Source organism: Canis lupus, chromosome 8, assembly GCF_048164855.1.
Source record: "Canis lupus baileyi chromosome 8, mCanLup2.hap1, whole genome shotgun sequence".
Lineage (NCBI taxonomy): Eukaryota > Metazoa > Chordata > Mammalia > Carnivora > Canidae > Canis > Canis lupus.
Window position 1 is genome coordinate 76,270,221 of NC_132845.1, and position 283,113 is coordinate 76,553,333.

Here is a 283,113-nt window from a genome sequence, read left to right on the forward strand (position 1 = left end):
CCTGTTGCGGGCTGTGTTTGGTCCCCAGTTGAGAGGACACATTTTAACAAGCTGTGCACTGATCTGCTTACAAAGTGAGACCCATCACTGCTGCCATTGGAACTGAGATTCTGCAAAAGGTGCAGGTCAGGAGATGAGGTATTAGTGAGGTTTGTGCTGATCTTCTGCTGGAGGGGCCCCGCAGCACCCAGACTGAGGTGAGCATGACCAAAAAGGGTGGATTTCTGAAGCACAGGGAGGCAGAGCTTGGTGTAAGCAAATTAGGTAGTGAGTGCTGGCACCATGTTCATTTCTGCAAGTGCCCATGTATTTATACTGGGGGGCAAGGGAAGGAAATGGTGCCCAGCAGCTACTTTGTTCCTAGAGGGGTCTCTCTGTGATCCCTGCCTCTTCAATATAGGCTCTGAGATGAGTAAATAACTCCTCCTTCTGTCTTCTCCTGGTGTTTTTCAAACTGCTGCTTCCATGCTGTATCTCCACTGGCTATTTTTCCTGCTGTCTCTTTAAGGAGGGGGATTCAGCTTCTTCTTGCCCTCCTGCCTCACCCAGAGCCAAACCTGATGATTTTTAAAATTTCTGGCTTTCAATTTAACTTTTAAATGTCCTGCTGGTTATAAGAACTCATGAGATTTGGTCCCTCTTGTTTTCAAAGTCAAATGTTATGGGGATTCACCTTCCCTGTGCGGGGTCCCTGGTGTGATGCTCTATTTTTTGTCCTTCTCCACGTACCAGCTCTCTCCCCATCATGGATGGCCATGGCCCATGTTGCTCCTAAACTGTGTCTTTGCCCTACCTATTTCCTACCTATTTTGCCCTACCTATTTCCTACCTATTTCAATAGGGCCTCTTCTCTACCTTTTGTTGTGGACCTTTTGTTCAGATCACTTTCTGGGTTACTTACATTGATGTGAGTGCTATCTAGTTGTGTCTCTGGGATGAGGTGAGGATAGGGCCCTCCTACTCTGCCATCTTCCCAGCCTCTGTGTCCAGAATTTTTTTTGAATAGGTTCCATGCCCAGCATGGAGTCCAACACAAGGCTTGAACTTACAACCCTGAGATCAAGACCTGAGATGAGACTAAAAGTCAGATACTTAACCAACTGAGCCACCCAAGCACTCCTGTTTTCCGAATATTTTGAGAACTTTTACAGCGCAATAATAAAAAGATAAACAATTCAATTCAAAATGGGCAAGGGATCTCTCCTTTCCCCAAAGAAATGGAAAAATGGCCAATAAGCATCCCAAAAGATACTTGATGTCATTAGTTATCAGGGAAATGCAAATCACAACCACAATGAGATATTACTTCATACCCATTGGGATGACTATAATCAAAAGGACTGAAAACAACTATTGACTTGGATGTGGAGAAATCAGAACCCTCATAAACTGCTAGTGAGAATATAAAATGGTACAACAACTTTGCAAACAGTCTGGTGGTTCCTCAAAATGCTAAACATAGAGTTACCATTTAACCCAGTAATTCCACCCCTAAGTGTATGTCAAAGAGAAATGAGAAAGTCTACACAGATTTGTACTTGAATGTTCATAGCAGTATTCTATCATTATACTGTCAAAAAGTGGGAAAAAGGGATCCCTGGGTGGCGCAGCGGTTTAGCGCCTGCCTTTGGCCCAGGGCGCGGTCCTGGAGACCCGGGATCGAATCCCACGTCGGGCTCCCGGTGCATGGAGCCTGCTTCTCCCTCTGCCTGTGTCTCTGCCTCTCTCTCTCTCTGTGACTATCATAAATAAATAAAAATTAAAAAAAAAAAAAAGAAAAAAAAAGTGGGAAAAACCCAAATGTCTCTCATCTGGTGAATGGATAAACAAAATATGGCATGTTCCCATAATGAAATACTATTCAGTAATAAAAGGCAACAAAGTACTGATGCATGTTACAATGTGAATGAACCTCAAAAATGTTATACCCAGGGGTGCTTGGGCAGCTCAGTTGGTTAAATGTCTGACTCTTGATTTCAGCCCAAGTCATGACCTCAGGGTCATGAGATTGAACCCCAAGTTAGGCTCCATGCTGGGTGTGGAATCTGCTTGAGATTCTCTCTCTCTCTCTCTCCCTCTCCTCCACTCAAGCTCTCTCTCGCTAAAAACAAACACAAAAACACATTATGCTCAGTGAAAAAATCCAAACATATAAAGAATACATATTGTTTAACTCCATTTATACTGAATGTCAGAAAAGACAAATCAATAAAGACAAAATAAATCAGTGGTTGCCTACAACTGTGAGAATGGGGAATAGATGTAAATAAGCATGGTATTTCTTTCGGAGTGATGGGAATGTTCTAAAATTAGATTGTGGCAATGGTTGCATAATTCTGCAAATATACTAAACATCATTTAATTATACACTTGAAATTGATGGGTTTTATATTATATAAATTACATTTCAATAAAGCTATTTTTTTAAGTAGACAGAGTCTATATAATTGCAAAGCCAAAGAGCCCAGCACCAATGGCCTTTATTCTTTTATGAATTCTTGTTTAAAATGCTGCATCACCTACACTCTTAATGTTTCCCAAAACTGTGGAAAAATCATTCACAGTAATAACTTCTAGCTAAAAGTGACTCAGAAGAGTGGACTCTCAATATGATGAAGTATTAGTCATAACTTAATCCAGTGGTTCTCAAAGTGTGGCTCTTGAAACAACAGCATCAGCTTTGCTGGGAATTTTACCTTATAACAATGCAAATTTTTGAGCTCCATTGAATCAAATGTCCCAAGTCAGAAACTCTGAGGGTAGAGCCCAGAAATCTGTATTTTAACAAACCTTCCAACTGATACTTATGCAGGCTCAAGTTTGAGAATCCGTATCTTATTGAATTGTCTCATTTATATTTTTCTTTTCAGGTATGTGTGAGAGGTAGAATTTAAAAAACTATTTCTGAAACTTCTTTTAAAAATTTTTGTGTAGGTATAAAAATAAGAATTCTAAGTCTTAAGAAAGCATTGCATCATCATTTGGTTAACACTACCTAAACAGATGGTGGATCTGACAGTGAGTGAAGTCATGGGCAGATGAAATCTGTAGGCAAGCTATTGCAATTGACATGCAAGAGGAGTGGGTCAGGGGACTGGTCAACTGTGGTGCAGCTACACCACCACAGGAGGAGGCTGTATCTCTCCCCCTTGTTTTGCCATCCTTCACTCTGGGTTTGAGGCTTGAGATCCCAATGAGAAGAAGGATTGAGATCCCAATGAGAAGAAGGACTCCCTATTTTAGCATCTCTTGGACCAAGGCTCCAGAATCCTCTAGAAGTTTCTCAACATCTCTGGTCAGGTTTCTCTCCACCCCTAAGTCTGCACTCAACATACATATCTCCCTGTCCTTCAATATGACTGTTTCAAAGGGAATTAGGTGACAGGAAAGGCAAATGTGGGTTTAGCCTGATCTCTTAAACAAGAATACCTTAAACTTGTCAAAGAATAAGTGGTTTTGATGTTATAGCAAAAAAAAAAACAAAAAACAAAAAAAAACAAGAAAAAAAAACAGAACCCTGATACCAAATCTGGGGTGGGGGTGTTGGGAGGGGGAAGCAGAAAGAAGGAAAATGCTACCCCAAACTCAATAACAAATGCAGAATAAAAATAGTGGCAAACTAAATCTAACAACACAGTAAATCATGGCCACCCAGAGTTTATCCCAAGAATGCAAGACAGTTGACTATTATGAAATATCACAAAAATCATACCACATTTTCAAAAGAGGCCTCAAGGGGCACCTGGCTGGTTCAGTTGGAAGAGTGTGTAATTAGATCTCAGGGTTATGCAGTTGAGCCCCATGTTCAGTGTAGAAGATTACTAAAAGAGAAAAATAATAAACATAAAAAAGAAGCCTCAAAAGACCTATGTTATTTAATACTTATTCTTGATAAACACAGTAAGCAGAATTAAAAGCATTCTCCGTTAGCATAATAAAGATTTTATATCTTAAACAGCCAATTTACAGCATAGAACACTTTTGACTGGGGCATTTCCATAAAATCAAGAATAATAGCAGGATGTGGCAAGCAGGATTACTATTTTATAGTGTTGTGGACATCCTGCCTGATGCAAAGGTATTTACACAGACACAAACGCATAGCAATTGTAAAATTATCACATATTGTCAGTAGGAGTATTAGCACGTTATCGAACACCTAAAAAAAACGAATAAAAAACAAACTGAAAGTTAAGAGAATTCAGTAAGGGAAGAAGAACTTCTAAAATTAATAATTTTTCATTTAGAAAAAAATAGAGGGTAAAGAGAATCTATTCAAAATGATAACAAGAAAACATCTGAAATAAACCTAACAAAAAACTGGGGGGGAGGTATTTAACAGTGTTGAGGTTGAATGTATTTTGGATGTTGAATTGTATTTAAAGTTTGTTTTTTTACTAAAAAGTGTTATGTATACTCTTTAAAAAGTCACATAGTTCTGCAAGGGTCACCCCAACCCCAATCTTCAATTGGTTGACACATGGCTTCTTCTTGGCTTCTCAGCTTCCCATATTTTTATGGACTTCCCACTGCGGAAGACTAGGATTTGCTCTCCATCACTCCCCACCCCGTGGCTGCCGCACAGCCCTCCCATCCCCCAAGATCACAATGTGCTTCTGTCAGACTTGAGGGTAACGCCATTCCATTCACACAGATACTCCCTGTCATATGTTATGAATCTTTTTCCTCTTAGAAGCAAATTCTGTTTTCCCTGCAGTTAACACATTTCTTGATTTTTTTTCATTTTACTTCTTTTTATTAATAGACTTTATTTATTAGAGAAATTTTAAGTTTACAAAAAAAAATGAATGGAAACTATCGAGTTCCCACCTCCCCCTCCCTACTCCCTACACACAAAATTTCTCATATTACTAACATCTTGCATTACTGTGGTACATTTGTTACAATTGATGAGTTAATACTGGTACATTAGTATTAACTACAGTCCATGGTTTACACTGGACTTCATGCTCTGTGTTGTATAAGACATTTTCCCTTTTCAAAGGCATTGTTCCATTATCTTCCAATAACCAGTTTTACATGGAGAAATTCATAGCCATTTTTTTCCTCCAAAAACCTCTAGAATCTTATTTTTACCTTCAATGTTCTGAAATTTCATAGTGAGATGTTTTCCCCCAGCCATGCCATCTATAATTCCAGTCCTCTCCTTGCCGTTTTATAGCTCATTTCCTCCCTCTTTCTTTATCTTGTTGGGTTTTGTCTGCTTGATTAGTCTGTGCCCGGTGAGGGCGAGGACTTTGGTCTGTCTCTTCACTGTTGTGTTCCCAAAGCTAGACCAAAGCCTGCCTTAGAGCAGGTGCTCGGTAAGCAACTGCTGATAGATGAATAAACAAATGACCATGGAATGGGCCTATTTGCATTTGTATCTTCAGTTCTGGGAAATTTTCTGGAACTGTTTCTTTCATTATATCCACCCTTCTTTTTCTCTGTTCTCCACCTCTAGAAGTTCCATTATTGGGATGTTGGACTTCTTCAAGTAATCCTTGAATTTTCTTATCTTTTCTCTCTTATTTTCAAACTCCTTTTGCTCTACTTTATGGAAGGTTTCTTAATTTTATCTTCCAAACATTCTATTGAGTTTGTCATGACTTCTATTTTGCTTTTGATTTCCAAACGTTCCTTTTTGTTCTGAGTGTTCTTTTTTGTTTAAATAGCAACCTGTTCTATTCCTGCTTAATGAATGTATTATGCTCTCTTACTTCTCTGAGATTATTAATGATTGTTCTTTTTAAAGTTTTCTTTTTCCTGAATTGCCTTTGTTTCCTCTGAGGTGCTCACTGGATGTTTGTTTGTATTATCATTTTTCATATGAGAACATTTCCTTAGCCATTAAATGGGTCTTGGTGTTCTACTCATGTTTAGAAGTTGGGGGCTAAGAAGCTGACTAGAACCTGGGAACCCCAAGGCTGCAGCCAAGCATGGAAGCCTGACTAGGTCTGTTCATTGGAGATACCCTCCTGCCTGACTGGGTCTGACTGGGCCAATTCAGCAGAGGTACCCTGACGTCAGGGTCTTAAGTCTGATCAGGATCCTTAGCAGAAGGTTGCCTGTAATATTGGGGCATTATTAGTAATATTAGCAAGAGAAGAAAGCTTGAGATAGGTCTCTGCATTCAGAATATAAATATTCATTTTATTTCAGTACAGTTCACCTGCCTTTGTTGAACTAGTGTCCCCCATCCACCACAACACACTTCTCAGGTAGTAAACCTCTGGTTGTCTGCCGGTCTGGGGTGGGGGTGGGGTGGAAGTTGTGGGCCATAAATCAGATAGGGGTGGGGAGCTGAGGATGCAACTGCATTTTTTTAAATGTTGAAATAATTTTAGATTTACGTCAAAATTACTAAAATAGTAGACAGTTCTTGTGGAGGCTTCACTCAGCTTGCCCTGATGTTAACATCTTACATAACCTTAATGCAATGATCAAAGCCAGGATACTGACATTGACAAAACAGTATCAACTAAACTATAGGCCTTGTTTGGATTTTAACAGTTTTCTATGCACTAAGATGCTTTTTTTTTTCCTTTTTCCATGTTTAGTTATATGAATTTTATGATATGTATAGATTTGTGTAATCACCACCACAATCAGGATACAGAACAGTTCTATCACTCCAAACTCTCTCATGCTATTTCTTTAAAGTCTAGCCCTCTCCCCCAACCCACTTTCTGGATATTGGGCCAATATCACATGTTCCAAGGAGTCTACCATGAATAACCTTATTAGCACAAACTGAGGAGACCACCATAAATAACAAAGACACTTGGGAAATGCCAACGGTTGGTTTTGTTTTGTTTTTTTAAGATTTTATTTATTTATCCATGAGAGACACACAGAGAGAGGCAGAGACACAGGCAGAGGGAGAAGCAGGCTCCCTATAGGGAGCCTGATGCAGGACTTGATCTCAGGACCCTGGGACCACAACCTCAGCTGAAAGCAGATGCTCAGCCACTGAGCCACTCAGGCGCCCTGAAATGCCAAAGGTTTAGAAGTGAGCAAGCAACTATGGCCGGGCATCTTTGAGTGATTCCTTATTATATATACTGTAGAGTAATGTGGGGACAACCGACATGTTTACTATGTTGCATCTTCCAATTCATGAACATGATATGTCACTTCATTTAAATTTCTCTTCTTTTTTGATTTTCTTCATCACTATTTTGTATTTTTCAGCATCCAGATGTTGCACGTGTTTTTTTAAGAACTTATTTGGGGGAGCTATTGTATATGGTATTATTTTCAATTTTGGTTTTCAATTGTTTATTGCTAATATATAGGCATACAACTATTTTTTATATGTTTGCCTTGTATTCTGTAAACTTGCTAAGTTCAATTATAAGTTCTAGCCATTTTGTTGTAGATTTCTTGGGATTTTCTGCATTAATAATTTTGTGGACAGTTTTATTTCTTCCTTTCTATATGTTTTCTTTTGTTGTTGTTTTTTATTTTGGGGTTTTTGTTTTTTTTTTACCCTTTTTCTTGCCTGAGCCAGTGTACCGCCTAACATTTTCAGTATATTGAATAAGAGTAGTAAGAGTAGATATTCTTGCCTTCTACTCAATTTCAGAGGAAAAGTATTTATTTTTTCAATATGCATTATGATGGGATGCCTGGGTGGCTCAGTCAGTTAAGCATCCAACTCTTGATTGAAGCTCAGGTCATGATCCCAGGGTCCTGGGTTTGAGCTCAGCACCGAGTCTGGTTGTCCCTCTCACTCAGTGCTTCCTCCCCCTCTGCACTTGTGCTCTCTCTCTCAAATAAATGAATAAAATCTTTTTAAAAAAGAAAAAGATTCTCCCTCTTCCTCCCTCTGCCCCTCCCCATGCCCACTCACACTCCCTCTCAAAAAATAATGAAATATAATATTTACCTGTGGGTTTTTTTATAGATGCCCTTTATCAAGCTGAAAAAGATAGTTGCCTTCTATTTCTAGTTTGCTGAGATTTTTCATGAATGGGTGTTGAATTTAGTTAAATGTTTTTTTTTTAATTTTTTAATTTATTTATGATAGTCAGAGAGAGAGAGAGAGAGAGAGAGAGAATGGCAGAGACATAGGCAGAGGGAGAAGCAGGCTCCATGCCCTGGGAGCCCGATGTGGGATTCGATCCTGGGTCTCCAGGATCGCGCCCTGGGCCAAAGGCAGGCGCTAAACCGCTGCGCCACCCAGGGATCCCAGTTAAATGTTTTTTTTATATCAATTGATATAATCATGTGGTTTTTCTTCCATGAACTGTTAAAATAATGGATTAGCTTGATTCATTTTTGTTTTTTTTTTTGTTTTTTGTTTGTTTGTTTTTGTTTTTTGTTTTGTTTTATTTTGTTTTGTTTTCTTTTTCTTTTTTTGTTTTTGTTTTTTTGATTTTTGTTTTTTGTTTTTTTGGGGTTTTTTATTCATTTTGAATGCTTAAGTAGGTTTTCATTTCTAGAATAAAGCCCACTTGGTAGTGGTGTACTGTTCTTATATATGGCTGAAGCTGATTTATTAATATTTGGTTTGTATTTTATGTCTATGTTTACAAGGGATATTGCTCTGTGTTTGTTTGTTTTCTGTGTACTGTCTTATCTGATTTTTGTACTATGATAATCCTGGCCTTATAAAATTAGTTGGGAAGTATTTCTATTTCCTAGGAAAAAGTGTGTGGAATTGGTGTTTTATCTTTAAATGTTTGGTATAATTCACAACCGAAATCATCTGGACCGGTGCTATGGGCTGTGTCCCCTAAAGGTTTAAATGTTGAAGTCCTAACCCCCAGTATCTCATAATGTGATTTTATTTTGAATAGGATATTTAAAGAGATAATTAAGTTAAAATGAACTCATTAGAGTGGGCCTAAACCAATATGATTAGTATCCTTACAAAAAGGGATTAAGACACAGACATACACAGAGGGAAGACTGTATTAATACAGAGGGAGGAGACAACTCCCAGCAAGTCAAGGTGATAGGCTTCAGAAGAAACCAAATCTGCTGACATTTTGATCTTAGATCTCTATCATCCAGAATTTTAGGAAAATGAATTTCTGTTGTTTAAACCACCAGGTCTATGATTCTTTTTATGGTGGCCCTAGCAAACTAACATAGCTGAGGATTTATTTTTTGGGAGGTTTTGAACTACAAATTCAATGTTTTTAATAGCTATAGAACTATTTAATGTATCTATTTCATCTTGAATAAGTTTTAGTAGTTTGTAGTTTTTTAAAGAATTGGTCCATTTATCAATAAAATTTCTATATGTAGAGATTTTGGTAGTATTTCCTTTTAATTTTTTAAGTTTTTTTAGGGTATGTAATTTTGTCCCCACTTTCATTTATAATGTTTGGCATTTGTGTCTTTTCTCTTTTTAGCTTTGTCAGTCTTGCTAGAAGTTTGTTCATTTTATTCATCTTTTCAGAAAACATGTTATTAGTTTCATTGATTTTTTTCCATTTTCTTTACAATTTTATTGATTTCTACTCTTATCTTTATTATTTTCTTCTTCCTGCTTGATTTGGGTTTATTTGGATTTTCTTTTTCCAGTATCTTGATGTGGAACTTTATGAAATTGGATTGAGATATTTCTTCCTTTCTAAGGAAGAAATAAGATTTATTATCATAAATGTTATTCTAAGCTCTGCTTAGAATGTGAAATGTTGATATGTTTTATTTTCATTTTAATTCATTTCAAATGCAAGTTCAAAATTCAGTTCAAATGTAAGTTCAAAAATCCCAATTTATCTTCTGATTTCTTCTTTGACCCATGGGTTATTCAGAAGCATGATATTTAGTTTCCAAATATTTGGGGTTTTCTAGATATTTTTCTGTAAATCATTTCTAATTTAATTCCATTATAATCAGATACTCTACTTTGTGGGACTTGTATCTTTTTTAATTTATCAAAACTTCTGGTCCAGGATATGGTTTATCCAGAAAATAATGTATATTTTCTTATTGCAAAAGTTCAGAAGACGCCATCTCCAAATATGCCACTCTGAAATATGGATTATTTTGAGCCAAAGTCACTTGAGAAACAGCAGATGACAAGGGCTCTCTGACATTCTCCTTTTTACATAAAAGCAGGTCATAACATTTCCCATGAGAATGGAGCCTCTCTGTACAATGAAGAGAAGAGTATTTTTTTTTCCTTAAGGCTTCATTTCTTTATTCATGAGAGACAGAGTGAGGCAGAGGCAGACAGAAAAGCAGGCTCCCTCAGGTCCTGGGATTACGACCTGAACTGAAAGCAGATGCTGAACCGACTGAGCCACCCAGGCACCCCAGAAGAGAATTCTTATCACTAGAGACCTGTACAAGTAAGTTTACTAAAATAACCCTTAGCTTCTGCCAGTTTTCCATCTATTTCCTGGTCACTTGCCTACAAATTTTGCCCCTGGCCCAAGCCCCTTGCCAATTTATCACTCTTTGTGTAGAAAGGTATATAAGCTTTGAGGCCTAACAGCTTCTTCACATCTTTATTTTCCATCAAAGACTCCTATCTACATGAAAACACAGTAACCAAATCTGTGTACTTTTTTTCCTGTTAATCTTTCTTATGTTGGTTTAATTCTTAGGCCAGCCACAGAATCTAAGAGGGTAGGAGAAAGTTTTTTCTTCTCTACCTGTTGTTGGGTAGAGTATTCTATAAATATCAGTTAAATCAAGTTGATTGATAGCGTTTTTTAACTCCTTATACATTCTTACTGACTTTCTGTCTACTCATCTATCAGTTATTGAGAGGATTGTTGAAATATCCAACTATAATTGTGGTTATAGCTATTTCTGCCTGCATTGCTATTAGTTTTTGCTTCATAAATTTCAAAGCTCTCTTTTCTAGTGCATGGTGTTTGGGATTGTTGTGTCCTTATTCATTGAGCTCTTAATCATTATGAAATGACCTTTTTATCTTTGGTAATATTCTTTGCTCTGAGATCTACGTATTTGCTATCAATATAGTTATTCTGTTTTTCTTTTAATTGGAGTTGGCATGGACTGTTTCTTTCCCTCTTTTTACTTTTAACCTATTTGTGTCTTTATATTTAAAGTTGGTCTCTTGAAAACACCATTTAGGTAGGTCATGATTTTTTGTGCAATCTGACCATCTTACCTTTTAACTAAAAAGGTGTTTGTACATGACTTTTACTTAAATCGGTGTTTATACTGTTTATGTTTACTATTATTAATGATATGATAGAATTTAATTCATTTTGCTGCTTGTTTTCTATTTATCTCACATGTTCTTTATTCTGTTTTCCTCATCCCTGGGGCAAAACTCTTCTTATCATTCTATCCAATGCATTTTGGGAACAGAAATCATTCCTGGTCCTGCCTGAACTGAAGTTTGTTCTCGCTAAATTTTCAGAGCATTCTTTCCTAATGTAAGGTGGTTCCTCATATGCACACATTGATCAGAACTCAGGTGAAGACTGAGTACCCTCTGCAAATCTCTAGCATTCTCTATCCATTCAGCTCTCTTCTCTCCATTACTCTGCCCTGAAAACTCTGCACATCATGGTCTCCTTGGACATCCAGCCCTACATCATCAGGTTAGGGAGACTGTTGGGCTCTCTATGGGTTCCCCTTCCATGCACCATCGCCTGGAAAGTCACCTTAGACTGCAAGCTGGGGCAAGCATAGCATTTATTTCAGGCAAGCATAGCATTTATTTCATTGTTTCTTGTCCTTCAGGGATCACCACTCTTCATTGCCTTGCATCCACTGTCTTGAGAGTTATTATTGCATATATTTTGTTGATATTTTGCCAAATTTTTGGTTGTTTCAAGTGAGTGGATAAATCCAATTCCTGCTACTCCCTCCTGACCAGTAGCAAAAGTCTAGAAGTCAGATACATACAAATTTTATATATCATAAAGGAACTATTTCAACTCAATGGTAAGGGACAATTATGACATGAATGCTTTTAGAAAAAGCAGTTAAATATATGAGAAAATATCAAATTAGATCTTGATTTATTACATAACACTAAAATAAACTACATAGACAAAAGAGTCAAAATTATTTTTTAAAAGATTTATTTATCTATTTATTTATTTATTTATTTGAGACAGAGAGAGAGAATGTGTGAGCTGGGAGAGCGCCAGGGGGAAGGAGAGGGAGAGAGAAACTCCAGCAGACTCTGCGCTGAGTGTGGAGACCAACGGGGGCCCAGTCCCTACCCTGCAGTCATGATCTGAGCCAAAACCAAGAGTTGGATGCTTAACCAACTGAGCCACCCAGGTGCCCCAAGAGTGAAATAAAATTCTAAATTTCAAACCATGAAAACATTAAAGGAAAATATGGATGAATATATTCATGGTCTCTATGTGAGCAAAAACTTCCTAAGTCTAAAATAATGAAAAGAAGTAGAAATTTTTAAAAAGTTGAAATATTGGGTTTTTTTTGTTTTTAATAAACTTTTATTTTGTCATAATTTTAAATTTGCAGAAAAGTTGCAAAGATAATCCAAAGAGTTCTCCTCACCCATTTTTCCCCAATGTCATCATCATACACTAGACTAGATTTCTAAGGAAACAAAAGGTCAATAGCCTTCAAAATGAATTGGTTCTTAAAGTCAATATGTAAAATATGTAAAATATAATCCACTAATAAAAAATAAGCAAAGAACATTCACAGACATCAAAAAAGATGAATGCTATTTATGTATTACATATAATATAAACATAAATATATATAAAGTAGTTATTACAATTAGGTTTTTGAAGAATATTTGATTGCATTCAACTAGTGTTCATAATAAATTTAAGTGGAAAACAAATTTATCATTCCAATTCTTTAAGAGTTAAAAAGTATATGTTTGGGGGTACCTGAGTGGCTCAGTTGGTTAAGCATCTGACTCTTGATTTTGGCTCAGGTCATCATCTCAGAGTTGTGAAATCGAACCCCACGTGGAGCTCCACATACAGTATGGAGCCTGCTTAGGATCCTCTCTTTCCCTCTCCCTCTGGCCCTTCCCCTGCTTGCATGCACATGCTCTCTCTCTCTCTCTAAGAAAAAAAGTGTATGTTTTTATAAGCCTAGAAACTCTAAGCACAGTTATAGCTGGGTTATTGAATTCTAAATAATAACATTTGTTGTCATTTTTGTGTTTTTCCATTTTATCTAAATATTCTACAATAAATATGATTTTTTAAAACCTATTTCCTTTTAAAAAGTCCTGATTTCTGCATAACTTCCATGTGGCTTATGGGACTGAAAACATGTTTCTCCTGTTCTAATATCATTTTTGGTCTCAGTGTTCTTTTCTGTTGGGAGCCTTCCTGCTGTGCAAATGATTAAGTGCATAGATTTTCTTTTGAACCAAAGGAAATGTTTTCAAAAGTTCTTAGGAGATCAATCCAGAAGAACTGAATTAATTCTCTAAAGAAAAAGACTTAAAGGGCCATCTGTATTTGATAATTTTTCTCTCTCTCCTATATTTCTTCTCTCCCTCTCTCTATCTCACCTCCCTCTCCCTCTCTCTTGTGTACAGACTTGGAGCAAAAATTCAAGCCAAGCCTAGCAGATGAACCCTGTTTGGTAGGAAAGAGAATATGTAGTGTTAAAGAGACCTAGGGAATGCCAGAAAGAAAGTTCTGAGCCATGAAAAAGAGCAAGGCTTCAGAGGGCCATCTGAGGGACAGCTGCTGTCCCAAGAATGGGACTGGGCTGGGCTGGTCAAAATCTTTACAATATCCTGGAAAAACAATTTTGCTCCACATCACTTAAAAACACTTAAAGAGCCTTTACAGAAAATTTGATCAGAGACTCCAGAATTTATGTTCAAAATTTGGGGAAATACTCATGTATATATTTTAGCAGTCCTTGGTTCTCTGTATCAGTGTTTCTCAAAGTAGCCTGCGGATCATCAACATTAGAATATTCTAGGATGCTGGTTCAAAACACTCCAGAACCCCACCCTAGGTCTACCAAAAGTTAATCTCTGGGCAGTGAAACCTGAGAATCTGGGCTTTTAGTATACACCAAGAAGCCTAATACACATTAGACTCTGAGAATCATTTTGTTCATATTATCCTATTATGCATAAATGGAGTAAAATGGGCAATGTTAGTTATATGTGTAGAGAATTTCATTTTTCATGTATATACTTATACTCCATACTATGTGTCAGGCAATGAGTCTAGTCCTATGAGATCACATTCTAGGAAGAAAAAACATATTTGCCCATAGTGGAGAGAAATTAATTTTCCTTGTGAAGGTTGCATTAATGAAGATGTATTCAGATGCAAGCTATAGCATATACAGCCAAAAGCAGATTTAAATTATAGATAGTTAATTATCTATTAAATCAAAAAGTGTAAAGGAAAAGGCTTTTGGATTTGGCGAGTAGGTCAACAGTAGTATTATCAAGGTTCTTGCCCCCTTAGCAGGCTGCCAGAGTGGAGCAAATGTCACCTCCTTTTTCCTAGACATTATATTTCTTTTAACTCAACCTGAGGTCACATTAGCTATTTTTTTTTTTTTTTTTTTGCAGGCATATCAACTATCAACTCTGACTCATATGATGTCAACTAATAGTTTTTTTACATGTACTACTTCTTAACCACTTCACTCTAATGTGTATTTTGCACAAATTTGGTTTTATTTTGTTGTTTTTTAATTTAAATTTTTAAATTTAATTTAAAAATTAACTTTTCCAAGACTGATCCCCTGCAGGATACCCTTGCAAAAAAGAAGTCACCCTCTGACAAAGCTGCACAGAAACTGACTACAACTCAGTGCTTAAGGCAATCAAACCCATTCAACCATATGGCTTAGACCTCAACCTTCTGATAATGCAGTAAAGAAAGTGCTTCTTACACTGTGAACTCTCACATAGTAAATCCTGCCACTGGCAGCAGCAAAGGCTAATCCCCAGCCTCTTGATCAGTCAGGGCAGGTGCTGATGCCTATTAGGCCCAACACATATCTTGAGCTGGTAGGATGTGATCAAACCCAAGATTCTATCATGTCATATGGTTATTTTATCCTGGCCTCTGATTATGTGAAGTGTGTGTTGCACTTAATGCTTTTCTAATTGTGCAGCTTTAAAGAGACATCAAGTTGAGAGTGTAGTGAGATGAAGACATAGTTTGCAGAACAGAGTACAGGACAGGAGAGGAGAGAGATACACAGGAAGAGAGCCTCAGAGATCCACAGAAGGTTCCCCCAGAGAATTCAATCAAATATTAATAAGCTCATTAGTGTGAGCAAAACTACCTAAGACCAAGGAAAGAACCATCCAAAAGGATCAGAGTGAACTGCTGTGTCTGGTTCTTACAAAGGCACAGGAATGATGCCTCTTCCTGCTAGTCAGAATGGAAAAAAATCCATCATTTAGAAGGCATTGGGCAGGGAATTCAAGGAGGTCTTGCCTCAATAGTGGGAATTATTACCCTGAACACTACTGTGGTTCCACTTTACAAATCTTAAAAGCAAGACTCTAAGGAATCAAACCATTTCCAAGTTACTTAACTGCATAGCAGAACAAAAGTAAAAAATACAGAAATATAAAAATATCCAGCACTCAATTAGGTAAAATGTATGATGTCTTGCATCCAATCAAAAATTACAAAACAAAGATTACAAAAAGAAGTAGGAAAATGGGACCCATAAGGATGAGAAAAGCTAATCAATTAAAAATGATGCAAACTAGTATAACATTTCATGTTGATTATATTTCAATTTAGAAAAAAAAAAGAAGCAGATTTTTTTAAACGAAAAAGAAAATGACCCAGAACTGACAAAGATGTTAGAATTATCAGACAGGGACATTAAAACTATCATTATAATTGTATTATAGAAGTTCAAAAAGTCAAGTAGAGATACGGGATATATTTTTTAATCCTAGATATGAAAACTATAATGTCTAAGATGAAAAATGCAGTGGATGCATTATGGCAGATTAAATATAGTAGAATAACAGAATATACCTTGAAGACTTAGCAAGAGAAATTATCCAAAATGAAACACACAGAGAAAAAAATTTTTTTTAAATGAACAGAGCTTCAGTAAGTTATGGAACAAATTCAAGTGACTAATAATACATGTAATTATAGTGCCCAAAGTGGAGGACAGGATAGAAAAAATGTTAAATATTTGAAGAAATTATAGCTGAAAAATTTACAATGCTGATTTTTAAAAAAAAAAACTATTAAGAAACGTGAAGAAAATAGGCAGAGAATTGGAAAAAACTTATTCCAAGTAAGACATACAGATGGCAAACAGGTGCATGAAGATGCTCAATGCTACTCATCATCAGGGAAATGCAAATCAAAACCATAATGAGATGTCACCTCACATGTGTTAGGATGGCTGTCGTTGAAGACAAGTAGTTACTTGTTACTACTAGTGCTGATAAGATTGTGGAGTAAAGGGAGTATTCTGTGCTGTTGGTGGGAATGTAAATGGTGTGGCCACTACAGAAAATTGTATTGAGGTTTCAAAAGAAAGAAAGAAAGAAAGAAAGAAAGAAAGAAAGAAAGAAAGAAAGGAAGGAAGGAAGGAAGGAAGGAAGGAAGGAAGGAAGGAAGGAAGGAAGGAAGAAAGAAAGAAAGAAAGAAAGAAAGAAAGAAAGAAAGAAGAAAGAAAGAAAGAGAAAGAAAGGAGAAAGAAAGAGAAAGAAAGAAAGAAAGAAAGAAAGAAAGAAAGAAAGAAAGAAAGAAAGAAAGAAAGAAAAAGAAAGAAAGAAAGAAAGAAAGAAAGAAAGAAAGGAGGAGAGAAAGAGAAGGAAAGGAAGAAAGAAAAAATAGAACACATATGATCCAATGATCCCACTTCTGGGTATATATCTGAAGGAACTGAAATCACAATCTTGAAGAGATATCTGCATCCACATGTTCATTACAGAATTATTTACAATAACTAAGACATGGAAACAGTCTAAGTACCTGTAGACTGGTGAATGGATATAAAAAATGGATATAGATTAATGGATAACATATTTATATATGTAATGGGTTGTTATTTATCCATGAGAAAAAAGAAACTGTTTCCATTTTTGACAACATAAAATGACCTTGAGGGCATTATGTTAAGTGAAATAAGTCAGATGAGAAAGAAAAATACCATAAAATCTCGCTTCTATGTGGAAAACTAAAACACATATGCACACACAGTAAAAACACAAACAAAAAACCAAAGCTCATAGATACAGAGAACAGATTGGTTGTTGCCAGAGACAGAGGGTAGGAAGTGGGCAAAATGAGTGAACCGGATCAAAGGATATGAACTTCCAATAATAAAATAAACAAATCATGAAGATATATATAGCACAAGGAGGTGTAGTATGCAAAAATATAGCTTGGTGACTGTAATTAATACTGTATTACATATTTGAAAGTTGCTCCAAGAATAGATCTTAAAAGTTCAAATCACACCCAAAAATTTTGTAACTATGTATGGTAGAGGGTATTTGCTAAAATTATTGTGGTTATCATTTCCCAACATAAACAAATATCAAATCATTATGTTGGACACTTGAAACTAATATAATGTTATGTCAATTATATCTTTAAAATAAGTAAATAAATATGAACTAAGGGAAAATGTGGAAAAAATGTGTGAAAGATCTGTCCACTGAAAACCACAAAGCATTGCTGAAAGAAATTATAGAAGATATGACACATATCTTGTTTATAGGTCAAAAGACTCAATGCCATGAATAGGTCAACTCTCCCCAAACTGATCTACAGATTCAGTACAATCCCTATGGGAATTCCAGCAGCCTTTTCTGCAGAAATGGAAAAGCCAATTCTCAAATGCATTGTGGAATTGCAAAGAGCCGTGAATAGCCAAAACAATATTGAAAAAGAAAGTTGGAGGATTAACACATCTCAATTTCAAAACTTATTATTAAGATGCAGCAACCAAAATATTGTGATATTGGAGGAAAGACAGACACAAATAGATCAATGGAACTGAAATGAGTCCAGAAATAGACCTACATATATATGGGCGACTAATTTTTTAAAAAGAGGAAAACTAATTCAAAGAAAACATAGTCTTTTCAACAAACGGTGCTGGAACTACTGGATATCTACATGTGAAAGGACAGAAAAAGAGACAGAAGAAAGAGAGAGAAAGGGGACAACTTTCATCCATACATTGCCCCACGTGCAAAAAATAATTCAAAATGGATTGGAGACCTGACCACAAAATCTACATCTATGAAACTTCTTGGAGAAAGCAAGAGAAAATTCTTGGTGACCTAACATTAGGCAGAGATTTTGTAAATACATTCCAAAAGCTGAACCATAGTTACATTATGAAAATAAACCTCTGCTCTTCAGAAGACACTTAACAAAAAAAAAGAAAGAAAGAAAGAAAGAAAGAAAGAAAGAAAGAAAGAAAGAAGAAAGAAAGAAAGAAAGAAAGAAAGAAAGAAAAAAGAAAGAAGAAAGAAAGAAAGAAAAAAGAAAGAAAAAAGAAAGAAAGAAGAAAGAAAGAAAGAAAGAAAGAAACAAAGAAACAAAGAAAGAAACAAAGAAAGAAAGAAAGAAAGAAAGAGAAAAAAGAAAAAATATGGGACACCTGGGTGGCTCAGTGGTTGAGCATCGGCTCAGGGCATGATCTCAGGGTCCTGGGGTCCAGTCCCACATCGGGCTCCCCACAGGGAGACTACTTCTCCTTCTGCCTGTGTCTCTGCCTCTCTCTTTGCATCTCTCATGAAAAATAAATAAAATCTTAAAAAAAAAAGGAAAGGAAAAATATTCCACAGACTAAAAGAAATTTTTCACAGAGCGTATATTTACAAAGTACTTGTATCCAGAATATATAGAGAACTTCCAAATTCAACAATTTTCCACCTAAAATCCACATGTGTTTTTTGTGCTGTGGCTACCAGACAGGTTAATATTGCATTTACACTGAGAATCCCTCTCCCTCTCCCTCTTTCTCTCTCTTATTCCCTTTCCCTCTCTCTCTAGCTCTCTCTGTCTATCTCTGTCTCTCTGTCTCGGTCTGTCTGTCTGTCTGTCTGTCTCTCTCACACACACCCCTCCACTTCAAATATTCAATTCACTGAGTCCTCCCCTGCAAACAACTCCCGGATGGGGCCATCACCAACTCCCATGGCACTGCCCCCCGGTGAGTCGGTCAAGCTATTCTGGGAGAGGTGGCCCTGCCGCTCCCTTGGACTCGGGAGCCTGCGGAGCACGTGCGAGGCGTCGCTACCCCGAAGCCAGGCGGAGGTCCCGCAGGGGCTCTGCTCCAGCTGGGACAGAGCCAGGTAAGCCAGCGATCCGATGCCCGCGGCGACCCCTGCTCCGCATGGAAGGGACACAGGAACACAGGCTGGGCCTCATAAATGGGAACCCACTGCCCATCGAGGACGGTCGGGGCTCCAGGACTGCTCTGACGCCTGAGAGCCACCTCCCTGCACACACCTCCGCCAGGGAGAAGGCCCAAGGAAACGGACAGAAACTGATCGTCAACAGGAACAAAAATCTCTTAGTATCCCTTCAGAAATAACTCGATGCTTTTCAATGAGTTCATGGAATCCATCTATTTGTGAGAGAATAAGAAAGATTCTCTCTTAAGGGGGCACTTGGTTTTGGCGGCCTAAGAGGACAAAGACCAAATCTCCCACCAACGTTCTCCCATTTTGTTCCATGGCAGTGAGGAGATGATCGGAGGCTGCTGGGAATCAAATTAGAAAAACATCAAATAATTCTAGGGCATTTTATTCTATCTGATTTCCATTTGTACCTGAAAGGAAATGAACGTCCTACCAGCCGGGGAGGGCGCAACTGCCAGGTGGAGGTGCCAGGGTCGGGGGCTGCTGCGGGGCTTGCAGGCTCCCTGGTGTGTCTGGAGGCCGGGGAGGGGGCACCCCACACAGCCCGCAAAGACCTGTGACACCAGGGCAGGCAGCAGGGGAGGCGGACTGGACGGGTCCAGCGGAGCTCCTGCCTCCCAGCATTCCGGGGACAGCTGCGGGGGCCCCGGGGCTCACAAGTCACAGGGCAATGTAGTTTTGCACGTAGGTGAGGTCCAGAGCCGACAACCCAGAAAGAATTCTCGAGATGCCTTTGTGCAAAAAGGTGGTTTTATTAAAGCACAGGGAGCAGGGAGCACCGTGGGCAGGGAGAGCTGCTGCCCGGGCCTGGGAGGGGTGGCGGTCACTACACCTGGGAGCTGGGGCTACGGGAAGGAGAGGAAGTCTGCCTTGCTTTCTGTGCTGGCAGCACTCCAGGCAGGTCCAGGGGCCCCCAAGACCACACTGTTGGGGGCTGCGCACTGCCGGCTGCAGAGGGCCTCCACAGATGGGATCGCAGCCAGGTCCCCCAGCCCCTGGGCTCCTGGCACCCCTCGCAGGGCCACCCCTTGGGGCCAGCCTTGTATCTGCTTCAGGCTTCCCTCCAGGGATGGCTAATTTTACGTGTCAACCTGACTAGTCTCGGGGGATCCAGTTAAGTACTTCGGGGTATGTCTGTAAGGGTGTCTCTGGATAAGATGAGCATTTGAATCTGCGGACTGGGGGATCCCTGGGTGGCCCAGTGGTTTGGCGCCTGCCTTCGGCCTAGGGCGTGATCCTGGAGTCCCAGGATCAAGTCCCACATCGGGCTCCCTGCATGGAGCCTGCTTCTCCTTCTGCCTGTGTCTCTCCCTCTCTCTGTGTCTGTCATGAATAAATAAAATTAAAAAAAAAAATGAATCTGCGGACTGAGTAAAGAAGGGGCCCTCCCTACCCAGTCCTGGACACCCTGAACAGAACAAAAGGTGGAGGAGGGAAGAACGCACCCTCCCCCTTTTCTTCTGCCTCGCTGTTGAGCTGGGCTCTCTCGTTTATCTTGCGCCCCTGGACTGGGAGTCATACCATCAGCCCCCTTGGCTCTCAGGCCTTCAAACCCAGACTGAATTCCACCACCAGCAATCCCGCGTCCCCGGTTTGCACACAGCAGATGATGGGTATGTCAGTTCCCATAATTTCAAGAGCTAGTTCGTCTTCATCAATAATCTCCTCTTGGCTCCTTTTTCCTTCAGGACCCTGCCTGGACACCTGCCCTGCAGACCTGCGTTGCTGGGCTCTTCCTGGGGCACCTCACAGCCAAGGTCTTCGGAACAGGCCCCAGCACGAGGCATTGCTCCCATGAGCCCTGGTTCTGTTCTGAGTCAGGTGTGAGCATGGAAAGGTCAGCAGGGCATTTCTTTCCGAAGCCCAGGGTTGAAAGTTCTCCTTTAAAAAATCCAGGTATATCTCTTTGGTGATACAAATCTCCAAGGAAGCCAAGGCTCCTGCGCAAGAAGGAAAGGACGCACTTACTAGATCCCTCCTGATGGAGATATAAGCAGTTTGTCCTGGTTTAGATTCAACAACCTCAAAATACACATGATCCATCAGAGCATCTGAGGCTACTGCTTCTGTGACGTGAGCGATCCTAGTGACACGCAGGGCAGAGCCCCCATCAAGTCACATGTCCAACAAAGGGCCATCCGGAAGCTGCTACCATGTGTGGATTTGGGGGAGCCCCACATGGGTGCAACCTCCTTGCAATCGAACCTTCTCTGAGTGACTTTTTTTTCCCCTTCGCCTCCAGCAAGCGGCAGGCCTGGCGATGTTTCCTCGTAAATAAGCAGGCCACCTGGTCTCACTCTCTTATGTCTTAGAAATTTTACCCTCATCTTCACCATAGGCAAAAGAGCTACAGAAGATAAGGAGAAGTTTTGAGGCCAGAGAAGGAAGTGGAAATTCTTCCCCTGTGCCTTACGAGGTTATTCCAGCTCCTGTCCCAGAATGTGTGTTTCTATGGTAACAGAAGGAAAGGACACCAAAGCTGGGGATGGTGACATGATCCAACAGGAAATGGGATTTTGGAGGTGTCGTGAGTCTTCTTCAAGGCGACCTCTTTTAGAAAGCTAGCAGGTGGTCCATGATCCCCAGGACTAGTAAGGAAACCTCCGCAGAGTTTTCAAACACAAGAATCTCCTCCTACTTGGCATGACGCTAGGCACGTGTTTAGTCCGCTTTTGCCACATTATGCTGCAGGAATGAGCAATCCCCAAACTACAGGAGCCGCGAAGCACATGCCTTTGTTTGTGTCTTATTCATGGTATATGTTGACTTGGCTGTGGCTCTGGTCCAAGTGCCTTCATCATTCCAGGGAGACAAGCCAAAGGGGCTGCCCTTGTCTGGGATAGGCCACTCTTTTGGCCAAGCAGGGCAAGGAAAAGAGCTAGTAGAAACATTCATTCCCACAGCGTCTGCTGGGATAGGCTGTATGTCCTGTCGCCTCGCACACCGTTGGCCAAAGTCAGCCCAAGAGCCAAAGTGGAAGCCAGTGGACTGGATGGAAGTCTGCTCCTCCCAACAGGGGCTGCCCCGGGGAGCGAGCTGAAAGGATGAGCCTGGGGAGAGGCGGTGAATGTGAGGAGGATACATGACCTAGAGTACTGCAGACCCCAGGGAGCCACGCCGCAGAAAATAAGGGGACCCTGGTCTGTTGACACCACATCAGGACAGAAATATCACAGATACTAAAATATTTTGAAGAGAGACACCTGGGTTGCTCAGTGGTTGAGCATCTGCCTTCAGCTCAGGGCGTGATTCTGGGGTCCTGGGATCGAGTCCCACATCGGGCTCCCTGCATGGAGCCTGCTTCTCCCTCTGCCTGTGTCTCTGCCTCTCTCTCTGTGTCTCTTATGAATAAATAAATAAAATCTTTAAAATACAATATTTCGAAGAAAACTGCAATATAGATATTATGACTCATTTAGAATGTTCTCATTGCAGATTGGTATAATTTAAAAGGACAAATTGGTCCTGTTCAAACTCAGAAAACCAGTTAGGGCTTTTCAGAATCAAAAGAAGTGCCACGAAGGCATTTTGAAAGAGGGCATTAATAATGGACGTGACGAGTTACCCTTGACTTATTAAAAAAGAAAATGATTTTATAAATGAGTCCATTAAAAAGTATTCATGAGATATTAAGGCTCTGAGAACTGGTTGAATAGGAGGGAAGGTAAGACAATTAGGGCAGTTAGAAATCTGTTCTTTGTGAGCTTGCCAAAAGAAAGAATTCCTCCTAGGGTCCTTTGGTTGTTTCTCCGGCAGAGAGTTCTACGGCTTTGCAAGGGGCACTGGTAAGAGGAAGGTGCTTAGGGCACAGTCCCTGCTTGGGGCTCACCTCTGGTTTATTTGTTTTGTTTTGTTTTGTTTTGTTTTGTTTTGTTTTATTGGAGTTCAATTTGCCTACATATAGCATAACATCCAGTGCTCATCCCACCAAGTGCCCCGCTTGGTTTAAACCAATAAAGTTCAAGCCGGCGTGCAAGGACGATACTAGAAGTATGCACAAAGGGGCAGGCCCCTCTGGTGGTGGTGCCAGTGCCTCTGAGGGGCCCTATCTCCCAGCCTTGCCCTGAAAGGTGACGAGAAAAGGGGAGAGGTGAGAGAGTGCTCAAGGTGAAAGGAGCAGAGTGCAAAGGCAAGGATAAAACTGCTCTGCGTTTGAGGCAGGGCTGCCACTAGCCATGCAACGTGTATGCACAAAATTAGGAAAGCCACTGCTGTTATATAGTTTAAAAAGTCAGGGATTTGATTATGAGCTCCCCTAAGTACTTGTGAAGGTTTGTATGGGAGGGAAGCTTTGTTGGGAAGGCCTCTGTCCTTCTGTATAAATTAGTATATGTCCCTAAGGTAAATCTCTTTCAACTTATTCAGTGTGAAACCTGAACACCTGTACATGCAGGGCCTTGTTGGCAGGACTCCAAGCAGGTGGTATGGCTAGAACATCAAGTATAATCATGGGGGCTGGGCTCTGTGTGTTAGGGGGTGGTGACCGAGGAAGAAGTCACAGTGGGAGATGTGGTTAAAAAGGTGCCTAGAGCCAGGCTGTGAAGGGCCTTGCATGCCTGCTGATGGTTGGCAGTGGAAGGCCAGAGAAAAAGAAGCTCACCAGGCTGTAGGGAAGGTTAAGAAGCTCACTGTGGACCCCAAAATATCTATGTCCTAATCATTGGAGCCTGTGAATGTTCCCTTCCTTGGCCAGAGGGCTTAGCAGGTGTGATTAGGTTTAGGATCTTAAGATGCGGAGATGGACCTGGGTCGTCTGGGCCCCACGACATCATGAGCAGGACGCAGATAGAGATCCAAAGCCCCTGCACTGCTGGCTTTGAAGATGGAGGAAGGGGCTGTGAGCTCAGGGCTGCAGCTCTAGAAACCGGAATACAAACAAGTTCTTCCTTCCTGCCTCTAGAAGGAGCTTGGCCCTGCTGCCACCCCTGTTCTGGCCTCCCAGAGCCACTTCGGATTTCTGACCTTTAGAACTGTGGGAAGATAAGCGTGTGTTACTTTAAGCTACCGGGTTTGGGGTAATTAATTGCAACAGCCCCAGCATATGTCACAGAGGGCAGGTCTTGGGGCAGCCAGAGCCTGGACCAGAGGACTCCAGGTAGGCTGAGAATTCCTACACTTCCAGAGAAAATACTAGAACTTGGATTCTTATCTACTTTGTATTGCATCCTTTTTTTTTAAAAAAAAGAGAGATTTTATTTATTTATTCATGAGAGACACACAGAGAGAGAGAGAGAGACACAGGCAGAGGGAGAAGCAGGCTCCATGCAGGGAGCCTGATGTGGGACTCGATCCCGGGTCTCCAGGATCACGCCCTGGGCTGAAGGCGGCGCTAAACCGTTGAGCCACCCAAGCTGCCATCCTTTAAAACGTCCATTGGGGAATACCTGGGTGGTTGAGCATCTGCCCTAAGCCAGGGCATGATCCTGGAGACCCGGGATCGAGTCCCGTGTCGAGCTCCCTGCATGGAGCCTGCTTCTCCCTCTGCCTGTGTCTCTGCCTCTCTCTCTGTGTCTCTCATAAATAAATAAATAGTCCATTTTTGTGAGTGTTTTATAGTTTGCTAACAAATGGTTTGTGCATACAGTGTGTAAGTTCACATACGTGTCCCGGGAGTGCCTGCTACAATTGTTTCTAATAGGGACGCACGATCAACACAAGTGTGGAGACCCCTGGCCCAGAGGCAGGAGGGCAGTGGGGAGACTTGGAGCAGGAGAGAACACGGAGAGCGAAGGGCCTGACCACAGGCAGTGGCAGTAGTTGTGAGGGACAGCGCAGCCACCGAGGATGTGACCGGGGCCTGAGTCACGGGCTAGGCGGAGACCCCTCGGGAAGCCTTCAAGAGCAGACTGGCCGCGGGGGAGGAGCCAGTGGGCATCTGAGGAGCTGCATGAACAGGCCTGTGCTTCAGAGGAGAAAGCAGGACGAGCGAGCCGGGGGGCGGGGGGCCAGGGTGTCCACCGAGGCCCGGCGGGGAGGGGGGAGACAGAGAAAGAAGGCCAAGAGCCTCTGCAGCGGGCCAGAGGAGCAGGTGGACGGGGCCCAGGCCAGGCCAGGGGAGGTCAGAGGGTCAACCTGCAGGAGGGATGCGGGCGCGTGGATGTCCCCGGGGACCACGCTGAGCCTGGCAGGGCGCGGCGCGAGTGAGGCCAGGCTGGAGCAGACTCAGCAGGAGGGTAACTGGAGGTGACACGGCGGGCTTCTTCACCTCGCCTTTGCCACCAGAACGGAAACGACCAAATTCACTTTTAGAGAACAGTGTCCAGCTGGTATTTGAGGAAAACCTGAAACAGGGAGGGGTGGGATCCGGGCTCCCGAAATAGAGCATCTCTTTGACAGCTTTTTTTCAACAGAGGGAGTGGTGGGGAACACGGCACCCCCGGGAGAGGGGGCTGGCCCGCCCTGGGTGCTCCGAGAAACGGGTCAGGATCCCATCAGGCCAGGAAGTGGGCCTCCTTGAGATAAGGTTGACAAGCATCATACACATAAACTTGATTTTCTTTTTAGATGTGTTTGTGTGAGGTAATGCCGTTGGGGTCTTTTCTTTTTTCCCAATAAAACGAAATAAACACTCATGATGTTCAGTAAATAGACCACAGTCCGATGAGTGTGCAGGGATGAGGGTTGATGGGATTTCTCTTGCTTTTTAATGAAATATGTTTTAGTTCTTCCCCCACTCTGCCCTGCTGTAGACACCATTACTACCCGCCCCCAGCAAGGTCTGTAATCCGATGCATCACATCAGCATCCCCCCAATCAGCATCCCCTCCTCAGGCCGACACTTTCAGAGGGGATGCTGGGAAGAGTGGCCAAAGAAATACCCAGTTTGAGATTCTGAGTCATGAATTGTCATAATTAGAAGGCAGACAGTGCGTTGCCGTTGCTCTATTTGCTGCCCATTCCCTGTAAAAGCTTTGGAAATTAAAATAATAGGCTTTTAAAACAAGAGCCCGGTAGGGCTCTCCTTAATGTTTTGCTGTTTTGCACTTGACGCATCAGTTGCAGACAGACCCAGACAGACCTGTGGCCAAGTGGTCCCAGAGAAGCCGGGTTGAAATGTCACCCCCAGCAGTCCCCTCTGGGCAGAGCAGAGGCCCCTCATCACTCCCTGGGACAGGCCAAGGAAGGAGCTCCAGGCACCAGTGTCCTCACCATAAACAGTGTCCTGTAAAGCGCAGGAGCCCGTGGCACCGCGGCGCATCTTATGCGCTCCCCGGAGCGGGTGGAGGCTGTCAAGTTGCTGTAGTTTCAGCGAAATCCCTTCCAGCTGAGATATTATTCAAGCTACTCTTCCTTCAAATAATTGATGGGAGAAAAGTACTCCTGGTTAAACTATTTTAGAGTTTGAGGAACGTAAACCATTCGTTGGACACTGGGTTTGATTTTTCATAACACAAGCACTATTTAAGAAACCAGAGAAGAGAGAACAGTGCCTGGAGCTGCGTCCTGAGAGCGCCGGGGCCACCCCGGGGCGGCCCGAAGCCCTACAGGCGCCAACCGCTCGGGTCCTGCACCAACCGCTCGGGTCCTGCAAGGAGGGCCCACCAGAGGAGGTGTCGGGGGATGGGTGGGTGGGGTGCCGGGAGGAGAGGACACTGGCAGGGGCGCGGGGAGGCGCCTGCTCTGGAAACTGGTGGGCTGCTTGGCCCAGCGGCAGCCTTGCAGGTGGGCAACACTAGCCACCTCCACCAGCTAGACGTGGGGGGGGGGGGGTGAGGCAGGGAAGGGGGGTGCGCAGCATTTCCTACTTGGGTGATGCACAAAGGGGAGGAAGGGTGGGGAGGAGAGGTGGGGAACCTTCCTGCCGCAGTTCAGGCCTGCCCAGCGCCCGGCAATCTGAGTGTTTGTAGGCCCGCGGGTGGCCTTGCCACGCTGGCCTCCCCAGGAGTTACTCGGGGTTCCCAGCTTTCTGGCCCACCGGGTGGCCTCACGGGGGCCTCCCCGGCCCCTGTGGGGATGTGAGGTGCGCATCCGGCCCTAAGGCGGAGCCGCATTGCCACCGCCCACTCCGTGGCCCTGCTCCTCCACCGCACCTTCTAGCGGGGAGGCTCGGCCAGGAAGGAATGGAAGGGGCCCTCCCGTCGCCGCTCCAAGACGCGCTCGTGTCCCTTCTCCTCCGTGCATCCAAGCAGGCAGCCCGCAGGGCAGCACGACCCGCCTGCCGGCCCACGCAAGCCCGTTCACAGGGGCTCTAGCCAAGGAGACGTCGGAGGACGTGCATCTGGAGCCTTCCCTGCCGAGCAAGAGGCAAGAGCCCGGCAAGTGAGAGCCCCCTGCTGCCCCGGCCTTCCTGCCTCTGACCATGGCTGTCACGCCTGGCGCCACGGCCACCCTCCACCCTACTGTGAGGACAGGGAAACGGAAGGCTGGCTGGAATCTCTGACGCTGCTAAGCCACTGAAGCAACTGCAGAGCACCTGGTCCACGCGTCCTGCCACGTGAGATGATTAAATGTCTTCTGTGCTGGGGTTGCTCCTTGCGGCCAGGGCACCCCGCGGACCTTCGGCCTCCTCCACCATGTGAGCCCACCGGCCTCGCACCCAGCACCAGCCGCAGGCGGTGAGGCGCTCCCGGGGACCCAGCTGACAGCTCCCCCTCTGCCTCTTGGGTCAGCCAGACCTAAGAGCCGGTGGCGGCGGCAGGTGGCAGCATTGGGGATGGAAGCGGGGGGAACCCTGCCTCGCGGCCACGCCGACTGAGACTGTGGCCAATGGCAGCCCATCTTCTGGCAATTTGGGGTTCCCCGGGAGAAGCTGGTGGGAGGCTGCCGTGGCGGCCCCAAAGACATCCTGCTTCAAGGTCCCAGTGAGTTTCCTGAATCCTCTCAGCAGCAAGAATCCCAACAACGGCTGGCCCAGGAGAGGGGAGCATCAGGGCTTTTCTTTATGAAGCCAGACAGGCGCCCCTTGGGCCAGGGCGCAGGCAGGGGCTTCTGCGGAAGAAACGGCAGCCCAAGGCCTCGGGGCGGCCTCGGCCTCTGAACGTCCGCCGCCCTGTGCCGTCCTTCGAAGGGTAGCAGAAGCCCAGGCGACCCGTGTCCCCTCGGATGTCCGAAATGTCAGCACCGAGGGAGGTTTCTTTGGTACCGAGGCTTAGGAGCGAGAGTGAGCCTCCCCTATGCCTCTTGTGAACTCCAAGCCCCGCGTACCCGCAGCACAATAAAGGTTCCTTCCTCTGGGAGATGGGGTGGAACAGAAGTCTCCAGAAAGCTGAACGGACAGGACAGAGCAGGCTCTGCAAACTTTTTCTGTAATGGTAAATAATTTAGGCACTGAAGGGCCATATGGTCTCTGTCACAACGGTTCATCCCGTGAAAAGCAGCCACAGACAATGTGCGAGGGGTTAGGTGTTGCGAGGTCCAATAAATCCTTACTTACGGACACAGAAATTTGAATTTCATATCCTTTTCACGTCATGAAATAGTCTTCTGGGGCCTTTTTCCCCCCAACCATTTAAAAACGTAAAAACCATCCTTAGCTCGCAGCTGTACAGAAATAGGTCACAGGCTAGATTTGGCTCATGGGCGGATCCCCGGGGTAGAGCTCAGGAGGGCATTTTGTTCAGGAGAAGAAAATGTGGAGCAGAGCGGTGGCTTCCCTGATCACAGGATACTCTTGTGGTGATGCGATTGCTGAGTTTGCCGGCACCTCTGCGGCCTGACCCACGTGCCTGCAAGGTCCCAGGCTCGCTTGGGCCATGCACCCGGAGCACCGCGAAGTGTGAACACTCCCAGGGGAGCAAAAAGGTGGAGGCAGCTCTGTGACCCGTGGTGGGCTCCGGCAGCCCCCAGGGGAGCTTCTTTTGTAACTGGGGTTTGCCAGATGACCCATTTATGGTTAATAAGACTTGGAGAGAAGTCTCAGAGGGAGGTTTGTTTTTTTTTTCCCCTCCTTGATTTATAGAGCAACTTGAAAGAAGAAAGCTCTCTTCCTAGTCCCTTTCCTTCCTGTCTTTGAACATGACTGGGCCTGTGATGCTGGGAGCTATGGCAGCCATCTTGGCACCATGGAGCAAACAGCCTGAAGACGAAATCCAACAAGTTCAAAATGATGCAGTGGAAACATTGGAATGTGTCTGCATCTTTTTTTTTTTAAAGGATTTTATTTATTTATTCATTTATTCATTCACTTATTTTTAGAGAGAGAGTGAGAGCAGGGGGGTGGAGTGAGGGGAGGGGCAGAGAAAGAAGGAGAGAGACTGTCAAGCAGACTCCCTGCTGAGTAGGGAGCTGGACACAGGGCACATCTCACAACCCTAAGGTAATGACTGGAGCCAAAACCAAGAGTTGGATGCTCAGTAACGGAGCCACCCAGACGGCCCTGATTCTTCATCTTTACAAAGCAGGAGAACTGCCCACTTCCAGATTGTTCACACGAGACAAGAAGAATATGTCTTGTTCGAAACCACTTTCCCTGGGTGATTCTGCGCCTGGTCCCGGGGCACACTGATGCGAGCTTCCACGCCCGGGCGGCACTTCCGTGCTCTACGGTCTATACAAGTCTTTTCCCACCCAGCGCTCGTTTCTAAAAATGAAAAGACAAAACCACCTCAAACTTAACAATCATTAAAATACCGTCCGTGGTTGGTTTCCAACAATGCATTGTTTCAGGTGCAGAGTGGGTGGGAATGTGCGGCTCGGACATCAACCCGGAGGTCAGGAGTGAGGGCGGGCCCTGCAGCCGGCGGCGGGGCTCGGGGAGGCACCGCCGAGGCTCTGGGCCCGCCGGGGCCGCGGGGTCACGGCCAGTCCGCCCGTCCTCCCCGAGCGCTAGGAATCACGCAGACGTGCTGGGGAGCCGCGCGCGCTCGGTCGCCTGCGGGGAAAGTCATCCGGGCAGGCGGACGCCGCGGCCAGCAAGCCGGGGAGGGTGACCACGGCGGGCGCGCTCGGACGGCACACGCCCCGACACACTCACACTCACACTCACAGCCGGGGTCTGGACGCTGAGCGGCCGCTGGCGGGGGCCGGAGGCCAGGGTGGGAAGCACAGGCAGAAGGAGCCGCAGAGAGACGTTTCCAGAAGCCGCCCCGGGACCGGGAGCCAGGCGTGCCCCAGGCAGGGCCAGGGGGCGGGGGGGGCGGGGGGGGCCGGGGCTTGGGCCTTGCGGGCGCTCGGGAGCGGGGAGGGTCGGTGGAAGGGACGCGCATGCGCGGAGGCGGGCACGGAGCTGGGCGCGGGGGCAGCACCGAGCCGCGGGGAAGGGCTCCGCCAGGCACCGTCGCTCCGCGTGGGGGGCGCCGCCAGCCCCGCCAGCCCCGCCCGGGCCTGCCCAGTCTCCGCCTGCAGCCCCAGCTCGGGCGGGGGGGGGGGGGCAGGGACCGCCACCAGCAGCTCCCAGCAGGCGCAGGACGCCCAGCCTGAGCCCTGCGGCCCGGGGCGCCCGGACGGCCTGTGCGCCGTCCAGACCCACCCCACCGTGGGCGCGCCCCGGGCTCGGCAGGCTGCTGAGGCCGGCGCTTCCCGACCCCTCCTGAGCCGGGGGCCCAGACGCTCCGAGGCCCGGCGAGGGCGCAGGCTCCTCCGGGGGGGGGGGGGGGGTCGGGGGCGGCGGCCCAGCTGTTGAAGAGAACATTTCCGCTTTTCCACAGACCAGCTTGGCTTTATCCAGCTTCTCCTTAGCCGACGATCATAGTATAGATTTCATTAGCTCCGTGCATTAGGAGAAAGGCGCTGCTGGCATTATCTGGGGCCGCAGAATGATGGCTTGTTCAGATCGCCTTTCCTCACCCAGAAGTGAGTTTCCCTCACAGCCGCTGCAAATCTTGCCTTCTATTGAGGTCTGAGGCCACCAGGGGTTCTTCTTTTTCTCTCACCTGGAGGCCAGGATTCCTGAAATCCTTGAGGAGAAACCTAATGCACTAGGGCTCCTTCCAAACGAGAGGATTTTCTTAATCCAGAAACTGCAGTGGATTTACAACATTGTACCAAACCTCTTCAAAACCTAGGCATGAAAGTATTGTGCTTTATTTAAGGTAATTAAATGAAAAGAAATGGCAAAAGACAAAAAGTGCCAAGCAAGCCAATAGCCAGCAAGATTAGTCACTGCCAACTTGTATTTAATCAATACTGCCCCAGGAATAGCTCATCAATCTGTATTTCAATAAAATGTGAGAAAAACAACCCAGCACACTGAAAGAACAAAAAAAAGATTAAATAAATAATCTTTCTGCTAACAAAATGTGCTGTTTTGAATATACATTTAATTCCAACTATAAGAGGGTTTCAATTTCAGGATCTTATTTAAGGAAAAACTTTGAGGCCTACTCTACAAAAAGCAGAAAATACATTTTCTCATACATTTTATTGTATTATTCTCTTGAAACAATACAAATTCAGTCGTATGCGGCTTCATATGCTTTTTACATAATTAAGATGACCAGGATTTTGTATTCTGTCTTTCAGACTTAGCATAAACTTCTTGTCACTAAAAATCCTCCAGAGCCTTCCACCTGGGTGGAGTGCTGGCCAGACATGGGTGACCCCCGTCCCAAGATCCTTCTGTCCTGTGTCTTGCTTGGGTCACTCCCCACAGGCCTCTCCACAGTTGACCGGTGTCTTCCTGAGTCGCCCTCCTCCTGGGTTTCTGCATCTGCACCTGCTGGTTTGTCCCAACTCCCCAGTGCACTGACCCTTCCTTCTTTGTCTCACCACCACCTGCTGGACTTTCACGAGCATCATTTCATTCTACCTCCTTGGGTGATCTGAGGTCTGTGTGAGTATAATTGAAGATGATGATTGGCACATTTCTCCTCCGCACCAGTCCCCTGTGCCTCACCACTGCCTCCACCATCCCCTGGTAAGGGTTTAGAAACAAAATTCAACTGAGTAAATCTGAAGATCTCCTGGGCCTTGTCAAAGGCTCCGTGAATCCGGCGGCACCCCACCTAGCAGACAGACGGAGCTCTGGGGAACTGTGCAGAACGGAAGGTTTTTATAGAAAGGAGGGTGGGGCAAGAGATGTATAAGCAAATCAAGAGAAAGGATTGTTTCAGGCAGGATCACCTTCTCTTAGGGGGATAGTGCCAGGGGCTTCTTATATGCAGGTTATGTCATCTTCCTTTGGAGGATGGAGAAGGCCCTGGAGGCAGCCGCCTTGGTGCTCACCAGAAGGTTCCTGATGGAGAGGTGAAGACTTCACATTTCTGGGGGAGGTTGAGACTACAGTTAGGTTGAGGATTCAGCCTGTGGTTTGGTGACTTGGCCTCGCCCAAGTAGTGCCATCTTGGGCCTGTGATTTTTTTTTGAAGAGAAGCCAAGCCTACATGTCCACAAATGACCCTGACCCTCTGCCAGGGTTAAGCAGCCTGGAGAATGACACCATCATCCATCCTGTCCTCACGCCAGAAACTCAGGAGTCATCCTCGACATTTCTTCCCTCCTCCCCACCCCCTCACCCCAAACTAACCAACTAGTGGCTAAATCCATGTTACCTTCTGAGGTCTTTTTCCAATCTATCCACTGCCCTCCATCCCCACCACCAGGGTCAGCACATAGGGCACTGCACAACTGCCACCACCCAGGGAACACCTACCAACTCATCTCCCTGTAGGTTTCTCCAAGCCATTTTGCAACCCCGCAGCAAGAGTGCTTATTAAAATGCAAATTTAATCATTTGTTCCTTTGCATAATTGCTCTTAGGGCCTGGCCTGACCTACATCTCCCTGAGTCATCACCCATTATGTTTCCGAGTGTCCTGGCCCTTTCCCACTTCTTCCGCAGCACCGTGCAGGCACTGTGGCCATCCTACGGTTACCCAGATGTGCAGTGACCCTCTGCGACCTAGCCTCTGCTGCCGTTCGGTTCCCTGCCTGCAGCGTTCTTCTCTGACCCCACTTCTGGAATGGGGACTCGTGAAGGTCCCAGCACACTCCGGGCACCCCTCTCCCTACTAAGAAATCTCTCCATTGACACACGCACATCGAGACCACCTCTCTGTAGCACACTTACCACGTGGGTTTGATGACTAACATTGATTGTGTGAATCTTTGTCTTTGGTGAATGTCAGCATCATTACGGTTAAGAATGATGTCCCCTTTTTCTTTTACTTACTAATGAATCCTTGGCCAGAACACAAGAACACAATCAGTGTTTAATAAACATTTGTAAAAAAGAAAAAAATTTTGTTGGAAAAATGAATTACCTAGACAATATGGTATAATATAACTTCGCTGTTTGTTCAAGAAATACTAAATGCCTAGCATAGCTTACATTTAGGTTTCCTGGGTTTTGCTATTATAAAATGCTACAACAAATATCTTTAAACATAAAACTATTTTTCTCTTTAAATCAGTTTTTCAAAAATAAAGGCTCTTGGGATACTTTGCCGAACTGCTTTTGCAATGCCTGTATTGTACCTTAATACGATATAGAAATTTTGCTAAGTTGATAAAAAAATTAGCATTTCTCTGCTGAAAGTGAACAGCTGTTCATTGTAGGTAGCTCTAGTTCCTCATTGATGAAACTTTATGTTCCATAGCCCTTACTTATTTACATAGTCAAGTCTTCTGTAAATGAAAAGATGAGATTTTAGAATAAGCATTGGTCAATCATATTTCATGCAAACTATTTTCCCCAATTTGTCTTTTTAGTTTATGTGATGTTCCATATTATTAAATATTTGAATATATTCTGTAAAGGTTTTGACTTTCTTTTATGAGTTCTTACATTGCTTTTCTATCTACAAGTTGTTCTGAAAGTGTATGCTCTTACTGTTTGTATAATCAAAATCTGTTAGAAAACACATTGTTCTCCACCATGTACCTACAGCATCAGAAACTGTGTGGCGGGACCCAGAATCTATGTTTCGTTAACAAGCCCTCCAGGTGACTCTCTGCTGAGAAAGTTTGGGAGCCCCTGGTCAAGAAAGGCCTTTTTCACCTAAAGTTTCTTTGGAGCTTTTTGATTCATTTAAGTCTTCCTAGAATATGGTATAAAGAGCAGAATTAAATTATTTTTTTTCTCCTAAATTCCCATTGATTTATGACGCTTCTCTTATGCTATATATTGGTTTTAATAAAGATTCAAGGTTTGCTCTTTGCTTCTTTTTTCTTTAAACAGCTCTATTGAGATACGTTTCATATATCAAAAAATTCACCCATGTAAAATGTATAGTAAATACTGAGTATTTACCCAAAGAAAATGAAAACACTAATTTGAAAAGATATATAAACCTCTATGTTTATTGCAGTATTATTACAATAGCCAAGATAATGGAAACAACCCAAGTGTCCATCAATAGAAGAATGGATAAAGATGTGAGATGGAAAAAGATAGGTAGATAGCTGCAATGGAATAGTGCACAGCCATTAAAAAGGATGGGATCTCGCCATTGCAACAATATGGAAAGACCTGGAGGGTATTATGCTAAGTGAAATAAATCAAAGACAAATACCATACGATTTCACTCATATGTGGAAAAAAACAAATGAATAAACAAATAAAAAGCATGCAGACCTATAAATACAGAGAACAAACTGTTGGTTGCCAGAGGGAAGGGAGTGAGAGATATAGGCTTCTGGTTATGGAATGAATGTCACCAGAAAAAAAGGTACAGTGCAGGGAATATAGTCAATGGTGTTGTAATAGTGTTGTATGTGGAGGTGGTGGCCAAACTTGCAGTGAGCACAGCATAGCGTATAGCATATAGAGATCTTGAATCACTATGTTGTACATCTGAAACTAACATTGTATGCCATCCATACTCAAAACAATGAGTTTGTCCCGACTCCACAGTATATACTAAATAATATATTAAGTATAATAATATATTATTTAGTATATTCACGGGCTGTGCATTTATAGCTGATTTTAGTTATTTGCAGTCTTTTGGGGGGGTTAGTCTAGCTAAAGGTTAATTGACTTCCATTTTTTTTTTGGCTTCCATTTTTTAAAGAACTTTTAGTTTTCGTTTTTCTTTGGTTTTCCTTTATTTCATTATTTCTGCTCTAACATTTTTTTCTTCCTTTTGCTTGCTTTGTGTTTGTTCTTTTTTCTAGTTTCTTAAGATGGAAGGTTATGTTATTGATTTGAGATATATCATCTTTATTATTATTATTATTATTTTAGAGAGAGAGAGAGTGTGAGCCCAGGTAAGAGGTAGGGATAGAGGGAGTGAGAGAAACTCAAGCAGACTCTCTGCTGAGCACAGAGACTGATGCAGGGCTTGATCTCAAGATCCTGAGATCATGACCTGAGCCAAAATCAAGAGTCAGATGCTCAACTGAGCTACCCAGGTGCCCCAAAATATATTTTCTTTTTAATATAGGCATTAAAAATTTTACATTTTTACATTTACATTTTAAAATGTAAATGTATAGTACATTTCCCTCTAAGTGCACTATTAGCAACATTCAGTGGGCTTTGGTAGATCGTTTTTTCAATTATCTCAGTTTTTTCTAATATCCCCTGTGATTTCTTCTTTAGGATTTTGGTTAATTTCTACATATTTGTGAATTTCCCAAATTTTCTTCTGTTGATTTATAATTTCATTCCACTAGTCATAGAACATAATTTGTGTAATATCAACCCTTTTAGATTTATTGAATCTTGTTTTATGATCTAACAAATGGTCTGTACTGGAAATGTTTCATGTGCCTTCAAGAATGACGTGTTGTTGGGTGGAGTGCTCTCCAGAGGCCCAATAGGTGTAGTTGGTTTACAGTATTGCTCAGATCTCCTGTGTCCTTGTTGATCTTCTGTGCAGTTCTTCCACCCGCTATTCAAAGTGGTCATGTAAGTCTTCAGTTATTATTGAATTGTGACTCCCTTTAATTCTGTCAGGTTTTGCTTCATGTATTTTGGGGCTCTGTTGTTAGGTACGTATATGTTACAATCATTACATCTTTCTAGTAAGATAAAATTATAACTCAACTATAATTTAGCATTATAAGATGTCCTTTTTCATCCCTAGTAACATTTTTTTTACCTTAAAGTCTAGTTTTTTGATACTAGTATAGCCACTCCAGCTCTCTTTTGGTTGTTGCTTCCATGATAAATCTTTTTCAGTCTGACTCTAAAGAGAGTTTCTTACAGAGAATATATAACTGGATTATTTATTTATTTATTTATTTTTTAATTTTTTGTTTATGATAGTCCCACAGAGAGAGAGAGAGAGGCGGAGACATAGGCAGAGGGAGAGGGAGAAGCAGGTTCCATGCACCGGGAGCCCGACGTGGGATTCGATCCCGGGTCTCCAGGATCGAGCCCTGGGCCAAAGACAGGCGCCAAACCGCTACGCCACCCAGGGATCCCTGAATTTTTATTTAAATCCATTTTGCCGGGACACCTGGGTGGCTCAGCAGTTGGGCGCCTGCCTTCAGCTCAGGTCATGATCCTGGGATCCAGAATGGAGTCCCACATCAGGCTCCCTGTAAGGAGCCTGCTTCTCCCTCTGCCTATGTCTCTGCTTCTATCTCTCTCAGTGTGTCTCTCATGAATAAATAAATCTTTAAAAAATAAATAAATCTATTTTGCCAACCCTTTCTTTTGTTTGGGGGTATTTAATCCATTTACATAATATACTCACCCAGAGGTAGAATGTATGCCTGACATTTTTGCTATTTGTTTTTGAAGTCTTAGCTCTTTGTTGTTCTATTCCTCTTGCTGTCTTTTTTTGGTGTTAAATAGATACTCTCTAGGGTACCTTTTAAATTCCCTTGCTGTTTGTGACATTGTGATTTATAATAAATATTTACTTGGTCTTTGTCCTTGTTCCTGGCACAGAGCTCTAAAATCCTTGGATTTTTTCTTAAATGCTGAGAGCAGAAAAGATCTCTTTTGTTAGGTTAATGAAGTGACTTTTGGAAAACCCTTAGGCAACCTAAGGACAGAGGTTCGCAGCCAGGGGAACCAACCTGGTGATTAGAGGGTTGGAACTTTTAGTCTAGCCTCCAGAACCTCTAGGGAGGGGAGAGGGACTAGAGATTGAGTTCATTGCCAATGACCAATGATTAAATCAACCATGCCTACGTAATAAAGCCTCTGTAAAAACTCAAAAGGTCAGGGTTCAGAGAGCTTCAGAGTTGGTAAATGCATGGAGCTAATGGTAAAGCTACTACTGGTAAAGTGGAGTGCTCAGAGAAGGCATGAAATGAAGCTCTGCACCTATTCCCCAGATCTTGCCCTATGCATCTCCTCTTCCATCTGGATGTTCCTGAGTTACATCCTTTTACAATAAACCAGTAATCTAGTAAAACGTTTCTCTGAGTTCTGTGAGCTGCTCTAGCAAATTAATCAAACCCAAGGAGATAGTTGTGAGAACCTCTAATTTATAGCCAAGGGTCAGCCCAGGTGATGACCCAGGTTGGCTACTGGCATCTGAAGGGATGGGGGGCAGCCTTGTGAGACTGAGCCCTTAACCTGTGGTAATCTCACATTATCTCTGGATAGACAGTGTCAGGATTTAATTGAATTGTAGAAGACCCAGCTGGTGTGGGAGATGTGCTTGGTGTGGGGAAAAAGCCCACACATAGGAATTGGGGACAGAATGATATTCTTTTACCATAATTAAAAAATTTATTCTCACAGTGGCTGCTCTTGGGATTACAATCAGCGTCTTAACTTGAAACAGTCTACTTTGATTTCATACTAACCTAATTTCTCTAGTAGGTAGTCAATAGTTGCTCCAATATGCCTGTGTTCCCTCCATACCCCTTTGACCTATTACTGTCCTATAAATTACAACTTTACATGTGCATCAATGTAGTTCTGTAATTACTGCTTTAGGCCGTTGTCTTTTGTAATAGGAGTTACCAAAATACGTTTATACTGTCCTTTATAAAACCTATGTAGTTGCTTTTACTACTGCTCTTTACTTCCTCACATGGTTTTTAGTTAGTGCCTAGCGTGCTTTTCATCAGAGCCTGAAGGATCCCCCCCTTCAGTAGTCCTTGTGGGGCAGGTTTGCAGGTGAATTCTCTCACTTTTTGTTTTCCTGGAAATGTCTTAATTTCTTCTTTATTTTTTTTTCTTTATTTTTGAAAGAGGATTTAGACAAAGAATTGTTGGTTGAAAGTCTTTTCTTTCAGCCCTCTGAAGATAAACCAACCCACTGTACTTTGGCCTCCACGGTTTCTTTCCTTCTCTTTTAAAGATTTTATTTATTCATGAGAGACACAGAGAGACACAGGCAGAGGGAGAAGCAGGCTCCCTGCCGGAAGTCTGATGTGGGACTCGATTCCAGGACTCCAGGATCATGACCTGAGCCAAAGGCAGAGAGACACTTAACCACTGAGCCAACCAGTACCCTGCCTTCACAGTTTGTGATAAGAAGTTGACAATTAATTTTATTGATTTATCTCTTAAAGTTGATTTTCAATTCATTGTGAAGATTTGGTTAAGTGTCAAAATTCTAAAATTCACTGATTTTTAGTCACTTTGCCTATATTTTCTTTGTTTTAGAGGGAAAGTGGGTTCACTAAAGTCCTTACTGTGGTTAAAAAAGAGATTGACAATAGTCCAAAGCCCTGCATGTTCTGCCTCCAGCCTCCCAGCCTCGGCATAAGCTCTTGCTTTTTTAACTTCATTCCACTTTAGGGTGTTTTTGCATCTCTGTTCAATGAATACTAACTCATCCAGGTTTCAATGTGATCTTGCCTCACTGGCTTGCACCACTCCTGTCTCTTGTCTGTCTCCTAAGTCACCAGAACAAGAGACCAAATAGAAGTTTGAAGATGATTTCTGTGATACTTTGCCACCTTCCCCTCCCATGTCACAACAGAGAAGGGTTCTGACTCTATCACTTAGAAATAAATACAGAGCCTAGTTATTCAACTGAGCAAGTAGGCAGGTTATATTATCTAGGAATTTTACTTCAGCAGAAAATAGAGGGTTATAAAATAGCTGTTACATAAGGAGGAGGTCTATCTGATAGGGCTTCGAACCACAGGACTAGAAACATCTTTAAAATAAACACTCAAAATTTTACTCTTTACAAAAGATTTTATTAATTAAATTTTTAGGATATAGGAATTTTAAAAAATAACTATGATATTTTTAAAAACTATTGAGCATTTAATGATGTTTTCAATCAAAAAACTTGAACCCTAAAAGAACAGATTGTGTAAAGTAGCTTGGGCTATAAGAAGGAAAAGAAAGTAGGGACCTGCTCTGTGGGTAGGTTAGAGCTTAAACACTGACTTTTTAAACCAAAAGCAAACTGCACTGAGTTTCAAAGTCTGTCTGACACTAATTACTCTATGGCATCACAGGGCCATTCCTCCTACAGAAGAGTTCTGACATTAATACAGCCCCCACATACCTTCTCTGGCAATTTGTATGAGAATGGAATGAGATCTAGTAGTACATTTAGACCAATTCAATTCCATAAAGGGCTGGCACTAAGCAAAAATTTAATGTAATCTATATGGTATTGAAAAATAATCAAGAATTATGACAACTTGAATGACTCCCGGGAAGTGTTATCTTAGATACAAGGAAGAGATGGAGGTCCTGGAGGGAGCAGATACACTTACCTTGGGGTGGAACAATCCAGAGGCCAACAGCCCAGGAGGGGGAAGAGAAACCCATATTCATTCCTTACAACACCCCCTGGAATAGCATCTTAGCGAGTCTGACAAATTATAACTCAGAACCATCAGCTCCATTCTAATGACTGTATCCCTGAAATGATGGTCCTCTAAGAAGTCCAATCAAGAGAGGGACTGAGCTGTGGAAAGAAATGGTGGGGCTGAGTCCCAACCCTGGGACGTGACTCGTGTCCCCATGTGCAGCCTTACAATCTCCTCTACATGAAATATAATTGTGTAATGTGTCCTTGAGAAAAATCACCATGGAGGGTGAGAACCTTCTGGGGCCATCAGTTCTTGTCCTTCAGTAACCTGCAGTCAGATAATCTCAACATCCAGAAATATCCTTTGATTTGTTCTTTCTCTGATATCGTGTGTCCTTGGGATCAAAACCTCTTTCACTGGCACCAAATAATGCCCAGTGAGGAGTTTTCGCCATATAATCCTCTGCGCTGAAAGTTGCTGATCCACCACTATCTTCATATCCCTGCACGAGCTCTTGGAAGCGGTTATAATCGATCCATGTCCACCATTCTCTACCTATCTTAAACTGGAAAGAAACAGTGCAGTCATGTCAGAAGTAAAAACATCCATTAAAAATAAAATAATAATAAATATTTTAAAAATTCAAAAATAAGCCTGATTTATTTTCTCCCTATCAAGTTAAAGTAAGTTCTTTCATGCTCCAAATATAGTTCCATATGAAAGCAGAATGAACGACAGTCGAAGGGCGGGGGGGGCGGGGTGTTCTTTTCCCCTAGGACTGCTGCCATGCTGGACGTGGAAGACCCAACTGCTGAATAAAGAACTCATCCTGGAATTGCAAGTCAAGTTCATCTTCAGCAGTATCACTGAAAGAAGGTTAATTAAATTTTTTTGGCATTATCATGTGTTAATTGACTAGCTAATTCTAATTCCTGTTGTTGCCACTTTTTATTTGGTATGAATTTTCTTGGTTGTGTTAGCAGCACCTAGTAGAATTCATTTTATTTATGTTTTTTAAAGATTTATTTATTTATGATAGAGAGAGAGAGGCAGAGACACAGGAGGACGGAGAAGCAAGCTCCATGCCAGGAGCCTGACGTGGGACTCGATCCCGGGACTCTAGGATAGCACCCTGGGCCAAAGGCAGGTGCCAAACCACTGAGCCACCCAGGGATTTCCTAGAATTCATTTTATTATTAAACTTTCCTTGAGTTATTAGTGAAGCTTTAATCAATGACTCCTAATTCTGAAATGCTAACTAAATGGCTCAAACTGGCCTGTTTAACCTAACATGGATACAGTACTTCATTAGTGGAAAGCCTTGTTAAGAATTTCAATTGACTAAAGGGGAATAATCCAATTTGTCCTCTTAAGAAAATTGCTTCTCAAAAGTCATTACATAATAATGACCAGGAATGAAGAAAACAAAATAAATTGATGAAGCTCTGAAGGTATTACTATTTGAACTGTGAAGGCTTTTTGACTCAAAGCATCTATTTGGAACTCATTTGTGTAAATATATAACACATAGATACCTGATTTATGAACAGACAAATCGTTCGGTTAAGCTGCTGTCTTCTAAAAAGCCCTGATTACAAACCAAGTGAAGTAACAATTTCATGTTCTACCTGAGAGAAATACTGAAAATGTATAGCTTCCTGGATCCAGAATATTAAAATATGCTAAATTTCAGTTACATGTGATTTTTTTACCCAACAGCTAAGAGGTTTCTAGTGGGGGAAAAAAAAAAAACCAAATAAATGGAAAAGTTTAGTCTATCGATGAATCATGAGAAATTTTCTTCTAATAAGACTATTCTTTGAAATGGTGCCCCAAGGGTTTCTATGAACTCTACAACCCAATATACAAAATCTCCATCTCCCCATCATTTTCCCTCCCAAGACAGACTGCTCTCAAATATTCTTTAGTACCATGAAAACCATCAGTCATCCCTGGATACTGAGCCTCAGAAGTCCAGAATCAAAAGTGCCCTGACCCCTCCCTGGCTCCTCCTATCCAAAAAACGTCAGGCCCTGTGGATTCCTCCTTAGCAGTATTTCTATTGTCTTGACACCACCCTAACACAGGTCCTCACTACTGAGACTCTGTGATGGTCCTCCTGCTGATGGATTTTGATGCCAGTTTTGGCTGCTTCTACCTTCTGTAGACTGAGATTCTGAGCTCACTATGCCTACAACAGAATAGAGCCCCATTACGGAGAACGGACAGTATAAATATCAAACCTCCATCTGGAGGCTCTTCATGAGGTAAACCCCCTCTCGTGTGATTCCTATCCTACTCCTTCTGTCTGATTAACACCTACTCATGCCTCAGGTTCCCTCATAAACCCCCTTTGCTCTGGAAAGTCTTCCTGAATCCCTCTAGATGATGACAGTTCACCTGCCACATGACCTCACTATCCTGAACTTGGCCCACAACATATTAGAATTGTTTCTGTAGTTACCTCCTTAGCCCCTTCTACCCCATATCAACTGCTGGCTTTGCAAATATATCTGACTTATAAGTTATGCTGGCACTTAGGACATACAAAGGCCTAGCCTCTTTCTCCTCACCTCTTAACAAAGCTAGAGGACCACACGATGAAGAACATTTCCACCTGTTCTACTGACATCTTGAGACAGAGAATGGGCTTTTGCTACTATTGGCTTCAATGTGCTGTTTTCACAGTGTATTCACTAGAGGAGGTGCAATACTCAGACCTTACTGGAATTGGGGTAACACTCCAGCTAATGCAGGAGTTACATGTCATTACCGTGTATGACAGTAAAATAAGGCCAATAATGATGGCTATCATTTATTCCCACCTATACCAGTTATGGAGTGCTAACTATGGACTTGGCTTAGTCACAGACATTGAAGAAATAATGATAATAATAACCTAGGGTGTGCAGTGAGTGAGGGTAGGCACAAGGCACTTTGGGAGTGCAGAGAAAGATGTGATAAATCACTCCCAAGCCCTCCAGAAGTTTGGTCCCACTAGAAAAATCCTCCCGGGGTGCTCTGCTTCACTTGTTGGGTGAAGCAGATAACTGAATTCTCCTCTTCCCTATGCCTCTCCCTTTGGGGTTTAGATCTCTAGGTCTTCCTTTTCCCTCAAACTCCACTATCATCACTTGTCATGGGTATTCTAACAGGGACTAAAGGATTAGCTTAAACTAGACCAACAGACTTAAAATCTTTTTCCACCACAACTTAAAATAAGAAACATATTTTCTTAGTCTGGTACACACAAACATGCACACATCCTCTGGAAACACAACTTTCACAAAACTATAGGCAATGATCTCATTAAAAAAAAAAAAAAAAGGTCACCTGCTGCAGGCTGCTAGGTTCCCTAATCCCTAATGCAGTTAGATCTGGTCTCCTCTGACTACAGAATCCTAACTCCGGCTTAAAATAGAGGAAGTCAGTTGCACAAATATGACAAGTGTAAGCTAACATCTGACAACTGACAACTCTGATTGCCAACGTCTAAGAAAATAAACTAGAAGCCCAAGCAGATGTAACACATGACAGGTGTATTAGCTATGTGGGCTACCATAACAAAATACCACAGACTGGATGGCTTAAATGGTGGACGTTAACTTTCCTACAGTTCTGGAGGCTAGAAGTCAAAGAAGAAGCTTCCAGTAGATGGCTACCTTCTCACTCTGGCTTCAAGGTTCCTTTCTCAGTGCATGTGGAGGTATCTCATCTTACAAGGACACCAATCCTGTCACATCAGGACCTCATTTTATGACCTTCACTTAACCTTAATTATTTCCTTACAGGCCTTGTCTCAAATGCTAGGTCTTCAACATGTGAATTCTGAAGGGACATAAACATTCAGTCTAGACCAGTGGGTTACTCTTAAATTAACACTAAGCCATCAGACTCCTAAGACAAAAATGAACCTAAGCATGCCCCCTCAAGACAATCTGAGAATACTAAATAATAACTCAAAGTCAAACTGTTCATGCAAAAAGGCAGAAGTTAAAAGGGCAAAATCTGATATGACTGGCAGAAAAATACTGCTGAAAGACACAGATACATAAACAGAAGAACAAAAGCCCCAATCACAAAATTTGAGGTTACCCTAGTTCAAGAATTCCTCAGATCCAACAGTAAGGAAAGAGGCAAATCTCTGCAGAATTACAAAGAGACTCAAAAGGTCACAGATGATCTCAAAAACACACTACAAGTGCAATAAGGTATAGCCCTAGCTAAATAAAGCCAGGCTGCTAAAGATCTGTGGCCTTGTTGGGTAGATAAGCCAGTGTTCCGGTTGTCCAAAACTACAGCATGAAGGGTCTTATTCTCATCATTTTCTCTTTTTCACAGAGGAAAAATTTCGTTGAAAAGAATAATGACAAATAAATTCTTTATTATTTTGATGTTTAAAAAGATTTTATTAAAGACAGATTAAACGCATGTACTTTTGCTTCTGGATATCCCACTAAAGCGACACTAAAGGCATACCTAAAAGATCTATTACCTGTGAAAGCAAAGAGATCAGGAGAAAACACCATCAAAGTTTTAGAAGATGGAAAGATGAAAGATGAGCAATAACGGGCTAGCAGACCCAAGAGAACTGCATCTTAAGCTAGCAAATAGAAAAATCCAAGATTCAGGGCACCTGGGTAGCTCAGTGGTTGAGCATCTGCCTTCGGCTCAGGTCATGATCCCGGAGTCCTGGGATCGAGTCCCACATCAGGCTCACGGCAGGGAGCCTGCTTCTCCCTCTCCCTAAGTCTCTGCCTCTCTCTATGTGTCTCTCATGAATAAATAAAATATTAAAAAAAAAAAACAATAGAAAAATTCAAGATTTGACCCAATTTATGCCTCAGAATTCCCCAAAGGCCCAGAAACTGGTGGCCCAGTCACTTCTGGAAGTGGGAGTAGAAGCACCAACTCCCTGCACCATACACACACACACACACACACACACACACACACACACACAAAAAAAAAACCCAAAGATAGATTTATATTCTATGTATAATGGTTAGAATCCCAAGTTCCCTCCACATCCTGTACATAAACACAGCTGAGCAGCTGCCCAATCTACCCAGCCCCCGTCCCAGTAGAAGACAGGAGGTTTATTCCCATAAGACAATAGAGAGAAAAATCCAAGGATTATGGGGTAGCAGGTAGAGCTGAGAACAGGGCTATCATACCAAAAATGAGAGCTCAGGACAGCCCTATTCCCTGCCCGTTTCCTGATCGCTGATGGTCATGCAGCCTGGGGAAAAACAGGAGACCTTCTGGCCGGTCCAAGAGCACTGAATGAAAAGTAGTTTGAGTTTTCCTAAGGAAATGATTCTGCTAGATTTCTTTAAGATAAAATCAAGCCCATTCCACTCACTTAGGGACATTCAGTATATTTTTTAGTCTCCCATTTAGATATGAGCAGACAACTAGTGACCATCTAAAGAAAACTTCTAATAAGAGAACTAAAAATAAACCAAAGGAAAAGAGTAACAGAGTAAACAAAGCATAGGCAAGGAGAAAACAGCAAACAAAACAAAACAAAAACCCAAACAACTAAACTAAAACAACTATCAGAAAAATGAGATAATCTGAATCCATAAAAAAATTTTACCCTATAAAAAGAAGACACTCAAGGAATGAAAAGAATCTTAGGTTTTAAAACTATAGGAATAAGACGAAAGATTCACAGTTAAGAAAAAAAAACTTAAGAGAATTTCCTAGAATGTAGAGTAAAAATGATAGAAAACAGGAGAGAGGGTACTGAAAAAATAAAAATAAAAAACTAAAGGATTAGATCAAGAGACCCAATTTTATTAAAGTAAGACTAGTTTTTGAAAGAAAGGAGAAAAAAATAGAAAGGAGGAAATCCTCAATGCAATAATTTGGGAAAAATTTCATGAAGTGAAATATTAAGCATGTTATTTAGAGATGTAATGACAAATACCAGTTACACAAAGCTGAAAGTGGTTGTTGCTTGAGGAAGTAAAGCAGGTATGTTTGAGGAAAATATAAGGAATTGCTGATTTTTATAATAAACTTTCACTTTTTAAACTATCTAGGTAGAATTCTGATAAAACTAAAAAACAAAATTTAAAATAGTAATGACCAATCTCTCAAAGCAAGGGAAGAGCATATTATTAACAACCCAAGCCAACAAACAGGGTGGAGGAAAGATTTGCATGACAATGGCAGTGACCAATATTTATGAAGCATCCTATTATGCACTAGGCACTATGTTTGGTTCTCTGGCTTGTCTAATCCACTTAAACAAAACTCATGTGGTTGGATTCTCATCTTTAAAACAAGGGCAAAAGTCCAAAAAAGCTAAGTAACAAATATGACAAAGGTCCTATCCTCTTGTAAATGGGAGAGCCAAGATTCAAATTTGTGGGTGTTCAAGAGCCTGTGGTCATTACACTATCACACACTGTTAGCCATCAAACCAGAAAAATGACAGAACTAATAAGAACCATGGTGTGTTTCAAGTATCTTGGAGTGCAAAAAGACTTTTTCACACCTGAATTTATTTAAGTATAATATTTCCAAGGTAATTCCCTTTGTTTAACTGATCTAAAAGTCACCGAAAATAATTTGTATGCTCCAAATTCTCAGTGTCCTTCAACCTTCCTCAGCATAAAGTCTAAACAATGAGCACATGGAGGAGAAGAATGCTGTCTATTAATTATTTCTCTACCACAGCACAACAGAGACTGTTCCAAAGCAAATGCAAGGGGAACAAAAGGTTTATATGCAGACCTCTAAAGTCAGCCTGCTCTGCTTTTGATTGGTTCTGTTTTGCTTATACAGCTTTCATCCTGTCTGGCAAAATAATAATTAAAAAAATAAAACTGCCACAGTGAGAAATATTCCTCCCATTATCTTAACAGGTTCCTAATAGTTTAGGCAGTATAGGTGAGCACTCTGCCTTTTTTTTTGTAGATGAATAACTGACTTCCTATTAGTTTCAACAGTATCTTCCATATAGACAAGTCTATATCCACAGCTACTTCAAACTCAAAATGTCACAAACAAAAATTCTTACCATTCAGCCTGTCAATCTCATGCCTCAACTATGCTGTGCTAAAGTTATTCCAGCTTCTTTTTTCTTTAAAGATTTTTATTTATTTATTCATGAGACACAGAGAGAGGCAGAGACACAGGCAGATGGAGAAGCAGGCTCCTCGGAGGGAGCCTGATGCGGGACTCGATTCCAGGACCCCGGGGTCACACCATGAGCCAATTGCTGAGCCACCCAGGCATCCCAAGTTATTCCAGCTTTTAAATTATAAATGCTATGTAGCTACTGGAAAAGTCCTAATCATTCAAAGGCATGTATTTTTATACACCCAAGAATTAAAAAATGAGGAAATCCTGCATAGGAGTTAAAAAGAGCAGATTAAGAGCTATTTATTAAAGTCACCATTGGAGATACTTTGTGGAAATATTCCTCCACGTGATACCGTAGTATTTTCTTTATTGAAAAGTCAAATTATCAGCACCTTTAGTCTTGGAAGACCCTTTATTAAAAGCCTGTTATAGGTAAGGCACTATCCTAGTTGCTTCATATTTGTCACTTTATTTAGTCATCACAATAACCCTGTAAAACAGAGTATCATTATTTTTTTTAGATAAGAAAAATGAGAAATGGTGAATCTGGGATTTGAAAACAGATAGATAACTACAAAGTTGTCCCCCAAGACCACCCTAACTTCTGTCATCAATTGTCAATTGTAAATTTAGGGGTTCCCAAGACCACTTTCAGCTTGACAATTCACTAAAAGGACCCACAGAATTCACTGAGCACTGTTATGCATAGTATGGCTTATTACAGCAGAAGGACACAGATTAAAATCAGCCAAGGGAAGACCCACATGGGGACTGACTCTAGGAGAGGTTCCATGCACGAAGTTTCCAGCCGTCCTCTTTCACTGGAGTAGTGGTCAGAGCTAATCTCACCAAGAAGAGGCATGGAGTGCTGCCAATGTAGGAAGCTCACCTGAGCCTTGATGTCCAGGCTTGCTTTTTTGCTTTTGTTTTTTAAAGGGAAGTGTGAAGGGACAGAGCAGGAGAGAGAGAATCTTAAGCAGGCTCCACACCCAGAGTGGAGCCCTACATAGGGTTCGATCTCGTAACCCTGAGATCATGACCTGAGCCAAAATCAAGAATCGGACACTTAACTGACTAAGCCACCCAGGCACCCCAATGTCCAGAGTTGTAACAGGGACTTGGTCACCTAGACATAGTTAATTGTGGAGTGGCTGACTTTAGTTTCCAGCTCCTCTGAAGGTCAAGTACCTACCCCAAATCACATGCTTAGTGTAACAATCAAGTGTGACCCAAGGTCCCCAGATAAACAAAGACACTCTTCATAGGCAGGACATTCCAAGAGCTTGGAAATCACCTCCTAGAAGCTGAGGGCAAAGATCAGCCCTTTCTTTGGGTAAAATTACAGCCAGAACTCAAAGTCCACATACAATGGACAACATAGAATAATACAAAAATAAAAAAGAAACTAACCAAAAAAAAAAAAGGACTCATTCATTTCATTTGAATTTTCACACTCTTAAGAAGTTATGATCTTGGGATCCCTGGGTGGCGCAGCGGTTTGGCGCCTGCCTTTGGCCCAGGGCGCGATCCTGGAGACCCGGGAATCCCACATCGGGCTCCTGGTGCATGGAGCCTGCTTCTCCCTCTGCCTGTGTCTCTGCCTCTGTGTGTGCGTGTGTGCGTGTGTGTGTGTGACTATCATAAATAAATAAAAATTAAAAAAAGAAGTTATGATCTTAGTGTCAGTTATTTCCTAAGTTTGGTCCACCAAACATACAGTAACACTGACAAACCAACCATCCACTGGTCAGAGGATGAAGGAGAGACTGCCAGCCTTCTCATAATGCAGAAGTACATGTGAACTGGGAAGAAGTAGAGAAAATCCCAGGGCAGTTTGGAACACACACACACACAAAAGAGTGATGTGGTAGTACTTGAGTCTCCTAGATTTATGGATTTTGCTCCTAACTACAACTGCATTGTTTGTTCTTTGGGTAAGAGGAGGCAAAGATCACACAGACTTCAAAATGCACCTGACTGCCTGCAACAGTGGAGCACTGAGCAGAGCACCGAGCATAGTTGGGGCTACTGCAGTCATACCAGGTGATATGAAAAATGAAGAAGCAAAAGAAGCCAAGAGAAAAGAAAGGAAGGAAAAAGAAAGGAGCTGGTCAGAAAGGCTGAGAGGTGGATACAAGCAGTGGCTTGTAGTACATTCTATTTCAGACAGGTTCACTGGTGAATTCTACCAAATATTTCAGAAAGAACACCAATTCTCACTATCTATTCCAGGAAACAGAAGCGAAGAAAACACTTCTTAACTTAGTCTATGAGAGCAGCATTGCCCTAATACCAAAACAAGATTAAGACATTATAAAGAAAGGAAATTTCAAAACAGTAACTGTCATGAACATATATGTAAAAATCAATGAAATATTAGCAATTCAAATCCAACAATGTATTAAAAAACTAAACACCATGACCAAGTGGAATTTATTCCAGGTATGGCAAGGCCGGTTCAACATTTGAAAATCAATTAATGTAACACATCATGTCAATAGGCTAAAGAAGAAAAATATGATCATATCAATAATTGCATAAAAAGTATATAACAAAAATCCAGGGATCTCTGGGTGGCTCGGCGGTTTAGTGCCTGCCTTCGGCCCAGGGTGTGATCCTGGAGTCCCAAGATCAAGTCCCACATAGGGCTCCCTGCATGGAGCCTGCTTCTCCCTCTGCCTGTGTCTTTGCCTCTCTCTCTCTCTCTCTCTCTGTCTTTCATGAATAAATAAATAAAATCTTAAAAAAAATCCAAACTGATTTATGATTTAAAACTCTCAGCAAAAATAAATAAATAAATAAAACTCTCATCAAACTAGAAATAGAGGGAAATGTCCTCAACCTGATACACATCTACCAAAACTACAGTAAACTTCCTACTTAATGGTGATAAACCAAACACTTTCTAACTAAAATCAGAATCAAAGCAAGAAGGTCCTCTTTTACCATTTCTTTTTTTTTTAAAATATTTTATTTATTTATTCATAAGAGAGAGCGAGAGAGAGAGAGGGGCAGAGACACAGGCAGAGGGAGAAGCAGGCTCTAAGCAGGGAGCGTGACATGGGACTCGATCCTGGGTCTCCAGGATCAGGCTCTGGGCTGAAGGTAAGCGCTAAGCCACTGAGCCACCCGGGCTGTCCAAGATTGCATAGTATTGACAAAAGAATGGACACATAGATCAGTGAAACAATACAAAGGCCAGATACACCCACACAAATATAGTCTACTGATCTTTGAAAACAGATCACAGGCAATTTCATGGAGGACGAATAATCTTTCCAACAAATGTACTTCAAAAGCTTGATATCCACATGCAACAAATAAACAACCCCAAAAAACAAAAACCCAAACAAAAAAAATCTCGATATAAATCTTACAGCTTTCAAAGATCTTAGACCTAAACATGTACTATAAAACTATAAAACTTCTTGAAGATAACATAGGATGAAACCTAAGTGACCTTGAGTTTGGAAACCTAGCATCACCCATGAAAGAAAAAGTTGATAAGCCAGATTTTATTAAAATTAAAAATGTTTGCTCTGAAAAAGGTACAGTTAAGAGAATGGAGAGTCAAATTACAGGCTGGAAGAAAATATTTGCAAAACACATCTGATAAATGGCATGTATCCAAAGTATGTAAAGAATTCCTAAAACTTAACAATAAGAAAATAACAAATCTAATTTAAAAATGAGTAAAAGATCAGGACACCTCGCTGAAGAAAATGTACAGATGGCAAATAAGCATATGAAAAGATGTTCACTCTTTTCATGATATTATGTACTTTTCAAAACCTTTACAACTTTATAGTACAAATACTATAAAAGTATGAAAATTTTTAAAAAAATCATTTAAGAGGTCAGGAGATCCCAGGAAGAGGAGCAGACTGTATGTGAGAATCTAACTATATTACAAATGTATGCAAAAACTTCACTGAAGGAAAGGAAGAGGAAAAGGTGCTGACCTAAGTAATTCTGGAAATGAGTGTTATCTCTAAGATTAAAAACAAAAGGAACTACATACAAGCACTGTATTCTAGGGTTTAAAGTTCTAATCCTGCTATCCATGTATATTGGAACTGAACAATTAAGTAAATAGATGATTGATATTAGGCGCTAGGTTTCTCACTGTTGGAGAGGAAATTCACAAATAAGCAAAAGGGAAGACTAGAGTGAGTCACGTTGGCAATGGATTAGAGTCTGAGACATTAGTATGTTTAGCTTAATATAGACACAAACAGATACATGTAGAAATATTTACAGCCTATGTGTATATACAAAGGCTAGAATATTCACACAATTTATTTGCTCTGTAACACGTTTTAGAGGGCTTAAAGGAAACAACACCCTGGGGCACCTGGGTGGCTCAGTGGTTGAGCGTCTGCCTTCAGTTCAGGTCGTGATCCTGGGGTCCTGGGATCGAGTCCTGTATCAGGCTCCCCAAAGGGAGCCTGCTTCTCCTCTGCCTCTGTCTCTGCCTCTCTCTCTCATGAATAAATAAAAATCAAAAAGAAAGGAAAAAGACATAACATCCTAGTAGCAACAAGCACACCTTCACCCAGATCTTGGTTTCTTAACACCATTTTACAAAAAAAGGAACCAGGCTCCTGAAGGAAATTACTGATTCTAAGACTGGAGCAGGAAATATCCAGGAGGAGCCTGAAGCATCTTGTAGAGCCAGAAAGTAAGAAAGTGCTTAAAAACAAAAACAGATAAACCCCTGAACACTGATGGGAGTAAGCTAAAGAAGCCCAAGAGCCAACTACAAGAGATCCCAGTAGTCAGAGCCAGAATAATTTGAACAAGAAAAGAAATAAAGTAGAATTGGATTATAACCCAAAGTATAAAATAAATACGAGTCCATACTGTTATAAAAAATGAGGGCGCCTGGGTGGCTTAGTTGGTTAAGTATCTGTCTTCAGCTCAGGTCATTATCTCAGGGTCCTGGGATTGGGAGTCCTGCACGGGGCTCCTTGCTCAACAGGGAGTCTGATTCTACCTCTCTCTCTCCCCCTCCCCCCTGCTGATGTGTGCTCTCTCTCTCTAATAAAACCTTTTTAAAAACTAAAAAAAATGATTGAATAAAGTAATAAATGTGAAGAGATACACCTATTTATGTAGATATCTCACCCTCAAGGACGTAGAACATAATTCTCACTCCTTACATATGGGCTGCATATAGTGATGTCTTTCCAAAGAGTAAAGGTGCAGAAAGGGCAAGGGAAGAGTAATTCTACAGTGGAAACCTGACAAACACTATGTCAGTTTGCTGACCAAGGTCAACATCACTAGTTGTAACTCAGGTTGGCAATATGCATTCCTGATTCAATATGATGAAAATGGCACTTTTTCTCTGTGGTCTTCCTCCTAAAAACCCACAACCCAAGTCTTATGAGAAAAACACTGGACAAATTTCCTATAAAATACCTCATGAGTACTCCTCAAAGCTGTCAAAGTTATCAAAAACAAGGAAAGTCAGAAAATGCCATAGCCAAGAGGAGCCTAAAGAGATGTGAACATTAAATATAATGTGCTCTTCTGGATGGGATCCCAGAAGAGAAAAAGGACATTAGGCAAAACCTAAGGAAATCTAAACTATGGACTTTAGCTAATAATGCAGCAATATTGGTTCATTAATTGTAACACATGTACTATACCAATGTAAGGTGTCCGTAACAGCAAATCTAGGGCATAGAGGAACTCTCTGTACTAACCTTCTCAATTTTTCCATAAATCACAAACTGTATGTACTAAGACATAAAATATCTTTTTTTTTTAAGATAAGGAATTAAGTTTTAAAACACTGCTTTGGATTTATGGATTCTGCAAGCCATACCTACAACCTACTACTTGGTTGGCACTGGCAGTGATCCACTCTTAATAGAATTATCACCAATACACAGAGAAAAAGGACTTTACTGTTTCTAAAGTAAAATTATCAAAGTATATTGTACTCATCATGGTCTTATTAGTTTGCAGACTGACAGGTCCAAGGTTCCATTTGAGCTGCTAATGGAAAGCACAGCAGCAGAAGGGTGACTGTATTCCGCCCTTCCTTCCACAGCACACAGACAACTCTCCTCGTGTAGACAGTCTCCTGTGGGTAACTGTACTTAACTCTTTGTCCCTCTAGCACAACCTTGGAACTAAAATATGCTGACTTACTTAAGGCCGTTTTATCCTTCCTTTGTTCAAAGTCAAAGAAACTCACCGAACCTTCTATCCACTAAAGAAACTCCTTATCAGGAACAGAAACTCCTTTATCTAGAGTCTACACATCACTTCTAAATAACAAAACTGTTGTGAAAAAAAAAATAATTCATTAAAAAATACCCCAATAACAATTAAGAGTGCTTTGCATGTGATAAAACCTATGACAATAACAAGATCACTGTACTGCAAATGACCACTGGGTATTCTGGGTATGGAGGGTAATACAGATTATAATGGATTCTCCAGAGGCTGTTTCATGTTGTGAAAAATCTTACAAATTTAAGGCAGAATCTGTAAAGGTCATCTAAATGTAAATATTCAACCAATGCCTGAAATTTCTCTAGAATTTTTTTTTCTTTTAAAGAATTCACCTTACATTTTGGGCTACATGGTATCCTAGATCAGAGAATTTAAAATTTTTGAAGTCGATAAAGAAATGTCACAATGGAGGGTTTTTCAGTGCTGTACTTTATGGCAATGTGGCAATGTTTGTATTTCTGCTAGCCAACTTTACTAGAATCAGAGAAGTCCAGTACAGTAGATAGGAGAGACTTCTAAAAAGCATGCATCAGCATCAGATTCCTGCTGCAGAAAAAGAGAGAGGAAATAGTGAACAGGAAAACAACTGGATTTAACAATGAGCAGCTCACTAAACAATGAGGTTGTTAAACAGTCAATACCCACTCTTATTTATGAACTGATTTTTTTTTTTTTTTAATGGATTCTTCTAGTCTTTAGGTTTTGTTTGGTCTTTTTCTGTTTCTTTGTTTGGTTTTTGGCTATATCTCTGTTTTTAGTACCCTTAAAAAGAGGGATCCCTGGGTGGCGCAGCGGTTTGGCGCCTGCCTTTGGCCCAGGGTGCGATCCTGGAGACCCAGGATCGAATCCCACGTCGGGCTCCCGGTGCATGGAGCCTGCTTCTCCCTCTGCCTATGTCTCTGCCTCTCTCTCTCTCTCTCTGTCACTATCATAAATAATAAATAAAAAAAAATTAAAAAAAAAAAAAAAAAGACATCCATCTGTAAACTGCTGGCCTACTTACTAAATTAAATGGGATCCGATAGGCTCTGATTAGGATCAGGCAAGGATGTTTCCATGTAAGTTTCAGGAAAATCTTTCCAGTAACACTGCAGGGACGGTCTTGTAACCATCCTGGGTGACACTTCTAACATAAATAAAATCAGTTTACATGGAAATAGCCTACTAAATAATCTACTAATAAACAGTGTGCCAAGTTGGACTGGCATTACTGTTCCCTGCAGAGATACTAAACCAAAAACTATACGTGTCAAAACTGTGGTCATAGACTTCTCGGTCCTGGACAAGATGGAGGATATACACTCCTCCTATTTCTCCTACCATATAGCTAATATCCCTGGATGTTACATATAAAACAAACAGAAGAAGACTTTAAAGAGTGGGTATAAGAAAAAAATAATAAAATAAAATAAAATAAAATAAAATAAAATAAAATAAAATAAAATAAAATAAATAAAATAAAATAAAATAAAATAAAATAAAATAAAATAAAATAAAATAAAATAAAATAAAATAAAATAAAAAAGAGTGGGTATAAGAAGGTAGACTGCTAGGGATCTTGGGACCTGAGGAGCAACAATAATGGTACATTTCCTGGGTTTTATTTTTGGCTTTTATATCCTACACTGGGTGCTGGGCCCAGGAGCCTCATTGAAGCCTGCAATCCAGAAACACCAATAAGCACAAACAACCCCCCACAAAACAAAAACAAAAACAAAAACAAAAACAAAAAAACCCAAAACCAACTAACTAAACAAACAAGAAACCTTAAAGCCCTATGAAAAATCTGATTTTCTTAGCCAAATGACTAGGAAAAGGGTAGCCTAGCTAGCAAGACAGAAAACTAGAAAGGTGGAGTGGAGGATCCTACCATGTCAATCCCCCTCTGTGGTCTCAGGAGAGACCCTGCTAGGAGTGTTGACCTCTACCTGGCCATAGCAAGGTGCTCTCCCCACCCACACTAGAGTCGGGACAGAAGAAGCTTAGCAGAGAGCCAAGACTCTCACCACTGCCTAGGGGCAATGAGGCCCCCCACATCCATCCCACACTGTCACTGGGAGAGCAAGAAGGTGGTCCTCCCTTCCCAGTCAGAGTGGTATCAGAGGATGCTGAGGGGAGAGCCTGAATTTCTCCATCTACTTGGGAGTGATGAGGTGACACCACTCTGCAACTCACCTAGGATGAAAGAGAGTAGCCTGCATTTAATATCTGACCAAGTCAACTGTGGAAGGAGCCTCAGTGTCCATCGAAAGATGAATGGATAAAGAAGATGTGGTTTATGTATACAATGGAATATTACTCAACCATTAGAAATGACAAATAACCACCATTTGCTTCGACATGGATGGAACTGGAGGGTATTATGTTGAGTGAAATAAGTCAATCGGAGAAGGACAAACATTATATGGTCTCATTCATTTGGGGAATATAAAAAATAGTAAAAGGGAATAAAGGGGAAAGGAGAAAAAATGAGTGGGAAATATCAGAAAGGGAGACAGAACATGAGAGACTCCTAACTCTGGGAAACGAACTGGGTGGGGTGGGGGAGAGGAGGTGGGCGGGGGGTGGGGGTGACTGGGTGACGGGCACTGAGGGGGGCACTTGATGGGATGAGCACTGGGTGTTATTCTACATGTTGACAAATTGAACACCAATAAAAAATAAATTTATATAAAAAAAAAATCTGACCAAGTCTATCACTTTCCTGTCTCCCTTCATACCCTTTGCTTCAGACCCTCATCACTTTACCCTCAGACTGTTGGACTATTACACCAGTTTTTAACTGGCCTCTCTGTCTTACAGCCTTGCAATTCATCCCCTATAATGTTGCTAGAGAAATTTTCCTGAAACTCACATCTGACTGTGTCACTCCCCTACTTAAACTCTCCAGTGCCTGCCCATGCTATACAGAAAAATGCACAATTAGGATGCCATTCCGCACCATCAATGCTTTTGCCCCTGACCAATCACTCCCTTTCCTTTCCCTTCAACCCTCCTTCTGACCTCTGGACACACCAAACTACTTGTCATTCTCCCAACAGGCTCGGCCTCTGCACTTCTCCAAGGACTTTTCCTTGTACTGTTTTCTGCTTAAATGTCCTTCCTAACTGGGCTGTCGTTGGATATCCAATCAAACAGCAACTCCTCTATGAAGCCTCTCCTGATAGTACCATATAGGCCCAAGTACACCCCTCTTTGGGCTCTATTCTATTCTCCCATCATTACTTTGATAAAACTTTGGGGCATTTATTTGTTTTGATAGTTGTCTTTTTTTCTGTTAGACACTCCTGAAGGCAGGGACTATTTTTACATCAGATAATGAGGGTTAATCTCAGACTCTCTCCTCATGCTGGCTTGTAGCTTGTAGTCATGTCTATTATTTCATTTATCACACTGAATTTCAGTTATTTGGCCCCTTCTGAGAACTCCCTGTGGATATGGGCAGAACCAAAAAAGCAGCCAGAAGGGTGAAAACGGTAGATTATCTGAAAAGGAGCAACAAACCAATAGCTGACCTTTTATCAATGGAATTGAAAAGACAAGAGAATAGCTTTATTATATTGAAAGGCAACAAATGTCAACTTCAAATTTTATCCCCAGCCAAAATACATTTCCAGACAAACAAAAACAGAATTTCCCATCAGTGGACTCCCATTAAAGTAAATTTTAAAAAGTGTTTTCTGGGCAGAAGGAAGACAATTCCATATGGAGGGTCAAAAATGCAGAAAGGAACAGAGAGCAAAATAGTGTTAAAGATGCACGTAAATCTAAATGAATTCTGACTACCTAAGGCAGTTAGTAACATTCTCCTTACATATTTATAATTAATGTACACAACAGTAACAGCATGTGAGTTGGGAAAGGGAAATGGAGGTGGATAAGGTGTTCTCAGGTCCTTGCATTGCAGTTAGATCATAAAAATATTAATATGAGACTGATTAGTCAAGGATTCATACAGACATTCTTATCCTAGTGCAACCACTAAATGAAAAGAGTATATAATTCCCAACCTAATTAAAGGAAAAGTAAGACCTATTGTGGCTGAGAAAATAAAGAAAGTGCAGAAAGAGGGAATCCCTGGGTGGCTCAGTGGTTTAGCACCTGCCTTCGGCCTAGGGCGTGATCCTGGAGTCCCGGGATCGAGTCCCACTTCGGGCTCCCTGCAGGGAGCCTGTTTCTCCCTCTGCCTGTGTCTCTGCCTCTCTCTCTCTCTGTGTCTTTCATGAATAAATAAATAAAATCTTAAAAAAAAAAAAAAGTGCAGAAAGAGAGGAAAGAGCACTTTAAGAAGAAGCTAGAGAGGCAGACAGACCAATCATGTTGGGCCCTGGGGTCACATTAGGATTTTGATTTTTATGTTAAAAGCAATGAGAGATCACTGAAGCATCTGAGCAGCAGAGATCTATATTCCAGAAAGATTTCTTTGGCTATGATGTGAGGAACAGTCTCTGGAGGAAGAAAGAATTTTACTGCCTGGTCGGGATTATTTTCAGAGTATGCCTCTTTCTTCAATTTTTTTTAAAGGCACTACCTTTCCTCAGGTAACAGTGAATGAGAAACTAGAAAATGAAATTCGAGTTTTTTGGCTTTAATTTTTAGGATTTGCTTTGTAAGTTAATTAGCTTTGTAGCTATTTAATTAACATTTCAAATACCAGGTGGCCTCTTTCTTTGTTCCTTGGTGTCCCAGAACATATTCTTCTGTCTAAATATTTGAGTCTGGCAGACCATAGGTCAGCTACATACAATCTCACTGCAACCAAAGCACAAGAGCCTTTTAACCTGGTGTTTGTTGAAACTAAAGGATGTGAAATTTTAATTGAGTGAATCTCGTATTATTAAATGTCGCTAACTTGAGAAGCTGTTCAGGAAGTCATTTAAGGTTTTTGGGGAGGATAAAAGGTTCTTTCATGCTCAAATTAAGCATGACTTCACTTGTGTAAAAAGAAGAGGTACTCTATTCTTGACCTTTATTAACTTTTTGGTATTAATTTATCTTTTTTTAAAAAAGATTTTATTTATTTATTTATTTATTTATTTATTTATTTATTTATTTATTTAAGACACCGAGAAAGAGTAGAGACATAGGCAGAGAGAGAAGCAGGCTCCATGCAAGGAGTCCGATGTGGGACTCTATCCTGGAACTCCAGGATCATGCTCTGAGCCGAAGGCAGACGCTTAACAGCTGAACCACCCAGGTGTCCCTTAATTTATTTTTACTGTGATATAATTCACATGCCATAAAATTCAGCCTTTTAAAGTGTACAATTCAGTGACTTTTGGTATAGTCACAAAGATGGGCAACCAACACCACTCTATAATTATAGAATATTTCCATCACCCCCAACAGAAATTCTGTACCTGTTAGTGGTCACTTCCCAGCCTGTTCTTCCCATAGTCTCTGGCCACCAATAACCTATTCTGTCTCTACAGATTTATCTGGTTTGGACATTTCATGCAAATAGAATCATACAATATGTGCCCTTTTGTACATTTTTTAAAAGCATTTGTTAATGGAGAACTTGAACAGAAAACCAGGTAGAGTAGTCTAACAAAAACCTCTGTGCCATCATCTAGTCTCAATGATGGTCATCCTACCTGATGTGAAATGTTGGGGGCCAGGAACCAATGGCAAGAGAGAATTCTTCAGATGTTTTCAGTGCAAAAAGCATGGTTTTATTAAAGCACGGTGATGGGACCTGTGGGCAGAAAGAGCTGCACTGGGAGTTGCGAGGAGTGACTGGTTATACACTTTCAAGCTGGGAGGGGGTTAGGGAGAGCGGAAGTCTCTAAGGAACTTGGAAGCAAGGTTTCCAGGACCGTGAGGGGCTAGGTGCTGTTAGGATAAGGTCATTTACCTTAAAACCCTAGTCTGGTAAAACCCTAGTCATGTGACTCTTCAGATATATACTAGGGGGCTGGCCATATGTTTGGAGGATGATTGCTAACATATCTTTGTGGGGGCTGCAGGAGTGGGCAAAGAAAAAGGAAGATTCCAAAGGGATTTTCGATGTTAAAAAAGACTTACAGGATCCTGGAGGTCAGGCTAATGTCAAGCTAAGGGTACCTTTTGCCTCTAGCAAAGTACTCACACTGAGGCAGCTGAGCTCCTGAAGCCTGTCCCAAAATACTTGTCAATGGGCTCTAAGTTGTAAGGAAGTTTAGGTTTTTTTCTAGATTTCTTTTGCCTTTGTTCTCCACATTACTACCCACACACCCAAGTAATTTCACCTCACGTTATTTTTTTTAAACATTTTATTTATTCATGAGAGACGCAGAGAAAGAGAGAGGCAGAGACATGGGCAGAGGGAGAAGCAGGCACCAGCCATGCAGGGGGCCTGATGTGGGACTCGATCCTGGGGCTCCAGGATCAGGCCCTGGGCTGAAGGTGGTGCTAAACTGCTGAGCCACCTGGGCTGCCTCTCACCTCACATTATTTTGAATCAAATCCCAGATACCACATTATTTCTATGTAAAGGCTTCAGTAAGGACATATTGTGGTAGCTATGCTAACACACACTGGCCTTCTGATTAGCAGTTTTTCCTTCTTATTTTAATGGCTTACCTCTACCAAGAACTAATTTTTCTTTTGCCAGACATTCTTTACGTAAGAAATTCACTAGATTTAGGTACTTGTTCTGTCTAATAAAAGTGCTAAAAGGGAAAGATAGAAATCAAAGCTCCAGAAAAATTTCTCCAAATGCTGAGATTCAAAGTGATCTATAATTTGATAAATACCTCAGTGTTTCTTCTGAAAGTCATATGGTGGTTGTTTACTATTTCAGCTTTCTCTTGTCATTCTGAGAAAGGACTAGAGGTTATGACAAAGGTGTTTTTTGCTTTTGTTTTTGAGCATGCACCAGTTATACACCAGATATCACTTCAAGAAGCTAGGTGAAGTCTAAGAACAAAACAACATCACACAGAAAAGAATTTATGAGCCCAATGGACAGAACTGAGGGCTTTCTTTTTTTGTTGTTTTTTGTTTTTGTTTTTTTAAATAAAGATTGATATATTTATTTGAGAGAGAAGCTCATGCATGCACATGTGTAAGAGCAGGTGGTAGGAATTGAGGGAAAGAGAATCTCAGGCTAACTCCCTACTGAGCTCACAGCCCTATGCGGGGCTGGATCTCAGGATCCTGAGACCATGACCTGAGCAGAAATCAGAGACAGACACTTAACCAACTGAGCCACCCAGATGCCCCTTGAGGGCTTTCTTAAATCTGTTTCAGGAAAGGTAGCAAACAAGCAGATACCAACTATAATAAAGGGAGGGGAAACTAAAAAGAAGGAGAAGAAAGGAGCAGAAAGAAGAACGCATAGTTGAGCTCTTCTTACCCGTTTGTGAGCTATCAGGAGACAGTTGGAATGTTCATGTTCACAAGCAATTTCATAATCGGGGATCAGATCCACCAACTCACGGACAAAATGTATCACCTCCTCATGCCAGGGCACGTTGGCCATGGTGAGACTGCTTGCTGAACTTTCTCCACAGTAGGTGACACCCTGGGGAAGCATTACCAACAGTTAGAGATAATTACAGACCTATTTAAATGTCATGGGGCAAAAGTTTCAGAGCCAGAAAGGCTTCTAGAGATAATTCAGCCGACCCCCCCCCCCCACCAAATCCAATCCAATCCAATGCAAAAGTGAGGAAGTAATAGTGAATTAGAGATGATAAAGTCTGTTTAGGAGCTCACACAAACAGGTAGGAGCTCCCCACCTTGGGACTGCAGGTGCTTGGGTACCCTGCTTCATGCACTCACAATCTATGCTGTCTGGGCACAGCAATGTATCTGAACCATAATGTATCTTTTAATTCTGATTCTTTTGTGCACTATATAATAGGTTAATTCTCAAGGAATTATAATCTCCTAGACCAATAATGGAGGCATAACACCCACAAAAATTCAGTGAACAATTTACTCCCTGGGAAAAGAAGATGAGCTCCCATTTTCTAGTACAGTTTAGGTTTGATAAGGTTCAAAAGGATTCATTGTAAAGGGCCAGCTAGGGATCCCTTTGAAATTATTCTTTAAGAAGATCACTTTGTAATACATTTTGTAAATGGATACATATAAACATAGATTTGTGGCAAATAGGAAATACATTTGTGGCTATACATACAACTCTTTCACACACTTACACATACATGCATGTCTTACCTCTACAGAAATTCCTGACCTGTGCAAAGGTGGTAAGGTAATTTGGCTTCTAATGCTTTTGAACTCTACCTGACAGCTCAAGTTTATAAGACCCCAAAGTTTCATAATTAAGATCTATTTAGTAAATTACATAATGATAAACGTTCTATTAATAAGGGATATTTTAACTTTGTAGACTCTAAATACTCCAGGATCGGGCAGCCTGGGTGGCTCAGTGGTTTAGCGCCGCCTTCAGCCTGGGGCGTGATCCTGGAGTCCCGGGATCGAGTCCTGCGTTGGGCTCCCCACATGGAGCTCGCTTCTCCCTCTGCCTGTGTCTCTGCCTCTCTCTCTCTGTGTCTCATGAATGAATAAGTAAATAAAATATTTTAAATAAATACATACATACATACATACATACCCCAGGATCAAACTTTCTTGACAAGTGTTTTTGAATATTCTAGATATGCTGCTACTAAGGAGGGAATAACTGAAATAAAAAGACATCCACTCACACTCTCTCACATATACATGAGTATGGATGTGCGTGTACGTACACACACACACACACACACACACACACAGACTGGAGGGGGTAGGATGCCACTTTATGAAAATACCATAGAGGAGCACTGTAGAGTGACCCTGACCCTGCAGATGGTGGAGCCGGGAATTGGCTGAAGACTCACATGAGCTCTGCAAAACACTCTACACCAGATGGCTGTTCAAAAAGATTACTGGTATGCTACACCGAGATGACCTTTGCTGAACATAAACTAGAGGCGACCCAGCTTAGTTGTAATAAACAAGAACATCTTCTCTAACAGCCCAATGATTTACAGGATTCATTAAACTGAGATTGAGATTTAGGTGAGTTTAAAAAAGCAAATAATATAACAGTTTTAAAAATCTTTAGGTATGGCTGGAAAGTTTTGCTAAATTTCCCCAAATCACAAAAATGATTTATTGGTAGGTCAAATTAGTCATAAAAAATGAGCTTTATTTCAATTTAAATACTGCTGATAATATGTGAATTATATGAACAAGCATGTACATAGTAGCTAATTCAAAGGAATTTACTTTTCATATTTAAAAAGTTCCCTGAAACGGAGGTTTTAGATGAGATCTTACATTTATGACAAGGGCTTTGGAAAATATTTTATTATTTCCTATTCAGCAACAATAAATCATGAAATGTTAGGCATAACAGACTTGGTTTGGAAAGGCAATGAGAGAATGAATACCACTGTTATATTATTTCGCCTTCACATGACACTTTCCCATACATTTGTATGATACTTCATAGTTAGCCAAATTCCTTCACATGGAAGTTCTCATGTTAGCCAGACAAAATCTTCTGGGGTAGGCAGTGCAAGGACCTTTCAAAGCCAACCACAGAGCCCCAGTGTTCTCTGTGACAGAAATGCTCTGGGCAACAATGTGTCCCAGTGAATTAGTCTGTGGAGTCACCTCTGGGAAGCCTGAGCCCTCCCTCAGTCAGGCTTCTGACAACCCCCCTCCATTGGTACCCTCTGCTCTGCTCTGGCTACTTCACTTTATCCTGTATTCCAGGCTTGTCCGGACTTTATTCCTGATCACACTTTACCTAAATTGTCTAAAAATGCTTCATTTTCTATGATATCACAGGTGTCTGCCACCTTCTCATCCTACCACCACCCTTCTCCTGCCCCATCTATCACCAGCACCAACTATTTCCCCTCATGATTTTGAAAAAAGAATGAACTCAAGAAAGCAGATGGGTACAATGTAGCCAATTGAAAAGCACTCATTTCAGAATCTATAGGTTGAGGAGTGACAAGCAGATCCAAAGAAAATTCCTGAAGAACAGGACGGCTTATGCATCTCTGCGTTTGTAGTGAAAAGCATAACCCACACTGTTATACTGGTGCCTTTCATATAGGATCACTCTACTGTAGGATATGGAGGCCATAAGGTCTTTTACTAGCTGCATGGATAAGTTTATCTGGGGATCCAAGGTCTTTGGGAGGAACAGTATTTTGGCAATTGACTATCTGATATTCTTTTTTTTTTTTTTTTTTCTTTAAAATTTATCTATTCATGAGAGACACACAGAGAGAGAAAGAGGCAGGGACACAGGCAGAAGGAGAAGCAGGCTCCATGCAGGGAGTCCGATGTGGGACTCAATCCAGGGACCCCAGGATCAGGCCCCGGGCCGAAGGTGGCGCTAAACCACTGAGCCACCCGGGCTGCCCGACTATCTGATATTCTAATTAAACTGTCAAAAGACTCCTGATATTGTGTTTGTCTCCTATAGTCTGATGAAAAATGTCTTCATGACTTTCTGCACAATATGCCCATAACATGTCACTCCTTTATCCTGAAAGTGCTTCAATAGCTCTTCCCACAGAAAACTAGCCCAAGCTTCCTAGCATTGGCACAAGGCCTTCCTACAGGACTGCCCCGCTCAGCATCCAGCCTTTACCCAGCTGAACTTCTCACCATATCTTTGATCTCTATTCAGCAACCCCTACTCCATCTGATCCCAATCTCATCATGATAGAGATGGTAAATTATCTTTTACCAGATAATTGGAATAATTCTGTCTAAATTCTGAGCTTGTAGAGGGAAGGGCTGCACCTTGTTCCCGTCTGTACCCCCAACAAATCAATGCTGAATGACTTGAAGATCAAATCATATATTCTTTTTTCTACAGGACAGTAAACTCCAGAACCCTCTTCTGATCTAATATAAAATTTCATTCATATTATTCAGGATTTTTCTACTCTTTAACAATTGACTATGAAGCAACTGATGAACCGCAGTTAGGGACTGCTACATGAATAACTGGTAATCTTACCATTAATGTTACCTTTGTACAAAGAAAGGGAGGGAGGTCAGGTTAAGACATTTGTTTTACAAATGCACTTGCAAGGATTGCGTTCTGTAGACAGTTCAGTGCCAACAGTGTAAAAGTGGTTTAAATCATCTCACAACAAATAATTACTGAGCACTTAACTATTCTCAAGATGCAATGCAAGGCAGAGAATATAAAGACAGTATTTCATTTACAAATGGACTGTGCTATGAAAATTTCTCGATACGGCAGATGTTTATAACATGAAACACATTTTCACACACAAGCAAGCAAATAATGATCACTAAGATTCTTAGGCTAGCAAATAAAGGCCTATTTAAGTCTAATGAAGCTAAAATATATGTTCATTTACAGGGAATAAACAGAAAAATGTTTTATTAGACTAGCAGTAAAAGAAAAGAGGGAATCAATATAATAAAGAAATAGCTTCTATTGATTCAGTTTAAATAAATGTGTTTAAAGAAAAGTGATCTAAAATTTACTGAATCAAAGCATATATTATCTCACTGAATTCTCAAACCTATTACAGTGATACTATTATTCTAATATTAATATTGAGGACATTTACATTCAAAGAGGATCAGTAACCTGTCCCAGGCTAAATTCGTACTTTTAGAAATATATCAAAGCTGTGCTCCTCCCCATCCCCCACGAAACTCCAGTATGTGCTGACCAGAAGAGACCCCTGTGCGTGCACGCAGGCAATGCTCGCACACTCCCAAATGCCAATACAAAAGACATGAACAGTACTGTGTGTGCTTCTGCAGAGAGCCCCAGGCCTGTCACTAGCCCAGGGTCTATTTGTATTATCAAGTTCACATCTTCAGGGCATTTATGTGACCCTGAAGTAGTACTATTAAAATTTTAATGCCAAGCCCTTGTGAGGGTCAGGCCCTGGGAGACTCTTTTTTTTAAATCAAGAGCATGGGTGAAAGACAAACTTCGAAGTACCATCTGTGTCACTGGGTGAATTTAGTCCTAATTTGTGCTTTTGTTGAAAGTGAAAGGGCATAGGATTTTGTGCTTTAAATCCAAGCCCCATCTCTACCACCAGGGTGGTCTCTATTTTTTGAGCCCCAAAGGAACTCCCTTATAGACCTGACAGATGGCTCTGCTCTCAAAGTTATGTTTATTATAGCACAGTTACTTCTAAGTGTTTGCTTTTGGAGGAATCTGAGGTTACTTAGCCCACTATATTGCTAGCTCTCATCAAATGTTTTTCGGAGAGGGTTTGTTACTATTAATTTTACAAAACCCTCCATTTTAGAAAATTTTTCACTTTAATTAATAAGACAACAATTAAAGTGCCTTTTCAGATGTTAAACTGTTGAACTCTATTAAATAGAAAAGCCTGCCTTCTCCTTTACTGATTTCATTTCAATCACTGGGATTACAAAAGTAATCCATGCTCACTGTAAAAATTTGCAGAACATAAAGACGTGAAAAATAAAATCACTAAGCCTTTCTCAGCCTTTCTTCTAAATACGACACTGTGAACAGTATATGTCCTTCCATACTTTTCTTACATAAATATATCCAAATGTATATGGTTAAAAATGTAAACAAATAAAAAAAATGTAAACAAATAAATATTATCCTAGAACTTGTTCTGTTTCCTAAGTATACTATATTCTGCAAACATCCCTTTTGCTACTTCAGTTTATAAGAAGATACTTCATTAATCTGATAGACAAATAAGAGCTGAATTTAACAAAGTATGTGATCCAGTCCTCAATGGCACAGGAACACATAATGCAGGCCATTTCTCTCTTAGGCCTTCGGTAAGAAATGATCTGATCTCTACCAAGCTTTCCTCTTGATACAACTATTATCTGTTATATGCAATCATTTACATAACATAGGTTAGATTACATAAATCTCCAAGAATTTTTAAATAAGATCTCTCCAAGTTGCTCATTTTACTTCGTAGACTTGGCCTTGTTCAGTAAGACCATCCATTTCCCAAACAATGTATCTATATAAAATTTTGTATCTCTGGTGCTTTGATGAAGCCTGGTACATGGAGAGAGATGAAAAATATCTGTTGAATGCAGGAGTAAAATAGTAAAGTGGAAATCTCATTTGAAAGAAACTATGTTATTGTAACATCTCAGTTATAGACAAAAGGCTTTATTTCTGAGTTACATTAATAGTTTGTCAAACTAAAAAATACCAATCAGAGAATGATACTACTTATAAAGTAGACATCTTTCTTTTAAAAATAACACTGGTTGATTCTTTTCTGTAAACAAGGAAGGAAGGAAAGAGGGGAGGAAGGGAGAAAAAAGGTGACTGTGTGGTCTGGCCAACTTGCTTTATAATAGAAGTTTTACTGCAGCATCATTGGAAGCAGCATTCTTTAATAGCTAAGTCATAAATTAAAACACCATTAATCCCTGATGCTGGCAAGGTTTTCTTAAGCTGACACATACACTGCAGATGCAGTTTGCATCTTTGCATCATTAGAGCTCTTGCCAAGAGTAGCCTTTTAAAATTAAGAGCAATTTCAAAATAAAAGAGTGTCTTTGACCTGACTACAGATGTAATGCTGCACACTCAGACAACAACATTTCATCTCTTCCCACCTCCCCGCCCCTTCAGGGTACAGTACCATAGAAGGCGGGACTTACTAAAGGACAGTTGTGAAACTGAAACATCCTCTGAAATGACAGAGTACAACCACTTCATACACATACACTGACGAGTGGAGCTATTGGAGACTGGATGAATTTTCCAGTCACCTTTTCTCATTTTGTGGATTCTTAGGTGTCCAAAAAACCACATGCCTTCTAACACTCCACAGCTTTAACTATCATGGCATGCTGGCGATTTCCAAATTATTAACAGACAGCCCTGTCTTATCCCCAGATCTCCAGGCTTATATAACCTATGGCCTATTTGAACCTGTCCTCGGATATTGAAATGATCTCTCCAATGATTGAGACCAAAATAGAACTTGTGAAATTACTCCCCAAATTTGTCACCCTCTTCCACTGGTCTTTTCCACCTCAGGAAACTGTTCCACAGCCATACAATTGCTTAAGCCAAAAACCCAGGTGATATTCTTGATTCTACTTGTTTTTTCACTCCCTGCATCTCATCAAGGTCTATCGGTTCTACTTCAAAAATTTATCCCAAGTATACCCACTACTTTCCAACTATATTGCCAATGACCTTCCCCAAGCCAACACATCTCTTGCTTTAGAACTAGTCTACCTATTCCTATTCTGACCCTCTATAATCCATTCATGGCAGCAGTGGTGTGATCTTTTAAAATCATAAATGAGATCACATTACTCTCCAGCTTAAAACTTGCCCAGTACATCTACTATTCAAAAAGCTTACCATAAACTTAGTATAAAATCTAGTTCTTTTCTTGCTTGAAAGTTCTAACAAAATTTGGCCCCATCCCACCTCTGTGATTCATCTTGTGTCTCTGCCAACTTCCGCTGCCCCACTGAGATCACATGGGACCTCTGAACACTACTTGAGCCATCTGCTCAGAAGGCTCTAACCCCAAGCCTTTGTGTACTGTATTGCTTCTTACTATTTAGGAATCAGTTGTAAAAAAAAAAAAAAAAAAAAAAGTTATCTCCTCAGAAAAGCCTTCCTGCTTATGAAATCTAAAACAGCCAATTACAAAATCTAGCAAAACAGTATCTGCCATTTGACAAACCAAACCACTCACAGGAATCCATCCCAAAGAAACACTGGCAAAAACAGGCCAGAGACAACCAGACATTACATTACATACCACTAATCAAATAATCTTGAAATGCAAACACACACACACCTGATCAGGATTGTCTTGTTCTAACTACCAAACTACAGAAAAATCGGAATATAGATATAGGGAACCGGAAGTAGCCATCATAAATGACCCATGTTCTTCAACAATATTACTGATGTGGGAGGTGAGGCAGAGGAGAGAGAACAAATGGAAAAGGAACTAACAGTTTAAAGGAAATTTACGGGAGCAACAAGCCAATTACAGTCAATGTCCCTTATCTGGATCCAGATTCACAAATACCGTTTAAATAAGACGAAATAATTGGTCAGGTTTAAAGCCTATTTCCGATACTTGAATGACTATTGTTAAAACTGTTCAGTTGTGGGAGCAGTATTCAGGTTGTTTAAAGTGACTGTATACCTTTTAGAGACATATCCTAAACAGTTAAGGATGAGTCAAATAATGTGGGGTTTTGCTTCAAAATAACAGGGTAAGGCAGAGAAAATGGGTATGGGTAGAGCTGAAATAAGACTGGTCCTGAGTTGGTAATTTTCAAAGCTGGGCGATGACTGGGCGATGGAGGGTCATTAGACCAGTTTCTCTACTTCTGCTTATGTTTGAAATTCTCCCCAATAAAAGTTTATTTTAAAGCCAACCAATTCCTCACTACAACACTATTTCTTAGCATACTAATATTACAATGTAGTTTTTAATTACTGATTTTGTATTGACTGTCTACCTCTCCATAAATATGAGCTTTATAAGAGCAAACGCTTAGTCTTTACTGTTATGATCCCCAATGCCTAGAACTGCCAGGTTCTTGATTCATATTTCTGAATGTATAAATAAAACATGTAGGACCCCCTGTAGAGTTTTAAAAGATGCTAATTTCACTGTGGCCAACAAAGCACCACCGGAAATGTGATGACGTGGCCGGCAGGAGCTTACCTTCACTTCGATGAAGTCAGGATTCCCCAGGGACACCAGCTCAGCATAGGCCTGGAGTTCATCCACATTCCATGCTTTCACTAGAGTCAGTCTGTACACGGTACGCTGTTGCTAAAACAAAGGAAAAGCCAACTCTGTTTTTATCTTGGTAGACAGTCACACCTAGGAAGGTTTTCAAATTTCCACAGTAAGAATCCAGGTAAGGTGAAATTCAGCATGAACTTTTATAAACTGAAGTTATATTTTGTAGAAAGATGAAAAAATGTATACTAATGTAATAAGATTCCCATAAGACTTTTAAAGGTGCAGATACTGACATATATCTTTTCTTATAATCTCTAACATAGTTTTAGATACCCAAATGTTTCTTGACAACTACACACTTGAGTTAGATTTAGTAAGGAATAGTAAATTGACCGAATAGTTTAAGACTGTTGAAAATTAATTCAAATAACCTACAGGCTTTCAGGTACCAATCACTCAAGTGTTTAGGATAAGAATTTCTAATTACTTGTCTTCTTTCCTACTTTCTCACCATTAATGATCACTTGTTGGTAGAAAAGCACATTTATGAATTGTCAGTGTTGTCACCTATTTACCATTTACCCAAGGAGCTTCTGCTTTTCTGAAAAGCAATTAGACAATAGACATCAAAGGCTTTAAAAAGTTTATGCCCTTTGACTTTTTTCCCCTCAAATGTCATTTATTAAATACAATTCCAGAGAAATTAGCAGATATAAGGAAGTCTGGGAAGTGGGTACAGTACACAGACCTCTTTATATCACACAGAAGGTCAAAATAAAATGAGCTACAGGCAAAAAGCCAGTGATGCAACTATGGTCCATTCATCTGGAGAAGTTCCACCCCTGTTCCCCACTTCCCCCAGCCCTTCCCTTTGACTTTCTTTGTAGCTCCCTTCTAGGACCCAAAGACACATTTTTAAATGTTTGAAGGCTTATTTCAACATCTCAGAACATTACTAACAACATTTTAAAACCTAAAGCAAAAAAATTAAAAAAAATAAAACCTAAAGCAAGAGTGGGGGTGGGGGCAGGATCTATGACTACCCTATAACCAATAGTGTATGGCAAAGGTGGTATGAAGTACGTGCTTATGTGTGCATGATTACACATCCATCTGCAGCACGTTCCCAGGCAATATCCATGCTGCTAAAACTCAAAGCATGCTTTAAGTAGCAAGGCTCAAGATACTTGAGAAAAAAAGTGAGGTGAGAAATGAACAAAATGATATCAATCTTTCTACTTTTGTCTAAGTTTGAAGATTTCTGTAATTAGTAAAAAAAGAAGAAACACTTGAGATCTTTAATGAAAAAAACTAATGGAGGCAGCCATACCAGAAAACTAGCCATACCATAAATTATTTTAAAAACAGTATATAATGCATGAAAAGACAAATCTTCCAGATTCCTCTTACATATCTAGAATTCACCTAACAAAAAATGGTAGAGAACTGCAGACCACTCTCATTTGTACTTATATACACAAAATGTCACAGAAATTTTAGCAATTAATAAGATTTAGCACTATGTTAAAAGTTCTAGGAATGTGGGATGTTTAGGTGGCTTAGTTGGTTGAATGTCCAACTCTTGATTTCGGCTTAGGTCACGATCTCAGGGTTGTGAGATGGAGCCAAGCCAGGCCCTGTGCTTAGCGAAGAGTCTACTGGAGATTCTCTCTCTCCTTCTCCCTCTGCTCCTTACCCTGCTCATACTGTCTCTCTAAAATAAACAAAATCTTTTTAAAAAATTCTAGGAATGCAAAATCTTAAAAAAACTCTAAGATTCATCACATGGTTCAACACAAAAAAAAAAAATCCATATGGTCATCTTCAGAGCTACACAAAGATATTTGATATAACTTAAAAGCCATCCCTAATTTTAAAACAAAACTGAGTAAACAAATCAAAGGCCATTTTAGTTACCAAACTAAATAATTAAAACACATCTTTAACATATAGAGAATACTCTCCAGTTAATAGTCAATGTCATTCTCAGTCATTTAAAAAATACAGGCATTCTCATTTAGTCATACTAACAAAATGTCCACTCTGTTATTTTTATCAATACTTCCCCTGAAAGTTAAAATCAAAGCAATAAGGCAAGGGAACAACAATTATTGGATACTATACAAAAAATAATTACTTGCAAATGATATAACTGGCTTCTTGGAAACCTTAGAAAGTCAACTAAAAAATGTTAAGGAAGATGGCCAGTTACTAAATCAAAGTACAAAAAGGAACAGCTTTCCTAGCATAGATTAGTGGAGAAAACTGGATGCTGGGGCCAGATTGAATCCCAGACCACATACTTAGCTACCTTTACCCCTCTGTTCCTCAGTTTCTTTCTTTTTTTTTCTTTAAAAGATTTTATTTATTTACTTGAGAGAGAGAAAGAGAGAGCAGAGAGAGAGAGGGAGAAGCTAACTCCCTGCTTAGCAGACAGCCCAACATAGGACTCGATCCCAGGACCCCGGGATCATGACCTGAGCCAAAGGTAATGACCTTAATGACTGAGCCACCCAGGCGCCACTGTTCGTAGTTTCTACCCTGTGTAAAATGAGGGTCCTACACAGATAAAAAGCACGAATTCATGTAGAACTTAGAACCCAGACTGATAGCAGGAAGTCCTAAATAGTATTAGTTACTAGATGCCATCAACAACTAATTATGAAATGCAAGGCCAGGAAAATTCTACTTAAATTATAAAATACATTTTTAAAATACCTAGTGATTAGTTTGTGAAATAACATGGATAGTGAAGAAAATAAACTTCTGAGACCTAAACAAAAACTTACCTACATGGAGAGCCAGGACAGATTTATAATGTTAACTCCAGTGGGAGTTTAAAATTCCTTGGAACAAAAAAACTGGCAACGATACCAACAGTAACACTAGCAGGAATTAGCAATTACTCAGCACTTACCACATGCCAGCTGTTGTTTTAAGTGCTTAATATCATAGCGAAGACTCCAATATTTGTCTAATCTTTACAACAAATCTTACAAAATAGGTTTGATTATTATCTTCACATTACAGTTACGAAATTGAGGCCTAGAGCTATTGAATAAATTACTCAAAGTTACATAGCTGGAAAGTAGCAAGGCTGGGATATGAACCCGAATAGTATGGCTCTCTCTCACTCTGCTAAACCTTTTTAAATTGTGAAATGAAACATACAAAGAGAAATGTATATAAAACATGTATGTGTAGCTAAAAGGGTTATTAGCATAAAGAAAACACCCATTACTTGGCCACTATCCATTCCCTTTGTCCCAAAGACACCTAATATCCTGACTCTCACATTACAGTTTAAGATTTATGCCTATGTTTGAAATTTATGTAAATGGAACCATTATCCTTTTGTGTTTTGCTTCTGTCATTCAACATATTTATAAAATTCATCCATGTCACTGGATGTTCACATTTGCTCATTTTCATTGTTATCCAGTATTCCATTATTTGCATATATAACAATTTATTCAACTATTCCCCTACTGATAGACATTTGGATCATTTCCATTTTCAGCTGTTATGAAACAATGTTGTTATACTTTTTTGACACTGGCGTTTAATTCTGCCAATTTTAGGAAACTGTTTGAAATGCTATTATGACATACACTCTTTTAGGTCTGGCTTTTTTCACAGAATTTGACATTTGTGAGATTATCCATACTGTTGGACATGGCTGTACAGACAAATTCATTGCCATTTTGTACTTCATCATATGAATATACTACTAGTGAAAGTTGTATCTTTGTTTTTCCCCAGTTTGGGTCTCTTACAAAATAATGTTGCCATCAGTGTTATTTACTTAACTCCTGAGATGCACAAGAGCACGTAATTTTCTTGGAGCATCTGAGAGCAGAAATGCTGGGTCATTGGATGTGTATTCCTGCAATTCTAGCAGGTGCTGCCAATCCGGCTTCCAGAATCATTCCACCTTACTTCCACCTGCGGTGTCTCAGTTCCAGTTATTTCTCTTCTTCAACAATACTTGGTGTTGTTAGTGTTTAAAATTTGCCAGCCTTGCATTGTTTTATTTTGTATTGGCCTGATTACTAAATAAGTTGATTATGTTTCTGGTCATTTAGATGTGGGCTTTTATGAAGTACTTGTTCAAGTGTTTTAAATATTTCTCTATTGGGCTGTCTTTTCCCTACTGATATATTTTTTTTTAAATATGGAGCACTTCATGAATTTGCATGTCATCCTTGAGCAGGAGCCATGCTAATCTTTTCTGTATTGTTTCAACTTTAGTATATGTGCTGCCAAAGCGAGCACTGATATATTTTTCTAAATTTTTATATATTCTGGCTAGATGAGGACTATTATAAACATCTTGGAAATCGTTTCATACACTTTATGGTTTTCCTTTTCCTTTTTACTTTCTTTGTATCTTTTCATCAGCAAAGTAACTAATTTTCATACCTTTTTATCTATAGCATACTTATAATCAAATTGCTACAGACAAAGAGAAGCATTAGGGGGTTACCGGAAAAGAAATACCACTGGACTTCATTAGTTTATTTCAAATTATCAGCTTCACATCTGGGTTTTAGCTGTGTCTGTGGGGGGCTTACTCAATGGAATCATTTCAGAGACTTTATTTAAAGTCTGTTTAAAATTAGTTAAAGCAATTCCTAAGGTCTCTAGAAGAACAAAAGGGTGTTAGACTCTAGTTAGATTAGATTAAAACAAAAACTGGGTGCAGATGTTGCTTGAAAGGTGAAAGCTAGAATTTCCTTTACAAAGGAAACACTTAACACTGTTATTTTATCCTTCTTTTTGTTAAAAAAAAGAAAGAAAGAAAAGAAAAAAAAAGAAAAGAAAAGAAAAGAAAAGAAAAGGAAAAAGAAAAGAAAAGAAAGAAGAGTGTGAGCTGGATTGTATTCATTTAATTTGAATTAAACTTTTGTTTTTTCCGTTTGGGGACTTAGTACTTTTAATTTGCATAGGCTTTGGAATGGTTATTACTACAGAATTTTCAGAATGTGGTATGTTATCTAGTAGGAACAGATATAGCGTGATACCATGGAATACAAAAATGAGGATGAAAGTATTTAATTGGGGCAAACAGCTTAGCTACCTGTTGTTTGTGGACAGTGTTATTTGTAAAATGTCACAATGTGATTTGTCAAAAATGTCAAAAAGTTGGCATGTTATAATTTCATGTATTTTCTGTTAAATCTGAGAATCTAAGATGCCCCTGACCTGCACCGGTGGTGCACAGTGACACAGTAATATCGGGGGGAAGGGGAGATATTTGCAAGTACTATCATATCTAATGTGGCTGGTCTCTAGCAAGAGACCTAGATGTTCACCTCTAAAATTTAGACCAGATCTTTGTGACAGATTTTAAATTTGGGTTTTAACTTACGTTGTTTCTTAGGGGAAGCAATACATGAACTGAAAATACATGGACTAAAAACTGAGGTCAAAATAGCAAAGGTAAATGTTCAGTGCTTATCAAAGAGAACTGAGGGAGAAAAGGACTAGGTCAAAAAGGCCTGAGCAGTCAGAAGGATGGGAGAAAGGAGGAAAATGTGTAAGATGAACAAAGAACCACAGAGTGACAATTATGTTCTGGCTCTGGTGCCAGATGTGTGAATCCAGGTGGGCCCTCTGTGTCTCTGCTTAAATAACATCAGTGTTATTTCCTGGGGATTTAATTTATTTAATGGGGACAGTAATAGCGTCAGCATCTTGTAGTACTGTCGTAAGAAGAACTAAAACAAAGGGCTCAGAACATGGTCTGGCACAAATACGGGTAGCAATAAATTTTAGCCACTATCGCCAGCACCACCAGTAGCAGCTCCACAGATTCACTGGTTACCCAACCAATAGTCACTGGGTCCCTCTCTACACCAGGCATAAGGCGCTGGAGATACAGCAATGAACAAAGCAAACAAAGTGCTGTCTGTTGTATAATTTACATTCTATTCTGCTAAATAAAACCAGAGTCAGAGAAAATTAGCAACAGTAGTAATACCAAAAGAGGAGAGGAGCCAAGAAACTAGCAGAGGTAAGACTCCACCACTGCTGCTTTTTGCACTATCTCCTCAATTTACAAAAACCAAAGTGAATATTGAACAAATTGCATGCTTGTTAAAAAGTCAATTCTGGAGCAGCCCGGATGGCTCAGCGGTTTAGTACTGCCTTCGGTCCAGGGCGTGATCCTGGGGACCTGGAATCGAGTCCCATGTCAGGCTCCCTGCATGGAGCCTGCTTCTCCCTCTGCCTGTGTCTCTGCCTCTCTCTCTCCCTCTCTCTCTCTCTCTCTCTGAGTAAATAAAATCTTAAAAAAAAAAAAAAAAGTTAATTCTGAATGATTTAAAGCCAAAACAAAAACAAAACACAAAAAGACAAAAAAACTCCTCAAAATTAAAACAATTCCTCACCAATGACTATTGTTGCTAAAAAGAAATGAACATTTAATACCTCTACTAGAAACTGGGCAATCTATCAAACTCCTTAGAAACCACACCTATTATTGAAATGGCTTTAAAGAAGTTTTATACTATTTGTGGGAGACAAAAAAAAAAAAGTGTCAATCTGATAAATTAAATAAATAAAGAATGAGAAAATAAATTCGAAGATATAACTCATGATGCAACCAAATGAAACATTCTTTACATTCAAAGATAAGCAGGAAAACTATTGTAGAATTACTCTTAAAAAAATTAAGTAGGAGCACCTGGGTGGCTCAGTTGGTTAAGTGTCTGTCTTCAGCTTAGGTCATGATCCGAGAGTCCTGGGATCAGCCCCACATCAGATTCCCTTCTCAATAGGGAGTCTGCTTCTCCCCCTCCTTCTGCTCTTCCCTGCCATGTGCTCTCTCTCTCTAATAAATAAATAAAATCTTAAAAAAAATAAATTAAGTAGCCAATCAATTTCAACCTTAATGAACAACTGAAGATGCAGATCAAGGAAAGAGGGTAAAAAAAAAAGTTATAAGACTCAGTGAAGAAAGTCTGATTCAACAGGAAATCAGTAAAGAAAACACATCAAGCCACTAATAATGTTTATTTCCCAAAAAGAAAGAGAAGGGTTGTAGGTTTATTATTTATGTTTCTTCTTAGAGATATGTAAAACACCACGAAGTATACTAACATACACATTACAAATCTCAGAAAAAAAAAAAAACAAACAGCAACAAGAATATTTGAAAAAAGGATGGCCAAAAACTTCAAAAATTTAATGAAAAACATAAATCTACATATCTAAGAAGCTCAAAAAACTCCAAAAAGGATAAATTCAGAAAACCATACTAAGACACATTATAATGAAACTGTCAAAAGACAAAAAGAATTGAAAGCCACAAGACAGAAGTGTTTTATCAGATATGAGATCCTTGATGAGATTAAGAGCCAATTTCTCATATTTCTCATCAACAACCATAGTAGTTAGGAGGCAGTGGGATGACATTTAAACTGCTGGGGGGGGGGGGGGACTGTCAACCAGGAATATTATACCTGTCAAAACTATCCTTCAAAGATAAAGGAAAAACTAAGCCATTCCCAGATGAAGAAAAGCTGAGGGAGTTCACTAAGAGCAGACCTGCCCTTGGAGAAACAGAAAAGGGAGTCTTTTAGAACAACAGGAAATGATACCAGACAGTAACCTGAAACCAAAAGAAGAAATAAAGAACTCCAATAAAAGAGTTAATAAATACATTAATAAATATAAAAGCCAATATTACTCATTTTTGAGTTTCCTATTTTTGTTTCCTAGGTGATTTGAAAGACATCTACACAAAACAGTTTAACTACAGATCTACAGATTTATATTAACAGGTATGCAGTGTATAAAGATGTAACTTGTGAAATTAACAACATAAAAGGAGGAAGATGGAGTTTTGTAGGATTAGTTTTTGTATGTAACTAAAGTTAACCTCGCAGGAATTCAAACTAGACTGTTCTAAAGCAAAAGTCTTGGGCTGCCTGGGTGGCTCAGCAGTTGAGCATCTGCTTTTGGCCCAGGGCGTGATCCTGGGGTCCTGGGATCGAGTCCCGATTCAGGCTCCCTGTGGGGAGCCTGCTTCTCTCTCTGCCTGTGTCTCTGCCTCTCTCTGTGTCTCTTATGAATAAATAAATAAAATCTTTTTAAAATTAATTAATTAATTGTCTTAGTAGTTGAAACCCCATAATAACTATTAAGAAAATAACTAAACAAATATACAAACAAAATGAAGAATCAAAAACTACACTGGAAAAAAATCAATCAAATAAAAAAGGGCAGCACTGGAGGAAACGAGAAACAAAAAAATATGTAAGACATATAGAAAAGAAATAAAAATCATACAAGTCTTCATCAATACATCACTTTAAGTTGATTAAATTAACCCATTAAAAGACAGAATGGATTTTTCTTTAAAATTTAACCACTTCTGGGGATCCCTGGGTGGCGCAGCGGTTTGGCGCCTGCCTTTGGCCCAGGGCGCGATCCTGGAGACTCGGGATCGAATCCTACATCGGGCTCCCAGTGCATGGAGCCTGCTTCTCCCTCTGCCTGTGTCTCTGCCTCTCTCTCTCTCTCTCTCTCTCTCTCTGTGTGTGTGTGTGTGTGACTATCATAAATAAATAAAAATTAAAAAAAAAAAGAAAAACTTAACCACTTCTATGCTGTCTGCAAGAGAGATTCACTTTAGATCCAAAGACACAGATAAGTGAAAGGATGGAAAAATTGCATTCCATGCAAATGGTAACCAAAAGAGAGCTGGGGTGGCTCTACTAACATCAGACTAAATAGATTTTAAGTAAAATATTGTTACAAGAGCCAAGAAAGGTCCTTATATATTGATAAAACGGTTAACTCATTAAGCTATAACATTTATAAACACACACACACACACACAAACACACACACTAAACAACAGGTACACACAAGGTATCTTCAATAAGATTAACAGCTAATTTCTCATCAGGAGTATTGCCAAACCAGGAAATCCCACACGAGCCTTTGGTGTCCAGAGTTTTTATTTGGAGCTCCATCACATATGGCCCACATGGCTAAACTTGGGTTTCCAGACCCTCCTAGAGGTTCAGAGTCATACTTTTAGTTATTAGTTCCCCTGGAGATTAGAACTAATAATGAAATTAATTAATAATGAAACTAGTAAGGTTACAAAGCCTCCACCATAAATTGTATCTTTAGACCAGTGGCCAAAGTCCCTAGGCAAACAAAGATATTCCTATCAGGGAGGGCATTCTGAAAATCAAGAGATCATCTCCCAGTATCCAAAGGCAAAAGCCATACACATCTTAGGTAAAGTTAATTTTTCACTACACAACACCAATAGGTCAGAGAAAAAACAAAAAGGGAAAATACTTTGCAATAAATAAAAATAAGACCATAACATATCAGAAATTATGGAAAACTGAAAAAGCATTGCTTGGAGAAAAACTAATAGCTGTAAACACCTACATAAAAATAAAAAAAATATCTCAAAACATTAACCTAAGTTCACATCTCAATGTAGAAGAGTAGTTAAGCCAAAAGGGAAAAGTGAGAAAAAAATAATAAAGATGAGAACAGAAGTAAAAGGGAGAATGGAGAAAACACTGGAGAAGAAAGAATATCCAAGTTGGTTCTATGAAAATATTAACACAACTGACAAACCTGTAACCAGACTAAAAAAGAGAGAGAAGACACATCTAAAATCAGAAATGAAAGTGGAGACAATACTGCAAACCTTGCAGAAATATAAAGGAGTATAAGAGAATACTGTGAACAACTGTATGCCAACAAATTAGATATAACCTAAATTAAATGGACAAATTCCTAGAAACACACAAATTACCAAAAATGAGTCACAGAGAAATGGAAAATCTGAACAAACCTATAACGAGTAAAGAGATTGAATCAGTAATTAAAAAAAAAAAAAAAAAAAAACTCCCAACCAAAAAAAGTCCAGAAACAGATGGTTTCACTGGTGAATTCTGTCAAACACTTCAAGAATAATTCTCAAACTCTTCCCATTAACAGAAGAAAAGGGAACACTTTTAAATTCCTTCTCTGAGGCCAGCCATTACCTTTGAACCAAACCAAACAAAGATATCACAAGAAAATATCCAGTATCCCTTATGAATATAAATGCAGAAATGCTCAATGAAATCCTATCAAACCAAATCCAATAGCTATTAAAATATTACGCAGGATAACTAAGTGGGATTTATCCCAGGAATGAAAAAGTAACATACTGCATGAATTCACTTTATGAAATATCCAGAACAGGTGTATCCTTAGAAAGAGAAAGCAGATTTGTGGTTGTCAGCAACTGGGTAGGGAGGATGGAGAGTATCTACTCACTGTATACAAGACTTTATTTAGGAATGATGAAAATGGTTAGGAACTAGGTAGAGGCAGTAATTAAATAACATCATGAAGGTACTAAATGCCAGTGCATTCTCCATTTCAAAATGGTTAACTTTATGTTATTTGAATTTCAGCTCAATAAAAAATAAAAAATCTCTGTCAAAATTCCGGCTGCCCATTTTTCAGAGAGGAGAGGAAAGCTGATTTTCAAGATGCATACAGAAATGCATATGGACCCAGAGAGCCAAAATAACTCTGAAAAAGAACAAATTTGTGGAACTCACACTTTCTGATTTCAAGACTTACACAAAGCTACCCTAACCAAGATTGTATGATACTGGCATAAGAACAGGTCTATGGATTAATGGAATAGAATTGAGTCCAGAAGTGAACCCACATGTATATAGTCAACTGATATGACAAGCATGTCAAATCCATTCAATGGAGGAAAAATAGTTTCTTCGACAAATAGTCCTGAGATAACTGAATATTCACATGCAAATATATGAAGTGGAACTCCTACTTCATACTATACATGCAAATTAACTCAAAATAGATCAAAGATCTATATGTAAGAGCTAAGTCAATGAAACTCTGAAAAAAAACATGAGGACAAGTTTTGGATTAGGCCATTAGATATGACACCAAAAGCACAAGCAACAAATGAAAAAAAAAATAAGTTGAAATTCATCAAAATGAAAAATTTTTATGCTTCAGTCTGGTGGTTCCTCAAAAAGTTAAACACTCAACTACCATATGACCTAACATTTCCATTCCTAGGCAAATACAACTGAAAGAATTAGAAACATAGGTTCACACTAAAACTTGAACATGAATATTCACAGCTTGTTATTCTCTCTTTTTAAAAAATACTTTATTTATTTACTCATGAGAGACACAGAGAAAGAAGCAGAGACATAGACAGAGAAGCAGGCTCCATGCAAGGAACCCGATGCAGGACTCCATCCCAGGACTCCTGGATCATGCCCTGAGCCAAAGGCAGACACACTCAACCACAGAGCCACCCAGGCGTCCCACAGCTTGTTATTCTTAAGAGCCAAAAGGTAGAAACAACCCAATGTCCATCAGCTGAAGAATGGATGAACAAAATGTAGTGTGTATCCATACACTGGAGTATTATTCAGCTAGAAAAACAAAGAATGAGGTTCTGATTCAAGCAATTACATGAATGGATCTTGAAAACAATTATGCTAACTGAAAGAAGCCAGACACTATTAAAATGGTCTGGAATGAGATAATGCTAACAGTTGCACAATTTTGTGAATAAGCTAAAAGCCAGTGAATTTATACACTTTAAAAAGGTAAATTTATGCTGTATGAATTATATCTCAATTTTAAAAAATAAGACTGAATATCCATAAGTATCTTAGGAAGTCAGAATGTGAATGCCAATCTAAATACAGGAAAGAAAAAAAGGAAATACCTATAAAATATGGTGAGCTATCAGAAAAATCAATACTGTTAAAATGTCTGTAATACCCAAAGCTACCTATAGATTCAATGCAATCCCTATCAGAATTCCAATGGGATTTTTCACCAACCTAGGAAAAACAATCTGAAAATTTATATGAAATCATAAGAGACCCTCAAGGGCCAGCCAAAGCAATCTTGAGAAAAATGAACAAAGCAGGAGGCACACATATCCTGCTTTCAAAGTTTACTGCAAAGCTATTGTAATCAAACCAGCATGGCATGGACACAAAGACAGACACATAAACCAGTGGAACACAGAGTTGAAAATAAACTTCGGTATATACAGTCAACTAATCCTTGACCAGGGAACCAATATTTGAGCATTGAGAATACTCAATGGAGAAAGGATAGTCTCTTCAATAAATGCTGAGAAAACTGCATAATCACATACAGAGCAATGAAAATGGAGCCCTATCTTTCATCATTCGCCCTTTCATCAAAAATTAACTTGAAGTGGATTAAAGACTTCTATATGAACTGAAACCATATTTTTCATCAAAATTAACTTGAAGTGAACTAAAGACTTCTATATGAACTGAAACCATAAAATTTCTAGAAAATAACACAGGGAAAAAGTTCTCTGACACTAATCTTAGCAATGACTTTTTGGATATGACACCAAAAGTACAAGCAGCAAAAGCAAAAACAGACAAATGAGACTACATCAAACTAATCTTCAACAAAATGAAAAGTCATCCTACAGAATGAGAGAAAATACTTACAAATGATTTTCCGATTAAGGGCTAAAATATCTAAAGAACTACAACTCAATAAGCAAAAAAAAAAAGCCCCAAAAAACAAAAACAAAAAACCCAGAAACTGTCTGATTTTAAAATTGGGCAGAGGTAGGATACCTGGGTAGCTCAGCGGTTGAGCATCTGCCTTTGGCTCAGGGCATGATCCTAGAGTCCCAGATGGAGTCGAGTCCCACATTGGGCTCCTTGTGAGGAGCCTGCTTCTCCCTCTGCCTGTGTCTCTGCCTCTCTCTCTCTCTCATGAATAAATAAAATCTTTAAAAAAAAATGGGCATAGGAACTGAATAGACATTTTCCCAAAGAAGACATCCAAATGGCCAACAGGTACATGAAAAGACGCTCAATGTCACTTATCATCAGGGAAATGTAAATCAAAACTACAATGAGATATTTGCTCACACATATTAGACTAGCTATCCTTAAGACAACAAAAGAAAACAAGTGTTAACAAGGATGTTTAAAAAAGGGAACCCATTTTGGGTTTGGGGAACTGTGAGTGGGAATGTAAATTGGTACAGTCACTATGGTGAGCAGTATGAAGGATTCTCAAAAAATAAAAAGTAGAACTAGCATATGATCCAGCAACTCCATTTCTGGGTATATATCCAAAGGAAATGAAAACAGGATATTCAAAATAGCCAATATATGGAAACATCCTAAGTGACTATCAACAGATAAATAGTCAACGAACATGTGGTGGAATATTACGTTGGAATATTACTCAGCCAAGAGAAAGAAGAAAATACTCCCATTTGAGACAAAGTGGATAACCATGGGCATCAAAGGCATTATTATAATAAGTGAGGTAAATCAAAGAAAGAAATACAAATATAGCTGACCCTTGGACAACATGGGTTTGAACTATGTGAGTCTACTTATATAGAGATTTTCAGTAAATATATACATACAGTACTATAAATCTATTTTCTCTTTCTTGATGTTTTCAGTAACATTTTATTTTCTCTAGTTTACTTTATTATTACTTTATTATAACATTTTATTTTCTCTAGTTTACTTTATTATTATTAGTTTACTTTATTATACATAGTATAATACATAGAATATTCAAAACATGTGTCAGGGGAGTCAAAAGTTAATATGCAGATTTACCACTGCACAGGGGGTTCGTGCCCTGAACCCCTATGATGTTTAACAGTCAACAGTATGATATCATTTATATGTGGAATTTACAGTAGTTGAAGTCACGGAAACAGAGTAGAATGGTGGTTACAAGGTGCCAGGGCGTTGGGGAGTTGGAGAGATATTGGTCAAAGGGTACGAACTTGCAATTATAAGATGAATAAAGTCCTGGAGATCTAATGCACAGCATTGTGATTATAGTTAACAATATTCTATATTTTATACCAAAGTTGCTAAGAGATTAAACGTTCTCACCATAAAAAAAGATAATTATTGGATGTGATGGAAATATTATATATCATATTGCATTATATAAATGTATCAAATGAACACACCTTAAACTTACAAAATGTCACATGTCAATGATCAATTTTTATCTCAACAAAAAAAGAAATGAGTAACAAGTATGGATATATGATTTATTATAAAAACTGACACTATAGAACAAGGTAGTAAAAGAAGATATTTTAAATAAACAGTGTTGGGTGAAATGGATGTCCATGTAGGGGGTTAAAAGCATCCACAATTTTAAAAAAATTTTAACAGATTATGGACTTAAATGTGAAAGAAAAACAACAAAATTTTTAGAAAATAAGAATCTCTTCGTGATTTTCTTAAATGCTTTAAAACCACACTCAACAGAAAAGCAAGCATGATTAAGCTGGACTACATTAAATTTGCAACTTCTCCTTGTCAAAAGATATGAAAAAGAAAGAGACAAGCTATAGAATGAGAAAAGACATTTACTCATACCTATAATATGTAAATAACTTCTACAAACCAATAAGAAAAAAGATAAATGCAGAATGAATATTGACAAAAGCCATGAATGTCCCTGTATGGCTTTGAATAAGAATGCTTTTTCTGATTTAATGAGAGAACACTAACTTTGAAGAAAGTATCCTTCTCAAAACAGGGTATCCCAATGACCAATGAAGAGAAATTCAAATTAAATCTACAAGAAAATATTATTTCACAACCCACCACAAAAACTGACAAAAGAAACTGGTGGCAAGGAAGAAAAACAACTGATACACACTGCTGTTAGGAGTGCAAATTCATATATTACTTTAGAAATTATTTGGCATTAACTACTAAATGTGAATGCATGCATATCGAATGATCCAGGAATTCCATTCCTAGATATACAGCCAACATTAAAGAACAAATACATACACCAAAAGACACGTACAGGAATACTACTTGCAGGATGATTTGGGATAGCCAAAAACTGGAACAAATGACTATTCTTCAACAGTAAAATAGATGAACTGTAGCATATTTATATAATGAAATAGAAAAATGAATGGACTACAGCTATATACAACAAGGACAAATCTAATAACATAAAGCAAAATACAGCTGACCCTTGAGCAGCATGCATGTGAACTGCATACATCGACTTACTGAATTTCTTACAGTAAGTACTAGACATGTATTTTCTCTTTCTTACGACTTTAATAGCATTTGTCTTTCTCTTGCTTACTTTATTGTAAGAATACAGTACATACTACATATACAAAATAGGTGTTAGGTTTTTTTTAAAGATTTTATTTATTTAATCATGAAAGACAGAGAGAGAGAGAGAGGCAGAGACACAGGCAGAGGGAGAAGCAGGCTCCATGCAGGGAGCCTGATGTGGGTCCCAGGTCTCCAGAATCACACCCCGGGCTGAAGGCGGCACCAAACCCCTGGGCTATCAGGGCTGCCCAAAATATGTGTTAATTAACTATGTTATGGGTAAGGCTTTTGGTCAACAGCAAGCTATTAGTAGCTCGTTTTGGGGGGGCAAAAATTATATAAAGATTTTCAACTGCACAAGGGGTCAGCACCCCAACCCCAGCATTGTTCAAGGGTCAGTTCTGTACCATATGATTCCATTTCTATAAAGCTCAAAACCAGAGTAAACTGTCTTACAATATTAGAAGTCAAATGGTGATTAGTTTTAGACAGAAGAGGGGCTTATGACCAGGAGGGAAGATGAATGGTATAAAAAGGTGACTCTGAAGGTGCTCTTAATATTGTATTTTTTAAGCTTGCTGCTGAATATAGAGGTGTGATCATTTTGTAGTAATTCACCAAGCTGTCCACTTAAGCTCTGTGCACTTTTCTGTACATATGATATACTCTAGTAATAAATCCTTTAAGAGATAAAATACATGCAAAATGCTGGGAAAAGTCATTCATTTTTTTAAAGCCCTTCTATGTTATATACACACGTATTCATGAATAAAGTGATATATTTATTTGACTTGAAATATTCCAATGCCTTCTCCACCCTCAAAACAGAAAAGAGACAGATGAAACAAGAAATGAAGAGTGCCAATAGTTGTCAAAGTGAAGATCATGGTCATAGAGGAATTCATTCTATTATTCTCTTTTTCCTGTGTTTTAAAAATCTATGGGATCCCTGGGTGGCGCAGTGGTTTGGTGCCTGCCTTTGGCCCAGGGCGGGATCCTGGAGACCCGGGATCGAATCCCATGTTGGGCTCCCTGTGTCGAGCCTGCTTCTCCCTCTGCCTGTGTCTCTGCCTCTCTCTCTCTCACTGTGTGCATATCATAAATAAATAAAAATTTAAAAAAATCTATAATAAAAAGTTTAAAAATATATAACTGTGAGTTACACAGAATTCTGTTGTTTCTAATTAGGCAGTTTTCAGTGCTACATATTCTGGATGAGGTTATTATATCCCAGGACTACAGCTCTTAATTTCAACGATTTATCTTGACAGTTGCAATTCAAGACGAACTCGAGTTGAAGCTATGTCAAAACAAGATAAAATGGTCTCCTAAAATATGGTACTGAGTTACTAGTAATCAAAGAAATGCAAATTGAAGCAGTAATGAGGTACCATTTTGGGTTATCAAATTGGCAAAGATTTTTTTAAAATAGCAATATCCAAGTGCAGCCTAGAGTTTATCAAGACAGGCGTACTCACTCACTGATGGTAAAAGCAGAATTCAGTAAAAACATTTTGGAAAGTAACATGGCAACATGATTAAAGAACCTGAAAAATACTCAAATCTGTTGACCCAATAATTGCACTTCTAAAAATTTTGCCTTTGGAAATGATAAAAATTGTGGACAAATACTGATGAATAAGAATATTCATTCTGGCTTTATTTATAATAATGAGGTATTATTAACTCTCAAGAGCTTCAATCTCAAGAAAGCACAAGATAATTTATGACATAGCTATTTAACACTAAAGTTGATTATTTCAGAGCAGTGGATATGAATCCTAACATAGCTGAGAAACTCTCCTAACAAAAGGAAAGAGCTCAATGGAAATGTTATTTTCAGAATGGGGTAAGAAATGGGGAGGGGGATGTGTGTTTTGTACTTGTTCCTATTGAGAAGAACTGGTTTTAAGAGAATGTTTAATGATGAGGAGTAATTGTTATGTAATAATGTTGAATTTTTAAAAGGCTAAAAACAAAACTGTATATATATGGTATTATTAATGACACAAATAAGGCTTGGAAGGAAATATAACAAAGGTTGTGGGATCAGAAAACATGTATACACACACATTTTTTAGTAGTATGAACTCTTGAGATGAGACTGAATCAGCTTAACAGTCTCTTGATATCCCTGATCTCAATTATCCATTATAGCAGATGGCTTCAACTAAATTCTCCTGCCCAGAGACCAGAAATTGAGTAAAGGATATAAAAAAGGATATTTGCCTTAGGTTCTGCAAAGCCTCAGAAGACCATGCATATAAACAAATATGACACAGAGTGTGCCTGGAGTTTGAAGAGTCATGTGCCTCTACAAGTTACTTACACAGCAAAAAATTTCTTTTTTTGAAATTTTTGAATGTCAAGAAGGGCTTGACATTCTCTTGGCAACATGGTTAATATGCAGGAAATGTTACCTATGTGAAGGAGTAGGAGGAAGGTATGTGATCCATGTATAGATGCAGAATAGACCACACACACACACACACATGCAACCACATATTATAATGCATATAACAGACATACGGGCAAAGGGGTTCGTCTCTTGAGGAGCCACAAGAAGAGAAAGAAGTGCAAATGCAAAGGACAAAGTAGGCTAAGAGCACTGGCAGCTGAATGAGACAAGGACAGATTATTAATAAATACCCAAAAGCAGGGGAAAAAAATTCCCATTAGAGGATTAAACAAAAAAAAGGCAGCAATATTTACACTTCAGAAAAGCCTAAGAGAAAAATTAATTAATTAATTAATTAATTAATTAATTTTTAAAAAGCCTAAGAGAAATATGGAGTAGTGTTTCTCCATCCTTTGGAGACTGGAAGAAAGTGGATGAGGTGACTCCAGTAGAATTTTAACAGGAGTTTTCACTGTCTGAAAAAATGACCTGTGCTCTGAGAACCACTAATACAGAAGTTTACAACATGGCAATACAAGGAAAAGGAATGAGAATAATAATTTTTTTAAAAGATGAATAAGGGAGGGCAGCCCGGGTGGCTCGGCGGTTTAGCGCCGCCTTCGGCCCAGGGCGTGGTACTGGAGACCAGGATCGAGTCCAGTGTCGGGCTCCCTGCATGGAGCCTGCTTCTGTCTCTGTCTCTGTCTCTTTCCTCTCTGTGTTTCTCAGGAATAAATAAATATTTTTTAAAAAAAAAAAGATGAATCAGGGAGAGAAATATAAAGAATAAAGACAAAAATAAATGAAAGAATAAATGGTAAGTTTTCTAGAGGAAGAAGGAGATAAGCACAAAATCTTAGGGCCACTCTCTCTACTTTCCATGTGAGAGAACATCTATACTGAGAAGTCTAAAGCCACTGCCATAAGGGGAATGAGAGAGGTAGCCTATCTACAGAAGAGTAAATACAAGTCAGATAAACAATGTCATAAAACTCAATAAGGAAAAGATCATGTTACCGCCTACACCAGAGTGCATACACAGACTCCAATCACCAAAGCAACAACATCAATTCAGATGTCTGTGGATATTGACAAAAAAGTAAAATCTCTGGCAATGTTCCCACAGGCAAGGTCTATCCATCATCCTGAAGCAGACACAAGCAGAAACACCTGAATCCAAGTATACAGAAGATGATATGAGGAGGCTATCTCAATATAGCCACAGCACATCTCACAAAACTACTGAGAGAAAGTAAATCTGAAGGGAATACGGAAAAGTCAGAAAGCATACATCCCTAAATTCAATAAATCCTATGGATCTATTTCTCCAGAAATATTACTTGTAACAATTAATTAAGTCCCAAATGTTATATATTAAAGGCTCTCTTCCTGGGGAATTAACTGTCCAAAGGCAAACATTTTATAAATGTTCAGATTGTTTTAACCCACCAACTACCCTCCTTATGCCTAAACTTGGCGAGGGGGGGCGAGGGGGAGGAATGACTCATTAGAAGGTGACTAAGTCCATGAAGTAAGCCTATAAAATTTCCTCCCTGGAAAGCTTAACAGTGACAAGATGTGCCTGTGTATACAGTACTCTAGCTCATATCTGACTCATAAGAAAGTGAATCTGGAATAACAGCAAGATGAGCCTGAAAGAAGGGTAGATGGCATTTGCTATACAAATAACTAAAATGCCAAAAATTAAGCCTTTCATACAAAATCCTTACTTACCTAATTCACATTATTTACCAAATAGTATGTATAATGGACATATGGTCAAAAGGATACATCATCTGTTGAGCCATCCCATCCCCACTGCCTTATATATGAAATGAAAAATGAAAAGTAGATAAAGCTAGCTGAAAAAATATAACGAAACAGCCTTGTGACCAGTAATTGGACCTAGCAGCCTATTAAAGCACCCGTGTGAGCAAAAATAACCTCCTACTCAAGAAGAACCTGCAAACAATTTCAAAAGATGTGTGGAAATTTGACATTCTCCAAAGACAGCCAACCAGAGTTTACAATTAGAAAATAAATTCCAGGGCAGCCTGGGTGGCTCAGTGGTTTACCGCCACCTTCAGCCCAGGGCATGATCCTGGAGACCTGGGATCAAGTTCCACGTCAGGCTCCCTGCATGGAGCCTGCTTCTCCCTCTATCTGTGTCTTTGCCCCTCTCTCTCTCTCTCTCTCTCTCTCTCTCTCTCTGTGTGTGTCTCTCATGAATAAAATATTTAAAAAAAGAAAAATTCCAGTAGAAGAATAATAAAGTGATAAAACAAGCAACTTTAAAATAAGTGATAAACAGAGGAGGATGTAACTTCATAAGGATGGCAACTTTCTCAAATTAAACTACAAATTCAATGCAATTTCAATCAGTAATCCCAAAGTTGTGTGTGTGTATGTGGTTGTGTGTATGAACACTGGCAAACTGGTTCTAAAATAAATATGAAAATGTATTAAGGTGCCAAGAATCAGCAAGACAATTTTGAAGAAAAACTATTTTGATAAAGGAGGAGGGGTCTTTGGTGCTATCAAGTCTTATAAAGCTATAGTAACCAGTGGCAATGTGACAAAGAAAAATCGATATAACACGTGGAAAGCTTAGAAATATCCATGAATATATGAAAATGTGATTATAACAGGCAGCCATCACAAATCATGGAGCAGAGAATGAATTATTCAAACAATGGATGCTGCTTCAATCCCTTATCGACACACAGGAAAAGAATCCCTGTTTCATACCATACTTAAAATAAACAGCTAGATATGCACACACACACATGTATGTGTGTACTAGTGAGGAAGAGACATGAAAGAGATCTTTAGGGTATTACAGGTGGATCAATTTTATTTAAAGATTCATCAAGCTGTATTCTTAATTAGGACTTGTGTACTTTAGCGATACATGTTACACTTCAACAAAAAAGAAAATTAACGTTAAGATCAGAACGCACATAAAATGAAACAACTTTATTGTTTTATAAAGCTGAGTAATGATGGAATATTAATATCTGAAGTTGGTACAAAAGATGTGTAGAGATGACAAGACCATGGAATACAAACTTACAAGGCAAATTTGGCAATATCTATTTAAAACCTTTATAATTATAATTTCTTACCCCAGGAAATTCTCTTCTATAATTTATTCTAAGTAATCAGAAATACGAGCAAAGATGTACATAGGTTTTCACACTGGTATTTAATAGTAGATAGGTTAAAAAAAAAAACTAACAGCAAATCCACTTGATGAACAGGTATGCAGCAATTAAATGCAGTGTAATCGAATATTTATACAAAGGTCATGAATGACATAGTCCTAAGTGAAAAAAATCAATAACCTAAGCCTTCACTTTAGTAAAGTAGAGAATAATGAGCAATTTAAGCCTAGACCAAGTAGAAGAAAGAATAAAAGTTAGGGCAGAAATCAATGACAGTGAAAAAGGAAAACCAATAAAGAAAAACCAACAAAACCAAAACACAGTTCTCTGAAGAAAAAAAAAATCAATTAAAATTGATAAGCCTTTACTTAGGTTAGCCAAGAAAAAAAAGATAGAAAACATAACTTACCAAGATCAAAAATTATAGTGGGATCAGTAGTGATACTGATCCCATGGACAATAAAATAATAATAAAGGAATACCTCTATGCAAACAAATTTGGTAACATGGATGAAATGGACAAACTTCTTGAAGACCAAATGCACATAAGAGGAAATCATGATTAGGGCTATATATATTAAAGAAATTGAATGAATAATTAATAACCTTCCAAAACAGAAAGCAGCAAGCCCAGATGGATTCTGCCAAACATTTAAGACAGAAATGATATCAATCCACCATAATCTCTTCTAGAAAACAGAAGCAGAGGCACCACTTTTCATAGAATTCTGAGGCCAGCATTACCCTAATATCAAAACCAGATAAAGGCATTTAAAAAGAAAAATTGAGGTCAATATCTCTCATGAACATAAATTTAAAAAGAAAACATTACAAATTGAATCCAACAATGTATAAAATAATTATATACATGCTGACCACTTGAGATTTATTTCAGGTATCCAAGGCTGGTGTAGTATTCAAAACACTCAACATCACACAATAAATAACAGGCTAGGGTAGAAAAATCATGTGATCATATAAATTAATGCAGTGAAGTATTTGACAAAAGCCAACATTTATCATTCTATAATCTTCAGCAAACTAGAAATAAAGGGGAATTTCCTCCAAGCAATAAAGAATATCTACAAAGAACCCACAGCTAATAGAACACTTAATTATAAGAAATAGGACACTTTCCCCCTAAGACTGGGAGTAAGCCAAGATGCCCCCTCTCTTTTTACCCCTGGGAAAAAGAGAGATGCACTTTCATGGTAATGAGTTAGAATACACAAAGAACAGAGAAGTAGAAATTAACTCTCCTATTCAACAGGGTAACAGACCCAACTAGTACAATAAGACAAGAAAAAGAAATATAAGGTATATAAATTGGAAAGGAAGAAATAAAACTTTTTATTTGTAGATGACATGACGGTCTATGTAGAATATCTCAAAAAAACTATTGAGAACAGCAAGATCACAGTATAGAGGATTAATGTACAACTCAACTGCTTTCCTATATACCAGCCAGCAATGAACAACTAGAATTTGAAATTTTAAAAAAAATTTACAATAGCCCCAAAAATATGTGATATATATAAATCTACCAAAACTATATATAAGATCTATGTGTAGAAAACTATGAAAATCTGATTAAAGAAATCAAAGAAAATCTAAATAAAAGGAGAAATATTCTGTGTTCATGAACTAGAGGACTCAATATTGTTAAGATGTCACTTCTTCCCAACTTGATCTATAGATTCAACACAATTTCAACCATAATCTCAGCAAACTATTTCACAGATACTGACAAACTCAATGTAGGTTTAAATGGAACAATAAAAGACAACAACCTACACAATTCTAAAGAACAACAAAGCTGGAGAACTCACATGATCCATTTTCAATATTTACTGTAAAGCTATAGTAAATAAGATAGTATAACATTGGTGAAAAAAAGACACATAGATCCATCAGAATAGCTGAGAAATGAACCCAGACAAACAGAGTCAACTGATCTTTAGCAAAGAAACAAAGGCAATTCAATTGAGAAAATACAGTCTTTTCAACAAAATGGTGCTAGGATATTTGGACATCCACACTGAGTGAGAGAGTGAGTGAGGGAATAAATAAATAAATAAATAGATTTAGACACAAACTTTATACCTTTCACACAACCCCCCCCCCCAAAACAAAACAAACAAAACCCTAAATATAGAATGCAAACCTATAAAACTTCTAGAAGAGGGGCACCTGGGTGGCTCAGTGGTTTAGTGTCTGCCTTTGGCTCAGGTCGTGATCCCAGGGTCCTGGGATCAAGTCCTGCATTGGGTTCACCACAGGAAGCCTGCTTATCCCTCTGCCTACTCTGCCTCTTTGTGTATGTGTTTCTCTTGAATAAATAAAATCTTTAAGAAAAAAGGACTAAAGGTCATAAATTACACAAATATTGCTTTGGTAGTTATGGGGAAAACCCAAGAAACATAAGATGCTAATCTCAACTATGGTAAGTGTAAATCAGGGAGTCAAAATGACCTCTCTGGTGAAGAGTAATTGCAGAACAGCCATCTTAACAGGAAGAGGAGAGACAAGGAGGAAAGCAGGCTTGAAAACACAGATGAGATGGGTTTTGCCCACCCAGATTCTCAGGAGCTAGGTATGTCTGGGAGGCACATTTAGTTAGGAAACTGAACTTAGAAGTGGGAACAGGTTTGAGAATGGGGTGTGGGGAGCACAAAAGGATGTGCTCGACCAAGATCACAAGAGACAAAGATTGAAGCTTGGGGACAGCCTGGATGACTCAGTGGTTTAGCGCTGCCTTCAGCCTAAGGCGTGATCCTGGAGACCCAGGATCAAGTCCCATGTCAGACTCCCTGCATGGAGCCTGCTTCTCCCTCGGTCTGTGTCTCTGTCTCTCTCTCTCTGTCGCTCATGAATGAATAAATAAATATTTTTTAAAAAAGACTTAAGCTTGGGAAATACGTCCAATAACAGGGGGCAAGGAGAAGCCTAAAGGGGGAGGAGGTGGCAAGGAACAATGAAGAAACTGAGAAGACTGAAATGCTCTAAGACACCCAGGGAGGAAAGAGTTTCAGGAAGCAAGTAGTGTCAAGTGAATCCCTATCAGGATTTCAGGAGGACCAAGAACGGCAGTTGCAGACATGGCAGGGAGCCACCAAGGCCCCTGCACCTGAATGGTGAGTCCAATCCAGAGGTCGCAAAGTTGTTCTGTGTTAGGCTTTGGGAACTAAATGGTCTCTGTGGCAACTACTCTGCTCTGCCATTCTAACAGGAAAGCAGCCACAGACAGTATGTAAACAAGCAGCATGGCTGTGTTCCAGTAAAACTTTATTACAAAAGCAGGAGCAAATCAGAGTTGAGCCCCGGGCTGTAGCTTCCCACCCTTCACACCAGTCTCTACTATGCTGGCTGGGAAATAACTGCTTTCAGATGCTACCTCTAGACACAGTAATCCTCCTTGATCACCAGTGCTTAGTCTATAAAATTCTACCACCTGTAGATTCATATTTTCCTTAACTGCGAACACTTAAATGAGAATATACAGTAATTTCTTTTTTTTTTTTTAAAGATTTTATTTATTTATTCATGAAAGACACACAGAGAGAGGCAGAGATACAGGCAGAGGGAGAAGCAGGCTCCTCTGACATGGGACTTGATCCCGGGTGTCCAGGATCAGGCCCTGGGCAGAAGGCGGCACTAAACCGCTGAGCCACCAGGGCTGCCCTGTACAGTATTTTCTGAATCACTACTAAGGGAGATGTTACCAAAAAAGAAAGACCTAGGTATTAGTAAGAGAAAAAAGGACAGAAAATAAAAAGTAGAGCAGTGGAGGTTTTTGGATGATAGGGACAAAAGAACAAAACAAATCCAGGCTTTAAAATATACTTTAGAACCTATTAGGAGACAGAAATTTCTAATTTCTATAGATTCTGGTGAGGTCTGGGATAAAGTTACCATAGGTGTCACATAGGAAGCTAACTCTGTGTTAAGGAGAACATTTTAAAATACGACAAACTAAATGGATTAGATAAAATTTATTCCCAGGCTTTTCATTTCAAGTACCCTATTCTCTGGGTTTCTTGAGCCACAGTGAAACCTGAAGTCAACAATTTAGCCATGGGTCAAACAGGAAGAAAAAAAGCAAAGGCTTTATTTACTATGCATAAACACAGAACAAAACAAATTTGCAATTATCATGTGGTTTACTGTAGGGGAGTCTGAAAATAGTAATGCAAGCCAAGAACAGAGAAGTAGAAATTAACTGAACAGTACCCATTACTAATTAAAGATTTATAAAATGTTATTAATATTCCCTATGAACACAGTATTTATAAGGGCTTTCACTGATTCACTATAATTCCCAACTTCAATCTAAATTTTGCTTTAAATGCTAAATTCTTCAAATGTGACTCTTTCTAATGGATTTTTTTTAGGATATAATCTTTACTTTCAGCAAAGAATTGATGTATTCAAAATGCAATTCCTCTAAGTGGAACCATCTAAAAAGACGGCAGGAGGTGGTTGGTATACTTCTCTACTCCATCCTTGTCCTCAGCCCCTGCATGCCAACATCCCCAGAAACTGGCAACCTGGAATTTCAAAATGATCACTGCCTTACCCCTGGGAAAAAGAGAGATGCACTTTCATGGTAATGAGTTAGAAATACACAAATGCACCCACAACTGAGGGATTCTCCAGGGTCATCAATGTCTACCAGGTATTTTCGAAGTACATAAAGTCAAAAGAGGATAATTTTCCATCCTGAGCCGGGCACAGGAGAACACAGAAATGCTCTTTATGCTAATGCAGAATGAGGTATCATGCAGTGAAAGTTCTTTTGTCCCTATCATCCAAAAACCTCCACTGCTCTACCTTTTATTTTTATTTTCTGCACCAGGTTGGTGTCTCCAGACATCTTGAGATGCAATGCCAGGCTCCCAAGCTGTCTCATCAGTAAGATTCTTAAAACTGGTGGAGATGAAGCTAATAAACTCTAACGGTTGCTCAAATTCTATTTATGTGGTTTGTAACATTTCTAGCTTGTTACAGGCAAAACACCTTTTTTCCCCACCGTGTGGCTGGATGAAGTGAAGGTGCAAATGACTGAATATGTATGGTATTTATTTTAATCCAATATCTCAGACTAGGAAGGAACTAATGGCATCATTTTTGTTACTGCTCTGAAGGTGGCAAATGAACTTCTGCCACATGTACTGGCTTCTTATGGACCACGTCACAGAAGCAGGTTATCTTCCCAGTGCCATAAATCAAACCGAACTCAGAGTCTCCACTATCTTCATTTCCCAAATGCACTAATAAAGGTCTTCAAATGTCAGTTTGATAAAATGCTTCCTTCTTTCTGGTTTCAATAAGCAGAAGAAATTAGCTTCTGACCATTCTTTTAATTTCCCTTTCCTCCTCTTTTCATAAATCAAACACAACGACTCTCATAAAAAGGTTCAACTCTAATCTCTGAAGTGGCAACACCTAAGCTAAAATTTTTCAAATGAGCCTTGAGGTGAATGGCTTTAAATTATTCCATTTGAAAGAAATTAGAAAGGATGAAGTCTACAAAGTGGCAGGAAAGAATGGCCTCTTAGTGATGGAGGGCTGATGGCTCCCAGATACCCATTTGTGGCAATGCATCTCAATCATTTCTAAGCCCAAATCACTTTTGATTAACAAGTAAATATTCCCTTAATACACTCTGAAAATCCAAAGTAAATATCAGTAAAAACAAATTGAATGTGACGGTAATTTTTTCAAATACTTCTTGGGTGCCCTTGCTATGTCCCTCCCCAACCATTTGTCAGGTGAAAAATCCATGACTTATGCACACTAGGACAAATAATTCTACCTCTTAAATAAGCATTGTTAAGTGACCTTAATGTCAATGTGATAACCAGGACTATCACTAATTTTTTTGAAAAAAATTTTACTAAAAACAATGTGCTGATGAGTATGATGAATATTATTTGTCTTAACACATACATTACAATAATGCAAGAATCCTAAGGCACCAATGAAACCATTAATCTAGAAATTTGAAATAAAACCTACCTCTATTTGGGATATATAAAGATCAAGTATCTCTACATCTTCCCCTCTACCTACATGTTCTTCTTCAGGCCTCTTCCACTTCAAATCAAGCAAGAAACACACTTCACCCCAAATGAATCCCAAAACTTTGTCTCCCTTCTCCTCCCAAGATACCAATTTTTTCTATCCTCACAAACATTATACAACCTGCCTTCCATCTCCACCAAACCACTGAGATTACTTTGGTAATGGTCATCAAAAATCTTCCATATGTAAACATCAGGGGCTTTTCAAAACTCCAAATTAATTGACTTCTTTTATCTTGAATATTTTCTTCCTCTCAATAAACTTATTTTGCTGTCATGTGTCTAACATTTATATTTCATACTTAGTCCACAGATGCAGATTGCTAGTCATCTGCTAATACTCTCCCCCTCTTCCTTATCAAGCAGAATGCCTGAACTATTTAGGGACAATAGTACACTCAGCTAAAAGATGATACTTCCCAGCCTCCCTTAGCAGGATGTGCTAAGGGACCAAATTCTGGCCAATAAGATGTAAATGGAAGAGTTCTACAAATCATCTTAAAAAGAAGATGTGCCCTTCTTGTATCTGTCCTTATACTGCCTGCTCAAAATGAAGGCTGGAATGCCAATATGATGACTGGTGCTCTAGCAAGCATTTTGGACCATGAAGTAATAAACTTCAGCATGGAAGTCCTATGCTGAATGTCAGAGGAGAAAGCCAAGAACCTGGGTCTCTGATGATACTATGAAGCCACTGAGTAAAACTCTATTTCTCCTTTACTATCATACTACTACCACATTCATAACATTCCAACCCCATGTGGGAGAATTTTTCCCATACAAAGCTATTATGTGACACCAGCTGGGTGTCCTACAATTTATCTCAATTCTGACCCTATCTACCTAGAGACAAAGCCAGATCCCAAAGGTTAAGGGCTCAGTCCCACAAAACTGTCCCCCCTCAGATGTCAATTGCAAGTCCAAGTGCTTCTGATCAGCTATAAAATGGTAATTCCCAAAAAAAATAAAAAATAAAAAAATAAAATGGTAATTCCCAAAACCTCCTTAGGTTTGATTAATTTGCTACAGCAGCTCACAGAACTCAAGATAACAGTTTACTTACTGTATGCCAGCTTATTATGAAAGGATATGATAAAGGATACAGATGAACATCTAGGTAGAAGAGATGTGCAGCACAAAGTGTGTGAGAAGCGGCAAGGAGCTTCTATATCCTCTCTAGCCATGTACTCTCCCAGCACCTCCATGTGTTGAGTAACCCAGAAGCTCCCTGAACCCTGGAGTTCTTGCAAGCTTCCTCACATAGGCATGAGAGATCACGGACTCCATATTCAGCCCTCCTTCCTTCTGAAGAGAAGGACATATGGGGCTGAAGATTCCAAGCTTGGTCTTTCTGGTGACCAGCCCCCATCCAGAAGCCACTGAAAGGCAACCTCATTAGAAAAAGACACTGATATATATCACCAGGAAATTCCAAGGGATTTTGGAGCTGTGTCAGGCCCTGGGGTCAAAAATCAAATACTAGAACAAAAGATGCTCCAATACTCTTACCACTTAGGAAATTACAAAGGTTCTAGGAGCTCTGTGCCAGGACCCAGGAACAGAGACCAACATACATATTTTCTCCTAATTCATAGATACCATATTAAGTGTTTGGTTCACCTATTTTGAGGCTTCTGTTGACATTAGAAAAAAAAGCATTTCTAACTTGATAACCACTCGCTCTTTGCAGATCTCTTATACGTAGCTACTCTGAATCCCGAGGGATACAATGACCTTTGGTTCAATTCTGGATACTGATACAGTATTTGAATTCACACTATTTTACAAACATTTTTAATTATAGTCCTGATTTCCTTTTACCTAATAAAAATTGAAAGTTACTCTTTTGTATCACCAAATAGTTGGGCTTTGTTTTTTTGTTTTTTGTTTTTTTTTTAAATTTGTTTTTTTTATTTATGATAGTCACACAGAGAGGGGGGGGGGGGGCAGAGGGAGAAGCAGGCTCCATGCACCAGGAGCCTGACATGGGATTCGATCCTGGGTGTCCAGGATCGCGCCCTGGGCCAAAGGCAGACGCTAAACCGCTGCGCCACCCAGGGATCCCTGGGCTTTGTTTTTTTTAAACTTTTCTTGGTCCTGCCACATTGTGTTCAGTGGCCTACTAATGGTATATCTTTATTTCATCTCCACCACCACAGAACAGGGATCTTATGTTCTTTATTCACTGATTCTCAGTGGCTAGAAAAATCGTGACTAAATATTAAGCATTTAATAATATCTGTTGAATGAATGAGCGAATGAATGCAGTTTTTGCAGTCTTTTAAAAATTGGTTTACGGTCTAGTATAATAAATTTTATGCACACATAAGAGGGGATCATTATAAAAGTCAAAATGAAATAAATGAAATAAAAATACAAAGGAAAATTGATAAATATTAGAGTAAGGCAATCCATCATTACCAGTAAATAATAGAGCAACATTATATCATAGGACTAAAAAACATCAATATTGCAAAGGAGATAAGAAGTTATACATGCATTATGATTATTATTATTTACCCCAAAACTCAAATTTATGCCTAAGTAAGAACTACAAAGATCAATTTAAAATATAGTGGGCAGCAGAAAGATGAAAGACATCTAGAAAAGTGGCTATAGGACAAACCAAGAAACAGATTCTTAACTATACAGAACTGATGGTTACCAGAGGGGACACGGTGGGGAGAGGGGTGAAATACGTGATGGGGATTAAGGAGTGCACTCCTCATGATGACCACTGGCTGTTGTACTTAAGAGTGCTGAATCACTAGATTATACACCTGAAATTAATGTAACAACTGTATCTTAACTGGAATTTAAGTAAAACCTTAAAAAAATAAAAGAGGCCATAGAAAACACACTCAATACACCTCAAGAACCGTCATACCATGGGGGTGCCTGGGTGGTTCAGTCAGTTAAGTGTCTGCCTTTAGCTCAGGTCATGATCCTGGTGTCCTGGGATCCAGCCCTACGTCAGGCTCCATGCTCAGCACAGAGTCCACTTGTCCCTTTCCCTCTGCCTCTCCCCACACTGATGCTACTCTCTCTCCTGCTCACTCTTCCCCTCCCTCTCAAATAATAAATGAAAAAAAAAATTTTTAATCGTATCATTGGTTAATTAAATATCAGGAAACAATAGTAATACAAGCATCTCCCAGCTAATAGCAGTAATCTGTTCCTGAATCTTATCACAATAAAAATGCAAAATGAAGCATATTTCCCATTATTTTAAGTGAGAAAAATTAAAATGCTACACATCAACTCAAAACCTTCAGACTTCTTAAAATGAAACTAAAACAAGGTAAAATGCCTTGATAACTATTGTATCAGTCTGTTATAATGTTTAAACACTACTTCCTGACTTAAGTAAAAACAAAGCAGGTTAACAGCAACTGTGTGCAGTAAAGCAAAGTGGCCTCCCACAATGGTGGCACCCTCCAGAAGCCAATCCCCCTCAGCAACCATTTGGTGAGTTGTTCAAATCACCTACTCCTGACTCTGATGATCTACCTACTTATCTGGAATGTCATTCAGGACTTTCCTTGCATTATCATTTTGTTTTAAAAGCTGCATTATGTTTTGAAAAAATATAAATTTTGCCCTTGTAAATATCAGTTAAAAAACTGTAGTGAAAGACTCCCATGCTCTATGAAGTCTGGGTATTAAAAACAAAAAGGTGTTGTACTGAGAAACTCATACCCTGCAGGGAGACTATCTGTATGGTGTGCCTATATTTGAAAAGGTATCTCTTGTGCTCACTTCAGCAGCACATATACTAAAATTGGAAGAAGATCGGCATGGCCCCTGTGCAAGGACGACATGCAAATTTGTGAAGCATTCCGTATTTTTTTTTTTAAATGTCTCTTCCCATATCCTTCGGATAATCTGATGATATGAATTGAAGGTCAAAGGGTAGATAAAATTCTATTAACTTGTGGCTAGCCAGATCTTTAAAACCATTTATTATTTTTTGAGCTGCAGTGTGTCACTACTATTCACCATCATTCAAGCCACAATCTACTCAGCGCTGACCTTAATATACATCAGGCTTCATGTAAAAAAGACACTTTCTCAGATGGAAAACAGCTTTGGCCCTGAAAGTCCTCTGTCCAAAACAGATACTACTCTGTGTGTTTGGTTATTTAGACCATCAAGTTCTAGAAATTTCTACTGAATAAATTATCTACTGCCACATTAATGACCTATATAAATTATAGCAAACTTCAAAGATAAAATATAAATTGTTCTAATGTTATCATAGATTTTTAAAATATTTTATTTATTTATTCATGAGACGGGGGGGGGGGGGGGGCAGAGAAACAGGCAGAGGGAGAAGCAGGCTCTATGCAGGGAGCCTGATGTGGGGCTGGATCCCAGAACTCCAGGATCACTCCCTGAGCCGAAGGCAGACACCCAACCACTGAGCCACCCAGGCATCCCATTGATTTTATTTTTAATGAAAACTAGAAAACTTGTTAAAATATCATCCACAACCCCATAGTTATACAACTACTATGTTTTTGTTCAACATAATTTTAAGTCAAAAAAGTATCTAATTGGAAGAAACATTTTAAAAATGCTTTTTTCACCTTCAAATGATTAATTAAGAGTATTTTTAGAACCACAGATTTTAACAAATTTTTTAAAACTGGGTGTGCTAGGCACTATAAATGTGTGGACAGAGAGATCTCTAAGACCATTTTCCATTTTTTGAATTAGTATAGATTTGTTTTTGTGTTGTTGCTGTTGTTTCAGCCACAGTTAAAGAACTTCCTTCCTAACACTAGTTTTATCTCTTGTCATTCCACTCCTCACCTCGCCCACCTCCTTGCTCTGGGATTCCTGTAGAACTGAACCTGCTAACAAGCCACACAGGCTTTATATATCTCCAATCTCTGCTCTTCTTTCCCACTGGGAATGTACCTTAGTAAGCAGTGGGGGCACCCAAGGAGCACTGAGAAGCTGGGAGACCTAGGTTGGAAGAAAGCCTACTTTTAACTCCGGACCATTCTGTGACCTTTACAGATTCTGCCTTCAGTAACAACTGATGCTTAAGTCTCAGGCTCACTTCCTGTCTACAGGAAGCATGGGTCCCTGTGACTCCTTATGTTCCTGCACTCCTTGTACATCCTCCCAGCACCTGTCACCACCTGCTGAAATTGTCTGTTTGTCCCCAGAAGACTGCAATTCCTCTAGGGCACCGGACCATATCCAATTATATCCCTGGGTCTAGCACAAGACTTAAAACGTAATAAACTCAAAGTAAGAGTTGGCTGAAATGAGTACAGTAAAAAACAGTCTCTAAAATGCTGACAATCATTTGTAACCAAAAATTATTCTAAGAGGCAAATGATCACTATATAAGTCTGAACTAATTTCATTAAGAATAGCATTAACATTATGGAGCTCATGCATTAACATTATGGAGCTCATGTGCCAAGCACTGTACTAAGAGTTTCACATGTGTTATGTCACTTAATCCCTAAACGCAGTCTGGCATGTGAGGAGAACTCCTCTTAACTCCACTTAACTGATGAGGAAGCAAAGGCTTTCCAGAGGTCCAGTCATTTAGACAAAGTCACAAAGCTGGTATGTGCCATGGTGGAATCCAACATCTCCCCTATGCTCACTTTCTGAAGACTGGAAAGATGCCCCCTGGAGTTCCACCAAATACTCTGACTAAATACTAACTGCAGAAACAATCACTGCCTGAAAGCCTTAAAAGGGAAAAAAAAAAAAAAAAAAAAAAAAAGGCAGTAACAATAACTGGAGATGGAATTTGAAAGAAAAGCCTTTGTTTCTCAGTAAACTTGTCCCAAATGGTAATCAAATAACCTGTTTAAGATGACCAGTCACGAGTGTAAGTCTTGGCAATTATTTTAAGTGTTGGTTAGAATATTTAGGAAAAACAAATATATGTAATGTTGAAAAAGTGCTTAAGATGACAATGTTCATACATGAGTCAATTAACATGTCCTACTTTCTGTAACCTGCTATCATCTGGTTTACCACCGTATTTCTGCTCTCTGCTGGGGCTGTTTTAGCTTCTACAACATCTTCTCTACTTTGGTCAAGCTTCAGTAGTGACCGTTAATACTAGAAAGAGGAGGAATACAAAAAGGTATTTATGATTCTTTTTCCTAGAAAAATTATCTTCTCGGAACAGTTTCTGATGGTTATCCTTTCTACAAGTAAGAAAACTCTGAAAAGGTACAAAGTGGAAAAAGCCAAAGATCTCCCTCCAACTTCAGACATTCAGGTCAAAAAGAAGTCAGACTTCTTGTATACAGAAGGCTGTACCATATTTTACTTAACTGATTCTCTGCTGATGGATACTTAGTTTGCTTTCAATCTTTTGCTATTATAAATAATGTCATAATGAGTAATCCTGCATATATTTTAATCATGTGGATGTAACTATGTCTCAGGGTAAATTATCAGATATGAGCCACTCACTCAAAGGGCACATACATTTTTTATTTTAATAGACAGTATAAAAGCGTCCTTCAAAGATGAGGTTGTATCAATTTATATTCTCACCAGAGATGTAGAGCACTTGTTTCCTCAATGAGATTTTTATCTATATTTATGGGTCATTTGTATTTCATTTTCCATTAAGGGTTTGTATCTTTGGCTTATTTCTCTATTGGATTTATTACTCTTTTACTTAATGATTGGTAGTAGCATTTTCATTAAATTTAAAATAGTTTGGTATTTTATTCACTTTATTTTAAACTTGGATTTAGAAATCTTTTTTTCAAAACTATTCCCATACCAAAACACAACATCATATCATGGAAAAATTCAAGGAAAGAAGTAAGAGGTTTAACTAGTATAAGTTCTAAAGGCAAAAGACAAGGAATCTTTTCCCTCTTATGTTAATAGGTTACGAAGGAATGTAATGATTCACAAAGAAAATAACCCTTAGGAGAGAAACAGAACTTTTTCATATGGTGATCATTACAGTTTCTCATGTTTTGAGACTTCAATTTTTTATTGGGAGATACTGCAAAATACATATATACATGTACATATATATATAAATAAACATGGAGATACCACAAAAATATAAGCACATTTATGCATATAAATATATGTATGTATTTGTCTAAATAAACTTGCTTCAAGTGTTGCAAATATTTGTTCCATTTTAAAACTCCTGATAAAAAGGATCCACAGATAACACACATGAAGTAAAGCAACAAAGAAGTTTATGTGCTGAAGATGTTTGTATCAAAACTTTTCAAAAAAAAAAAAAAAAACTTTTCAGAATCTCCTAAACTGAACTTCTCCTGCCTCTATAGAGTTACAGAGTTGTGGTTTTTTGTGGTTTTTGTTTTGTTTTTTTTTAAAAGGTTATTTCTAGTCTAAATATTCAAAACAGAGAGACCATGTACACTTGAAATGCTTTAAAATGTACATATCCAAAATAGATATAAATTTAAGTTGGTGTTTTTACTGAGTAATTTTTATTTAAAAGAATATATATTTTTAAAATTCAGGATATATAAAATCCCCAAAATGAAATATAGATTATAAATTTCCATTAAACCTTTTAGAGAGTTATAAGTATGTTATCAGCTATTAAGACTTACACTAAACAATTTCTATAATAACTCCTCCAATCTCACAATAACCTGATGAGTTGGGTGCCCTATTGTCCCCATGTTACAGATAAAGGAATTGAAGCACAAGGATGCTGCCTAAGATCACAAAGCTTTCAGAGGTGGAGCCAGTATTTAAAAACACAGATAGTGTGGCTCCGGGGCACAAGCTCCATCAAAAGACTGCAAAAGACCATGCAGGTATCTATTCCACTCCATCATCTTGCTAGTCCATGAGTGTTGAGAATCAGGGTTGAATCTTTCTTTCTTTCTTTCTTTCTTTCTTTCTTTCTTTCTTTCTTTCTTTCTTTCCTTACTTACTTATTTATTTATGATAGTCACACACAGAGAGAGAGAGGCAGAGACACAGGCAGAGGGAGAAGCAGGCTCCATGCACCGGGAGCCCGACGTGGGATTCGATCCCGGGTCTTCAGGATCGCGCCCTGGGCCAAAGGCAGGCGCTAAACCGCTGCGCCACCCAGGGATCCCCAGGGTTGAATCTTAATAACAAAGCATCACTATAACATTAGCATCCAATTACCCAACTCATAACCTCTACTGCCCTCCTCCACCCTGAACATGTGATGCAGCACTGGACCACCTGAAGAGCACTGCCAGGTACAAGACTGCTGGCGTCCTCATTTATGTCCTCTCAGGGCTTTTGAGTCTGGGTAAGGACAACTGTATACTAGCAGCTGACCCTATCCTGGTCAAATTTTCTTTTTCACTTTCAACTGATATTCAGTGGCTAGAGATCAGGACTTTCTTTAGAAAATCTACCAAAGTGATGCATGTGAATGAATATAGGATGATCCACCGGGAGTACCCACACATTTCCAGAAACCACTGTATGTCCTTGAATTGGCCAGGAGGGTCACCAGTTCAGTACCCCACATTCCCTGTTTGGCACCATATAGATGCCAAACACTACATTTCCTAGGGTTCATACAAGGGAGGGTCTTTGGCAGGTCTTTAGCTGGTCTAAGGCAATGCAAACCAAGAGGCCCGCAGAATAAAAACAGAAGAGTACTGACAAGTAAATGGTGATGTCCTGACCTAGAAGATCATGTAGGACTTTGTCACCCTTTTGTGTTTAGAAATAACTACACATGTTCTAGAAATCAAGCCCCAGGAAAGCCAAGGCTCCTCAGCACTGAGTATCCGTACAGAGGCCATCCCGGCTGAGGTGGAGTTCTCTACTCATTTGTGAAGTGCAGCGTCCGCAAAGTAAGCCCTCAGCCTCAGTAAGCTAGCTGCCCAGAGGCTTTCTCAAAAGCTACTTCAACTATTTAACAATAACACAAGGCTGATCCCAGATGAACAGCCATCTCCCAGGTTTCCCCATCCACATGTATCTCAGTGCCCTGAAGAGGGGCATGGGGTGGGAGCATGGGACACTGCTGCTAAGATAAGGTCATGCTCAACAGTGGTTGTGATGCCTCTCTGGGGAGGCGCTTACTAAAAAACACCACAGTGATGAAGAGACAGGCCCTCCAGGTAGGATGCCTGATGCAAGGGGTGCTTCATGGATTCCTCCTACAGGTCACCTTAGACATTTCTATTTTTATGCCTGGGTCTCAGTGCCCACCTCCAGACATACAAATCTATCCAATGGGGAAGCTGCAGTGTTCCGCTCTGCAGACCAAGTTAAGGAGTAATGCCTCCCAGGGGCTCTGTGTCAACTGGCAACGTGGTGTTGAAGTATTCTACTCTACCAAGCCAGATTCCTTTAATGTTTCTACCCAGTAGAAACAGCAAAGAGCACTTTACCATTCTCTGTTAGGTAGGGCCATCACACTTAGCAAGGGATGAAGAAAAAGTCTTAGTCTTAGAAACAAATAACAATAAAGAAGGGGTGAATTGCAAGAGAGGAGGAATTCTGAGGACTTCATTCATCTTTAGTTCTAGCACCTTTCTTTCTAAAACTGGTAGATGAAGGAGGTCACTTGAACCAACCAATTCTCAACCAAAAACACCTCTAAGAAAACAGGAAAACTTGCAACTTTTACACTCACTAAAATATGTTAGTTCCTGCAGAACTAAAACCTAGTAAGCCATCATTTAATAAATGTTAGCTTCTGAAGCTTTATTATTACACATAAAAAGCAGTAATAATGATCTCTGTAAGATCCAATGTCTGCCTTACATATACCTCAATTCTGAACCTAGCCTCCAGGCTCACCAGTGAGGCTGACTGGGATGAACACCCTGGGAACCGCTGGGTGTGTGCTAGATCGAGCCTGCGTGGGTTTGCTGGGCAAACCCCAAGGAGCAGCAGACCTGGAAGGCACCACTCACTCTACAGAGAAATAGAGGTACTTGGAGACCAAAGCACAAACCATAAAAGCTTTTTAAAAAGATGTTTTAACATTATAAATAAAAAAGAAACTTGGCTGGGGTGATACAAATATACAGAAATGACACAGTAGTGATGAGCTGCACAGCATCATGAACGTACTAAAAATCACTGATCACACTCTGGAAGGGAATATTTCATGGTATGTAAATATATCCCAAGTAAAAAGGAAACATGGACGTAGGACATGTGTGTCTCCATTCCAATTGGTTCGGAGGAGTTTCTGTCCAGCTGATGCAGAGGGGAGACTGGCAGAATTATGAGTGGTTACCTGCATATTTGTGAACTTGAGTTGAGAGATTTCTGGCCCAGCAGAAATCTTCTGTGCTTTTCCCCAGACTCTCTGACAAACTAGATGCACTCACCATGCTGAGGCTCTCACAGCTGGATGAATGGAGTCCTTTTATTATCCTTTAGCATGTATTTATTCTACATAGACCAAGGTAGGGGTAATCATTTCTGGGAACCAGAATACCAGCAAACATGTGTTCTTATATTCATTCTATAAATGTTTATTAAACATGTACTACAGGCAAAGTACAACTGGAGTCACTGAGGATATAGCAGTGAACGAGACAACATCCCTGCTCTCACGAGCTCGCGTTCAAATTGCAGAAGAGATAGACAATAACACACAAGTCAGGTAGTGACCTCTGCTATGTGAAAAATCAGCAGGGAAGAGCGACAGGAATGCTCTCAAGGAGGGAAACTCTTTTCCACAGGACAGCCAGTGAATAACTCTCTGATGAGGTGATATTTGAATGGAGTCTTGAAGGAAGTGAGAAAACAAATCCTACCAATGTTAGGGAAAGACCGTTACTGAAAGAAATAATCCTAAAATTAATTAACTAACTAATTAATTAATTAATCACACACACACACACACACACAACCAGTGGAAAAATAAGGTATGTAAAGGTGACTAAGGAAATGGCCCCCAAAATGAGAAGATGCTCACCCCACAAATTAGAGGAATGCAAATAAAACCACAAACAGACACCAAGTCACATCCATCAGCCTGGAAAATTTAAAATTTGACAATATCACCTGTTTGTGAGGACAGAAAATGGAAAGTCTCCTACACTGGCCTCTGAAGCATAGCCACTCTGAGTACTTTAGGGGGAAAAAAATCTAGTTGAAGATGTGTATATTTTACAATTCAGCTAGCTTTCACTACTAGTTATGGGCCCTAAAGAAACTATTCCTGCACAGGTATACGCGACAGTTTCAATAATGTTCACGGCAGAGTTGAAAACTTCAGAAAACCCTCAATGTCCATCCCCAGGAGAATGACTGATGCACTGTGGGATATTTACAGAACGTACTGCCACATAGCAGTCACAATATCTCAAAAGCAGAAGGCAGCAACACGAGTAAATCTCACAAATATAATATTAAACCAACAAAACTGCGGGGGAAGGATAGAAGTTACTGTTTAATGGGTGTATAGTTTCAGTTTGGGAAGATAAAAACATTCTGGAGATGGATGGTGGTGGTGGTGGTGGTGGTGGTGGTGGTTACACAACAATGTGCATGTATATAATGTCACTGAACTGTACATGTAAAATGGTAAATTTTATTTTTTAAATGGTCAGAAAAAAAGGACAAGTTGCACAATGATACTATTACATACCGTTTTAAAAAATGGAAAACAGCTGTTTGTGGAGTTATAAATATAGAGTGAAGTATAAAAATAGCATGGAATGATAAACACAAAATAGATATTGATTACCTCTGAAACAGAGGAAAGGAAAGAAAATATAGGAAAGAAATTCACAGCGACTATAACTGAATTTATATTTTATTTCTTAAACTACTTAGTAGTTACATGAGTATTTACCATCATATCCTTTAAAATGATTTTAAAAATCAATCATAAACACAAAATTGGTGATAGAGGGCATTATATTTTAAAGTTTAAACACAAGCACTCCATGATGTCTTTGGATGTCTCTATCAGACCTTATGAGGTAAGGACTGTTATTAACCCCATTTTACAGATGAGAAAACTGAGCCCCATGTCCAATATTGCACAGCCAAGAAGTGGTAAGAGATAGGATTCAAACCTAGTCTTGTTTCAGAATCCCAAGCTCAGAACTATCATGCCAAGACAAATCACTGGGAAACAATTAAATACACATCAAGAGGGGAGTGGATCAATCCATTCTGATTGTGTTGCAATTGTGTGTCACACTGTGATGGGAGCTGGGAATACCATGGTAGGCAAAAAGACATGATAGACACTGTGCCTTCTCTCAAGCACCTTTCAAGTTCCTAACTGCTGGATTTAGGCAGTGAGGGATATAAACCAGGGAAGAGGAAGAAGGGAGTCAGGGAAGGCTGCCAAAGGCAAAATTAAACTGTTATATCCACAAGATAGGCAAAATTAATCTATGATGACAGAAGTTGATATTTTAAATAAATATTTTAAATAATGGTATTATAAATAAGAAGTACAGTTGTAAAAATATGTATGGTATGATTTCATCTTGTAAGTAAAATACACACACATATACATACACATGTGAACTAAAACTCTGGAAGACACACAGCATTACAGCAGTAATGTTTTTTATTTTTGAATTCTGGTGGCATAGAAGTCATCTTATTTTCTTCATTATAGTAATACTTATTTTCAAATTGGTTTTTAGCAGATGCTTAAAGAATTAACTGATAAAAAGGAATATCTCTCATTTTTTCATTAAATAATATTGTTGCTTTTGGTTCAAAAGGTTAGTATTTATTACATTAGTATCTACTGTTCACTCTTTCCATTTCATTCTTCCCATCCAACCCACTGCACAGTGGCTTCTACATAAAACATTGTACTTTACCTTCTTTTTGATACAGTTGTTAGAGACCAACTGAGAAAGCAAATTTCTTTTTCCTCATACCTTAACCTTCCCCTTCTATCTTTCTGGAAACTATTTCTTTGAATTGTACAGAACATATCATACTTGCATGGAATTGAACCTTTATCAAATTATTCCCAGACTCACTCTCTCTATGCTCCTCATTTTTTGTTGTTGTTGTTGTTTTTTTATGCTCCCATTTTGAAAGCATCAAAATTTGTGTCCCCTAAGCCTCCTTCTTTGGTCCTCTCTATACCCTTCTTGGGCAATTCTGTCCCCTTCACTACTTCTGACAGCAACCTACCACTGCAGAGATGACTGTCACACCTATCTGTTCATACTGCTGAGTCCCGAAGCCATCTAAGCAATCATCTACCTGACCTGTTTACCTGATGCCTCAAGATGAACCTAAGATGCAACACGTAAATTGTTCCCTAAAACAAGCTTAGGTAGAAGTCTGGAGAAAACCTATTTGCTACAAAACTTCCTGGCCCTGGAGGAAACTGGTCAGCTTGTAGACACTGACTCTGGAGAGCTCAAGCTCAGCGGTCATGGTCTGGTTTCAAAAGTGGCTAAAACCAGGACATCCTTTCACTTAAGCAGAAGAGGGTAAAGCGGCCTTGAACCCACTGGACAGAATCAACATCCCAGGAGGCCCGTGCCCATCGAGAAGGCTGACAGATTAGATGAAAGGTAAAGAACAAGATAAAGCTCAAAAAAAAGATGATAATAAACAGATCTAGATCGCAGTCAGATGGACTAAGGCTAAGGGTAGACTTTGGCATCAGCGACAGAAGGCAGAAGTAAAGAAAACAGGTTAGAGGTGGTGGGGCAAGATGGTGGAGGAGTAGGGTCCCCAAGTCACCTGTCCTCACCAACCTACCTAGATAACTTTCAAATCATCCTGAACCTACAAATTCAACCTGAGATTTAAAGAAAGAACAGCAGGAACACTAGAGAGAAGAGTTTGCGCTTCTAACTAGTACAACTCGTTTTTAGCCACTCTGCACTGAGCAAAATGACTAGAAAGAAGAACTCACCACAAAAGAAAGAATCAGAAACAGTACTCTCTGCCACAGAGTTACAGAATTTGGATGACAATTCGATGTCAGAAAGCCAATTCAGAAGCACAATTATAAAGCTACTGGTGGCTCTGGAAAAAAAAAAAAAACAACAAAGTATTCAAGAGACATCATGACTGCGCAGAATTTAGATCTAATCAGGTCGAAATTAAAAATCAATTAAATGAGATGTAATCCAAACTGGAGGTCCTAATGACAAGGGTTAATGAGGTAGAAGACAGTATGAATGACATAGAAGACAAGCTGATGGCAAGGAAGGAAGCTGAGGAAAAAAGAGAAAAACAAATAACAGACAAGGAGGAAAGGTAAAAAGAAATAAATGACAGCCTTAGAAGGAAAAAATCTACTTTAATTGGGGTTGCAGAGGGTGCCAAAAGGGACAGAGGACCAGAAAGCATATTTGAACAAATCACAGCTGAGAATTTCCCTAACTTGGGGAGGGAAACAGGCATTCAGATCCACGAGAGTTCCCCCCGACCAAAATCAATAAAAACTGTTCAACACCTCAACATTTAATAGTGAAACTTGCAAATTCCAAAGATAAAGAGAAAATCCTTAAAGCAACAAGAGACAAGAGATCCCTAACTTACATGGGGAGAAATATTAGATTAACAGCACACCTCTCCACAGAGACCTGGCAGGCCAGAAAGGGCTGGCAGGATATATTCAGGGTCCTAAGTGAGAAGAACATGCAGCCAAGAATACTTTATCCAGCAAGGCTCTCATTCAAAATGGAAGGAGAGATAAAGAGCTTCCAAGACAGGCAGGAACTGAAAGAATATGTGACCTCCAAACCAGCTCTGCAAGAAATTTTAAGGGGGACTCTTAAAATTCCCCTTTAAGTAGAAGTTCAGTGGAACAATCCACAAAAACAGGGACTGAATAGGTATCATGATGACACCAAACTCATATCTTTCAATAGTAACCCTGAACCTGAACAGGATTTCACAGATATTTACAGAACTTTACACTGTTTATAGCAGTGATGTCCACAACAGCCAAACTGTGGAAGGAGCCTTGGTGTCCATTGAAATATGAATGGATAAAGATGTGGTGTATGTATACAATGGAATATTACTCAACCATTAGAAACAACAAATACCCACCATTTGCTTCAACATGGATGGAACTGGAGGATATTATGCTGAGTGAAGTAAGTCAACTAGGGAAGGACAAACATTATATGGTCTCATTCATTTGGGGAATATAAAAAATAGTGAAAAGGAATAAAGGGGAAAGGAGAGAAAATGAGTGGGAAGTATCAGTGAGGGAGACAGAACATGAGACACCCCTAACTCTGGGAAATGAACAAGGGGTGGTGGAAAGGGAGGTGAGCGGGGGGTTGGGGTGACTGGGTGACGGGCACTGAGGTGGGCACTTGACGGGATGAGCACTGGGTGTTATACTATATGTTGGCAAATCAAACTACAATTTAAATATATATACAAAAAAAAAGAAAAGTAAAGCAATCAGGTCAGTAAGTAGGAGAATGAGTCAGAACAATGGAAGGGAGGCTCACTTATCACAAAAAGGAGGGAAAGAGGAAGATATGCTATTTCATTTCATCTAAGATACTCCAGATTGTAAGACACAATCATTTTCTCTTTCTCCTTTATGAAATAACAATGCTACCAATTAAACATGATATGCCATCTCTGGCTGCACCTAGCCAGAAATGCTTAAAAATGACAAAATGTGTACATGGCAACTCAAGAGCAGCAGAGGCACCAGGGCTCCCTCTCAAATGTGATAAAGACAGGAATCTGGGGATACTTGGGGTCTCAATTGGTTAAATGGCAGACTCTTGATTTCAGCTCAGGTCATGATCTGAGATGATTTCCTCAGGTCATGATTTTCTCAGGATCAGGAAATCAAGCCCTGGGCAGGGCTCCAGGGAGTCTGCTTGAGATTCTTTGTCCCTTTCCCTCAGTCCCTTCCCCCTGCTTACATGCTCTCTCTCTAAAAAAATTTTTAGAAAAAGACAGGAACCTGACTTACTATTGGGCCCCCCACAATTGTGCCAGAACACAACACATTCTTGCTAAACACCCCATACTGGCCCAAAATCAGGAAACTGAGTGACTAGGAAAAAAATGTGTTCTCTCCTGTGTCTCCCTTACTAGGAATTCAGACAGAACACTTCTGGTCACCAAACGTGTGAAGGGCTTTCTCCCACCAAGCAATTCTCTGTGACACTAGAGGGGTGTTTTATAATTTAACTCATTTCTGTCACTGCAGCACACTTTAGATGTCAATGACAAATCTAAATTGTCACCTATGCTTCTGACCATATATATATCAGAGGTCCCTATGACTTTCCTCCCTCAGATTCGGTTAATTTGCTAGAGCAGCTTACAGAACTCAGGGAACCTTACTTACATTTACTAGTTTATTAATGGATACAGAAACACTGACACACAAAGAGACAGGATAAGGTCTGGGAGGGCCCCAGCCCAGGAGCCTCTGTCCCCGCGGATGGGGGTATGTTACTCTTGCGGTATGAATATGTTCATCAACCACGAAGCTCCCCAAACCTTCTGCTGGGATTTTTATGGAGGCTTCCTCACATAGGTATTATCAATTGTTTATTCCCACTTCCAGCCCCTCTCTAGGAAGTGGGGGGGAACAAAGGAGTGGGACCAGCTTGGTCTTTCTGATGACCAGCCCCAGTCTAGGAGTCACCTAGGAGTCCACCCAGAGTCACCTCATTAGAACAACGAGGGTCTTCATGGTCTTACTACTCAGGAACCTACAAGGGCTTTAGGAGCCCTATGTTAAGTATGGGGTCAAAGACAAAATACTAGAACAAGAGATGCTCCTTCTGTTCTTACCACTTAGAAAATTAGAAATGTCCTAGGAGTTCTGTGCCCAGAACTGGGTATGGGAGCCAATACATAAATATTTTCTATTATCTCACACTGAGATGAAAGACTAAGCTGTCCTTAACATGAATAAATATCAGCAGCATGGAAACATACTATGACCTGATTTTAACAACAAAAAGCAACTCATAAAACTGAATGCTGTATGTAAAAATGCACCCCCCAAAAAGGATTAAACAGAAATACTTTAAACATTAGCAGTAGTTGTCTTGAGGCAATTTCTTTCCTTGCCTCTTTATATTTCTCTTTACTTCCCTCAAAGTTCCATAGTGAACACATGTTTTTATGATCAGAGATAAGGAAGTCAAATATTAAATGCTTTTTTAATCTGCAAATTGTTGGCCACTGGTTTATCTAAATATTCAGTACAAAGCTATCTCATTAATGTACAATAAGCCCTTCTTAACAATGAAACAACATTAACTCCAATAACGTCAGGTAAGAGCATGCTCACATCTGTAGAAAGAGCGCTAATGTTTACATGCAATATGCAAGAAAGTGTAACACAGAAAACTATTTTTGTCTTTCTTTTCAAATATGAGGTTTCAAGAATATCAATATTATCGCTTATACTACTGGATCTACAAGCTGGTGTTATAACATGCTGGCAGAAACACATCTGGCCACATTGCTGATAAAAGGCTACTGCCAAAGGTAGGCAGTGCTGTCTCGTACAAGATGGATTTCTCTTTTTTCAAAAAAGGACTGTTTGACAAGTAGCTATTGTGGACAGATATTGAAACTAACAAATTTTTGGCTGTGTTATCTTGATGGAATTGCTTCTTAACGCCACATACTCCAGTACTAATACATTTCTCCCTCACATTTTAAACAGAACATTCTGACAAAGGATAAAGATCTGGGAGCGTAAACACTATACTTGCCAAGAGTAAAACAAAAACAAAAACAATATCCTCCTACCTTCTTCTACTTTGGGTTACAATAGCTCATAAATAGTCTGAAAATTTGGGGACAAAAAATTTCTGTTTATAAAGTTCAAGAAATTCTTTCTCTTCTAACGCCTTTCCTCGGTAAGCCTAAAATAAGTAACAAAAAAGTACTTAAAGCACTAAAAGCTGAAACAAGTACAAAAGACCACAGTATAGAAGTAGAGATGTTCTAGTTGAAATATCTGAAAAGTCATTTTTATTTAAAAACTCAACAATACCAGATTATAGAAATAATTTGTTTGACCCTAGCTAGTAAGTATAGTTACATCAGTGTTTTATTTTTGAGTGTTAAACCAAAGCAGACCTTTCTTAAAGTTATCTACTGTATCAATAATATAAGATATTCAGAAGGAAATAATGCAGCTAGAGTTAATTTAAGAAAACTTTTGGGACCCCTGGGTAGCTCAGCGGTCAGTATACCACCTGCCTTCCACCTAGGGCGTGATCCTAGAGTCCCAGGATCAAGTCCCACATCAGGCTCCCAGCATGGAGCCTGCTTCTCCCTCTCCCTGTGTCTCTGCCTCTCTGTGTGTCTCTCATGAATAAATAAATAAAATTTAAAAAAAAGAGAGAGAGAGAGAGAACTTTTAAGAGTAGCTTCCTGCCACAGATCTTCTTTCTTAAACGTCAACGTAAACAATACAATAAGAAACATGAACTCTAATTACTACAAAATGCTTAGAAAGCAGTTGCCCTAATCTGCCAGCAGATAGTTTAACATTTTTTTAAAGATTTTTTTAAAAGATTTTATTTATTTATTTATTCATGAAAGACACACACACACACACACAGAGAGAGAGAGAGAGAGAAAGAGGCAGAGACACAGGCAGAGGGAGAAGCAGGCTCCATGCAGGGAGCCTGATGTGGGACTCGGTTCTGGGACTCCAGGATCATGCCCTGGGCCAAAGGCAGGTGCTAAACCCCTGAGCCACCCAGGGATCCCAAAGATTTTTTTTTTTTTAATTTATTTGACAGAGAGAGAATGAGAGCACAAAAAAGGAGAGCAGGAGAGGGAGAACCAGATTCCCAGCTTAGCAGGCAGCCCGATGTGGGGCTCGAACGCAGGACCCTGAGATCATCACCTGAGCTGAAGGCAGACACTTAAGTGACTAAGCCACCCAGGGGCCCCTAACATTTTTTTTTAAGTAGGCCCCACATCCAGCACAGAGCCTAATGCAGGGCTCAAACTCACAACCCATGAGATCAGGACCTGAGCCAAAATCCAGAGTCACGGATGCTTAACCCACTGAGCCATCCAGGTGCCCCATCTGCCAGCAGATAGTTTTAATAGCCCAAGGAAACTTTTCCAACCAGAGTTACGTGGACATGATAATGATGTTATATGTAAAAAGCTCACAGGTTAGAAAATACTGCAGAACTTCAAGTTATAGCATTACTCTCAATGAGTCAACCCAAAGTACTTAATATTGAATCGGACATGTAAAGGCCTGTAACCTTCAGATAAGAATGCATTTTGTGGAAAATTTTGGCCAAAAGAAAAGAAGTTATTAAGCCATTTTACTAATGCCCACTTCTCATCTTCCACACCTGACTGTGTAGACTAGAATATAGCTTAGGTAACAGTCTCAGATATGTCTGGTAATGCCAGCCCCTGCTGCTTGCTTTCTATCTCATGCATTCTGACCTATAAGCCATGTATCTCCTGTCTCAGCAACAAGTAAAGGTGATATAGCTAAGGGTGAAGTCCAGAGAAAAGGAGATTTTAGGAACCAAAGAAGCACCAAGCTTCCAACTTTATAAATTATCCAAGACAGATCAGAAACCAAATGCCTATTGTGCATTACCTAAATAATCAATGTTAATCGCCAAACAGCCAAAAAAAAGTACTGATTTAACTTCTCAAGCATAAAATAGGGGAAGGTGGAGTTTGAGTTATCTGAACAATCAAGAAAATGTGTATGTACATCTTACCACTACAGAGCTCTGTTGAGTTTCCACCCATTCATTCTTTTAAGAAACACTTCCAAATATCATTAAATGTGCTGTGCTAGACTTTGTGTGGAATTCAGACACAAGTAAGCAATCCAGTTGAGGAGACAGAATCTAAGATCAAATAAACATACAAAAAAAAAAAAAAACAGAAGAAACTATGTATGTTTATAGATATAAGACTGAAGAAGGGAGACAGGGACAGCAGTCTGCCACTGGAAAAGGCTTCAAAATTGAAGTAATAATGAAGCCAGCCTTGAAGGTCACACCAGAACTTTTCCAAGTTAAAGAAATGGAAAGAAAGGACAATCTAGGCTCTGCGGAGGTAACCAAAGACTTAGAAAAAGTGGTGGGCACATCTGCAGAAATGCCGACAGAAGCACCTTCCTGGCGCCAGTCAGTGATGAATTAGGAATGGCAAAGTGTGAGCAAAGGAGAGGGAGGGAGGTTTTCTGGGATGGTGAGTGAGTCCCAGATGTGGCCTGCATGTCAAAAGTCACTTGGAATGTTTAAAATGCAGATTCTCAAATCCCACTAGGAATAGGAAATTGTAATTTTTGAAGCTCCTATAGTGATTCTCATTATCTGTCATGTTTGGGTACAGCGTGAAGAACTGCAGGGCAAAAGTAAAGAGAATGGGACAGGGAAATTGCTACAGAAAAAGAAGGGAGGCAGAACTAACAAAAAATACCAACTACTGAGATACAGAGTTAATGGGAAAGAAGAATCAGAGGTACGTGAGGTCTAGAAGAATAGGAAAATGAGTATGATGTAAGAGAAGACATAAGAAAGAGCAAATGTTGGCAGAAAAAGATGAAATCTAGGCATTGTGAAGCTGAGTTCCTCACTGGGTAGGAAATTTGGTCTTAGAGATTCAAGAAAATTCACCTCATATTTAAACATAAACTATCTGCTGGCACTTCTTCTAGAGTTGGTATGAACTGCCACTTTGCCATGTTTTATTAATTAACTTCAGGAGTGTGTATTTCTCTCCCTAAATACACGAAGGGCAAATTATACATATAAGGCAGAGCACTACAAACTTAACAGGAATTCAATAAATATTTATTGAATAATGAAAGTGGAAGTCTAAAAAAAGGTTGAAGGTTTTATTCATTTTTTTATTATTATTATTTTAAAAAGAAAAGGAAAAAACCCACCTCTCTCCACTTCTTTTTTTTCCTCTCTTTTAAAGATGTCATAATTCTTACCTTTGCTGCCAAGGCTTTTAAGCTGTTGAGGAATCTCTGCCAGAAATCCTTGAAGAGTGGGCGGTCGATTTTCTTCAGGCTATCTTTGGTGCTAGCATCCACACTGACATATAGCTGGGTAACTGGTTTGAGGTTCCTTCATAATTTAAAAAAAAAGGGGGGGGGGGAATTATGCCAATGTCAGGCTTTTCACGATGTGAAATTTACAGTCTATAATAGATGTGGTAATTAAACATTTCACAAGGTCTGCAGTCTTCTACCTCTCCCAAAGGGCTGAAGTAATGGCTTTCATAAGGTAACAGAATGGGCTGTCAGTTGATTATTTCTAACCAGGACTGATACCTTCCTTAATAAACTGAAAACATTCAATTACTTAAAACTGGTCCCTCTTCAAACACTAGTTTTTAGTGAAAAGCAAACAAAATGAGATCTAGCTTCAGGTCAGGCACCATCAGCCCCAAGCAATTAGAAGAGGTCTCTGACTTTAGTTTCCCCGTGAACTCTGCCATTCAAGCCTCACAGAGCTGAAATGTCACAAACACGTGGGGTCTGTGCTGACAGGCCATCTCCCATCATCAATTCACTGATAGAAGTTTTCTAAGGAACAAGAAACAACCCAAAGAGCTCAAACCTTCTCTGGAAGGCACAAAACCACATCAACATTTCACCTATGCCTCAGAGAGCCAGAGTGGGTTTAGAGTACAGCTTTGCATGAGCAAAAAAAATGACCTAGTCAGGGACCTTTAAACAATGCAGAGCTAAAAGAGCAACCAAGCCCTTACAAAGGAGCACAACCCCCAAGAAAAATATATGTTGCAGATTATTTTTGCCTTCTTGATCAGTTTCCATGAATACCATTCATTCTCCACTTCTTTCAAATTCACGGACTCTTTTCACTGAAGTCATTCTTATCCAACACACTACTTGCTAGTATACTTGAAGCTCAGATTGTACCCTTTTCAAAACCTCCCTGTTCTCTCTTCAAATGGGTCTCATTATTCATCCTCTTCAATAAATTTACAACTAGAAATGTCCCTTTAATAGTCCTTTGACCAAGTTCTCCCACTACTAACTTTCTGTAACTATTCCAGAATTTGTATTCACCCCTAGAATGTTATGTATGCATTTTTTGCTTCAAAGTCTATGTACTTTTAAAAGTTGAAATATAATTCACATATCATAAAATTCACTATCAAAGTGGCTTATATGCTTTTTGTTATCTATCAATATCAGTCTTATCAATCCTTGAGTGTAAGACCTTGAAGGGCAGGAACCATATTTTTCTTTTTATCCAGCCATACAGGCAGATACTTAAAGCTACTTTTTACTTCATATTGTTGACTTGAGCTAACCCAACTTTTAAGGGAAAGAATGCAGGCCAAACAAATGCTTATAATGATCTGGCTTAGTGACATATGGAAAAATCAGAAGAGTCTAAACCCAAAGTTATTAAAAGTGGAGAAGCTCTGACCAAAGTTAAGAAAGAAGTGATTAAAATACTGGCAGGCTCATTGCTTTAATCCCTCTCCAACGCTGCATACAAAGGGAATCTTTACAAGTTTAATCCTGTGTCACTACTGACCAAAGGACATCAATTAACTGAAAATGAAAAACAGGAGCACACGGTTAATGGCACCATTCTGTCTCATCATCCCTTTTGCTGGGAGCCTCCTTAATAATAGACAAGCTATGCTACCTTAACTGGACTTTATGTTTTACAAAAAATAAATTAAAAAAGAGATTGTCTTAATGGATGCTGCTGGCTATCGTTATCTGATACTTACAGGGCCTTGTCATAAAGTTGCCTAATGCAAGATGGGAACTGGTTTGACCTTTTCACTATGCCTTCATAACTATTTAAGATTATGAACAGTAAATTCCATAGTTACTTCATAAACCTCTATCATTTGCAAAAAAGAAAAAGGAAGACCTGGACACTAATGGTACCAATAAGAAATTTTAGTCAGTACCAAATGTCTGAGATGCTATAATCAAGAAAGTTTATACATCTCTTGGGATCCCTGGGTGGCGCAGCGGTTTGGCGCCTGCCTTTGGCCCAGGGCGTGATCCTGGAGACCCGGGATCGAGTCCCGCGTCGGGCTCCCAGTGCATGGAGCCTGCTTCTCCCTCTGCCTGTGTCTCTGCCTCTCTCTCTCTCTCTCTGTGACTATCATAAATAAATAAAAATTAAAAAAAAAAAAAAGTTTATACATCTCTTACCAAGGATGAAGAAAAGGAAAGAAAAGTCCCTAGGAATCAGGGAGCTTATTCCTAAGGGACTTAAAACATTACAAGTACCTTGGAGAAATTTTCTGAGCCTCAAGGATCTTGTGTCTGCCTATTATCGGCCTCTATTCCCAGCACAAGCAGTGAGGTTCTCAGCATGGTCATTTATCTGTCTCCATTCCATACAGAGATAGCATCATTTCAGTTCCCATATTCACATACAAAAATATTCACATACAAAAAGCAAGAGAATATTATAACCTTAACATTATGATAGTGATTGGTGTCTGAGAATCTCACATTGCTGCTGAGAACAATTAAAAAGGACAATGAAATAAAAAGGAAATACCATCCTCAACTCAATCCTCAGTGAAATGCCCAATGAATCTTGCTCAAATAATAATGACAATCCTTCATCCTGTTCATTTTAAATCTCTGAGTTAAGGGATCTCTGGGTGGCTCAGCGGTTTTAGCGCCTGCCTTTGGCCCAGGGCGCGATCCTGGAGTCCTGTGATCGAGTCCCACGTCAGGCTCCCGGCATGGATCCTGCTTCTCTCTCTGCCTCTCTCTCTCTCTATCATAAATAAATAAAAATAAATCTTTAAAAAAAAAATCTCTGAGTTAAGAATGATCATATATATAAATGCACTGACAACTGAATGTAAAAATCGCTCTTCCTTTTTGCCTTTCTATAGAGATTAGCATGTGCTCGCTTCAGCAACACATATACTATCGAGATTAGCAGGCCATTGGCTTGGAAGGTAAAATGAGACCTACCAATCTCTAATGAAAGGAAAAAAGGAAGAGAGATTTATGGTTTGCAAGATATCAGGCAGCTTAGAGAGTAAGCTCTTGATGCTCCTATTGAACAACAAAAAATACCCAAAGTGGTCCAAACATCTGATACCTTTGGAACCAGAATCTCTAAAATAATCTGGGACTGTTAGGTCTGGCCAAATAATTTAGAAGGAAAAAAGAAGGGGAAGGAGAAAACTATTTACCATTTACTGAGTATTCATCATGTGCTGGGTGTTCTGTGCTACATGTTTTACCCTTCTCATTCAGTTCACTGAATCTTCATAGTAAAACAAGGTAAAAAAAAATAAAATAAATAAATAAAACAACAAGGTAGTTGCTACTTTTGCCCATTTTAGACATAATGAAACTGAGATTCAAAAGGTTAAGTAGCTTATTCAAGAATCCACAGTGTCAACAATGACATTCAGGCAAGCTGTGACTCCAGAGCCTGCTCTCCCAAGCCCTCCACCACAAGGCCTCCACCAGAATGGTCAGTTCACAGACCCTGCTGGCTGGGTCCCTGGTCATAGAAAGCCAAGAGCAATATTACAAGCCTTACAGAAGTATTTCTCCAAGTACAGTCACGACCACATGTATCAGAAACACCTGCAAACTCAGGTTCTTGGGCCTCTCTCAAAACTGAATCACTTTCTAGGAATGGAGCCTAAGAAAGTGTTTTGTTATATTAGTTTCAAAAACTTCTCAATATTGATCAAAGAAACAAGATACAAATAAATGGGAAGACAGCCCATGTTCATGGATCAGAAGAATTAATATAGTGAAAATGAAAATGTCTGTAATACCCAAAACCACCTATAGATTCAATGCAATCCCTACCAAAATTCCAATGGCACTTTTTACAGAAATAGTAAAAACAATCCTAAATTTCGTATGGAACCATAAAAGACTCTGAACAATCAAAGCAATCCTGAGGAGAAAAAAAAAAAAGTGGGACGCATCACACTTCCTAATTACAAACTATAATACAAAGATACAGTAATAAAAACAGTACAGTATTAACAATTAACATTAAGACAACATTAAAACATTAACAACATTGAAACAGACAAATGAAACAGAATCAGTAGTCCAGAAATAAATCCATGAATATATGGTCAACCAGTATTTAACAAGGGAGCCAAGATGACTCAATATGGAAAGGATAGTCTCTTCACTAAATGGTGCTGGGAAAACTTGATATTCACATATAGAAAATTAAATGGGACCCTATCTTACATCATCATTCATAAAAATTAAGCCAAAATGGATTAAAAACTTAAATATAAGACCCCAAACTGTAAAACCACTGGACCTAGATCAAATTAAAAAGGTTCTATACAACAAAAGAAACAATCAACGAAATCAAAAGGGCAACCTACAGAATGGAAGAAAATATTTGCAAATTATGTATCTAATAAGGGTTTCATATCCAAAATATATAAAGAACTCCTATAACTAAAGAGCAAAAAAACCTGATTTTTAAAAATGGACTGGAATAGACATTTTTCCAAAGAAGACTTAGATATGGCCAACAGGTACTTAAAAAGGTGCACTCATCAGCAAGGTAATGTAAATCAAAATATCATATCACCTCACCCCTATTAGAATGGCTATTATCAAGAAGACAAGAGATAACAAGTACTGGCAAGGATGTACAGAGAAAAGGGAACCCTTGTGCAAAGCTGGTGGGAATGTAAATTGATACAATCACTATGGAGGATCTGCAAAAAATTAAAAATAGAACTACCACATGATGCAGCAATTCCACTTATGGGTATTTATCCAAAGGAAATGAAATCAGTACCTTGAAAAGATATCTGCATCCCCACATTTACTGCAGCATTATTCAAATAGCCAAGACATGGAAACATGTCTATCAACAAATGATGGAGACAGAAAATGCCGTATTATTCAGCCATAAGAATAAAGGAAATTCTGTCACTTGAAACATGACAGATGAACCTGGAGGACATTATGCTAAATGACATAAGCCAAACACAAACAGACAAATACTACATGAACTGACTTATATGTGGAATCTTTAAAAAAAAGAAGACAGTTTCCATTAGCTGTTTTCTTCCCTGTGTAGGGGCCATACTCTTACCTCTTTGTCTATTTCATGATTTTTTTAAATAAGCATTTAACATTTTAAATAATATTATGCACAACTCTGTATATCAGATACCACCCGACCCAGGGTGGTTGTTTTATTTGTTGCTGTTTTCATTGTTACTAAAGTACTCTGGTAAATTCTGTATTCTTTCTTGTGTTTAGCCTTTTTGGTTAGCTTAGTAGTCTGTTAGTGATTGGCAAGAAATAACCTGAAATATCTTTAACCCTAAGGCTCCTGGTGTTTGCTGAAGGTTCTGTATGTATGTTGGGGCATGCCTTCAATGCCTAGGCAGGCAGTAGACCTCTGCCTCAGTTTTCACTGTCTGCTTACTCAAGACATCAACATGAGGCAGGGATGAAAGTATAAAACCTGTCAAGTCTTCCCTAGCATGCCACAGCCCTGCCCCTTGGGCTAGCTTCTAGCTTCCCAGGAATACACTGGAGCTTTTCAAAGTTCCCTATGAATATCTCATTCCCCAGCTTTTCTGCTTAATTTCTTTAGTCAGCGTCTTGTTTGCCCCAACCATTATTGCAGCCTCAGGCAGCTGTGAGGTTAAATGATTGCTGATAACTGTTTACAAGAAACACCCCAGGAAAAAGCTTTTTCACTGGACAAAATGTGAGTCATCTCAAATAAAGACAACTCTTGTGTGTGAAGGGTTCCAGGGAACTGCCACATAACCCACATGAGGACAATTCTCTGGAAAAGGGACTCTAAAGGAGTTCCAACTCTGTTTTGCCTCCTCCCCTGGCTGCCAGGGTTAGTTTTTACTATGACTGTAAGTTATTAGGTTTAAGGCTACTGCAGAACTGGGGAAGTTGGAATGGAATAGGACATACTAAGACACCATGAAGCTTAGGACATGACATAGACATATTAACATATCACAAAGCTTACTGTTTCTATTGAGATGCAACCATTTTTTTAAGAATAAATGCTCCCCAGATTGTTGTGTACCTTTGGTTTAGAAAAAGTGGATTCTGACAATTTTTGCTAGTATACTCAAGGAGCAGGTTTTGAAGGTCTGTACTCTGTTATTCCTGCTGACATCCATCACATAAGTTTTGTTTTTATTTCCATCATTATCCATCACAAATTTTCTGCGTCCATTGTGATTTCCTCTTTAATCCATAAATGAATTAGAAGTACACTGCTTAAATTTTAACAAACAAACAAAAATTTTAACAAACATACTGGAATATTCTAGTCATCTTTTTTGTGTTGACTTATAGCTTAATTCCAGTATGTTCGATACCATGCTCTATATGATTTCAATACTTTGTTGAAATTTGCTATAATGCCCAGCATATGGCCATTTGGTAATTATTCTGCGAGTTCAATGTTCTTAAAAAAAAATTATATTCCAAAGTTTCTAGCTCCAATGCTCTATTTCTGTAACATAGGCTAAATCTGATTTAGTCGTTCAAATCTTCACTACTCTTATTGATTTTAATTGCTTGTTCTATCAGTTTGAGAGAAGTATGTTAAAAACCTATTTCTCCTCATAGTTCTTTCAATGTTGAGATTATGTTATTGAGTGTTTACAAGTTTTAAATTGTTATGTTGTTTTATGTTCCCAATGGGTTTAAAATTGTATTAAGAAATGTCCATCTTATCTCAAGTAATGGTGCTTATCTTAAAGTATACTTTGACCATTATTTAGCGTACCTTTCCAAAAGTGAAACTTCTACGCATTTTCATGTATTATCTCATATACTCACAATGCCATTATAAGATAGTCATTATTTTACATCAGTTCACAGGTAAGGAAACTAGGCTCTGAGAAGTTCTCTTCCCAGTGTCACTAAGACAGCAAGAGACTTGGGATTCAAACCAGATCTCTTCTAGACCAGGGCCAGCTCTTACCACCTCACTGTATTTCCTCTTTTTTTTTTTTTTTTTTTTTTAGCCTATCTGGACTTGCAGATGTTTTAATTAATTAATTTATTTGAGAGAGAGGGATCCCTGGGTGGCGCAGCGGTTTGGCGCCTGCCTTTGGCCCAGGGCGCGATCCAGGATCGAATCCCACATCAGGCTCCCGGTGCATGGAGCCTGCTTCTCCCTCTGCCTATGTCTCTGCCTCTCTCTCTCTCTCTCTGTGACTATCATAAATAAATAAAAATTAAAAAAAAACTGCCTACTTTAAAAAAAAAAAAAAATTTATTTGAGAGAGAGAGAGAGCATGAGCAGGGGGATGGGGCAGAGGGAGAGGGAGAAGCAGGCTCCCCACTGGGCAGGGAACTGGATAGGGGGCTCAATCCCAGGACCCTGAGATCATGACCTGAGCTGACGGAAGATGCTTAACCCACTGAGCCACCCGGGTGCCTCTAGACCTGCATATTTCTGAAAAGTATTCCATCACTTCATAGACACAGAAGAAGACTATATTTTAAACTTAACACATTTACAATAAACAAACCAGGCTTGGGGGAGGGGGGAGCTTCTATTAAAAGGATCAGGTGATATTTATAATCTTCATTTCATTGTAAGCTGTTTTCTGTAACCATTTTGAACTAACAAATACAAGTAAACTATTTTTATGAAAACCCATGCATTTGGGCAACCCAGGTGGCTCAGCGGTTAAGCGCCATCAACTTCAGCCCAGGGTGTGATCCTGGGGACCCGGGATCGAGTCCCACATCGGGCTCCCTGTGTGGAGCCTGCTTCTCCCTCTGCCTGGGTCTCTGCCTCTCTCTCTCTGTGTCTCTCATGAATAAATAAATAAAATCTTTAAATTAAAAAAAAAAAAACTCATGCATTTCTTCGAACAAATTACTAAGCATCTATATGTAAAGATCTATCCAATTTATAGAGATTCTCTAATACATATGGTAAATGTCTTAGCAAAAACTAAGGAAAACATAACACAGAGCAAACAAAACAGAAATACTGATAGAAGAAGCAAAACGAAGAGAATGAAGTTCACACATAGTTTCAGAAGAAGGTGCTCAAAAGTAATGAACAAAGGGACAAATTTGGTGGAGGTGGGGAGGCCTGGGAAGTTAAGTGCGAATCGTGCCACAGTTAAATATGGAATATAGTTCTGTTTTCTTATGATCAGCTGCTGGCACACAGAAAGCTGTGCATCAGCAATATTTACCAAAAAGAAAAAAAATAAGATTGAAAATGCAAATTTAAAAATAACAAAACAGATAAGAAAATGATAAAAGTAAAGGGGGACTACTCAAGATGAAGATACTAAGAGTGTAACAGTCTACAAAGAGCTACACAAAGTTTCCAAAGAGCCTCTAAACCCTAAAACACTCATAAAAGAGGGCGACATGATCACAGGTTTTTCAAATGTCCACAAAGTTGAGACAAACCAGTTAGTTCTCCTCGAGTCCTCAGGGAGAAGAAATGATTTAGTATTGCAGAACACCACTCTTAACAACTTCATTACCTTACAACATGATGATTTTCAGAGGTCTGCTTTTAAATAAGGTGTCTTATTGTCGGTCACTGGCCTCACAGCACAGGGTAATTTATAAAAAGGAATAACATGGTGTGCTCTAGCAAAACAATGGTGTGATGGACCTTCCTAATTGCAGGGCTGAATGCAAACACAGACTGTACAGAATTAGAACAAGGATCCTAAACTCACATGTCTATAAGGGCAAAGCCACTTTTTTTTTTTAAGATTATATTTATTCATGAGAGACACAGAGAGAGAGGCAGAGACACAGGCAGAGAAGAGAAGCAGGCTCCATGCAAGGAGCCTGATGCAGGACTTGATCTGGGGAATCCAGGATCACACCCTGAGTCAAAGGCAAACGCTCAACTGCTGAGCCACCCAGGGGTCCCGGGGCAAAGCCACTTTTAAAGGAAAAAGTTCTCTGGACATCAAAACACAGACTGCATATGAAACACACAAGAATATTCTTTCCTTATTCAAAGCGATATGCTTCCATTTTCCTTAGACCATGTGGAACCTTTCACTGTTTCACAATTGTTAGAAATGGTGACAGAAAGTTCTCTGCTATGAGAGAATGAACATCGCAACTCCTCTGACCAGTGGCAGGTAACACTCCTAGTGGAGGAGACAACGAAATGGGAAATAGTTTGGCAGGCTGAAAATGACAGGCTTCATTGAAAAGATAACTATTACTTGGTATGCTATTGCATAATAAAATATATTTACTTACGGCTAGTTCTTCACATAAAGTTCCTAAAACCCTTGGCATTTCCTGAGTGACAGAAGTTCCAGAGAAGCATCTTTTGTTATCCTAATAGCCCCCTTCAAACATAAAGATTTACTTTACTACTGAAATGATTCTCAATGGGCCCCTAGATAGCTTTAGGATAGGGGCTGGTTGCCAGAAGAACCAACTTTCAGACCCCACCCCTCAACCTCCAAGGAGGGGAGACAGGCTGGAGATTGAGCTAATCACCAACTGACAAAGATTGAATCAATCCTGCCTATGTAATGGTAACTCCATAAACCCTCTAAATGATGGCGTTCTGAAGGCTTCTAGGTTGGTGAACACATGGAGGTACTGGGAGGATAGTGTGCCTAGAGATGGTATGGAAGTGTGGCATCCCTTCCCCCATACCTTGGTCCATACATCTCTTCCATTTGGCTATTCCTGAGTTGTATCCTTTATAATAAACCAATAATAGTAAGTAAATTGTTTTCCCTGACTTTCTGCGAGATATTATAGCATATTACTGAACTTGAGTAGGGCACAGCTGGTTGGTCAGAAGTGCAGGTGCAATCTGGGACTGCCACTGGTATCTGAAGGGGGGCCGTCTTGTGAGACTGGACCCTTACGCTGTCTGGTCTGCACTAACTTCAGGTAGTGTCATAACTGAACTGAATCATAGGACACCAGGTGGCTCCCACAGAGAACCAGAGAACTGCTTAGTGTGGAAAAACCCATGCATCTGGTGTCAGCGTATAGTAATAAAACCAGAGAAGACTGAATTGTTCTGGTATTATAAAGACAGCACTTTATACTTGGCTTTTGACAATTTTTGCCAGATTGCCTTTTCCAAAAGTTCAGATTTTACACAAATCTCTGGATATTAACCCTTGGCTCAAAAACCAACCAAACAAAAAAGCTTTGAAACATGGTACAGGACAAATAAACCTACTTCTGATCAGCTGCCAATCTGAAACCTTTGGTCTTAATGGCCCTCCAGCCAACCCATAAAATTATAATTGTTTTTTCAACTGAGCTCCTAAAAAAGAGTGAGTCTCAGTGGTTCAAGGTCATCCTCCTTAAAAACTAAAGCCCACTGTGCCCATATAGTGGACTACATACATGGCCATAAATTCCTCCTCTCCCTATATCCACGTCTCCTTGCCCTGAAGCTGGAAGTGCCCTCTCAGCTGGGACTTGCTTCGGACAATGGAAGTGAGAAAGTATGACACAAGCAAAGGTTCAAAAGATGCTTTTGCATTGAAGCTTGTCCTCTCTTGCTGCTCTCAGAAGTCGTGCCACTGTGTGATGAAGTTCAGACTAGCTTACTGGAAAAAAGAAGCGACATGAATAGAGGCCCCAGTTGTCCCAGTCATGGCATCTAAACCAACGAGCCCAGCAGATCTGCCAACTGACACATGACACAACACTGAGACCAGCCAAGCCAGACAGGATCAAAAGATCTCCCAGCTGACCGAGAATTATGAGCTCAATAAATGGCTGTTAGTTTGAGTGACTCATTTTAAGATGAGTGATTACAAGAAAAGATAACTGATAAGATGCTGCAATATCTCAGTGCTATGTGTGCCACAATGCCACTATAAAATGCCACTGGTTATGATGGAATTCAGAGGGCCTTTCCTCAAGAGAAAAGGCTCTTATGGTCCAATCACTACCAGTCCTATTAGTATTATTAATGCTAAGTGTCTTACATATTCTGGTCGCCTGTATTAGCCCTATGCTGACAAAATCATCAAGCTGCAGAGTCTGATAGCTTTCTCATTTGCCCAAGGTGTCAGCTTCTATTTTCCTTGATCCTCTAGGATCACTCACTGTAAAAACTCCCCTTAGGGGGAGAACTGTCAGCAAAGAGCCACATACTTGGAGCTAGAGGGGAGACTGAAATTCTCTTAAGGAAAAGTTAAAGTACCTGAAAGGATATACACTTGCTTGTGGGTCAAGGGAAGGCCAAGGGAAGGCCAACTGACAAAGTCCAGGATCTCCTTAGAAGATACCACAGAATGGGTGTACTACAGAAACTTAGGGGGGAAATTTTTTTTTAACTAAAAGCAAGCAATTTAGTAAACTCCCAATCACCCAGAGGACATTATTACTTCCTAGTGCATACTCAAAGATAAAACAGTTGCAAGATATTCACCTGATAGCTCAACTGAATGAGTAAACTTGCTGTACAGAATAAACACTATAAAAGTTAGAGGTAACTTTCAAAATTCATGGCCTCTGTGCTATATTCATAAATCTACTGCTTGTTTTTCTGAAAGAAACTAAGACACCAGAGATAACTGGTATTTGAATTTCTCTAAATTCACAGAAATAAAACAGTATCATCTGTACTCAGAGGAAGTAGTTCTCTTTCCATTTTTCTCTTGGACCACATGGGTCCATGGGTTAAAGCGAGAAAACCCTTAGCTCCACTCAAAGAGGCCTCAAGTCAGAAAAGTATTAGTTTAAAAGTAGGGGTACCTCAGGACTATTTTGTTTCACTACTCTGCAGTCTGGAGTATTTCAAACTCATAGTTTATAACACATCTTAGTATCTGGTATGTCAAATCTCAGTGCTCTTCTTTTTTTTTTAAGATTTAGTTATTTATTTATGAGAGAGAGAGAGAGAGAAAGAGGCAGAGACACAGGAGGAGGGAGAAGCAGGCTCCATGTCAGGAGCCCGACATGGGACTCGATCCCAGGACTCCAGGATCACGCGGATCGCGCCCTGGGCCAAAGGCAGGCACTAAACCGCTGAGCCACCCAGGGATCCCCTCTCAGTGCTCTTCTAATTTTTTTCTAAGCTACTGACATCATTCTTTGAGGAAATGTGGGGGTAAGAAAGTCACCTTATATTTAGGAGCCCTAACACTTGGACACATATATTGTTACCATGCCAGGAGGACTGCTCTGCCTTAGAGAAAGGTACACCTATGCATTATGTACTTCAATCCATCTCTGTTAGGGTATCAATTATCAGAAATTCTTCTCAGATCCTAGAAATAAACTGACGACCTTAGCTTCAGGGTTTTTCCTCTGTCTAGATAGGTATTTCAACACATAACCAAGACATGACAACTCTTTGATGTCCAAATCTAAAATGGCAACTTCCCACATATTCTCTCCTTTGCCCAGATGAGGACATAACTAAAGAAGAGATGCACTCCCCTGAACCATAGCACCCTTGATATTGGAGCTTAACGAATGCTTTAGAAATCCAAAAAAGCAACTTCCCTTTTCTGAGCACTTTCTCTTGAGTATTCCTCCTAGGGTGTTCCTTTTCATTTTTTAAACTGTTGTGTTCTACATCAGAGAAATTTGCTAATTTCCTAATCCCTGCCCCTGCCACTCACTTCTTCCCCTTTGCCTCACTCCCAATTTACTAGTGCCTACACTAAAAGACCAGCTTAATCAATGCCTTTGTATCCCATCTGTTCAGTGGTGGCAGTCAAGACCAATATGGACTTTGTGTTGTATCATGATCCCCCCTGCTGACAAGAGGAGGCTCACCAGCAAGAGTAGGAAAAGAGACCCAAGAACATTTCCTGAATGTTCCCTGTGTGCCAGGCATTTGGCTGGACACTTTCAAGTACGTAGCTTGTTTACCACCTCTGTAATTTTCTTCAGTCCCTGATGGCATTCACAAGGAATACTGTGCATGAGCAAACAATGAATCATTTTCTCTGGCTATCATTTTGCTGAGAATCACCTACATCCCACTTCTGGCAGATTTAATTCGTTTTACAAGTATATGCCCCAAATTTGGGATGGACTCCGTTTTTGTATATGTTGTGTGTATATAAATCCCAATACCTCTCTATCCCAACTTCTCCCTCATGAGCCATCTGAAAACCCAAGGGTTTTAAATGTAACAAAAGCTTTTAAAAAAGAATGGCAATCCTATGCAAAATTTAGACACTGACATTTTTTTTTAATTTTTAAAATTTATTTATGATAGTCACACACAGAGAGAGAGAGAGAGAGAGAGAGGCAGAGACATAGGCAGAGGGAGAAGCAGGCTCCATGCACCGGGAGCCCGACGTGGGATTCGATCCCGGGTCTCCAGGATCGCGCCCTGGGCCAAAGGCAGGCGCCAAACCGCTGCGCCACCCAGGGATCCCGACACTGACATTTTTAAAACCTTTCCCTTTTAACTTTACCCTTTTATACAACTTCAAAAAAGTAATATTTTAGCTAACCTTGTGACAATGTCACTGGTTTTCTAATTATTGACCAGAAGTAAATAATTTTAACCAACCCACTGATTTCCTATGATGATAAATTTTAAACTGACTTTGCGCATGCCTCTGTGTGTATGATCATTCTTCTTTACAAAAATAGTGTCTTTTTTACTGAATAAACTGGACACATAACACTGTGTAAGTTTAAAGTGTACAGTATGTGGCAGCTTGGGTGGCTCAGCAGTTTAGCGCCACCTTCGGCCCAGGGCGTGATCCTGGAGTCCTGGGATCAAGTCCCAGGTCAGGTTCCCTACATGGAGCCAGCTTCTCCCTCTGCCTGTGCTCTGGCTCTGTGTCTCTCTCATGAATAAATAAATAAAATCTTAAAAAAAAAAAATAAAGTGTACAGTATGTTACATTTATACAGTGTAATGTGATTGCCAATGTAACATCACATTACATAATTATAGTACAATATTATTATCTATATTCATTATACTTTTTAGGTCTCTACAGCATATTTACTACTTGTTACAAATTTGTACCCTTAAACACCACCACCAATCTTACACCCTACATCATTCCCTGGTAACCACTGTTTTACTTAAAAAAAGAAAAAAAAAAAGAAAAAAACAGATTTAACTTTTTTAGATTCTACATATAAGTTAAATCATATAGTACTTGACTTTCTCTGACTTGCATACCATACTTGCTCAAGGTCCATCCAAGCTGTTGCAAATGGCAGGCTATCCTGCTTTCTCATGGATGAATAATATTTCATTATGTATATGCACCACATTTTTTTTTCCATTCATCTGTTGATAGGCATCTGGGTTGATCCCATATCTTGGCCATTGTGAATAATGCTGTAATAAACATAGAAGTACATACATCTCCTCAAAATCCTATTGTCATTTCCTCTGGGTATATATCCAGAGGTGGAGTTGCTGGATCATATGGTAGATCTATTTTTAATTATTTTAGAAACTTCCATATTATTTTCCATGGTGGCTGAACTGATTTAAATTTCTACCAACAACGTATAAAGGTTCCCTTTTTACTACATCCTCGCCACATCTTTTGTCTCTTGTCTTCTCAATGACAGCCATTTTAACAGGTGTGAGGTGGTATCTCATTGTGGTTTTGATTTGCATCTCCCTGATGATGAGTGATGTGAGCATCTTTTTATGTACCTACCTGTTGGCCATTTTGATGTCCTCTTTGCAAAAATGCCTATTTAGTTAATCTGCCCATATTCTAATCAGATTATTTTTTTGTTGCTAAATTGACTGAGTTCCTTATTTATTTTGGAATGTTCTGTATGTCTGTTAAGTCCATTTGTTCTAAAACGTGGTTCAATTCTAAAGTTTCCCTATTGATTTCCTATCTATCTATTGCTGCCAGTGGGATATTTAGGTCTTTTACTATTATTCTATTATCTATCGACTTATACCTCATGAGCTCTTAGTATTTGCTTAATAGATTTTAGTGCTTGGGTATTGGAACTGTATATATTCACAAATGTTCTATCTTCTTGATGTATGGATTCATTTATCATTTCATAATGACCTCCTTGTCTCTTGTTATCCTTTCTGACTTGGAGTCTATTTTGTCTGATACAGGTATTGCTCACCTTTGACTCCCACCTGCTTGGAGTACATCTTCCATCCTTTTACTTTGAGTCTGTAGGTGTCCTTAGAGCTGAAATAAGTCTCCTGTATGCAGCATTTGGTTGAGTTTTATGCTTTGTTTTTTATCCATTCAGCCACTCTGTGCCCTGTGATTGGTGGGTTCAATCCATTTAAATTTCAGGTGATTCTTGACATGTAGGATTTACTACTGCCATTTTATCTTTTGCCTTCCCACTGTTTATTTTTCCTTCTGTTTCTACCTTTGTAAGTTGGTGGTTTTCCATAGTGATTTGCTCAGTTTCCCCTCTTCTTTATGTTTCATGTCTATGCTCTACATATTTGCTTAGTGGTTACCAGGAGGATTACAAAGAACATCTTATAAAGTAGTCATTTTTTTCTGCTGATAGCAATTTATTGTGATCTGCCCATAAAGATTCCACCCTTTTTATTCTTCAGTATTTTTGATGTCACAATTATCTTTTCATGCTGTGATTTTGCTACCAAGTTGTAGTAGCTATAATTATTTTTAAAGCTTTTCCTTTAACCTTTATACTATAATTAAGAGTTTAATATACTATTCTAAAAGAGAATTACAGTGTTCTAATTCTGATTGTCCATTTACCACCTTAATTAGAGTTTTGTGTACTTTCATCTTCCCATTTCACCTTGAAGAGCTCCTTGCAACATATCTTGTAAGGCAGATCTTGTGGTGGTTAAAGTACTCTCTGTTTTGGTTTGCCTGGGAAAGCCTTTATCCTTCCGTCATATCTGAAGGATAACTTTGCCAGATATTGAGAGGCAGTTTTCATCTTTTAATATTTTGAAAAAGTCATTCTACTTTTCCCAAGTTGTAGAGTTTCTGCTGAGAAATCTGCTGATAGCCTAATGCAGGTTCCTTTGTAGGTTATTATCTCCTCCCACCCCCAGCTGCTTTTAAAATTCTTTACCATTTACTTTCGACAGTTTAGATATAGTGTGTCTTAAACAAAGTCTTTTTACAATGAGGTAAGTGTTTTATTACCTTTGTGGACTTGTCTGTCCAGTTCCTTCCCCAAGTTTGGGAAGTTCTCAGTTATCATTTCTTTAATATGCTCCACTTCCTTCTCTCTCTTGTCCCTCTGGTAAACCCAATCATCTAATATTGACTCTCCTAATGGAATCTGATGGTTCTCATAGGGTTTCTCTACTTTCTTAAAATCTTAGTTCTCTCTCCTCTTCCACCTGAACCATTTCTAGATTCCTATCTTCCGGCTTGTTAATTCTCTCTTTCATCTGATCTGCTCTATTTTCAATGCTTTGTAAATGCATTCTTCATTTCACGTATTGAGTTTTTCAGCTCCAGAGTTTGGTTCTTCTTTAGAATTCTTTAGAATTTCAATCTCTTTGGTAAAGTACTCCTTCTATTCATTAATTTTATTCCCGAGATCATTATATTGCCTTTATTAAGTTTTCTTGTAGCTTGTTGAATTTCATCATAATAGCTAGTTTGAATTATGTATCAGATTGCAATATTTTGTGTGTATTTCCTTTTGTGATACCATATTACCATGATTTTTCATGGTTGGTTTTATAAAAAGTGCCTCTGCCACAGTATCTGGAGCAGCAAATACCTTTCTTTGTTATGTAAAAATCTTGTTTACTTTGATTCCAACAGTTTTAACAGGTTGGTAATTGGAAGCCTTCCTTTTCTCTTCCAGAAGGTGGTGCTGCAGCACAAGTTTTTGGTTTTTCTTACCAGCGCGGACTCCCCACTGCTGAAAGCTGTGCATTTAAAAGGGGGGAGAGGGGGTGGCACCACAGTGGAAGGTGGTATGTGCTTAGCACCTGGGACTTTGGGTATGGCCCATGACCAGGTAGTAGGATCCTCAAGTAGGGGGTTCCCAGAGCTCTGTGGGCAATCCTTTTACAAATATCCCCTGGGGCAGATAGCAGGAAATACTTTCCTTCAGTTCCATGCCTGCCTTCTTCCTTTCCCTTTCCTTCCCCAGTCACTGTGCTTTCTGAGAGAAAGCAACAGGTTCTCCTCTGGCTCTGTAGCAGGCGCCTTCACCCTCCACCTCCTCTGCCACAAGGGTGGTGCTGGCTCCCTATCAGACCTGTCCCAGCAGCCTCTGCTGCCATTCCCCTTACTCCATGGCCTCCTCCAACATATAATCCACTCTCTTTTGGGTACACACACAAATGAATCTCTTGGATGTCCTGATGTGCTATACAAAGGTGCTTTTTTTGCTTTGTTTTGTTATGGATGTCTGATTAGTTGTAAATGGAAGGCAAGAGAAAAAATGGAATGAGGCAGGCCACTGTGATTCTGACATCACTCTATTGGTGTCTTTTTATATTTAAGAATTTCTCTTTTTTTCATGTTATATTTTATTGGTTGGTATTTACAAAACAACTTTGAATTTTAAAAGATCATTGTCTTTTATTCCTATGTGCAAATTTCCCCAGTATTTCACTAGCCATTTCCTGAGAACTTACAGGTACTACACTAGTGACATGAAGATAAACAAACAGGGGTCACCAGTCTCAAGCAACTCTGTCTAATGGGGAAAGCACAGGTAAATAAGTAAAATTTAATGTTTTTGGTGTTATAATATGTGCATAGTTCAAGTATAATACAAAAACATATCATTTCCGGGCCCCAGAAGATGGTCATCTCCATCTGGAAAGCTCCCCGTCTAAGTCACCCAAACCAACTCATCATACCTGTTAAACCTGTTCCTTCCTTATGTGATCCTCTACAGCTCCAGAGCCCCATAATCCTAGCAATCAACAGGCTGGAAACCTTCTAGTCATTAACTGGTCCTCTTCCATGCTGGACTCTCAAGAGCCATGCAGTTCACCAAGCTGATCTATTATGTCTCAATAATGTCTTTTTTTAGGACTCTTCACTCTCTCTGTCTTACTTTCATCTTTATTACTCTTACCTAAATGAACCCTCTCCTAGCGAGTTGCCTGCTTTTGGTTCTCCCGTTTTACACCATGCTAGCAGAATTCTCTGCAGGAAGCAAGATCTTTCTAAAAAACAGCACTTGAAATTCTCTACAATCTACCCCCTACCTTTTCAACTTAGGTTTCCAGCTGCCAGTCTCTTTCATACACTCTGTGGTCCAGATGAACTATATTTACATAACAGTATCACAAATACCCTAACTTCCAACCTTTCTCAGGAGGTTCTTATTAAAAACTATAGCTTCCAACCTTTAAGATTCCAATTAAATGGTGACTTTGCTGAGAAGTTTTACCCTGTTACTCCCCTTCTGGAAAAAAAATGCATTCTCTTTTGAATTCTCCCAGCAATTAATTTGTGCCTCTATTCTTTTTACTAATATTATCTTCCTAATAGAATGCATTTTTAAAAGTAGGCCATCTCAGGACACCTGGGTGGCTCAGTGGTTGAGCATCTGCTTTGGCTTGGCGGGTGATCCCAGGTTCCAGGATGGAGTCCTGCATTAAGTCCTACAGGGAGCCTGCTTCTCCCTCTGTCTGTGTCTCTCATGCATGAATAAATAAAATCATTAAAGAAAAAAAAAAAAAGAATAGGCCCATCTCTTGCCCCAAAAAGCCAACATGTGTATGTAGTGAGTAACTGATAAGCCCTTTTTAAATACATTAATGCCTGTTTTACTTTTCGGTCAAACATAGATCCAAGTAGAGTATCTTAATAAGCTGGATGGCTCACCTGATTTCCAGAGGGAATTGTGCATTTGTGACCAGGAAACTAGAGATTTTACACTCATGGAGTAGTTTCAAAAACCTATTGATTTCTGGGTACATGATGGGTTCTCCCACAAGGGACAATGCACAGTGCTTTACCATCATTGCTTCTTCAAAACGTTCTTCTTTGACACCTGGTACTCCTGGAGAACACAGTGAAAAGGAACAAGCTCAGTAAGCGTTGGGAAAAACTTTTATTTTTCTTAAAAGTTTTTAATTTTTCTTAACGGTTCTTTAGTTATAGATGGCAAATTCATTTTTTATACCATTCAAATAATACAAAACCACAGCCAGGAAGAGGAAAAAGCTAGAATTAGTAAATCAGAAAAATCAGCAATCTCATCCTTGGTTTTAATACTAATTAAATTACATGAATATAAGCAGACAAACCAAATTTTGTTAGCTAATTATCTGGAATGCAGAATATATTACTTTCCATAATTTGCTTAGTTCTGTATTCTTTCATGTTGGTTTAAGAAAATGAACTCAAATGTTTACTACAGATAAGTGGATAAACAAAATTTAGTATAAATGGGCAAAGGAATATTATTTAGCTTTGCAAAAGGAATGTGATGCTATCAGGTGACAAATGGATGAATCTATGCTAAGTGAAAAGAGCCCAACACATAGGGACAAATGTATGAATTCCCTTATTTGAGGTACCTAGAATTGGCTAATTCAAACAGAAAGAAAATAGAAAGTTACCAGAGGCTGGGAAGAGGGAGAAACAAGATTTGTTTTTTCTTGGGTACAGAACTTCTGTTAGGGATGATGACAAAGTTCTGAAAATGGGTAGTGGTGACAATTGCACAATATTAAGAATGTACCTTAGTACATTCAGTAATGACACTGATCAGTGACACTGATCAGTAAGGACACTGATCATACATCTTAAAAATGGCTGCACTGGTAAATATTGTGTTATATATATTTTACCACAATAAAAATATGAGGGGAAGAAGCTGAACTCGGTATAAGGAAAAGCCTCTTCTTATCTCCTTCATTCCACAAGGATTCTGAATTGTGAAACTAAATGGAGTTGGTTCAAAACCATATAAGAAACAAAAAGAAACCTGAATTTATCACTATTGGCTGCACGTTGGAATCGCCTGAGTGTCAAAAACTAGGTCCAATGCCAAAGATTCTACTTAAGTGAGTGTAAACCAGGATGATGGGACCTTCTAAAACTCAAGTGACACTAACGTGCAGCCGAGGTGGAACATCACTGCATAAATCAGAAGTCCCCAAATCTGTTTGCACATTGGAATCACCTGGGAAATCTTAACTCTTCCAAATTCCAGGCCCCAGCACAGACCAATTAAACCACAATCCTGGGAGAGAAGCACAGTAATCAGTAGTTTCAGAAGCTCCCCAGGTGGTTCCAATGTGCCAACAAGTTTGGGGACCACCAGCACACACCACAGGTTCTTGCCCCTCACCACACCTTGGAACTACCCAAAGCACTTTTAAAAATCCCAATGTCAAAAAAAAAAAAAAAAAAAAAATTCCCAATGTCCAAGTGGTATCCCAAACCAATGAAGTCAAAAACCTCTGGGGACGGGACTCAGGCATTTTTTTAAAACACTTCCCATTCGTTTTCAGTGTGCAGAATGGGTTGAGAACTGCTCTCAATTCAAATGTACAAGGCACTCATAACAGTCCCTCAATCTAAGACAGAATTTGGAAGACTTGGAAAGAGTATAAAAAGGGAAATAAAAATATATCTTCTTTATTTCTGATATTTCTATCAACTAACTCTAAGTTCTTTACAAAGCATATAGTCTCTTCACAGATTCCTTGTGAAGACTGAAGGTGGGAGGAAGGATGTTAATATTCCCTCTCACTTAGCCACCCTGGAAACATAATTTCCTGAACTGTGAAAAGTCCCTACCTCAAAGAATTTTTGTTGGCATTATATAAGATAAGGCATGTAAAAGGCTTTAGCAGAATGCCTAGCGCACAAAAAACATTTGTTTAAAATTTATCACTGCTATTATCCTGGTTTCTTAAAATGATTAAATCCCAGTCGGTATCACCTTAACTATATAACAAACCCAGAGAAAATAAAGTCAAGTTTCACTGCTCATTTGTACCTTATTTACCAGAAAGTGATTTTATTTTATACATGTGCAGCTGAGCATGCACACACACTTTATGTGGAAACAAGCAACTTCAACTAAATATCCAAAAGATCAAACTAACACAATACAGACTAAAACCAGAACAATCTAAATGTGACAGATGATACCTGCTATGATTGCTATCTAACTGCAGTTCTGAGAATGTATTTCACATTAGTATTTTTAAATGAGTGATTTTTTTAGGTGACTGAAATCTACGATCTTAAGTGAATCAAGTTTTTTAAAAAACTTGATCCCTAACTCACTGTACATTGCCAAAACAACTCAGCAGAAAGCATTTCCTTTTTATTTTTAATAATAAATTTATTTTTTATTGGTGTTCAATTTGCCAACATACAGAATAACACCCAGTGCTCATCCCATCAAGTGCCCCCCTCAGTGCCTGCCACCCAGTCACCCCCACCCCCCGCCCTCCTCCCCTTCTACCACCCCTAGTTCGTTTCCCAGAGTTAGGAGTCTTCCATGTTCATTTCCTTTTTATAAAAAATGTCATTAAATTTAACCTCACTCCCCCCGCCCCTCGCAATGAGCATATGAAAAGGGCAGATTTAACCTGAACTGCAAAATTAACCTGAAACTCAGAAAGTAGTATAATTGAGCATTGGCTAGGCCCTAAGCACTGGAAGTCATGTGTAGCAGGTCTAAATTCTGGCTATACCACTAAGTTGGTTTGTGTTTCTTGGTCAAGCCACTCAACCTCTCTATGCCCATTCTCTAATCTACAAATGGGGATTTTACACACACACACATACACACACACACACACACACACACACACACACATGGCTTTTTTTTTTTTTTAAGATTGTATTTATTGAGGGAAGAGAGTGCAAGCAGGGGAAGGGAAAGGGGAGGGGAGAGAGAAAATCTTAAGCAGATTCCATGCTGAGCAGAGAGCCCAACATAGGGCTCAATCTCATGAGGCTGAGATCATGACCTGAGCTGAAATCAAGAACATGCTCAACTGACTGAGCCACGCAGGTGCCCCCATACACAGCTTTTATAAAAATTCAATGAAATAAATACCTAGGGCAGTGCCAGGCCTAGCACAAAAGCATTCCAAAAATATTAGCTGCAAATATTTCTATTTGAATAATATTTATTTTGTGAATTGAAACAAAAATTCAATCTTTTAATTATTTCAAAAATAAAATAATTCCACTCAATTCAGCATATATTTATAGATCACTTACTATGTGCCAAATAGTGCTCTAGGCAGCTTTTTTTTAAGATTTTATTTATTTGACAGAGAGAGAGAGCCAGAGAGCAGAAGTGGGGGGAATGGCAGAGGGAAAGGAAGAAGCAGGCTCCCCACTGAGCAGGGAACCCAACGGGGAACTCGATCCCAGGACCCTGGGATCATGACCTGAGCCAAAGGCAGATGCTTAGCCAACTAAGCCACTCAGGCATCCTCTAGACAACTTTTCTACAGTGAATAACTTTACAAATAATTTATCTATTTAGAGAAAAACCTCTGCCTTTGTGAAGTTTATATTCTTATGAAACAGAGAACATCAAACATAATAAATCTGTAAATTCTATACAGTAAAATGTTCTGAGATGATGCAAATGTTCTCTGTGCAATCTAATACAGTAGCCACCAGCCATGTGGGACTCTTGAACACTTAAAAGTGTGGTTACTTTGATGACAAACCAATTTTTTTTTTAATTTTCATTATTCAAAATATAAAGGCCCACACGAGGCTACTGGCTACCACACAGGATATGCATATCTTTAGTATCTTAGAAGGTGATAAGCATATGGAACAGAAAATGTAGAGTAGGGTACAGATTAGGGATCCAAAGAAGAGGAGGAGGCAGGCTGCCTAGAAAAAAGGGCAGTCAGGAGAAGCTCGCTACAAAGCTGTGATCTGACTTGAAGAAGATGCGGGTGGTGGCCCAAGGAATCTAGGCAGCAGATGGCAGAGCAAAGGCCCTAAGGCAGGAGCACACTGACATGTCCAAGGAATCTGAGAAACATGGGTAGCCACGGCAAGGTTTTCCACTTCCACTGGAAAAAGGTGGCATAATCTAAATTTCGTTCTAAATGTTTGGATCAGATTGGATGCTAAACTGAGACTATAGGGGCAAAGAGGTTACACTGGCAAGAGGCTATTGTATAATCCAAGCAAGAAATGATGGTGGCTTCCACTGCAGTGGTGACAGTGGAGGTTGCAGGAAGAGATCTATCTTGAAGATAAAATCAATAGGATTTTTTTTTTTAAATCAATAGGATTTTCTAATGGATTGGATGTAAGATAAGAGAGAGAAAGGTAATTAATTATTTCTTTAAAGATTTATTTAAATTTATTTATTTATTCAGAAGAGACACAGAGAGGCAGAGACACAGGCAGAGGCAGAAGCAGGCTCCATGATGAGGGAGTCCGATGTGGGACTAGATCCTGGGACTGGGATCATGCCCTGAACCAAAGGCCGACGCACAACCACTAAGCCACCCAGGCATCCCGGTAATTAATGATTTCTACAAAGCTTTTGGCCAGAGCAACAGAGCTGCCACCAACTTAGACAAACAAAACTTTTGAGGGTAACAGGTCTTACAGGGAAGGAATAGCCTGTGCTCAATTTTAGAATGGTAAAGTTTGATATCTCTTATGTATGTGTGAATGAGTGTCCAATGTTCAAGTTTGGATTCTGCAAGAATAGACCGGGAGGAAATAAACATTTTGGCAAATGGATAGTACTTCCATTCTGGGCCTGAGTTGGACTGCCAGGGCAGTGAGTGTAGATGGAGAAGTGAACTGGGAGCTAGGGCACTCACGGAGTGAACTGGGAGCTAGGGGACTCAAGTCTAGGGAAAGAAAGAGAGGTCATGGGAGGACACCCAAGAAGCAGCCAGGGAAGGAGGAAGATGTAAAAGCAAAGGATCAGCTGTCATTCTCTCTGAGACCCTGAACTAAAAATCTCAACCTATCTATTTAGACAATGACAAAAACAAAAACCCAGACAAAAAAAGTCCCATGGTAAAACTCCTTAAAGAGTCATAATTCTAGGATTTAAAAATTGTCCTAATTTTCTCAAAAGTAAGGTGTTGACGGGAATATGTAAAATCATGGTTCTGTCCTTCATAACACATTTCTATTTCATGCTCACTGCCAGAGGCTAATAGTGATCTTTCCTAAAACAAGGCCTTCCTTCACTGTCCTCAAGGAAATAGTTCAGGAAATAAGACATCCTCTAAATTTCTAATAGCAGCTCTGGAGCAGGAAGATAGTCCAGAGAACAGCAAACACTACATTTCAGTAACAAATCTACAGAGATATTTTCCACATGGGGAGTGTCTGTCTCTCTCTCACACACACAGAGGCTCTCTCTTTATTCCCATATTTCCCCAAACCTTACCCTCTTCACTTCTGCTTTGTTATTCTGATTTTTTTTCCCCTTAAGTAAATTCCTGACATTTCCCTTATCCTGAATAGCTTCCTGATCCTGGACAATCACTACAGTCATCAGATTACTACGAAGCATACTTTATCTCACTCAAAGATGCCAAAGCAGAAACTTGACACGCCAGAAGTGTCATCCTCTGTTATAGCAATAAATCCAAGTACCACAAAAATAAACTTGATATATTGCCCAGCATAAGGGCATTCTTGCCTATTTCTGAAGTGTGGGTCAGTCAGACATAAAATGAGACATAAAATATTCTCTTCCTTCTTTTCATAACAATATAATCCCTCGCTAAAGATCTTGCTAAGAACCCTCCTGGTTGAACGTCAAATAGATCTTTGACATGGTCACTTCCACTGGGAAGTTTCTCATAAATAACCTTCAGAAAACAATTAGCAGGTGGGGCTTTCTTCCTCACCACCCCCATGTTTCTTTTGGACATGTACTTTAGCATGCCTTGTTTGTGAAAACCATCCGTAGGAAACTTATTTTTTTGCATTACTTCACGTCTAACTTAAACTATAGATTAAAAAAAAATCTAGCACAAATAATGTCTTTTCATCTTTGCAACTTCAGCAATGAAGATGTTCCTGACAAACAGAGTTCACTCACTTGATTGCTGAACTGATAGGAATTGACCTAAGGAAGCCTCCACCCCAATCTCTGGAACTATTTCTCCCTGGTGTAGTTATCTAGAAGGGGACAGGCAGCATTTTGAACAGATGCTGAGCTGCACTGAAATTCTGACCCACTTGTAATCAACAGAAAGTTAATTCTGCATGTGTATAAAGGGAAAGCCAATAAAGGTCATGAGGAGAAAGATATTTTAATGATTCAATTAAGTAACTGAAGAACAATAATTGCCCTCAGAATTGAGAACAGAAGCACAAAAGGGAAGCATTAAAAAAAACAATCAGAATATCTTCAAAATCTGTTCAAGGCTGGCCATTTAGCTAAACCTTGAAGTTTAGAGGGAAGAAGCAAAAAGCCCCACAGCAAGTCTCCTCCTCCACAAAAATAAAATCATAAAATGACTAAACCAGACCCATGAGAGAGAGCAGGTATTCATCATGGTGTAGAAAAGCACACTAAAAAACAAAATACTCCAAACCATAATAAGGGAAATTATTAATAAGTTAAGATTGAACCTCTAAAGACGGGATGAAGTCAGGATATCCAGAATATAACCAACTAAGAAGGAAATAGCTTAGATTCTTTGAAAACCGCCTGTAATGTTCCGAAAGCATTTCTGTTTAAACCTGAAATTTGTATTTCCTAAGATATAATGCTGTTAAAATGAAGATTAAGTTACCATTCAAACCCCTCAAGACCAAATTAATCTGCAATATACTTAAACTACAGTACTAATATATCTATTTCAATATCACTAATCAAATTCATTTTTTTTTCCTAAGGAAAATGTAACCCAAATTCTAACTAAGAAAAATGGTAATACCCCATTCCTTTGGTTTTTAATTTTGTTTTGCTTTTCTCAAGCCGCTGGGGGCACAGGGTAATAGGGAAACTCTACTACGGCTGTGGGAGAAAGGGGGAATTTCCAGCAGGGTCTCCGTGAGTGAATAACTACATCCCATGATATAAACCACCTCTCCAGACCAGTCTCTACAGAGGAGTTCAGATCTGGAGAAGAGAGAGAAGAGAGACTCCACCAGTGGCTGAAATAAAATCTAGAGTTATGTATCTGCATCTTTATAGAGTCCACATGTAGGATCCGTTTTAGGACTGCAGCCAGGTGAGGATATGCAGTTCAGAAGAGGAAGCAGGAGTTAGCCTCACCATCTTCACTCTTGAGGCTCACCATTCAGAAAGGAAAAGGACTTGTTTTATTTAAACTCTATCCTCTAGGAATGAACAAAAGATAGAACATAGAGATTTCACTGACTGCAGGAGGAATCGGTTTATAAAAAAAGAAAACTTTAGGCTGGGCAGCCCCGGTGGCCCAGCGGTTTAGTATCGCCTTCAGTCTGGGGTATGATCCTGGAGACCCGGATCCTGGAGACCCGGTTTGGCGCCTGCCTTTGGCCCAGGGCGCGATCCTGGAGTCCTGGGATCGAGTCCCACGTCGGGCTCCCTGCATGGAGCCTGCTTCTCCCTCTGCCTGTGTCTCTGCCTCTCTCTCTCTTTCTCTCCCTCTCTGTCATGAATAAATGAATAAAATCTTAAAAAAAAAAAAAAAAGAAAGAAAGAAAACTTTAGGCTATAACCATTGATAAAGCCTAAGTGAAGTTACAAAATCTCACTGCCTGACGAATGTCTACAATAAAATAAACAGTCATACATTTGAATGGTTTACTTTCTGCTGAGTCGAGAAGACAGAAAACATAACCAATATTGTGAAATACTAAAATTCCATAATTTTGCCTGTTATGATATTTTTAAAAAGAAAACAATATGTTTATTGAGGGCTGCAGGCTACCACCAGTTTTCTAGAAGAGCTCTGTATTCTTCCAAATTATGTATTTCATCCTTTAATAATTAGGGTTTTTTTCTCTTTTAATACTACAGTATCATAGCTAGGTTTACTATAATTATTACAGCAGTAAGACAGATTTTTCAAAAAAGTAATGCCTTATTTAAGCTTGGAATGAAATTAAAAAAAAAAAAAAAAAACATTAACAAATAGTTACCATGATCCAAAACCTGAAAATAAAGAGTGCTCACTCTTCGTGAAAACATAAAATATGAGAGCTCCTTTATGCCCATATGCCAGCCTGTCAACCCACCACTCCTTCAAATATAAGCCCATTTTCTTTATTTTTTTTTTTTTTTAAACAAACCCTTGCGTCCAGGGCTTTCAATAGATCGCAGCGAGGGAGCTGCTCTGCTACATAGAAACCCCGACCCAGAAGCAGGTCGTCTAGTAATGGTTTAACACCAGGTTCCCCACGAACGTGCGTTGCGTGATGGGCGAGGGGGCAGCCCCCTTTCCAGCCGCACCCGGGTTCCCAGGACGACGGGCTCTCTGCACCAGAACCCGGTCCCCACGCGGGGCACGCAGGACGCGCGCAGCGGCCCGCCAGCCGGGACGGCGGGGGACCGGCTATCCGAAGCCAACCGAGGCACCGCAGCGCTGCCCTATCATTCGGCCTGGGTGGGATTCTAACTTAGAGGCCTTCAGTCATAATCCCACAGACGGTAGCTTTGCCCCACTGGCTCTTCATAAGCCCATTTTCTACTACTACTTTAAAGAAAAATTGCTCTGGCACCTTGAAGAGTGTCAGTGTACAAATGTTCCAACTAAAAACCAGTTCCGACTTGAAAACCTTTATAGAAAATTTATTGTTGATTAAATGAATCAACAATAAAGAGTAAACAATGTTTTACTGACATGGTAACACTGTCAAGTAACGAAGATGTGAAAAAAGAACCCTTTGGGGAATTACTAGGTCAAAATCAATAGGCTAGGAAAGCTTTTTTTTTAAGATTTATTTATTTATTATGCTAGGAAAGCTTTTTTTTAAGTATGTATGTATTTATTTATTTATTTATTTATTAATTATGAAAGACAGAGAGAGAGAGAGAGGGAGAGAGGGAGAGAGGCAGAGAGGCAGGCTCCGTGCAGGGAGCCGGACGTGGGACTCGATCCTAGGACTCCAGGATCGTGCCCTGGGCCAAAGGCAGGCGCCAAACCACTAAGCCACCCAGGGATCCCCCTAGGAAAGAAAGCTTTTTGAAGAATGAAGTAGACAGTCCTTGCTGAATGGGAGGGGGGGTGTCATTCCCCCCTCCCCAGGCATTTTAGCCCTTACTCAGGATTCACTTGTCCACAAATGTGCTGTTCTTTCTCTCTGCAATCCTTTATCTAGCTTCCCCCTACAACAACACAACAGATATTTTTTAAAACTCTTCTCTCTCTTACCCCATGGGAACCTGAAAACAAGCCATTTGAGATGCCTATACTGATTACAATCACGTGAGCTGGCTCCCCAAATCAATAGCTCTCTCTCAATTTCTTACACACACCATCCTGTTGACTGTTTCTCTGGAGAACTCTGACCAATACGTTATCCAAGAGAAAACAAGACTCTGCTTTGAAATTTTTTAAGAAGGCATATGATTTGTTTGAAGATCAATAATCAATATTAACTAAATCAATAATGAGTGTTGCTAGTCAGATACCAGATCTTGAAACTTAGTTCTTTACCAGTTTCATTGAATTTTCCAAACACTGATAAGAGACACTGCTTTATCCACACGAGAGAAAGTAATTTGTCAAAAAAAAAAAGTGCTTGAGACTAGAAGATACAAATCTACAAATTTAAATATTAGCATCTTTGCAGATATACAAAAATAAGTTAGCACATACACAGATACACATGAATAGGCACAGGCACAGGTCCACGTCCTTAGAAAATTATAAAGAATAAAATAAAGGTGTAATTATTGACTGATTATCCTTAATAAATTACTACTGATTAATCATTACTTGCATTACTTTTCTCGATTTCTCATAAGAAATAAGAAAAGCAATAAGAAAGACTGAAGTATAATAAGCAATATATTTCATCTTTGGCCCTCGTTCCTGGCACAAAGCTCCTAAAACCCTTGGGATCTCCGGAGTGAAAGCCGTGTCTTTGGTCATTCATAAGGAACCCGTGTTGAACACACCTGAGCTAATGAGGTGATTAAGGGCCCTAAGCAGCCTCAGGATGGGGCTGGTCACCAGAGAAACCAAGTGATTAAAGGGTTGGAATTTTTCAACCACACCCATGGACCTCCTGGGAGAGGAAGGAGGGAGTACATATTAGGCTTTATAAAAACTCTTTCTTGAACAAGAGTTGATGAGCTTCTAGGCTGGTGAGTCCCTCCATGTGCCAGGAGGGTGATGCACTCCAGGGCCACTGGGACAGAAGCTCCTGTGCTTGCAGACTTTGCTCTAAGTTACCTCTTCACCTGGCCATCCACTGAATCCTCTGTAATACCCTTTATAGTAAACTGGTAAATGTAAACAGATGTTTCCCTGAGTTCTGTGAGCCACCCTAATAAATTACTCAAATCTGAACAGGAGGTAGTGAGAACCTCCAATTTATAACCAGTCAGTCAGAAGCACAGGTAACAGCCTAGACTTGAAACTGGGGTCTGATGTGGGGCAGTCTTACAGGACCTGTGGGGTCTGGCACTACCTCCAGATAGTGTTAGAACCCAATTATATTCATAGGACACCCAGCCAGTGTCTATTGAGAACCAAAGACCTGCTTGGTGTGAATTAAGTTTATTTAGTTCTTCCATCATGTGGAATACAAAAGTTGTCAATAAAAACTAAAAAGACCAAAATGTATACAATATTTCTACAAAGTTTTCACTTCCCTATACGAAAATTTGCCAGTAGGGACAAAATCCTGTCAAAGGGGCAATTCTTCTGCCAATTTAATTCATGCTAATTAGCATTCCTTTTTAGAGGGTAGATAAATACCTTTAAACTGCTTAATCATGTTCTGATGGTTTTCAATGGCTTCCTTTAAGATCATTTCAGGCTGGTCCATCTTCCACCGCCATTCGGTGCCCACCGGATTGGTGTGGTGTCTGAGAACAAGAGGTAAAAATTCTAGACTCTCTGTAGTAACATCTCTCAGCTAGTTAACTACTATGCAGTAGTAGTAAGATTATAAAATCATAGTAGTAAAACCATAAAGTCATAAAATCAGGGTTGGTTTCCCTAAGAGCTTACTTATAGTAGTATTTTCCAGTTTAACTCATGATATCTAGCAGAGAAGGTTATATGGAGAAGTGCTTGGCTAAGCTTGGGGTTTAATTAGAACAATGGAAATATGCAACTCTTTCTTCCAGTCACCCACTACTAGGCTAACAAGCAACCATTAATGACTAATAGAATATTTCTGGAAGGATTGCAAAATCACAGTAAATGACCCTCCCTGAGAGGCAGCACAGTAGGAATATCTAAAGCCTAGGAAGGATAAGGCATTGAGAAAATAACCCTTGTCAAACCAGCCCCAGCGCTACACTTAAGGTATCCTCTCATGGAATTTTAAGTCAGTGTACACTAAAGGCAAGTAAAGAAACAACAAATCTGGGATCCCTGGGTGGCACAGAGGTTTAGCGCCTGCCTTTGGCCCAGGGCGCAATCCTGGAGACCCGGGATCGAATCCCACGTCGGGCTCCCGGTGCATGGAGCCTGCTTCTCCCTCTGCCTGTGTCTCTGCCTCTCTCTCTGTGTGACTATCATAAAAAAATAAAAATTAAAAAAAAAAAAGAAACAACAAATCTCAACTCAAGCACAACTCCTAACTCGATTAACCTGAACTCCAAAAAGAAAGGCCAAGCAGAAAGGTGTTCTGATTTCCAAACACACACACAAAAAAATAAGTCTGACTTTAAACAACAAAAAAAATGAGGGATATAAAAACCAAAACAAAAAACAAAAAAAAATTTCCAAAAGACAAAGCAATCACCTGAACCAAACTCTTTTGACACAAGTGTTGAAAGTATTTGACAGTGAATTTTAAAAACAGTGATATCTTTAAAAGATTTTATTTTATTTGTTTGAGAGAGAGAGAAGCAGACTCCCCACTGAACAGGGAGCCCAACGTCTGGCTCCATTTCAGGACCCCAGGATCATGACCTGAGCTGAAGGAAGAGGCTTAACTGACTGAGGCATCCCCTAAGGTGTCCCTAAAAACAGTGATTAATATGTTAAAAGCCCCAACAGAAAAGGTGGGTAATATGCAAGATCAGATGGGTAAACTCAGCAGAGACAGAAATTATAATATACAATCAAAGAGAAATGCTAAATATGAAAAAACCGGCTTTTGACAGGTTCAACAGTAACTAGTAACAGCTGAGGAGAGAGTAAAAAAACTTGGAGATCAATGCAAAAAAGCCAACTAAAACAAAGAGTTTTATTTTTTAAGTGAAAAAAAAGGACACAGCATCCACGAGCTGTAGGACAACAGGAATAGGCCCAAAATACACATACTTGGAATCTCAGAAAGAAAGCAGAGATAACAAAGCAGATGAAATAGTAGAAAAATGATAGCTAACAATTTTTCACAGGTAATGAAAAACCACCACAGATCCAAGAAGCTAACAGAACCACCAGGACATTTTAAAAATGAAAAACAACCTAAAAATATCTTATCCAGGGAACCCCGGGTGGCGCAGTGGTTTAGCGCCTGCCTTTGGCCCAGGGCGCGATCCTGGAGGCCCGGGATCGAATCCCACGTCGGGCTCCCAGTGCATGGAGCCTGCTTCTCCCTCTGCCTATGTCTCTGCCTCTCTCTCTCTGTGTGTGACTATCATAGAAAAAAAAAAATGTGTTAATATATATATAAAAAAAAAATAAGGTCATTTAGGGGGGCACCTGGGCGGCTCAGTGGTTGAGCATCTGCCTTTGGTTCAGATCACGATCCCGGGATGCTGGGATCAGGTCCTGCATCAGGCTCCCCGCAGGCCCCTCTGCCTATGTCTCTGCTTCTATGTGTCTCTCATGAATTAAATTAAAAAAAAAAAATTATGAAAAAAAAATATATATCTTATCCAAATGATGAAAACTAAAGAAAATGAGAAAATCTTTTAAGTTAGAGAAAAAAAAAGACACATTACATGAGAACAAAGATTAAAAATTACATCTGACAACTCATTAGAAAACAAGCCAGCTGAAACTATAATCACACCTGAGAAGTATGCTTAAAACAAAACTCATTGACAAAAATTCTATACCCAGTGTAAATATCTGTCAGAAATGGAAAATAAAGGCTTTTGCAGACAAAATCTGAGATTTCCTTCTCAGCAAACTTACAAGATACGTTAAAGGGAATTGCTCATTCTAAAGAAATATAGACAGAAACCTGAATCTATACAAAGAAATAATGAGCACTGGAAAGGGGGATAATGGGGTAATAATACTTGCTTTTACCTTTAATTTCTTTAAAAATAACTGACAGCATAAGTGAAAAAGCTTAATGATGTACTGTGTGTTTCCAACTTATGTAAAACTTATGCCAACAATACCCAAAAATGGTAAAAGAGAATAAGATATATACTGTCATAAAATACATATATTATTACACATGAAGTGATGTGTTATTTGAAGGTAGATTCTGGTTGAAAGATGTATACTGTAAAAAAAAAAAAAAAGAAAGAAAGAAAGATGTATACTATAAACCCTAGGAGAATCTCTAAAATATTTTAAAGATATGTAAAGAATAAGCTGAGACCGAGCATAAAATAAAATCATTTAAAATAATTAACAGGGATCCCTGGGTGGCACAGCGGTTTGGCGCCTGCCTTTGGCCCAGGGCGCGATCCTGGAGACCCGGGATCGAGTCCCATGTCGGGCTCCTGGTGCATGGAGCCTGCTTCTCCCTCTGCCTGTGTCTCTGCCTCTCTCTCTCTGTGTGTGACTATCATAAATAAATAAAAATTAAAAAAAATAAAATAAAATAAAATAATTAACATGAGAGCAAGCAGAAAAATAAAAACACAGAGAAAACAGCAAGATGTAGATTTTAATCAAACCATACTAATATAAGTGGCTTTCAATATAAATGGCTTAAACACATAAGCTAAAAGATAGTATCAGGTTAACACACAAGACCCCCTACAAAAAAATGGGATGCCTGAGTGGTTCTGTCAGTTAAGTGTCCTACTCTTGCTTTTGGCTCAGGTCATGACTCCGCATTGTGAGATTAAGTCCTATGTCAGGCTCTGTGCTCTACTTGGGGATTCTCTCCCTATGCTCCTCCCACCCCACCCCCAATAAATAAATCTTAAAAACACATACACACACACACACACAGGAGGGGGGCGGAAGAGGGTAGTAGGTAGTGTGGCAGAGGGAGAAGGAGAGGCAGAATTTTAAGCAGGCTCCACCTCAGCATAGAGTCCCACCCAGGGCTCAATCTCACCACCCTGAGCCAAATCAAGAGTCAGACGCTTACCTGACTGAGCCATTTAGGCACCCCTAGACTCTGTATTTTAATGTATTGTTTAGGATTTTACAACCATGCTACTGAGAGACACCCATGCTACTGAGCAAAAGTGCACTACAATTTGTTTTTCATGCTGTACTTCTCTGGGGTTGATATCAAGGTTACACTAGTTTCTTAAAATTAGTTTACAAGTATTCCCTTGTTCTTTGCTTTCTGGAGAATTCCTCTTCCTTGAATGCTTGCTAGAACTTACTTATAAAACCATCTAGGTCTGCTTTCTTTCTTTCTTTCTTTCTTTCTTTTTTTTTTTTTTTAAGGTCTTATTTATTTATTCATGAGAGACACACAGAGAGAGGCAGAGACACAGGCAGAAGGAGAAGCAGGCTCCCAGCAGGGAGCCCGATGTGGGACTCCAGGGTCACGCCCTGAGCCAAAAGGCAGATGCTTAAGCACTGAGCCACCCAGGCATCCCTAGTTTCTAACACTGGTTTGTAACTACCGATTCCATTACTATAGTGATTACAGAACTACTCACAATGACATTCTTCTTGAATTATTTTTGAAAATCTAAATTTAGGGGCACCTGGGTGGCTCAGTGGTTGAGCGTCTGCCTATGGCTCAGGTCATGATCCTGGGGTTCTGGGATGGAGTCCCGCATGGGGTTCCCCACAGGGAGCCTGCTTCTCCCTCTGCCTATGTCTCTGCCTTTCTCTCTTTCATGAATAAATAAAATATTTTTAAAAAGGAAAAAAAAATCTAAATTTGCAAGGAATTTAGAAATTGGGAATAAGCTAGTGATTTCCAGGGATTAGGAACAGGGAGGGCAAAGGAGTAGGTGTGGCTATCAAGTGCTAACAAGAAGGAACCTGTCGGTGATGGAAAAGGTGTGGTGATAGATCTGCAATTCTAAACAAATGATAAAAAGTGCAGACAGAACTACACACATACAGCCGCCACACAAATGAGTGCATTTAAAACATGAAATCTGAATAAACTCCATATATTTTTTAAATAAATAAATTTACAAGGATTTTGAGTTTTCCAACTTTTCAAATATTCATTAATTAACAAATCTTCATTAACAAATTAATTAAGAGATTACATCTTGGAGGCATCTATAATTATTATATCCTTTCATTAGTTAATACTGTTTATTCCCTCTCTCCTTTTTTGATCGTAGACACATAACTTTAGATAGAACTTCTACCAATCTCAATTGTATTTGATTGATAATATTGCCACACACTACACTACCCAATCACCATTTCTTTAAGATTTTGCTCTTGAAATTTGTTTATTTGCTACTTATCTTCTACCAGAACAAAAAGAATACATCAAAAAATTTAGAGGGATAGTTTAAGTTCATTTGCCTTAGAACAAACTATAAAGCATTCCAGATCAAAAGATTAAAAAATAAAAAAACAACAAAGTAAAAAGGTAATCTATGAAATGAGCAAAAATATTTACAAACTATATGTCAGATAAGAGGTTAAAATCTAAAATACATATAGAACCTCATTAACTCAATAGCAAATAATAATAATAATAATAATAATAATAACTCAATTTTAAAATGGGCAAAGGACATTTCTCCAAAGAAGACATACAAATAACCAACAGGTATATCAAAAGATGCTCAACCTCACTAATCATCAGGGAAATGCAAAGCAGAATCACATTAAGATATTACCTTATACCTATGGCCATCATCAGAAAATTAACAAAATAAAATAATATGTTGGCAAGCATATGAAGAAATTAGAACTCTTATGTACTATTAGAAATGCAAAATGGTGTAGCCACTATGCAAAGCAGTCTGGAAGTTTTTAAAAAATAATTAAAAAGAGAATACCATATGCTATAGCAATCCCACTTCTGTGTATTTTTCCAAAAGAATTAAAAACAGAATTTCAAAGAGGTATATCCACTCTTATGTTTATTATGGTATTATTAGCCAAGCTGTGTGTGTGAATAAGGAAAATGCAGTATATAAATAAAATGGCATATTATTCAGTCTTAAAAAAAGGAGGGATCCCTGGATGGTGCAGCAGTTTGGCACCTGCCTTTGGCCCAGGGCGCGATCCTGGAGACCCGGGATCGAATCCCACGTCGGGCTCCCGGTGCATGGAGCCTGCTTCTCCCTCTGCCTGTGTCTCTGCCTCGCTCTCTCTCTCTCTGTGTGACTATCATAAATAAATAAAAAATTAAAAAAAAAAAAGGAAATACTGCCATATAGATTAACCTGAGGGACATTATGCTAAAATGAAATAAGCTAGCCATAGAAGAATAAATACTGCATGATACCACTTATATGGGGTTTATAAAACAGTCAAACACACAAAGGCAGAAAATAGAATGGTAAGTTGCCAGGCGCAAGAGGAGGGAGAAATGGGGAATTGCTATTTAACAAATATAAAGTTTCAGTTATGTAAGTTCTAGAGAAGTTCTAGAGAGCTGCTAGACAACATTATAATGAACACTACCGTATTTGTACACTTAAAATTTTGTTAAGAGAGCAGATCTCATGTAAGGTGTTCTTACCACAGCAATAATAATAGTAACATATTACTTTGGAGCAAAATTATATTACAATCCTACTATATACAGAGAATGAAGAATTTTTTAATGGAAAATACACATATTAGTAATTACTTTAAAGACAAAGACCCTTTAAACATATTTCTTCCCTGCTTTCCAAACAATGATTCAATTTAGTGGATTAAAATTTGGTTCTAAATCTATATGCACTGATATGAAAAGATCTCTACAAAGTAGGAGCAAAAAAAAGCAAGATGAAGAATACCATAAAGCATCCTGCTACTTGTGTGTGTATATACAAAGACACACAAATCTATTCACACACATGTAGAATATCTCTGAAAACCTAAGTGACTGAAGACAAGAACAAAAAAAGGGCAATTTTCACAGTATAACCTATTATATATTTTGAATTTTCATTATATGCAGGGAGACCTTTTGAAATACACTTAAAATATATTTTTAAATGTCTTTACTACTTAAGCAAAACTTTTTTATCAGCTTTATTGAAATATAATCACATACCATAACATTCCATTTAAAGCTGATAATCCAATAGCTTTAAAGTATATTCACAGAGTTGTGTATCCATTAATATAAATCAAAGTTAGAATATTTTTGTCACTCCCAAAAAGAAATCCTGCTCCTCTTAGCTATCACTCTTCTTTTTTTTTTTTTAAATTTTTTATTTATTTATGATAGTCACAGAGAGAGAGAGAGAGAGAGAGAGAGAGAGAGAGAGGCAGGCAGAGACACAGGCAGAGGGAGGAGCAGGCTCCATGCACCGGGAGCCCGATGTGGGATTTGATCCCGGGTCTCCAGGATCGCGCCCTGGGCCAAAGACAGGCGCTAAACCGCTGCGCCACCTAGGGATCCCCAGCTATCACTCTTCAATCCACACTTCCACCCCGGCCTTAAGCAACCACTGATCTACTTCCTGTCTCTACAGGTTTCTCTATTCAAGACATTTTATAGCCATATGATCATTCTATTCGTTTTTTTGTGACTAGCTTCTTCCACTTAGCATCATATTTTCAAGGTTCATCAGTGTTGTACTATGTATCACTATTTCATTCCTTTCATTTCCAAATAATATTCCATTCCATTGGGTGGACACATTTTGTTTATCCACTCATTAGTTCATGAATATTTCATTTATTCCCAATTTGGGAATATTATTACCTTTTCATGTGTTTATTGGAATTTGTATATCTTCTCTGGAGAACTCTGTTCAAATCCTTTGTCTATTTTTGTAATCAGGTTATTTGTTCAAAAGACCTATGATCTTAATTTGAAATTTCAAAGTATAAAATTTTCACTTACATAAACAGAAAACAGGAGACAAACTGGGCTATCTATATACTTAGCACTCAATAACTCCTTCTGAAAATTAACAGAATAATAATATTTTATCTATCTATAACCATCTGCTACCCATATTATCCAAATAAGGTTAGATAAACTCATTTGGGAAAACTCACATCTGCACATCATACTGCAGTCTAAAGCACTTTCACATGCACCATCTCGCCCAAGCAATTAAGCCTCAGAGCAACCTTGTAAGGAAGATATTACTGTTTTATTTTACAGTTAGGAAATAGGTTCAAAGGCTATTTTTAAGAATCTGTAAAATAGGGATCCCTGGGTGGCGCAGCGGTTTGGCGCCTGCCTTTGGCCCAGGGCGCGATCCTGGAGACCCGGGATCGAATCCCACATCGGGCTTCCGGTGCATGGAGCCTGCTTCTCCCTCTGCCTGTGTCTCTGCCTCTCTCTCTCTCTGTGACTATCATTAAAAAAAAAAAAAAAAAGAATCTGTAAAATAAAATAAAGATAAATAAAGCATTCGCACAAGCATTTAAATCCATTTTTTCTAGGCCTTTTCTAACGTGTATTAAATTATTTAAAATTGAAACAGAGGGATGCCTGAGTGGCTCAGTGGTTGAGCATCTGCCTTTGGCTCAGGGCGTGATCCCAGGGTCCTGGGATCGAGTCCCACATCGGGGTCCCTGCATGGAGCCTGCTTCTCCCTCTGCCTATGTCTCTGCCTCTCTCTCCGTGTCTCTCATGAATAAATAAAACCTTCAAAAAATAAATAAAATAAAATAAATAAAATAAAATAGAAACAGATGGTGAATTCTAATCTTAAAGTTAGTGTATTAGTACGTCTTTATCAGAAGCCACAGCAAGTGAAACCTCTCCATTTACTTTTATCTAAAATCTCATTAATGGGACGCCTGAGTGGTTCAGTGGCTGAGCGTCTGCCTTTGGCTCAGGTCATGATCCCAGGGTCCTGGGATTGAGTCCCACATTGGGCTCCCCACAGGAAGCTTGCTTCTCCCTCTGCCTGTGTCTCTGCCTCCCTTTCTATGTCTCTCATTAGTAAATAAACTCTTTAAAAATAAATAAATCTCATTAATGAATTTATTAAGTATACCGCTTGCTTTTTTAAAAATTGGGTGGCTCAGTCAGTTAAGCGTCTGACTCTTAAGTTTGGCTGAGGTCATGCAGAGTCTGCTTGAGATTCTCTCTCCCTCTCCCTCTCCCTCTCTTGCTCATTCTCTCTCTGTCCGAAATAAACAAATAAATCTTCAGAACAATAAAAATAAAAAAACTGGGTAATTTTATCGCCTCAGAAACTAAAGGATCGTATTATTGTCTATAAACAGATGATACAGGTAAATTACCCACTAAATCCTGTTACTTCCCTTTAACCTTGACCTTCCAAAAAAAAAAAAAAAAAAAAACCCAACACATACACACTCTACTACTTATATCAAGAATCTTAGTGAAAGATTAGAAGAGATTGTAAAATGTGATGCAATGAGAACTATGGCACAAAACACCTGATTCTTTCTCCTATAAGATAAGTATTATATGATCCAAATATTGCAATCTACATATTTATACAGTTTTGTTTGGTTAATTTTCATCCTATGATATTTTAAGTTTCATAAGCACATACTCTATCACTCAAAAGGAGATGTACTATATCATTTGATTTCAATGCCATCACATTGCCTCAGTCCATTTGACTGAAAAAGCTCCTATGGACTACCGAACAAAGAACTTAGCCTCAGCACAACTGACACTTTGGACTGGATAATTCTTTGTTATACAGGCTTGTCCTGAGCATTACATAGTTTTAAAAGCATTGCTGACCTCTGCCCACTAGATGCCGGAAACACCTCCCTCAGTTTTAACAATTAAAAATGCTTCCAGACATTGTCAAACGACCAAGGTTTACCCACAGAGTGAAAAATAGCAATTTTGCCTCAGATGAGAACCACTGATTTAACAAGATGTCCAAAGACTTACTTTTCAGGTTTTTTTTTTTTTTTTAACTATATCCCTGAATAACCAGAAAAGGGAATACGTGTATTCCCTTTAAGAGGAGATGATGAGAATTCAATATGAGACGATGGTATAATGGCTATATATTTTTTAAAGGTCTTATTTTTTATATTATCTGTCAACTGAAGTATGTGTACAGACAGAACACTATCATGGCTGGCTGGATCTGCATAAAAATAGTGAGGACTGGGTAGATAAATGGAACATGACTGGCTTTGTGTTAATAAAATGTACACAAAGGTTCATTATACTATTTATCTATATTCAAAAAACTCTGTAACCAAAGTTTTTAAAAAAGCAATTCCTCACAAATTGCAACAGATAAATAAACAATCTGCTGCTGACTGCTGCAAAGAATTACAGTTCAAGAAAACAACAGTTAGCTGAATGCCTGTAAAGAAACACTAGGAGACAGAGTTCTGAATGAGTCAAAGCACAGAAAGCACTCACATTACACCAGAGAATAAAAAAAAAGCCTAAAGCATGCCCAGGACAGAATGAATGCTAAGAAAACCCTGAGAAGACTAACTAAACTTTCACCTACAACTGATTTTCAGGCTCAGCACAAATAGGAAGTGAAAGCAAAGGCAGAGTTGTCATTAGCCTGGCCAAGCTTTGAAGGAATGCCTAAACAAAGAGTCAATCTGCAAAGACTAAGGGAGGGCTTTTATGCCTCTTTTTTCCTTTGGCTCCTTGTGCTCAAGAAAATCTCTATGAACACGTTCCCTGACCACTAAAACACAGGCTTCACAGATAATGCACAAAACAGAATAGTCTCTACAAAAATGGTCTAGAAAACTCACTGAGCAAACAAACAACTAGAACCCAGAGCAAGCAACAAAAACAAACAAACAAAAAAATGGGAAGAATCTGTTTTTCAGAGTTAGCACATCATAATATCCAAAATGTGCAGTTTTCAATAAAACATTCCAAAGCATATGAAGAAACAAGAAAAGCATGGCCCATTCATAAGAGAAATTAATGAAAACTGTCCATGAAGAAACACAAACATCACACTTACTAGAAAAATACTAAGTAACTGTCTTAAATATTCTCAAAGACCTGAAGGAAACCAGGAAAAATGCGTCAACAAATACAGAATATCAATTATGAGATATAAATGATAAAAAGAAACCAGAAACAAGTTCTAGAAATAAAAAGTATACTAACTGAAATGAAAAGTTCAGCAGAGGGTTGCAACAGCAGATTGAGCAGGCTTTGAGAAGAATCAGTAAACTTGAAGATATGTCAATCATTCAGTCTGAGGAGCAGGAAAAGAAAAAGTGTGAAGAGCACATACCCTTATGGACCTGTGCGACAGTATCAAGAATACCAATATACATTTAATGGAAGTCCCAGAAGGAAAGGGGGAGAGAGGGGCAGAAAGAATACATAAAGAAATAATGGTTAAAAACTTCCCAAACTAGATAAAACATGAATTTACACATCCAACTAGCTCAATACACTCAAGCAGAATAAATTCAAAGAGATCCATACCAAGACACATTATAATCAAACCGCTGAAAGACCAGAGATTCGAGAATCTTGAAGGAAGCAAGAGAAGATATTCATCACATACAAGGGATCCTCAGTAAGGTTAACAGCCAGCTTCTCAGCAGAAACCAAGAGGCAATGGGACAGCATACAACGCTAAAAGGAAAAACAATGTCAACCAAGAATTCCATATCTGGCAAAACTATTCTTCAAAACTGAAGGTAATATTAAGACATTTCCAGATGAAGCAAAGCTGAAGGAGTTCATCACTAGTAGATCCGCACTACAAGAAATGCTAAAGGAAGTCCTTTAAGCAGAAATGAAGGGACAACTAGGTAGATTCACACCAAAGAAATACAGAACCACATAAAGGTTATTACATAGGCAAATACAAAAAAAGTCTGTATTACTCAACTTTTTGGATTCTAGCACCTTTTTTTCCTATACAACTTAAAAGACAAATGTACAGAACAATAATCATAAATCTATATTAATGAGTGCAACAATGCATAAAGTTGCAATTTGTGACACCACCACAAAGGAGATGGAATGAAGTTTTGTATGAGCAAAGTTTTTGAATACTGTGGAACCAAAGGTGGTATTTGTTCAAAATGAAGTCAATCCTCATTATTTGCTGATTCCATATCTGTAAAATTACCTACTGCTAAAATTTATCTGTAATCCCAAAATCAATACTTAACATTACTATCTGTCATTCACATTCAGAGCAGCAAAAAAATTTGAGTCGTCCAATACACACATTCCCAAATGAAGTCAAACAAGACAATGTTCTCTTTGCCTTCTTGTTTAAGCTCTCATACTGAAAATAAGTATTCTCTCAGTGGTCAATTTAATGTCCCGTTTTTTGCATTTTGTGCTTTTTTGTTAGTGATATTGCTATTTAAAATAGTTCCCAAGCACTGGGGCTAAAAGTGCTGTGTAGTGCTCTTAAGCACAAGAAGACTGATGTGCCTTGCAGGGAAAATATGTGTGTCAGATAAGCTTCATTCCAGCATGAATTATAATGCTGTTCCTTAAGTTCAATGTTAATGAATCAACAGTATATATAAATTAAGGCACCTTTACACAGGAACACACATAAAAACAAAGTTATGTACTGATCAGATGGCAAATACCTTGTGACAAGAGGATTGCAAGGACCTAATCCTTTATTTCCCCCTAAAAGCCACAGTTTAGTATTTGCTAATGCAGCCCTCATGCAACTTCACAGAACTTAATTACCACAAATTAGGAAAATTAAATGTAGGGATGCCTGGGTGGCTCAGTGGTTGAGTGTCTGCCTTTGGCTCAGGTCGTGATCCCAGAGTCCCAGGATCGAGTCCCACATCAGGCTTTCTACATGGAGCCTGCTTCTCCCTCTGCCTATGTCTCTGTCTCTCTCTCTGTGTGTCTCTCATGAATAAATAAATAAAATTTTTAAAAAATTAAATATAGGATGTTGTAAATTTAAGAGGTTAATTTTAATCCTCAGAGGAATAACCACTAAGAAAATAACAAAAGATGTACAGAAAGGGAAACAATAATGGAGTGAAATTGTACACAACAAAAAAACAAACACAAAAGAAGGCAGTAATAAAGTGTGCAACATAAAAGATGTAAAGCTTATAGAAACAAAGAACAAAATATGAAGGGATTAAATTATCTAAATTAAAAGCCAGAGATTGGCAGAATGGATTTTTTTTAAAATCCACGAATATGCTGCCTACAAGAGATTCACTTTAGATCCAAAGACACAAAAAGAAGTGAAAGGAAGAAAAATGATATTTAATACAAATAGTAACCAATAGAGAGCTGAGGTAGCTTACTAATATGTAACACAAAATCGACTTTAAGTGAAAAACCGTTAGAAAAGACAAAAACAATATATATTTATAAACAAGTCAATCCATCAAGATGTTAACAATTATAAGCATATACACACTTAGTAACAGTGCCAAAATATATGAAGCAAAAAGCTATAAGCTAAGGAGAAAAATATAGTCCTATATTAATAATTATAAAATTCAAAAACCACCTTTTAAATAACAGACAGAACAATTAGGTAGAAGAACAATAAAGAAATAATGCATTTGAACAATATGGTAAACCAATAATACCTATTTACATATACAAAACAATACACCCAAAAAACATCAATATACACATTTTTTCCAAGTGTGTATAGAACATTTTCTAGGATGTACCCTATGTTAGGCCAGAAAACAAGTGTCAATAAATTTTAAAAGATTTAAATTACACAAAATATTTTCTTCAACCACAACGGAATAAAAGCAGAAATGAAGAACAGAAAGAAAACTGAAAAACTAACCAATATGTGGAAAATAAACAACACTTTTAAACAACCAGTAGTAGATCAAAGAAGAAAATACAGAGAAACTACAAAATATTTAGAGATGAATGGAATGTAGCTAAAACAGTGCTCAGGAAGAAATTTATAGCTGTAAACACATTTTTAAAAAAATCAATAACCTAACTATACACCATAAAATAGAAGAAAAAGAGAAGCAAACTATGCTTAAGGCAACAAAAAGGATATAATAAAGATCAGAATAGAAAGAACTGAAACTTGAGAATAGAAAAACATTAGAGAAAAATCAATGAACCCAAAAGTTGGTTCTTGCAAAAATCAACAACACTGACAAACCTTTATGTAGATTAAGAAAAAAAAAAGAAAACTCAAATTAATAAACTCAGAAATGAAACATAATACATTACTACCAATCTTACAGAAATAAAGGATTACGAAAATACTATCAACTGTATGCTAACAAATTAGATAAACTAGATGAAATGAACAAATTCCTAGAAACATACAAATTCCCAAAACTGACTCAAGTAGAAATGGAAAGTCTTAACTAACTTATAAGTAATTGAATCAGTAATCAAAAACCTTGCTACAAAGAAAAGCCCAAAAACAGGTTTCCCTGGTGAATTCCTCTAATCATTTAAAGAATTAACACCAATTCTTCCCACACTTTTCCAAAACATTAAAAAAGAGAACACTTCCTAATTAATTCTATGAGATTAGCATTATCCTGATGCCAAAGCCAGACTAGTCCATCCTAAGATAAATTTAACTCTAACAAAGGCATCAGTCTGCAACTCTACAGTCCTTTCCAAATACATATAATTAGGGTTGAAGTTATTATATGTTGTAGATGATGAGGGCCAGGCTGGGCTTCTTACTCTACAAGAAAAAGGTTATAAATAAGCACAAAAGGAATACTAGAATGAGCTTTATGATGCTGACAGTAATTGAAAATATCAGTAAAAACTCATGGTTTTGTATTTTAATATACAGATATACATATATTTTCTACTTCTATCTGCTGAGAGGGCCCGAAAGCACTAACACCCCAGTAGAAACGAGCATTTCAAACAACCAAATTTTGGAACCTAAATATCATTCTTCAATAAGAACAAAAGTTCCTTAGAAAGTGGTTGACTCCAAAGCTAGGCAGAGAAAACACAGATGAACCAGAACCTCTTCTGGAATCAGATAACTCACAAGTGTTTCAAATGAAAGAAAAGACACAGAAGCCAACCCAACAGAGCTCCAAATGGCCAAAGCTAGAAAAATGTGAGCAATAAAGTAAATAATAATTGTATTGGATTAGAACCAAAGGAATAAATATTCTTCTTTTTTAAGATTTTATTTATTTATTCATGAGAATACACAGAGAGGAGAGAGGGGCAGAGACACAGGCAGAGGGAGAAGCAGGCTCCATGCAGGAAGCCTGATGTGGGACTCAATCCGGGGTCTCCAGGATCACACCCTGGGCTGCAGGAGGCGCTAAACCACTGAGCCACGGGGGCTGCCCAGGAATAAATATTCTTGAGCCCAAATCAATATAATAATAAATTTAAAATGAAGACAAATTATTTTTCCTTACAAAAGAATTCCAATTATTAATTGTAAAAAAAAAAAAAATCAGTGGAACAACATAGTAGTAATTTGATGCAGGCAAAATTCACCAATGAATGAAAAATTTAGTGGGCAAATGCTTAAAGAGAAACAGCATATTTGCATAGACTGGAAGCATCTTCCCAAAATACTGATTAATTACAAAGGGAAAAAAATGTTAAGGTGTAACTTTACACTTGAAAGCCTGGCAGACATTACCTTAATCAAACAGTAAGACAGCAATTGCACTGTTGGGGATTTACCCCAAAGATTCAGATGCAATGAAACGCCGGACACCTGCACCCCGATGTTTATAGCAGAATGTCCACAATAGCCAAACTGTGGAAGGAGCCTCGGTGTCCATCGAAAGATGAATTGATAAAGAAGATGTGGTTCATGTATACAATGGAATATTACTCAGCCATTAGAAATGACAAATACCCACCATTTGCTTCAACGTGGATGGAACTGGAGGGTATTATGCTGAGTGAAGTAAGTCAATCGGAGAAGGACAAACAGTGTATGTTCTCATTCATTTGGGGAATATAAATAATAGTGAAAGGGAATATAAGGGAAGGGAGAAGAAATGTGTGGGAAATATCAGAAAGGGAGACAGAGGGATCCCTGGGTGGCGCAGCGGTTTGGCGCCTGCCTTTGGCCCAGGGCGCGATCCTGGAGACCCGGGATCGAATCCCACGTCAGGCTCCCGGTGCATGGAGCCTGCTTCTCCCTCTGCCTGTGTCTCTGCCTCTCTCTCTCTCACTGTGTGCCTATCATAAATAAATAAAAAATTAAAAAAAAAAAAAATTAAAAAGAAAGGGAGACAGAACATAAAGACTCCTAACTCTGGGAAACGAAATAGGGGTGGTGGAAGGGGAGGAGGGCGGGGGGTGGGGGTGAGTGGGTGACGGGCACTGAGGGGGACACTTGACGGGATGAGCACTGGATGTTATTCTGTATGTTGGTAAATTGAATACCAATAAAAAATTAATTTATTTAAAAAAAAGGAAATTAAAATTGATTCCTTTATTTGCATACAAAAAAAAAATCAAATGGTAAGATTAACACCACCAGCAACTGGATATACTGATGTCATGTATCGCTTAATAGGACCTGCTGGGAAGGTCACCTCACTTCTATGGTAGTCTTCCCAAAATCCGTAACTTTACTCTAACCATGAGAAAGCATTAGACAAAATATTTGATGAGTACTCTTCAAAGATGTCAAGGTCATGAAAAATAAGGACTGAAGAACTATGGCAGACTAGAGAAAACTAAAGAGATGTAACAACTAAATGGGATATGGGAGCCATAACTGCATCCTGAAAGAAAAAGGATATTAGTGGGAAAACTGATGAAATTCAAAGTTTCCAGTTTAATTAATAGCACTGCATCAATGTTAATTTCTTTTCAATAATTTCTGATAATTGTGTTAATAATTGTTCCATAGTTAAGTAAAGTCTTACTTAACATTAGGGAAAGGGATGGGGATCCCTCGGTGGCTCAGCGGTTCAGCACCTGCCTTTGGCCCAGGGTGTGATCCTGGAGTCCCGGGATCGAGTCCCGTGTCAGGTTCCCGGCATGGAGCCTGCTTCTCCCTCTGTCTGTGTCTCTGCGCCTCTCTCTCTCTCTCTATCATGAATAAATAAATAAAATCTTAAAAAAAAAAAAAAAAAAAACATTAGGGAAAGGGACACCTGGGTGGCTCTGTGGTTGAGATCTGCCTTTGGCTCAGGGCGTGATCCCTGTATGGGGATTGAGTCTGCATCGGGCTCCCTGTGGGAAGCCTACTTCTGCCTCTGCCTGTGTCTCTGCCCCCCCCCCCTCTCTGTGACTCTAATAAATAAGTAAAATCTTCCAAAAAAATACATTAGGGAAAGTTAGGTGAAAAGTATACAGAAACTCTACTATCTTTGTAACTCTTTTATATATCCAGAATTATTTCAAAACAAAAATTTTATGCTTACAAGGTTTTAATGATAGAGCAAGATAAAAAACAGAAAGTAGAGAGTGATTTCAACCATGTTTTTGAAAAAAAAACTAAGAAGACTAAGGGAAAAAAAAGAAAAGAAAGCATATACTCCAAAGCATTAACAATGCTTTGCCTAGATTCTGGAATTACAGATAGTTGTTTCTCTTTATACGTTTTGGTGTTTCTGTTTCTATAACAAGCATGAATTACTTTTATGATCAATGATATAAAACCATTAAAAAAAGAATTCTAGCTCTTGTACCAATATGATGGATAAATGAAGATATAGCATTAAGATATGGCAAGTATTAAATCATTTTGGTTGCTGAAGGGTGAAATACTGAGAATCTAAAATGGAATTAGGCATACAAATCGATACAGTGAGTTAGATAAAGAAGAGCTTTTCAGCCTGAGACACTGGATTGCTAAAGGTGCCATTACCAAATTAGGAAAAAATGGTTCACAGAGTATCCCACTGTGGACAAACTGGGCTTAAAGTACCTGTGGATCATCTGAGGGAATATATCCAACAGGCAATTGCAAACAGAGGATGAAAACTCAGAAGGGACACTAGGGCCAGAGATATGAGAATATGAAGGTGTTTGAGGCACCTGGGCAACTCAGTCGGTTAACCACCCAACTCTTGATTTTGGCTCAAGTCAAGATCTCAGGGTTGTGAGACCAAGCTTTGCATCCAGTCTGCACTAAGTATGGAGCCTGCTTAAGATTCTCTCTCTCCCTCTCCCTCTGCCCCTCCCCGACACCCCATACCTGCTCCCCAACTAATGAGTTCTGTCTCTGAAAAAAACAAAACAAAGAATATAAAGGTGTCAAACTACAGATATTTAATGAAGTCACAAAGATGCTTTACTTCTCCTGCCATTATAACATAGAGCAATAAAAGAAAGCAAAAGACAAAATCAGAGAGAATTCATCATGCAAAGAATGAGCCAAAGAGCTAAAGGGGAAGTTAAAAAGTAACTGTCAAAGGACTCAAAGAAAACACTAGAAGACTGGTATGTCTCATAAGGAGTTAATACTCAAAATATATAAAGACCTCATAACTCAACACTAGAAAGCAAATAATCTGATTTAAAATGGGCAAAGGACTTGAATAGACATTTTTCAAAAGACATAAAGACGACCAATAGACACATGAAAAGATGTTCAAAACCACCAATCATCAAGGAAATGCAAATGAAAACCACAATGAGATATCACCTAATACCTGTCAGAATAGTTAAAACTAAAGACAAGAAATAACAAGTATGGTCAAGGATATGGAGAAAAAGAACCACTTGTGCACAGTTAATGGGAATATAAATTGGTACAGGCACTATGGAAAACAGTACAGAGGCTACTCAAAAAATTATAAATAGAATTACCATATGATCCAATAATTCCACTACTGGGTATTTACCCAAAGAAAACAAAAAGATATATGTACCCTTGTTTATTGCAACATTATTTACAATAACCATGATATGGAAGCAGCCCAAGTGCCCACTAACAGGTGAATGGATCAAGAAGATGAGGTACATAAGGACAATGGAATATTACTCAGCCATAAAAGAATGAGACATTGCCATACGCAACAACTCAGATGAACCTAGAGGGTGTTATGCTACATGAAAAAAGGCAAAGACAGACAAATACATGTGATTTCACTTATATTTGTAATCTAAAAACAAATGAATAAACAAAGAAACAAACAAAAAGAATCAGCACTATACAGAGAACTGATGGTTACCAGAAGGGGAGAGGGATGGGAATGGGCAATATGAGTGAAGGGGAGTGAGATACCCTGGCTTCCATTTACAGAAAGAATAAGTCATCACAAGAATAAAAGGTTCATAATAGGGAATACAGTAAGTGTATTATAGTAGCGTTGTATGGTAATAGATGAAAGCTACACTTGTAGTGAGCACAGCATAAGGCATAAATTTGTTGAATCACTATGTTGCACAGCTGAAACTACCATGTATGTCAACTATATTCAAACAAAAAAAATAATTTTAAAAAAATTAACTAATCAAAATCTATGGAATGTAGCTAAAGAATTACTCAGATGAAAATTTCTGATTAAAGACTTACAGAAGGGGCAGCCCCGGTGGCGCAGCGGTTTAGCGCCACCTGCAGCCCGGGGTGTGATCCTGGAGACCCAGGATCAAGTCCCACATCAGGCTTCCTGCATGGAGCCTGCTTCTCCCTCTGCCTGTGTCTCTGCCTCTCTCTTTGCTCTCTCTGAATGAATAAATAAATAAATCTTAAAAAAAAAAAAAAGACTTACAGAAGACCAAATAGTAAAGAGTTAACAGTCTAATTTAAGTTGAAGAAAAACAGAGGGAAAAAAATAGTAGTAGATTATTGAACAAAGAAGCAAAGATATAATGCAGAGGATTCATGAAACTAAAATCTATGTCTTCAAAAGACAAAAAATTGGCAAACCCCTGATAAAATCAGTGGAGTAAATACAACCAATACATAAATATATTAGGAATGAAAGGGGGAATTAATTACAGAAATAGCAGAGCTTTAAATAAATTTGAGTGCAAGGCTGAACAGAAATTGATTATAATAGATGGTTACATATTTGGTTACCACAGCCATTCATTTTTACTTACCGCCAACAGAAGACACATTTATTTGCACAAGCCAAGCTTGGGGTAGTTTCCATGCAACGATGGCTTTCGATGCCATAGAACGTATGTTTATAACAACCTCCTCTCCCTCGGAGCATTGACTGTGAAAGTAAAAAAAACAAATAATAATCTGAATAAAATCCTCAAGGCAAGAAAACAAAACACCAAGGCATCATTTTTAAGAAAAAATATCTGCATTTCATAATCATAAATACCCCTACTGATATCTCCCTGATACAGAAAATTAACATTATAGTGTTTTGATACAGCTTTGGGTTTTGATGGTGCTTTAAGTCTTCTAAAATCCAATGAAATAAACCTATGATTCATTAACTCTGAAAGCTCTATAGAGAAGACCACTGACGCTTTTAGTTTCAAATCCATTTAACTGCCTCAAATAATATCAGTACAATAAGATATAATACTATTAGATTAGAGTAGGGAATAGGGATAGATAGGGATAGATAAGACAAGCTCCTAGAAGAGGGGAGCAGCCCTCAGTCGACAGGGTATGTCTGTTTTGAATAAGAAAGGGTGGGTAAGAGAATACGTTCTGGAACATATTCTATGTCAACTGAATGGCAGAACTTGAACATACTGAGACTTGCTGATGGAACAAGCAGCATGAGTGTAAGAAATAGATTTTTCCAAAAAAAAAAAAAAAAAGAAAGAAATAGATTTTTCCCAAAAAGGACACTATTTAATATGTGAGTGTTTTACCCATGCTGAGTGTAGTAAGAACAAATAATTTGAAGAAATAGTACAGATCAACTTAGGGTTGGAATCATAAAACAGTACCAAGCTTTTCGAGATCTCATCTGAAAGATTCATCTAGAAACTCTGCAAGATAGGCTTGATTTCAGTAAAAGTGAAATCTGGGGGAGGGGAGAGGAGGCAAATAAGGTTATGGTGACTTGGCTCATATTAATGGAGGAAAGGGGAAGGGCTAAGAAGGAGATACATTCAAAGGCATTCCCCACTGGAGGGGCAAAACAAAGTCATCCAAGATAACGGACATGTTGACTCATCTCAGTTGCAACTGAAATATAAGGGGATTAACAACAGGAACAAACAAGGAGATACAAGGAGCCTGTGTGTGTGTGTGTGTGTGTGTAAAATATATTAGTGTGCTAACATTATGCTATCCATAATAAAGGAAAATTACAAAAAATTTACCAGCTTGATTACTATGTTGGTTGATCACAAAGTCTTATTTTTTGTCCTGATAAAAAGGGTTCCCCTGTCCATCTCACTTGATATTTGCATTAAGAAAAATAAGAAGTAAAGAAAAAATATTGTTCAAGGGAACTACAAATTCTCTCCCAAGTTCCCAATAAGATATCCACAAGGCAAATAAAACATTCAAATCTTGCAAACAGCACTAAAAACAAAAAATAAAAGCTCACTAAATGCCACTAAATATCATGGCAATAGAAAAACAAAGTTGAACCCGAAAATCTCATTGTTTACTGAGAAGGTAATATACCTCAAGCACACTGTGTGCCGAATGTACAATGATGAATAAGACAGAGCCCCCAACCATGATCTAGTATGAGGAAATTGCAAGTAAACAGGCAAAATGTGCAATACTATTATGATAGGGTGTTTGAATCAATTAAGAAAGATTCTTTTGCAAGCAACAGAAACTGACTCTGACTAAACAGAAAAAGGATTTATTGAAAGGACTCCACAGCTCACAGAATCTTTAGAAAGGCAGGAATGAAGGAAGGCTGGCAGCAGGACCACCCTTCAATCTCTCAGAAGCCATCTACTGTAGATGCCACCACTCTCTGGATACCATCGCCAGCACCACTCCTGGAAAGGAGATGCTGCCACCATGAGCTCAAGAATGAGGTCTCCATGTCCCAGATCCTTTCATCACTCACTCCATACTCAAAGTCTTGGGCAAAAACAATAACCATCCTAAATGATACTGTTATACCCATGCTGCCAGCACATGGTTCCAAGAAACAGTATCTCTGTTCCTCAGCTTCTATAGCAGTCAGTGGGCCCTTGTGTTAAAGGAAGCTAATTTAACAGAGAATTCCCCCAAACACAAAAAGGCTCAGATGCTGGGCAAGCAGAGAAAAGACAAATGTCCACCATGGTGTTACGGGAGCCCATGAGATAGGTGACTGACCCAGCCAGCCTTGCAGGACCAGTGAGAACTTCCCAGAGGTGTGCTGTCCAAACTGAACACTGAAGGGCTAAAATGATGAAGGGAGAGGGATGGGAGAAGAGGGATGACATGTTTCTCTTTTAAAAACTTTTTTTCCTGAAAGTTTTATAGTTTTACTTTAGTTCACTTTAGTTCATCGATTTTCAGTTAATTTTTATGTAAGATGTGAAGTTAAAAAAAAAAATCTTTGTGTTTGTATGTGTGAATGTACTTCCGGTGTGTGCAGTCTGGTGGTGGTGGTGGTGATGGTGGTGGTGATGGTAGTGGTAGTGGGTGGTAGCAGTGATATTCTACCGCTGGATGTCTAATTACCCCAGCACCATTTGTTGGCAAGGTTACCTGTCCTCCAAGGAATTGCTTTTGCACCTTTGTAAAAAAAAAAATCAGGTAGGCATGTTTGTGTGCTTATTTCTAGGACCTCTATTCTGTTCTACTGGTCTATGAGTCTGATCCATCTCTCCACTAGTACCACGCTGTCTTGATTACTATAGCATTAGAGTAAGCTATATAAGCTACAGTATCAGAGTATATGACTCCTCCCATTTTATTCTCCCTAAACATTATTTAAGCTATTTTAAGGCTAGCGCCATTCCTTATAAATTTCAGAATAAGCTTGTCTATTTCTACAAAAACCTTACTAGTATTTTAGTAGTAACTGCATTAAACCTACAGATCAATTTGGGGAAAACTAACAATTTACCATATTATGTCTTTCAATCCATCAACATTTACTTAGATTTACATTTAGACTTTCATTTACATTTACACTCACCTAAATTTTCATTGATTTCTGATTCGTTATCTTTCCTCATTTCTAACATAAGCATTTATTGCTTTAAATTTCCCTCTGAGGGACACCTGAGTGGCTTAGTGATTGAGCGTCTGCCTTTGACTCAGGTGTGATCACAGGGTCCTGTGATCGAGTCCCACATCAGGCTCCCTGCAGGGAGCCTGTCTCTCCTTTCTGTGTCTCCCATGAATAAATAAATAAAATCTTGAAAAAAAATTCTCTCTGAGCACTGAGCTACATCCCATATACAGTTTGTTTTATTTTTATTGTCATTCGGTTGTATGTATTTTTTTCATTTCCTGAGACTTCTTTGACCCAGGGCTTATTTAGAAATGCATTGTTTAATTTCTATATAGAGATTTTCCTTTTGTTTTCATTATTAGTTTCTAGTTTGATTCCATTATGGTCAGAGAACAACAGTAGGATTTCAATTCCTGTAAATTCACTGAGCTTTATTCTATGGTCTAGGATGGTCTGTCTTGGTCAATGTTCCATAGGCACTTGAAAACATATGTATTCTGCTGTTGCTGGGTGGTAAGTTCTCTATTTGTCAACTAGATCCTATTAGTTAACTGTGTTGCTCAGATTTTCTATAGTCTCATGATTTTCAGTCAAGTAGGTAAAAGAGAGTTTCAAAGTCCCCAACTAAAGGGGTGCCTGGGTGGCCAAGCATCCAACTCTTGGTTTCAGCTTAGGTCATGATCTTAGAGTCATAAGATCTTAGGGCTCTGCTTTCAGCAGAAACTCTGCTTGAGATTCCCTTCTTGGCCTTCTGCCCCTCCCCAGCTCGCACGTACACTTTAAAAAAACAAAAAAGTCAAAAAAAAAAAAAAAGTCCCCAACTATAATTGTGAGTTTTTATTTTTTTAAGATTTCTCCATTTAACTGTATCAGTTTTGAGCCTCCAATGTTTGGTGTATACTCATTTAGTGTGGATTATCCTTTCATCACTATGAAATGTCATTCTCTGTCTCTAAGTACGTTTCTTTGCTCTGAGACCTTCTTAATCTGATATTGACATGAGCAATCCTACCTTTTGGATTATTGTTGGCATGGTATGCATCTTTCTGTCATTTTACTCAACCCACCTATGTCACTGAATTTGAAGTAAGTTTCTTATCAACATCATATTTTGAAGTCCTATTTTTTTTACCCATTCTGCCGATTAGCTATCATTTGTTTGGTATATTTAGAATATTTACATTTGAAGCAATCACTAATACATTAGTCCTCAGGTCTGCTATTTTATTATTTGTTTTCTGCTTGTTTCCTCCCATTCTCATATCCATTACTTTTTTTTTTTATTTCCTGCAGGTTACTTAAAACATTTTTGGTATTCCATCTTATCTTGTTGGGTTTTTTTTCCTAGTTATCCCTTTGTAAACATTCACCATAGGTGTTGGTAGCTCCTTGTTTAGTTTTTATAGTGGTTTTTCTGAATCTTCCACATATACAGGACTTATGTATATAATGTGTGTATATATATATGTATGCTTACATATATACATGACTCTCATAGTCTGCTGATATTATTTTATACTTGATGTTAAGTGTGGAAACATCACTTCCATTTAAATCCTTTTAACTTTTCCTCTTTCAAATATCATTGTGCTGAATATTACATGGTATTTTAATTTTTGTTTCAATCATCAAATATGATTAATAAGAATCATGAGGAAAATGTCTAATCTTTCCATTATTCTGACTTTCCTGTGCTCTAATAATCTTCCTTTTATCATTTCATTAGGTTAGAAGAATTTCCTTTAGCCATTTTTTTTTAATTTTTATTTATTTATGATAGTCACACAGAGAGAGAGAGAGAGAAAGAGGCAGAGACACAGGCAGAGGGAGAAGCAGGCTCCATGCAGGGAGCCCGACGTGGGACTCGATCCCAGGACTCCAGGATCATGCCCCGAGCCAAAGGCAGGCGCTAAACCGCTGCACCACCCAGGGATCCCCCTTTAGCCATTTTTTAAGGGCAGATCAGCCAACAACAAATTCCTTGTTCTCGTTCATGTATGTCTTTATTTAATCTTCATTCTGAAAGGGCAGTCTTGCCATACAAAGAATTAATGGTCGTCAGGTATTTTCTTTCAGCATTTGAAAAATGTGTACCACTTCCCTCCGGCCTCCAAGATTTCAGATGAGAAATCTGATGTCAAATTAATGTTAATACATCATTTATCTCTAGCATCTTTCAAGATTTTTTTTTTCTTACTTTTCTGATCATTAATTTTAAGGTGTCTTGGTATGGATTTCTTTGGTTTTATCCTGTTTGGGGTATCCTCTCTGTTGTTCAGACCAAATGAATTTTATTGGGCTATCCTGTTTACAGATCATACTACTGATGTGGTTAAGGCCATTGATTCTACCCTCTGTCATCTCCGTTCTACTATTGAGCCCATTTGGTTGAGGTTTTGTTTTGTTTTTTTCTGTTGCTATATTTTTCAATTTTATAATCCCCTCTTGGTTCTTTTTTATAACTTCCATTTCTTGAGACTTTTTTATTTTTTCATCTGTTTCGAGAGAATCTGTAACTGATTGCTGAAGCATTTTTACGACAGCTGCTTCAAAATCCTTGTCAGATTATTCCATCATCTGATTCACTGGTGTTATCAGCTCATTATCTTTTCTTGTTCAAGTTGTGATTTTCTTGGTTCTTGGTATGACAAGTGATTTTTATTGCATCCTAGACATTCTGTCTACTATGTTAGGGGACTCTAGATCCTATTTAATTCTCCTATTCTAGCAGGCAGTCACTTTGTTTGGGCTAAGCATGCAGGTCCAGGACCATTTTTGTGTGCTGTGGTTTCAAAAGCAATTTAATTTTCAGAACCTTTGCAATGTAATTTTGCTTGGGATCCCACTGGTCTCTGTTGTTACCATATGAGGAAGTAGAAGGGGTTTCTCTCTGAGGGTTTCTCAATGGATGAGGAGAATATCTGAGCTGCTTGTGTGGCAAAGTGCCTCTAGCTAATTGCCCCTGACAGCCCCAGTAATTGAGTGAGACAGGGCAGGCCACAGGGATAAAGAGTCTTCCCCAGTTGGACCACTTCCCCATTGATCCCTCTTGCCAGTGCCACTCAGCCAATATGGTGTCTCTCAGTGGGAAAGGAAGACTCAGGCCCAGCAGGGATGGAGAGCATTTCACAAGTCAGGTCACTTACTGTTAAAGTAGATGGTGGGAAGGGATCTTTCTCTTCCCACTTTCACCTGGCCATCCTAATATCTCCTGACAGGAGAGGGGAATTTCAGGTCCAGCAGGGAAGGAGACCACTTGTCCTAGATGCTTACAGTTAGTGGAGCACCTAACTGATCCCCTTGGCAGTGGTACTGGGCTTGCCTAATTCTGTTGGAGGAACTCTCATTCCATACTAGGAAGCAATGAACCCTCTCAGGTGGTTTTCTGTTGCTAGATTAAGGATTAGGAAACATGGGGTCTGAGTTGCCTCCTTCTTTAGATGGGGAGATGTAAAACATCCTGTTGTCCTATTGCTCCTCCACTCCTGGGGCCCCAAACTAGTCAGCCTTCCTCTTACCACTTTTCAAAGTTCTCTTTTGGTGCCTCTTATGTTTTCCAGGGTTCAAAGTTGTACACAGCAGGAAGGAACAGGGAGAAAGGAGTTTATGCCCCCTTGTCCAAAACACAAATCCTCAGACAACACATTTTGAAAGAAAGTGCTCTCACATCTGAAAATTAGTAAATAAGTAGGGTGGAAAAGGAAAAGACCTGAGAGTAATACACACTTAGAATTAAATCCATGGAAAAAAAAAATTAAATCCATTTTATAAATCTGGGGGGGGGGGGGAATTACAAATACTCTCAGATTAATGAATCCATAAATTCTTGGCCTCAGAGCAAATGAGAGCCTGAGAAAATACAACTGCAGCCCAGCAGAGCCACACTGAATGAATTCAAGACACCATCACCAGGCAGGCTCTGTGCACACCAATTTGGGGATGGGAGTGCAGGGGGAAGAATGGAGGTAGGTTGTTGGGAGAACAATCTCCATGGGTCAGTCTCCCTCTCTTTCTCTCTGAATGTCATACAAGCAGCGCTGGCTGCCTTTATTCTAGACTATCTTTTCAAAAAGGTTTGTATAGTAAATAGCCTTAGAAGATATAGTGTCTCTCTCTGGAGCAAATGATATGTATTTACTGTCCAGTATAATAAGGATATGTCACTCTATAGCAAAGGTCAGGCAGGATTAGTGTCAACTATAGAAGCTTCATGTTCCCTAAACTTGGGGTTCCTCTTCTGTAACATATATACAGACATTACCGGGCCCTTCTCGAGCTACTTCATGGGTGCTGGGGGCTCAGGAACCAGACTAAATAATGATATTCTGGTTACAGCTATTATAATAAACTGTCCGTGACTTCTGCCAACATCAATGATGCTGTGGCCAGCTAACCTGCTAACTTGCAAGTGGGTAAAATGTCAGACCCCAATTTTTGACAGAGGATGGAGAATTCAATGCAGAAGTCAATGGGACAAAACCAGTCTGCTGCCTGTTTCTATAAGCAAAGTTTTGCTGGAATACCATCACCCATTTGTTTACTTATCGTTTATGGATGCTTCTGTGCCCCATTGGGAGAGTTGAGAAGCTGCAACATAGATCGTATGACCCACAAAATGTTAAAAAGTCACTAGCCCTTTAAGAAAAAATCTACTGACCCCTGACCTAGATATTTATTTCCTACCCTAGAGCAAACTAAATTCCAAACTGATTAAACTGTCTGAAAAAGTACAAACAGATGAATTCAGGGAAGATGGAGGAGCAGGATGCACCAAGAGTCAGTCTCCCCACCTAGACAACAGCTGCACTGCAGATCTGTCTAATGTAAATATTCTGGAACTTGAGTCTCCTGAAGGCTTGCAACTTCCAGGAAAAGGCTTGAAACCCTTCACTTCAGCTCTCAGCCCAGGAGGAGCTACCCACCCCCACCATGTGGCAGACAGCTGTGCACATGTCCCAGGGCAGCTTGCACACAGTCTGTGGCAGTGAAGGGGGGCAAAAAGGACCCTGTCCTGAAAAATCCTGTGGACCTGTCCTCTGATTGCTAATTGCAGCTTCTGGGCACAGAGGTATAAAGAGGGGTAGAGGCAAGATTGTTGCCCCCACCCCCATTTTTGCAAGGCCTTACCCCTCCAGCTGAAGTGACTTCCAGGAGATTGAAAGGGTCACTATCTATTTTTACCCCCTTCACTTTACACTGTCATCCTTTCAGGAACCAGACATTAAAGACTAGGATATTCCATTACAACAGAACATTCAGGGAGAAACAAAGTTACTGTGCATGGCCAGGGAAAGGCTCAGAAAACAAGCAAGACACTAAGTTTACACCTCAGCCTGATCCTTACAGAAAGAGCCTACAAAACTCAATAAAACAAAACCAACAACAGAAAACAGCAAACCCTAAGGAAGAGGGAGAATGGGAGTTCCACGACTAGATTCAAATGCCCACAAGGCACATAAAGATATAAGAAAGTATGTACCAATCGAAGGGAAAAAAATAATTCAACAGAACCTGTCCCTGAAAAATACTTTATGGCAGATATGTTAGACAGACCTTAAAAACACCGTCCTAAACATGCTCAAAGAACTAAAGGAAGATGTGGGGAAAATCAACAAAATAATGTGTAAACAACATGGAAATACCCACTAAAGAGCTAAGAAGCCCAAAAAGACACCAAAAAAATTCTGGAGCTGAAAAAGCATATAATTAAAATGAAAAATTCACTAGAGGGATTCAAGGGCAGGTCTGAGGGGGCAGAAGAATCAGAGACCCTAAGATGATGGAACTTATGAAGGCTGAGGAGCAGAAAGAAAGAAAAATGAAGAAAAGCAAAGAGCTGGAGGGGTCTGTTTAACAACATGCACATCGTGCATATCCCAAGATAAGAAGCAGAGAGAATATATGAAGAAACAATAACTGAAATTTTCCCAATTTTGATGAAAGACATGAATGTAAACGTCCAAGAAGCTAAACAAACTTCAAGCAAGATGAACTCAAAGAGACCCAAAGACACATTAGACTCAAATTTTCAAAAGACAAAGAATAACCCTTGAAAGTGGCAAGAGAAAAGTGAATTATCACATACAAGGGGTCATTCATAAAATTATAGGCAGATTTCTCATCTGAAACTTTGGAGGTCAGAAGGCAGTGGGCCAAGATATTCAAAGTGCTAAAAGAAAAAAAAAACTGTTGGGGATCCCTGGGTGGCTCAGCGGTTTAGCACCTGCCTTCACCCCAGGGTGTGATCCTGGAGACCCGGGATCAGGCTCCCTGCATGGAGCCTGCTTCTCCTTCTGCCTTGTGTCTCTGCTTCTCTCTCTCTCTCTCTCTCTCTGTCTGTCATGAATAAATAAGTAAAACCTTAAAAAAAAAATTGTTAACCAAGAATCCTACATCAGGCAAAACTATCCTTCAGAACTGAGGAGAAATCGAGACATCCCAGATAAACAAAAGCTGAGGCAGTGCATGACCACTAGACCTGCCCTGCAAGAGACACTCAAGGGATTCTTGCAGGGTGAAATGAAAGGACACTAGGCAGTACCTCCAAGCCATATGGAAAAGTAAAGATATCAATCAAGGTAAATACAGGGGCAATTAGGAAAGCTAGTGTTACTGTAACAATGGTTTGTAACTTCTGTTTTCTACATGATTTAAGAGACATCTAAAGAAAAAATTATTAGCATAAGCTAGTACTACTGCAACTTTAGTTTGTAATTCCAAATCTTGTTTCCTACACAATTTAGGAGATAACTGCATTTAGAGAAATTACTAGTTTACGTTTCTGTGTTCACAATGTAATGAGATGTAATTCTGTGCCATCAATAACTGAAAGGGGTGGGGACAGAACTGTAAAGGTAGAGTTTTTGCATGTTACTGAAGTTAAACTACAGTAACTTTAAATTGAAATGCTACATCTTTAAGATGTTAAATGTAATCCCCACGGTAACCACAAAAAAAAAAAATAGCCATACAATATACAGAAAAGTAAATTAAGAAGGAATTAAGACATTTCACTTAAAAAACCCACTCAGAAAGATAAAAATGGGGGTGCCTGGGTGGCTCAGTGGTTGAGCGTCTGCCTTCGGCCCAGGGCATGATCCCTGGTGTCCTGGGATCGAGTCCCACATCAGGTTCCCTGCATGGAGTCTGTTTCTCCCTCTGCCTGTGTCTCTGCCTCTCTCTCTCTCTCTCTCTCTCTGTATGTCTCTCATGAATAAATAAAATCTTAAAAAAAAAATACAGGAAATGAGGGACAAAAAAAGGCAATAAAGCATAGACAAAAAGTGGCACAATGACAAAAGCCCCTCCTTATCAGTAATTACTTTAAATTTAAATGGATAAAATGCTTTAATCAAAAGACAGAGCTTGGCAAAATGGATAAAAAAGACATGATCCAACTCTATGCTGTCTACAAGAGACTCACTTTACATCCAAAGACACATACAGGTTGAAAGTTAAAGGATGGAAAGACATTCCAAGCAAATAGTAATCAAAAGAGAGCAGGAGTGGCTATAATATTAGCAGACAAAACACACTTTAAATAAAAAAAGCTTACAAGGCACAAAGTACATTTTCTATTAATAAAAGGTTCAAAATTGCAAGAATATACAATAATTATAAACATTTACACATCAAATGACAGACCTTAAAAATATATGAAGCAGAAATGGATAGAATTTTTTTTTTAATTTTATTTATTTATGATAGGCACACAGTGAGAGAGAGAGAGGCAGAGACACAGACAGAGGGAGAAGCAGGCTCCATGTACTGGGAGCCCGACGTGGGATTCGATCCCGGATCTCCAGGATTGCGCCCTGGGCCAAAGGCAGGCGCTAAACCACTGCGCCACCCAGGGATCCCAGAAATGGATAGAATTGAAGGAAGAAATAACTCTAATTAATATCCCATTCACAATAGAAAAACCAGAGAGAAGGAAGAAAACCTGTTACAAGGAAGTAAACAGAAGACTTTACAGAGCAGACCAACCAGATCTAAGAGACACATGTAGAACACTCCACCCAATAACAATAGCATACACATTCTTCTCAAATGCACATAAGACATTTCTAGAATAGACCACAAGTTAGGCCAAAAACATGAAGTCTAATGGATTTTAAGAGATAGACATCATCATACAAAGTATCTTCCCTGACCACAGTGGGATGAAGTTAGAAACCAGTACATAAAGAAAATTGGAAAGTTCAAAGATTGTGGAAATTAAACCACACACTTTTAAATAGTCAATGTATCAAAAAAGGAATCACAAAGAAAATTAGAAAATACTCAGAAATGAATGAAAGTGAAAAAAACACAAACATAACAAGATTTATGGCATACATCAAAAGCAGTGCTGAGGAAATTTATAGATATAAATGCTTATTTAGAAAAAGAAAGAAGTTTTTTTTTTTAAAGATTTTATTTATTCATGAGAGACCCAGGGGGGGGGGGGAGGGCAGAGATATAGGCAGAGTCCCAATGCGGGACTTTTTTTTTCTTTTAAAGACTTTATTTATTCATGAGAGACACACACAGAGAGAGAGAGAGAGGGGCAGAGACCCAGGCAGAGGGAGAAGTAGGCTCCATGCAGGGAGCCCGATGTGGGACTTGATCCCGGGTCCCAGGGATCATGCTTTGAGCCTAAGGCAGGCGCCCAACCACTGAGCCACCAAGGCGTCCCAAAAGAAAGAATTTAAATCAACAACCTAACTTTACAACTTAAGCAGTTAGAAAAAGAATGAACAAATCCAAAGCTAGGGGAAGGAACTGAAATAATGAAGATTAGATTAATAAAACAGACAATAGAAAAACAAGAGAAAAATCAGTAAAACAAAAAGTTGTTTCTTCAAAAAGATTAACAAAAATTAACAACCTTTAGTTAGATGGGACTAAAAAAAAGAAGACTCAAATTGTTAAAATCAGAAATCAAAGTAGAAACATTACTACCAATTCTACAGAAATAAAAATGATATGAGTATATAAACAAATGTGTGTCAAGAAATTGGATACACTAGTTGAAATGGACAAATTTCTAGAAACACAAAATCTACCAAGAAATCACAAAGAAACAGAAAACATGAATAGACCTATGACTAGCAAGGAGATTGAATCAATAACCACCAATCTCCCAGCAACAACAAAAAAGCCTCGTATCTGATTACTGATTTCCACCAAACATTTAAAGAACTAATACCAATCAAAAGTGAGCAAAGAACCCAAATAGACATTTCTCCAAATAAAGTACATGAATGTAATAAGCACATAAAAAGATGCCCCAAAACACTAACAAGCAGGTAAATGCAAATCAGAACCACAATGAGATACTCAGACACATTAGGATGGCTACTATCAAAAAAGAAAAACTAAGTGTTGGTGAGGACACAGAAAAACCAGAACCCTGTGTACTGCTGATGGGAATGTAAAATGGTACTGCTCCAGTGCAAAACAGTATGGAGGTTCTTCAAAAAATTAAAAACAGGGATCCCTGGGTGGCGCAGCGGTTTGGCGCCTGCCTTTGGCCCAGGGCGCGATCCTGGAGACTCGGGATCGAATCCCACGTCGGGCTCCCGGTGCATGGAGCCTGCTTCTCCCTCTGCCTGTGTCACTGCCTCTCTCTCTCTCTCTGTGACTATCATAAATAAATAAAAAAATTTAAAAAAAAAAAAATTAAAAACAGAACTACTATATAACCCAGCAATTCCACTTTTAGGTCTACACCCAAAAGAACTGAAAACAGGGTCTCAAAGGGCTATTTGTACACTCATGTTCATAGCAGCATTAGTCACAACAGCTAAAACATGGAAGCAACCCAAGTGTCCATCAGAAGATAAATGGATAAGGAAAAATGTGGTATGAGCAGCCCGGGTGGCTCAGCAATTTGGCACCGCCTTCGGCCCAGGTTGTGATCCTGGAGTCCTGGGGTCAAGTCCCACATCAGGCTCCCTGCGTTGTAGCCTGCTTCTCCCTCTGCCTGTGTCTCTGCCTCTGCCTCTCTCTCTCTCTCTCTCTTTCTCATGAATAAATAAATAAAATCTTAAAAAAAAAATGTGGTATATACATCCAGTGGAATATTATTCAGCCTTAAAACAGAAGGAAATTCTGACACATGCTACCACATGGATGAACCTCAAGGGCATTATATTAAGTGAAAAAGCCAGTCACAAAAAGACCAACACCAGGGATCCCTGGGTGGCGCAGCGGTTTGGCGCCTGCCTTTGGCCCAGGGCGTGATCCTGGAGATCCGGGATCGAATCCCACGTTGGGCTCCCGGCGCATGGAGCCTGCTTCTCCCTCTGCCTGTGTCTCTGCCTCTCTCTCTCTCTCTCTGTGTGACTATCATAAATAAATAAAAATTAAAAAAAAAAAAAAAGACCAACACTGTATGATTGCATTTATATGAGATACTCAGAGCAGTTGAAATCATGGAGACAGGAAGTATGATGACGGTTGCTAGGAGCTGTAGAAAGGGAAGAATGGGAAGTTACTGCTTAATAGGCATAAAGTTTCAGTTTTGCAAGATCAAGAGTTATGGTAGTGACAGCTGCATAAGGTAAAAGTATTTAATACCAATGAACTGTATACTTAAAATGATTAAGATGATAAACTCTGTTTAACAGAATTTTAAAAATAAGTCTTAAAAAGACAGAAGTAGGGGTGGGGCAAGATGGCGCAAGGGTAGCATCCCCAAGTCACCTGTCCCCACCAACTTACCTGGATAACTTTCAAATCATCCTGAAAACCTACAAATTCGGCCTGAGATTTAAAGAGAGAACAGCTGGAACACTAGAGATAAGAGTTTGCATTTCTAACAAGTAGGAAGACGAAAAAAGAAGAAAAGAAAAAAGAAGAGAGAGAAAGGAGAGGAGGAGAAGAGGGGAGGGGAGAGGAGGGGAAAGCAGGAGAGAGGAGGGGAGGAGAGGAGAAAGGAGAGAAAGAGAAAGAGAAAAAGAAAGAAAAGAAAAGAAAAGAGAAAAGAAAAGAAAAAAGAAAAGAAAGAAAAGAAAAAAGAAAAGAAAAGAAAAGAAAAGAAAAGAAAAGAAAGAAAAGAAAGAAAAGAAAGAAAAGAAACAAGAAAGAAAAGAAAAAAGAAAAGAAAAGAAAAGAAAAGAAAAGAAAAGAAAAGAAAAGAAAAGAAAAGAAAAGAAGTGAGGGAGGGGGCCCAACCATAAGGAGCCGGGCTAAAGGGGCGGTGAAAGCCTCCAGGACAGGAAAGCCCAGTCCTGGAGAAGCAGGAACTTTAAAATCCGCACCGGATTCTTCCTGGATGGGAAGGCACTCGCAGAGTACTCGGGCAGGATCCCAGGAGGGGAAGTAGAGGCCCCAGGTTCCCGGGGTCACTAACAAAGGAAGTGCGCCCTGGGGAGAGCACACCACATACCCCTGGCCAAGCCATAAAGGGCTGGTGCGTGAGCCCGGCAGGGGTCCCGGGAGCAGCTCAGGCGGCAGCTCCGGATGAAGGGGGCTGCGTGACCCAGGAGCGACGCAGACCCTGGATACCAGGGACACAGCCCAGGAACCTGCGCTCCCCTTGGGACAGGCGGAGGCGGGGAGGGCACAGGATAGCGAGGACACTCCCACCACCAGGCGCCCCGAGCTGTGCAGAGCACCACCCCCCACCGCCAGAGCATCCAGGCCACTGCAGACTGGGAACTTCGATAGTTACTGTGGGAGCGGACTCCAGGGCTGGAGAGGTGGCCGCAGCCAGTGGTCTTGTTCTTTGGAGGAGAACACTCGGAAAACAGGGAAATAGGCATTCAGATCCAGGAGATACAGAGTTCCCCCCACCCTAAAATCAATAAAAACCGTTCAACACCTCAACATTTAATAGTGAAACTTGCAAATTCCAAAGATAAAGAGAAAATCCTTAAAGCAACAAGAGACAAGAGATCCCTAACTTACATGGGGAGAAATATTAGATTAACAGCACACCTCTCCACAGAGACCTGGCAGGCCAGAAAGGGCTGGCAGGATATATTCAGGGTCCTAAGTGAGAAGAACATGCAGCCAAGAATACTTTATCCAGCAAGGCTCTCATTCAGAATAGGAGTAGAGATAAAGAGCTTCCAAGACAGGCAGAAACTCAAAGAATATGTGACCACCAAACCAGCTCTGCAAGAATTATTAAGGGAGACTCTATAAAAGAGGAAGCCCAAAGAAAGAATCCACAAAAACATGGACTGAACAGGTATTATGATGACACTAAATTCATATCTTTCAATAGTAACTCTGAACGTGAATGGGCTTAATGACCCCATCAAAAGATGCAGGGTTTCAGACTGGATAAAAAAGCAAGACCCATCTATTTGCTGTCTACAAGAGACTCATTTTAGACCTAAGGACATCGACAGCCTGAAAATGAAAAGCTGGAGAACCATTTACCATTCAAATGGTCCTCAAAAGAAAGCAGGGGTAGCAATCCTCATATCAGATAAATTAAAGTTTATCCCAAAGACTATAGTAAGAGATGAAGAGGGATACTATATTATACTTAAAGGATCTATCCGACAAGAATACCTAACAATGAATCTTTATGCCCCTAAATATGGGAAGTGCCAAGTATATCAATCAATTAATAACCAAAGTAAAGATACACTTAGATAATAACATACTAGTAGTAGCCTTCACCATAGTGCTCTCAGTAAAACAGATCCTCTTAGCAGAACGTCACCAAAGAAACAAGAGCTTTAAATGATACACTGGACCAGATGGATTTCACAGATATTTACAGAACTTTACATCCAAACGCAACTGAATACACGTTCTTCTCAAGTGCACATGGAACTTTCTCCAAAATAGACCACATACTGGGTCACAAATCAGGTCTTAACCGATACCAAAAAGATTGGGATTGTCCCCTGCATATTTTCAGACCGCAATGCTTTGAAACTAGAACTCAATCTCAAGAAGAAATTTGGAAGAAATTCAAACATGTGGCAGTTAAAGAGCATCCTGCTAAAAGATGAAAGGGTCAACCAGGAAATTAGAGAAGAATTAAAAAGATTCTTCAAAACTAATGAGAATGAAGATACAACCATTCAAAATCTTTGGGATACAACAAAAGCAGTCCTGAGAGGGAAATACATCGCAATACAGGCATCCCTCAAAAACCTGGAAAAAACTCAAATATACAAGCTAACCTTGCACCTAAAGGAACTGGAGAAAGAACAGCAAATAAAACCTACACCCAGCAGAAGAAGAACGTTAATAAAGATCTGAGCAGAACTCAATGAAATAGAGACCAGAAGAACTGTAGAACAGATCAACAAAAGCAGGAGTTGGTTCTCTGAAAGAATTAATACGATAAACCATTAGCCAGCCTTGTTAAAAACGAATGAGAAAAGACTCTAATTATTTAATAAAATCACAAATGAAAAAAGAGAGATCACAACCAATACCAAGGAAATACAAACGATTTTAAAAACGTATTATAAGCAAACACATGCCAATAAATTAGGCAATCTAGAAGAAATGGACACATTTCTGGAAAACCACAAACTACCAAAACTGGAACAGGAAGAAATAGAAAACCTGAACAGGCTGATAACCAGGGAGGAAATGGAAACAGTCATCAAAACCTCCCAAGACACAAAAGTCCAGGGCCAAGATGGATTCCCAGGGAAATTCTATCAAACATTTAAGGAGAAACAACAGCTATTCAATTAAAGCTGTTCCGAAACATAGAAAGGAAAGGAATACTTCCAAACTCGTTCTATGAGGCCTGCATCACCGTAATTCCAAAAACAGACAAAGACTCCATCAAAAAGGAGAATTATAGAACAATATCCCTGATGAACACAGATGCAAAAATTCTCAACACAACAAGATACTAGCCAACAGGATCCAACAGTACATTAAGAAGATTATTCAGGCAGCCCCGGTGGCCCAGCGGTTTAGTGCCACCTTTGGCCCGGGGTGTGATCCTAGGGATCCAGGATCGAGTCCCATGTCAGGCTCCCTACACAGAGGCTGCTTCTCCCTCTGCCTGCCTATCTCTCTCTCTCTCTCTCTCTCTCCTGTTATGAATAAATAAAATCTTTCTTTAAAAAAAAGAGCTATGCACCCTTACTTAAAAAAAAAGATTATCCACTGTGACCAAGTGGGATTTATGCCCAGGATGCAAGGCTGGTTCAACACTCATAAAGCTATCAATGTGATAGATCACATCAACAAGAGAAAAAACAAAAACCATATGATCCTCTCAATAGATGCCGAGAAAGCACTCAACAAAATACAACATCCATTCCTGATCAAAACTCTTCAGTATAGGGATAGACGGAATATTCCTCAGCATCTTAAAAGCCATCTACGAAAAGCCCAAAGCAAATGTCATTCTCAATAGGGAAACACTGGGAGCCTTTCCCCTAAGATCAAGAACACGATAGGGATGTTCACTCTCACACGCTATTCAACATAGTACTAGAAGTCCTAGCCTCGGCAATCAAGCAACAAAAAGAAATAAAAGGCATTGAAGTTGGCAAAGAAGAAGTCAAACTCTCCCTTCGCCAATGACATGATACTCTACATAGAAAATCCAAAAGACTCCACCCCAAGATTGCTAGAACTCAGACAGCAATTCGGCAGTGTGGCAGGATATACAATCAATGCCCAGAAATCAGTGGCATTTCTATACACTAACAATGAGACTGAAGAAAGAGAAATTAAGGAGTCAATGCCAGGGCAGCCCGGGTGGCTCAGCGGTTTAGCACTGTCTCCAGACCAGGATGTGATCCTGGAGACCTGGGATCGGGTCCCATGTCAGGATCCATGCAGAGAGCCTCTCTCTCTCTCTCAATCTGTGTCTATCATAAATAAATAAAAATCTTTAAGGAAAAAAAAAAGGAGTCAACCTCATTTACAATTGCACCCAAAGGCATAAGATACCTAGTAATAAACCTAACCAAAAAGGTAAGGGATCTATACCCTAAAAACTACAGAACACTTCTGAAAGAAATTGAGGAAGACACAAAGAGATGGGAAAATATTCCATGCTCATGGATTGGAAGAATTAATATTGTGAAAATGTCAATGTTACCCAGGGCAATTTACACATTCAATGCAATCCCTATCAAAATACCATGGACTTTCTTCAGAGAGTTGGAACAAATCATCTTAAGATTTGTGTGGAATCAGAAAAGACCCCGATTAGCCAGGGGAATATTAAAAAAGAAAACCAGAGCCGGGGGCATCACAATGCTAGATTTCAGGTTGTACTACAAAGCTGTGATCATCAAGACAGTATGGTACTGGCACAAAAACAGACACATAGATCAATGGAACAGAATAGAGAACCCAGAAATGGACCCTCAACTCTATGGTCAACTAATATTCAACAAAGCAGGAAAGACTATCCACTGGAAAAAGGACAGTCTCTTCAATAAATGGTGCTGGGAAAATTGGACAGCCACGTGCAGAAGAATGAAACTAGACCATTCTCTTACACAGACACAAAGATAAACTCTAAATGGATGAAAGATCTAAATGTGAGACAAGAATCCATCAAAATCCTAGAGGAGAACACAGGCAACACCCTTTTTGAACCTGGCCACAGCAACTTTTTGCAAGATACATCTTATGAAGGCAAAAGCAAAAATGAACTATTGGGACTTAATCAAGATAAAAAGCTTCTGCACAGCAAAAGAAACAGTCAACAAAACTAAAAGACAACCTACAGAATGGGAGAAGATATTTGCAAATGACCTATCAGATAAAGGGCTAGTATCTAAGATCTATAAAGAACTTATTCAACTCAACAGCAAAGAAACAAACAATCCAAACATGAAATGGGCAAAAGACATGAAAAGAAATTTCACAGAGGAAGACATAGATATGGCCAACATGCACATGAGAAAATGCTCTACATCACTTGCCATCAGGGAAATACAAATCAAAACCACGAGATACCACCTCACACCAGTGAGAATGGAGAAAATTAACAAGATAGCAAACAACAAATGTTGGAGAGGATGTGGAGAAAAGGGAACCCTCTTGCACTGTTGGTGGGAATGCGAACTGGTACAGCCACTCTGGAAAACTGTGCGGAGGTTCCTCAAAGAGTTAAAAATAAAACTGCCCTACAACCCAGCAATTACACTGTTGGGGATTTACCCCAAAGATACTGATGCAGTGAAAAGCAGAGACACCTGCACCCCAATGTTTATAGCAGCAATGTCCACAAACTGTGGAAGGAGCCTCGGTGTCCTTCAAAAGATGAATGGATAAAGAAATGTTGTCTATGTATACAATGGAATATTACTCAGCCATTAGGAACAACAAATACCCACCATTTGCTTCGACGTGGATGGAACTGGAGGGTATTATGCTGAGCAAAGTAAGTCAATCGGAGAAGGATAAATATAGTCTCATTCATTTGGGGAATATAAAAAATAGTGAAAGGGAATAAAGAGGAAAGGAGAGAAAATGAGTGGGAAATATTAGTGAGAGTGACAGAATATGAGATACTCCTAACTCTGGGAAATGAACAAGGGGTGGTGGAAAGGGAGGTGGGCAGGGGGTTGGGGTGACTGGGTGACGAGCACTGAGGGGGACACTTGACGGGATGAGCACTGGGTGTTATACTATATGTTGGCAAATTGAACTCCAATAAAAAAAAAAAAGACAGAAGTGACTATTTTCTAAATCTCTGTGTGAGAAAGAATTCCATAAGCTTAAAAAAAATAGAAAACACACAAAGGCAACATTAAATGGATAAAAATAAATAAAAATGTAAAATTTAGGCATATCAATAATAACAACTGAAGGAACAAAAAACAGATTAGGAAAAATATTTCCAATAAGTGACAGATCCAGACTTTGTTAACAGTTTTGCAAACAGTTCATAGGAAATTACAAGAGAAGATAGTTAGCAAACCTTTTCAATTGGTAATGTCATTTCTAGGACTCTAAGGAAATAATCTAAATGCAAACAAAGCTTCACATAAAAATTTCTTCACATTATTAGTTATATTAGTGGGGGAAAAAACCACATCATCACCAGATAAGTGGCAAATCAAATTATGGCATTTTCATTTATAATTACACAGTAACTATGCTTAGGAAAAAATTTTCAGTAGGAAAATGTTATAAAGTTTGGTGAGAATAACTGAAACAAAATTTCATATACAATGTGATTTCAAATATGTAAAAATATACATAAAAGTGAACAGTAAAAACGGCTAAGAGAAAATATACTTTAAGATTTCTGTAAGGTGGGGACGCCTCAGTGGCTCAGTAGTTGAGCATCTACCTTCGGCTCAGGGCATGATCCCAGGGTCCTTGGATCGAGTCCCACATCAGGCTCCCTGGAAAGAGCCTGCTTCTCCCTCTGCCTAAGTTTCTGCTATTCTCTCTGTGTCTCTCATGAATAAATAAATAAAATTAAAAAAAAAAAAGATTTCTGTAAGATGGAATGTAGGTTTTATTTTATTTTCTATATTTTTCTGATTTTTTACAAAGAATACGTGTTATTTTAATAATAAAAGTAGTTTTGACAAATGATTTGAATGATAAACTTGAAACAGCATCATCCACAAGTCTGAGTCTTTTCACTAAATATAAGATCACAAGTTTAAGCACTGATTATATTTTTTCACCAAAATGTGATAGCTTTTCCAATTGCTAACTGCATAATTCATCACCATGTACCCTACTTCACACTATTCTCAATGCTGACAATGTGCTTTTTCACCACTTACTTGTGGCTAGGCACTTCAGTAAGACTTATAGACACTCTCCTCCCACAACTCATTGTGTTCTAGCAGAACTCACTTCAGGGAACAATTATAGGAATTACCGAGAATTTCTCATCAGAAACCATGAATGCCCGAAGACAATGAAGCAATATCTTTGAAGTGCTGAAAGAAAGGCTATCAATCCATAATTCTACATGCAGCAAAAACAAAGAATGAAAGCAAAATACAGATATTCTCAGGCAAAGAGAATTCATTGCCTGCTCACCTGCTCTGAGACAAAATTTAAATAAAGGAAGTTAAAGCAGAAGGATACGGAAAGGATAGCATGCAGCCACAAAACAAAAGAAAGTTGGGATGACTAAATTAACACCAAACAATTGAATTCCTAAACAAGAACCCTTACCACAGATAATGAGGAACATTACATAATGATAAAAGGGCAGATTAACCAAGAAGAGTAAAGATCTCAACATATATGAGGCAAGAACTGATAGAACTAAGAAAGGCAAATCCACAATTAGAGTTGGAGTTTTCAACACTCCTCTCTAAGAAACAGAACAATGACACCAAAAATTAGCAAGGATATGAACACCAAGACAACTTCTCATCCAGGCTTGGGTTTATTGTTGGAGTTTTACTTGGGGCTAGGGAGAGGGAAACAGGAAAAGACATACAAAGGAAAGACAGAAGGACCCTTTTCATCAAGCTGAATTACAAAATCAGTGAGGGCAGGACTCTCTCACATCCCTAATACCTTCCACTGTCTCTAAGCACAGAGAATATTTGTCGAGTGACTGACCGAGGACAGCAGTGTCACATTTCCATTTCTGCTACTCCCTGTGGCATATAACTTGTGATTTTCCTATAATACCACTGTTACTTTAACAGTAACAAAGCCACATTCACAATGAAAAGTAAAAGTGCTGTATCATACATAACACAGGCTATACGAAATGCTATATATGACATATATGCTATATATTTACATACACTTATGGTAAATATATATATATATCTTTTCCAGACTGCAGTGGTAAAGGCAGGAAAATCTACTTTCAATTAAAATGACCAACAAACAGCCAAGTCCTCCTCCATCAGTATCCTTACACAATCATCTTTTCCTGGCTGAAAGAATTTCTACTTCCCAGCACTCCATTCAGATGACAGAGGTTTAGAAAATGAAGATGGCAAAGAAACAAAGCACTTGACAGAATGCTTGTCAGGCCCCTAATCTTTTTTATTTTTTTTAGGCCCCTAATCTTTCAAGCAAACACGTCTTGACACAGAACTGAGAAAAGAAAAAAAAAAAAAAAGAATAAATCACACTTCCTGTGCTTTTCTCAGCATTCGCATCTAAATTCATAGCTACAGGATGCAAGTTGCCATGAAGGTATTTAACACCCAACAAATCAGCAGCAAACCATGACCACTTCCTTATCAGTAGCCAATATCATCTGATTCAGGTACCTCTTGTTGCATAACACAGCACCCCAAAACTCAGTGGCTTAATACAATACGGATCTATCACTTTCTCTATTAATTTCGTGCGTCAGCTGTGTAGTTTAACCAGTCCCTATGGTGAGCACTGAAGTCACTCATGCGGCTGAACAAGAAAGAGTCTGGCTGGGGCTACACAAATAAGAAGACTCACTCAGATGTCTGACAGCTGATGCTGGCTGGGGAGGCTTGCTCATTCACTCCATTAGCCTAGACTGGCTTCTTTACAGACCAACAGCTGGATGCTCAAAGGAAACTGTCCAGAAGGACAAGCCTCAATATCTAAGCCTCTGCTTGCACTGTGCCTAATAGTCCATTAGCCCAAGTAGGGGACATAGCCAAGCCCAGAGTCCTGTGAGAGAGGACTACAAGAGTGTGAACCCTAGGAGTCATGGTTCATTGAGGGCTACCCAGTTAATAGACTCCTACATCATTTATACTGATTATGTTCACTCAAGCCTAAAGGCAAAAATTCCTCACATCATAATTTATTAGTTTTCAAAGAGTTTTCACACTCAATAGAACTGCTAATAGCTCTAGATCAATTTTTGGCTTATTATAACAAAATCCTTTTAATATATGGTGATTACTGTAGCTCTCTGGGTAGACAAGCAAATATACTGATTTTAGATATTTAATATATGTTTACTTAATATATGATCAGCATATTCTATGCTAAGTGATCTAGAGGAAAAATGAATGATTCTGACTTCATTGTATATATCTTTTTTTCTAAGATTTATTTGAGAAAGAGAGTGCACTTGCACAGTGGGGAGGGGCAGAGGGAGATGGTGAAAGATAATCTTAAGCAGATGCCCTGCTGAAAGAAGAGCTAGATATGGGGCTCGATCCTATGACCCTGAGATTAGAACCTAAGCCAAAATCAAGGTCAGACACTTAACTGACCGAGCCACCCAGGCACCTATGTATCTTTTTTATATAACCCTTAAGTAAAAAACTTAATAATAAATAAATGCTTATTAACCTATTCCAAAAAAAAACCCAAATTTTAAAAATTCTTCACATTGAAATATTTTAACAAATATCGAATTACTACCATAGTCACACAGATATACAACTTATTGCAAAGAACTTTAGAACACATATTTGGAATGAACACTTAATGAGGTGAATTCTACTGACAGAAGGAGCTATCATGAATCTTTTTCTCCTCTTAAAAACTACAGAGGACCCTAAAGAACTTTCATATTTTCATATATGTACTTTACGTCAATTAATATTTCCATAAAAATTTTTTTAAATACTTAAATTATTTTTATATTACTTCATTTAAGATAATAACAAGCCTATTACATGTTAACATAATAGCACGGTTTTATGAAAAAATAATTTTCAAGACAAAAAAGTATAAAACAGTTGGATACTTACATGTTTCTATATTGCAACTATTGTGATAAGTTGTTTTGGTTACACTATATAAACAAAATCCAGCCTCACACAGATATGCAGCTGGGAAAAAAGGAGTACTTTAACAGACTTTTCAGAAAAGTGTGAAGTTTCTATTTTGATACTATACCAAAAGTTCAAAAGTTTCATTAAAGATTAACTGCACTGGGGCACCTGGGTGGCTGTCGGTTAAGCTTCTGCCTCCAGTTCAGGTCACGATCCTAGGGCCCTGGGATCAAGCCCAACGTCAGGTTTCCTGCACTGTGGGGAGCGAGACTGTTTCTCCCTTTCCTCCCCCCTTGTGCTCTCTCTCGCTATCTCTGTCTCTGTCTCTCTCTCTAAAATAAATAAAATCTTAAAAAAAAAAAATAACTGCATTATGCGGGTGTCTAGGTGACTCAGTCAGTTACACATCTGTCTTTGGCTGAGATCATGATGATTCCAGAGTCCTGGGATCGAGCCCACATAAGCTCAGCAGGGAGTTTCTTTCTCCCTCTCACCGTTTTCTTATTTATTTATTTTTGTCAGTTACACTTAAGAATTACCTTGATAAAGGAGAAATTATAAATTTTTTTTTAAATCTCTACCTTTGAATACCTATCTTTTTTAATATTCTGTATGAAGAAATGGAAAGTATGCATAAAGCACTATTGTTGCATACCAAAGTATACAGTTGTCTTTAGGAAAGCATTTTTATAGTTAGGCTGCTGTGTTCATGTAATGCCATTTTAACATATAAAAACAAGGAAGAAAAAAAATTAAAAAATTAAAAAATAAAAACAAGGAAGTATGGTTATTCAGGCCTAACTGTAAAAACAAAAATAAAAAAAGAGTGACTGTACCTTGACTACCACTACAGTTTGGTTTACTGCCTTAATTCATTCTGAAGGGTCAGCTTTTTTAACCACGGTTGCTCCATTAGTTCAACTGTCCACATAACAAAAAAGATAAATAACATCACAGTATTATGATGAAAACAGTTTTGACCTCTGGGACCCCACAGGGTCTGCAGATCACGTTTTAAGAACCACCACCATAGGTTAATAGCAATAAATAATTATGCCAATATCAAAAATCAAGATTTTGTTGAAAGGGAAAAAAAGTGGTACAATTATAAAATCAAAGAGATTAACTGAAAAATAATGTTAAAATTGAAATGAGAGTTCAACCATTTTGGAAAACTATTCATAGTATCTACTAAAGCTCAAAACATGCTTAAGAAATTCCAGTCCAGGGTGTATACCCAAGAAAAATGAGTGTTATGGCTGAAGACTGCACGAGATTCACAGCACTGACTTCATATGAGCAAAACCAATAGCAGAAAACTAGAAACAATCCATGTGTTCATTCACAAGTGAATGAATAAATAGTGACCTATCTATACAACGGAATAGATTCAGCAAGAAATGAAGTATTAATTCACACAACCATGTGAAGAGCCTCAATAATTATGCCAAATGAATGAAGCTAGATCAAAAGGAGAACATAGTCCATAACTACATTAAATTCTAGAAGATATAAATTTATATAGTGACAGGTAGCAAATCAGTGGTTTCCTGGAGATAGGAGTAAAGAGATAGATGGATCACAAAGAAGCACAAAGAAATTTTGGGAGTGTTCATTATCTTGATTCTGATAATGGTTTTTCACCAGTACACACAATTGCCAAAATTCTTCAAATTATATACACTACATGCAATTTCTTATATGTCAATTACACTTAAATAATGTTGCAAATATTTTAACTAAAACAAAAGAGGAAGGAAGGGAGGGAGGGTAGACCCAGGAGTCAGCTAGAAAGTTCCCACCAGGCAAATTGTGAAAATCTAGGATCAATAAGGAAAATTATTGTGATGGGCTGAATTAATGAAAATGCATCACTACATTACCATATTCCAAAACAGAGAAGAAAATCTGTTACCATTTGAGGCATCTAGTAAAATAACATCAACTTTGAGAACTAGTAACTAAAGTGAATTGAGCATTTATCCTTCCTTGGCAAAAGGAACTATACTTCAGGGTAACCAAATATCCACAGTTAATAATAATAATAATAATAATAATAATAATAATAATAATAATAATAAAACTCTTTACAGAATGATGGCTAATAAACACAAAGGAAGAAGAGAATGGAAAATATTATTTTACAAAATCTAATTATGTATTGTCTCAGACAAGTACTATCAAATGGTGTTTAAAAAAAAGGCAACAGTAGCTTAATGGGTTGACTGGAGGCTGGATTTTTTAATTTATAATTCCACTAAAATTAACAATATTGTGTTATATTTGTTTCAGGTGTACACTACTGTGATTCAACAGTGATTATTTAGTGCTCATCACAATAAGTACTTTTTAATCCCTTTCTCCTATGTCACCCACCTCCCCTCTATCAACCAATTCTTTCTCTGTATTTAAGTGCCTGTTTTTTTGTTTGCCTCTTTCTTTGTCCATTTTGCTTCTTAAACTCCATATGCATGAAAACATCGCATTTGTCTTTAATTTACTTCACTTAGCATAATATCCTCTAGATCTATCCATGTTGTTGCAAATGGCAAGATTTCATTTTTTTATACCTGAGTAATATATTCCATTGTATATATACACCACACTCTTCTTTATCCATTCATCTGTGGCTGGACATTTGGGCTGCTTTCATAAATTTGGCTACTACAAGTAACACTACAATAAACATGGGGTGCATATATTTTTTTTAATTAGTGTTTTTGTATTCTTTTGGTAAATACCCAGTAGAGCAATTACTGACTAGATATGATAATTCTATTTTTAATATTTAGAGGAACCTCCATACTGTCTTCCACAGTGGTTGCACCACTTTGTATTCCTACCAACAGTGCAGGAAGGTTCCCTTTTTCTACATATCCTTGACAACGCCTGTTTCTTGTTTTTTATTTTAACCATTCAGATAGGTGTGAAATGAGGTCTCATTGTGGTTTTATTTCCCTGATGATGAGTGATGTTGAGCAACTTTTCATGTGTCTGTTGGCCATCTGTATGTCTTCTTTGCAGAAATGTCTGTTCATGTTTTCTGTCTAATTTTTAATTGGATTATTTGGGGGGGTTTTGGTGTTTAGTTATTTAAGTTCTTTATATATTTCGGATACTAACCTTTTATCAGATCTGACATTTGCAAATATCCTCTCCCATTTAGTAAGTTGTCTTTTCGTGTTGTTGATTGCCTCCTTTGCTATGCAGAAACTTTTTATTTTGATGTCAATGGTTTATTTTTCCTCAATGGTTTATTTTTCCTTTTGTTTCCCTTGCTCAGGAGACCTATCTGGAAAGATGTTGCTATAGCCAATGTCCAAGAAATTAACTGCCTGAGCTCTCCTCTGGGATTTTTATAGTTTTAGGTCTCACATTTAGGTCTTTAATCCATTTTGAGTTTACTTTTGTGTGTGGTATAAGAAAGTAGTCCAGTTTCATTCTTTTGCATGTAGCTGTCCTGTTTTCCCAACACCATTTGCTGACGAGACTTTTTCCCATTGCCTATTCTTGCATCCTTTGTTGAAGATTAACTGACCATATAATCATGGGTTTATTTCGGGGCTTTCTATTCTGTTCCATTGATCCATGTGTCTATTTTTGTGGCAATTGCAAACTGTTTTGATAGAGTAGGTCTTGAAATCTGGGATTGTGATACCTCCAGCTCTCTTTTTCTTTTTCAAGATTCCTTTGCCTATTCAGTGTCTTTTGTGGTTTCATACATATTTTAAGATTTGTCCTAGTTCTGTGAAAAATGCTGTTGGTACTTTGATAGGGATTAAATCTGCAGATAAAATCTGTAGATTTCTTTGGGTAGTATGAACATTTTAATAATATTCATTTTCCCAACATATGAGCAAAAAATATCTTTCCATTTGTTTGTGTTATCTTCAATTTATTTCATCAATGTTTTATAGTTTTCAGAATATAGGTTTTTTACCTCCTCAGTAAAGCTTATTCCTGGGTATTTTATTATTTTTGATACAACTGTAAATAGGATTGTCTTCTTAATTTCTCTGCTACTTCATTATTATATAGAACTGGATGTTTTATTAATGTCAAAGTAAAGTTCTAGCAGCAAGGAGAAAAACATAACATGACCAAAAAAGAGAACAGACTGTCATTATCCTGTTTCAATGGTCAATATTAGCATTAATGGTGGGTCAACGAGATATCAAGTCTACTGATGTAATACAGCATACATCAATGAATGCAATCACTTTGAGCTACATTTATAATACAAAAGTGTTAAATATCAATCAAGCCTTCCAATGTAACTTCTTCTTTACAAGAAAATATAGAGAATAAAGAAATATGTCCATCAGACAAACTAACTTAACCAAAGACTGTAATAACAGTTGAAGAACACGATATAATAACAAAAGGGTCTACCTAACAAGGTATAAATATTTATGCTCCTAACTTAGGAGCAGCCAAATACATAAACCAATTAATAACAAAATTAAAGAAACTCATTGATAATAATACAATAATAGTAGAGGACTTTAACTGAGTAGAGGTCATTCACAGCAATGGACAGATCAAGCAAGCTAAAGATCAACAAGGAAACAAGGGCTTTGAATGACACACTGTACCAGGGACTTAACAGACATATTCAGAACTTTTCATCCTAAAGCAGCAGAATACACATTCTTCTCAAGTGCACATGGAACACTCTCCAGAGTAGATCACATACTGGGTCACAAATCAGTTTTCAACTGGTACAAAAGATTGAGATCATACCATGCGTATTTTTAGACCACAATGCTATAAACTTGAAGTCAACCACAAGAAAAAATTTGGAAGGATCACCAATACATGGAGGTTAAAGAACATCCTACTGAATAATGAATAGGCCAACCAGGAAATTAAAGAAGAATCTAAAAAAATACATGGAAACAAATGAAAATGAAAACATGACAGTTCAAAATCTTTGGGATGCAGCAAAGGCAATCCTAAGAGGGAAGAATATAGCAATACAAGTCTTTCTCAAGAAACAAGAAAAGTCTTAAATACACAGAAGTCTTAAATACCTTACACCTAAAAGAGCTGGGAAAAGAACAGCAAATAAAGCCTAAATCCAGCAGGAGAAGAGAAATAATAAAGATGAGAATAGAAATCAATAATGTAGAAATTAAAAAAAAAAGAAAACAGTAGAAAAGATCAATGAAACTAGGAGCTGGTTCTCTGAAAGAATTAATTAGATAAACCCCTAGAACAAGATTTACCAAAAAAAAAAAAGAGAAGGGACCCAAATAAATAAAATCACGAATGAAAAAGGGAAGATCATAATCAATGTCAAAGAAATACAAACAATTCCAAGAGAATACTGTGAACAATTATATGCCAACACATTAGGCAATCTGGAAGAAATGAATAAATTCAGTCAAGAAATGGCAGAAGAGGGCAGACCGGGTGGTTCAGCGATTTAACACCACCTTTGGCCCGGGGTGTGATCCTGGAGACCCTGGATCGAGTCCCACTTCGGGCTCCCTGCATGGAGCCTGCTTCTCCCTCTGCCTGTGTCTCTGCTTCTCTCTCTCTGTCTCTAATAAACAAATCTTTTAAAAAAAAAAAAAGAAAGAAAAGAAAAAGAAATGGCAGAAGAGATGAACAGACATTTCTCCAAAGACAGGCAAATGGCCAACAGACACATGAAAACATGCTCAATGTCACCTGGCATCAGGGAAATACAAATCAAACTACAAAGAAATGCCACCTCATATCAATCAGAATGGTGAAAATTAACTCAGGAAACCATAGATGTTGGTGAAGATGTGGTGAAAGGGGAACCCTCTTACAATATTGGTGGGAGGGCAAACTGGTGCAGCCACATTGGAAAACAGCATGGAGTTTCCTCAGAAAGTTAAAAATAGAGCTATTCTATGACTAGCAATTGTACTACTAGGTATTTATCCAAAGAATACAAAAATTCTGATTCAAAGGGGCATATGCACCCCAATGTTTACAGCAGCTATGTCCACAGAGCCAATACTATGGAAAGAGCCCAGATGTTCATCAACAGATGAATAAAGATGTATATACACACAATGGAATATTATACAGCCATCAAAAAGAATGAAATTTTACCATTTGCAATGACATGGGTGGAACTAGAGGGTATTAAGCTTACTGAAATGCCAGAGAAAGACAGATACTACATATGATTTCACTCGTATGTTGAGTTGAAGAAACAAAATAGATGAATATAGGGGAAGGGAGGGAAAAGTAAAATAATATGAAAACAGAGAGGGAGGCAAACCATAAGAGACCCTTAAATCTAGGAAACAAACTGAGGGTTCCTAGAGGGGAGGTGGGATATTGTGCAAAGCTGGCCTCATTAAACAAATCAGTATCATTTTTTTTTAATTACTAGACTTAACAGACATAACCAGGTGAAATGTGAGATTAATCAGTTTTAATGGTCATTTGTAGGCTAATTCAGGAAATACAAGTATGTTCTGGGTATTAGATGAGATGAAGATTTACTGTAAACTAGAGATTCTTGTCCAGAAAAAAGACAGGTTATAAAACAGTCTGATCTCTCTATATATACAGTATGATACCATTCAGGTTAAAATGAATATATATACATGGAAAGCTCAAGTATTATGGTGTTAGTGCTGAGGCTATAATGGAAATATATTTTACTTTCTTTTTATTTCTCCCAATTTTCTCATTTTCTACAATGCATGGATAGTGTTTCTATAATAATAAATGATTACTCTTGAAATGAATCTGAACATGCATTTCATTGGGGCATTAGGGCCTTATGCTTAACATCTGTGTTGATTTAAAAACTGATAAATGCTTTCAGAGAGATGCAAAAAACCATCCAAAACTTTGTTTTGGAACCAAGAGTAGTCAAAGTTACTCGTTACAGGAAACAAGAAAAGCTGCTTTTCTTTAGGTAGTTATGAAAGATGAACAAAAAGTCTAGAACTGCACTATCCAATAGAGTAGCTACTAGCCATGTGTGGCCATTTAAGCTTAAATGAATTAAAATTAAATAAAATCTAAGATTCAATTTTTTAGTCACACCAGCCACATTTCAAGTGTTCAAAAGCCATACGTGACTAGCAGCTGTATTACTTACATGGTCAGGCAGGTATGAGGTTAGATATCAAGAATTAGGTGTTAGGTATGTGGTTAGTATATCACACTGTATAGTGCAGATACAGGACATTGCCATCACTCCACAATGTCCCACTGGAGAGAGCTAAAGAGGTGGATGTAGGTGTGTCTCCTCTCATCACCACCACCAGTACACCACTCACTCCATCGCTGCCTTCCATCCCTGGAACACCAACACCAGTTTATAGGTTCCCAAGGGGAAAATGCTTCCACCAGATTCCAGGGAAGCTGTGTGAATGGTCAATTCTCCATGGTGGTTCTGTACCTCTTATTTCAGCTTTGGTTCCAGGCTATGTATTCAAGTATGTCTGTAGAGCAAACAGCCTTAGAGTATCTCCCTCCAGGGTAGAAGGCAGATTTGTTTCCTGTCCAGCATCACAAAGACAATGTCTAACCACCTCCTCCCACCCCACCCCACCCCACACACCCCCAGCTAAAGGCTGGGCAGGTTTGCAAACAACCCTCTTATAAGGCCAGAGATTTCCTAACTTGAGGTTCCAGCTATAAGGTAAATCCACTGTGCATCCAGCATTCCCTGGGGCCCGCTTCCACATTACTTTCATAGCACTTGGGGGACACAGGAACCAATGTGAATATGACATTCAAGCTGCCTGCTGTGCTTTGCCTTTGACCCAGAAGCTCTGTGTCCTCTGCCATCATCTATGAAACTCTGTGAGACTAACTTACTAGTTTATAAGTAAAACAGAGTAGCATACTCCCCACAGTTTTTAAAAGTTAATACCATCACCTGGCTCCTTTGAGCTCCTCATGCCACAGAAACAAGAATTTTGTCAGGAACTAAGGGAATCTCTGGGGCATCTCTTAGGACTCATGAACAACAGGCAAAAGTTAAGGGCAGAGTGCAGGAGGGCCCCCTACTGACTCAACTCTTCACTGTCAGACTAGATCACCCGCCTGGTAAGGAATCATCATAACAGGCATTTACTGAGCACAAAGGAAATGTGACCTGCCTGGTAGAAGAAAGTTATAAATACCAACTACAACCGGATAACCAGGTGCAAACAAGGGTAGTTCTATATTATCTTTCCTCTCTCTCCTCCAACTACTTACATAGATAAGTAACCTTCTAATCTCATCCTCAGGTACAGGATTTTTAAAGGAATGGAGTGAATGAATATCGCCACCCCCCACCCCCGCCGCATGAGTAGTGGCTGTAACAGATTAAGCAGAAGCAAATGTTTTGTTTATATTATTGTTTGTAAAAATAACTATTGGTATAAAGGTGTATACAGATGCTGAATATCCAGAGAGGTAGACTGTGCTGTGAATACTTGGTCTAAGCAGGGGCTAGAAGCCCCGGCATCACACTTCTCAGACTCCCTGTCTGAATGAACTCCACCAAGGAGAGGCACTTATGCAAGATTTAGAATACAAAAAAGGAGAGACTATGATTCCTCTGTGGCAGCAGCTGACAGACACAAGGGCATACAGCAAACTTCGAGTCTGCAGCAGCTTCCAAGCGGGCTCCTGGGAAACATTCACTTTAATGCAGCAGCAGCTCAGGTCACTCGAAGCAGTGTCTTGTGAGGCCAGCGCTTTTCAATTTCCTTAAAGCCAGAAGCAGTTCTCTCTGACTTTCACTACCGCAGGCCCTTCAATGGCTTTGTAAGCATTTAGTTAATTTACTTTATTAAATCCACTCTTGCTAAAATACCCAGGGTAGTTTCTGTTTTCCTGACACAGATGGGTAGGATTTAGTCAGGTGAAGATTACAGCGGGGAAGAGAAGCAGTGCACAATATATGGAGGTAGCAAGAGAAAAAAAAGTTGAACAAGTGCATCAGAGCTATACTATGCAGGCTCTTTCTTGGGTCCAGGACTTCATTCTACTAATTCTCCCACCCAACAAATGTTTACCTAGCAATTATTACACGCCAGGCTCTATTCTTATATTCGGAAGAAAAACAAAGAAAACAGCCTAAGCAGGTTGGCGTGGGACTGAGAGGGGAAGGATCAGAAGCAAAGGTCTGATCTAGTAAATGATAGTAAGTGGTCCTGGGAAATTGCAAGCAGCTCAAGCCACTCTGCCGGAAGCTCTCTGATCAGAGAACTAAGAGAGTAGACAGAGACCACAGAGCTAGGGAGGAGCTTGGGCTCAGGGCATTGAGGGAATAGCAAGAAGGCTGGCATGGCTGGACTGAAGCGCTGAACATCACAAAGGGCTTTGGAGGCAAGAGGAAGGACGTCGGCTTTTATTCTGAGTGAGATGGGAACCCCTGGAAGTTCAAGTAAAACAGTGACACGATCTCATCTATTGGGCTGCTGTGCAAAGAAAAGCCAAGAGAGGGAGGGACCAGGAAAAGCACTTAGATCACTGAAATAATATTAGGAACATATGTCAATGACATGGACCAAGGCATAGCAGCCTAAGTGGTGAAAAGCAGTCACATTCTAGATATATTCAAAAAGAAAATTTGCTTGGGAACAAAATGTGGAGAGAGGAGAAAAAACAGAACAGGAGAGTAAGAGGAGACGCCCAGGTTTTTGGCCTGAGCCAATCATAGAGTTGCCATTAACTGACAGTATAGGGTGAAGTTAACAGATTCGGCCGAAAAACTCAGGAATTCAGTTTTTGACGTTAAGTTCAAGATTCTTATTACACATCCAAATTGGTGTGTTGAGTAAGAAGTAATGGAGAGGGATCCCTGGGTGGCACAGCGGTTTAGTGCCTGCCTTTGGCTCAGGGCGCGATCCTGGAGACCCAGGATCGAATCCCATGTCGGGCTCCCAGTGCCTGGAGCCTGCTTCTCCCTCTGCCTGTGTCTCTACCTCTCTCTCTCTCTCTCTCTCTCTGTGTGTGTGTTTGTGTGTGACTATCGTAAATATATAAAAATAAAAAAAAAAAAAAGAAGTAATGGAGAGCCACTATAAGCTTCTGAGAAGAGAGTAGCTGGAAGAGAAGTATACTTCAGAGACTAAGCTAGTTAATGTCAGATAAATTGGGCAGGGGAGGCAGAGTAAGGGGTACACCGGCAGCTGGCACTAGAGGGGGAGAAAACTAGCGGCAGTGTTCAAAAGGACAACCTGAACTTTGGAGGGAGGCAATGAAAACGGACCAGGACAGAGGCTCTCAATAGGCTGAACACCACCCAATGGATGTATGGAAATCTGTGGAAATATTTTTGTAATTGAGATGGTTGGAAGGCAACCAACTACTAGCAATACACAGGTGGGGTCAATGGTGTTACATCTCCAGCAATGCTTAGGGTAAATCCCATGCCAAAAAAAAAAAAGGTCTCTACTTCCTTTCAAATGACTCACCAGACCTCCATAGTTGTGAAAAATCTAATTACAATGATCTGAACCTAGATTCCAACTTCATTTTGCTAATTTTCTGTACAAGTTTAGCATATGCTGAATTTTCCAGGAAAGCAGCTACCATGTAGAGTAAGAGAACACGCTCTTTTATGCATAACTTTCTCCAAGAAAGTGTCATCATTTTGAAAAACAGAAATAATGTTGTTTTCTAGTATTAAGTCACCAGCAAGATATCTGTATCTGTGTTACATGGTATGACCTACAAACACATTACAGGAGGGATTCAATGTGCTTTTGGTAGACTTAAATATTAAGTTAATAGACATAAAATGGAGAATTCTTATGAGTCAAAGCTGTTTTAAAATTATTAATCATTCTATATATTGTTAATTTTTATAGTATAAGGGCAAGGTATCTAGCAATTAATTTTTTGAAATTGAACTTGTTTTTGTTTTTTTTTTTGTTTTTTTTTGGAGGGGGTGTGGGGTTGCCTGCCATTTTAAAATCTTACTCTGAGATTGTCACCAGAGGTCCAGCACACCTCTCTTGGCCACTCTTAGTACCATTTCTGCTTCTAACCCATCCTCTGTTCCTACTGTCACTTAAAGGGTATAGTCACCAAGGTTTTGAGACAGAACGTGAACCTCAACAAGATGTAGAATTTCAAGGCAGGAATTTTCTATGACTATTCATCTCTATTCTTCCCAAGTTACAACATGGGAAATTTTTCTTTCTTAACACTTATAAACAAGACAGGACTCATTTGCCAGTACATTTTAACTTCTCCTTTTTCTAATTTGATAGTCCGTAATTGGTTAGTATGTTAGCCCCCTACTTCAATTAGGGTTATTTCCCTCTTTCTGTTATTATACCTAAATAAGCCTGGCTTATTTATTACTTCTTGTACGGAATAACCCCTAATCTATTCCTCTCTCAACTATAAACTTGTCCATTATAAGCAGGTGTGAGCAGTTCCTATTTCACTACCTTCCAATGCAGCAGTGCCTAAGCACTTTGTACAGAAATACAAACTATCTTAATATAAAAAAATCCTTTTTTTCTCTCACAGCTAGAGCAGAACACAGGCTTTTTAAATTATATATGTGAAATTATATTTATAAATCTGTGAATTTAACCCAGCAATAGTAAAAGGGATATTATAAAACACTGGCTAGGGGATCACTGTGTGGCTCAGCGGTTTAGCGCCTGCCTTTGACCCAGGATCAAGTCCCACATCAGGCTCCCAGCATGGAGCCTGCTTCTCCCTCTGCCTGTGTCTCTGCCTCTCTCTCTATCATAAATAAATAAATAAATCTTTAAAAAAAAAACACTGGCTGTAAGCATAAGGCATCAAGTCTGACATTACTGAAAATCACTGGATTTTAAGAGACAGATACTAGATGCTAAAAGGGTTTAAAAAAAAAAAGTTGAGCACAAGAGTACGCTGAATGAGAGAAGGTGCTGGAAGTGTCATTAGAATGTTCACGCCCCTGAGGGTGAAGGCAGAAAAAACGGCGGTGAAAAAAGGAGGGAGAGATTCTCAAATATTCATAAACAATAGCAACAGGACTATTCTTCAGATGCTATTGAAAGAACACTCAGAGAAATGCTGAGAAGATAGGATATTCTGAAAACAGCAAGGGCTGGAGAAGTGGGCTCCCTGTGAAGGAGGGCCATCAAAGGCACTGAGGCACCAAACCAAAGTCAGCTGTGGATTATGGCATTGAGGGAGAAAGAGGAAGACCAAAGATTCTTTCCTTGCCAGATATGAGAAGAGGCAGGACACACAGAAATTAAGGGTAGAAAGACTGACATTAGGAAGTAGTAGTGATGGGGGAACAGAGGGCTAGCTGAGGACAAAGCACAAGCATGGGGCAGCACAAGTCCTTGAAACAAGCAGAGGGACATTCCTGTAGGGACTCAACTACCTCACTGTTCATACTTTGCTAAGGGCAAAAGGCAATCTTAGCCTGACCCCCAGGTTCCTGTAAGTCTACTGTAACATATAAACCCCCTTTAGAAACTTCTTTTATCTCTAAACCCCCCAAGATACGTGTTGGCAATCATCCTCCAAGCACATGGCCCACCAATAAACATCAGAAGGGTCTCATGACTAAGGTTTTATTAGATAGTAATAAATGACCTTTTCTCAACAATAAATAGCTAACCTCCTCAAGGTCCTGGAAACCTAGTTTCCAAAATTCCTTAGATAGTACACTCTGAGGATGCCTGGGTGGCTCAGCAGTTGAGCAGTTCAGCTCAGGTTGAGCGGCTGCCTTCGGCTCAGGGCATGATCCTGGTAGGGGATTGAGTCCCACATCGGGCTCCCTGCATGGAGCCTGCTTCTCCCTCTGCCTGTGTCTCTCTGCCTTCTCTCTGTGTCTCTCATGAATAAATAAATTCTTTAAAAAAAAAAAAAAAAAAGTACGCTATCTCCAAACCCCTCCCAACTCCCAGGTATATAATCAGCCACCCCCACAGGCCCTGGGCAGCAGCTCTTCCTGCCCACAGGTTCTGTTCCCGGGCTTTAATAAAACCACCAATCTACACCAAAGACATCTCAAGAATTCTTTCTTGGTCATCGGCTCCAGACCTTACCTATATACCTATATTCCAAAACTTCATCAGGAGTGTGAACTGAGGGTAGAAACTTTTAAGAACAGGAATAAGGAACATAAGAAAGTCAAGCATGCCTGGAGATGAAAGTTGGTTTTATTTAGAATGGCCATTTGGTTATTTGAGCTAACCAAAACCACAATTAAGAATAACTCTTTGTAAAAAAAAAAAAAAAAAAAAAAAAAGAATAACTCTTTGTGGGGAACACCTTCTGTGGGACAGGACAGGTTGGGAAAAGGCCTAGAAGATGGCAGTGGAGGGCCTAGAACACCAGGAGCCAAGTTACCGGAAGCCTGGCTCCTGGTGACACAGCTGCCACAGGAGAGTCAAACCACACACATGATAAAGAACCAGCATCCAGGGGATCGCTGGGTGGCTCAGCAGTTTAGCGCCTGCCTTTGGCCCAGGGCGTGATCCTGGAGACCAGGGATCAAGTCCCACATCGGGGTCCCTGCATGGAACCTGCTTCTCCCTCTCCCTGTGTCTCTGCCTCTCTCTCTGTCTCTCATGAATGAATGAATGAATGAATAAATAAATAAATAAATAAATAAATAAATAAATAAATCTTTTAAAAAAAGAAGAACCAGCATCCAGAACACATAAACAACTCTTATAACTCACCAGTATAAAGTCAAATAACCCAATGTTAAAGGCCAAGGATCTGAATAGACATTTCTCCAAAGAAGATTCACAAATGGCCAGTAAGTACATGTAAACGGAGTCAACAATGTTTGTCATTAAGGGAAATGCAAATGTAAATCAAAATCACTATAAAATAACCATTTGACACCCACTAGGATGGCTATAAAAAAAAGATGGAAAACAACAAATGTTATTAGCAGGTTGTGAAGAAACTGGGACCCTGGTACACTGCAGGTAGGAACATAAAATATAATAGTACAGCCACTTTGGAAAACGGTTTTGCAATCCCTCAAATGATTTAAACATAGTTACCAGGACCCTCAAATTCCACTCATAGGTACATAACCAAAGCACATAAAAACATGTCCACATGAACATTTATACATATAATGATGTTCATAGAAGTATCATTCATAATATCCTGATGGACAAGAACAAAATAGAATATATCTACACGTAGAATGGGGAATATCTGGGATGCCTCAGTGGCTCAGCAGTTGAGTATCTGCCTTTGACTCAGGGCGCGATGCATGGGTCCAGAATCGAGTCTCACATCAGGCTCCCTGCATGGAACCTGCTTCTGCCTCTGCCTGTGTCTCTGCTTCTCTCTGTGTGTCTCTCATGAATAAATAAAATCTTTAAAAAAAAAAAAAAAGGGATATCTACACATATCTACACATAAAAAGGAATGTAATATTAACATATATCACATGGATGTACCTTGAAAACATGCTAAATGAGAGAAGCTAGACACAAAAAGCCACATAATGCATGAACATCCCCGTTAGGGGAATTTATAGAGGTAGTAAGTAGATTAATGGTGGTTTATGGCAGGGAGAAGAAGGAAGAATGAAGATTCACTGTTAATGGGTACATGACTTCTTTCACGGGAACAAAAATATTATAAACTCAGACTGTGATAGTTTGCACAGCCCTATGAATATATTAAAACTCATTCAACTATACATTTTAAATGTGGGAGCTGTAGGATAGGTAAATTATATTTCAATAAAGCTATTTAAAAATACCATCTTGGCATGCGTGGGTGGTTCAGTCGGTGAAGCATCTGCCTTCAACTCAGGTCATGATCCGTGGCTCCTGGGATTGAGCCAGGGCATCAACCTCAGCAGGGAGCCTGCTTCTTCCTCTGCCTCTCCCCCAACTTGTGCTTTCTCTCTCTCTCTCAAATAAATAAAATAAAAATACCATCTTATTTGTACCCATGGGATTTTAATTTATGGAAGTGACGGAGTGGCAGCCAACCTGGAGAGGTCAATGCCAACAAAAGAAGAATATACTACCTACATTTCCCAAGACAAGGGGACACCCACACCACACAGGGTGACAGAGGAGCAGCAGGATTGTTCAGGAGGCAAAAAGAAGAGCAAGGGGAAAACCTAGGCCAGATATTTTATTGAAGTCTCTGCAGGAAAGGCAAGGCAAGACAGGGTAAACAATGGGATTGGCTTGTTTGAATAATTCAAACTATAGCACGTTCTTTTTTTTTTTTTTTTTTTTTTTAATTTTTATTTATGATAGTCACAGAGAGAGAGAGAGAGAGGCAGAGACACAGGCAGAGGGAGAAGCAGGCTCCATGCCCTGGGAGCCCGACGTGGGATTCGATCCCGGGTCTCCAGGATCGCGCCCTGGGCCAAAGGCATGCGCTAAACCGCTGCGCCACCCAGGGATCCCTATAGCACGTTCTTTAGTCGTCTGGTACCTGGCCCTGGGATAATGTAGAGCACGGAAAATATTGGCATGGTGTGTGAGTTAGATAAGGAGGTAACTGAAGGCTGCAGATTCAGGATTGGTTGATTAGTATATGAAAGGTATATTCTAGGCAAGCTGTTATCTTTAGGAATTAGCTAGCCCTGGGAGGGATGATTTCTTCTCAGGTCTGTAAGGCCCCCAAAAGCCAGAGCATCAAGAATACAGAAGATAAGAAAATATAGTTAATATAACTGGCCCTGTGATGAATGGATGCCAAATAGACAAATACAGAATCTAAGGAAACAAAACAAATATATACAACAGAAAATCACAGGCTGATTCTAAAATCTATATGGAAATGCAAAGGACCCAGAAAAGCGGAAACTATCTTGTAAATTTAAAAAACCAAGACAGAGGGCAGCCCCGGTGGCGCAGTGGTTTAGCGCTGCCTGTAGCCCGGGATGTGATCCTGGAGACCCAGAATCGAGTCCCGCGTCGGGCTTCCTGCATGGAGCCTGCTTCCCCCTCTGCCTGTGTCTCTGCCTCTGTCTTGCTCTCTCTGAATAAATAAATAAATAAATCTTAAAAAAAAAAAAAAAAAAAAAAACCAAGACAGAGAACTTATACTGCAAAACTTTAGACTTATTACAAAGCTACAGTTATCAAGACAATGTGATATTGGCATAAGGACAGACAAATAGAACAGAATAAGGAGTCCTAAAACGGGCCTACTCATAGACAGATGACTGATATTTTACAAAGGCCTAAAGTAATTCAAAGATAAAAGAAAATTCTTTTCAACAAAAGGTGCTAAAAGACCTGAATATCCACATGGGGGACAAGGGAAGGAATGAATATTGACCTTTATCTCACACCATTCATAAAAATCAATTCAAGATGAAATCAAAGACCTAAACATAGTAGTTAAAACTATAAATGAAGCTTCCAGAAAAAAAAAAAAAAAAACACAGAGTATCTTTGTGACCTTCAAGTCGGCAAAGATCTCTTAATATAAATTAATTAATTAATTAAATAACACTAAACAAACCAAAAAAAAAAAAAAAACTAAAAAGAACAAAATGCACTAACCATTAAAAAGAAAAAGATAACTGGACTTCACTCAAATTTAAAACTTCAAAAGATACCATCAAGGAAATGAAAAAAGGAAGCCACACATTAGGAGAAAATATTCACAATGCATATTGGGCAAAAGACTCATTTCAACAAGATAGGAGGAACTCCTACAAATCAACAATATAAAGTCAAACAACCTAATTTGGGCAATATACATTTCACAAATAGAACCGCCAATGTGCACATGAAAAGACGTACCTCATCATCAGTAGTCATCAACAAAATTCAAGTTTAAACCACAATACCACATGGCACTCACTAGAACGGCTAAAATTAAAAAGACTTTCAATACCACAGGATGGTGAGACAATGTTCCAACAGGAACTTTCAAAAATTGTCAATCCAAGTATAAAATAGTGCAGCCACACTGAAAATAGATAGGGAGTTTCTTACAAGGGCAAAATATATACCTACCTAGCAATTCCCACTTCGGGATGTACCTAAACAAACTGAAGTATATGTTCATAACACAGTGTTGTATAAGAAGGTTCATGGAAGTTTTATTTGTAATAGCCAAAAACTAAAAGCAACCCACTGTCTATCAACAGATTAAAAACTGTGGTACGCTCACACTATTATATAGTACTCTGCAATAAAAATAAATAAATTACTGATACATACTACAACATGGACGAATCTCAGAAACATTATGCTGAGTTTAAGAATCCACTTGCAAAAAAATACACATTATGATTCCATTCATATGAAATTCTAGAACAGGCAAAACTAACCTAGTGATGGCAACTAGAACTGTTTCCTGGCTCTGAGGGAGAGGCTACTGGCTAGAAATGGACGCAAATGAACTTACCAGGATGAGGAAAATGGCCGACACATTTCTTAATTTGCGTGGTGGAGAAAAGGTTTTTATTACATCCATCAATATATGCTGAATTTGTTTAACAGATTCACTCAAAATCATTACATTACATGTAAATTGTACCTTTAAATGGTAAAATTCATTGGCTGCATATCACAGCCATACAAAAGTTGCATAAAACAGAAACAACATTTAAATAAAATAAATACCTTTGTCCATCTGCAAAGCTTCACCCCAGAGTGGCTCCCAATCAACTGATAACCTGAACAGAAAAACAAGGAACACAAAATTGAATTGATTCAAAACCTCATATAAAAGGTGATTTTAAAACTTTAACAAAATCATTTTTTTCCTTAAATAATGGCAGGCAACAACCCAGTGGCAGAAAACATTAAAAGTTTAATTCACCAGGATGATAAAACATCCTAAAATGTATATGCATCTAATGACACAGATTGAAAATATATAAAGAAACAATAGGCTAATCCAAAATTACAGAGTAAGATTTTAACATCTTTCAGTATCTAACAGATCCCACAAAAACTCAATAGAGCTCTAAAACCTATGCAACACAGGAAACATGATCAAGAACACACAGTGCTGCATTCAACAACTACAGAATGTACATGCTTTTGGAGGACCCAAGGAAACTTTGTAAAAATAAGCCAAATGCTGGGCCATAAAGCAAAAAAAAAAAAAAAGCAAGTAACAATATACTTCAAATGAACAACTGGGGAACTCTTATCAGTAATCTCTGAAAAAAAGATGAAGAATCAGATAGGCAAAAGGGATTAAAATAAAGAAATACTGCCCCAAGAAGAGAAAAATAAAATTCTAGGAATCATAACCTCACATGAATTCTCAGCACCATTTCCACAACCTAGTATTCAAATTTGTGAGACAAAGAAGACATGAAAAGCATGGAAAAGCCATGCCAAAGGAATCACATTTCCTTTTTTAATAAACTAGTAGAGCAAACAAGTAGAACATTCTGATTTCAGAAAGCATTTAATAAAGTTTCTCACAAGGTTTCAACTAATAAGCCACAATTATGAGTCTCTTGTACAAAAAGACTCTTGACTTGCAGACAAATGAGGCAAATGGAGAAATACAGTCTGGATGATAGCTTAAGTGGATCGGTGGCTGGTTAAACATCCATATTCACAGTATGATAGTTTATGAAACAATGTCAATTTGGATTACAAGTCTCTAGTGGCAATATTATAGGGCTTTGTCTTTTATCCTCTTCCACGTTTATGTAAACATCTTGCATATAAATAAAGTACTGTCTATCTATTTGAAGATGGAACTAGTGTAACTGAATAACTAATCTCAGATGCAGAATAAGCATTTAAAAGAATCCCAAAGAAAATTCTAGTTCTCCTGGATTCCTACATTATATGTTGTTCATACCATTATCATAGAAATCACACTGTTTTATTGGTTCCTTATATCCTTCTCTTCCAACATATATAGGGTTTTACAAATTTTGCGTTTATGTAGGTATGAAGAAAACTGCAAAGTACAGGATGGATAGACCTGTGGCTGACCACAATGCCAAGATAAGCCAAAATATGCAGGTGCTAAAAATCACAGCACACAATTCTGTTCTAACCAAGATTAAGTAACAGAGGATTTACTCTCCCACCTGAAATGCCAAAAATGGGACAAAATACATGAACCAGTAGTTTCCAAGACATGAAACATCAGGCAAGAAGGGACAGTAATCTCAGGGAAATGGGAAACACACAAGGTGAGCCCTACCATTACCAGAGCTTACTGCCTTAAAAGTTTCCAGGCCATGCAGCAGGAAGAGGCAATTCAAGCACAGTAGTATTCTCTCTGAGCTGAGGACATGGGAGCAAGAGTCCAAGGGAGCCCACATGGCTAGAGCTTGCAGAGAGTCAAACGCTACACAGAAATTAAACTCAAGAATCCGCAGAAGACTCCTAGAAATATCTAGTTGAGTACTGCTTAGTACATGCATATGTGAGAGAAAAACTCACCAAGAATGGGAAAGAACCATCTGAAAGGTCTAGAGGCACGCCTGGTGCTCACAGCCTGCTGGGAACTGTGCCTGTTCATACCAGTCAGAAGCTTAAGATTCACAAGGCACTGAGCAGAGTACACAGAAGTGTTTTGCCCCAAGAGTCAGAAATAATTAGCCATATACTGAATCAGCAGCTCTGGTCTCACTTAACAAGTCATAGAAGCCAGATTAAAAGGCTCAAACTGTTTCCAAGTAACTGCTCTTCATCCTAAAACAAAGCTTAAGAATGTTTATAGGAATACAAAAATATCTAGCACCCAGTAAGCTAAAATTAGATCTGGCATCCAATCACAGATTACCAAGCATGCAACATGATCAATGAGGAAATTACCCAGCAACCAAACTGATCCAGACATGATGTAGATGTTGGAAGTACATTACAACAGTTGTAATTTGTAGGCTCAAAAAGTCAAGTAGAGACATGGAGACTATAAAAAGACCCAAACTCATATTCTACAGATGAAAACTATAGATGTCTAAGCTGAAAAACACACTGGGTAGAATTAATAGAAGATCAGACATTAAAGAAGAAAAGATTACTAAATTATACCTGAAAACATAGCCACAGAAGCTGTGCAAAAATGAAAAGTAGAACAGAAAAAAAGAATTTTAAACAATGAAAAGAGCACCAGTGAGCTATAGGTCAGATTCATGTCACTGAAGTCTCCAAGGAAGAGGACAGAGAGGCAGTGACAGAAAAACATTTGAATAAATAATGGCCAAAATTTGTCCAAATTTGATTCGAACTATAAATCCACAAAACCAAGAAGCCAACAAATCTCAAGTCAAGCAACATGAAGAAAACTACATTGAAACACATTATAACTAACTTGCTCAAAATCAGTAATTAAGAGAAGATCTGAAAGGCAGCCAGGGGGTAAAAACATTACATTCAAAGGAACAAATGAAAGCTGAGAACACAAGCATCATCAGAAGCAATGGGGTCAAGTAGACAGTGGAACAACTGTAAAGTGCCAAAAGAAAAAAAAGTTGTCAACTGACAATTCCACATCCATCAAACAACATCCTTCAAAAATGAAGGCAAAATAAAGCCTTTTTCAGATACACAATAGCTGAAATAATTCACCAAAAACCCCACACTACACGAAATGCTAAACAAAGCCCTTCAGGCAGAAGGAAAAGCTTGCCAGAGAGAACACAGATCTATGCAAAGGAATAAAAAGCACCAAAAGTGCTAAGTCCATACGCAAAATCTTTACTAATCATTTAAATGTTTAAGAGATCATTGACTATTCAAACTAAAATAACAATGTAGTGTAGGTTTATAACATATGTAAAAGTAAAACATATAACCTTTGCTTAGAAGTTGGCAAGGGGAAAACAGATGTACTACTGAAGTTTCTTCTGTATACGAAGTGGTATAAGATCTCAAAGATACACTGTGATATGATTCAGAGATAGAGTGTAAAACCTCAAACCACGAAATAAGAACACAGTGGTATAACTAATAAGCCAATAAGGATGTAAAATTGAATCATAAACAATCTAAAGAAGGTAGAAAACAGGAATATAAGAAATCAAAGTACACAAGACGAGTAGAAAATAAGCAGCTAAATTAAAGGTTTAAACCTAGCAAAAAATCATTCTAAATGGTCTGAACATACTAAAAAGATTACACACACACACATATATATTATACACACACACACATGCATATATACATATGATCTGAATACTCCTGTCTGACTGATGCCTGATGGCTCCTTCAAGGAGATGCTGTATCATGTTTCTCTGCATTGCCAGAACTATCACATCAAAGGTTCTCAAGAAATACAGAATGACGGGAGTGACGGCAAGAAGTTAATATACTGACTCCCAACTGACCAGTCTTTCTTCTACAGGAAATCAATATTGTTATTTGTTCTCAAGTTATAGTCTCCTTAGTAAGCTATGCCCACAAAACCCCAGATACACTTCTACATAAAACATTTCTAATTGACCCAGCCTAGTATCAATGTAAGCTTTTCTCTGCTTTTAACAATTTCCCCTTCATGAACAATGATTTGTAAAGAAGCCTATGATGGCATTTTCCACTTGCATACCTGAACTGAACTGATAACATCCCAATAAACCAAGCAGAGGGGAAATGTGCTGGCCAGCAGCCAACACACAAGTGACCCACAGGAATAAGAGGGGCTCCTGCAACAGCAACAGAGTGACACAGCTGCTGGGTTAACCACAGGACAGCACAGTAAACACAGGAAACCTTCTTTCCTCTTTGCAATCCCTATTCTAGGCTTCCTCATTTAGGTATTCCATTAAAAGGCTTAAAGGGTAGTACTGTGATAGCACTTCTTGAGGATTTTCACCTTGTTTAGTGAGGGCTTCTCGGAGAGCAGGGGTTATCATAGTTCTTCTTTCACTGTCTTCATTCTTCACAGTGTTCCTGACCAAACTACTTTTCTCCTCCTGTTCCTCCTTTTCTCTCTGTATTAAAATTAAAAGAACAAAATTCAGAACTGGCAGTGAGCAATGAGCGTAACAGCACACCAACTACGAACACAGGGCATGGATGGGAGGGCTCACCACGCCACCCTGGCCAACAACCCAGTCTCCTCCAAAGTGATTACGTTCCCAGTCACACAATGATCGGAAGACCTGCCAGTCTTATTTTTCTTATCTCTTTCCAAAAACGTAACTACACAGTCAAACACATGCACCCACAAAACGTAAATCAACAATCCACTTATCTAGATGTCAATTATTTTTAGCAATCTGAGTACAGACAGCTGCCAAAATTCATCAAGTTATTTCTCTGAATTTCAATTTCCTCACCTGAAAAAAGAGGAAAGTAGCATCTGGGAGCAGGAAGATTAAGATTAAAAGATTAAAAGAAATAAATCACCAGGCACTATGCCTGATATAAAACTGAATTCAATAAAATGTAAGATTGCTGGTTATTATATCTGCAAACACCCAAAACAAGTCAAAATAGTGCTTGGAGCTGCTCAGACAACCATTTGACCAGAGACCAAATTACTCCTCCACCTGCCACCCCAATGGCTCCTTCTAGAAGATCTGGTGGGAAAAACATGTCTTCAGTGAAAAAAAGAAAATCTGAAGGATAGTATAACACTGACTGTGTTTCCTTTTGGCTTTGGCCCTAGAAAATTCAGCAGCACACGGATAACTCACATCATGCTTGTCTTGAATTCTCAGCAAGTGGCTTCATACTACATGATGACCTTCACCCTTTACACTCATTCCGTCCATTTATTTAAGATTGACTTATTTATTCATGAGAGATACAGAGAGAGAGGCAGAGACATAGGCAGAGGGAGAAGCAGGCTCCCTATAGGGAGCCTGATGTGGGACTTGATCCCAGGACCCCAGGATTGCACCCTGAGCTGAAGGTGGATGTTCAACCACTGAGCCACATTTCTTCCACTTTTTTAAATCTTACCATATATACGTTCTTTTTTTAAATTACCTCAATCTGCAAGGTGGTAGAATGCTAATCAATAATTCCAAGGCAATACACGTCTTTAGACATTTACACTTTAGAAGAGACACTAACCAGACCTTACTAAGAGCAATATAATTCAAGAATGCAATATAATTCTTAGAATTCTTACTAAGAATGCAATATAATTCACCTTGGCAGTGGCCCCACCACCAAGCCCATTTCTAATCCCCAGTCCCTAGTCAATCAGTAAGCAGACCTACAGTAAATCCTTTCTACCTAAAAGTGAAAACACCGGACAGATCACAGGATGCCTCAAATCTGCAGCCAACTAATACAGAAGGGAGAATGATCTGTGTTTGAAGCTGGACAAGTGACAGGGATTTACTGCATCATTCTGCCTGCTTTTGGGAATATTCAAAGTTCTCTATACAAAATAAATTTTAAAAAAATAAATTAAAAAAAAAAGAAATAGAAAAGTAAACCAATGAAATATGGAGTTAACTTCTCTACCTTCTCTGTGACTTTAAGGATTTGCTCCAAAATTGGAAGTCACTGAAAAAGTACTTTAGAGACTCACAGGTATCAAATGAGAAACAATAAACCCACAGTTAGTTCTATCTGTCCTAAAGTCAGCATACTTAATTACTAAATATAATCAAAATGCAAAGCTAATGAACAATTTTGCTTCTGGTAATACAATTCTCAGAACCAAAAATTGTATAAACAAACATCAATGATTTGTTCTCATCCATTATAAAAGTAATCAGTTTAATGCTGGGTATTTTATTAAAAACATTAAGTTTCAGCTATTCTTTTTTTAAGATTTTATTTATTTATTCATGAGAGACACAGAGAGAGGCAGAGACATTGGGAGAAAAAGGCTTCCGACTCAATCCCAGGCTACAACCTGAGCCAAAGGCAGACGCTCAACCATTGAACCATCCCGCCACCCAGCTACCCCTCAGTTACTCTTAAAATACTTAAAAACAGGGGCATCCAGGTGGCTTAGTTGGTAAAGCGTCCAACTCTTTGATTTCAGCTCAGGTCATGATCTCAGGGTCATGGGATCAAGTCCCACTCGGGCTCAGCGCTATGCATGAAGCCTGCTTGGGATTCTCTCTCCCTGTCCATTTGTCCCTACCCTCTCCACTCTCATCTCCCTCTTTCTCTCTCAAAAGAAAAAAAAAATTAAAATTAAAGAATCCTTTGGCTTCTTTTAAATCTATTTCAGACCTAAAACCAAAGACATGGGCTTAAAAAGGAAGTCTGTGATGGAGCAAGATGAATTGACCTTGACCGCATTTGTAGGTCTCTGAGGTAATTCCATAGCAAGTTACTAGAATTCTCCACTAATCACACAAGAATTGCCAGGAGGTGGCACTATCTGCTCTCAAAAACCTCTGTCACCACAAAACATCACCAGCTCATCTGCTTACCCTAAAGGCTACATAAATCCAAAACTGGACTCAGAGCTCCAGAGACACTCTCATGGTTATGAAAACAAATTCTGACCCTAGGAAATGAATACTCCTGAAAAGGATGATCGTGGAACACTGTCCATGTCCCATCACTAGAGAAGTGATCTATGATAAAATATGAGAGTAGCTACTCCATTTCAACCATTCAGATACAAAATTTATATGGGAAAACGATCAGAGGCCATGATGAAAAGTCTTGGGCATTCAGGACAAACATTTATCCTTGTCTCCACAGTGGTTTAGTCACCCACTTTCCATATGCAGCAGTTACTTCATTTCTGAGAAGAAAGGCAGTGGTTCCTAACGCTCCAAGGAAATTTAAAGCACCATTTAAATTCTAATTCTAACCTCCTGGGTACAGACACTATTCACTGTTTAACCCAGAATAAAATACTATATAACAAACAGATATATGTACAACTATTACACCACCTAAACATAAATCAATGAAAATTCCACATTTGGTCAACCTTGAATCCCCCCTTCCCCCATACGCCCCCGCTGGACAAAGAGCTTTAATTCCCACAGACTGGCTCACTCCATCCACCATGCCCTGGTTTCTCCTAAGGAAAGGACAACTCCAAGAGCCAGACTAAACCATCTCCCTGTCTCCCAACTTGTAATTCCATCCCATCCCAACTCCCAAACCATCACACTGCCCTGAAAGAAAATACACGTCCTCTCCAAGCTGCTACTTCCGAACATGTAAAAAAAAAAAAAAAAGGAAATTGATTATAAACTAATGTCCTAGGCACTTAGGAAAATGACTATAAGTGAAAAGTCCTTTATAAACAAATAGGCCTATATTAATCTTACATAATCATGGGAGCAAAAAATGGTACCAATTTCCTTTTTAAAAAGATATCATGCAACATCACCTAATTCATCTTCATACCATCATCCCAGAAACCACAGTACCATTCCAATTAACACCTAGAAAATAAACAAGGCAAAAAAGTCATCCATTAAAGATTGTAAGGTAAAATTCCACCTGGCCAGGTAATTGCCAAACAAGTATATTGTCACAAATGAGCTCTTCATTACCAAAGCATACAGACATTCCTTCTGGGAAAAAGAATCCTTCTGATTATTTAAATCTATTTATTTTATTGATCCTTGTTTATCATCCAGTGATTCCATTCCTTATCAAGGCATGCAGAAAACAGTTGCCAGGTTCTCTAGAAAGGTCATCTTTCTATACAGCCAGCTTACCTAAACCTGGAAGCCTTGTTAGCACAAGGCAGGCATTCTGTAAATGTTTGGCCAAATAAATGAATGCCTCAAAACTTCCAGAAGGCTAATCCTGGCTCTAAAAAAGCAGAACTCACTTAGTTTGGTAACTGATTCTAGATCTGGCAACTTTCAATATTAAAAACTCTCCTTCAGGTATAAAAACTAAAAGTCCTGCTGCTGCAATTTAACACCGCTTCTGCAGATTCCTATTTCTTTAAGAAACGAACCCCCACGTACCACTTGCTTGTCACAGCTCAGTTTTTAAATGATGAGCTTTCAATGGGACTGAAAGTTTTTCTGTTTACTACTAGGCTTTAAGGATGCTTTCTGAACTTTCTGAAAAGCAGTTTCACCAGATGTGTCAAATGGTTTTCCTCTGACCCAGTGTTTCTATTTTGGGTAACCTGACTTAAGAAAATAATTCCAGGGGAGCCTGGGTGGCTTAGCAGTTGAGGGTCTGCCTTTGGCTCAGGGAGTGATCCCAGAGTCCTGGGATTGAGTCCAAATCGGGCCTCTTGCATGGAACCTGCTTCTCCCTCTGCCTAGGTCTCTGCCTCTCTCTCTGTTGTCTTTCATGAATAAATTATCAAGAAAGGAAAGGGGAAAGGAAAGGGGAAAGGAAAGGGGAAAGGAAAGGGGAAAGGAAAGGGGAAAGGAAAGGGGAAAGGAAAGGGGAAAGGAAAGGGGAAGGAAAAGGAAAGGAAAAGGAAAGGAAAAGGAAAAGGAAAAGGAAAGGAAAGGAAAGGAAAGGAAAGGAAAGGAAAGGAAAGGAAAGGAAAGGAAAGGAAAGGAAAGGAAAGGATTGCAGACAGAACTCACTATAGGGATCCCTGGGTGGCGCAGCGGTTTGGCGCCTGCCTTTGGCCCAGGGCGCGATCCTGGAGACCCGGGATCGAATCCCACGTCAGGCTCCCGGTGCATGGAGCCTGCTTCTCCCTCTGTCTATGTCTCTGCCTCTCTCTCTCTGTGTGTGACTATCATAAATAAATAAAAATTAAAAAAAAAAATAAAAAAAAAAAAAAGAACTCACTATAATAATGCTCCTGACTACACAAGCCATGGGTAGGACAGGTTGGTTTAAAGGCAGTGTCTTGGGGTTGAAGGGATGTGTTACTTGTGTTCCTGGGTGAATTAAACAGCCAAAGCCTTAAAAATAATAATGAAAGAAGAACAGCTTCATGTTATTCCACTGCAGTGCTATGCAACTTTATAATCAGAACTGGACACACTGAGATCCCTTTGTAAATTGAAATGCTTCTCTGGTGAGTAATTACCAAGCATTCACCATTTATTTCCGAAACTAATGATACTGATATCACTGTTTGTCTGCTTAACCGGAACATGCTGTGGGGAGTATTTAACAACATTTATTTACTGCAGGAAAAAAAGGAACATTCTGCTCTACAATTATAAATCAAAACCATGAGAAAAACAAAAAATACACAACCTAAGAACTGTGAGGCTCTTGCTGACTCCCTGTGCCTATCCAATCTCTTCAGATTCTCTCCTAGAAACCATTTCCCCTGGGGGGAGGGGTAAAACAAAGAGATGGAGCTGAGGCTTGACCCCACCCCTACCAGCTGGCCAGATAACCAACTTTGGACAAATTGTTTAACTTCTCTAAACCTGCTTCCTACCCTGTAAATGGTAAAATGGAGACAATAGTAGTATGGATATCAGGATCAATATGAGGATTGAATGAGATAATTCAATGTGTACTCTGATTTCTCCTAATACCCTGAAGTTATACAGGAATTACCCTCTTTCCCCACATCCTTAATCCATCCATCTTATTCAATCAAACCACATTGCTTCCCAATGCCTATGGTGAAAACTCACATCCCCGCAACAGAGAATAAAAAGGCCTCCAGTATCTTGCCCCTGCCTTCCTTCTCTATTTCACTCCACACTTCCCCACTCCTGCTTGAAGCTCTAGATAGGCCAAACAGTTCAGAGCTCCCCAAAACACCATGTCCCCTAGCATGCCACCCCTCCACTTCCACATCTGTCTTCCTAGCTTTCCAACGTTTCACATGTTAGCTCTCTCATTCTTGGACATCACTTCCACCCCTCAAAATCTCTTTAATCCCAGAATTACTGCCCTGGATCTTGCTACAGAGGAAGGGAGGCACACCACAGGGGTATACTAGTTGGACCAAACCCATCCCACTTGAAAATAATTTCTCATATGGTAACAGTTCACAGATATCAAGTACATACATGCCAGGGAATAAAATAGTGTGTAGGTGAATGAATTTCATCTTCATAACAACTTTAGAAGCATTACTTTTATTATCTCCCACTTTAGAGATGAGAAAACAAAAGGACAGAGAGTAAAGTAACTTGCCCACAGACACAGAGGCAGAGACCGTTTGACTCCATGAAAATCAGTGAGCATTACTCTAAAAGAAGTCATGTAATAGGAGTACTTTGGCCCAATACTCCTAAGTACTAGCACATCCTCTATAGTAACAACTCAGGCAATTTAGTGCAGCACCTGACAAAAATCAGGCAGAACTAGTAACTCAGGAATATGTATGAATGGACCCTAAGGAAAATGCCAAAAAATATGTGAAAAAGAAAAGCCAGGCAGTAGTAACATCCACTGAGTTTAGTAATTTATGTCCAATATAAAATGAAAATATAAGACATATTCCAAAATCCTGCCATAAGTTAAAGAAAAAAACTGATGGCTCATTTTCGTGTCATACTGAAGTTGGAAAAATATTTATTTTTGCTCCAAATCTAATGATTTCATGAGAAACTTTTTGTGAGAATCTAAAATATCATAAATCAACTCCTTAAAGTTCATAAAATCCAAAATCATTTCATTTCAAAAAATTATTTACAGAGATGTCCAAAATGTTTGTTCTCTCCAGTGTTGTCTAGTGGACAGAAAATGAAAAGCACAGAAAAAGCTAACCCACATTATTCCAAACTCTTACTATATACTTGGAACTTGCTAAAAATTAGATCTTAAGTGTTCTCAACACACACACGAACACACACACAAGGTAACTACATGAGGTGATGAATTTGTTAACTTGATTGTGTTAATCATTTTACAATGTCACATATCATTACATCATAAACCTTAAAAATCAGTGTATAAATACATACAATTTTTATTTGTCAATCATAACTCAATAAAGCTGGAGAAAAAATTATTCCCAACTCTTCACTCACAACAAATAAAGTTTTAAATACCTTCTCTAAATCTTATGGAAAAATCTAGAAATCTATCTAAATCAGGTATCTAATGAACTGAAATCTATCCTGTTTTAAGACAGTTTTGCCCCTGAAAAATTACTCAGATTCTTCATTAAAAGTCATAAGATTACACATATGCTTTGACCCAGTGTATCAATGTGAGGAAAATACAACCTAAGAAATATTCATACATTTTTAAAAATAAAAAAGGTCTCAGACCAGTGCCAATTCTAACAGCAGAAAACCTGCAACAGGGGCAGCCAGGGTGGGTCAGAGGTTTAGCGCCGCCTTCAGCCCAGGGCGTGATCCTGGAGACTTGGGATCGAGCCCCACATCAGGCTCCCTGCATGGAGCTTGCTTCTCCCTCTGCCTGTGTCTCTGCCTGTCTCTGTCTCTCATGAATAAATAAATAAAATCTTAAAAAAAAAAAGAAAAAGAAAACCTGAAATAGACTGGCTGGCCAGCTGTAGTAAAGTGTATAAACAAGTTTAAAATGTCTAAGCAAATCTCTCATTTTGACGAGTGTCAGGCTGAGATCATTGACGCATCCTCAAGTACGTGTTCTCATCTGACTCACACCTGTGAAGAAGGCAGAGGGCACAGCCCTTGTTCTCAGACAAGGGGATTAAAGCTGGGGAGGGTTAATCTGTGCCTCAGATCACTGAGTTACACACTGCTGGGCCAAGCCCTGAACCCACATTCCACATACTTGTCATTCTTAATAGCTCCTCTGCCAGGGCTTCTGAAATACAAAGCTACTAAAAATGACAGAAACTATACATGCAAGTATTCGGAAATAAGTAACAAAAATGCTGCAACAGGAAAGACAGCAATTTTAAATCGGGAAAATAATTTTGGATATTATAAATGCTTAGAGTTTTACACTCAACCAAGAATTTTTTTGGTTATGAGCTTTACAAAAGCAGCCAAACCACGTAATATAAAAATGGATACAGTGCCCTTGCCTGAAGGGAGGTCTGGCCTTTGTCCCCAGTTTTTGGAAAGTAACGTCTAAACCCTTGGAATTTCCTGAGTGACAGCAGTGTCTGTTATTCACGGTGGACTCTTTAGACCACACTAGACTGGAAGGTGCTGGAGACCAAGTTCAATCACGCAGATAGATAGATAGATAGATAGATAGATAGATAGATAGATAGATAAAAATAAATAAATAAATAAATAAATAAATGAATGAATGAATGAATGAAATCACACAGGCAGTCAATCAGTCATGGTTAAATAATGAAGCCCCAGTATAAACTGGACACTGAACCTCAGGTAAGCCTCCCAGGTTAGCAATATCCATGTCTACTGTCACATATCAATGCTGAGAGGGCGACACATTCTGCGAATGAATGAAGGCCTCCTAGACTCTGTTCTATGCATCTCTTCCTTTGGCGATTTTCTGTACCCCTTCCCAGCAACAAAAACTAGGAGGATAACAGCTTTCAGGGAGTTCTAGAACTCCCTGAACTCAAAGTTCTATGAGTCTTTCTAGTAAATTATCAAAGCTGAGGGTGGTTTTCAGAAGCCCTCTCACCCAAAACTTGCAATGGGTGGCAATCATGGGGACTATGCCCTCAGACCTTGTAATTTATCTACTACCAGGTAGACAGAAAGAGATGGTTCAAAGGAAAGAAAACGTGTTCAATCTGACTCAAAATGAAAGAAATACAAATTAAAATCAGGTTATTATTTTTCACTTTTCAGGCTGGCAAGACTTCAAAGACTGATAACACCGGTGGGTCAGCAAAGATAAAGAGAAATCTCATCTCTCAATAGAGAACAACAGATAAAAATGACTTCAATTTTTTATACGGCAATTTGGAAATATCTATTAAAACTATAAAATCCCCTTTGATACAGAAATTTCCATGTTATGAACTTAATTCTTGAGATAAATTTATACCAGTAGCAAAAAAATATAAGAACAAGGGTATTAAAACACCTAAATATTAATCAACAGAAGCCAACCACATCATAAGACATAGTCCTAGTCCACTACATAAACACTAGAATGGAGTGGGTAGATCTGTATGACAGCACTGGAAAGCTGTCATACTAGATGGAAAAAAAGCAGTCTGTAGACTTGGGAATACAAAAAGATCCATCTGTGTAGCCAGAAAAATAAAGTTAGACCAAAGTGCAGGTGTGTTCGTAAAGGTAGTAAAAACACTTGGGAGAATATTTCCAAACTATAAACTGTGGTTTCCTATGAAAAGGAGAATTAGAAGAACAGAGACAGGGAGCTATATTCTTTGGAATTTTTTAAACAGATGTAAGCAGGGCATTAAATTAAATGCAATTCCACAAGGAGGGTCAGATCAAATTATGTATTTTTTTTTTCCAAATTATGTATTTTCAAAGGGAGTATTTAAGAACTAGCAACTTCAGATGGAGTAACTGGGTGATGGGCATTAAGGAGGGCACTTGATGTAATGGGCACTGGGTGTTTAGGCAACCAATGAATCACTAAATTCTACCCCTGAAATTAATAATACACTATACATTAACTAAATTGAATTTAAATAAGAAGAAAAAAAATTAATGCCTCCCTCACATCAGGGATGTCAAAGGGTAGAACACATGCAGATAAGGACAGAGGATTTTTGAAAATTTCTTTGGAGAATGTTGGTAAAGTATTTTGAGATTTCCCTTTGCCTCAAATGGAGAGAGCCTAGAGGGTAGGTGCCTTCCTCTCACCTCAAGCAGCAGGAAAGAGGCACCAACAAGGAAGCTGCTGGGCAGCATCCCGATGCTCAGAGGGCATCAATGCTCAATGTAGAAGTCCTGCCCAGGAAACCCAGACCAGTTTCTTTAGTAAGTGAGCACTTGTTCTGGGCAGGAATCAGCTTGACCTCCCAGAATAAAGAATTTGGAAGTGTTCCTGTGGGAGCACACAGGGGTGCAGGTGGGGGAGATCTTAGATGCAGACCAACTGGGAACTAGAGAGAACAAATGGTAAACCTCAAAGAGAGGAAGGCAGAGTCACAGGGCTCTGAGGAAGGAGTAAGCCTTCCTTCCTCAGCAGCTCACTTTTCAGAGTACACATGCTCAATGCAAGGAATCTAGTCAGGAGACGCCATGGACAATGTCTCCAAAGAAGCGAAGACAGTACTGCCTGGAAGAAGAGTCAACTTGAAACACCTGACAAAGGATGAGAGCACAGAGCCTCTGATGACAGTACCACATAAGAACTTTCTACTTCTCTCTTTCCTGCCTCCCCATCCATTCCCCAGACCCTAAGCAGATCCAAAACAGCAGCTGGCAAATAGTTCAGAAAGTAAACAAGGCAGGAGGAGTTTCACCCTTCAGTTAAATTAGAAACTTTGGGTTTCTTTAGTAATGCTTAGTACATATTATATAGGATTGGGCATTCTACTGCCGAATTACTACTTTGTGTCTTAAGTGCCTGTAACCAAAAATGACCAGACGAGTCACGGAATCTGCCAGTTTTCTCTTCAGTACAGGCTGAAGGGGACAGTAAAATTCAAAGTAAAGCAGCCTTTATGATAACTTCCCAAAAGTAATTCTTGTTTGTAACACCTTAGGCTATACCCAATTTACTAGTTTTAAAAGATTTTTCTGGGAAAAAAAAAGCTTTTTCTCTAAGTTGGGATTTTGTTGTTGTTGTTTTAAGAGAGGGAGAGAAGAGGGAGGCAGAGGAGGAGGGAAAGACAGAATCTCAAGCAGCTCCATGCCCAGCGAGGAGCCCACTGAGACCCTGTGACCATGACCTGAGCAGAAATCAAGAGTCGGACACTTAACCGAACCATCTAGGTGCCCCTTTCTTTATGTTTTTAAACGAGGTTGTAAAGACTACCTGAGAATATGACAAATATTTTTAGGGGCACCTGGGTGGCTCAGTCAGTTAAGCATCTGCCTTCCACTCAGGTCATGATCCCGGGAGCCTACTTCTCCCTCGACTTCTGCCACTCCCCGTTTGTTCTCTCACTCTCTGGTCTTGGTTGGTCTTAGTATGGGTGAGAATCACCTCATCACTCCATTTGTAAAGGTATATTTGATCCTTTGTAATTAGCAAAACATCTGAAACGGTATTTTCCTCCACTGATTTACTTATTTTTGGCACATCTAAGTGGATTAGTTTCTGGGATGATATTTTGAGACTGTGTGAATATGTGTTCCCTAAGGGCATTTCACCCAATCCTTGCTTAAATCAATTATCACACTGAGGATTGAAAACAAGTGAATTTCTAATCTATCATGCCTTCTATATTTATTACCTGAAAACCTTCACTAAAGACTTTCTCCTGTGCTTCCTCATTGTTGAGTAGCACAAGGCCTGGTGAGTAGCACAACTGATTGATGCAATACAATCCATTATGCTCATTATATAATCATCATGTTCATTTTTGATGCTTAGATTGTCCCAAATTTAGCCTGTGGGAAACTCTTCAAGCTGGTTCTGGTGTCCTTTTGACATGTCCATTAGTCACTAAGGATCTACTTGCCCAACAAGATGTCCCAGGCCCATCTGTTAATCTTCCTTCCTCCCTGGGAGCAGTCATTTCTCCAAGAAGTCCTGTTCCTTTAAGTGAAGAATAATATTTAGAAAACAAGATCTGAGTGCTCACCACCTTTGTCTCTAGGCCTGTGGAATAACAAAGAATACATCTGTTCTTTGTCCCCAGTTCCTGGCAGGGAGCTTCAAAACCCCTTGGCATTTTCTAAGTGCCAGAAGGGTCATTGTTATGCAAATGAAGGGGCTACGTACGTTCAGGATGGGGGCTGGTCATCATCAGAAAAACCAACCACTCAATCCAACTTTGGGCCAGCTGGATCTCCAGGGAAAGAAACAGGGAGGAAGGTCAGCTGGAGAATGAGTTCAATCACATAGCCAATGGTCTAATCAGTCTGGCCCATGCAATGGAATTCCAATAAAAATTCTGGATGTTAAAGCTCAGTATAGCTCCCTAGTTAGTACATGGTGGGAAGGGATGATGCGCCTGGATTTCACACAGAGAGGGCACAGAAACTCTTGAGTCTCTTCCCCACCCCTCTATTCTGAGACCTTGCCCTGTGTCTTTGCCACTTGGTTATTTCTAATTTGCATCTTTCAAAATTCTCATTGTGAGTATAGTGCTTTCAGTGAGTTCTCGATATTCTAGCAAATTACTGAAACACAGGATCATGAGACCTCCAAATTTATAACCAACTGATCAGAAGTGCAGGTGACCCCCCAACTTAGAGCTGCCATCTGAAGTGGAGGCAGTGTTGTGCAAGACTATAAACCAAGCCTGCACAGTCTGAGGCTAACTCTAGGTAGTCAACTAGTGTCAAAGCTGAACAGCAGGTCACCTGAACTGAACTGGGTGTTAGCTGGTGTCAGAACACGGAAGGTTCTGCTTTTAATGCAGTTGGTTAAGCATCCGACCCTTGGTTTCCACTCAGGTCATGATCTCATCGTCATGAGATCGAGTGAGCCCCATGTCAGGCTCCACGCCCACCTCAGGGTCTGCTTGAGATTCTCCCTCTCTGCCCCTCTTGCTCTAGCTCTCTCTCTAAAATAAGTAAATAAATCTTAAGGAAATAAAAAAAAATAATATGAAAGGTTCTTTCTGTAAACACGGCTACAAAATACTATTTATACACACATAGACAAATTATAAATTTGCAAATACGCCATGACAATAAACACATGCAAAAAAAAATCTTACATTCAGATCAACCCCCAAATCAAATCCAACACCACATGAAAATCACACTAATAGACATGAATCCACCTCATTTCTTTTTAATGTAGGCTCCATGCCCAGTGTGGAGCACTTGAACTCACAATCAAGAGTTGGATGCTCAACCGACTAGGCTACCCAGGCACCCTCACCTTATTATTTTTCACAGCTGCATAACAATATCTATATAGTGTGGATATATCCTGCTTTTTTCAACCAATATCTGGCAGTTGTTTGCTATATATGCTTGTAGCAGCATAATCTTGTGTGTTTGCCACTTTGTAAACATTTATCTTCAAGGCAAATTCACACAACTAGGCCTGCTGGATCATGGGTAAACGTGTATGGATTGTGTAGACTGCCAAAAGCCCTTCTATATAGGATGTATCATTCTGGACTTTCATTAGGAAGGTGTGAGTACCTGTTTTCCCAGAGCCTCATTAGCTACATGTGCTGTCCAATTTTTAAACTTCTGCTATTTTGGTAGGTAAGAAATATACATTGGTATAGTTTTAATGTGCATGTCCTTCATTGAGTGAATTTGAGCAAGTTTTCATATGCTTAAAGTCTACCTGTAGAGCTTTTTTAGACTTGTCTATTTAGGTGTTTTGGCCAATTTTTTCACTACAAGTCTTTTTTCTTTCAACTTTTAAGAGGACTTTGTACAATAGAAAAATTAACCCTTCTTTATTATATAAGGGGCAAATATTTTCCCCTTTTTATGTCTTTTGATATGTCTATAACCATGCAAATCTTTTTTAAAAACTATTGGTAAATTTCATCTTTTACTGTTTCTAGATTTTAAATCATATACAAAACCTTTCTCCAAGCTATAAAATAATGCATCTATTATTTATATTTTTCTTCAACATCAAGAACTCTGACCCAATTGGAGTTTATTCTGACATACGTAAGAGGCACAGAGCCAATTTTAAGTTTCCACAGAGAGCTATCTGGTTGCCAACATCATCTATCTTAAAAGTATATTGTTCCCCCAGGGAAAAGAAATGCCATCTTTATCGTATGTGAAATTCCCATATATTCTTAGGGCTGTTTCTGAAATTCTATTCTGTTGCATCAATCGGTCTCAACAAGAACCAAAAGAGTTTTAATTACAGATGCCTTGTAGTAAGTCTTAATATCTGGTAGAGCTAGTCTTTCTCATTACTATACCAAGGCTTTCCTAACTATTCTTACATGTTTGTTTTTCCATATGAATCAACCAGCTAACTCCAGGCAAAAAAAAAGTTATTAAAAATTTTAATGCTTTCTAAAATGTTAGGTATCCCTGGGTGGCTCAGCGGTTTACCGCCTGCCTTCGGCCCAGGGCATAATCCTGGAGTCCCGGGATCGATTCCTGCATCAGAATCCCTTCATGGAGCCTGCTTCTCCCTCTGCCTCCTGTGTCTCTCATGAATAAATAAATAAAATCTTTTAAAAAAAATTTTTAATGGGATTTTCATCTCTTTTATTTCTGGATAAAAGAAAATTGACATCTTTAGAACACTGAGTCACCATATCTAAAAAACAGAGGTAAATCTGTTCAAGGCATTTTTATATCTTTCAGGAATGTTTTCAGTTTTCATTATATCTCTTTTTAAATTTATTTCTCTGTACTTATTTATCTTTTATACACAGCTGTATAGGGGTCTTCTATTATGACTTCTAACTGGTTGTTTGGAAGGCTACTGGCTTCTTTGCCTTATTATATCCTGCTATTCTTTCATTTGAGTGTGTTAATTTTATCATTGATTTTCTTGTATTTTTCCATAGTTTTACTTCTTTCATTTCTAAAACTTATGCACTTGATACATTTTTAGTAGGATATTGTCATTTCCCAAAACTCACATGTAAATTGAGTCTATTTACTTTTATGCTATTGTGTATATCATACTATTTCAATTTCAGATCATTGGAATCTGTGTAAAATCATACTGCACTGTACATTCTCACACCCATCTCATTAACTGCAACAATGACAACCCAGACTAATGCTTCCTAGGTTCCTAGGGTCTCCACCTACATCAATCTCAACACCTACAAACCAAGGTGCTATCCCTAAGCCCAACTCCACTCAGCCTACAGAACAGGGAAGCACCTATAAGAGAGTTCCACTTGGAATCTCCACTCACTCAATCTCTTCATGCCATTCATCCTATCTTTGCAACCATAACACTGAATGAAGCCCCTCCACCTTTTCCTCAATCCCTGCCCTCAAATCTGCCTATCCTACTACAAGCTCACTTTCACAGGGCTTAGAGGGAAGATTTTCACAAAACTCACGTAAATATGGCAAAGAAGTATAACACTCTCAAGAGGGAGGCAAAGAAAGAAGACTGCCTAATGAGCTCAGATGGACCACACACTGATACAGAATGCTAGATGTTAGCTAACTGCAGGAACCAAGTTCACTGTTTCCCAGGATTGTAGTACCTTTTCTTTCTTCACACAATTCATAATCTTGCCAAGGTCCTCAACATCAACGACAGAATTTAAATTCTGATGGTCTTCAGTACCAGATTCTTCCTCACTGGTGCTCTCAGAGGGCTCTTCCTCCTGGAATATCAATGTTTTGGAAATACATTATTCAAAGTAGCAAACCCCTCAAATTATGAGTTCACTGGATAGATCTGAGATATTTTAGGGCAGAGGCCAACAAACTATGGCTCACAAGCCACATGCTGCCAGCCTCAAGCAGGCAACCATCACTTGCACATCACCTATAGCTACTTTCTTGATACAGTGGCAGAACTGATAGTTCCAACAAAAACCGTATGACCCACAAAGAAGGAAATATGTACCAGTAGGCCCTTTACAAAAAAAGTTTCTTCACCAGTTTGGGACACAGAACCAATCAGGCTTAGTGAGGAACTAAATGCAGGAATGAAAAAAGGAAGAAATTAAGCATGGCTCTCAAGTTTCTTTTGTATGTACTTGAGATGGTGGTGCTGTTTACGGAGATGAGAAACAGACCGGGAAAGTGGAAATGAAAAGCTCCATTTGGAATTTATAAAGTATGAGATGCCACATACATCTAAGCCGAGATTTTAAAGAAGATGCACAAAAGAGAGCAAAATTCCGGGTAAACCTCAGAGGTGGAAATAGAAACACAGGAATACTAGCATATAGACAGAACTCAAAGCCATGTAACTAAGTTAAGTATTAACAAAGAAAAGAGGGATCCCTGGGTGGCGCAGCGGTTTGGTGCCTGCCTTTGGCCCAGGGCGCGATCCTGGAGACCCGGGATCGAATCCCACGTCGGGCTCCCGGTGCATGGAGCCTGCTTCTCCCTCTGCCTGTGTCTCTGCCTGTCTCTCTCTCTCTGTAACTATCATAAATAAATAATAAAAAAAAAATTAAAAAAAAAAAAATAAAAAATAAAAAAAATAAAAAAAATAAAAAAAAAAACCAAAGAAAAGAACCTAGCACCAAGCCCTGAATCATTCCACCATGCAGAGGTTAGATAAAGGAAGATGGTCCCAAGCGAAAAAGGAAGAAAACCATGAAAATGGTATCACAAAAACCAAGAAATGAGAGTGATTCAAAGAAGGAATCAGTGGTATCGAATACCGTTGAGAGGTCAAGTAAAATGAAGACAGAGGAATATCCATGAGGCGTGAAAACATGATGTATTGGGACCTAGGCAAGAGCAGCTGCTGTGGGAAAGTCAACGAGAGTGGGTGAGCATGACATGGGACTTCTCCCAGCTGCAGAGTGGAGAGAACACCCCTCCTAATGGAAAATAACACTGAATAACAGAATATTTTAATACCATAATTTTTAAATGTATCACTAAGCTGGCAAACATGACAAATTCAAAGAGGACAAATATGAACTAAAAACGGAATCCTAGGGAAAAAAAAGAAAATGGAATCCTAAGAGGTAAGTGAGAGATGGAGCTGAGAGCATCTGCTGAACTCTAGAGAACTTAACTGACAGCTGGACAGGAACAGAGAAAAATGGGCAAAGGCAAGGATACAATACCAGGAGAAGAGACCAACAGAAGACCAAAGTCAAGGCCGGGACCCCACGAGGCTGCATTTCTCATGTACAGGTAAACTAGAAATAAATGTTCTGAGAAAGAAGAAAGCAGAAAAGACAGAGAATCTGGGGAAGAAAAGAGAGTAAAGAATAGACAGTTATAGGGATTTTATTAAAAGGTTCTAAAGTCTCTGTGAAGGGTAAAGGAGGAGGATTTGATCCTAAAAATTCAGAACCAAATTAAATCGAAGTTACCAAAAGCAATATTCATTCCAGCTAGAAGACAGTGAGTGGATCAATGTCTTTTCTGGGGGAAAAAAAAATTTGCTCCCAGCTAGAACTCTAATCAGCAAAGCATCTATGAAAAAAGGCAAGATAAAAACAGGCAGGTATAAAATTCTGAAAACTTACTTCCAAAACAACCCTTCTCAGAAACCTATTGGAGAATATGCTCCAAAAACAAGAGTAAACCAAGAAATAAGAAGATGGAAGATACCAGAATAAGGGAATCTAACCCAGGAAGCCAAAGGAAGGTTGTGTGTCATGGTGGACAGAAGACAGAGGCCTTCACCCACCCCAAGGTTTGGAGAGCAGCCAGGCCAAGGTGGAGGAAAGAGGACTCATGAGAAGCCTCCAGGAAAGCAATAAAAACAACAGAATACTGAAAAATAATTTTAAGTTCCATCAGAATTTTTTCTAATGAATTAGTGATGATTATAGAGAAATCAAAGCAGATATAGCCACTACATAAGGGAAATAAATGTTTGGGAAGGAACAAGTAACATGACAGCACACAGGACAGATGGAAACATACATAGTCACAGTAATGACACAACAAGTTACAGTCTAGCCAGAAAGTGTGATACATAGGAAAATGAGAGGAAGGGAAGTTATACTGGATATGCATGTCCGTGTGAGTGTAAGAGAGAGCAAGAGATCTCGAGATGTTTTAACAAATTAAAAAATAGCAAGGAGGGACTATTATTTACGAATACAGAGGTAAATATCTAATGAAAAAGCTAGAATTAAAAGTGATTGCCCAAGAAAGATAAGAGTTAGAGTAAGGTAAGAAAGCATAGATTTTCATAAAAGCCTGGAAGTACTATTTGAGGGTTTAAATGTACAAGTGTTACTTTTGACTAAAAAAATTTTGTTTACTTAGGTCTGTTTAAATGTTAAGAACCGAGGGTGATATCAGCAAAAATGGCAGAGTAGATAACTCCAAGGGCCCATCTCTGACCAACTCCCAGAGTTCTCACAAAGGTTTACAAGAACCAAGTGAACACAGAATCAAGAAAAAAGAGACTTGGGGCACCTGGATGGCTCAGTCGGTTGAGCATCCAACTCTTGATTTTGGTTCAGGTCATGATCTCAGGGTTCTGGGATCAAGCCCCACATCAAACTCCATGCTCAGCGGGGAGTCTGCTCCAGATTCTCTCTCTTCCTCTCTCTCTGCCTCTCCCTCCACTTGAGTGCATGCATGCTCTCACATCCTCTCTCCCTCTTTCTCTAAAATAAATAAATCTAAAAAAAAGAAAGAAAAAGGAAACTTAAAAATGACATTATGACATTCAAGGAAACCTGTCACAATACTACCTGGAATACAAGCTAAAGAAACAGACCTCAGAAACCACGCACAATAGACAGTCTTTACAAAGATGGTTTTTAAGTCCCTAAACAATTACAACCCAGCAAACTACAAAAATAAAACTCTGAGGAGGAGAAAGAATTTGATTTCCAGAGTTAACACATTATAATATTAAAAACTTGCAGCTTTCAACACAATATTACAGCGTGTGCAAACATCTAAAAAGATCTGGCATATCCACAGGAGAAATCAACTGGAACCATCCCTGAGGACACGCAGGCCATGGACTAGATAGAGGCTTTGAGTCAATGGTCTTAAATACGCTTCAAGAGCTTAAGGAAACCAGAAGAACAATGTCCCAACAAACAGAGAGCATTGATACAAAGACAGAAATTATAAAAAAGAAACAAATTCTTGATCTGAAAAGTCTAATAACTGAACTAAAAATTTTACTTGGGAGTTTCAGGAGCAGATTTGGGCAGGCAGAAGAACCAGCAAACATGAACACAGATTAGCTAGAAACTGGCCAGGGTGAAAACAAACAAATGCACCAACACATACAAAAGGGGCACTCTGAAGCAGGCGGTGTTTGCACAAGACTCTGAAAGCTCTAAACACCACTAGATTATATCCTTATCTTTATGTACATGAATTTTACCTCAATTTCTTTTAAACAGCGTAAAATAATATTAGGACCAAGGGTGGGGGGGGGAAGATAACCAAAGGTAAGCAAAGAGACTAGCTAGAAAAGAGAACAGAAAAATGAAACAATAGCTGAAACATACAAAACAAAGGAAACCTTTGTTTATTACTTGCTTTTCTTGTTCCTTTGAACACAGGTGATTCCAAGACATGTTTATAAATTTACAGAGCAATCTAATAAAGAGGAAGAAACTAACAGTGCAGGGAGACAGAGAAAACACAGGGACAAAGCCCTTGATTCCAGAGCATGTACAGAGTGGCTATGGCAGGACTGACCCATGGCCATCAACTTGGGGACGATGTGAGGATGGGGTGCGGGGCATTATAGGAGGTCCCTGGCAGCTTCCTACAAGACCTGGAGGAAGGAACAGGAAGAAAAAGTATTCAACAGTCACCCTAGAGAGTGAGAAAGGGAACTTCCACAAGCATGCTGGACACTGCTGGGCAGGTCTGAGTGCACACATGGACCTGTGGTCATGGATCCAGGGTCAAAGAGCAAGCAGTCAGCAAAGGGGAAGAAGCCAGGTGGTAGGTTTCAACCTAGCTTGGGGTTTGGTCATTTGGGTTAGAAAAAGGACTGGAAGGAAGGCAAGGCCATTGAAGATGTTTATAAAAGAATGAGTATAAAATCTAAACTGAGTAAGGACAGAAGTGAAGTAAAGAGTTTTCACTATACAATGAAAAAGGCATGGGATCAAAAGCATTTTAAAGTATTACACCTGAGGTCATTGTTGAGGTCACAGGAACATGAAATTTCAAAGGTGACCAGGGAAGTGAAATGCCAAGGTCAGCAAAGACAATGGCACCTGAAGACATGGAGGCCAGGCACCTAGCAGGCAGGATGCTGGTTAATACCCACACTGATGGCTTTGCCCCAAAGGGTAATGACAAGAACAAGGTGGAAAGAAAGTGAGTCAGAAAGTAAAGTGGTTCCTGCTCACCAAGTGAGCAGTTGGCCAAAGGACAACAGCAGCAGTGAAGAGCCTGCTGACATGAGCTTCCAAAGAACAAAGGTCCCTGAACAAGGACCAAAGAGACGTGCTTACAATGTGAGGGACAAAGACAGGAAGCTAAGATGATGGGCAGTCTTCTAGTTTGAGAGATTAATGGAGTCATTCAGAAAGAAGTCAGGAGAAAAATGTAGTTGGGGATACGAAGGCAGGAGCCTTCTGGGACACACCTAACCTCAGGCCTATGTCTCCTACCTGCCAACTATGTAGAAGACGGCCACTCTGGCAATGCAACCATTAACGCACAGAAACAGGAAAGTGTCCTGAACACACACTGGCTTCACTAGGAAGGCCAACCCAAAAATGCCACCAAGGGAGCTGCTGATCTTCCTTCTAACCAGATGTTAGAAGATGTTTCTCAGGGCAGAGGTAAGGTCCAGCATCCCCACACAAAGGAGGAAAACAGTGAGACACGGACACAGAAGCTCCATACCACGGATGATTCACACTGGCCTCTCTTGCAGTTGCCGTCACAAGGCTTTTTCTCTCCTTTCTGAAGTGCCTGCAGCCGGGCGAGGAACTTGGTCTTCCAAACTCTGAAGTCTGCCTCGATGCTGCCATGTTTGCTTTTAACCACGTCACAGTCCCCCTCTCCTCTAGCCACCACACGATGAGCACCAAGCATCCAGAGCCACTTATCAACATTCTTGCCAACCTGCAAGAAGATGGAGGAGCTAAGACACAATCCTCTACATCATAGGCTTGAGGACTGCTCTACAAAAGGCCCAAGTTCTGGGACTTCTGGGTGGCTCAGCGGTTGAGTGTCTGCCTTTGGCTCAGGGCATGATCCAAGCTCCAGGATCGAGTCCCAAATCAGGTTTCCCATGGAGAGCCTCCTTCTCCCTCTGCCTATGTCTCTGCCTCTCTCTCTGTGTCTCTCATGAATAAAAAAATAAAATCTTTGGGAAAAAAAAAAAGCCCCAAGTTCCTCTGGGAGCCCATCACTGGCTGTTGGGAAGAGGGAACTGGGCCTAAGCTGGCCCTCCAGCCCCACCTGCAACCTGCAAGCACTACACTGGTTACATTCTGGTAAGATCCTGCAAAAGACTCTTTTTAAACAAAGGGACAAATCCTTTTATTAAGGTAAGGGTTACTACCTATAAAAAAGACTTTGAAAACTACTATCCTAAAAAAAAAGAAAAAAAGAAAAAAAAAAGAAAACTACTATTCTAAGTCATGGTCAGAATAAAATAACTAATTAGCAAAATAAATCTGTTCCAAAATATAGCAAAGCCCATTTTAATAGCAAAGGGCAAATGCAGCCCATGCAAGACTCATGACTTTATAAACTCAGAACTTGAATGAACTTGCAAACATTAGCAGTTAAGGTGAGGTCCAGGGATTACCAAGCACCGCAGTCAAGAGTTCAGACACTTAATAGGCTTTCTGAGTGGCAAGGCGTTAAACAAAACATTTACCTATCTGAATTGTACCAGTTTTGGGGTCTAATTCCCTTGAAAATATGAGCAGAAATACACATCATGATAGTACAACTGAATTAAAACAAGCTTAAAGAAAGGTCTCCACTTTCAACTTTACTCACATTCTACCAAAGACAGGTGAGCCAGGCTGGGCCCATTTTGGGAAGAAGTATGTTTACAAAAGTTCTAGTAACTGTTCAGAACCACAAGAAACAGAGGCTCTGTTTTCATTTAGAAAAAAAATCTAGGAAAACAATGTCTTCTTACATAAAAGACAATGAATGTTTTTCTTCTATTTCCCTTTAAAAAATAACATTAAAAGACGAGGAGTTCAACTGCATTCAGAGTTATAGCTTGAGCCATAAAGATTGTTCAACAACAGAACAGGCAGCTGAGAAAGTCTAAAGAAGCAGTGATCTTCTATCCACAAGGTCCTGCTGGGACAGCAGACTGGACTCAATGGCCATGAATCCAGACCACTGTGACACTGGACAATAGAAGGTATAAGCATTTTATTCCATAAAAATGTACTTGAGAACCTACTATGCACCAAACTTGGATACATGTGTGTAGCAATGCCCCACTACAGAGAGTAACACAAAAAGTTTATTACAAAGCACCAAAGTTTGTGGACTATTTCATATACACACGTCTGTGAATTTTATTAAAAGAGAATCTATCCCTGTAATTCAACACATACCTACCTTGTTGAAGTGGCTGGCATAGACAGAATTTCCTAGGCCAAATACAGCGTATCTCATGCCCTTTAGGTAAGTTTTGCCAAATCGAAAATCACTGGATGCTTCCTCTAACCATTTGCAGAACCACACTGCACTTTCGGTGGGTTGACCGTCTGTATATGTAGCAACCACGAAGGCACAAACGTTTTTACTAGTAACCTAAACAAGAAAGTAATTATTTCAGAAGAATATTCAAGATACAACTTATCAGTAAAGAAAACCCTTTTTAAAATGCTGACATCCACATCAATACTAATCTCTAAGGACAAAGGGTGCTTTCAAGACATTACTCATTTTCAAAAGTGAAAGAAAACAGAGCAAGGACACCTTGCATGGGGAGAAAATCCAATGTCTGGCTCCTGTCGATATGTCCCTGGGAGCCCTTAACCATACATTCTATCCCAATTTCAGACACTAAATTTCTGTCTCTCCAATTATCATATTAGAAACAAAATCCAAACCAGTCAAGAAGAAACACAGAGATCTTTAAAAATACCTAAAAAAATAAAGCAACAAAACTTTTTTTTAAAGATTTTATTTATTTATTCATGAGAGACTGGGAGAGGCAGAGACACAGGCAGAGGGAGAAGCAGGCTCCCTGTGGGGAGTCTGCTGTGGGACTTGATCCCAGGACTCCAGGATCACAACCTGAGCCGAAGGCAGACACTCAACCACTGAGCCACCCAGGTGCCCCACAACAAAATGTTTTAAATGTAAAGTAACTTAACACTTGGCACCATCACCTACGTGGGAGAACAAAATACGCCTTCAGTCCTGTTAGCCATGGTATTCCACCTGCTTGAAGGCACCTTATAAATTCCAGTCATGAGCTAAGTTATAAGCAATCCATTATTAAATAATAAAGTTTCAAAGTTTGCTAATAATCTTTCACAAGTAATTCTGAGAAGATTCAAGCTCATTCATTTGCACTCCACTGTTCTCTTAATGGGGGAAAGAAATAGTTACAGCTAGATTATCCACTATAAAGGGACTGGCTAGCGGCGCCTGGGTGACTCAGTTGGTTGAGGCTCAGCCCTCTGCTCAGGTCGTGATCCTGGGTCCCTGCTCACAGGGAGACTGCTTCTCCCTCTGCCTCTCTCTGTGTCTATCTTGAATAAATATATAAAATCTTAAAAAGAAAAAGGAGGAGGGGCGGGACTAGCAAACTATGTCTCACAGGCCTAGTCCAGCTCACTGCCTATATGTTTGTTTGTTTGTTTGTTTGTTTAAATAAAGTCTTACTGGAACCCAGCCACACAGCCACACTCATTCATTTACATACAGCCTGTGGCTGCACAAAGCTGATATTTACTATCTGGCCTTTTAGGAAAGAAGCTCACCAACCCCTGCTCTAGTGCTTCCCCAACTTCAGCTGTTCCAGAACCACCTGGAACACCCATAAAAATAGTCCCACATCCAGGGCTAGGCTGCATTGCTAACAAGTTCCCAGGAAGTGCTGATATTGCCAGTTGAACCACTACTATAAGGCCAAACTCCCCTGAATATAACTAGGAGAGGGAGGGGCATTTCTCAGATGAAGAAATTAAACCCACATAGATATTAAGTAATACATGGAGATCACACAGGTAGGAAGAGATTTCTCTAACTCCAAAACTCATATCTTTCTGCTACCCAAATGGCTCAATCTCTCAGTGAGCTCACACATGGCTCAAAGGCTCAGCACACTACCATCAATCACAGCCCTCACTTGATTATGAGCTCCATAGCAGGTAGGAGGAGGGAACTTCAAACCACCCAACCTTTCCCACCCTTACCCCCACCCCAGGAAAGACCACACACCAGTGGACCAGGTCCCACACCACATATCTAGCACCTCTGACTAACACTGAAAACTCAACCAACTCAAACTCCTTAGCATAAAAATTAAATTTATTCTGAAGATTCTATTCATCCCAGAATGCAGGAGGACAATTACATCTGAGAGTTTGGACTAAAGAAAAAAAATAACATAATTACCAACCTCTTCTACTAGTTGATCATCTGGATCATATTCTTTCAGATTAATAACTGCCACAGGCAGATCTAGGGAGGTGACTGCTTCAGCAAGACTTGTTGCAAATCCCTAATAGGAAAAAAAAATCACATAAAGTCTTCAATAAGCTAAATAAGAATAATACCATCTTCATTTATCCCCATTGCCAAAAGAATAAGGCATTTATCGTGAAAAACTTTTCCTCTGACATTTATCATCATAAACACAAATACTATTGTCACTTCTTCCATTTTCTCAAGCATCTCTATAGAGATCAATCATTCAACTGTGGGATGTGGGATACCTGGGTGGCTCAGTGGTTGAGCATCTGCCTTTGGTTCAGGTCATGATCCCAGAGTCCTGGGATCAAGTCCCGCATCTGGCTCCCTGAGGGAGCCTGCTTCTCGCTCTGCCTATGTCTCTGCCTCTCTCTGTCTCTCTTGAAAAAAATAAATAAAATCTTTAAAAGAAATAAAAATTTTTAAATTACCAAAAAAAATCATTCAACTGCACAGTTCTCACTGTGTAAGTATATATGCAGATAAATCTAAATTGGTTTTTTCACATTTCAGCTCCTTTGCCCCAGTAGAATAAACAATAAGAGGGGAAAAAAAAGAAAAAAGAAAGAAATAAGAGGGAAGAGAATATGATATATGAGAAATCTGACACATTTCTGGAAGATACAAAGCAAACAAAAGCAGGCTGACAGGGAAGAGAAAGCCCTAGAGGAAAGCCCATATGCGTAACACCACCAGAGGTCCTGGATTCAGAGTCAGTCACTACAGTGAAGCTGGAAGAGAACCCTGGGGCAGAGAAGAACCAATCAGCAGACAATTCGTATATGGGACAAGTGCACAGAAAGCCTAGGCAAGCATCTGCCCTTTACCTCCAGATAAAATTCCCACTAGTTCTTCTCCAAACAAAATGAACCAAGTATCTGGAGAAAGCTAAAACTTCTAGCCACATGGTGGCACTCTGGAAAACACCTTTTTATTTTTCACTTAGTAGTCTAACACTTGGCTCCTCACCTCCCAGGACTAGAGCATGTATTAATTTACTGTGTATCATCCATGCCAGTCTCAGTTCTGGGCAATATTACACAACAGTGAACAAGACACCCATAGTCCCTGCCTTCAGGGAGCTTATGTTCTAATGGAAAGAGACAGAACAAACATGGACACGAGAAAACATACAGTTCATCAGATGAGAGCCAATGCTGTGGAAGAAAATAAATCAGGATAAGGGGAAGGAACACAGGATTACAGGTATGGAACAATTGTTATTTTACACAGGGAGGGTCAGGACAGGTGCCTAAGATTAAAAAAAAAAAAAATTCAGGGCAGCCCGGGTGGCTCAGCAGTTTAGCGCCGCCTTTGGCCCAGGGCCTGATCCTGGAGATCAGGGATGGAGTCCCACAGTGTGCTCCCTACATGGAGCTTGCTTCTCTGTCTCTCTGTCTCTCTCTCTCTCTCTGTCTCTCATGAACAAATAAATAAAATCTTAAAAAATAATAATAATAATAAATATTCAGCCTTTGTCCTGAGTTCCTGGCACAGAGCTCCTAAAGCCCTTGTAACTTACTGACTTTGCTATGCTAATGAAATAACTCATGGGGAGGCGGGCCCCAGGTAACTTCAGGATGGGGGCTAGTCACGACAAAATCAACCATGCAATCAGAGGTTTAGAACATTCAGCACCATCACTCCCAGTGAGTTCAATCATCCATGGTCAATGATTTGAAACCATTAAAACCACTCAATGACAGGATTCAAGGAGTTTCTGGGTTGAACACACTGATGTGCTGAGGAGGTATGGGCAGAGAGAAGGCATGGAAGCTCTGAGCCACGCTCCTCCCCCAAACCTTGCCCTATGCATGTCTGCCATTTGTCTGTTTACCTGTATTCTTTACAATAAACCAGTAAGCACAGTTTGGCAATTTCTTAAGTTCAGTGAATCTGTCTAGGAAATTATCAAACCTAAAGAGAGGACTATGGGATCGAATTTATAGCTGGTCCAGTCACAAGCACAGGTAGCCCTGGGACTGGTGACTGACTGGCAGCTGACTGGCAGCTGAGGTGGAAATAGTCTTGCAGTCTAGGCCCTTAGATCTGTGGAGTCTGACAACTCTGAGTAGTCTGTGTCACAACTGAAGAGCCAACGTGGAAAAACAACAAGTATTTGGTGCAAGAGGCCTCAGAGGTAAAGACTTGAGCCAAACCTGAAAGACATGAGAGAGCAAGCCATGAGGTTACCCCAAGCAGACGAACATTTAAGTGAACAGATCCGAAGGAGGGAGCAGGCTTGGCAAGGTTAGTAAGACTAGAGACGTGGGGACAAAGGACAAGAGGTAAAAGAGATAATGGGAAAAAAAAAGAGAGAGATAATGGAGAACCAGACATGAGGGCCTCCTGGCCACTGCAAGGGTTTTGATTTACTCCAAGTGAATGAGGTCACTGCTGGGTGTGAAGCTGAAGGAAATGTGATTTCACTGAAGTTTTCAAAGTCTGAGCTGAGTGGCTGCTGAGCTGAAAGGACACTCAAGCCAGGGGAGGGGCTGTGCAGCACTAAATGAGGGGGACCCACAAGCAGAAACGTGACCACAGACAGAGGCAGAGGGGTGCCGTGAGGCAGGGTGCTGAGAAGTGACTGGCATCTGGACTCATTTTGAAAGTAAAACAACAGCATTTACTATAACTTGTATAGGAATAGGGATCCCTGGGTGGGCTGCGGTTTAGCGCCTGCCTTTGGCCCAGGGCGCGATCCTGGAGACCCGGGATCGAATCCCACGTCGGGCTCCCGGTGCATGGAGCCTGCTTCTCCCTCTGCCTGTGTCTCTGCCTCTCTCTCTCTCTCTCTCTCTCTCTCTCTGTGTGACTATCATAAATAAATAAAAATTTAAAAAAAAAATTGTATAGGAATAATAGGGAAAAGAGAGAATTCAAAGGGTTTTGGGGTTTTTTTTTTATTTTGTTTTGGTTTGTTTTTTAGCAGGAAATCAGAATGATGAAATTGCCATTTACTGAAATGATAAAGATCCTAAATGGAAAAGTTTGTGTAAAAAATTGAGAGTTCAGTTGGAATGTACTAATTTTGGGATGCCTACTAAACATCACATCAAGATCTAAGATAGGCCACTGGATATGAGTCTGGAATTGAGGGGAACAGTTCATACTAAAACATAAATTTAAGGACATCTGGGTGGCTCAGTGGTTGAGCATCTGCCTTTGGCTCAGGGAGTGATCCCAGAGTCCCAGGATCAAGTCCCGCATCGGGATCCCTGCGTGGAGCCTGCTTCTCCCTCTGCCTGTGTCTCTGTCTCTCTGTCTCTGTCTCTCTCATGAATAAATAATAAAACTTTTTTTTAAATAAAAACATAAGTTTAGAGTCCACCACTGAATACAGGCAGATCAAATACAGCCCTCCATTTGTTTCTACAGGATCCCTCCTGGGATCCAGTCATGCCATTTATTTACATGTTGTCTGTGATTGTTTCCACACTACGCCACAGAGCTGAGTAGCTACAACAAAAGACTGTATGGCTCACAAAAACCACAAACCTAAAAACATATAAAATAAAACATCTTGCCCTTTATAGAAGAAGCCGGTCAAACTGTAACTAATGTAAAGCTCTAGATAACAAGATCCCTTCGTACAATGAGTACAGATAAAGACATGATCTCAAGGACTGTGCCCCAGGACACTTCTATCTTAAAGATCAAGAAGATGAGGGGAAATCTGCAAATGACAGTAAGGAAAACTAGCCTTGGCCAAGTAGGAGGATGACCCAGAGAACACTGTCAAGTAAGATGAAGAGTGAGAATTAATTAGCAACATAGAAGTCAATGGGAACATGTTGGGGCATGTGAGCTCCACAAGAGTGGTCCAAGGAAAACAAGAGTAGGGAAATTGTGGAGATGTGGAGACGGTGGCACAGACACCTTCAAAGGACTTTACTCCAAAAAACAAAAAACTGAAGTGGTAGTTAGAGGAGGGAGGTGGGCCAATAGGTCACATGACATGCCCTGACCCACGATGCACACAGCATCTGGTAAAAACTTAGAATTAGAGAACACAAACCTGTTCACTCATTAACAGAGTAAATCCACAACAGCTATCCCGTCATTCTGTCGTAAATATTAACAGAAAATCATGGACCACCAAGATGAGACAAGAATAAGCAGGAAAGAGAAATTGCAGCATCAGAAAAACTGAGAAAGGAGATAAATCAGGAAGCAGAAAAACGAATTTATTCAGATATTTTTTTAAGTTATTAATAAGGTAAAATTGAAAAAATGGCATTTTTGCAACTAAAAACTTAATAGCTAAAATAAAACATTCAAAAAAAATGTTTGAAATTGAAATCCCACAACCCAGAATAAAAAGTTACAAAAAGTAAGACAGAAAATATTAAAGACAAGGCATCCAGGGACACCTGGGTGGCTCAGTGGTTGAGCATCTGCCTTTGATTCAGGTCATGATCCCGGAGTCCTGGGATTGAGTTCCGCATCAGGCTTCCTGCATGGAGCTTACTTGTCCCTCTGCCTGTGTCTCTGCCTCTCTTTCTCTCTCTGTCTCTCATGAATAAATAAATAAAATCTTGGAAAAAAAAAAAAGACAAGCCATCCAAAAACCCTAACATCCAACTAAGAGTCCCAGAAAGAAAAAAAAAGAAAACGGAAGGGAAAAATAATTGCCAAGAAACATTAGAAGAAATGCTCACAAATCTTCAAAAGGGCCCAAGTGTCCAGCACAATAGCTAAAAAAAGAACCAATGCAGACAGCTAAAAAAAGAACCAATGCAGACACCATCACAAGAAAGTTCTGAACATCAAGGACAAAGAAAGGATTCTAAAAGCTTCAAAAAATAAGCAACAACAACAAAAAAAAAATCATGTCATATACAAAGGAATGAAGAGACTAGCCTTCTAAAGACAATGAAGTGACACCTTCAAAACTGTAAGGAAAAACTAATCTTCCATACCCAAACAAATATGAAACCATTAAATGTGAAAGCAAAGAAATTCAAATGGCACAACTTTAAGGAGGGGCATCTAACCCATATCAACAAAGAGGTGGCCAACAATAAAGCCACTGAGATTTAAGGAATGTCTGTGTTAACTAATATAAGCAGTCGATAACTTTTAAACTAGCTTTGATAATCTAGAAACACAACACGCACAGGTTAAAAATACAGCCATCAGAAAAACTAAAAATAAAAAATAGTTAAAAAGAGATTCACTAGAGAGTACTTTTCATTATGAACCCTCCATATGCCTGGATTTGTTACAATCTGCAGTGTTGACCTGATCTTTCAAAAAAATTATAAACACATGAGAGAGGCTATGAATGAGATCTTTTATAATAACATCAAAAGACTTTGTTTTGGCTGCTCTGACGTCATTTTTACATTTCTTCAGTTTCTGGCCTCTCTTGCTTAGGGTTGAACTTAATATTTTGTGACCTTCAACTCAGAACTTACACTGAAGTTCTGAAAAACTAAGAAATATTGTTCTACAAAACATCCACAAGAGGGCAGTCCAACAATCTTTAGTATTTAGTACTACAGAAAAACAGACGTTGATTCGTTTATGTTCGCCTTAGAATCTTTACCTAGAAAGCACTAAATAGCTGTGGTCTTCACAATGAAGAAACCTGCAGCATATACATCTACAGCATCTATCTACTTTAAACAGTATTCAATGTCTATTATTAACACTCTTAACACTATTAAGTCAGAATACATCGTATTAAGTAGATATGTGAAATTGTGAAAGTCAGGGCCCAGACGGGCCCCTACTGCTAACAGTCCCTTTTCACTATCTCCTACTTCTACACCAACCATCAATAACAAGCTTAGAACTCTCCATTCTCCTCAGGTAGAAGCAAGTTTCAGACAGTGACCATCAGACACCACCAACCAGCTGGAATTGGGCACAAGAGATAAAAATCCACCCACCACCCCAGAAAGGAAAAATGTATGTTGGAAAAGGGAAAAAAGAAGATTGAAAAAAAAAAAATTAGAAGAACCAATTCCATTTTTAGAAGCAATCTTATATCAGAAAACCCAAGAAAAAGTATCACGTAAAGTTTTTACCTTTGCTGTTCCAGTCTGGGAACCATAGAAAATCTTCACTCCAGATACAAAGACTTCCTTGTTTTGAAGAGAGATACAACCATTTGTCATCAAATCCCCGGTTGCTTTTGGAACAGATTTCTCCTGTGATTTCTTGCCCTTTAAAATAAACAACTGCACAAAATTCATCAAGTTTGAATCTTTTTCTAACTCCAATAGGGATGAAAACTAGCACAGATACTGATTTTACTATTCTGTTAATCTTTCTGCTGTACTCTGCAAATATTAACCTCTTGGTATAATTAGGTCCTTTAAAGGCTGGATCCACATTTTTTAAGACTGTAAAGATTCCTAAGACAAAACTATATGTACATTCACCCATAATGTGCTTTAGTGGAGTAACAGTAGGAATTGATTTACTGATCCTTAATTATGGTAAGAAAAGAGAAGACTACTGTCCCTTGAAGACGCTAAACAGATTTTTTTTTACAAAAGTTTTAGTTTTCATTACAAAATCTTCCTGTATCTTAAGACTGAGACTCCAAAGCCCAGCAAAGAGAACATAAATAACTTAGTCTATAATAACTGAGAATAAATGATTTAGGCATTAAAAGAAAAGGTCTGGAGACCAACAAACATTAAGAGTGACCTTTGTTCCTCTTAGCTTTCCTGAAAATCTTAGAAAATCTGCACTGTAAATTATAAATCTAATGCCTTAATACTCTCATATAAAAAATAACCACTTACCTGCTTCCTGATGACAATCTGGAAACAAATCCAAAGGCTAATGCCAAAGGCAAAGCCCAAATATATGTAAAACCTGTTTATCCATAATGATATCACAGGTGAAGAGAAGTCCCATGTATCCGAAAAAGGATCTAAATTTAAAATGATACATACACGTAATTTTATTTAAAGCTACATATACAAAGCTACTCATCCTTATTTTTAAGAATAAAAAATAAAATAAAACCAACTTTCGTATTGAACTCGGCTAAGAAACCTATAGAAAAATCAACTCTAATAAAAATAATAAACCACTGCATGTAAACGATAATGATAAAGTTAACATAACGATAATGCTAACTCCGAAAAAGACACAGAATTGTTCCTTCATTTGGACAGAGCATTAGGAAGCAAAGAACTCGAAACTCTTCGTGTGGAATCGTGAATTAACTTTGCTGTTTTCTGTGGCCCATAAGAAAATGAGGGGTTCTCAACCGACATCACACCTCTTGTTTGGGAGGGACGTATGGCTGCAACCGGCCTCAAACGTCGAACCGGGAGGCAGTTTCGGAAGGGGGAACCTGAATGTACAGGCGGGAAGGCCCGAGGGCCCTCAACACACGTGGGCAAGCGGAGTGAGCAGTTTTCTCGTCGTTTCACTCGAGGCCAGAGGCACAGCTCCCTCTGCTCTCAGCCCCAGCCTCACGAGGCGGAGCCCGGCGGCGCTCAGCCGCTCGGGCCCGGGCTGACGAGCGCCGCCGCCGCCGCCGCCGCCGCCGCCGCCTCTGAAGGACGGCCCGACCGCGCGCTCCGCCCCGACAGGCTCCTACACAGACGGCTTCCTCTCCCCTCCCGCCTCACGGATTCTGCCCGCCGGGGGCCCTTACCCATTCTCTTCAGAGCCCAAGCCCTGCGGCCCGACACACGAGGCCTGCAGACCTGAGAAACCTGGCGGCCGGCGAGGACATCAGGGGACGACTACAGCTACCTCGGAGCACTAGCGTCGCACCCCAAACCCGCCGCGCCGGGGGCCGCCATGCCACTCGCCAGCCCGATGGGATTGGCTCAGAGGGGAAGGGGCGGGCCCCGAGGGAAGCCCCGCCCAGAGCTCCGCGCGTTGGAACCGCAGCCCTCCCGGCCCCGCTCGGATTGGCTAAGAGGGGAAGGGGCGGATCCCAAGGGAAGCCCCGCCCACGGCTGAGGGACAGCAGCGCGGAGCCGGTCCAAACGCTCCCGTTTTGGAGCCGAGGGGCAAGGGGCGGGCCCTAAGGGAATGAGGCCATGGAAGGCGGGGCACAGGGGAAGAAACCGGGGAAAGACGGCGTTGAGGGGATGTCGTCAACCGAATGCAATGTTTGGTCCCGTTTGGACCTCAGTTGAGACACACTGTAAAAAAGGCATTATTTCGGGAAATTTGGCTATGGCCGGGCTGTTAGAGGGTATTAAGAACCTCGGTCGATCTTGTTGGGTGCGTCTGTGAGAATACAATGACGTGTTTAAAGCTAGGAGCTTGTCACTTGCTTTAAACCACTCCCAACAAAAAATAGGACAAGAATGACAAAATGTTGATAATTGTTGAAGTGGGAGGATGGGCTTAAGGGAGTTGTTCATCATACTTTTTTCTCGACTTCTTTATCTTACAACTTTTTCCACAATAAAAGGGGAAGGTGGGTGTGGCCCCGAGCTGCGGAACTCCCGGTCGCTAAAGCATCAACGTCGCCAGCAAATCAGAGCTCTTGAGCTCATGCGGGAACTGCATTACGTCACGGCAGAGCGCCTCTCCTGCCGGGCGCGGAGCGATGTCGTAAAAGCCACAGTGCGCAGGCGTCGCTGCTCGCTTCTCGTCTGCCGGGTTCGGCCACAGCGGACGCCTGCGCAGTAAGTCCGCCGGCCGTGCTGTGGCGGCCGCCTGGGCAGTTGGCGGTCGGGCCGCGCGCCGCCGGGTCGTTGCAGGAGGTGCCGGCGGCCCTGAGGCGGGCGGCGCGGGCGTGTGAGCAGCGGCCATGTCCATCTTCACCCCCACCAACCAGATCCGCCTCACCAACGTGGCGGTGGTGCGCATGAAGCGCGCCGGGAAGCGCTTCGAGATCGCCTGCTACAAAAACAAAGTGGTGGGCTGGCGGAGCGGCGTGTGAGTGAGCCTCCCCCTGCGGGCGGACGGGGCCTCGGGCCGCGGGGCAGGGCCGCCGCGAGCACTCGCTGCCGCTCCCGGCGTAGCGCGTCGTCACGGCCCTTGTCCGCTTGGGCGGTGACTTAAGAGCTACGGCCAAGGAGCCCCACCTGGGGGTCTGCCGCCGCCGTACCGCTGAGGGGCCGCGACCGAGTCTTCGGGCGTTCGGGGGTCTCCGCCCGCTGGTCCCCGGTGCTGCCATCTAGGGGTCGGGGGCCCTGGCGGCGGCGCCGCGCCCCGCGCCCCGCGCCCCGCCCCGCGCCCCGCGCCCCGCCCCGCCCGGCACCCCGCGCCCCACCCCGCACCCCGCGCCCCACCCCGCACCCCGCGCCCCACCCCGCCGCGCCCTCCGCGGACCCCCTGCGGCCCGCCTCCCCCTCCCAGGCGGTTTTCTCCCGAGGAGACGTGCGTGGGGCCGCAGACGCGGCGCTCAGTTTCCAGGGCTCCCTCTCCCTGGGGGTCAGTCGGGAGCATTTGCTGTTTCTTGCTTTTTATATTGTTGCCATCTTGTATCTGTGAATGAATTTCCAAGTTTCTCCTGTGTTCACTTAGAATTTTCTCTTCTGTCCTAAGGGAAAAAGACCTTGATGAAGTTCTGCAGACCCACTCAGTGTTCGTAAACGTTTCTAAAGGTCAGGTTGCAAAGAAGGAAGATCTGATCAGTGCCTTTGGAACAGACGACCAGACAGAAATCTGTAAGCAGGTGAGTTCCAGCAGCTACAGCCTCATCAACCCTAATGTTCTTTATAGCAGAACGACCTAGAGGTATGTTAAGCTTTAAAACATTATTTTGGGGGGAGTGGATTATCCTACGATAATTTGACCTAAACATCATCACTTCTTTTTGTTTGTTTTTTTTTTTTTAAGAGAAAGGGGTGGGGGAGGGGCAAAGGGAGAGGGAAAGAGAAAATCTCAAGCAGGCTCCATGCCCAGCACGGAACCCAACTCGGAACCCAGCTGGGGGCTTGATGTCACATGATGGTGACCTGAGCCCCACTCAAAAGTCAGAGGCTTAATGAGCTGAGCCACCCAGGTGTCTCTGTGGCATCACTTTGTTAATTGAAGTATAATTAAATTAGGGATAAGTCCTGTCACCGCCTGTCACTGAAGTGTTACTATAGTCTTACTAAATATAGTACATATGCTGTTCTTTTCTTCTGTGACTTATTTTAAAATGAAAAGTTTGAACCTCTTAATCCCCCTTATTTTCACCTATTCCCCGCCCACCTCCCCTCTAGCAACTAGTTCTCTCTAGTTAAGAGTCTGTCTTTTTGTCTCTTTTTGTTTGTTCGTCTGCTGTGAAATCATGCAGTGCTAGTCTTTCTTTGACTTCTTCCACTTAGCATTATACCCTGTAGGTCCACCCACATCATTGCAAATGGCAAGACTTACTCTTTTTGATGGCTGAGTACTATTCCATTGTGTATACATCTTCATCCTTTCATCTGTCAGTGGACACTTAGGTTGTCCTAAGTCCAGTGTCCAATATCATAGCTGTTATCAGTAAGGCTGCAGTAAACATAAGGGTGCATGTATCTTCAAGTCAGTGTTTCTGTTTTTGGGGGGTAAATACCCAGAGATGTGATTACTGGATCATATGGTAGTTCTACTTCTAATTTTTTGAGGAACCTCCACACTTTCCCACAGTGGCTGCACCAGTTTGCATTCCCGCCAACAGTTCATGAGAGTTCCTTTTTCTCTACGTCGTCACCAACACCATTTCTTGTTTTATTTTCATCCTAGCCGTTCTGACAGGTGTGAGGTGATAACTCATTATGGTTTTGATTTGCATTCCCTTGATGCAAATCATGTGATGTTGAGCATCTTTTCATGTGTCTGTTGGCCTTCTGGATGTCTTCTTAGAGAAAATGTCTGTTGAGGTTCTCTGTTTTAATAAGATTATTTGGCTTCTTTGTTGTGCAGTGCTGTTTTTAATAATTCAGGACATGAACAATTTTGCCAAGTCTCTAAAAATTAAATCTACTGAGTTGCCTTATTTTGTCCATTTATATATTTGTAGTGGAATATTCCTGAAAATAGAATTTCTTTTCAGGGTTTTCACCGTTTACAACTTTTACTAAATTGCCCTTTTCTCCACCTAAATAAGATATTCGAGCACAAGATAATCCAGTATATCCTTTAGGTGAAGGTCAAATTATTTCTTGTAAATCAATAGCTGAGAAGGATGGAATTTAATTTTCTCCCCAAGTTCTTAATTCTTGTGGTTAGTTAACAAGTGACGTGCAATAAAGACATTGCTTATTTAAATCTGTTGGGGTTTTTTTTTAGATTTTAACTAAAGGAGAGGTTCAAGTATCAGATAAAGAACGGCATACGCAGCTGGAGCAGATGTTCAGGGACATTGCAACTATCGTAGCTGACAAGTGTGTGAACCCTGAAACAAAGAGACCGTATACTGTTATCCTTATTGAGAGAGCCATGAAGGACATCCACTATTCAGTCAAAACCAATAAGAGTACAAAACAGCAGGTGAGTGGCTTTTAATGTCAAAAGGTGTCCACGTGAAAATCAATTTTCTCTGAAGAAAACATTAAAATAGTCGGTCTGTAATAATAAAATACTAGTTGGAAGCACTTGGGTCGGAGATTTGGGGGAGGGAGGAGGAGAAGATGGGGCTCGTAGGGAGGAGCAATGGAATTTTTTTTAACAAAGTCCAAATGTACTACAACTCTCATCTCCTTTCCAAATCAGACCTTTAGAGATAAAACTTGGAGTTTTTTTTTTTTTAATTTTTTTTTTTCAATTTTTATTTATTTATGATAGTCAGAGAGAGAGAGAGGCAGAGACATAGGCCGAGGGAGAAGCAGGCTCCATGCACCGGGAGCCCGATGTGGGATTCGATCCCGGGTCTCCAGGATCACGCCCTGGGCCAAAGGCAGGCGCCAAACCGCTGCGCCACCCAGGGATCCCAAAACTTGGAGTTTTAAAGAGTTATTCCAACTCTGTATTTTAGATTTTATTTATTTATATGTACTTCACATGCCACACAAGTCATCTTTATAAAGGGAACAGTTCAGTGGTCTATTCACAAAGTTCCTGCAGTCTGCCCTAATTTGACAATATTTCCATTGCCACCAAAAGAAACTCTTGTCAACATTAGCAGTCACTCCTTGTTTTCTCCCTCTTACAAGTGTTTGGCAAATTTGTTTTCTGTTTTCTGTGGACTTTTCTATTCCAGACATTTCATATAAATGGAATCATACAATATGTGTCCTTTAAAGGTTCCTACCTGTTATTGTACATGTCAGTACTTCATTCGTTCTTAGGACTTGATAATAACTTGTGTGGAAATACCATATTTCGTTCATGAATATTGGAGTTGTCTAATCCACCGTTTTTATTACAGCCAAACTGGATGTATAATTTTTTTTTTTTTTTTTTTTTTTTATGTATCATTCTGGTTTTGATTTGCATTTCCCTGGTAACTATGATTTCAGCATATTTTCATGTGATCTTTAGAAAAATCACTACTTGGACAATTTTTCAATCATTTGTGTTTTCATTATCAAGTTGTAAGGGTTCTGTATATATTCTGGATACTGATACCTCATCAAATGTGTGATTTGCTAGTATTTTCTCCTATTTAATGGGTTGTCTTTTCACTTTGTTGTTAGTTTTTTGAACCACAAAAGTTTGTGTTCTGTAAGTGCAATTTATCTATTTTTTCCTACTGATGTTTCTGTTGTCTGTGTCCTGTCGAAGAACCGCCGCCTAATTCAGCCAGGTGGAAACTGCTTTGTTTTGAATCCCTTAGAAAGTAATGCAGCAGAAGGGGCAAAGAAGTGGCCATTGTTTTCAATTTTGTCTTGCTAGGCTTTGGAGGTGATAAAGCAGTTAAAGGAGAAAATGCAGATCGAACGTGCTCACATGAGACTCCGGTTCCTTCTCCCAGTGAATGAAGGGAAGAAGCTGAAAGAAAAGCTCAAGCCACTGATCAAGGTCATAGAGAGTGAAGACTACGGTCAGCAGTTAGAAATTGTAAGACAAAACACTCTTACTCTTTTGCTTCCTTGTTACCAAAGTAGTCTGTTCTCTAGTCATAAATGTGTAATGAATATTTAGAAGGTAAGAACAGTAAGACATTTCCAGAAACCTCTTATTAATTAAGTAATAAGTAAAAATGTAAAGGTCTAAGTGAAATTAAGTTGTAGTTAAACACACTTTGGATTTTTTTTAGGTGATTCTATGCTTATTTTGGATGAGAGTATATGTTTTACAGTGAGTCTCTTATTATGAGGAAATTGGAAATAAGACCAGTTGAACAGCCTCATTTACGACAGAACTTTTTTTTTTTTTTTTTTTTTTTTTTTAAGATCCATTTATTTATTTGAGAGAAAGAGAATCTCAAGCCGACTCCATGTTGAGCTCGGGGCCAGATACAGGGCTCAATCCTACAACCCTGAATTCATGACCTGAGCTGAAACCAAGGGTTAGGTGGTCAACCAACTGAACCACCCAGGTGCCCTATCACAGAACATTTTATAGAAGCAGCCAAAGAATTTTGTCTTAGAACCTCACCCTACAGTGTCAGACACAGTATAGATTCCATTGTCTGCAAACTCATCCCTTAGGACTTTGCAGCAGCTTCAGTTCAAATGAACTCTAGACTGGGATTGTTGAGCATTTCATTCTAAACCTGAAACAACACATCTGACATTCTGAAGTTGTCAAATCTTTTCAAAACTTTACACGTGATTTCTAAATGGGCCTTTCAAGATTTTCTCCTTCAGATGTCAATAAAAAGAGGTACTTTCCTGGAACTATAAATGTTCATGCTAAATTTTAGTACAAAAAGAACTATACTTTTCTAGTCCCATTCACTTTACAGCCAAGAAATCCAGAGAAGTCCTCAGACAAGGAGGTTGATGCCCGTCACAGGGCCTACATGCATAAAGACAGTAGAAGGTTCTGGAAGACAGTATGAAGGTTCCTCAGTTGAAAATTAAGTACACTACAATATAGCAATTGCACTACGAGGCATTTACCCAAAGACGCTGATTTGAAGGAGTACGTGCACCCTGGTGTTTATAGCAGTATTATCAACAATAGCCAAACTATAGAAAGAGCCCAAGTGTCCATCATCTGATGAATGGATAAAGTTGTGGTGTATACATACACACACACACACACACACACACACACACAGTGGAATATTATTCAGATATCAAAAAGAATGAAATCTTAGCATTTGCAATTATGTGGATGGAACTAGAGGGTATTATTCCAAATGAAATAAGTCAGAGAAAGACAAATATCATATGATTTCACTCATGTGGAATTTAAGAAACCTAGCAGGTGAAAATAAGAGGGGAAAGACAAAAATAGAGATGCAAGCCATAAAAGACTCTTAATGATGGAGGACAAATTGAGGGTTGATGGAGAGAGGAGATAGGTGGGGGATGGCCTTAAGGAGGGCACTAGTTATGATGAGCACTGGTTGCTATTATGTAAGCTTGAGTCACTAAATTCTACTCTTGAAACCAAAATTTCATTGTTATCTAACTAGAGTTTAAATAAAAATTGGGGGGGGGGGAGACGCTGGACTAGAACCCCGTCTGCTCCCCTGTGCATTGTCTTCGCTCTTTCATTGTAGAACTGTAGCAGCAGGGACATCCGGAAAGTGTCATGTGTTTGTCTTAGAGGAGCTAAAGCCGTGTTCATACTGTTGCTTTGCTCATCTTCATGTGGTGAGCAGCTGTGTTCCGTGTTTCAGGTGTGTCTAATTGACCCGGGCTGCTTCAGAGAAATTGATGAGCTAATAAAAAAGGAGACAAAAGGCAAAGGTTCTTTGGAAGTACTCAACTTGAAAGATGTGGAAGAAGGAGATGAGAAATTTGAATAACATCCATCAAGCTCTTCAGCTCTAAAACACTAAAGTATTTTCTTTTCCCACAGTCCTCTTTTCTGTGGTCTGCTAAATACTTGCTCAAACTGTTGGACATTTTCTATCTTTGTGGTAACGTATACACAAAAAGACTTTCCTAATGAGTATTACACTGTGGGATTCATTTAGTTTTAATGATAAAGTGGGGTTTTAGGCAAAAACGAAAAATCCAAGCTGCAGAGGGCAGAGTAACATGTTGCTACTGTCTCGTGCCTTGTACTTCCCAATGTGCAATTTATCCGAGGCAACTCTTGTGGGTAAAAAGTTAAACTTTGCACATTATATGTGATAAAATAAATGCAGGAGGGTATGACAATATGACAAAAGGAGTGTTTGCTGAAGAAAACATAATGTCTTATTTGTACTTAATGAAACATGTGACCTAATACAAAGTTTGGATGATGACTTCCTGATTATCTGAAAAATAGTTCTGTGATGACTGCAGGACTGAAGGAATATTCGTTAAATGTGCTGCCATAAACTAGATTATTCTCGGTAAAGAATAAAGTCATTTGTTTCTAATCCTTAAAGTTTATAATATATATTAATATAGCTGAATTATATGTAACCAATAAAACCACTCTTTATTTTTATTAAACTGTGTCTTGTGTTTCTAGACAGCTTCTAAGCTCCCTTTCCTCTGCCTTCTGTCTGGTAGGGTTGGAGAGTTCTCAGCAGGATGAAATAAGTCCTTTGAGGAATGGCGAGTGGTTAGAACAGGGCCTGTTCTGATGGACACCTGATAAATCTTAATCGTTTAGGAAGTAATTGAATATAAGTATTTTAGTACTTAAACACTTAAATGGACCACGTGCAAGTTTTTAAAAATCTGCTTGTCTTCAAAGGAGATACTCTATAGTGTTTTACTCAAAATGAACATGTGGTTGTGTTTCGTGGACAGAACTTTTTAACTGAGAGTTTTTGAATTGAACAGGTCCAGATGGGTTTTATAAGCACATAGAATTCACTGCTGATACAAGCACTCAGAAATGGCCCATTTGAAATTATGAAGTTAAAGTTGCTTCTCATAGTGTTAGAAGAAATACTCCTGCTTGATAAGTTGAGAACACTATATGTAATGTTGAATTACTGTTTTGATACCAGTCCTTAAGATGGCCCTCTGATTCCATTTTACTGGTACAGATTATTGCTTCATAAAGATGATCTAAACTCAAAGGCCCAGAAAATAATTTTAGCCAGTGAAGCTTATCTCCAGCTTAGATAATCAGTGTTTCAGGTTGGAAGTCCTCAAGATTGGAAATGTTCAGTAGATGCATCTTGAGTAGGAAAGTTCACCAGTTAGAACATCTCCTTTAGTTTTTCTCATCCTCATTATTCATCTCCTAAAAAGCCAGACCTTTAAGAAATGTCAAATGTAGATCACCTGTGAGTCACACATTAAACATTAAAAACTGTTTGCCTTATATAAATCTCATTACTCAAAAGTAGGTAAAAATTTTGGTTCTCAATCATGCTCCCAGGACCGGTGCTATAATGGGTTGTTTTAAAGTTCTAAGGATTGAGCTGTTTTCTTTTGCTTTCTCAATATAAGCTGTATTGTGTATGTTTGGTCAAAATGATATTTTAGAATTAGTCCTTTCCTGTTGGCATAGCTTCTTTCTGCGAAGCGTTGCTTATACCCATTCACAATTGCTCCAGCCCATGGACCTCACGCCACTTTGAAACCCCTCATAGGCCTGGATTTCACCCTATGTTGCGTTCTGGAGAGCGGCTTACAAAATTCCCACCTGGCATGCTAGATGGTGAGCTCCTCAAGGGCAGGAGATGAGCCATTGTGCCTTTGGACCCAATAGACGTGGGTTAAATGTCTGTGGATTGATACGTGCTCTCTCAGTGAGGGCTGGCAGAGGTGAGGATGGGAGATGACAAATTTGTCCAGTGAATGACTTGGTCAAATCCCTCTTTAAAGCTAGAAAGGGTGTCAAGCTTTGAGCTAAGGCTTCCCACCCTTCATACTGATGCATGCTAATATGCCACTTGGTTTCTGGTCTGCACAGATGCACAGATTTCCCCCACCCCCACCACCCCCAGCTCTCGGAGTCTCTGCCTGCAACCAGTCTCTCTTACATTTATTTGCCCCAGGCTGTCATAAACACCTGTACTCTATGGACTGTGATGGGAAATGGGGTAGAATTCCCTGGGCGGCTCAGCGGTTAGTGCCCACCTTCGGCCCAGGGTGTGATCCTGGAGTCCTGGGATCAAGTCCCACATCAGGCTTCCTGCATGGAGCCTGCTTCTCCCTCTGCCTGTGTCTCTGCCTCTTGCTCTCTCTGTGTCTCTCATGAATGAATAAATAAAATCTTAAAAAAAAAAACTCCTAAGCAGTAGCTAACACCATTGATTTTTTTTTTTTTTCTTGCATGCTACCCTCAAGCCCACATCATGAGGTTCTCTACAACTTTGGTAGTAATGAGTCTCGTTATCTTTGTAAGTTTTTTGCCAGCCTGCTCTCACATTACTGAAATTCAAAGTATTGGTTATTGGAAAACATTTTTCTGCTGCTGTACAATGGTGGATGGTTGCACATATTTTGCCATTGACAGTAATAGCTGAGGGGACAATGGCCATTGATTTTTCATCTCCATGTGTATATACCTATCATGGTACTTGGAAAGTTAATGAGTATAAGTGGAATTTTATGGCAACAATTCCGAGCTAAAAGTATAATCTTGACCTAAATATCATTTGGCTATTGCAGCTCCTACAGAGGAATGATTTCACAATACACCTAGTTGAGTTGCTGGGGGCCCGTTCCAAATACCCTGGAAGAGTTTTCGGTTTCACCAAATTCCTAGTTGGATAAGATTTCTGGTTAACAGAGAGTGGAGGTAAATGAGTTGTGGAGTTAAAGAAGGCAGAGTCATTTTTACTGCAGAGGAAAGTAGACTTGTTTCCTACACTCACACCATATCTCAGGATGTTTTTCCATCTGTTGAGCCACTTGAATGCCCAAAAAATTCATGGTAGAACTCTTCTTGTGGTCACCAAGGATAGTTAACATACTTTTCAAGTGATGAGGTCCACAGGCTTATTTCTTACTGTCACATGGAGAGAGAAAATGAATCAAGACTAGAAATCTTGCATGTAATTAAGGTAAAATAGTTTATGGATTTACAAATAAAACTTTGCAGATTATATGGATACAAGAGTGGTTCAATATTCAATTTCACAACATCAAAAAGAAAGGATAAAAACTATATGATCATTTCAATAGATGTAGAAAAACCATGTGACAACACATCCATTCATGATAAAAACTCAACAAAGTAGGTTTAGAGGGAACACATCTCAATATAATAAAGGCCTTATATGAAGAACCCATCACTATCCTCTTAACTCGATGGCAAGAAAGCTTTTTCTGTAAGTTAAGGAACAAGACAAGGATGTCCACTCTCACTTTTATTCAACTTAGTACTGGAAATCCTAGCCACAGCAATCAGACAAGAAAAAGGAATAAAAGGCATCCAGATTACTTTTTTTTTTTTGCATCCAGATTTCTAAGGAAGAAATAAAACTCACTATTTGCAGGCGCCTGAGTGGCTCAGTTGATTAAGCATCTGCCTTTAGCTTGGGCTGTGATCTCAGGGTCTGGGATCAAGTCCCTCATCCACCTCCCTGCTCAGTAGGGAGCCTGCTTCTCCCTCTGCCTCTCTCCCCCTTCTTGTGCTCTCTCTCTCTCTCTCTCTCTCTCACTCACACTCTCTCTCAAATGAATAATTTAAAAAAAATATTTGCAAATGACATGATACTAAGAAAACCCCAAATAACCCACCAAAAAACTACTAGAACTGATAAATGAATTTGATAAGATGCAGGATACAAAATAAGTGTACAGAAATCCATTGCATTTCTATACACTAATAATGAAACAGCAGGACACCTGGGGGGCTCAGTTAAGCGACCAACTCTTGATTTTGGATCAGGTCGTGATCTTAGAGTCATGAGATTGAGCCCTGTGTCAGGCTCCTTGCTCATCGGGAATCTGCTTAAGACTCTTTCCTTCTGCTTCTCTCCCTGCCCCCTCCTCTCCGCCACTCAAACAAATCTCTTTCTCTCAAACAAATCTTAGAGAAAAAAAAAAAAAGGGCAGCAAAAAGAAACTAAGAAAACAATCCCATTTACAATTGCATCAAAAATAATAAAAATACCTGGAATAAACTTAACCAAGGAGGTGAAAGATGCTGTACTCAAACCTGTAAAGCACCAATGAAAGAAATTGAAGATGACACAAACAAATGGAAAGGCATCCCATGCTCGTGGACTGGAAGAACAAATACTGTTAAAAAGTCCATACTACCCAGAGCAATGTAGAGATTTAATGCAATCTCTACCACAACACTAGCAACATTTTTCACAGAACAAGAACAAATAATCTTAAATTTTATATGGAACTACAAAAGACACAGAATAGCCAAAGCAATCTCAAAAAAGAAAACTAAAGCTGGAAATATCACAATTTCAGATTTCAAGATGCAATACATCAAAACAGTATGGTACTAGCACAGAAGTAAACACATAGATCAATGGAACAGAACAGAAAGCTCAGAAACTCGCAATCATGTAGTCAATTAATCTTCAACGAAGAAGACATGAATAAGCAATAGGAAAAAGTCTAACAAATCGTGTTGGGAAAACTGGACCACTTTCTCATACCATGCACAAAAATAACTCAAAATGGATTAAAAGACCTAGATGTGAGCTATGAAACCATAAAAATCCTAGAAGAGAACACAAGCAGTAATTTCTTTGACATCAGCGGTAGCAACATCTTTCTAGATATGTCTCCTGATAAAAAGGAAACAAAAGAAAAATAAACTGTTAGGACTACATCAAAATAAAAAAAACTTCTGCACACCAAAGTAAACAACAAAACTAAAAGACAACCTACTGAATGAGAGAAGATATTTGCAAATGACAGATCTGATAAAGGGTTAGTATGCAACACACATAAAGGGCTTACACACGCAATTCAACACCAACCCCCCCCCCAATAATCCAGTTAAAAGGCAGAAGACATGAACAGACATTTCTCCAAGGAAGACATACAGAAGGCCAACAGACACATAAAAAGATGCTCAACATCATTCATTATCAGGGGAATACACTCCTGAATACAAAGAGATATTACCTCACACCTGTCAGAATGGCTAAAATGAACAACATAAGAAAAAAGTGTTGGGGAGGATGTGGAGAAAAACCCTCATGCACTGTCAATGGGAATGCAAACTGGTGCAGCCACTGTGGAAGACAGTATGGAAGGTCCTCAAAAAATTAAGAATAGAATTATCATATGATCCAGTAATGACACTACTAGGTATTTACCCGAAGGATACAAAAACACTCATTTGAAAGGATATATGCACCCCTTTGTTTATAGCAGCATTATTTCCAATAGCCAAATTATGGAAGCAAATGTCCATCAACTGATGAGGGATAAAGAATATATTTTATACACACACACACACACACACACGAGAGAGAGAGAGAGAGAGAATGGAATATTATTCAGCCACAAAAAGAATGAAATCTTGCCATATGCAACATGAATAGGTCTATAAGGTGTAATACTAAGTGAAATAAGTCAGTCAAAGACAAATACCATATCACTCATATGGACTTTAAAAAACAAAACAAATGAGTAAAGAAAGAGACAAAATAAAAAAACAGATTCTTAATGATAGAGAACAAACTATGGTTACCAGAGAGGAGTGGGTAGGGGATGGATGAAATAGGTAATGCAGATTAAGCTGCTTGCAAATATAAATCTCCTGATCCAAAGACACAAGGGCAATCAATCACAGGTATTTATAAAAAATAATAATAAAAATAAAAAATCACAGGTATTTATTTATCACAAAGCTGCTTCTCACAGGAGCAACTCTACATAGTGTGTTTTTGTCTCAAAAGGCCCAGATTTATGTATAATGGTTCATTCTCCCAAGCAACCCAAGGAAGCCAGCTAGTCCTTAATAAAATGCTGATTGCCAAACTTCAAAATCCTTATTCTCAACAATAGTCCCAATGTTTATGAGTTTATGTATAAGAAATTTTTATGGGGGATCCCTGGGTGGCGCAGCGGTTTGGCGCCTGCCTTTGGCCCAGGGCGCGATCCTGGAGACCTAGGATCGAATCCCACGTCGGGCTCCCGGTGCATGGAGCCTGCTTCTCCCTCTGCCTGTGTCTCTGCCTCTCTCTCTCTCACTGTGTGCCTATCATAAAAAAATAATAATAATAATAAAAAAAATAAAACTTTAAAAAAAAAGAAATTTTTATAAAATGTTTAGCATAAGAATTTTTATAAGATGTTTAAAAATGTTTAATTTTTATTAAAAAATAATTGCATGATTGCTTTCCCAACTCCCTGCTAGGGCGATCCAAACTTACTAACCAAATCACTTTGGATGAGATGAGGAGCCTGGAACAAAGGCTGCCCAGACAATTTTTAAAAAGGTCAATCAGGAGAAAGTTGTCTTACCAAATAATAAAACCATCTGCATGGCTGCTATGATCAAGGCAATGTAGATCAAGGCATAGAATAGACAAGTCAACCAATGTAATAGAGCAGAGCCCAGAAATGTGGGGCCCAAACCCAAAACAGATGAAAATTTAATATATGATAAAAGAAGTTCTGGTAGGCAAAATAATGCCTCTGCCCACCTACCCACCCAACCAAAATGCCCATGCCCATGCCCTCATCCCTGGAGCTTGTGAATATACTTCTCCACATGGCAAGAGAAATTTTGCAGATGGCATTAAAGTTACTTTAAAATGGGGAGATTATTTTGGATTATCCAGATGGTCCCGGTATAATCATATGTGCCCTTAAAAATGGAAGAGGAAAGCAGACTGACTGGTTCAAAAATGTACAGGGGCAGGGCAGCCCCGGTGGCCCAGCGGTTTAGTGCTGCCTTCAACCCGAGGTGTGATCCTGGAGACCCGGGATCGAGTCCCGCGTCGGGCTCCCTGCATGGAGCCTGCTTCTCCCTCTGCCTGTGTCTCTGCCTCTCTCTCTCTCTCTGTCTCTATGAATAAATAAATAAAATCTTTTTAAAAAATGTACAGGGGAAAAAGAGGCAGGAAAGGGTTGCAGCATGAGAGGTACTTTACCTACCTTTGCTGGCATTGAAGATAAAGGAATGGGACTTTAAGCCAAAGAACTCAAAGGGCCTCCAGAAGCTGGGAAGGACCCTCCACTGGAAGCCACCAAGGAAATGGGCAGCTGAAAGGAACTAAATTCTAAAAAAAAAAAAAAAAACCTGGAATAGTAAGGAAACAATTTTCTCCTAAAGCCCCCAGGATGGAACACAACCCTGCTGACCCTTTGATTTTCCGCAGTGAGACCCATACTGGGCTTCTGACACACAACATTGTATGAGCTTCTGACATACAGAACTTCAAGGTAACCAGTACATTTAAACTGCTAAGATTGTGGTAATGTCTTATGTAGAAATTCTAGGGCAGGCTGGGTGGCTCAACAGTTTAGCACCGCCTTCAGCCCAGGGCATGATCCTGGAGACCTGGGATTGAGTCCCATGTTGGGCTCCCTGCATGGAGCCTGCTTCTCCCTCTGCCTGTATCTCTGCCTCTCTCTCTCTCTCTCTCTCTCTCCCTCGCTCCGTGTCTCTCATGAATGAATAAATAAAATCTTAAAAAAAAAGAAATTATAGATCACAAATGTTTCATTATGGTGACCAAAAAATGGCTGATTGCTAAATAACATTTGCATAATCTGCTGTGTATCTAAACAGTCTCCTACATCTAACATAGAGGAAAAATTAATTTTACATGCACTATAGAACTAAGTATAGAAATAAAGCCATGAAAAGTGTCAGAAAATATAGGAAAATATCTAACCCAAGAGTAAAATAGTCTTTCTTAAGGAAAACAGAAACCTGGAAACTATAAAGGAAAATAGTAAGAGATTTAACTACATGAAGGTGACATTTCTGAATGACAAAAGACATTTCAAGAAAGTTTAAAGAAAATATGGTTGGAAGAATAAGACAGGTGGAATGCCAACAAGTTAGGACAAACCATTATAAAGCTCCTATACTCATCCCAAGCACTTGGATGGACAGTAATTTGAAATAAACACAGAATAAGATAGTCAACTTCTCTCATAGAAATGCAAAGTAATGAGAAATCATTTTCTATCCATCATACTGAAGAAAAAGTAAAAGACTATTTCTGATACTGTCAAGAATGTGGAGAAACAGGCACTTTCATGCATTATCTGATAGAAGTGTAAATTGCAACAACCTTTAAGGAAAACAATCTGGTGATATCTCTTTTTTTTAAATTCTAGTATAGTGACCATACCTTGTTATAATAGTTTCAGGTGTATGATATCATGATTCAACAATTCCATGTGACCCAGTGATCATCATGCTGAGTCATCACCTCTTTCACCCATTCCTCCACCTAGGTTCCTTCCATAGTTAAGAGTCTGTTTCTTGCTCTCTCTCTCTCCCCTTTACTCATTTGTGTTGTTTCTTAAATTCTACATATGAGTGAAATCATATGGTATTTGTCTTTCTCTGATGGACTTATTTCACTTAGAATTATATACTCTCGGGAACCCTGGGTGGCGCAGCGGTTTAGCGCCTGCCTTTGGCCCAGGGCACAATCCTGGAGTCCCAGGATCGAGTCCTGCATCAGGCTCCCAGCATGGAGCCTGCTTCTCCCTCTGCTTGTGTCTCTGCCTCTCTCTCTATATGTCTATCATAAATAAGTAGAATCTTTAAAAAAAAAAAGACTTTTCTTGCTTCTTGAGGAAGGCCTGTGTTACTATATACTTCCCACTTATATACTTACCTCTTTTGCTGTGTCCCAAAGGTTTAGGATTGTTGTGTTTTCATTTTCATTTGCTTCCATGTATTTTTAAAATTTCTTCTTTAATTTCTTGGTTAACCCATTCATTCTTGAGTAGGATGCTCTTTAACCTCCATCTATTTGTGGTCTTTCCAATTTTTTTTCTTGTGGTTGACTTCAAGTTTCATAGTGTTGTGGTCTGAAAATATGCATGGTATGATCTCAATCTTTTTGTACTGATTTGTAATGTTGCATGTGTACTCAAAAAGAGGGAGGGATCCCTGGGTGGCGCAGCGGTTTGGCGCCTGCCTTTGGCCCAGGGCGCGATCCTGGAGACCCGGGATCGAATCCCACGTCGGGCTCCCGGTGCATGGAGCCTGCTTCTCCCTCTGCCTGTGTCTCTGCTTCTCTCTCTCTCTCTGTGTGTGTGACTATCATAAATAAATAAAAAATTAAAAAAAAAAGAGGGAATGCTCTGTGTCTATTAAGTCTACCTGGCCCAATGTGTCATTCAAAGCCCTTGTTTCCTTATTATTTTTCTGCTTAGTCGGTTTGTCCATTGCTGTGAGTTAATGTTCCCTAGTATTATTGTATTATTATCAATGAGTTTCTTTAAGTTTGTTATTAACTGCTTTCTATATTTGGCTGCTCCCAAGTTGGGGGCATAAATATTTACAATGATTTGATCTTGCTGTTACAATTATTAGACCCTTTTATCATGATTTAGTGTCCTTCTTCATCTCTTATTACAGTCTTTAGCTTATAATCTAGTTTTCCTGATATAAGGATGGCTCCTCCAGCTTTCTTTTGATGTCCACTACTAGCATGATAACTGGTGTCCACCCCCCCACTTTCAATCTGGAGGTGTCTTTGGGTCTAAGATGTGTTTCTTATAAGCAGCATATTGATGAGTCTTGGTTTTTTTATTCATTCTGATACCCTATGTCTTTTTTTTTAATTTTTTTTATTTATTTATGATAGTCACACACAGAGAGAGAGATAGATAGAGAGAGAGAGAGAGAGAGAGAGGCAGAGACACAGGCAGAGGGAGAAGCAGGCTCCATGCACCGGGAGCCTGACGTGGGATTCGATCCCGGGTCTCCAGGATCGCGCCCTGGGCCAAAGGCAGGCGCCAAACCGCTGCGCCACCCAGGGATCCCCCCCTATGTCTTTTGATTGGAACATGAAGTCCATTTATATTCAGAGTAAATTATTGAGTTCAGTACCATTGTATTCCCTATAAAGTTGCTGTTCATGTAGATTGTCTTTGTTCCTTTCTAGTCTTTGTTGTTTTTGGTCTCTCTTCCCCACTTAAAGGGTCGCCTTTAGTACTCCTTTCAGAGAAAGTTTAGTTTAGTGGTCATGAACTCCTTTAGTTTTTGCTTATCTTGGAAACTTTTCATCTCTCCTTCTATTCTGAATGACGGCCTTGCTGGATAAAGTATTTTTGGCTACATATTCTTCCCATTTAGCACAATGAATATATCATGCCAATCCTTTTTGGCCTGCCAGGTGTCTGTGGATAGGATACTGACAACCTTATGTTTCTATCCTAATAGGTTAAGGATCTCTTGTCCTATGTGCTTTCAGGATTTTCTCTTTCTCTCTGAAATTTGCAAGCATCACAATTGTATGTCAAGAAAGTGATGTTTTTGTTGATTTTGAGGGGGGGATCTCTGTGCCTCTTGGATTTGAATGCCTTTTTCCTTCCCCAGATTAGGGAAGTTCTTAGCTATAATTTGCTCGAATAAACATTCTGCCCCCTGTCTCTTTCTTTGTCTTCTGGGACACCAACTATCCAGATCTTATTTCACTTCATGGTATCACTGATTTCTCAAAGTCTGCCTTCGTGATCCAGTAGTTGTTTTTCTTTCTTTTTCCCAGCTTCCTTATTTTCCATCATTTTGTCTTTTATACACTGACTCTCTTCTGCCTGGTTTATCTTCATTGTTAGAGCCTCCGTTTTTTTCTGCATATCAGTAATAGCATTTTTCATTTCAACCTGATTAGATTTTAGTTCTTTTATTTCTATAGTAAGGGATTTTTTAGTGTCTTCTATGCTTTTTTCAAGCCCATCTAATATCTTTATCATCATTGTTTTTAATTTTAGTTCTGACATCTTACTTGTATCTATTTTTTTTTTTTTTTTTTTTTTTGTTACTTGTATCTATTTTTATTAAATCCCTGGCAGTGAGTACTTCCTCCTGTTCTTTCTTTTGGAGTGAGTTTCTCCCTCTCATCATTATGTCCAGAAAAGAAGAGAGGAAAGAGAGAGAAAGGACAAAAATAACAACACCAGGAAAACAAAAAACAAAAATCAGAAGAAAACACAAACAAAACAAAATAAGAAAAAAATCAAACAAGAAGTAAAACGCAACAAAACAATTAACCAGATCCTGGGTGTGTTTTGGTCTGTTTGTTAAAAGAAATTAGATCCCAGGGATCCCTGGGTGGTGCAGCGGTTTGGCGCCTGCGTTTGGCCCACGGCGCGATACTGGAGACCCGGGATCGAATCCCACATCGGGCTCCCGGTGCATGGAGCCTACTTCTCCCTCTGCCTGTGTCTCTGCCTCTCTCTGTGTGTGTGTGACTATCATAAAAAAAAAAAAAAAAAAAAAAAAATTTCTGGTAGAGTTCTTAAAAAAAAAAAAAAGAAATTAGATCCCAAAATAAGAAAGAAAAACTTATATATGTGTATATATATATACAACAATAAAAATAATATACAACAAAAGGAAATCAAAAGTAATATTCATATATATCATGTGTATTAAAATAAAAACTAAAAAAGAATTTTAAAAAATAAAAAAATAGCTGAAAAAATAAAACTTAAAGACTGAATAATTTTTTTTAAAACCCATGAGTGCTATATACTGCTTTCTCTAAAAAGTGAAGTTTTTCAGTTCTCTATGATTGGTAAATTTGGTGTTAGTTGGTTGTTCCTGCTAGACTCCTGGGAGAGGGGTCAATTGTGTTGATTCTTAGGTATCCTTGCCTGGTGGAATTGTACCTCCCTTGCCAGGGGGCCAGGCTCACTGTAAACTGCCCAAAATATTCAACTAATAAAATAGAAGTAAATTGAGAAAGGATAGCTCTTCCTGGAATAAAATGGTTCACCACAGAAAATTTTTTTCTTTAAAAAGCTTTTTGATGAATTTAAAGTGACATTCAACCTTTATTCTCATCAAGATTCATTTTCAAGGAGCTCTTCTGCCCTGCCCTTTGGATATTGTGGGTGAATTCCATGGTTCTGGGACCTGTTCTTCATGTGACTTGGACTTTAGCAGGTGACTCTGGCCCTGCGAAGTAAGTTATGAGAGCAGGAAGCCCAGGAAAGAGCCATAGATGTCTCAAGTTGAGGTCTTGGACCCACTTTGAGGACTAGGAAGCATTTGATTTAATAACTACTGAGGACAGTTGTTAGGAAAGCCATGAAAAGGATTTAAAACAAAACAAAATAAAAACAGATACATGGGGAATGGGTAGAAGGCTCCCAATGAAGAGAGAAGACTGGAAGGTTTGCACAGAGTGGTTACTTCTTACTGCAGTTCATCTCCCCTGGGACAGATGTTGTGTATTGGCACCAGATTCATGTGCCTCTCCTCCCAGGCTGGGGTCCAGTGGCTCGAGGACTTGGTGCCAGTGAAATACTGCCTATTCTCTTGTCCTCGAGTCTCAGGCTCAAGGCTTGGATCTCAGATTTGAGCTCTTTTAATCAGTTTTCAAATGTTTTGCTTTTCTCCAAGCAATCTAGCCTATAGTAGACCACAGAAGGGCACATAGTGGGGCACCCTACCCAAACATTTCTAGAGCAACCCACTGTCACGTCATTTTCCCTTTTCCATCCTGACCTAGTGTATGTGTACATATATTATTCAGCTACAAGTTTTTCCGAGGAAAAATGCCCTTACTACGTGTAGTGTACTCTAATGTTTTCTATTTTTACTACTGTTCTTTTTCCTTTTTTTATTGGTTTTCATGCTGGCCATGACCCGAAGCTTGAACACCACTGCTCTACATGACATCATCCCAGATCACAAGCAGAGGCTTTGGGGGAAGGGTTGTGTTTTTTTTCCCACTGTCCTTTTGCTTCTGAAATGATATTTTAACAGCAGTCTCATCTCTCATCCCCCCCTCATCTGTTGCCTCTCCTCATCTGACGTTGACCCAGATGGAGACGTGGAATCCTCAGCCATGCACTCGTATACTCACTCCAGCTGTGCGCCTACTAGTGCTCAAATCTTGGCATTTTTACACCAACCCTACCCAACAGGCACACCATATGGTTAGTGTACATGACCTTCCTGCCCTGAGCCTGAAGGCTCAGAGGGCAATTTCTAACAGGTCCATTGTATCATGAATGGCTTTTGCAAAGCTCAACATCTCTCTTTTTGGTCTCTAATAAGAAAGTGTCTTTTTAGATCCCCACCTCTCAAATCCAATTTCCTTTTTCAAATGCAAAGTCTCCAATATCGTTTGGAGTTGAAAACTGTTGGGGATTATTGCACAAGGGCTAAAAAAGATAATCAAAGGATGAGGGGAGAAAAAAGAACTTTTGTTCAGCAAACAGTAGAATTTCGCCTGTATTCATTCCTACTTCTTTGCTTCTGTGCATTTGGGGGTTTTATAACTTCAGTTGTTCTATAAACTATAGAAGAAAGGGTGTGGACTCCAGAATCAGAAAACCCTGAGTTTTATCCCAGCTTTGCTGGCTAATAGCTGCGTGACCTTGGGCAAATCACTTGATCTCTCTGTGCCTTTATTTCCTCATCAGTAAAATGGAGCTGATAGTGCATGCAAAGTCTAAACCCATCCCAGAGCAGATGCACAATAAATTGTTAATATTACTTCAGAGGAGTTTAGTGATTCATGTCCACAGCCACAAAACAAGCTGTTGGCTGAACAAGAGAACATCATTTTCCCCAGGGGCAGAACAAGGCATGGGGGACCAGGCTCCAACACCTAACTGCTATAGAACTCAGGGCAAGGTTATTTAGTCTCTCTGGCATTTGGTTTCCTCACCCCTAAAGTGGAGAAAATACCCTATCCATCTCACATGATGCTTAAGCGACATCATTCCCTAACAGGACATCAAAATCAGACTCATTATGTCCTAAATTACTCTTGAGAACAGTAGGTGACAAGAACTCCTGAGAGAAGTGTTGGACATCTACACAGGACATGCTAACACTGATGGATAAAAGCCAGAAGGAGTTGAACAGCTTTGAGATTTGCATGTCCCTTAGAACTTTAAGGACAAGACTGATTCTTGCCTCTTGTCTGGAAAAGTCTAAAGCAGAGGAGAGAGAACTTCATCAGAGTAAAGGACTTGGGTCAGGGCCAGGGTGGACATTCCCTTCATGAAGGTAGTCGACCCAAACCATCTGCAAAGGACCCTACCTAAGAGGTACCCCAATTGCCACAATCAGGAGCAGAGAAGGATGCTGTACTCTGGCACTTGAGCAGGAAAGGTCATAAGGGAACTATGCATTCGGAGCCCCCGCAGGGTAGTAGGGCAAAAAAACCCCACAAAATACCCCACAAGGCCATGAGCCAACATTTGGGCAGCTGCCACAAGCAGAAGATACCAAGGTCATATGGCAACTGCCCAGTCAAGTAAAACCTTTTCAGTCCCCTTTACATTTCCTTCCTCCTTTCCTCCCTGTCATCAGACCCAAGTGGGTGAGGAGGCGGCCTGAGGAGAATCCTTCTATGCAGCAGGGTTCTGGGTCCAGATCAGGAGGGGAGCCATGGGAGAGGGGAGGAGCTTTAAATTGCCTTTGTATCCTTGTTTGCAAAATGAATGGGGTTTCGAATATCCCCAACCTCCCAGAGATGAGGACCAAGTGAGGTAATACACATGATGTGCTTGAAACAGTGCCCAAAACCTAAAGTAAGCCCTGGACCCTGGTCAGAATAACAAGCCCACAGGCACACAAGTCTGGGTTATAGCCTGGAGCTTCCAGGTGGCTCTTCCTTCAGTTTCTCTGGCATTTTGTAGGTTTTGTCTTGGAAGATCAGCCTCTTTGGGCCTATTCAAAGACAACATCCCTGAACTGAGCAGTGACACAGCCCAGCAATTCCTGTCAGATCAGGACTTGTCTGGACTCACTGGCCCCTGTGTCCCCAAAAAGGGCAGTTTCCTCATCCTAGCCTCCAAGCAGTCAGAGTACAGGACAAAGGTACAATATAGACAGCTGCCAAGGCTGCCAGGTGTGGCCCACTTTCTCCCCAACTCCTCTACTGCCATCTTCCCTACTGATGGGACCACACGGACGTGTAAGCCTCCTACCCAGTTAACTTGCCACTCCTGTCCTTTGGAGACTGGTGTGATATGCATGGAGATGGTAAACCCACATTAACACTGAAGGATTCCAAAGGTGTGGGCTCCATTTTTTCAGTTCTTCTGGTTGAGGGGGACACCCAAGATTGAGTCACCATCTCTAATAAACTACTCTGATAAGTGTCAAAGAAAAGGGAAATTTCAGGGATGCCTGGGTGGCTCTGTGGTGCAACGTCTGCCTTCAGCTCAGGTCGTGATCCCAGGGTCCTGGAATCGAGACCCGCATAAGGCTCCCCACAGGGAGCCCGCTCCTCCCTCTGCCTGTATCTCTGCCTGTCTCTGTGTGTCTCTCATGAATAAATAAATAAAATCTTAAAAAAAAAAAAAGGAATTTCAGACTCAGGAAACCCCACAAACACCATTGAAAGCAATAATAACAACAGCAACCCACATCCCCAGGCAGTGGGGTGAACCCTGAGCATCCAATTCCAGTCCAGTCCTTTATAGGTGTGTCACGCAGAGTCAAGAAGAGCAAAGGCTCAGGGATTGTTTAGACTAAAGGAGTTGAGGGACACAGGACAGCTGGATGCATGTGTCATCATGCATTGGATCCTAGGGGAATAAAGCTGTTCGTGACATTATTGGGTTTCATCTCACAAAACTTGAATATGGGTAAGAGATTAGATAACAGTATTGGATCAATGTTAAATTTCCTGGTTATATAACTGTGGTTATATAAGACGATGCCCTCATTCTTAGGAAATACAGAAATATTTACGAGCAACAGGGGAGGGATGATGTTGCCAATTACTCAAATGGTCCAGAAAAAAATATGTTCTACAGAGAAAGAGACAGAGAGCAAATGGACCAAAGGTAAACAATGGTAATTCTAGGCCAAAGATAAACGAGAGTTCTTTGTGCTATTCTTGCAATTTTTCTAGAAGTTTGAAAGTATATCAAAATTGAAAGTCACAGGAAAGCAAGCCACAGTGAATGGATAAATGTCCTAAGGTCCTGCCTCACAAACATTTCCGTTGCTCCCAGATGAGACAGGCTATGGAATATTCCCACTTCAAAAATTTTTTTAATTTTTATTATTAAGGTACAGTTGACATCCAGTGTTATATATTAGTTTCAGGTGCACAACATAATGATTCCGCACTCCTGAGTGTTCATCACTGTAGGCGCACTCACCACCCCTCACCAGACGACATCATCACAACATCGTTGACAATTTTCCCTACGCTGTACTGTCCATCCCTGTGACTTATTTACTAAATTATTTTTTTTTCTTAAAAGAAAACATTTTTTAAAGATTTTATTTATTTATTCACGAGAGACGGGGGGGGGGGGGGGGCAGAGACACCGGCAGAGGGAGAAGCAGGCTCCATGCAGGGAGCCCGACGTGGGATTCGATCCTGGGACCCCAGGATCACACCCTGAGCTGAAGGCGGCACTAAACCGCTGAGCCACCCGGGTGCCCAAAAGAAAACATTTTTAATTGTTTTGTAAATTCAGGGCTGCAGTTTAGAAAAGATATTACTTACAAGGGAAAAAAGGTAAACCTAAAAATAGAAGTATTACAATGCATAGAGCTTTCAAGGATCTTATATATAGGATACATAAAGAACTTCCACACATCAGTTAGAATAGGAAGGAGCCAAATAAATGGATATTTAGAAGAAGACTTCAGAAGAGAAGATAGTCAAATAAACACGTGAAAAGGAACTCAATTTCTTTAGTAATCGGGAAAATGCAAATCTTTCTTGTTTTGATTATCATAGAGTTTTTTTTGTTATTTATTATTTCTTATTTTATTTATCTTTATTTCTAAATTTTTAAAAAATTCTGTTTAAATTCAATTAATTAACCCATAATGTATTAGTGGTTTCAGAGGTAGAGGTCAGCGATTCAGTGGTCTTATATAAAACCCAGTGCTCTAGGACACACTCAGTGATTGAGCATTTGCCTTTGACTCAGGTCGTGATCCCGGGGTCCTGGGATCAAGTCCCGCATCGGGCTCCCCATATGGACCCTGCCTCTCCCTCTGCCTGCATGTCTACCTCTCTCCCTGTGTCTCTTATGAAAAAATAAATAAAATCTAAAAAAAAAAAAAAAAAAAAAAGGAATTTCAGACTCAAGAAACCCCACAAACATGTCACATCAAGTGCCCTCCCTAATGCCCACCACCCAGTTACCCTACCGCCCCGTCCGGCCTCTCCTCCAACAACCCTGTTTGTCTTCTAGGATCAAGAGGCCCTTACTGTGGGCGCCGGCGGCTCGGTCGTGCAGCGTCAGCCTCCGGCCCAGGTCACGATCCGGGGCGCTGGGATGGAGCCCCGTGTTGGGCGCCCTCTCCCTGCCCTTTCCCCTACTTGTGATGTCTCTCAAATGAATACAATCTTTAAAAAAAAAGAGTCTCTTATTGTTTGGCTTGTTCATTTGTTCTTGTTCTTAGGTTCCACGTATGGGGGGATCACATGGCGCTTGTTCCCCCTGACTTGTCTGAGCGGCGCCGGAGCCTGCGTCCCCGCCGGCTATGAAACAGACTCCCGCGGGGTGTGTGTGTGTGTGTGGAAAACGGCAGGGGCGTCCCCCGCCCCCCCCCCGCGCAGCCCGGCCCAGGCGCCCGCACGCAGGAAGCCGACTGCGCGAGCCCAGGGGGCATGAGGGCCGCGCCCCGCCGCAGTGGTGCCAGAAATGCACCTGGGAATGTGTCCGACGTGCGCATGGTCGGGCCCCGACCCAGACCCCTTGAGTCAGAAAAATCTAGACGTGGGACAAGGAAGCTGTGTTTAAACCCCCAGGGGATTCTTGGGGAGCCGCAGCTCCATGAAATGAAAGCTGTGTTAAAGGGATCAGTTGAGGCTTATTTTCTGTCCAGTTCCTTATTTTTTTAAAAAGATTTTATTTATTTATTTATTTATTTATTTATTTATTTATTTATTTATGAGACAGAAATGAGCACATGTGGGGGGAGGGGCTGAGGGGGGGGCAGCAGACCCCCCACTGAGCACAAAGCCTGATGCAGGACTCGATCCCAGGACCCTGGATCGTGACCTGAGCTGAAGGCAGACGCTACACGGACTGAGCCACCCAGGCAGCCCTCTGTCCTGTTTTGTTAAATATTCACAGAAGGAAGACCCAGAAATATTCAAACTTCTCTAGAACATTCCCCAAGAAAAGTGACCAAGGAGAACACGGAGAGGGTTAAATGAACAGGGGATGTGACAACAGGAGCACTTATCTCCCTCCTCTGCTCCCACAGAGAGCAGGAACATTCCAGCCTTTCTCATCCGTCCCTGATGCGATGAGGGAGCACATGGCTGGAGACTCTAGGGAGAGGTTTGGCCCCTTTCTAGGGGGCTGTGCGTGCCCCCCTCGGCCGATGCGGCCCACGCCTGTCATGCAGGATCGTTGAACCAGGTAAGCTGGGTCCTCGACTATAACCTCCCTCAGGCACCAGCTTATTTCTGATCTCTTTTTAAAGAGAAAACCTTTTATTGGACACACAAAACCCAACCGGGAGGCAAAGAGGCTGGTGGAGAGCCTGTTTATGTTATTGGGCCTCTGGTTAACAGTATGCAGGTATTGGTAGTTAAGTGTTTGGAGAGTCAAAAGTTACATGTGGAGTTTTGACTACTTGCTTGCCTTGGTGGGCGGGCGGGGTGGGGGAGGGTGTCTGCACTTATAAGTCCTGAGTGGTTAAAGAGTCAACCATACAACTATACTAACAGAAAATACTAAATTAGCAGATATTCAGGGAAGATCCAGCCATGTTCATTATTTTATTTGAGCAAATTTGGTAAAGAAATAGCTCAGAATTATTTCTCTGAAAAGCTCTGGGTACATTCATAATCTTTCTGCAAACCTTGGAAACTTATTCTTTTTTTTAAAGATTTAATTTATTTATTCATGAGACACACAGAGGCAGAGACACAGGCAGGGGGAGAAACAGGCTCCCTGTGGGAAGCCCCATGTGGGACTTGATCCCAGGATCCCAGGATCACGCCGGAACCAAAGGCAGATGCTTAACCACTGAGCCACCCAGGCAGCCTGGGAATTTATTAATTCTTACTGCAGAGAGCTGGAATCAGAAAATGCAACCGCTGCAATGAATGTGTAAAACGATAAAGAAGTCAAGAGAGAGAAGTATGTCATTTGGATTCTTTGGTCCTTTGGAAAGGCAACTATTTTCCTACAAACACATTTAAGAATGTAAGGCACCCAGGAGCCCTTGGGCGGGCTGGGGTGGGGTGCTATGGTGTGAGGTAAGCAAAATGGCAGATTCCCTGTCCACCCTGCCCGCCCTGCCGGCCAGGGCTTCTGAGAGAAGAGGGTGAAGTAAGCGTGGGTGCTGGAGGTCAGGTGGCAGAAGGTTGGAGGGTAGGTGAGCTGTGTTTTGGAAATCAGAATATCTTTATGAGGACGAAAGTGGACTTTTTTTGGAGAGGAAATAAATGAAAACACAGGCCAAGGAAATGGGACTCAGGAAAACCTGAATTAATCCTCATTAGAAATTCTGTGTTTTGCACTACACTTGGTACGCTTAACTAACTGAGCCACCCAGACACCCCTGAAGGAACTTTCTTAATGTAAAGCAACAAGTGAAAAGGTTAACAAACTTTATTACATGGAAATTAAAAAAAAAAAAAAAAAAACGTTCTCATGGAATAAAAAGAAAACACCCTCTCAAAGTCACTCTTAAATGTTGCTGGTAAGGGCCAAACGGTACTTGTCTGAATACATTTTATTTTATAAATTCAAATTTGAAACCACTTACTATTTTACATAACCACAGATCAAAATTAAACTACGTGTGACTGATCCAACAATCCATTCCATTTCTAGGAATCTATCCCAAAGTTATCTAGGCAAAAATGCAAAAAGATATGCACAACAATATTTGTTGCAACACTATTTGTACTCGCAAATGACTAGAAGCAAACCAAATACCCAGCAGCAGAGGATTAACTAAGGGAAGGGAACTTTCCCAGGCTGAGAAAAGACATCTATAAAAGCCCACAGCTAACATCATACTTAATAGTAAAAGGCTGAAAGCTTTCCCCTTTAGATCAGGAATAAAATATGGATTGCCTGCTTTCACCTTCTATTCAACTCTATTATTCACTTCTATGCTACTGTACTGGAGGTTCCAGCAAGGGCAATGAGATAAAGGAAATATATTAAATAAATCAATAAAAGGCATTCAGATTAGAAAGGAAGTGAAACTCTTTGCATGACATGATCTTATATAACAGAAAACCCTAATGAATCTACAAAAACCTGTTAGAGCTAATAAATGAGCTCAGCAAAATTGTAGGCTTTAAGATAAATATAAAAAATTCTGTTGCATTTCTATATTTCTATTTCACACTAGCAATGAACAATCTTAAAATTAAAAAGCAATCTCATTTATAATAGCATCAAAAATAATACAATTCTTTGGTTAAATTTGTATTTATGTATTTTAAGATTTCTACACTGAAAACTATAAAATATTGTTGAAAATAATTAAAGATCTAAAGAAATGTTTATGGATTGAAGGACTTAATATTGTTAACTTGGCAATATTCCATAAGAGGATTTACAGATTCAATAAAAATCCTGATCAAAATTCTAGATGCATTTTTTTTTCCCCAGGAAGTTCCAATATGGAACTGACAAAGTGACATAGAAAAGTCAACACAGGGCAGCCCAGGTGGCTCAGCGGTTTAGTGCCTCCTTCGGCTCAGGGTGTGATCCTGGAGACCCAGGATCGAGTCCCACGTCGGGCTCCCTGCATGGAGCCTGCTTCTCCCTCTGCCTGTGTCTCTGTCTCTCTCTCTGTGTCTCTCATAAATAAATAAATAAAACCTTTAAAAAAAAAAAAAGTCAACACAATCTTGAAAAAGAAAAGTTGGAGGGGTCACACCTCCCAATTTCAAAACTTACAACATAGCTACAGTAGTGAAAAAAGTCTATAGACAAAATAAATTAAATTAAGAATCTAGAATTAAACAGGATTGCCAAGGCATTCAGTGGGGGAAGGAAGACCTTTTCAACAAATGGTTTTGGGACAGCTGGATATCCATGTACAGAAGAATGAATCTGGACCTCTTCCTCCCACACAAAACTTAATTCAAAATGTGTCATAGACATGTGAAAAGTTTTTAAAAACATATATAAATAAATGTCCACTGTCAGCTTAATGAATAAACTGTGGCATATACATAAAATGGGGTATTTTTCTCCATTAAAAAGAAGGAAATCCTATCACATGCTACAACACGGATGAACCTTGAGGACATTATGCTGTGAATTAAGCCAGTCACAAACAGACCAATAATGTATGAAGTATATAAAGACATCAAACTCATAGGAACAGAAAGTAGAATGGTGGTGGCCAGGGGCTGGGGGAGACAGAAGCAGGGAGTTGTCCAACAGGTATAGAATTTCAGTTATGCAAGATAAAAATTCTAGGTATCTGTTGCACAATATCCATATAGTTAACAACACTGCACTATACACCTGGAAACTGCTAAGAGGGTAGATTTATGTTATGTGCTTTTTACTATACACACACAAAGAAGAGGGCAGGGCAGTGTCTTAAGCAGATCTGTTTAAAATGTTAGAAGGAGAAAGAAGACAAAAAGTAGGAAAAGAAAAGGAGGAGCAGTTCTTGCCTCTGCCTGCACACAGACATGTGTTTCAAATCAATAAACATGGTTTCTTAACTCCTAGACAGACCCTGGGTCAGGGAAATTTTATGGAAGCAACCCAAGTGTCCAAGCGAATGGAGAAGCAAAATGTGGCACACACATACAATGGAATATTAATCACCTGAAAAGGAAGGAAATTCTGTGTTGCCTCAAAATTCATGTTGAAACCGAACCAATCCCCATATGATGGTATTTAGAGGTAGAGCCTTTGTGAAGTGATTCAGTCATGAGGACAGAACCCTCAAGAATGGGATTAGTGACCTTATAAAAAGACTCCAGAGAGTTTCTTTGCCCCTTCTGTCAAGATGACTGTCCATGAACTAGGAAGTAGGCCCTCACCAGACATCAAATCTACTGGAGGCTGGATCTTGGACTCCTCAGTCTTTAGAATTGTGAGAAATAAACTTCTGTTGTTTATAAGCCACTCAGTCTATGGTAATCTGTTATAGCAACTCAAACAGAATGAGACACAATTTGTTTACATCTGAAGTCATTTCCAGTTTGGGGTTATGATGAATAAAGTTGCTGTGGACATTCACGTACAGGTTTTTGCATAAACATATAGTTTTCATTTTTCTGGAAAATGCCCAAAAGTATGATTTCTGGGTTGTATGGTATTTACAGGCTCAGCTTCATAAAAAGTTCCAGTTTCTCAGAGTGGGTGTACAATTTTACATTCCCATTTGCAATGTATGAGTAATTCAGCTTCTCTTTGCTCTTACCAGCATTTGAGGCTGTCACCATTCATTCATTCATTCATTCATTCACAATTCAGATAGGTGTATAATTGTATCTTGTGGTTTTAATTTGCATTTTTCTAAAGGCTAAAGATGTTAACCATCTTTCTATGTGTTTATTTGAAATCTCTTCAGTGAAATGTCTGTTTATATCTTCTGCTCATTTTCTTTTTTTTTTTTAAGATTTTATTTATTTATTCATGAGAGACACAGAGACAGGGGCAGAGACACAGGCAGAGGGAGAAGCAGGCTCCATGCAGGGAGCCTGACGTGGGACTTGATCCCGGGTCTCCAGGATCACGCCCTGGGCTGCAGGTGGCGCTAAACCGCTGCGCCAACCGGGGCTGCCCTAAGATTTCTTTTAATTGTATTTGTTTATTCACAAGAGATACACAGAGAGGCAGAGACATTCGCAGAGGGAGAAGCAGGCTCCCTGTGGGGAGACTGGTGTAGGACTTGATCCCAGGACCCCGGGATCACGACCTGAGACAAAGACAGACGCTCAACCACTGAGCCACCCAGATGTCCCCCATTTCAAGATTCTTTAGGGGCACCTGGATGGTTCAGTTGGTTGAGCACCCGACTCTTGGCTTCAGCTTAGGTCATGACCTCAGGATCTTGAGATAGAGCCCCATCTCCGGCTCTGCACGCAGCGGGAGTCTGCTTGAGATTCCCCCTCTCCCTTTGCCTCTGTCCTTCCTCTCACTCACACATGCACACCCACTTTGTCTCTCTCTAAAATAATCTTTTTTTTAAAAGTCTATGCCTTTTCTTATACATTTTAGAATAAGTTTATCTATGTCTACCAAACAAACCCTTGCTAGCATTTTGATGGGAATTGCATTAAATCTTTAAATCAATTTGGCAAGCAATGACATCTCAACTATCAGTCTTTCGGTCATGAAAGTCAGCTCTCTATACGCTTTGTTACATTCACACCTAAGTATATTTAAGTGGTTGTAAATGCTACTGTATTTTTCATTTTGGTTTCCATGTTTTGCTGAACAGATATTTTTAAAGATTTTATTTGAGAGAGAGAACGAGCAGGGTGAGGGGGAGAGGGAAAAGCAGTCTCCCTGCTGAGCAGAACCCTGGGATCCGACCTGAGCCAAAGGCAGATGCTCAACCTGAACCACCCAGGTGCCCCAAACACCAGACATTTGAGATTACACAGCAACAGTGCACTCTGATTTTTTCCCCCTGAAGTTTGTTATTGTTCTATTTTTAGTAAGTTGCCTAGACTCGATCTTTGGAGTCCATCTCCCCCATGGCACACAATTCATAATGTCACTACTCAGTTTTTAAATTATTATATTTTCATTTTTTGTAAAATAAAATCTGTCCCCGAGTCTGTCTAGTAGAGTGCTCAGGTAATGACTGGTTAGATTCGGCTCAGACACCTGAGCCAGTGAGGCTTTCACCCTTTACCAGTGGACCTGGGGGCAAGAGAGGGAGTCTATTCAAAATATGGTGTTTCCAAGTCTCTCCCAGCTTTTACTTTCCACCAGAGCCTGAGCCTTCTTGGTCTCCCCTGGGTATGCACACAACCTCCCACCTCCCATTCAGCCAGGGATGTGTGGAAAGCTTCACCCGTCCTCTCTGGTTCTGTTTTCTGGGATTTCCCTGGTAAATTTCTAGATAGCCTGCTGGTCCACCACAGGGCCCAAGTGGGTCACCACAACAGGCTACCAAAGCTGTGGGCTTTCAACTTTCATTTCCTACTGAGTTTGCTACTTTTACTGACAATGCCACTGAACATGGGTTTTTCTCCCTCCTCAACAAAGCAAATCCAGCAATGAAACTGCTAGTTTTCAAAGACACCTTCCGCCTGGTAGCATCATAAGTGGGGCACGGGGAGGAAATGGAAACAGCTCCAGGCAAGACTCCCACTGCTCTTTCCCAAAGTTCAGTTTTTCCATAAGGAGATGCTTCTCAACTTTTTGTCTACTTACCTTTGGTCAACCTCCAGAGCCCTCAAATGGTTGGTTTTGCCAATTTTGTCCTGTTTTGGAGTTGCCTAACACTTCACCAGATACTCACGACTGAACCTTTCGGCCCTGGACATATCTTGGGATGGCGCTGGGGTCCAGACTCTACCCTCCAAGCTCCAGCTCTAGCTCCAGCTCCAGTGGGTCTTCTTTATGTGAAGTGCTCCACTCAAACACAGATCTCCCTCTGCTGAGGACGGAAGGCTCAGGATGTTTTTGGTTTGCCTCCTGTTTTTGGTGTGCCTCCCAACACAGTCTATGGCAGCACTCTCCAGAGCAGGGTACAAACAACTCAGACAATGGGATGGCACCAGTCAATTCATAAGGCCGTAGAGACTAATATAAAAATTGGATTGAGGCAAGGCACAATAGAGGCCAGATTTGTTTTCTGCCAGTTTTCAAAGTAGTGATGTGTTCAATACCATCTTCCAATCATGACCAAAGAGCTTTTTGACATAATTATGAACTTAGGAGATTTAATCTAATGCTCACATTATAACATTTAGATTGACTCTTGATTTTTTGTGACATGTTCCTAGAAATTTTTGGTAGCTTCCTTATTTTCTGGATGATAAATTTTACATTTACCTTGTGTGCTTCCTGCCCAGACCTGGGATCAGCCATTCAAACAAGGAGCCCTGGGACTTTTTAATATGGGAAATGGTATTTAGAGACCACAGTACAATACTGTGGGTGCTCAGAGCTAGGATTGATGACTATTTCTAGGGCTTTTCAGTGAGCAGCATGTAATTTCTTAAAGATAAAACATATTGTGAACTCATGCTGATACATGAATTTATGTCATATGGTCGGGCAGGGCGTGGCTAGATGACTCCTCTGTTCCAGAAGGCAAGAGCAGAGGTCCCTCCATGGTATTCTGCTGTTGAGTGTGTCAGTCTGGAGGGTTCAAGGGGGTTTCATTCTCAAGTCTGGTGACCTGAAGTAGATGCTGGAAGCATGGGCTCAGCTGGGGCTCCTGAGCAAAACATCCTCAGGCTGGCTGGACATCGTACATGGTAGCTCCAGGTTCCTGAGATAGCATGCTCACAGAGGCCTCTTGGGATCCAACCCCAGAAGTCCTAGGATGTCACTTCCATCACATTCTGTGGGCCAGGCAGTTCTCTCAAGTCAGCCTTGGTTTAAGAAGATGAAAGAGTCCACCTCTTCACAGAAGGAATCTCAAAGACTATGGGGCCATCTTCAGGCTACCATTGAAAGCTTATGGTTTTGTTCTAATGGCTACCTTTTTGTTCACACCAGTATATAATATCTGGAGTCTCCTATTTTTGTCTCTGGTCTGAGGACTCCTTAAAATGAGCAATATTGAAATCAGAGATTAATCTCTTCTTTCTACTATTTATCCAATTTCCTGCCTATTTCCATCATCAGACTTGAAGTAATAATCAGAAAGCTAGTCTGCCTTATACATATACACACCTCTTATCATTGCACCACTTGTTAGAGCTGTCCTGCATTTCCCTGTCAGAGTGTAGCACCACTGCACACCAGGCTTTTATCATTATAACCATCTTTTTTTAATATGTATATTTTTTATTGGAGTTTGGTTTGCCAACATATACTAGTATAACACCCAGTGCTCATCCTGTCAAGTGCCCCCCTCAGTGCCCATCACCCAGTCATCCCATCCTCCTGCTCACCTCCCCTTCCACTACCCCTTGTGACTTGCCTCCACGAAAGAAACTGCAGGGTTATAGAAGAATTGATGAGAAAAGAATTCCCACTAATAAACAGAAAAAACTGATCTAATGACACCATCTTAAAACTCCTAGTGAATTAATGGATCTAGGCAATAATAATCACAAGAGAAAACCTGACATGAAGTGTATCCTGGTGAAGGACCAACAACATCTATGAAGTTGTCTTGACACTCCCAAAAACCAACTTGAATCTGACTAAACCTCTGCATCTAACCATTAATGGATAGAAAAAAGAAGGACTAGAGAAACATTTTAGGCAAAATCATGGGGATTCCATCAGACTAGAAAATTACAGGGTAAATGTGTTGGTCTCTTCAATAAAAAAATTACAACAAAATAAGAGAGAGACACACAGACCAATCTCAATGAACTGACTTTGTTGAGTGCCCAGTTTGAATAAACTGTCAGAAAACACACACAATTCACAAGACAATTAGGGAAATGTAAACATTGGCTATTTAGTAATATTTTAAAATTATTGCTTTTAGATGAGATTATATAGCAGCTTTATTAGAATTATTTGTTTTTAAGTCTTTCATCTTTTCCTTATCTGTCAGATACATACTGAAGTATTTAGAGATAAAATTACAGAATTCCTGGAAAAAAAAAACTAGATTGAAATGAGGCTCCACCCAGATTAAGTATACAAGTTGACATCATCACACTCCCTTGGGCTGTCAGTTGGGTGGACATGAGTCACACGTGGGGTGCACACTCCTGCAGGTTCCCTTGAGGGAAGGGTCCTCACACTTCATCCATTTTCAGCTTACCAAGAGGTACTGCAGTGCATATGGACACTAGTAAGGGTTGTCACCACTTATGTTAACTGGTTTAAAACTTAACACCCACAACATGGACAAATGGGTTAAAAAGACTCCTTCAAATAAATCACTGATTCAAAATAATAACTAAGTACAAGCAAATGACAGGTAATAGTGGAGCCAATTCCTCCTCCTCCTCCTCCTACTGGGAGGTCTTCCCAAGTTCTGTTAAGAGCTCAATAAAATGATCTGATAAGAAGGCTACCAGAAAATAATGTCCAATTAATAAGCACAATTTGAAACAGACTTTGATAAATTCTGAGTGATGAATCTCACCCTAAACCACTTAAGTGGCTTGAGATATTAGCTAATGGACACCATGATGTTATCACATTGTCAAGGCATTTTAAACTGCTGTATTTCGTGTTTCTATTTTTATGTGTATTAGGCACATGAGTCAAGCACGTACATAATATTCTCAGCAAATTCATATCTAATGTGTGCGGTAAAACTCATCACCACTAGAGGTGAGAGGTAAAGTCCCACTGGTCTCTGGGGTCTTGCACTGGGATCCCATGTTAGTACACGTGCCACGGTACCAGCTGGGGACTCTGCCACAGAGCTGGCAAGTCTCAAGCGCTCTTCATGCGAGGCTCCTGTCAGGAGTCATGTGCTTTGGGCTGAACTTGCCAGACCAGAATCAAAACATAAGCAGCAGGGATCCCTGGGTGGCGCAGCAGTTTGGCACCTGCCTTTGGCCCAGGGCGCGATCCTGGAGACCCGAGATCGAATCCCACGACGGGCTCCCGGTGCATGGAGCCTGCTTCTCCCTCTGCCTATGTCTCTGCCTCTCTCTCTCTCTCTGTGACTATCATGAATAAAATTAAAAAAAAAAAAAAAAAAACATAAGCAGCAGACTGTGCCCTACAGCCTGATACCACTCCTCTGCCCCAATCCATCAGTAGGGACTCAGGACTACAGATGGGCGACCTCCTGGTCCTCCACATCTCTAATCAGAGAAGTCCCGAGAAATGTCATCTGTCACACAGTGTGATCTGGACAACGGAGATCTCTGTAGAATTAGACTGTTAACCATTAACATGTCCAGGGACCAAAGCAGTGAGGGTGTGACCAGGAGAGCATTACAGGGCCTGTGGGCTAAGCTCTGGGCCAGGTCTCACCAACCAGGAGAACCACGAGCTCTCCTGCAACCCTGGCAGATTCCCTGCATGGATGGTGTGCAGGCTGACTCCAGGTCTCCACCATCACAGCTAACATTTATCATCTGCAGGCTCCACTTACTTCCATTCCTTTAAACTTCTCAAGAACCCTAGGGAATAAATACTGTTATTAGTCATTATGTTTACAAAAAAGTAAATGGAGGCAGAGTACACGTGAGATTTGCCCAAGGCTACCAAGAGTCAAGTGGCAGTGCCAGAATTAGAACCCAGAAATCCTAAGCCCAGCCTCCTACCCATTATGTCCTCCTGCCTCCTTCTAGGCTACTGTCCATGACCTGGTCACTAGCAATTGTTGGCACTAGAAACGGCTACCAGAGGGAGAAGCAGGATCATCTGCTCTAGATAAAGTATGCGTGTTGCAGGCTTAGTGTTGGGGCTTAACATACACAAAGATGTATTCTGGAGGGTCCCATCTAAAATCTACACCACCACCACCCCCCACACACATTTTGCTTCATCCATTTGTTGCCAACACATTCAAGTCCTGGGCAGATGATCCTCAAAGATTTTGCTTTGCCTGCCTTGCTTTTGATTTTTAACATCTCATTTTCTTGAGTCCAACCCAGGCCCAAATCGTTATCACTAAAAGTTGCATATCCTGCATTCTCCAGGTATTGTGCATTTCTAGCCAAATTCTTGATATTCCGTTGTGTATTTCTGACGTTTTCTGTTCATGTGTCTACCGCACAAATCATCCAACCCCCACTCCGCAGACCAATATACAGCATGTTTGTTGCACCAGCAACGTTAAGGGCAAATTTTTTTTTAAGATTTTATTTGAGAGAGAGGAGAGAGAGCACACACGTAAGAGCAAGCAAGCACACAGCAGCGGGGAGGAAGAGAAGCAGACTCTGCTGAACAGAGAGCCTGACTTGGGGCTCAATCCCAAGACTCCGAGATCATGACCCAAGCTGAAGGCAGTTGCTTAACCAACTAAGCCACCCAGACGCCCCTATGGGCAGATTTCTTACATGCTGGAACCAGAGGCTCATCTTTCTATCTGGGTATGGCAAAAATACACGTACATACATGTGGGTAAAGAGCAGTCACTCCCTTTTCTTGCTCTCCTGGTGTTCTGTATGTGGGGGTGCGGGTGCATACAGGAGGAAGGATGGGGCAGGACATTTACCACCTGTTCCCCACTCCCAATGCCTGCCTGAGAGAATCCTGGCTTTCATGAGCAGCCAGATGGACATCTTAGAGGCTGGAGGCAAATCACAGGCCTGCCCCTGCCCTCCTGGAGGACGAGGGCCAGGGCAGTGCCTCCCAGCCCATGGCATCATCTCGAAGTGTGCACCACAGTCAGGCAAGCCGGGAAGAGGCAAGGCTCACACGCTGGTGGACCTGGACCACACAGAGGCCTGGGGATGGCAGCCAGTCTGAGGGTCCAGGGTTGACTGGAAGCCAAAGGCTGAGGCATCAGGGAGATTTCAGTCCGGGGCAGAATGCACGGGGGTCAGTATGCCGGGGATCAGGTCGTCAGCAGCGTGATGGCACCCTTAGGGGACACTTTGTTCAAGGGTGTCTCACTGGTTACCACAGTCATAGGGAGCCTCTCCTTGGATGCAGAGGCCAGCCCCAACACTGCAAAGGCCTGTCTCATTCACAAGCCTTCTAGTGTCTTATTTGTCCTTCCTGTAGGGATGAAAAATGCTTATAACCATTTGAGCCTGGAGCTCAACTCTATTTGACACACATATTTTTTTAGACACACCCTGTACGTTCCAGGAACACAACTAAACTTGAGCAGAGGGTACTTTGTTTTGCTGGTTAACTTAACAAAAATCCCATCTCCAGCAGCCCTGCCGCAGGCGTCGGAAACCCAGCCTGTCACTCTCCCTGCAGGCCTCTTGCAGGAACAAGACTGAACCTCCCGGTCATCTCTTCCAGGGTAGTCACGCCCAGACCTTTATGTAAAACACACCTGAGTTCAATACATGTTGCCTTCCTTTTGTTTATACTTCAGTTAGTCTTTTTTTTTTTTTTTAATTACATGTTGGTAAACGATACGATCTCTCTTTTGAGGATAGTAAAATCTATAAAAAGAAAAGGTTAGGACTGTTCCAGTTGAGCTCAAGGTGCTAGAGAAAGCCGTAGGGTCCCTGCTGCCCTACGTGTGTGGCCCCGGGGCAGCGCGAGAGCAGGAAGGCAGCCGGGCAGCCTGGAAAGGGTGCCCTGGACCAGAGGGACAGGAAGATGTCCCATTCCAGGTGCAGACGGCTGCAGTGTTGGTCACACGTGCCCGGGTGGGGACCCTGGTGCCCAGAGAGCCTGTGCATGGAGGCACGTGAAGCAGTCACACGGTCAAGGGTGTGGTGCAGGGTAGGCGCCAGATACAGCTGAAGGACAGGGACAGAAGAGGGAGAGTCAGGTGTCCTTGGGTAGGAAGTTTTCCAGACTCGGGAGATGAGCTAAGAGCCAGGCAGGGGACTGACGTGGGACAGAGAACCACAGGGCACAAGGGTTATTTTAACTGGAAGTACCTTCCCCAGCTCCTTCTATGTGCCTTGGTATCTTTTTTTTAAGGTTTGTTTAGATTACGAGCTACTTCATCTTTAAAATGAAGGTGTGGTCAATGAGATTTGAAGATGTCAGGCTCCCATGTGCAGAGACCCAGAGAGACTGCAGCTTTCTCAAAACAGCAGAACGAAAAAAAAAAAAAAACAGCAGAATGAACCCTTGGTAGCTACAGTTGCAGAGTTCAGGCTGAAATCTCCGCTGTAAGGGCTCTCCTAAATGACCCACAGGCCGGTGTTCTCAAACTGTAGGCTGCCTTCCATTAGTTAGCCATGTAATCCATTTAGTGCTGAAGTTCAGGTTTTTGTTTTTTTTTAATTTTTATTTATTTATGATAGTCACAGAGAGAGAGAGAGAGAGAGAGAGAGAGGCAGAGACACAGGCAGAGACACAGGCAGAGGGAGAAGCAGGCTCCATGCACCGTGAGCCCAACGTGGGATTCGATCCCGGGTCTCCAGGATCGCGCCCTGAGCCAAAGGCAGGCGCCAAACCGCTGCGCCACCCAGGGATCCCTCTTCTATTTAATTTAAAACCTGAACTTCATGGGATCCCTGGGTGGCGCAGCGGTTTGGCGCCTGCCTTTGGCTCAGGGCGCGATCCTGGAGACCCGGGATCGAATCCCACGTTGGGCTCACGGTGCATGGAGCCTGCTTCTCCCTCTGCCTGTGTCTCTGCCTGTGTCTCTGCCTCTCTGTGACTATCATAAATAAATAAATAAAAAGAAGAAACTGAAATTTAAAAATATCGGTGCCTGTCACGATGTTTATTGCCATTATGTAACTTCCCTTCGGGCATCAGTTCCCACCCTTGACAGGTGAGAAGCAGCCGTGGTGCAGGCAGCACCCGGACCACGGAAGCCAAACGCCGAGAGGAGTCACTCTGCATCGTCAGTTCTCACCTCCCCAGTGGTACAGGAGGTGACCTGCTGGCCTCGCCCTTGGACACGTCCCCTATCCACTTTGCTATAGTCAGCATTTACAGAGCACCGCTCTCAGCACCTACTGCTAACTTGCCGCATCCTCACTGCATTCAAGTGAGTGCCATCACCCTTATTTTACAGGTGAGGAAGCTAGGCCACAGAGAGGTTAAGCTGCTCAGCCAGTGCCACACAGCATGTGGGAGCTGGGGCTGGGGCTCATCCCTGTCACACTGGACTTCAGGTCTGAGAACTCTCTTCCTGGACCAGACGGTGATGCAGCGTCTCCCCGCATGGCCCCTGGCCAACCAGCCCTGCGGAGCCATTCTAGCAGCAGCCCGAAGGAGTCCCGTCCTCGGGAGGGGAGCCAGGTCCCTGCAGGCCTCCCAATCTCCGTGCAGCAGTGAGCCAGAGCCCCTGGAGCGCAGCCCTGCCCTCTGCACCCAATGGCCCCGTTCCCGGGTATGTTCAAACTGCACCTCTTCCAAAGGGACATCGGCACGTGACACCCCGAAGTATCACAGCCATCATCCTATCCTGGCAAGCCTAGCTCACCACTATCTGCCATTAGATTACAAATATTTGTTTATGAACTGTCACTCCAACCAGAAGGAAGTACCAAAAGAACAAATGCTTTGTCCGTGTGCTGCTGTACCTCTAGCTCCTAACAGCCATGACATTTAAGAGAAACCCCAGGAATATATGTTACTGAGTGAACAAGTGTTTGGAGGGAAGAATCTGCATAAAACCAAAACCAAAACTCAATCCCCTTCCTCTCAGATACAGCACGACTCTTGCCATCTGTTCTTTCAACGGGGCAACCACTCTGGTTCACCCATAATCAACAACTAGCATGGTGGGAGGAGTCCGGCGTCTTCAAAGGTTCAGGAGAAGAAAAAAAAGGCTCTCTCAGCTGGAGAGAAAGTTTCTTTGAGCAAGTTCACCAAGACTTTGAGGGGGCTCCACAGCACTCCCCCATCCAGGTGCTCACTCTGCTTTCTGTGCTGCTTGCCCCTGTGGGAATCTCTGGAACCTCAGGCTCGATGTGCCCACTGGGAAATGAAATGCTTTCAAGCACTCTCTTTAGCCTGACTTGAGGACTTGGTACACGTCAAATTTTCCAGAGTGGACAGATGGAAGATGTGAGCTCTTTCTGCCCAAGGGCTCTTGTTCATCTGCGCTGTGATGAAGAAGCGGGACACACTGACCTAAGAGCACCGGAGAGCTGTGAGTGGCACGGTGCTGCAAGTACGGGGTGCCACTGTTGGAGGAGGCAGGAGAGGTGAAGGAGATAGAAACAAATGGGCCCGATGAGGTGTCCTGTTCAACACCACCCTGTCCCAGAATGCCTAGAAACTGACCTCTAGGACCCGGTGCCTGC

General features: G+C 39.8%; 2 protein-coding genes, 2 long non-coding RNA genes, 1 other non-coding gene and 1 pseudogene across 10 annotated transcripts; 2 read left to right on the forward strand and 4 right to left on the reverse strand.

Moving 5' to 3' along the window:
• Nucleotides 1-3,727: 3,727 nt before the first annotated feature.
• On the reverse strand, nt 3,728-243,039 carry LOC140639123 (S-adenosyl-L-methionine-dependent tRNA 4-demethylwyosine synthase TYW1). Of its 5 annotated transcripts, none has more exons than XM_072837582.1 (16): nt 242,851-243,039; nt 241,985-242,115; nt 241,259-241,411; nt 235,153-235,254; nt 233,136-233,330; nt 231,444-231,665; nt 226,163-226,285; nt 211,019-211,136; nt 206,848-206,900; nt 165,706-165,824; nt 146,328-146,437; nt 135,310-135,487; nt 116,537-116,672; nt 68,823-68,933; nt 60,482-60,649; nt 3,728-3,821 (listed from the first exon to the last, which is right to left on the reverse strand). In XM_072837582.1, the coding sequence occupies exons 1-16, from the start codon at nt 242,852-242,854 to the stop codon at nt 3,819-3,821; spliced, it is 1,926 nt and encodes a 641-aa protein (XP_072693683.1). In that variant the 5' UTR covers nt 242,855-243,039; the 3' UTR covers nt 3,728-3,818. The 5 variants fall into 5 exon arrangements, with proteins under 5 accessions (XP_072693683.1, XP_072693680.1, XP_072693684.1 ...); XM_072837579.1 differs by lacking the exon at nt 3,728-3,821 and adding an exon at nt 39,204-40,360; XM_072837580.1 differs by lacking the exon at nt 3,728-3,821 and adding an exon at nt 53,608-53,688.
• Nucleotides 29,366-30,380, reverse strand: LOC140639122 (uncharacterized). Its single transcript, XR_012035977.1, has 2 exons — nt 30,207-30,380; nt 29,366-29,807 (listed from the first exon to the last, which is right to left on the reverse strand). It is a non-coding gene; the product is annotated as an uncharacterized lncRNA (long non-coding RNA).
• LOC140639281 (U6 spliceosomal RNA) lies at nt 73,015-73,121 on the reverse strand. The gene has a single exon (XR_012036053.1). It is a non-coding gene; the product is annotated as a U6 spliceosomal RNA (small nuclear RNA).
• Nucleotides 99,401-99,498, forward strand: LOC140639218 (U6 spliceosomal RNA; annotated as a pseudogene).
• Nucleotides 243,040-243,750: 711 nt separating the features above from the next.
• SBDS (SBDS ribosome maturation factor) lies at nt 243,751-250,636 on the forward strand. Its single transcript, XM_072837584.1, has 5 exons — nt 243,751-244,094; nt 244,707-244,836; nt 246,423-246,623; nt 247,968-248,132; nt 249,868-250,636. The coding sequence occupies exons 1-5, from the start codon at nt 243,967-243,969 to the stop codon at nt 249,994-249,996; spliced, it is 753 nt and encodes a 250-aa protein (XP_072693685.1). The 5' UTR covers nt 243,751-243,966; the 3' UTR covers nt 249,997-250,636.
• On the reverse strand, nt 249,999-259,276 carry LOC140639126 (uncharacterized). 2 transcript variants are annotated; one of them, XR_012035980.1, is made up of 4 exons: nt 258,874-259,276; nt 257,171-257,295; nt 256,911-257,081; nt 249,999-256,268 (listed from the first exon to the last, which is right to left on the reverse strand). It is a non-coding gene; the product is annotated as an uncharacterized lncRNA (long non-coding RNA). The 2 variants fall into 2 exon arrangements; XR_012035979.1 differs by lacking the exon at nt 249,999-256,268 and having other exon boundaries at nt 256,283-257,081; nt 258,874-259,274.
• Nucleotides 259,277-283,113: the final 23,837 nt, after the last annotated feature.

Excerpts from the sequence above, each read along its gene's own strand:
- LOC140639123 (XM_072837579.1), bottom strand. Across the intron at positions 235,255-241,258 it reads CCCAGACTGGAACAGCAAAG|GGATTTGCAACAAGTCTTGC; the intron begins GTAAAAACTTTA and ends TTTTCCTATTAG. Across the intron at positions 206,901-211,018 it reads AGAAGCCCTCACTAAACAAG|GTTATCAGTTGATTGGGAGC; the intron begins GTGAAAATCCTC and ends TTTTCTGTTCAG.
- SBDS (XM_072837584.1), top strand. The coding sequence starts at position 243,967 with ATGTCCATCTTCACCCCCACCAACCAGATCCGCCTCACCAACGTGGCG. Across the intron at positions 244,095-244,706 it reads GTGGGCTGGCGGAGCGGCGT|GGAAAAAGACCTTGATGAAG; the intron begins GTGAGTGAGCCT and ends TTCTGTCCTAAG. Across the intron at positions 248,133-249,867 it reads ACGGTCAGCAGTTAGAAATT|GTGTGTCTAATTGACCCGGG; the intron begins GTAAGACAAAAC and ends TCCGTGTTTCAG.